Raw genomic sequence first — 217383 nt, 5'->3', positions numbered from 1 at the left:
TTTTACCTTTATTTGCTTTCGGAAACCTCATCCCACCGTAAGGTTAGATGGGCAGCAAAAAAATTAAACTTAATTGATAATTTGATGGCCTTAACAGGCCTTTTAATTGTCGAAGGGCACGCCTGCTGAACAAAATATCGCGTGACTGCGTGTTGACGTCGGGACACTCGCCCAACGTCAACATGCATCATTTTATGTCTGAGCTGGTGGGGCACACGCCCGCCCGCCGAGCTAAAAATTTTACCCTATGTGTCAGTGGAGGCAGTGAATATTTAAGTTGGTAGGTGGTGTGCTGATTAAGCGGACTGCTTTGTCCTGATGTTTCTGAGCTTCTTGAATGTTGTTGGAGCTGCACTCATCCAGCTAAGTGGAGAGTATTCCATTACGTTCCTAACATATGCCTTGTGGATGGTGGACAGGCTTTGGTGAGTCAGGTGGTAAGTTATTCACCACAGAATTTCCAGCCTCTTGTAATCACAGTATTTATGTGGTTGGCCAGTTAAGTTTCTGGTTAATGGTAACTCCCAGGATGCTGATGTTGGGGGATGCAATGATCATAATGCTGTTGAATGTTAAGGTGAGATGGTTAGATTCTGCCTTGCTGGAGATGGTCATTGCCTGGCACTTGTGTGGCACAAATACCACTTGCCACTTATGAGCCCAAGCCTGAATGTCATCCGGCGTTTTGTGTACATTCTGCTTCAGTATCTGAGGAGCTGCAAATGGCACAGAACACCCCACCTCTGACCTTCTTATGAACGGAAATGCTTTTAGTTACAGAGATTATCACACACAACTCATTAGTATAATTCAAATGAAGGCTGCACACCCAAAATATCATAACCTGCCTGTTCTCTTTTTCAAAGTTGTGTGACTTCCTGTGTATTTCCAGTGTTTTCTGGTTCTCTTTTAGATTTCCAGGCTTCCTTTTTGTTTTACCATTACTTCCTGTGAGCTCCCTGTGTATAATGGCCCAGTCACAGGAAATGCACTGTCTGTCCAGGATAATATAAGAAAAGGTGATCAGATATTCACAATTAATCAAAGCTAATGTATGTGAAACACTTTGAATCTGCAATCAAATCAAATTATCCCAAGTAAAAGACAGCATCTTGAGTACCAGACAAGCAACTCAGATGCCCTCAGGGCACAGCAAACAAGTCTTGCTCCTTGAAGCATCCGATGTGACGATTGCAAAGGCCATAGATGGAAGTATAAGTGATTGATAACCTAGTGATTAATATTAATAATTTCTAACACCTGGGTTGACCTTTTGTCTCCAACATTTGTTAAGCAATTTATCTAAACAGAAGTCAGATAATTGCCTTTGAAGTGCCCCATGCCAGACGGATTCATGTAGTTCTCATCTTTCTCTTTACAAAGAAACACAAATAACTATCCCAGAATGTGAAAGAAGATTTTTTAAAAATTGGTATAATACTAACAAATTACAGATTTCAACAATATCGATATAATATATTTGCAAAGACACTGCTATATTTCAAGAATTGCCAGTTTAATTCAAAGGATTTCCCCAAAATCATCATGAAGCCATTGCTGCACATCAAAAGCAATTCCTCATCTTAGTGCTGGAATATGATTTTGAACCTCATAGTTTTTAAAATTGATTTGTTCATGGGATGTGAGCGTCGCTGGCTAGGCCAGCATTTATTGCCCATCCCTAATTGCTCTTGAGAAGGTGTCAGTGCAGACTCGATGGGTCGAAGGGCCTCTTCTGCATCTGTGATTCCGTGAATTCTCAGATTGCTTCCATTTGAGGTCCATTAAAACCAAAATGTAATGCTTTGGATTCCAGAAGTCTAAAATAAAAACAAAAGCACTGGAAACAATTAGCAGGTCAGGCAGCATTGTGGAGAGAGATACACAGTTAGCTTTTACCTCGGCAGCAGAGGACTCCACAGCAGGGCAGAAGTGGGGGGCCAACCTTGCTACAGCCGGCAGCAGGAACCAGAGCCACATTTTGTCCGCAGCTGTTACCAGGGCTGCCATCTCTATTAAGGATGGCAACCCAACCCTAAGAGCTGCCAGATAATCGAAGGGCTGCTAGCTAATCGAAGGGCTGATAGCTGAGCAGCCTCAGCAGTGTCACTGCCTATTATTAAGGTTATTGATTTATGGTGACAAACTGTATGAAATTCTATTATTATTACATGTACTCTGTGACATATAGCAATGTTTTGAGAAATTAATGATGATTTTTCTGTGATAACCAAAATGAAAGAAAGATGGCATTTATATAGCATTTTTCATGACCACTGGACATCTCAAAGCGCTTTACAGTCAATGAAGGACTTTTTAAATGTGGCAGCTAATTGCAATCAGCAAACTCCCACAAATAACAGTGTGATAATGACAATATTGGCTATTTTTTGTGAAGTTGATTGATAAATAAATATTAGTCAGGACACCAGGGATAACTTCTTTGCTCTTCTTTGAAATAGTACCATGGGATCTTTTTCTTCCACCCAAGAAGGCAGATGGTTCAAAGTTTAATTCAATTCAAAGTTGTGGTCTAATGATGGCATTTGTGTCATGATATGTTATTAATGTCCAACCAGGGGAAGTCCTTCATTGTGTGGAACCCTTCAGCTGAACCACTGCAGAAGAAGCTGACTGCACAGAAGAGGCCAAGTAAATAATGATTTTCGTCAGAACTCTTTGTAGGCCAGGAGGAGCCAGAATGCTGCCCCTAGGGCCTGCAAGAAGACCTTGGGCCTCCTCCCTTCCCCCGCCACTGCCCTGTGTACCATTTTTTGGAGAAGAATTCAGTATCAACCCGTCTTGTTTCTGTTTAACCCCACCCCCTTCCCCCTCCCCCTCCCTCTCCCCCCTCTCCCCCCCCTTGTCTGCCAGGAACCTTTCCCATAGGACCTCAGGATGCTCCTACCTGCCTGTCAACTCGAGAGTGATACCTGTTCTAATGAAAGTTCATTGACTGAAATGTTAGGCTGAATTTTACCAGCCCTTTGGCTTCAGGCTGGGAGGTGGGAAGGCAGGCAAAATGGTGGAGGAAGGTGCAGTGCCTTTCTCATTGTCTTTCTGCCACCATACCACCCTGCCAGTGATGGGAAAGGTGCCAGACAGCCCACTCACCCAGGGCCCAATGAAGCTGCTTAGGTAGCCAATTAAAGGCTTCTTCCCACCTCTGTTGGCATTTTATCAGCTGCTGGGGGCTCCTCTGCTGTGTGGGGAGACTGCCAGATAAATCATGACTGCCTCCCAGCAGGCTTGGTTGGGATCCCTCTTTCTCAGGCAGTATTTGGCCCTCGGAGGGGCTCTCCAGGGGCAACAGCAGCAACCCCGCCCCCCCCCCCCCCCCCCCCCCCACCCCAACCCCTCCAACCCCTACCAGAACCTGCCTAACTAAGAACATGAGCGGAAGAAGGCCATTCGGCCCCTCAAGCCTTCTCCTTCATTCAATAAGATTATGGCTGATCTGATTGTGGCCTTTACTCCATTTTCCAGCTTGGCCCCATAACTGACTCCCTTATGGATCAAAAAGCTATCTTGTGCAGCTTTGAATATATTCAATGGCCTAACCTCCACTGCTTTCTGGGGTAATGAATTCTAAAGATTAATAATCTTCTGAGAGAAGAAATTCCTCACCATCCCCATATTAAATGAAAGGCACCCTTGCACCCTTATTTTGAAACTGTACCCCCTAGTTCTAGATTCTGCCCATGAGGGAAAATATTCAGTATCTACCATATCAAAGCCCTTAGAATCTTGTGTATAATAAGATCACCTCTCATTATTCTAAACTTCAATGATAATATGCCAACCTGCTCAATCTTTCCTCATAGGCCAACCCCTTCACCCCAGGAATCAACCTAGTGAACCTTCTCTGAACTGCTGACAACACAAGTATATCACTCCTTAAATAAAGAGGCCAAAACTGTATACAGTACTCCAGGTGTGGTCCCACCAATGCCCTGTACAGTTGTAGCAAGGCTTCCCTACTTTTATACTCCATCCTCCTAGCAACATTCAATTCCTTCTTAACTGTTGTACCTGCATGCTAACTTCTTGAGATTCATGTATGATGACACCCAGTCCCCTCTGTGCTACTGCATTCCTGCATCTCCCTCCATTTAAATAATATTCCCCTTTTCTATTCTTCTCACCAAAGTGGACAACCTTTCATTTTCCCATATTATACTCCATCTGCCACATTTTTGCCCACTCAATTAACCTATCTATATCCCTTTGCAGACTCTTTGTGTTGCCCTCACAAATTACTGTCAAATGATTTAAATTAACTTCTTAGACCATAATTAGCATTTATAGTTTTTTGTGGCATAACTATTACACTTTGGTCACTGAATGACTCTACAATCTGACGATTTTTAAAAATGCACTGTGTTTGCAGTTTTTCTATAAAATGAAAGCTCTGGTGTAGTTGTATATGTTACCTTTGCATCAAGATATGTGAAAATCTGTGGGAGTACCTGTGCGACATTGTAACTTTGACCAGAAATTTGTTTGATGAAGCTTGTAATTTGCTGTTGCAATAGTGGGCGTGGTGAGATAATATTTGTCTTCTGTAGCATTACACACAACATTGGTAATGAGTGCAGTTAAAGGTTGTGATTTGTACATACAAAATACCACATCTATTGTATCTAAAAGCAACTGTTAAGCCACAGTATGTTGGACTTCATCCCATTCTTCGGAAAATACACTCAAGTTAGTACAACTAGCTTTTATTTTACAAGTTTCATTTGTAAATGATTTACCTGACACAATTTACTTGGAAAATGCTTTGTTAAAACAAAACCCCTCCGATTTATATTGGACAGTGTTTAGTAGCTCAGTGAATAATAGTTTCAGTCAAAAACTCAATCCATCTTTGGGCTATCATTAAGACTGCCTATTTCCACCTCTGTAACGTTGCCCGACTTCGCGCCTCCTCAGTTTATCTGCTGCGAAACCCTCGTTTGTGCCTTTGTTACGTCTAGAATTGACTATTACAATGCAGTCTTGGCTGGTCTCCCGCTTTCTACCCTCTCCAAACTTGAAGTCACCACTGCTCACCTTGTCTTAACTCACACCTATTTCTGTTCCCCATCACCCCTGTACTCGCTGACCTACATTGGCTCCTCCTGTTCAAGTGACACCTTGATTTTAAAATCTTCATCCTTGTTTTAAAATCCCTTCATGGCCTCACCCCCTCCCTTATTCTGAGAAATCTGTGTGCCTCTAATTCTAGTCCCTTGGCATTCGATGATTTTAATTGCTCCACCATTGGTGGCCACACCTTCAGATATCTAGGCCCCAAGCTCTGAAGTATCTTCCCTATATCTCTCTGCCTTACTACCTCACTTTCTTCCTTTAAGACACTCCTTAAAACCCATCTCTTTGAGCAAGCTTTTGGTCATCGGATCTAATACCCCCATATGTGGCTCAGTGTCAAATTTTGTTTTATAAAGCTCCTTGGGGCATTTATTACATAAAAGGTGCTATATAAATATAAACTTTTGTTGTTGTTGTTTGTACAGTGAATGTGCCACAACGTGTTGATGGTTCATTTTGAAGTTTCTTTCAAATTTACCCATGGAGTGAATTCTCAACCTCAGGCTATATGTGGAAGGCAATAGCTAATGTGAGATATGGAGCATATTTGAAAGTGGGGCGGGGGGAGGGGGGATGGGTTGGTGGCAGGTGGTGAGGGTGCTTGTAAAGTAAAGTGGGTATCCTTCCCACCCACCCCGATCTCTCTCCCATGTTACAGTATGTGGAAAAGGCATCAGGCAGCCCACCTACCCTTTCAGCCTATTAAGGCTCTTAAGTGGCCAATTAATGGCATGCTAAGCCATTGCAGAGCGCAGTGGAAGAGCCTATCACATTGCTGTGGGTTTGGAGTCACATGTAGGCCAAACCTGGTAATGATGGCAGATTTTCTTCCCTAAAGGGCATTAGTGAGTCGAATGGGTTTTTACAACAATTGTTGGTAGTTGTCATGGTCACCATTACTGAGACTAGCTTTATATTCCAGATGTATTCATTGAATTTAAATTCCACCAGCTGCCGGGGTGCAATTTGAACCCATTTCCTCCAGAGTATCAGGCTGGGCCTCTGCATTACTAGTCCAGTGACATTACCACAATGCCACCGCCTCCCCCTATAGCCTACCAAAACTCATTGTTGAGGTTCAGATGTGAGGGCTAAACTCGGTAACACTTAAAAACTGCACCTTCTGCTGTTGTTTCAGATATACAGGCAGTGACCATTCCCAGAAGCAGTGAGGTGATGGCCTCAGCATCAGGTGATGCCACTGGAGGTTCGGCACCATCTTTAAAGGGCTGCCAGCACTGTCAGAATACAGCTGAAGACAGCCTTGAAGCCACATCTTGCCCTGAATGCGCAGGCTGCCTCAAATCCACACAGCCTACAGCCCAGCTGTGCCAGTTTGCTATTTAAGGGCAGCATCGGATTAATCCAGGCACCTGAATGTCATCCTCAGGAGACCTGTCTGTTCAATTTGCTCAGGTCGCCACTAGGAAGATGTTGTATTTCTCCTCTGCTGTCGTCCTCGGGTTTCTTAGTGGAGTCAGTAGCCGTCTCCTTGTCACCAGGAATCCAACCTTGAAGGCACATAGAGTAAGTGAATATATAGGCATGGCTGCTTCCAGGGTAATGAGCACACACCTGCATAATCCTTTGGTGGTGGTCACAGACTCGTTTGATGTTGATGGAATGAAATCTCTCCCTGTTAATAAAGACACTGGCTGAGCTTTGGGAGCCTTGATGGCCATGTGTGTGTAGTCTATCACACTTTACACCTGGGGATTCCAGCAATGTCCCCTAAACCTTTGGTGTCCTCAGATTGACTGTCCAGCTGAGTGCGATAATGGATGTATAAGCTGGTCATCCTGAAGAGGGCATTGGTCACCACCTTGATGCAATGATGTATTGCTGTTTCGGGGATGCCACACATGTCTCCAATGGGCCACTGAAATTAACTGGAGGCTCGAAGTTAAGGACCTTCACTGTCACTGGAATCAGGTAACAACCAACACCACTGAGGCTCAGCTTGTCCAGCATCATGGCGCAAAAACCTCTGATGGCCTCGCTGGAAAAGCGTAGTCTTTGGCTTCACTGCCACTCAGATGTCTGGAGGTAGCTCATTGTCTGTGTGTAGACCCTCGCTGCAGGGTATCTTCTTATTCACATAGGAGGGTGCACACTGTCCCCCCTGCAGTCTTCTTCTGCTTTCCTAACCCAAGGCTGACTCTGCAGTAGGTCACGAGGCTCTTGCAGTCCAGATGCCTGTCGCTGCAGCTCCTTCCCTCTCAGCTGCTCCACCTCAGTAGAGGACCCGCCTCCTGATCGCACAGTGCCAATGACAGTTGGGCACACCCTGTCTCAAGGGCCTCTCTCCCAGACACTACCTCCATCTCTCCGACCACTCCACCTCAGCCCCCCTCAGCTCCCTTTCAATCTACCGAAGCGCCAGTAGCCAGATGGTACTTTGGTGGCATGTCCCCAAAGCCTTGGCACCAAAACCCCCCACACTGCTCTACCCTTCCTGTCAAGGCACGCTGTATCACCCAACGGCTTACAAAGTCTTGATCTGACCTCCCACCTCTTTGCTGCCTTTATATACTCGTCATGGACCCCATGCTCTTTGCATAAAATTGAGACAGTCACATAAAGCCACAGTCTATTTGCACTTAAGTGCCTTAATTACCTTTTGGTCAGATCTGTACATCCTTTTGACTCGCCATGCTGCCCGCCCCTTGTAAAATTCAAACTGACCCAATGACCTCGGGCCTCTGATCTGACACCACTCCATAGGATATTACGCAGTCCCTGCCCCCTACTTCCAAGACCATCCTCAAAGGGCCTGGAAAATCCAGGTCCATGTCTCCATAGTTGATAGACCAGACCAATGCAGTTCACTTTTGTTAATTAGCATCTTTGTTGTCAATAAGTTGTAGACAGCTGAATGCCTGCATTTAGTCACAGTAAAATTTGCCATACAGAATAGAAAAATCCAGAAGGCCGAACACAATTTGTTCAGTCACTCAATACTGTGATAAATGAATTTTTCATAGTCATTGTGAGAAAGCTGTCAGGCTTATGTGAAAAGCACATTCTGTACTGAAAAACTATTGTGAAGGGATTCAGAAATGCTAGAGGAAGAGACCAGAAGACTAGCATTTCACTGAATGTAAGTTTGAATCAAATTAAAGCAAAATTTCACTTAAGGACGCTAATTATCTTGTTGACTGGATTAATTCCATCAAAATTTTCTTTCACACTTTCTGCCAAGAAACTAAACAGTATTGCCAGGCCACTTTAAAACCATATTATACAGGCCAATGCTGGAATTCACAACAGCAGATCGTGAAGAATCAGATCAAAATTCCATTTCTGTACACACCACGATTTCCTGCCAAGACCCAACACAAAAGCTTCTTTTTAAGCATGTTTCAATTCACACCCAAAAAACCCAGCCTGTCCAGCTGATATGTGTCTCACTGCAAAAACTTAGAATGTAGGAATGCCTCATCAGATGGATTGGAACTCTTCAATATGTCATTAATGTATGCTTCCAAACTAAAGAATATGGGGCTATCAGTAAATGGAATTGAAGACTTAAATAACATGCTGATCAGTATTCGGTTTGATTTCTGTATTATGTGCTATGTTGCTTACTCTTTATGATTCTCTCATTCAATTTGAAATTCATTTGGTAACTGGCATTGTGCCCTACTGCCTCATAAATGAAGCACATTCTTCTAGCATAGAGGTCTTCATTAGGGCCTTCATAGAATCTGTGTAGGGAGATCTTGTGGTGCAATGGGTCGCATTCCTGCCTCTGAGTCAGAAGTTCCAGGCTCAAGTCCCACTCCAAGGCTTGTCGGCCAAGGAACATGTGTTCATAATGTAACCAAACAGGTTGATTATCAACTGCTAATTCCTTCCAACATACAATGATGGCAGGCGGTAAGAGTAGATAAATACCTGGTCAGACACATGATTGAAAGGAAATTGGAGACTCTTCCATCATTTTCCATAGCTCCAGGCTACAATATGCATGTTGCCACAACAACTCAGACTCCTTGGGGGAACTGGTTGGCTTAGTTGGCTGGATGGCTAACATGGATCAGATTGTTGCCAGCAACACAGGACTTGATCTCTGTTCTGCCTAGGGTGGATTTGGCATCTGCCTCCTTGCCCTACCTGTGGCGTAGGAGGTGTAGGTGCTTGTAGGTGTAGGTTAGACTTGCCTTTGAGCAGAGAACTCAAGGGGCAGAAATTTTCACTTAGCGGGCAGACTTGTGCCTGACCCGCTCGAGCGTGAAATGACACGCGTTGAGGTCAGCCAAGCGTGCCGACGTCAACGTGCAGTTGTGCGATAGTTCAGTTGGCGGGCGCACTGCTGGCTCTGGCACGCACCTGCCAACTAAAAGGCTGTTAAGGCCATTAAGTAATCAATTAACATAAATTTTTTGCTGCCCGTCCAGCCTAACAGTTGGCGGGCAGGCGAAAAGGCCAAGTGGCCTTTGTATTTTTTTGGAAACCTCATCTACGGGCAGGATGAGGCTTCCAAAAGCAAATAAAAGTAAAATAAAAACTTTAATTTTTCATTAATACAGTGTCACATGAGGGGACGTTTCTCATTACATTTTTATTTAAAATTTTTTTTTTCAAATCTCATCATCTCCCTGAGGCAACTCCGTGCCTCGAGGAGATGAATCAGCCCTCACTTGCGTGCATGCGCGAAGTTCACGCTCGGCCCGCTCGCACTCCCCCCCCCCACCCCCCGCACAGGCCCGCCAGCGTGAAATCGCAGTATGGTGCCGATTGTGGGTGGCAGTCGGCTTCCCGACTGCACCTACTCGCCCCCTCCAAGGGCAAAATTCTGTCTAAGAGGAAGGATCTGTGTGGCCTGTAAATTCTTTGGGAGAGTGGGTTGGTAGTGAAATTAATATCTTGCAGGCAATGGCTAGCTTCCTGACAGAAAAGGTGAATGAAGATTTCAATTACAAATAATCCAGTTGGCAAGATGATTAGCACCAAATGAGATTCTGACATATTTGATTTGGACTCACACTCAGCTGAATGCTCATCTTTTGAATTTTTATTCCATCTTTTTGGCCTCTTCAAATCTCTCACTCTCCTTTATCCTGCCGTGCTCCTTCTTCACCTCCTCTATTAAAATCACAATCAAGAAATTGCCCATTGGGAATTCCATGCTTGATACTCAGAACCTGTTCCTGTAATGTGGGTGGGGACATAAACTTCCCCGTAGTCTCAGAGGCCCTCAGGCTATCAGTAGCAAGTTCAGTGCTTTAAAAGCGCTATTTCAACTCCAGCAATTGCTCTTGAAAGTTTTTTCAGGCTGCAGACTTCAAAATAATGCACTTCCATCAGTCTCAACTGATTCAGCAATAGGTATTCCTCTATTATTTAATTCTAAACTATCTTTGGTGCAATGGGAATGCAAGCCATGAGATTTGGGAACACTAGCATCATCTATTCTCATATGGCAGTTACCTGATCATCTTACAAACTATACTGCAGCCATTAATGGATGAAAACCCAGTGAAAATAGATCCCACCCCACAAATTTGGCAACATGTGACTTTAAAATCCCAAATATGCCAAAAACAGTGAGGAAATTGAAGGCCATTAATAGCCACACTGAATAGCTCCATGGCCAACATTTTTGCAGTCTTAAAATTAAAATGATTTTTAAAAAAATCACAGGTACATTAATAAAACAACCTGTGTCTCCTCCATTTTGTGGTACACTGCAAAACAGAATTGTACTGACAAACAAGGAGATATCATTTGTCCAATGTTAAAATGAATTTGTACATTTTTTTGTAGAAATGATATTTGTACAAGCATAAATTTCTAAATTTTGAACTTTAATTTTAAATTTTATAATCTTCAATCTCAATCTGTAAGTGCATCATGCAAATACAGGGGTTTAACTATTGGACAGCTCCCAATTTGTTGGATAGACTTGGGTTGTTTTCGTTGGAGCAGAGAAGACTGAGGGGTGACCTGATCGAGGTGTACAGGATTATGAGGGGCATGGACAGGGTGGATAGGGAGCAGCTGTTCCCCTTAGTTAAAGGGTCAGTCACAAGGGGGCATAAGTTCAAGGTGAGGGGCAGGAGGTTTAGAGGGGATGTGAGGAAAAACTTTTTTACCCAGAGGGTGGTGACGGTCTGGAATGCACTGCCTGGGAGGGTGGTGGAGGTGGGTTGCCTCACATCCTTTAAAAAGTACCCGGATGAGCACTTGGCACGTCATAACATTCAAGGCTATGGGCCAAGTGCTGGTAAATGGGATTAGGTAGGTAGGTCAGGTGTTTCTCACATGTCAGTGCAGACTCGATGGGCCGAAGGGCCTCTTCTGCACTGTGATTCTGATTAACATTTATCACAAAATGATTGACAAACTATCTGAAAAGTTAAGCATTTTTTTGTAAGTATTTAATTGGATTCCAAATACATCAGAATAGTGAGAGATATTTTGCAATGAGCATATGGTAATTTATACCATCAGTTATTAACATTAAACAGAATCATTATGTTTCTTAGTAATTGTTAACATTCTAATACATTTGTCATAAACAATCGTAATATACATACTCCACTATGAAAATAAACTGCAAAAATAAATGTTAAACTGCTTAAAATATAATTAGAAAATTATGTTGCTACATATTAAATGTAATATAACGAAAGTATTACAAGAAGTTAAAAGATATACCAAGCACATCAAATATTTTTCTGCATTTGATATCTTTTTAAATTCAGTTCTTCCTTTTCCCATTTTCTTCCCTTAGGCTACCTCCACTGTAGACAGTGGGTTATAGTTTCATAGCTGGCAGCAACCCTTTGGCATCTCATTTAAGTGGCTATTCTTCATGTGCAAGCTTGAATGGTGAGTGTTTTTGAGCTACCAGAGCCAAACTAGACTCTGTCCACGTCGGATATTCATGCACATGCACTTCTAACAAGAGGTTACAAGATTGCTATCACAACTGGGAACCTCCACCAATATTTCCCCCTGCCCCCCCTCACTTGAACACTGAATCCAATTATAACATCCATCGTTACTTCCCTGTCTGAGACTGGCAACTTTAACATAGGCCAAAAATTGAACATTAGGAGTACACTAGTTTGTATGGCTAAGTGTGACACATTTCCATTGAACCATCTTTACAATTGAACCTTTTCTAAAGAGGAGCTCCATTTGTTTTAATAAAACTATCTATTTAGTCTGGAATAATAAATTCCCATGGAGCGTGGATTAATCGCGATACAAAAAATTGATTTGGTTTAGCTGGTGCATTATGGTACTAAACAAGGTTCATGATTTTTTACTTACAAAATTATTTAAATTGGAGAGTATGGGAAATTCTAACTGTTCTTGCAAAGCATCTGTTACAAATTTAAATTTGCAACATTATCCAATACATGAACATTATGGATTTTTTTTGGCACTGGTGGAAACAGAAATTTAATTGGCATCAGCAATAAACGGGTTTTTCACTTACTAGTGATAGTAAAAGAGCACTGCCACCAAGTTTCCACTTTTCCTGCTCTTATAAACAGCATTCACAGACAGATTCCAGCAAAATTCAGAAAGCAGACTGTTCAGTATTCAAAGGGACCTGCCACCCTAATCTCCTTTGTTCAGCAATGCTACTGTCAACTGGGACAAGACCAGTTAATGTATTATGCCAGGCACATTTTGCTGAGAGCCACTAAACATCGAAAGTCCAATTATTGTTCATTAAAAGAGAAGAACTGCCAGATACTTTGTGGCTGTTTTGAAATATGTCCAGTGAATAAATAAAGTAGTTTATGTTTGTCTTTGGAGACTTTGAGAGAAGGAAAATAAAGGGAGGGTGTGGTAGTAGACCTTCCCTCAATTGAGCAAATAAATAGATGATGGAAAAAAGGTGAAATCTTGTTAGGAACTTTTAAGAATATCCTAATTTATCCTGTTGTATTTTTAACTTTAATTATTGTCTTACATAAAGAGTGAATACTGGCCCAATGCTAATCTACATGCTCATGAAATGAAGAAATACCATGATTGAATATACAGCTGAGTTAGTGTTAAAATAGCTTTCCAGCTGTGACTAGATTCTGCTACAGCGTTGTGAATTAAAAATCAGGCCAAGAAAAACACAGATTTATTTTTTATTTTTTAACAATCTTTCCATTATAACTAAAATAACTATAATACATCCACGTTACAGACATCCAGGTTATAACATTATTGCTCACCTTTAACATTTGGTCATGTAACTCTCTGAGCATTTTACTTCAATCAACAAACCACCTCTGGTCAGCCACTGAACAGTGCCATAATGAAAGACAATGTACGTACAGCAATATGATGCTCTGACTGTCCTCTACCTCCCTAAACCTGACTCAAATGAGTTCTAGCATTCCATGGCTAGCTCGCTGTATGTAATTTTCCTAGTGGAGTGGATAGATTCTTCACAAGTCACACATCTTTTGTTCTCTTGAGATCCAGTTCATATTTTGATGAATTTTGGTAATGCTTCTTGTCAGAGCTGTAGGCTTAAAGATACCCTTGTAGTATAGGCAGGAACTGTTTCTGCAGCAAAGTAAAACAAAGATTGTTTTATGTTATCAAAAAATATTGCTGAAGTGGACTGGTTGTGGCTAATTTTTAACTTTTGCAGCAATAAAATGCTGGAATCATGTACCCCCTCCCCTCTCAACCTAGTGGCATGTCGGTAGGAAATTAGACTGATCTGAAACACGTTTGGAAATATGTGGCATGAAGCTGATGGCCCTCACTTTGCTCCTGACTTTGGAGTGAGTGCAGCATTCAAAGCCTACCTGCAAAAGTGCCACTCCAGGTTCTCACCAAAGCCAGTGAGCCGTTACACCGTTGGGGATGTAGGCTTGCTCTCCTCACTGGCTTCCTCCGTTGTCCAGGAGGGTGTTATCTGGATGCTCAGGCAGGGCAGCAAACCAGACAGAGACCAACATTGCAACCAGGGGCGGTGGGGGGAGCGGTGGGAGAGGGCAGGGTGGGAAGAACGGAAGAGACACGGAGGACAATGGGCAAAGATGGGGTTGGAGGGGTGGTGGGGGGGGGGAAACGATGGCAGACAGAGGGGAGACCAACGGTGGGGAAGCTGGAGCCTAACTTTAAAGACTGGAATGCAGACACATAGGGGCTGGAATGGGAACAGAAATACACAAATTGGAGGGGACACATGCAGATTGCGGAATATGAGGGGGGGTGTTGTGAGAGTGTGGCACAAGAGGGTAAGGCTTACATGGGGACTCATGGAGGTGGGGGAGGGTAAAGGCTTGCACACGAGTGACGGGTTACACAGAGACACATGGAAATGGGTGGGGTGGTGGGTAGAGGAACACTGGGCAGAATTTAGCCCTCGATGGGTGGGTGGGCCCCACCGGCTCAGCGGCGGGCAGGCAGCTGAACTCCGCCGCCGAAACAGGCCCCGCCGCCATTTTGAGTGGGCGGGCCAATTAAGGCCAGTGGGCAGCATGTGCACGAAAGAGCACACTGCTCCCTGAGACTAAGTACTGTCTCAGGGAGATTGGTGACAGTTTAAAAAACCTCAAAAATAGAAAAATAAAAAAAAATTATTAACATGTCCCCCTCATGTGACAATGTCACACGAGATGGGACATTTTAATAAATATGACATAAAGTTTATTAAAGATTTTCAAAACGGACATGAAACCACATCCTGCCAGTGGATGAGGTTTCATGTTTTTCTATTGCCCGCCAGGTCTCCTGGCCTACCCGCCAGCCTTAAGGTTGGACGGGCAGGGCCTTTAATTGGGTTAATTATCCTGACAATGGCCTTAATTGAATATTTAAATGGGGCGGGATGACTTCGGGGTTCCTCCCAATGTCATCCCGTGTCATTTTCGCGTCGGCGAGTGAGCCCCGCCCCCAACTCGCTGACGGAAAAATTCTGTGTTGTCAGCAGTAAAGAAGGAATGGGAGAGTTATGAGAAAGGCAGTCACAATCCATCATCTGGGGCCAAGTAGTGTGAGAGTGAAGTCAGTACTGGGGCTTAGTGCACATCATAGTCAGGGTGCAAGAGTGGAGTCAGTCCTGGGGCTTTGCAGGCCATGCTACAGGGCTATGGATGGCATGCACATCATAGTCCCACTCCAGGGAGGGGCAAGGGCTGTGTGCTCAATTGGGATAAGGCACAGCTTGGTGTGCAGGGCGTGGTCATGATCTGACTGTTGCTTACCATGGTCTTGTCTATCTTGGTACTGGGCTGCAGCTGTGATGGCAAGGGTTAGGGGAAGCATCTGCAGCCTGTAAATGGGGAAAATGCAATACAAAATGGGGTATTCAAAATTTTCCTGGGGAGGGGTCTCCTCTGTAAGTGACTGTGCATATAGCCTCGAGGTGGGGAGGGGTGAGGTCCACAGTGGGCACAGGGACATAACTATTATGGGTTAAGGTGGGAGGGCTGGAATATCGCCAACCATAACTCTGGGATCCAGGATTACTGGGAGAGGCTGGAGAATAACAAGCTCCCATTATTTCTTCCTTTATGCCCCCTCCTACCATATGGTTACTGTTAGGGGGTCTGTATACCACTCCAACAAGTCACTTGTCTTTATTGTTTCTCACCTCTACCCAAACCACATCTACATCATGGTTTCCTGAATTTAAGCCATCCCTCTCTACTGTGCTAATACCATCGTTAATTAACAGAGCCACCCCTCCACCTTTCCCTAGCTTCCTGTCCTTCCTAAATATCACATACCCTTCAATATTCAGGTCCCAATCTATGTCACCCTGCAGCCATATTTCTGTAATGGCTATCAGATCATACTTATTTATTTCTATATGTGCAGTCAGTTCATCTGTTTTATTCTGAATGCTACATGCAGATACAGAGCCTTTGGTTTTCGCCTTTTATTACTTTTATAACCTCTAACCTTACCTGATTTACTCTTAGATTTGCACTCTCTGTACTCTCAGTCCCTTCCTGTCATGCTCTGTTTATCATTTCCCACATTATTACCTGTCTCTCTTACCTTGTCTCTACTCTTTGATCTCAGTAGATCCCAGCACTTGGTTCTCCTTTATCTTAACTAAACTATCCAATAATTTCCTTTTATTTATTCTAATATTTCTCATCTTACTTTTAGCCAGTTCTCCCCGATACCTTATTCTCTTATAAACCCTAAAGTAAAACACTTATTAAGTACCTCAGCTAATTTGGGCTTATCCTCTACTAATTCACTACTTTCCCTTCTCAAAGGTTGCACCTCACAGTCAACAAGCATTGCACAGAAACTTTCATCTTCATTGTGCTGAAATTGAGACTCATTGCGCCATCTTCTAATCTAACTCTATTTCCTATGGGACTTAGTTCCTCTCTTAATCTTCCCCTCCTGTAAGTTGAAAACTTTCAAATAAAAGCTTGCTGATGCCTAACTGCTTTTTCTTGTTCTTCCTCATCTTTTTAACTCTGCTGGTTAAAAATCTAAGCTACGACATGAGTCTTCACCTAGTTTTTCAATACAAAAACCTCCATTTGCAAATGAACAGAGCTACTCCAGAAAAACTTTAAGCTGGATTTTTGGCCTCGTGGGCTTAGATCGGAGGCAGACAGGAGCTAAAATTAGCCCCGCTAGTGCCAGTTCTCCGCCTCTGTTCCACATCTGCACCATTACGTGGAACAAGGATTGGGGAGCTGGCAGGGCTACATGCCTGCACATGGTGGGTTGCTATTCAGACTCATTGAGACCAATTAAAGCAGGCTGGCTGAGATTTTTCAGTCAGCCTCCAGCCTCCTGCAGGTGGCGGGGCCTGGAGATGGGTACCTGGTGGCCGGCCAGGGTGCTAGCGCTTCAGACAGGCCTAGAGGGCCTGCCTGCATGCTTGTCTGAGTGCAACAGCAGCCACAGGCTGTACTATAGGGAGCTTCCCCGCACCCTCCCACAGTGATACCTTGGCGTCTGAGTTTTTTAATTAAAGATTTTTAAAAGTTGGAGAGAAGGCACCTCTATTTTGAACTGTTCCCTCCCTTACTTACCTTTAATTGCAGCCTGCAGCTCCTTTCAAGATGGAAGGCCTCGGGTTGGCCCTCCAGCTTCGCGAGCCCACCCACCATCTTTAATTGGACAGTGAATCTGCCCTTTGGCCATTAATTGGCTGCTCCCGAGGAAAATCAAGGTGAGTGACTGTTTTCCCCTGGAGGCAGGTTTGGGACCCAGTCACAGTTACAACCTCTGTTTCTCACCCCAGAGAAAAAATCCAATTCTTCATCTTTACATTATTACATCCCTTTTCTTATAAAGAATAGATTGTAAAGATACTCCAGCAGTTACCTCTCCCTTTCAAATCCTTAAAGTACATTTGCATCAAGTCTTTTTCAAATTCTTCTCGATCTTCATCATCTTCAAAGAGTTCGCTGAGCATCTCATCTTCTTTGCTGTCAAGTGGATTTTCCCGCAGATCAATATACCTGTTAATAGGAAAGGGAAGAGGTTAAATCCATTCATCTTACTGATGTTGGCTTTTTTATATGTTGAAACATATAAGATCCTGAGGGGACTTGACAGGGTGGGTGCTGAAAGGGTGTGGGAGGGACTAGAACCAGGGGACACTGTTTAAAAATAAGGGGTCTCCCATTTAAGATGGACATGGGAGAATTTTTTTCTCTCAGAGGGTCGTGAGTCTGTGGAATTCTCTTCCCCAGAGAGTAGTGGAGGTAGGGTCAATGAATATTTTTAAGGCAGAGGTAGATGGATTCTTGACTAACAAAGGAGTCAAAGGGTACAGGGGGTAGACAGGAAAATAGAGTTGAGGCCACAACCAGATCAGCCACAATCTTATCAAGTGGTGGAGCAGGCTTAAAGGGCTGAGTGCCTACTCCTGCTCCCAATTTATATGTTCATATATTATTCAGGACAATATCAAAACATTTAGCACATCTTTGTATACTGAATTTAGCAAAAAAGACAAGTGACCTCACTGTCTGACTGCCAGCTCTCCCCTGCTCTCCTTTAATTGATATCATGGGATTTTTAAGCACCGCTTTTACCAACACAGCAGATAGATGGGGGCCTCAGTTTAACATTTCAGCTGAATGATGTGACCTTCAATAATACTGCACTCTCTTAACACTAGATTATATACTTTAACTCCTAGAATTGGACTTGAGTCCACAACCAAGTGACCGAGAAGCAGGAGTGCTACCACATGAGCTGACCTGCAAACAATATCAGGGATAAGGACTGAATTAATGATCAGCAAAAGAAACTGACAGCACCCAAATAACCTTCCTAAATCCTCCAGCTGTTCATCTCCACTGGTGCTGTGCCACCTCCTACACAACTCTCCAAATCAGTGGGGGAAATGTATTTAAAAACATAATTAAATGCTGTTGTGGGTAGGATTTGTAGATTACAGAGAAGGAACAATAGCAGTTGATATTTCTGGTAATGTTTTACATAGAATTACATAGATTATACAGTACAAAAACGGGCCATTAGGCCCAACTAGGCCATGCTGCTGTTTATCATCCGCATAAGTCTCCTCTCACCCATCTTCATTTAATTCTATCAATACAACTTTCCATTATTTTCTTCCTCATGTGGTTATCTAGCTTCACTTTAAATGCATCTATATGATTTGCCTCAACAACTGCTGGGTAAATAAATTTCTCCTGAATTCTCTATCCGATTTTCAGTGACTATCTTATACATATGGCACATAGCTTTGGGCTTCCCCATAAGTGGAAACAATTTCTCTGTGTCCACGCTATCAAACCCTTTCATAATTTTAAAGACCTCTATTAAGTCACCTTGCAGCTTCCTCTTTTCTGGAGAAAAAAGTCCCAGCTTGTTCAATCCTTTCTGATAGGTATAGCCTCTTAATTCTGGTATCATTCCTGTGAATCTTTTTTTCACCTGCTTCAGTGTCGCTATATCTTTCTTACAATAAGGAGATACAAACTGTGCACAGTACTCTAAATGTGATGAAACCAAGGTTCTATACAAAGCGAACATAATTTACCTGTTTTTAAATTCTATTCTTCTATAAGTTAATACCAGTTCTTTGTTTGCTTTCTTTATGGCTATGTTAACCTATGTTGCTACTTTAGTGATTTCTGTATCTCTAGCCTCTGTATCCCCATATTTCTATACGCCATTTAGACTCTTACTTTTTGAAGAGTATGTGGCTTCCTTATTTCTCCTGGTAAAATGCACCACCTTATTTATCTGAATTGAAATGATTTTGCCAATTATACATCAATTCTACAAACTTACCACCATGAATATGGCGATCAGCACAATGACATATAGGAGTAATACATTTTTATTCTGCTAATTAAACCAAAACTGTTAAAGCTAGAGCTAAAGTGGAAGATTTAAGAATGTATACTGAGAAAATTCCCACCAGTAATACACCTGATAGGCCCAACAGGACCTAAGCCTCCTGGGAGCAGGCATAGGTCTGTTGCAGACCTAAATTAGGGCCTGAAGTTGCAAAGGCAAAGGGCAATCAATCTTTGAAAGAATGGGTCTCATTGCTACAGTGTCCATATATGCCCCCAATAATATAAAAAAGATCTTGGCCTTTACTTCAGCATGATTCAAACCTTGGGCTACCCCTTTTGGAACAGTGGGATGCTAGTCTGAGTTTCAGCTCTGTCAGCAAGGTGGGCTGCAAGAGGCATTAGTCCCTGTGTAGATTATTTCAACAACCTCATTCCTAGAATTTGGGACGGAACCATTGGCAAGTGAATCACTGTGCTTCTGGTGGAACAATGGTGCTATGAGATTTTTAGGACTAGGAACTGTGTCACCCTAAGGAATCATCAATGTACACCTTACAACACAACGGTTAACTAAACCTAACTGTATTACTCTTAGTTACTCGTGTATTGTTGTAACATGGCACCAACCGGAAATTTGTGCCATGACAGAACAAAGTAATACAGTTTCAAAAATTATAAAAGAAGAACAAACTTAAAAATACTGTTCGTGTTCATTTATAATTGAGACATTTTGAAGGGGGTGCAGGAGCAGAGGGGCCTGAGGGTATGTGTTCACAAATCGTTGAAGGTGGCACAGCAGGCTACGAAAGTGGCTAATATAGTGGGATTCTGAACTTTATTATTAGGGGCATAGAGCAGAATCTTCTGCCTGTCGGGCGGGCCAGTCAGTTGGGAGTGGGCGTGGGCAGGCGCGAAACTGATCGCTGCCTGCGATCAGCTGCGCGCCGCCATAATTGGCCCGCCCAGCATGACATGCGTCCAGCAGCGCTCAGCACTACCTGTGTGGGCGGGGGGGAGGAGGGAGAGTCGGGGCCTGCGCTATTTCGTGCACGCGCAAGAAAGAACGCAGAAATCTCCTTGAGGCAGCTCCATGCCTCAGGGAAATTAAGTTCAATTTGAAACTTTAAAATAAAGAAAGATGGAAATTATTTAGACATGTTCCCTCAGGTGACAGTGTCACATGAGCTGTGGCATGTTTATGAAATGTGTAAAAAATATTTATTAATTTAATAAAACTTTCATGCACGTGGATGAGGTTTCATGTAAAACGCAAAGGCCGCTTGGGTTCTTCGCCTACCCACCAACCTTAAGGTTGGACGGCTAACCCTGTCAATTAGTTCAATTGGTTTATTAATGGTCTTAACAGGCCTTTGACAGTTTGATGGGCACGCAGCCGACTCCGGTACACGTCTGCCGAACGGAAGATTGGAATGATGTGCGCTGACGTTGGGACGCACGCCTAACGTCACCGCGCGTCATTTTATGCGTCAGTGTGTGGGGCCTACCCCCACACGCCGAAGAGAAAACTCTGTCTGTAGAGTATAAAAACAAGGAAGTTATGATAAACTTGTGTAAAACACCGGTTCGGTCTCAACTGGAGTATTCCAGTTCTTGGCACCATGGGCAGAATTTTGCCGTTGGTGTGCGGGGGCGGGCCTGCCACGCCGAAATGTAAAATGATGTGCAATGACGTCGGGCATATGTCCCGATGTCATTGTGCATCATTTCGATATTTCGCTCGGTGGGCATGCGCCAGAGGCGGCTGAGCACCCGCCGAACTGTTAAAGGCCTACTAAGGCCATTAAAAAAGTAATCAAACTTGTTAAGAATGTTGCCTGTCCAGCCTTAAGGTTGGCGGGCAGGCGAAGAGCCCAAATAGCCTTCACGTTTTTTAGGAAACCTCATCCACGGATGGGATGAGGTTTCCTGAAGCTTTTATAAAATAAATAAATAAATTTTCTTAACTGCACAAACATGTTCCAGTTCATGTGACACTGTCACATGAGGGGACATGTTTAAATAAACTTTTACTTTATTTATTAAAAATTTTTCCCTCCCCACCCTGCCCGCACAGGGAGCGCTGAGCGCTACTGGCCGCACGTTACTCTGGGCGGGCCTTAATTGGCCCACCCACGTAAAATGGCGGTGCGCAGCCGATCGCGGGTGGCGATCAGCTCCACGCCTGCTCCCGCCCGCTCACGCCCAGCCCGCCCGCCATAGGAAAAATTCTCCCCCATATTTTAGAAAGAGAGGGTGCAGAAAAGATTCACGAGAATGGTTCCAGAGATGAGGAACTTCAATAAGCTGGATAGGCTGGAGAAGCTGGGACTGCTGTCCTTGGCGAAGGGAAGATTAAAGGGAGATTTGATAGAGGTGGTCAAAATAATGAAGAGTATGGACAGAATAGAAAGAAATAAACTGTTTATATAGGTGCAAAGATCTGGAACTAGAGGACACTTATATAGATGATTGGAAAAGAAGCAACGCCGAAATGAGGAAAATCTTTTTACACAGCAAATGTTTAGGATCTGGAATGCACTGCTTGAGAGTGTGGTGGAGACAGATTCAATCAAGGATTTCAAAAGAGAATTAGATAAGTAGCTGAAAAGAAAGAATTTGCAGGGCTATAGGGAAAAGCCAGGGGAGTGGGGCTAGGTGAGCTGCCCTTGCAGAGAGCCGGCAAAGACACAATGGGCTGCATGGCCTTCTTCTGTGCTGTAACCATTCTATCATTTTATGGTTCTATATATAAAATAAGTTTATGTCAAAGCTGTTTTGAAAACCCAAACATAGGAAGAAAAAAAGTATTGCTGATTGCCTTCTGATCAATGTTTGATCATGTCAGCTGCAATAACCTTACTTAGCTTTTTACTTCCATCAGTATTTTCAGTTCATTTTTGTTGTAGGAATGGGCAGACTTACAGACTCTAAGAATTAATGACTCAAGGACCCTGGAGACAGAGAGAGAGAGGGAGAAAGAGAGACAGACAGACAGTGTCCAGAGAGAGATAGAGAGACAGGAAAACAGCAGATGTTGTGGTCAACATGGGAAAAGGATGGTCTCTGTTACCCACCATGCAAAATGCTAATGAGAGCTTATTTTCTGGTCGAAGAGATGGGCCCAGTAGAGATTTAAGAACACTGGAAGATTGACACTGGCATGTTCTGGGAGAAGGAGTTGCTGGAGTGGGCCTTGGTGCAGGAAGTCAGTTCGGGGGTTCTGGACATTACAACTCAGCAAAACAGGGAGAAGCAAGCCTGCTGGAAGCTGGAAGCAACTATGGACTGGTTCCTATAGAGACCACACATATATGGAGAGTGTGATGTAATGTATAAATGCGGCTTGGGGTTTGCGATCATTTTAAAATGTTAAGGGGAGATACCTTTTCTGTAGTTTAGTGTATTAGTTGCCTACTAAGTAATGTTTGGTTGATGTTCATTTTAGTTTGCTACAGTAAGTCTTAAAATGTTAAATCTTGTCATGTGATCCTTTGAGTCACTCACTGGGAATTCAAATCTCTTTTTAAAAGCCCACTGTCCAAAACAGCACTTCTGACATGCTTTCCTTTTTCCTTAACCCAGGATCCCCCCTACTGTGGTTCACTGGGCCCTCAACCGTGTCCGACCCATTTCCTGCACTTCTGCCCTCACAGCTTCCCCTCCCTCCCAGAACCATGATAGGGTCCCCCTTGTCCTCACTTTTCACTCTGCCATCCTCCGTATTCAAAGGATCATCCTCTGCCATTTCCGACAACTCCAGCATGATGCCACTACCAAACACATCTTCCCCTCAGCCCCTCCTACAACATTCCATAGGGACTGTTCCCTCCATGACACCCTGGTCCACTCCTCGATCCCCTATAACTTCTCATCCTCTTCCCATGGCACCTTCCCATACAATCGCAGAAGATGCAACATCTGCCCCTTTACATCCTCCCTCCTCACCTTCTAAGGCCCCAAACACTCCTTTCAGGTGAAACAACATTTCATTTGCACCTCCTTCAACTATTCATGGCTCCCAATGCGGTCTCCTCTACACTGGGGAGACTAAATGCAAACTGGGTGACTGCTTTGTAGAACACCTTCACTCAGTCTGCAAGCATAACCAGAACTTCCAGTCGCTTGCCATTTCAATACGCCATCTTGCTCTCATGTTTACATGTCCATCCTTGGCCTGCTGCAATGTTCCAGTGAAGCCCAACACAAACTGAAGGAACAGCACCTCATCTTCCGATTAGACTCTTTACAGCCTTCTAGACTTAACATTGAGTTCAAAAACTTCAGACCATAAACTCTATCCTCCATCTTTACCACTTTTTTAATTCAATTTTTTTTGTGTGTTTTAAATTTCAATTATTTATTTTTATTTATTTATTCTTTGTTTTATTCTCTCCCCCCACCCCCAAAGGGCCATCTGTCACTGGTTTCTATTTTGTGCTTTCACAGAGTACCGACCCTTGTTCTGCTATTAACACATTTGGCTCTTTTATGCCACTATTAGCACCTTCTTTAGTCTTTACCACTATCGTTAACACCTCCTTTGCCTTGTGTACATGACACCTTTGTCAATCTCTCCTTAGCTCCCAACTATCTCTGACCTTCTATCTTGCTCCACCCCTTAAACAGTATAAAACCCATCACATTTCTATTTCTATTTAGCTCTGAAGAAGTCATACGGACTCAAGATGTTAACTCTGTTTTTCTCTCCACAGATGTTGCCAGACCTGTTGAGTTTTTCCAGCATTTTTTGTTCTTATTTCAGATTTCCAGCATCCACAGTATTTTGCTTTCCTCTTATTAAAAGTTATCGGTCTCTAAGGGGATCATAACAAATGTATTGTGAAACATTCTTCTCAGTTTAGGAACAAAGGCAACAAGAGTGAAGACAAATAAAAACAAAAAATGCTGGAAAAACTCAGCAGGTCTGGCAACATATGTGGAGAGAGAAACAGAGTTAACATTTTGAGTCCGTATGACACTTCTTCAGAGTTGAAGAGTGAAGACAGTTTGATAAATTATTTTATCAAAGTATAATGCTGTTTTTTATGGAATACACAAAGCCAAACAAAACAAAGTAAACAGAGAGAAAGTGATAAATCTATTTGGCTGACTAGCTAAAAATAAGGTAGCTAAAACATCCAACATAATTATTATAAGAGCAGTTTGTCAACTTATGCTGTGCTAGCATTAACTACTGTACCTTCAGGGTAACATTTTTAGCTTGGCAGGCGGGTGTGTGCCCGACCCGACCCGACCGAGCGCAAAATGACACGTGATAACATCAGGTGTGCGCCCCGATGTCATCATGCACGTGCGCGATATTTCGGTTGGCGGGCACGCGCCAGAGTCGGCAGCGCTCCTGCCGACAATTAAAAGGTCTATTAAGGCCATTAAAAAGTGAATTGAAAGAAATTTTTCGCTGCCCGCCCAACCTTACAGTTAGCGGGCAGGTGAAAAGTCAAGCAGCCGTTGCACTTTTTTGGAAACCTCATCCACGAGTGGGATGAGTTTTCCAAAAGCAAATAAAAATCAAATAAAAACTTTTAATAACATGTCCCTGCTCATGTGACAGAGTCATGTTTCATTATATTTTTATTTTTTAAATTATATTTTTTCATATCCCTTCATCTCCCTGAGGCAGCTCCCTGCCTCAGGGAGATTGGGCAGCGTGCACTCACGCGTATGAGCAAATGTCACACTCGCCCGGCTTGCACTCTGCTCCCCCAGCCCCGCCCGCACAGGCAGTGCTGAGCGCTGCCACTTGCATTTCACACTGGACGGGCCTTAACTGGCCCGCCAGCGTGAAATTGCCTTCCAGGCCTGATCATGGCTGGCGGTCAGGAAGCCGACTGCCCCCACCCGCCCCTGCTGAGCCCACATGCCAAGGGCAAAATTCTGCTCTCAGCCTCAAATCATTGCAGAAACCCATCCAGTAAAACCTTCATAAGTTTTTAATGCCCCAACATCTTCCACTCTATTTTCTTGAGCTTACTGTGTGCACATATTGTTTGCACCCTGGACACGGGGGAACCCAGCAATCACTGCGAAGCCTCTGGCTCGCACTGCCTGGCTGGTCTTGTCCGTATGGTAATGAACGAAAGTCATAATACTCGAGTATTAGAGTCAGAGCCTTTAGCTGTCACCTCTCTGCGTCTCTCCTTCCAAACTCTCTGCCTAGCCACATCTCTCCTTCAATGGCCATGTCAAAATCTACTTGATATTCTTTTGATCACCTTTTTTAACTGTCCTTCCTGGATGGCATTCATCCCTCTGTAAGTCTGAAGTGATGTTGATTCATGGATACTCCTGTTGCTACTTATATTGGACCCATGGCCCCCTGCCCATGTCTGTTCTAGTACCTCACATCTTACCAGGATGCCTGCTGAAAATGCTGTACATTCAGTACATGTTGTTCATTCAGTAAATGTTGTTCATTCATGTGCACCTGTGGACATTCTGTTAATGACTAACTTGTGGGAGTAGCATTAGAGCCAAGAGTGAGCCAAGAATTTAAATCACAGCTTGCACTGACACTAGGTAAGTTTTGTCAGTCAGAATCTTTACACTAAATGGACAATTGCAAAGCAGTGAAATGTTCAAGTTAAGGCAATAGGAGTGTTCTATTGGAACTTGTCCCACCTCCCACCTCTCACATTAGCAGACTTTTGAGTCAGCCATACAGTAGCATTAAGGACATTGTAAAAGCACCAGCTCTTGCAGTTGAAGGATGAGGTGTTGACTGAAGCAAAATCAGGGCTAAAAGGGATGGGGAGAGTGTATTTAAGTATTTATAAAAATGGAAAAAGGAAAAATGATATTACAGCACTTACTTTAGATTGGGGTCGGTCGTCAGAGCAGTTGGTAACTTCTTTATGTCATCACCACTGACAACCAGCATCTTTAGCTTAGTCAATCTGCACAAGACTTTGGACAGATAGGTCAGCTTGTTCTTCTGAAGGAATAGGGACTCTAGCTCACTCAGTCTGTAAATTATAAAAATAGTGCACAAATTTAAAATACTTCTTAAAATATTGAATCCTAAAAAAATGGCTGTTTTTTAAAAGTATTTTTACGCTTAAGGTTTTGAGGCCAATGATGCAGTTCTGTTGCAGTGCAGTATACAGTTGTACTCCAGAGAAAAATGTCAGCAAGAAATGCTTATAACGTATAATTGTTAAATATGTTCTTTGTGCATTCTGACCCAGGGAAGGAGCATAATGGATACATAGGTGGAGTTTCCAATGAAGTATCACCTTCAAAGAGCAGGGTAGATACAGAGAAATGATTTCCTCTCAAGATTTAGGGGACATAATCCTAAAGTTAGAGCTAGGCCGTTCAGGAGCAAAATCAGGAGGCCCTTTTCACATAAAGGCTAATATATATCTGGAAATTTTTCCTGACACTATGGGCAGAATTTTACCCTTGGCATGTGGGTGCGTGCCCGACACGCCCAAATAAAGTGCGTTGATGTCAGCCGAGCGTACTGACGTCAACGCACACTCTCATGATATTTCGCTAGGTGGGCGCGCGATGAAGACAGAGACGCGGCCACCATTAATTAAGTGGCCAGTTAAGGCCCTTGAGGGACCAACTGACTCCGAGTTTACGTAGCCGGTGCGATTTTCATTCCGTCGCATGGGCAAAATGGGCAGGCAGGCCACAATTTGCAAAACCTCATTCACAGGTGGGATAAGAGGGGTCAGTGGGCTTGACAAAGCAAATAGTGAGTAGTTTTGGATATCACTTTCCGCTCGTTGCTTCTGTGAACAGGACAGCTACATTTCGCTTCAGAGCTGCATTCAGAGCATTTAGGGGCTTAAGTTCAGGACTCAGTGTTGTTTTCCAGGCCCCTGGAGGATTCACACCACGTGGGGCCTTCCAGGTATCAGACAGCCTTCCCTTACCCTGGTAATGGGGATTGTGGTCTCCACTGGAGGCACCTCCTCTGAGGAGGAAGAGAGGGGCAGAAGGGGCAAAAGGCCAGGTGTCCCTATTCAGCTTCCAAGGGAGTGACATATGGAGGAGAGGCGCAGGCACAAGGGGCACAAGGCCAACAGGAAGGCCGAGGCGGAAGGGGCCGCAGAAGACGCCAATATCCTGCTGCCAGGATTTACAGGCGGTGTTGCACCACCTCAAAATGTCTGAGGTGCAATGCTGAAGGAGATTCCGTATCTCAAGGGAGACCGTTACCTCCATCTGTCAGAGGATTGGCCCTGAGATCAGTTCTGACTGTGTGGTTGGACACCCCATGCCAGTGGCGCTGAAGGTTACGGTGGCCCTCAACCTCTATACTTCTGACTCTTTTCAGGGCTCAGTGGGGGGTCTATGTGGAGCCTTCCAATCAGTTGTCCATAGTTGCGTCAAGCTGGTGACGGATGCTCTGATCAGGCATGCATTGACTTTCATTCATTACCGTATGGATGAGGCCAGCCAGGGAGAGCGAGCCAGAGGCTTCGCGGCCATTGCTGGCTTCCCCCGCGTCCAGGGTGCTATAGACTGCACACATGTGGCCATCAAGGCGCCAGCAGGTGAGCCCGGTGCACTCGTCAACAGGAAGGGCTTCCACTCCATGAACGTGCAGATAGTCTGTGACCACAGGATGCAGATTCTGCAAGTCTGTGCAAGGTACCCAGGCAGCTCCGATGAAGCTTACGTCCTCAGACACTCCCAGGTGCTGGGGCTCTTCAGTGCTCCAGCCCAACTGGATGGATGGCTGCTAGGTGACAAGGGTTATCCACTCAAAAGGTGGCTCATGACGTCTCTCCGCCATCCAAGAACAGAAGCTGAGCAGTGGTACAATAGGAGCCACACCTCCACAAGGGCTGTAGAAGAGAGAACCATAGGTCTTTTCAAGATGCGCTTCCGATGCCTGGAATGTTCAGGGGGTGCACTGATAGTGGTTGCATGCTGCGCTCTCCACAATCTGGCACTGGAAAGGGGGGATGCAGTGGAGGAAGAAGATCTTGACGCAGCTGCACAGGCTAGTAGTGAGTCAGAGGATGAGCATGTTCAGGAGAACACTGAGGGGATAGATGCTGACCTGGGTAACCTTGAGGGAGGCAGGGACACCTGGGATGCTTTGATCCAATGCTCCTTCAGCTAGCCCACCAAATAACCACCACCACATGCCAGAGCTGCAGGCTCCATACTCGATCCCTGACAGGACCAGTTCCTTGGTCAATAACATAAACTTTATTGCACTGGCGCATAGTGTAAGGAGTCGCACGTCCATCATAACATCATGGCTTATTCCGCACCTATAGAACAAATAAAGCATCCAGAGGCCAGTTGCAAAAGAAAATATCATTTATTGCTGACTGACAAACATTGCAGAAATTAACATTGACTGGTGTTTTACAGCACACCATTAAAAAAAGGAACAGAAAAATGGGGGAAACAAATATCACTCGTGTTTAGGCCGTGTTGTGTTTAAGGTGCTTTAAGTTTACGCTTGTGGGTGCTACATCTAGGTGTTCCTCCCTCGCTGGACCGGCATTGGAGACAGCTTGTTCACTCTGCTGTCTTGTTGGCCTTGATGACCTTGGTGGGTGTCCACTGGCCCGTGGAGCCTGTGCTGGCCCTGCCTGGGAGGGAGCGGCCAGTGCCACGGCTGGCATCTCCCCAGATGCCACAGCCTCATCAGATGCTACGGTCACTAGCAGAAGGGCGGAGGAGCTGCTGCCGTCATCTGGAGTGCCCTGAGAGGAGCCCGCAGAGACAACAGGCACCTCATGCGCTAATGTGAGGTCACGTTGGACCTCCCTGCTCACCTCTGATGGACGGGCACCTAGCTGTGATACTGGGTGCCCAATCCATCTCCCACACAGACACTGACCAGCTGATTGCCGGTGTGAGGGCTTGCAGGTCCGAGCACAACCCCAGGGACCCCTGATTGAGTCCCTGGAGGAGCTTCTCCATGAGAGTCGCCACTCTCTCCATGGAGGAGGCACTGCGCTCAGCCATGAGGGTCAACCTAGTGCTTATGCTCCGCATGAACTCCTCCACACCCTGATGGACTTCCAACATCTGGCGCCTCAGGGACGACTCCAGAGACCCATCATCAGCCACCGATTGAGCATGTTCCTGGTCCCCAGCATTCCTCCGACTGCCGGCACCCTGGGCACTCTCTGCCTCCACCTGCACCTCAAGCGAGTGTGAAGTGGCGTCACCAATGTGCACCGATATACTAGATGCCGATCTTATGCCCACTGAGGTGATGGTATCTGCACTGGTGCCTGCTTGACAGAGAGGGTGTGACACTGGTACGCACTCAGCATGCTGGTCCTCAGGGGTTAGGGGTGGGCCTTCAGGCTCCTCATAATGAACTTCTGGTGAGCCTAAAAGGGAGAAGAAGGACATGTCATTAGCTTAACTCATTACACTGTCACTGTGCATGCCTGGCACCCTGATGAGACAGAGATCTGCATCATTGTGCCCTCGTCTTTCCATTGTCAATAGGCATTCCAGATTTGAGGCTCACACCAATATAGAGACTACACTGGATTGTTGCAAAAAGCCACATTCTCACCTCAGTGCACTGCGCTCTTACCTTCCTCTGGCACCCCAACCTCACCACGGCTGCTTGACCAAGATGCATGGCACCTCTCCAGCTCCAGGGCCTCCTGCTCATGTCGACTGAGGAGTAGGAGGTGTGGGGGTCCCCCGCCAGCCGGCGGCCTCTCAGCATTGTTATGGGATGTTTTCTCCTGAAAGCAGATTAGTCCACTCTTTACTTGCATCGCCATTGCAGCCCGGCCAATCCCACCTGAGGAACATCTCGCAGGGCTCTGCTGATTCATGACCCTGGAGCCGCAAGGCACTCAGTCCAAGCAGTCAGGGCTCACCCCCTTGGCCAGATCCTGACTCACTGACATTTGCCACTCACACTGCAATACTTCTGAGGCCCATGGGGGGATGGGCAGCCCATGGGGGGATGGGCAGCTCTTACCTGTTCTGCAAAGTGACCCATGCCAACACAGTACTCACCCTTCCCGATCACAGCAGATCGCTAAAGCGCTTCCGGCACTGCACCCATGTGCGCCTCATCATGTTGTGGCTGCTGATCCTGGATGCCACCTCCTCCCAGGCCTTTTTGGTGAGGTGGGGGGGCCTCCTCCCTTCCCTGGGGACAAGTGTTTCTCTCCTCACTGCCACCTCCTCCAGGCAGCGAGGCTCTCAACTGAGAAACGCGGGGCCAACTGCCCCACCGGCCAGCCCTAGCCATGCCATGTCCACTGGCTACGGTCTCCATGCAGAGGACTTCCGCATCCTTCTGTGGCAGCCTTCCAGGGGCTGCCAAGGCTGCATTTGAAATTTGAACTGAACGTTGGATCGCCATTGCACCCAGTGGACATTAAGCCCGGCACCCGCCCGCCCCTTTGCACTCATTCATAGGCCACGTCTCACGCTGGACAGGCCTTAATTGGCCTGCCTGCGTAAAATCATGGTGCGCTGCCGACTGCGGGCGGCGGTTGGCTTCCCAGCTGCCCCCTTCCGCCCCTGCCGAGCACCCCTGCCAAGGGTAAAATTCTGCCCTAGGTGTACTTCAAAATGGGAAACTAGCACCCCTGTTGAAACAGGCAGGAACTGTAGTTAAATAGTTAAATCTATTGAGTCACTTTCCATTGAATTTATCAAATGACTGTAGGACCCCAGTGCCATCATTACGTGCTAATATTTGGAGCGTGTGCCATATACACTCCACCCATGGTATCAAGCACTAAGCAGTCTGTCTAGTTTTCCTTAAATGAACCATTGGAGGCTGCTTATTAAATGGTCACAAAAGTTTTTTTACAGTGATTTTTGCGGAGCCAGGAGGAGTATGAAATATGTTGAAGGTGGTAACAACAGGATGGGGTGACAGCGCTGGTGGAGTTTAATTAAAAGCGAGAGGAATGGGGCACATATGGGCCTGGGCAGATACTTTGGTTAGGGGAGCTGAATAATCAGAAGCAACCAGAAATTGATTGGAATTAATTTTCGCAACGAATGGATCAGTAATTAGTTTTTGAAGGGAAGTGAGGTGGTCGCAGCTGGAGTTATTTGGCAAGTTTGGGAGGGATTTTCCTCAAGAATTGCAGGATGTAAGAGATTCAGCAGAGGTGTTCATGCAAAGATCTGTGGAAGAGTTATTTGGAAGAACTAAGTGGAATTCTGGATGCAGGAAGAATGGGAAAGTGGTCCTGGGATGTGGTAACACTAACAGGAAAGTGCTGGGTGCAGTAGGAAGGTGGACTTGGTTGTGGCAGCATGAAGTTTGCCATGATGGAGTGTGGTAGCATGAGGAAAGGAATTCTAAGTATGGATGTGGTGGGAGGGTAGACTTAGGGAATGGCAGCACTGGAAAGGCAATGATGGGGCATTTGAACAGTGAGGAGGAGGTTGATTGATGTGGAAAGCTGTGGAGTATTGCTGATAAATGATCAATGAAAGGGGTTTTCTTGGGGTTAGACTGGCAGTGAGCTTAAAGTAATGTTACTTGGCATCAGGCTGATACTGATTGGCAATCTCATTCAGAGAAGCCAGTATGGGAGCAGGTCAGAGGCCAGGAATTCTGCGGTGAGTAATTCACCTCCTGACTTCCCAAAGCCTGTCCAGCATTTACAAGGCACAAATCAGGAGCGTGATGGAATACTCTCCACTTGCCTGGATGAGTGCAGCTCCAACAATGCTCAAGGTCAACACCATCCAGGACAAAGCAGCCCACTTGATTGGCATCCTATCTATACCACCTTAAACATTCACTTCCTTGATCACTGTCGCAGTGGCAGCAGTGTGTACCATCTACAAGATGCACTGCAGCAACTCACCAAGGCTCCTTTGGCAGCTCCCTCTGAACCCACAAACTCTACCACCTAGAAGTACAAGGGCAGCAGATGCATAGGAACACCACCACTTGCAGGCTCCCCTCCAAGCAAGACATCATTTTGACTTGGAACTATATCACTGTTCCTTCACTGTCACTGGTCAAAATCCTGGAACTTCCTTCCTGACAGCACCCTGGGTGTACTTACACCAAATGGACAGAACACTTCAAGAAGGCGGCTCACCACCACCTTCTCAAGGGCAATTAGGGATTGGTAACAAATGCTGGCCTAGTCAGCCCCACCCACATCCTGTGAAAGAATAAAACAAAAGGAAAAAAATGTCATATGTCTACCGAAAACAGGATGAAACTGTCCAGACTCATTTCATAAAGAACCTTTGGAAGAAGCTGTCAATTTAGCAGTCTGGCTTGGATTTGAATCTAAAGATGAAACACCTAACCAACTGCAGCACCCTATTATCTCCAGTAATGTATGTTTACAGAAAAAAATCCATCTGAAGGGGAAATTCTTGCATTGCAGTTCCTATTGTATATGGGTGTATAGCCATGCAGTTCTGGTCAGGTGCATAAGTCACATTGTTGGGGTTCTCTGCTTTTTTGCAAAAGAATTGATCTCAAATGAACCTAGTGCACACCCAGTACATAAAGTCCAATTGCTGGAGGCACTTTTGGCTCTTTTACATAGAACTGTCCATATGGGACACTGTAGGCTTCAGGACCCCATAATGTATTGAACCAGAGCCATGGGAGAACTGAATTGTGACTCTGAAAACATGTTTCACTTAGAACTCTTGACATCAACTGGCAAAACTTTCATCCCATTAGTTTGTACTGGATTTGAATCTAAGGATCAAAGGTGGAGGCCTAGCTGTGACATACACATCCTCTCATCCACTTTCTGTTATAAAACATGATATATGTCAATTAAAAGAACCCATACCACAGGACTGCAATGGTTCAAGAAGGTCTCTCACCATCACCTTCTCAAGGGCAATTAGGGATGGGCTATAAATGTTGAACTTGCCAGTGATGCCCACATCCTGTGAATGGATAATTTAAAAAACTATACCGTGTGCCAATTTTGGCCATTTCAGGTTTTGCACAACTCTCTTCCATGTTAATCAGGCAGTTACCTGTCTAGATCCTGAGGCAGGTCTTTCAGTTTGTTGTTGCTAATGTCTAGACTCTTGAGGTTTGACATTCGAAGCACACAGATAGGCATGCTCAGAAACTGGTTTGAGGACAGATCTAAGCAGCTGAGTTTTTGCAGATCACGTAGCTGAAACACAAACAAAATTCAAACCATTTTGGTTGCACACTACAAACATGGCTGAGGCCTTCTACCTCCCATGTGTGGTTGAAATTATCCTAACCACTTAATAGATCTTCTTTGGTCTCTTGCTCCTTTTTCTGAACACAACAGGGCAGGTAAATGTTAGACCTATTCCATTACTCTCCACCTACACAAAGCAGCATCAATACAGGAAGTGATCAGAAAAATGTACTAAGTACAGGAAAGGACCACATACCAATCATAGAGACTGTCACATGGTTTAGAAAGTTAGTCTCTAGTAGGACTTGAATATGAAACCTGCTGGTTTTCCTACATTGATCAGGAGTCTAAATTTTGATTTAATCTCTTGTTTATCACTGAATGCAGTGCTATTCACTATATTCAGCCATGACCATTTTCTTTTCTTATTTTATTGACACAATCCCAGAATATTTATTTCATTAATCCCAGCCATTAGTCCTCTGGCTGTGAAGAAACTTCCTATTCAATGGGCGGGCGCACGCCCGACCCAATTGGGTGTAAAATAGCACACGGTCATGTCGGGTGAGCGTCCCGAGGTCGTCAAGCACTGTGTGATATTTTGGTCGGTGAGAGTTGGCAGTGCGCCCGCCAACATTAAGAGGCCTATTAAGGCCATTACTCAAGTAATTAAAAGCTATTTTTCACTGCCCGTCCAACCTTATGTTTGGCAGACAGGCGAATTGGCCAGGCGGCTATTACACTTATGAGGAAACCTCATCCACGGCGGGATGAGGATTCCAACATTAATTTTTTAAAAATGTTTTGACAAAATTTTTACTGTCTTTGTTCATGTGAGTGAGTCCTATATGGGGACATGTTTTTCACATTTTCAAAATCTTTATTCTTGATTTTAAAATCCTTCATCCCCCTGAGGCAGCTCTCTGCCTTCAGGGAGCTTTCAGTGCGCGCTTCCCCGCACATGCACAGACTTTTGCGTTCACACTCTTCCTGCCCTGACCCTGGCAGCGCTGAGCTTCTCAGTGTGCCTTTCACGCTGGCTGGCTGTTAATTGGCCAGCCAGCGTGAAATTGCGGTCGGGGGCCAATCGCGGTTGGTGGACCTTTTCCCGGCCGCACCCGGGCCTGCCTGACGCGCCTGACTGACGACCCGAAAATCCTGCCCAATATTTCAACAAACTGGTGGCAGTGTTGGCTGCAGCTGTAATGCTTTTTGTAATATGACCAGCTGTCACCATTAACAGCAGCTTGGTGGTGTGAGCTAGTGCATTTGAAGGGTTTAAAATTAACAAGGAGGTGGTATGGGATTGGCTATCTGTACTTAAAGTTGATAAGGCACCAGGACTGGATGAAATGTATCTAAGGATACTAAGGGAAGTAAGAGTGGAAATTGCTGAGGCACTGGCCATGATTTTCCAGTCCAGATTCAGGGGTTATGCCAGAGGACTGGAGCATTGCAGATGTTATACCCTCGTTCAAAATAGGGTGTAAAGATAAGCCCAGCAACTACAGGCCTGTTAGTTTAACCTCAGAGGTGGGGAAGCTTCTAAAAACATTAACTCGGGACAAAACTAATAGTCACGTGGACAAATGCAGGTTAATTAAGGAAAGCCAGCATGGATTTGTTAAGGGAAAAATCATGTTTTTTAAAATTTATTCTTGCCCATCCCTAATTGCCCTTGAACCAAATGGTTTGCGAGGCCATTTCAGAGGCAGTTAATAGTCAACCATATTGCTGTGGATCAGGAGTCATATGTAGGCCAGACCTCAGAAGGAGGGCAGATTTCCTTCTCTAAAGGACATTAGTGAACCAGATGGGCTTTTATGACAATCAATGATAGTTTAATGATCACTATTACTGAGCTAACTTGCTGGAGTTTGTTAATGAGGGTAATGCTGTTGATGTGATGCACATGGATTTCCAAAAGACATTTGATAAAGTGCTGCACAACACATTTGTGAGCAATGTTAGAGCTCATGGGCTAAAAGGCACAGTAGCAATATGGATACAAAATTGGCTGAGTGACAGAAAACAGAGAGTAGTGGTTAATATGTTTTTCAGACTGGAGGAAGGTTTGTAGTGGAGTTCCCCAGGGGTCAGTGTTAGGATCCTTGCTCTTCCTGATATATATTAATGACCTACAACATCTCCTGCAATGCCTATCGCTAGAGGAATCCTGCACTGTTGCAGATCTTGCCGAATTCAACAACAAGGCGCAAAAATGTGTCCAGTTCTGGCTCGGCCATTTATAGACTGTCCGTGGACACAATAAGAAGAAGAAGACCTACACCTTAGTGTACAAAGCTCAAAAATTTTCAAAATTTGCAGAAATTACAAAACTTGGAAGCATTGTGAACTGTGAGGAGGATAGTGTAGAACTTCAAAAGGACATAAATGGGTTGGTGGAAAGGGCAGACAAGTGGCAGGTGAAATTTAATGCAGAGAAGTATGAAGTGATTTATTCCGGTAGGAAAAATATAGAGAGACAATATAAAATAAAGGGTACAATTCTAAAGGGGTACAGAAGCAGAGGGACCTAGATATATATGTGCATAAGTCATTGAAGATGGCACAACAGGTTGAGAACATAGTTATTAAAGCATATAACATCCTAAGGCTTTATTAATAGGAGCATACAGTACAAAAGCAAGAAGGTTATGTTAAACTTGTATAGAACATTGATTCGGCATTAACTGGAGTATTGCGTCCAGTTATAGATGCCACATTTTAGGAAAGATGTGAAGGCATCAGAGAGAATGTAGAAAAGATTCACAAAAAGGATGAGGAACTTAGATAGATTGGAGAGGTTGAGACGATCTTCCTTGGAGAAGAGAAGGTTGGGAGGAGATTTGATAGAGGTATTCAAAATCATGAGGGGTATGGACAGAGTAGGTAAGGAGAGATTGTTCCCATTAGTGGAAGGATCGAGAACAAGAGGGCACAGATTTAAGGTGATTGGCAAAAAAAGCAATGGAGACATGAGGAAAATCTTTTTCACGCAGCGAGTGGTTAGGATCTGGAATGCACTCCCAGAAAATGGGTGAAGGCAGGTTGAATCGAGGGAATTGGATTATTCTTTGAAAAGGAAGAATGTGAAGGGCTAAGGGGACAAGGCCAGGGAATGACACTAGGTAAATTTCTCCTTTGGAGAGCCAGCACAGGCATGACCAGCATCACCAGAAGCAGCATCAATAGCAACAGCAGTGCCTTCTCCTCAGCCACATGCAGCTCCACAGGACAGGGTGGATGGACACAGAGCTACAGTTTGAAGGAGGCAATACTCCCAGTCCAGGATATACAGACTAAGGGTGAGGTTCTTCAGTATGACAGAGTGTTGGATCCAGGGCCCTGATTTGTTGGGGCTAAAGGATCTGGGTTGCACACTTGTTTCGGGGTGACTGAGTTGGTCCAAGATAAAGATCTGTAGATCGTTCTTAAAAGAAACACATTCTGTTTATTTACAAAAGGAACTCAGCAGCTACACTTGTGTGCTGACAACTCAAAACTCTGTCTTTACTCTTCAGATTCTAACTCAAGACTACTGGCTACAGAGGTAGCCTGCACTACTCTGCTATTGGGTATCAAGATCATGTGATCTTACATTACAACATTTGTCTTAAAGGTATATTACACATCAGATTACTACATCCCTCCCCCTTTACTCAGAAATATATTTTACAATTTTTTCTAAAATATCAAATTACTCACACAGATCAATAATTTACAAAGTGAGTCTTTCTGGGGGTTTCCTTATGCATGTAGGACATCTCAGCTCTACAGCTTCTGATGTTTGATCCAGAACCTCCCTCACTGCAGTCGTCTGATCATCTGGTTCTTCACTAGGTACCTAAGTGTTTCTCTTTCAGGTACGGTCAGCCCTTCAGACACATCTGTACTCAGTTGAGTTCTTTCAACAGGAGACGTTGATTCAATCACAAAAACTTGTGGAATAATTTCTGGGTATTTTGTTTCTCTTCTTCTTATATGATTCACATGTCTCCGTATGTCTCGATCTTCCACTTTCACGTGTATGAAAAGGCGTAGTTATTGCACTTATTTCACCAAACAACCATGTTGGTCCTTCTCTAAAGTTTTTCACAAATACTTTCTCTCCTAGGTTAAATGCCCTGTCACGACTGTGACAGTCATGTCCAATTTTCTGACTTCCCTAACTCCTTTCCACCATCCCCCCCAAGTTTGACATAATTAGGCTGAATCTTGATCAGAGATGGCACTTCATCAATAATTTTGCAGGTGTGACACCTGTTGTCGTGTGCGAAGGATGGTTCTATAATGGAAAAGAAAACATGCTAATTTGGTCACTGTGGAATCACCAGACAATTTCTTCTTACCAGATTTGAACGTCTGAACTGATCTCTCGGCCAGCCCATTTGAAGAAGAGTGGTATGAAGTTCTCACATGAGTAATACCGTTGAAGCTGATAAATCGGTGAAATTCAGCACTCTTGAATACTGTTCCATTGTCTGATACGACCACTTCAGGTAGTCTGTTGATTGCGAGTCTTTGTCATTGCTTGTCTATTGTAGCAGAAGATGTCGGCGACCTCACTTCATATATACCCATCCATTTTGAATATGCATCAACGATAAGTAGAAACATTGTTCCCATAAAAAGTCACACATAGTTGATGTATACTCGCACCCATGACCTCCCTGGCCACTCCCAGGAGTTGTTGCAGGTAATTTTTGTACTTGCTGACACTGCACACAAATTCTCACTAAGTTTTCTATTTCTCCATCCATCCCAGGACACCATAAATAGCTGTGTGCTATTGCTTTCATTTTGGAAGTTCCAGGATGTGCACTGTGAAGTTCAGATAACAATGGCTTTCGTCCTTTCAGAGGAACAATCACTCGAGCTCCCCACTATAAGATACCTTCCTGGCTGATTATTTTGTATCTTCTCTGGAAATACGGTTTAATTTCATCAGATTCTTTTTGTGACCAACCATGAAGAACTCAATCGAGACTGGGTCTCGATCTGTCCAATCTTTAATCTGTCTAGCACATATCGGTGATGAGCCCAGGAAGTTTAATAATAAAACTAATTCTTGAGGAATTGGAGCATCCTCATCTTTTACTTGCATAGGCAAACGACTGAGCGAATCTGCATTTGCAATTTGACTTCTGGGTCTATGAATGAAAGTATACTCATACGCTGTCAAGACCAGTGCCCATCTTTGTATTCTTGCTGAGGCTATTGGGGATATAGCCTTGTCTTCACTGAATAATCCCAATAATGGCTTGTGGTCTGATATGATAGTAAAATGACAACTGTGTACATATTGGTGAAACCTCTTAACCCCCACAAATTCGAATGCTTCGGTCAGGTTTAAGAACAGGTACAATTGGTGCTGCCCACTCTGAAAATTGTACTGGTTGTATTTCTAGTTTCCAGTTTTTCTAATCTGTCCAGTTCGGTGTCTACCTTTTCCTCCATTGCATAAGGTACTGGTCTCGCCTTAATGAATCTTGGTGTTACCTCTGGATCTACATGAATTTTTGCTTGCATCACCCCAATCTTTCCAACCTCATCCTTGAAAACTGAGGCATATTTTTGTAGTAGCTCTGAAAGCCTATTAGTTCTCAACTGGAAGATTTCAGTCCATTACGGTTTAATTTTTTTTAGCCAGTTTCATCCGAGGAGACTAGGTCCCTTGCCCGCTACCACCATTAAGGGTAATTTCACTGTTTGACCTCCGTAGTGTACTGTGACTTTACATATGCCCTTGACTTGTATGTCTTCTTTAGTGTAAGTTTTCAATTTGTCACCTGTTTCTTCCAAATTTAGTTTATGGTCCCCATGATTCAGGTATTTAAAAGAATGCACACATATCACCGTAGTGGCTGCACCAGTATCCACCTCCATTCCGTTAGGCCTCTCATGGTTACATAGATAGGCTCTGTTCTTCCTACCTTTAAATTATATAACGATTAAATATCTGAATATATTACTTCAGGCATTTCAACGCTGTTAATCTCATTGGGTTTTTGCTTTTGTCTGAAAGTCTGCCTGATTCTATATTTACATTGTCTCATGAAGTGTCCATTGCGATGACAGAAAAAGCATTCAATCTTTTTAAACTGTGATTCATTACAAGGTGTCTGCTTCCACCTCTGTTACCAAGATGCCATGTTTTTGCTGCCAAGCTATCTCTTTTAATTTTTCTGCTAGTGGTGGCTGCTTCCCACTTCTGAGTCAAGCTTAGCACTTCTGTGCTCTTTTTGGCTGAAGCTTCCCACCCAAAGTGGAGGATAGCGCCATTTTGCACTCCCTGTATGGCTTCTGAGTCTCACACTGCACCTTCCATTGCCAGAGTGATTTCCAGTGCCTTCTGAAAATCCAAATTTGTTTCAACGACAGTAATTTCTTCTGAATTGCATCTTCATTTATACCGCACACCAAACGATCTCCAAGCATATCATTAATAGATGTTACAAACTTGCAATATTTAGTTAATTGTTTCAGATTTGCCACATAACAAGCAACTGTCTCCCCCGCGGCTCTATTCTTTGAGTTAAATTTGAACCGTGGCAGCCTCTTTACGAGGTTCACTAAGTTATGAAAACCTTTTGAATCTGGTACACTGGGTGCCAACAAATTTCGAATTAATCCATATGTTTTATTCCCACAAGTGGATAAGAGGATTACGTGCTTCTTCTCCTCCCCCACAATGTTGTTAGTCTGGATGAAGAATGCAAGTGTTCAACATAATGAGACCAGTCGTCTGAGGTTGGATCGAAAGGCTCCACTCTTTCAAATTGCGGCACGCTCTGAGGGGATTGCTTCGACGATCAGGAAGGAAATTTTTCTTCATTTATAACTATCGTGCGAAGTACAGTCCAATTTCAGTTCTTCTGGTTTCCTTCATTCTTTCTTGCTTTTTACCTCGTCCTTTTGTGTCTTTTCTTGTTTTTTACTCTTGTCGCCAGTTTGTTGGATCCAGTGCTCTGGTTTGTTGGGGCTAAAGTATCTGGGTTGCACACTTGTTTCGGGGTGACTGAGTTGGTCCAAGACAGAGAAGATCAGTAGATCATTCTTAGAAGAAACATATTCTGCTTATTTACAGAAGGAACTCAGCAGCTACACTTGTGTGCTTACAACTCAAAATTCTGTCTCTACTCTTCAGACTCTAACTCAAGACTACTGACTACAGAGGTAGCCCGCATTACACTGCTATTGGGTATCAAGATCATATGATCTTACATTACAATATTTGTCTTAAAGGTATATTACACATCAGATTACTACATAAAGCAAAGTGGCTGAGGAGGTTCAGGCATTCATAGCTGGTCATTGCTGGCATCTGAAGCCTCTTGGAAGAAAACCTCCTTCCAAGAGAAAGGATGTTGCCAGTGGCTATCAAGAAGACGACAGCCCTGAATATCTTCATCCCTGGCTCCTTACAGGGATCTGCTGATGGCATCTTGAGGATCACTCAGTCTGCTGCCCATAAGTACATCTCCCAGGTCACTAATATGTTGTTTTACAAGCCCATCAATTATTTGAATTTTGCCACAGATGCGGCTAGTCAAACACAACGAGCTGCCAGCTTTGCTGCAGTGATTGGTTTCAGGGGGTCATTCATTGCACACATGTGGCAGTCAAGGCTCTCTAAGATCAGCCTGGAGTCTTCGTCAAGCACAAGGATTCCACTCCTTTGATGTTCAGTTAGTTTGTGACCACTGGAATGTGATCAAGAATGTTTGCACTAGATATCCAGGGAGCTGTCCTCATGACTTATTCATTCTAAGGCAATCATATCTCCCACCTTTTTGCTGGTCCAAACAACATCAACAGCTGGCTGCTGGGAGACATAGGCTTTGAAGATCTGTCTATTGACACATGTAAGGAGCCTTACCACTGAAAAAGAGCAGAGATACAACAGGAGGCATTTAATCACTGGGGCAATAATAGAACAAGCCATTGGGTTCTGAAGATGCGCTTCAGGTGCCTCATCAGATTTGGTGGTGCCCTTCAATATGCCCCATCAAGGGTCTCCAGGATTGCTGTGGTCTATTGTGCTCTTCAAAACATGGTGCTTCAGGGAGGAGGGGGGCTGTGGGAAGAGGAAGATGCAGAGTGCCCTGCAACATCTGAGGAGGAAGAGGAGGGACAGGAGGTGAAGCCAGATGCAGCGTGGTGTCTGCACTGTACTCCTCGTTGTCAGAGAAACCATGACAGACTCATCCAGGCTCACTTTGCTTAATATGTGTGCATGAGACCACCCTAAAGTGCCAGAAGAAACCTTGTTCACTGCCTCCTCAGACACAATTCATCCCAACAGTCAACCAGCCAACCATCCTCATAAAAGTTGATCATGTGAGTCATCTGAAGTGTGTGGAGAAAGCAGGAGGCCATGAGAATGAGGAGATAATTGAAATAAATATCAGTGTCACTTCATTAACATTAGTTTAAACACACAAGTGAATACCCTTGTGCAACTAAAACGTCTGTCTCATTTCCTTCCTCTTATCCTACCTTTTATAACCCCTGTGGCTTCAGCTGAGCTGGAGGCAGGCAGCTCATCCCCCTGCTCAGACGCGTGAGATGCCCGTAGAGGACATCCTCTGCATTTTGGAGCCTGTGAGGGACCTGTCAAAGACTGTCCCACCTACACCTGTACAGGGGCCAACTCGGTCATCAGGGCAGGAGGCAGCTGATGAGGCTCTGAGAGGAGTGGGTGGTTGGCATGGAATGAGAAGCTGGAGTGCCTTGAGAAGAGTCCCTACGGCTATGCCCTTTCTCCATCTTCCCTTTCATTTCTCGCCTGCACTACCCTGCTAGCCAAGAGCTGGAGAGCACTTGCTGACAGCCTCTGCTGTCTCCAGCCATGCCTGCCTCGTTAAGCTGGTTAAGCCTCACGATCCACAAGGAAGTGTACTACTGTTCTAGCCCTTACTACCTCCAGGGAAGAGCCAGAGAATGCCGGGGTGTGGGGGGGGTTGGGGTGTTGTGGGGGCAGATGAGGTGGGAGCAGCCTTCCATTTGCAATTGTTTAAGCAACAAACTTTCCTGCAGCTATTCTCATCCCTTACCACGGTTCCTTTAAATGTAGAACTTGCATTCAGAGTGCGGCTTATCATCACACCCACACACTGGTCTGCGAAACCTGGAAGCAAGAGGCTAAGGTCGGGGCTGAGTTAAACAGCCATGCCGAAATCCACTTCATAACAACAGGTTTCCTTCCCACTATCCACCTCCCCATTGGATGTGGGTCAGTTTTGTTAAGATTCCACGCATTCATTCAGTTGTTACTATATTTTTTCTCTATAAAGTTGTATGCTATTTAAGCAGGGTATGTTGGTGGCTAGGAGCAAACAAATTTGTTGGCAGAATCAAGCATGCTCAGATAAAACATAGTATTGGTTAAATAATGTTGTAATTTCATTGTTTCTTTGACTTTGTCTTAAATAGATAGGCTGGACACACCAGAGGACAAAGAAGCCATAGATCTGATGGACACTTATTTGGAAGGTGAATCTTGGCATCTTATTTGCACTATATTTAAATAATGGATAGTCCTGTACAGAGACAGAAACTTTTTCATCTCCAGCAAAATCTTGTAAACACTGTACACCCAACACTTATTCATTTCTATCACTTGAATGTTGACTACCCACAAAGTACTTTCTATTTTGTTTTCCAATTGAATCCTTCATAACAAAGATATTGATTTTGTAATAAAATACATTTTTAGGAAGTACACATTCTGAATACAAAATAAACAAATCCAATGTTTTATCAACAGTTGAAGCTTCAGTTGAACCTTGCTTCCTTTTTCAAGCCAGGTGTTTGATTTTTGGGTGTGGTTTTATGATTATTGACTATAATGTGTAATTCCTGTGTTGTATTGAGTATGATTTAAATTAACTATACCAATGTACCTAAAAACAATCAAAATTAAAACTTACATAATGATAATCTTTTATCCAAGCACTCGTTGTGAAGCTGGCCTTTACACCTGGGCTTCCCTGAACTTTTAAACGTAGAATCCCTGATTGCCCTTGATTAAGTTAAAGGCAGAAATCAGGGGCAGTGTTTTACAGCCACCATGGGCAGGTTTTCAGGTGGAGGCATGTAAAATTCTGCAGGTGATTTTTCTGCTGCCTTCCCGCCCTTCCCTGTCCTTGCCACAATTTTACAGGCTGTGGGGGGGCAAGGCCTAGACCCGACCTCCAGCCCTCACCTGAATTGAGCCTCTTAAGTGGCCTATTAATTGCCATAAGAGCCACTTCCTGCCCTGGCTGCAATTTACCTGGCCAGTGGGAGGAGGTCAGGAACGGGGTTGGGGGGGGGGCGGAGTCTGGCAGGGGTAGCGCCCCCTTTTGCGATCGGGTCCCCTCTCGCTACATCCCTCCTGCCCTTCCAGGTGCTCCTCCCCCACCTGGCCTTTGACCAGTGATGCTGCTGGAATCAGAGAGTTACCGGACAACAAGATAAGTGTCAGATCTTGGAGGTGGGACCTCCTCCTCAGATGGGGAAGAAGTCCCACTTCGGGCCAATTAATGCTCCTCAGAGTGTTAAATGGCTACAGGGCTGCTGTACAAAGAGGGAGTGAGTTCCCCACTGACATTTTTGGTGGAGGGGTGGGAAGTCCTGCCACATAGTAAATGCTGCCCCAAGTGAACCTAACCAGAAAATTGGGCGGAGTGAGTGACACTGGATGCTGTGAGGTGCAGGCCAAGTGTGGGTTTCTCAGCCCTGGCACGAATTCCAGTGACACACCTAGAGAATGAGAACAATGCTGTCACCATGACAACCTATAAAGTGAAGCTTAGAGCAGTTTAAATCAGCGTTATTGAAAGCCTGGGAAAAAGGCTTGTGAAGTTGCAGACTTCCATTGCTTTCTGGCTGTGCTGGGCTTATGTCATGTAATAGCTGCAAGTGCCTTTGTAGCAGATAGCAAAATTTTAGCTCCCCAGCAGACCTGGACCCCATGGGTGCCAGGTTGATGTTTCATATCTTGCAAATATAATTGGGATCTGACCAATCAGACTATGCTGCCATCTACTTTCTTATATGCAGCATCAGTTAAAATATCACATGCCAGAGTGGATTTTCATCTTCACCGTAGTAATCTGGTGGAATAGATTGCCTGTTCATTGTAGGACGCTCTTAATTTTCGTTCTTCTGAAATCAATGGGAATGAAAATCATGTGATTTTTATTTTGTCCAGTGATCTGTTCCCTTGATTCACTACCCAGCAGGTAAAGACAAAGGTTACCCCCATTGTTTTTAAGAACATAATTAACACTGAGCATCCTTCATACATCAATGTTAGAAAATTAGTTGCCTGACAACCTCACCCATTATTAATATTTGAATGGAGCTCTCACTTGTTTCAGGTGGGAGCTCCCTGTTCACACCTTGAGATCCATTGGAAATGCGCTTTATTGGCCTTTTCTTGCTCATTAATTGTGTAACAGGTCCGCACAGGACATAACAGTCTCAAAAATTGGCTCCAAATGACTTTAAATGTAACATCTAATTATCAACATTCTCCAAAGTGGTAAACAGTTTTGAAGGATGAAGTCTGCAGTTAGTCCAAAGCTGATGAAACTATTACAGAGCTGCCCTCTGCAGGTAACTTTTGTACCAGTCACCTGCTGGCACATACAGATCTTCAATGAAATGTAGTTATGAATGGACAACAAGAACAACAACTTGCACATACAAAGCACTTTTAGCATTGTAAAACACCCCAAAGCATTTCACAGGAGGTGAATCAATGGGGGTAACCTTAATCTTTATCTGCTGGACAGTGAATCGAGGGAACCGATCACCTGATGTAAGAAATTAAGGTCTTTAATAAACTGGTATTTTCTGCGTTATATAGAACCGTTGTGAGATTAGCTAATAGAACATTGGTTCTCTCTCTCTCTCTCTGGAAAGGAAATTTCTAAACAGGTAACAATTCTAAACAGTCCCTGGAAATGTCAGGGTCAGTTAGTTCAGGCTTCCATGTTGACATTCCTGAGTTGGTGGGATGGCATCTTGTGTACCCCCTTATCTATGCAAGTGTTTAGATATGGCCAGGAAATGACCCTCAGCATGATGCAAATTAAAAAGCTGACCTCTAGCAGAGTGATGAACAGTGGGGGAGGTGACCACCTGATATTTTGGGAACATGTCCTGTATCCTTTGGTCAGAAGGGTTGGAATAGATGATTGACACTGGGTAAGTTACCAGCCCCAGAAAAAGGGTATATTAACAAGTGCTCAGGAATGGGGCAGTCCTTGTGAGGTGACAGTGCTCGTCAGGCAGCTGCCTCCTTCAGATTGAAGATGGACCAGGGGAGGAGGAGGAACACTGAAAGAAGAGTTCCCTAACATTTTGACTAAAGGGCAGAATGCTGCTATCACAAGCTACTGGGAGCAACACACTCTGTGCCAATTCGTCTTCTGGGATCAGTAAACCCCTCTCAACTGTCACAGGTCGTATACTCTTTCTGTCTAATGAATTAATGCATCGTATCTCAACTGTTGCTTCTTAATAAACTTAATACACTATCTTAAAATTATTTGCAATTAGTCAACTGCCTATCTGAGTTATCTGTGGCCCCCAAATCCAAAATCCTACACTGGACAAAAAACACATGATTTTCGTTCCCATTGATTTCAAAAGAATGAAAGTCAAGAGTGTTCTACAATGAACAGGCAATCTGTCCCACCAGATTATCCACTCTGGTATGTCACACTTTGACATCTCACAGGAGCGTTATCAAACACCGGACTGCAGATGGAGATAGAAAGACAGGTGATCAAAAGCTTGGTCAAAGCGATAGGATTTAAGAAGTGTCTTAAACAAGGAGAGAGAAGTAGCGAGATAGAGATGATTAGAGAGGGAGTTTCAGACCTTAAATCCTAGGCAGCTAAAGGCATGGCCACCAATGCTAGACCAGTTAAAATCAGGAATATCCAACAGCGCACAATTGGAGGATTACAGAGACCTCAGAGGATTGCAGGATGGAGAAGGTTAGAGATAGGGAAGGGAGGGGCCAAGGATGGATTTAGAAACAAGCATGATAACTTCAAAATCAACAGGTTGTCAGACCAGGAGCAAAAGCAGTTAAACAAGCACAAGGTGATGGGCGAACAGCACTTTGTGTGAGTTTGGACACAGGGAACAGCATTTTAATAAACTCAGGAGGGTGGAAGATGGGAGGCTGACTGTGAATAGTCAAGTCTAGAGACAACAAAGGCATGGATAAGCTGAGATGGGGTGGAGACAGGCAATATGACAGAAGGATGACGGTTTTAGTGACAGAGCGGATATGTGGTCAGCAACTCATCTCAAGGTCAAATGGGATGCCAAGATTGTGAACTACCTGTTTCAACTTCAGGCAGTGACAAGGGAATGGGATGGAGTTGGTGGCTAAGGAATCGAGTTTATGGCAGGGACCAAAGGCTTGTGTCTTCCCAATATTTAATTGGATGTCCAGGACTGGATGTCAGGAAAGCAACTTGACACATCAGAGTCAGCGAAGGAGTTGAGAGAGATGGTGGTGAGGTGGATCTAGTGTTGTCAGCGTACACACAGAATCTGATGTGTTTTTGGATGATGTCGTCAAGGGGCAGTATGTAGCTGAGAAATAGGAGAGGACCAAGGATAGATTCTTTGGGGACACCAGAAGTAACATTGCAGAAAAGGAATGAGAAGCCATTGCAGATGATTCTCTGGTTATCAGGAGATAGATAGCAATGGAACCAGAAGGCAGTCCCACCCAGCTGGATGCAGACAAGTTGAGAAGGGTGAGGAGGAATAGTTTACCACAGCCCCAATCACATAGGATGCCATTTGTGACTTTGGTAAGAGCCGTTTCAGTTCTGCGGCAGGGATTGGAGGGATTCAAGTATAGAGTTGTGAGGAAAATGGGCACAGATTTAAGAGAGTACAACACGTTCAAGGACCTTGGATAGGAAAGAGAGGTTGGAGATGTGGTGGTAGTTTGCAAGGATAAAGGTTAAACTTGTAACTAAAATTTGTTTGCGGATATTTTAATTTCATTCTTCAAATGTATGTCCTGCTTAGTTAAATAAATGGCCCATCACAGGGCTTCCTCATTCATTTTCAGACAGTTACACGTTGCTTGAAATATCATGTGATGATACAGGATTACTAGATCATCAATCCCTTGTTTTTAAGGATAGTTTGGAAGTCAGAGTTTGATAAATATACAGCAGTAGCACAATGATATATCATGACACAAAGTGCAACCACTTTAAGTAGCTTCAAGTGAACGACAGAATCAGTAAGCACTTCTCCATATACAAACACACCAAATGTGTCTTTGTGGCAGCAGGCTACAACATGTTCAGGTCTTGATTTAAATCATCCACAGCACAGAAACACTTAGTTGTATAATCCAAAGATATTACCTCAAATGGGAGCTCTGTCAGTTCCAGGTTACTTGATAAATCCAGTTTCTCCAGGTTCTCGCAGCAGCCGAGTTCCAGTGGAACGGATGTCAGCTTGTTGAAACTAACATTCAGTTCTTTCAGTTTGGTCATTTTGCCTGTCAAAACATAAGCACCAAACCTTCTATTTATCAGTATCAGTAAGGAAGCATGGCAGGTACAATTTATTCAGTGAGCAATTGGATGATAAGCTTTTCTTTATGATTTGATGCTTGTTTTTCTCTCTGCCAGTTTTGCCCCCTTCTATCCAACATTCCTAAGGGGCACAGTTCCATGGGCATCAGTCACCTTGATGTCAGCTGTGGTTCAGTTGATAGTGCTCTCACCTCACTTAGAAAGTTGTGGTTTCAAGTCCTATTCCAAAGGCTTGAGCTCAAAAATCTAGGCTGACAATTCAGTGCAGTAGTGAGGAGAGAATTGCAATGTCAGGAGTGCCATCTTTCAGGTGAGATGTTAAACCGAGGCCTCATCTGCCCGCTCAGGTGGATGCAATGACACCAAGAAGACCAGAGGAGTTCTCCCAACATCCTGGTCAATATTTATTTCTCAAACATCATCACTTAAAGAAGATTATCTAATCATAATCACTTTCTGTTTGTGGGTACCTGCTGTGTGTTTCCTACAGTACAACAGTGACTACACATCAAAAGTACTACATTGACTGTAAAGCACTTTGGAACCTCCAGAAGTCATGAAGGGCACCGTACAAATCTAAGTCTTTTTTTTTCCATCCAAGTGACCATCATTCATGTATCAGGCTCAAATGTTGGGCAGGCTATGAGAACCCCATGGAACATCATCTCAAATCCTAGTCACATCCTCGTTTGAAACCACAAGACATTCTTCCAAATGGCAATTACCGGCAGAATCCGGGGTCAATTTTTCCCCTCCTTTTCCAAATAAGGGACATTTACACCAACTGGAACATTATTACATCGGAAAATCTGTACTGCATCTGGATGCAATTATGGGTCAGATTTTCACCACGACAGAGAGCCTCTCCGTTGTGGTAAAAATCCGAAGCATATGGGTGGGAGGGGAGTTGGGCTGTGGTTCGCGCATGCGCGGTTCACAGAGGCAGCTGGCTATTTAAATCACCAGCTGCCTCCGCTGAAGTGAGATTTTGACAGGCCAGGAGTGCGAAACCCGAAGTGTGCAGATTAGACCAGGTTGGTCTGAACTTGGTGAATTCATTTGGGTAGCCAGAGTACCCCTTTTGAGAGGCAAGGTCACTCTGTGGATGTGATCATGCAATATCTTCAGGGGAGAGGTAAGGCATCCTTTGGGAAAGATTACACACCCTTTGGGAAGTAAGGTTTCCTTTGGGGGAGGTAAGGCACTGTTTGGGATTGTTAAAAATAAACATGCTTGTTTAAAAAGTGCATAAAGTCATTGGAATTGTCAAACTGTCAAAGAACTATCAAGCTGTTAAGGTACTGTCAAAGGATACTAGGTGAGTTGCCATGGAGGGGTACGGGCAAAGGATCATGGGTAGGGGGCATGGGTTGACATGAGTTGACACTAACTTGCCATAAGGTCCATGGCCAGTGAGTAGATGAGCATGGGTTGGCATAGTGGATATGAGGGTGCCATGGGAGGTGGGTTGAGGGGCGTGAGGTGACATAGGTTGGCATGGATGGGGCATGAGGAATATGTGGGAGGTGAAATGGGTGAGGTCTGGAGGGCTGTTTTTTGTTTTTTTAAAATTTAATTCAACACAAGTGCCAAAGCACTCCGCCCAGCCTATCTCCAAAGCTGGCAGCCTCCAACTTGTTCTGGGGACAGCAGGCCTGAGTTCCAATCCAGTCCGTCCCCCTGGAATGAAAATCTGACCTGCAGGTGACCATTTTTAAAGGTCAGATTTGCACAGTCAGGAATTCTCCCTCTCCGCACACCCAACCCAGCAGCAAAAATCTGGGCCTATATCTTTTTCCAAATAAGGAGACAAAAACTCCGTGGTCTCACTACAGTCCTGTACAGCTGCAGTAAAACGTCTCTACTTTTATATTCCATTCCCCTCGCAATAAACACCAACATTATATTTGCCTTCCTAATCACTCTCTACCTGCATACAAACTTTTTGTGATTCATGTACCAGGACACCCAGATCCCTCTATACCACCGAGTTCTGCAATTTCCCTCTATTTAAATATTATACTGCTTTTCTATTCTTCCTGACAAAGTGGACAAGTTCACATTTTCCTACATAATACTCTATCTGCCAATTTTTTTGCCCATTCAATTAACCTGTCTATATCCCTTTGCAGATTCTCTACTTCTTTTTGACAAATTACTTTCCTCCCTATCTTGGTGTCATTGGCAAATTTAGCTACTATACATTTGGTCCCTTCATCCAAGTCATTGATATAGATTGTAAATCATTGGGAGCCCAGCACTGATCCCTATGGCACTTTACTAGTTACAGCTTGCCAACCTGAAGAAAGACCCGTTTAACCCTATTCTCTGCTTCCTGTTAGATTACCAACCTTTTATCCATGTTAACATGTTACCCCCTACACCATGTTCTTCTATCTTGTGCAGTAACCTTTGATGTGGCACCTTATCAAATGCCTTTTGGAAATCCAAGTATACCATATCTACAGGCTCTCCTTTATCTACCTTGCTTGTTATTTCCCCAAAAACTCTAATAAATAAGTCAAATGCAATTTTCCTTTCACAAATCCTGCCTGATCACATTATGATTTTCTAAGGCCTGAATTTTTCGGTCATTGGGCGCACGCGATTGGTTGGTCCGGGAGCGGCTGGGAAACGGACTGCCGACCGCGATTGGCCCCCAACCGTGATTTCATGCTGGCTGACCAATTAATGTCCAGGCAGAGTGAAATGTGCGCTGAAAAGCTCAGCACTGCCAGAGTGGTGGCAGGAATAGGGCAGGTGACGACATCACCGCAGGTGCGGGTGAGCGCTGCGAGAGAGCTTGCTGAAGGCAGACAGCTGCCTCAGGGAGATGCAGACCCGCAAATAATGAAGTAAAGCTCGAAAAAGCTGCATAAAATGTCCATGCATCACAAGCAAGCACCTGAAAGCATACCTCATAAAAATGCTGTCAACAGATTTCATCCTGCCCTTGGATGAGGTTTCATGAAAAATGCAAAGGCTGCCTGGCTGATTGGCCTGTCCGCCAACTGACAGGTCACGAAAAATCGCAGACAATTGCGCCGTTAATGGGCTTAATTGTTGGTGGGCGCGCTTCTAACTTTTGCGTGTGCCCGCTGAGCGAAATATCATGCAGTGCGCGATGACATCAGGATGCTTGCCCGCGTCATCTCGTACAATTTTATGCCCAATTGGGTTGGGCGTGCGCCCACTCGTGGGATGTAAAATTCTACCCTAAGTATCCTGCTATAACCTCCTCAATAATAGATTCGAGCAATTTCCCTATGACAGATGTTAGGCTAATTGGCCTGTAGTTTCTTGCTTTCTGCCTCCCTCCTTTCTTGAATAAAGGCGTTACATTAACTATTTTGCAATCCACTGGGGCTATTCCAGAATTTAAGGAATTTTGGAAGATTATAATCAAAGCATCTACTATCTCTGCAGCCACTTCTTTTAAGACCTCAGGATGCAGGCTATCTGGTCCTGCTGGGGAATGATCAACTGTTTTCCCAGGACCTTTTCCCTAGTGATGGTGATTGTTTTAACTCTGATTATCTTTATCCAAATTGCTACCCTGCCTTAGTACCATGTTGTTACCTTTTGGTTTACTACATCTCCTCGCACACAATCTCTTACCCCTAGTATTTAGTTTAAAGCCCTCTTTACCACCCTAGAAATATGACTCGCCAGAACACTTGTCTGAGCACCTTTCAGTTGAAGCCTGTCCCAACAGTATAGCTCCCACTTTTCCCAGTACAGGTGCCAGTGCCCCATGAATCGAAACTAATTTCTCCCAGACCAGCAGTCTTTGAGCCAAGCATTCTCTCTCTAACTTTATTTACCCTGCGCCAATTTGCTCCTGGCTCAGGCAATAATTAATAATCCAGAGATTATTACCTTTCAGATGCTGCTCTTTAATTTAGTCCCTAGCTGCTAATAATCCCTAAACCCCTTTCCTAGTCCTGTCTATGTCATTGGTACCAATGTGACCACGACAGCTGGATCCTCCCCCTCCTACTGCAAGTTCCTCTTCAGCCCCAAGCAGATGTCCCGAACCCTGGCACTGGACAGGCAACATAGCCATCTACACTCATGCTTTCGGCTGCAGAGAACTGTATCAATCCCCCTGATTACACTGTCACCTACTACCAGTACATTCCTATTTTCTCCCCCACTTGAATGGCTTCCTGTACCATGGTGCCTTTGTCAGTTCACTCATCCACCCTGCAGCCCCCACTTTCATCCCACAAGCTGCAAGCCACCTCAAACATATTGGACAATTGCAAGGGCAAAGACTCCTCTACTTCTACCTTCTTGCTCCCCTTGCTTCACTTGTAGTCACACCCTCCAGTCCCTGATCAAATCAGTAGACCCTAAGCTAAGGGGCGTGACCGCCTCCTGGAATAAAGTGCCCAGGTAACATTCTGCCTCCCTGATGTATCACAGTATCTGCAGCTCCAGCTCAATGGCTCTGAGCCAAAGCTCCTCAAGATACTGACACTTATTATATGTGTGTGCCCTGGATCACGCTGGTGTCTATGAGCTCCCACGTTCTGTAGTCGCAACACATCACCTGCTCTGCCATCTTTATTATGTGTTAATCAATTTATTATTTTCTTAATTAATTTATCATTAATAAACCATACTACTCCCTAAGAGATTTACTACTGCTAGTAAACCTTACCAGCACTAATGAAACCTTACTAAGATTACTAATAAATTACACAAAAGATAACTGAACAAAATAATCACCAACCAATCACTTCCTGTAAGAACTTATTGAAACGGAATTACTTAGAATCTCCAGGCAGCCAGTGCCATCAAGTACATTAACAGTTAAGGGTTACCAGATGAACCTTGCATACCCTTAGGGCCTGCAATCACCTGAAAGACCTTGGGAGCCAGACTGGAGATGGAGGATGAAAACAAGATAGATTAAGTGTGCTCCTCAACAGATAACGAAAGGACAGATGGTCCCAACATAGATAGGGGGAGAAGGCTCTACCTGAGTGTAGGGCGATGTATGTATCTGGAACCAGAGATATCTGTTTAATGTAAACCTATATGCTGACAAGATTGGAATCTGAACAATGTTCTTGTATGTGATCAGTGATGTATAAATAAACTGTATACTTGTAATTTAGTAGAGTGCTACCTCAAGCTGCTTTGAGGTGGTTCTCTCCTTTCAATTGCTCAAATAAATGATTGTAACCTGTATCTGAGCCTCCTGTGGTTCATTTGTCAAAGATACCACAACAGAGCCCACCTCTCCTGTTGGGCTATTGGTTCTAGAGTTGTCAACCCTGTGATTTAGCTAGCAGCATTGGGAGCCCACCCAAAGTGTGATGGCAGCTAATTAGGAGGCTGCCTCCAGGAACGTAGCTCAGCTGATATGGCTCCTGGCAAAAGCGCGCTTGGGAGTCCCATTTGGTCCAGACGTCAGGGTCCCAAACCCCATGGGAAAATTCTGTCCATAGTTACTGTTGTATTGTAGCAAATGCAACAGCCAATTTGGGCATCACAAGGTTGCACAAATAGCATATAATAATGCCCAGATAATCTGCATTTTTTTTTCGAGATGTTGGTATATATAGATAAATATTGCCCAGATACTGAGGAGAACAACCCTTTAAAATAGTCTTTTACTTTTTGTAAACAATCAAGTCCCTTGTTTATATTATGTATTAAATGATTATATATGTTTATTTGCTTTTTTTAAAAGCTTGAAACAAGTGAAAGATGGTTCTGTTGGAAATCATTAGAATCGAAGACTGCTATGTGATATATGGCTCTGTTCATGTTGCAGTCGTGTAGCAGTTGGTGAATTCAATATTAGAGTAAACTGGCTGGTGTGTGCGTCATGGAGCAATGGAAAATATTACTCTGACTTTGATCATTTGAAAAATTACAACAGATTTCTTCACGAAATGCATGTTGTAGTACAGATTATATTATTGTAACTGATTAGTGTATGGAACAACTGCTTAGATGATTTCAAAATACTTGAATCGTGTGATGCTTTCCAGAATTTCAGGAATTCAGAAGGGCACTTTAAGAAATAATCCACCATGACTAAAGCACTGATATTCATGCCACAGTGTGGCACATTACTATTAATTCCATGCAATTGGAAAGTGTGCTATGTGATTCCTCAAACACAATAAGTATGACTAAATCTTAACAGGAAATGGATATCATAGCAATTCAGTTAGCTTAACTGGATGAGCACAGCATGCTTTGATCACAGGAATAAAAAATGGTGAGAAATTCAATAGTAATTAAATTAAGAGACCAGTGAATAATGCAATGAAAGGATTACTGTTTCTCTGGAGTTTAGATTTTGCTTAAATTATGCATATGATAAATCGTGCAGATGTATGAGAGATTATAAATTAATACTGCTTAGTAATTAACTAATATCCTTTGAGATCAGTAATGCAGTATGAAGGGTAATAATGTGAGATAGGTTAACCTTGTCGTAGTGTCAATGTGACATTTATATGCTGTTGGCAGATTTAGTCGAAGGGAAAGAGGTTTATTGACTCTGTTATTAGCTTATGCTAGAGAAGAAACTCTAAAGCATGAATCAAAAGAGCACAATGATAAAACTGAATCTAATACCATTTGCACAATCTATTCTATTTCTATCAATATTCTGTACCCTTGGACTACAACCAGCAGAAGTGTTCAAATTAATATCTGACAACAGCAAACTTCATTTTAATTTTTGAAAAATCAACTACTGTATATTGAATAATTATCTCAATTGAACAATTTTGGGACAAGAGCTAAAACATTTAGCAGTCTTGTGAGACAAATGCAGAACTGGGTTGTGTGCTCTGGTGTGGTGAAATATGTTGCTGAAGCAATGAACAGCAATATTAGCCCACAAATCACAGCGCATGGCATTAGAATAGAAGCATTTAACACATTTGTATGCCATTCCTGGGCCTTACCACATCTAAAATAAACAGGTTAACAATGCTGCTAATGTAGCAGACAGTTCATGCGCATGGATTAAGTGTTTCTATGCTAATATCACAAACAATAAGTTCCAGGCTATTATTCTTTGAAAATTGAATGTAATTTTAAAAATTCAATTAAAGCAATATGACCTAGGTCCCTTGATTGTTGCTAAATGTACCGTATGAAACTGAGGCAGACGGATCAGATTTGATCCTTGGTCTGTGATAAACTAGCTCAGCCAGAACAACACTGCATTGGCACATCTAGCCTCAGCATTCATGGGGCAGGGGAGGCAAACATCTGCATGAGTTCCTGCTTCTTATTGCTATTCAGCGGTCCCTGATGAAAATATGCACTTTGATGTCTGGCAAAGACAGAATTAGGCTAAATGTCCTCATATGGCATTAACTCAAGATCCAGGTTAACATATGAAAAATGATTTGACTCCAGTAACATGTCTAGGCCTCCACGTCCGATCAATGAGTTAGACTGGCTGCTTAATCAGGAATGTCACCCTAGCGTACTACAAACCTGCCTGACTCAAGGTTCAGCTAACAGAGTTTGCTACAGTAGATTGACTCGACTCCAATTTCCCATCATTCGGTATGCCACCTTGGACTCATTGGAATGCAAAGAGAACCCATTTTTGTTCTTTTGAAGGGTAGTGGTCATTAGACAGCTGACTAGCACAGGTTTGAATCTTCTCTTAGTTTATAGCAAGTAGCAGGAACTCCTCCAAAGTGCATAGTACAATTCAACATAAAATGTGTGAGGTGTTGCTATGCTTTTGACCACTGTAAGGACATTTTATGGACCCCAAAAAGGATGTTCTACCATTCTGACATGTTGGGGGATGATTTTTAACCCCCAAAATCAAGTGGGTTTGGGTTGGGTGGCATTTAAAAATGAAAAACATTGAATTTTGCCTCCTAAGCTGCTCTCTTCTGCTTTTAATGGATGTGGAATGGGGCGACCAACACACTCGCAGGAGGAAAATTAGTCATTTAAATATTATAATGAGGCTGCATGCCTCAGAAATAAACAATCATTCTAGATTTAACTCTGGTCGACCACGTTCCTTGGACTTCTGGGAAACCTATCAGCTAAAGGAAGGAAGAATTGATGGACCTCCCACTTACCTGCTGGATCCATTTCGCCCAACCCCCACCCCATAATTGGACAGTCCCCCAACATGATCCTTCTGATCTCCTCCCCAACTCTTCTGAGCTTCCCTTGAGAACCTGCTGATTTCCCCCAACAACCTCTTTTGATTGCCCTTCACTGAGGCCCCCTATCTCCTCCTGCACTACCCCTTCCGATCCTTCCCATTCTTCTAGGTTTCTCAACCTCAAAATGGTAGCCTTTTCCTCTCCAACACCCCTGCCTCTGAGCTAATATCCAGCACATGGGCTTTCATCAGAAGTGCTTGTATCTCAGCAGCTCTATCAAATTAACTGTTAAGCACTCTAGCGAGCCTATGTTCAGATACCCAACCTCCAGGTAATGACTTCCAGCAAATATTATCAGCTATGTGGCAAACATCTACTTTAACCAAGATGAAAGATGCAGGGCAATGCCCCACCCACTTTAATGTTTGGGATACACAAATTAAAGGCCACATACTCACCACTAGTTTGCTAATGCCAAATGAACCAAAGCAACAACCCCAATATGAGGCTGCCTCTCCCCTCCACCTCAGGGTGCTGATTTACAGGCCAAAGTAGGATGGTGCTCTCCCTCCCAGTAACCATTTTCCTTTAATGTCCATGATCTTGTAAACTGATGTGTGACTGAATAAGTTTCCAGCAGAAATTGCTGAGCAATCAAGAGTTGTTGAGGAGATACAAGAGGACCTACACTTCAATTTAATTTGATCTTAACATGCTTAATTTCTTAAGCAGAAGTACGATTTTCCACACAGTCAGCGGATTCTCTCAGAATACTTAAATAGGCTGGTGATATATCCAAGGGAGGAACTTCTTTACTCCCCAACCAGCTGGACCACAAAACAAGAAGCCTGTCTGCCATTGTTAAATACCGTTTACCCTGGATGTATAACCTGTGGTCATGGATGAATGATGAGATGCCACTTGAAATTATTCTTTTTGAGGTGGCTCGGTGGACCCAGAATGTCTGATTCAAATTGATTGACAATGTGGTGTTGATAGATTTGGAGACACTATTGTTTCTCCATGAGGAAAAAAGATGGAAAAAATTTGACTGTGATCGCGCATTAAAATAGAAAATAAGCCCTGTAATGAAATAGATGATTACTGCAAGATATAAAATTGGCCTAGAATGCTGATACCAATGACAAATAGGTTGATAGTGTAACTGAATAAAGAAATCAACTGTCATTGCCAGCCAAATTTCAGGTAGAAGGAGTTTTACTGTAGTATTAAAAGTAGAAAAGGATTTCAAACCCGCACAAAGTAATTGGTCTCCCTCCCCACACCACTGGTATCCCAGTTCACATGCCTTTGCTTGCAGTACCACTTAGGTTTCTTGCACTTTAAGTTGAATTTAACTGTTGTTTCCACTTTTAGGAGGAGTGGTTGGGGGGATGGGGGGTGCAAAACCAGGGATCATACATCAAAGATAGTCACTAATAAATTGGATAGGCAATTCAGGAGAGATTTCTTTACCCAAAGAGCAATGAGAATGTGGAACTTGCTACCTTATGGAGTGGTTGAAGCAAATAGCATGGATGTGTTTAAGGAGAGCCTCAATTTCACAGAGTCGGGATGACTAAAGGGACATTTAAAATTGACGGACAGGCCTCAATTTCTGGCAGATCACATTTTTGCCAGTGGAGGAAGGGGGCAGGGCATGACTCGTACTAGTGGGAAAGCCGAACTCAGCAGGACCATTTGATTTGACTACTGAGTACAGCCACACACAATTTTCATTGCTCCAATGGCCTTAATCCACGGTGTGGAAAGCACAATTTTATGGAGGAGGTGTAAGCACTTGTGAATGGCGGATTTAAGATCTGTTCAAGTGTCAGAATCTGAAGTGATTTAAATTCTCAACTCTTCAAAATTAAAAAAAAGTCTGCAGCTTTCATTTGGAACAAAGAAACACTGCTGGGATGCATTGGTTGACATGACATCTGGTGTAGTTTAGGAAAAAAACCATTAGCCATCTGTTTAGATTTCCCAGGGTTTGTTTTATAGCTGAGCCCATTATGAATGTTTGGCTGAGTTTCTAGAGGTGCAGAACCACTTATTTCGGCAGGGGCCTGCACAGGCATTTTGATTGACAGCTTTAAGAGGTTATTAAAGGATTATCTGTCTTTGATGTGATTAGTGAAGTAGATATGCTATTTGTTTTTACAACAGATTGACCACTTGAGGATTGACCACATTTTTGAATGGGTTTCATGAATAAGAGTTTTTTACAGTATCCAGCATGTTTGAGTGAGAGCTCTGTTAGGTTGTTATTTTTTCATCTCCACATGGCTCCTGAAGTCTGCCCACAGTAGATACTGGGTGAGTTACTATGGAGGACATGGAGGGGATGTGGGGCATATGAGGGGCTATGGGGGATTTGAAAGGCAAGGAGCTGGCATGGAGGTATGGGGGCATGAAGGTGGCATGAAGAATATGAGGGGGCACGGGGAATATGAGGGGGAATAGAGGGGGCATTGGGGTTATGAGGGACATAGGGCATGAGGGGGAATGGGTAGTGGGATGAGGGGATGTAAGCGTTGAGGGCTAGAAGGACTAACAACCTTTAATACAACTGGGACAAAGTTCCAGAGAACCAAAGTGGGCTTCTAACCAGCCTGCCTTGGTACTCACCCACCTCCATGACCACCTCGGAACTGCGTCCACAGACAGTGGACCAAACTCCATTCTTCCCCGCCTCCCAGGGACAAAAATGTGGTAGATGGTGTCCCTTTTAAAGGAGACATGTCTGCTGAGTTGTGAAGTTTCCTGACTTGATGTTCCCACCTCCACGAAAATCCAGCCCTAGATATGTGCATGAGAGAGAAAGGGGTAGAAGTTTATACTGATAGGGTTAGATGAAGAGGGGTGGGAGGAGGCATGTCTGGAGCATAAACACTGACATGGGCCTGTTGAAATGAATAGTCTAGGCCTCTGTGGTATAAATCTTTTGTAAGATACCAGGTTAAAGTAAGAATATTTATATGTAATCAAGTTAATAAAGTTTGCAAAAGCAATTAGGTCCATTTTTTCGACCTGTTGTAATTATTTCAAGATTACCATGGTTACCATATCTATGTTTTCTTCTTCTAATTGATAACTGAAATAACGATAACTAAAATCCTTTATTTGTAGATAATATAAGTTCCTTCCTGCAACAAGCAGGACTAGTGCTGGACAATCCAACTGCTTCTCCTTTTTTTGATATAACTTTGTCTGCCAAATTCTAGTTAGCTTATTATTCCATTCCAATAGTTTTCCACCTGGCAAAGATGCAAACCTTTCATTAGGAAGTTTGGTGAAATGGTTTGAACTAAAATCTGTAAAAGAGGAAGTAGATTTTGTCCTCAGGTAAATGATATTTGTTATTGGTATTTCAATTATGAATTTAAAAATGAGCAAGTAGATATAGTAACAACAGTAAATTTGAAATGAATGACAACTCGTAAAAGTTTATTCAATTCAAAAGCAGAACTCACCTGTTACCCAATGTCTTTGTAAAGAACACCATTTTAAAATCAAGGCTGGGCTCCCATCATATTGGAGGAGGGGAGTTTTCCATTTCAAAGGCTGACTAATAAACACTAATAATGCACTGAGATTACGGACAGCATTTTCCATATCCCCCTGCAGTGGGTTTAATGGCAGGCAGGGAAGTGGGAAACAATGCTGCGGGTGCTGAAAAATTGGTTTCCCACTGGTGAAAAAGGATGGCAAGAACTTGCATTCCCACCTGCCATGGTGGGTTGCCATTCCTGCCAGAGGCTGGCGTGAAACCGATTTGTATTCCGTTGATGGGATGCAGATGAAATTGCGCCCCCTGCCCGATCGTCCACACTGCCAGTGGGAAATCATGTCAGTCCAGGGCACGTCTGGACCAATGTGGCATGTACATGTCGGCACTTACCTGGAGAAGGCTTGAGGCAGCTCGTGGAGATCCAAAGAGAACATGGAGGCCTCTAGCACCTGCACCCTGGAACACCACGTGCAGCAATGGGTGGGTGGAGCAATAACCATGTGGATCTTTGTGCAGCAGCATCCAGGAAGTGGTTGTTCTCAGCGCAACAACTTCCAGGGTTTGGATCTTCAAGCAGTAGGTGGACAGTTGCAGGAGGTACTGTTGGGCAGCAATGGTCTGTGCCGGTGGGAAGATTAGATGGGAGGGGAGGAGTGAAGAGGTGATGTGGGTGTGTAGGCTAGAGGAGGACGGGGGGAGGTTGGGGGGGTTAGGAGAAAGAGAGAAATTCTGCAGGGGTCATGGAATGGGTGAGCTGGTATGGAGCGGGAGGGTGGGAAGGGCCGTGTTGGAGTGCAGGCGGGGGTTGGGGTTGTGTAGGTGTGAAGGTGTATGGGATAATGTGCAGGTGTGAAGGGGCATGGGGGTGGTGTGTAGCTGTGAAGGAGCATTGGAAGGGGTGTGTAGGTGTGAAGGGGCATGGGGGTGGTGTGCAGGTGTGAAGGGGCATGGGGGTGGTGTGCAGGTGTGAAGGGGCATTGGGAGGGGTGTGCACATGTGAAGGGGCATGGGGGTGTGTAGGTGATAATGGGCATGGGGTGGTTTGAAGTGTGGATGGGCATGGTGGGCGAAGAGGGGAAAGGGGTTCAGAGGCAGGGTCTGTATAGTCAATTGAGAAGCCCAGGGTGGCATATTCAGGGAGATAGGATGAGATGGTGACGGTTAAAGGGGGCAGTAGGAGCCGGTAGGGTGGGAGGGTGATGGCAGTGAAGGGGCGCTGAGGGTTGTTGGAGTTGATGCAGAAAGTGATGCGGATTCTGGGAGTCTGTAGGATGTGGGGGGGCGGGGGAATGTCAATTGTAATGGGGGTGGGTCTTCAGAAAGGTAGGGGACTTCTACATTCACTTGCATAGGATGGAAGGTGATGAGGAAGGTTGAAGGACGACTGTGGGGAGGTTAAATATAACACCTGGGTGGGGGGGGTCAATGGTTATGGGGGGGGAAGGTATGAGTGATGGGGGAGGGGGAAATGTATTAGACTCCGCTTCAAACGTTACTCGCACCGTGGCTGCTCGCAACTATGCAGGGACTTGAGGTGGAGATCGTGAGATGCTGCATAGGAATTGGGTCATGGGGGGTGAGCGGAGATGCAGGTCAGATCATCTGGACAACTGAAGGGGAACCCCAGCACGTAGCGCTTACAATGCCTTGGGACAGATGAGAGTGTGAAGGGTAAGGGCTCAGTGTGCGCGGGAGACTTCTCGTACATGGCTCGCAAGGGTCCTGGCAAAGACCTTTGCCTCCCTGTACATGCCTGATTCCGGGGTACATGGGGGTGTCCCTTGAAAGATGGTGGAGGGGCTTGGGGGTGCTGTGGGGACTTGCACAGGCTTAAGGACTATGGCAAATAAACTATATCAAACATGATTAAAGTGCAAGTGAACTATATTTATAAAAGTGTAACAATCATAGTGCACCCGTGCAACCACTTCTGAAATCAGAACTTCTTAACTTTTCTTTCCCTGCCACTTCTTCTAAGTCCTCCCCCGACATCCGCAGCAGGAGTGGAGGTAGCCTGCTGACCAGTTGGCCCTGTTACCTTGGATGACCTTGGTGGCCATCCTTTGGAGACCCGAGGCCCGGCAGGCCCTGGCATACTGTGGCTGTCCTGAGGCATCTAGTCCCTCTGCGGACACAGAGGATGAGGCTGAATGGCTCACTGTAAGGGGGATTCAGAAGGGCCAGACGCCCTCAGAGAGATGTGAGTGAAGGTCTCAGGGGTGCCAACTGCCACTCCTCCTCCCTTTGGGTGACCGAGGGCCCCTGCCTGACTCCTTGAAGAGAATGGGCACCTGGAGGGAGGTAGATGTGCCCATCCCCTTCTTGCATAGCCACTGGAAAAGCTCCCCCATGGCTACAGTGATGAAGTGCAGGTCTGCGCACATCTCTGGCAGAATCTGCTGGACCAGTTGTCCATGGAGTCCGCCACACTCCTCATGGAGACCTCCATGTGTGCACAGGTCAGCACCACTTCATCAGCCAGCAGGCAGATGGACTCCTTCACCTCGCGTGCCAATCTGTTGAGGGCCACCGACATCTCTGCTTCATGATCCATCGCCTCTTGCTGCCTCACCAGCATCTCTAGAAAGGCCAGTTCCAGAGGCTTATCATCAAAAGTGAACCTCGTAGATGCCTTTTTTCCAAGCACTCCTCCAAGTGCCGACAAGCTTGGCTGACCATCCTCCTTTTGCTGCAGTGACCACCAGAATGTGAGACCCTTCCTAAACTAGATCTAATACCTACCAAGGTATGTGTCTCTGGGCTGGTGGACGGTGCAGGTGACCGCTTTGACGCCTGTACAAGTGCACTTTCTTCCTCTGCAATGTCCTTGGCCCTCTCTGGGCTTGTCTGAGTGCTGGACAGGGATTCCTCATTTTTGGGCCTTACCCACTTTCTGCTGGCACCTGTAATGGAGAGGAGAGAGCTGCCTCCAACATGGAGGAACACTTGACCTTTAGGTTTCTGTGACATGCATGGATTCTTACTAGATGGAGGCTGCAGGCTCTGTCCCACTCTACCCTGTCAGCTGGGCTGCCCACTCCTCGAAGTCGGTCAGGTCTTTGAAGTGTGGCCTCCCCCCTTCACCCTCTCTCTCTCTTATTAATGCTTAACTTTTCCTGTGCAAAGAGAGAAGATGGGGTTGAGAACAATTGGGTTTCATGCATTTTTCTCATACTTCCAGTCTTAAAAATAACCTACTGGATTGTGTGCCATATGATTGATGCACTCCCGGTTGTGCAGAAGGATTCTGGCGCAGCACCGTCCAGAGCAGTGAGCCCATGCTCACTGTGGTCCAGAGGCATGTCATTAGGGGTGCTTGCTGGAGGTCCCCAGCACCTGAGCCCCACCGGAGCTCCCTGTCCTCTTCGGGCCATCTCCTCCCTCAAGGTTGTGTTGCTTGATGTCTGGGCACTTTTTAAAAATGGAACCCATATACAATGTCCGGGTGCGCACCATCCAGCTTGCCCGCTGCGTGATATGTCGGGAAACCCGTGGCTGTATAATTAATGAGGCTGGTATTGCATAACTTCCCAGAAACAATCCCCGTCTCTGCCATGAGACTTAGTCCCAAAATGGAAAATTCCACCCTATAGCTCCAGTTCCTTCTCCCCCATCTTCCCTCCGCCCCCCAGGATCCATTTTATTTCCTGATATCAGTCAGCAAAATGAATGAACACTGGTGCACAGCCACTATGAGAGTACCTTTCAGTATACACCAAATAAATTTTGACAGCTGTCAGGAAGATATAATATTTCTCATAATGTTATCGGAATTTATTGTAAAGTAACATAGTAGTGGGGTCTGTGTCTATGGGTCTATGTCTGTGTGTGGGTGTTTGTGACTTAGGCTGGGGTTTCCTGACCCCGTCACGTGTGGGACCCGCCGCGGGTGAGGCAGCGCCCCAGCCAGCGGTCCATTGACTGAGGCGAGACCGGAAGACCGCGGTGGCGGGTGGGTGCAGAAAATCCTGCCCTTAATTGAATTAAAGGCAGCTGGTCTGAAGGCTTTGATGTATTAGAAGATAAGCTAGGTTTGAAATTTTAAGTGGATAAACATAGGAGTAAAGGAAACATTTGCATTTTTAAATAAACCAGACTAGATTGATTTCAAAGGAGGGGTGAAATGTGTCACCTAGCCAGGAGAAGTAAGAAACAGTGTGTTTATTTTTCCCAAAGATTACTGGTAAAATTGGTACTATGACAGACTTTTATTATCAGAGAGGTAAAGTCCAAAGACATAGTGAAACAATGGGAATTTGCATTCAAAGGGGAAAATATGTATAAAGGAGCGAAGATTGTGTGCAAGGGAAGGCATTCTAACAGGTAGCAGGTATCTAACAGGTACCTAACAGGTATGAAATGCCTTCAGCCTCAAGCTGCTGTCAACAAAAAACTAACATTAAGGAAACTCACTTTGAATTGGATTGTTCAGCATATCACGTTTCTTTGCCTGGGTCTTTTAAAATCTATGGCCAGGATTTTGCCCTCATTTGGGGGGTTCAGTGGGGGTGGGCGGGAGTGGTCAGGAAGCCAACCACCGCCCGCTATCAGGGCCCGACCGCGATTTCATGCTGACAGGCCAGTTAAGGCCCGCCCAGCGTGAAACGTGTGTGGCAGCGCTCAGAGCTGCCTGGGGGGGTGGGGAGGAGGGTGAGCGGGGAACTTAATGCATGCGCGCGAGTGCACGCAGGAAAAGCTCCCTGAGGCACTGAGCTGCCTCAGGGAGATGAAGATATAACAAAAAATAAAGAATTTGAAGGTGTTAAAAAAAAATCCCCTCGTGTGACTCTGTCACATGAGCAGGGACATGTTAGAAATTAGTATGAATTTTTTTTTTAATGACTGATCGAAACCTCATTCCACCCATGGATGAGGTTTCACAAAAAAAGCAAAAGCCACTTGGCCTTTCCACCTGCCCACCAATTGTAAGATTGGACGGCAGTGAAAAATTTAGCTCAATTACATTGTTATGGCCTTAATAGGCCTATTAATTGTCAGCCGGCATGCTGCCAACTCCCGTGCACACCTGCCGACCAAAATATCGCGCGTCATTTTATGCTCATTTGGGTCGGGCGCGCACCCGCCCGATGAGCTAAAAATTCTGGCCAATGTGTCTTACTGTTGCCTTTACGAAAGTGTAACTGGGAGTTAGATTAATTCGGGGATTTAGAAGTTACCATAGTAGTAAGTTGTAGATCTATGTGTTTACTCAAAGTCATTTCTTCCAATACTAAAGGTTTAATTTAGTTTTGTAAGAAACCTATAAGACTCCATGGCCTTATTACTACTGAATTCAAGGCACGCATCTTGAAATATATACAAATTGCAAAACAGTTGTGGCAGTTGTTTCAAGTTTCCCTTTGGGATTTGAGCAGCTCAGCATTTAGCATTGGCTGTGCTATAACACAGCTGAGATACCCCACTCCTTTACCAAGGACAACATCCAATAACCAAAGCAAGCATTTACCTGGGGACCACATGAATACCTTTTCGTGAAAAAAAATAGTATATTGAATAATCTATTGGCACAAGGGACAACACACTAGGTATACATAAATAAACATCAGTAGAATTGTTAATTGTGTAAAGATTACATTTCCCTCAAGATAAGGGCCCCAATTTTAACTGGGGCGGGTTTTACGAGTGAGGGGGGAGATGTACTTTGGTAGGGTTTCCCCACATGTGGCATGTGTTTTTTTCCCCAGCAAGTTCCCTGCCCAGAAGCTAGCCTGATTAACAGCCTGGGCTCCTTGTCGGAATGCAGTAGAGAGGCCACAGCCCAAGAGCCGGTTGGGTGCCTGTTATTGGATTAGTGATAGGCATGGGGCATTGTGGGAGGGGAGTCCAGACCTTGGGGGCGTTGATGATCCTGGAATGAGGGAAGTGGGGTCAGCAATCTAGGAGGGCAGGCAAGTGTGGTTGACAATTTTGGGAGTTGGGTAAGTAATCCTCAGCGGGAGGAAGCAGGTTTGCTTGGGGAGCTGGAGGAAGTACTCCTACTCCTCCTGGCCCACAAGTGATGTTGGAAAAGTATTTGCTTCTTGCATACAGTAGTCCTCATTTCTCTTTAGCTGTTCGGGAAGCATGGCTGGCCACAGTTGAAGCTTGACGAGAGATCAAATCTGAGGCACATGGCCTCAATAAAATAATTAAATGACCAATCCACCTCCTGGGAGTGTGTTGCTTATCCACTTCTATTAAAACTGGAAGTACAAGGATTCAAGGCGGGTTGCAGCCCAGTTTTAATTTCTCAAAATTTTCACACCTCAACCTGTTTTTGAGTTAATATCCCCCACCTCCGAACCCTGCTCCCCCCAAAGCCACTAAAATTCTATCATCTCAAGTCCTTGACTGTAGCGTATTTATGATAGTTTCAATCAGCCCTTCCAAGTGTGGAGAGGTGATTATTCTCAAATTTATATGTTGACGTATTGCCAGGAGACTGGGAAGCTTAGGGCTGGATTTTCGGCCCTGCCAAGGTCAGGAATGGAAATAGACGAGACCGAAAATTATGGGGCCAGCTAATTGTGCCTGCTTCCGAATCCAGTTCTCAAGATTAGCTGCTGTAGCTGATGTGGGTTTGGGGCCCAGTAAGGCCACCTGCCGCACAAGGTGGGCAGACAATTAGGCTTAGTAAAGGGTCTTTTTAACCAGGGATTAAGGAGGCCGTGTGGGATTTTTCAGTCAGCGTCCAGTGTCCCAGTGTGTTGGAGGGTAGGGGGTGGAGGGAGGGTTGGAGGTGGGGGGGCGGTGCGGTGTATGGCTGGTAGACAGTGCAACTGCCCAGAGGCAGGCACCCAGTAGCAGGCTGGGATGCCAGCGCTCCGGGCAGGCCTACAGGCTCTCCCTGCTTGCTGGGTCGGGGTGCACCCCTATAGAGAGGAGCTCCCCACCTCCCAACAGTGGTGACCTGGTTGCCTTCTCTATTTTTTAATTAAATTTTGAAACAAAGTGGGTGAGAGGGCCCTCCAGCTTCGAGAGTCCACCTGCTGCATTGACAGGATCAGAATCTGTCTCAATGCCAATTAAGGGGGTACCCCAGTCAAAATTCCAATGAGTGATTATTTCTCCTGGGGGCAGGTTTGGGACCTAGAAATGGTCCCAGCTTGTTTCCCACCTTGAGGCGAAAATTCAGCACTTAACATTCTGTATAAAGGGAATTTCACTTGAATTTGATTACTTTTTAAAAATGCATCGCCGGAGCTAGTTCTAGCCCAGTGTTGTCCAGTACGTTACATGGGCTAATCGGGAAATCAGAATAGATAATTGCATTTTGCATCAGTATGTAAAATATGAGTAATGGACGCTACCACTGGGCATGCAGTACAGTGTTTACATGTGTACTTGAACATTTTTATGTGTTTGTTTGTAAAATGGTAAGATGAAAAGCAAAGAATGTAAGGCCAGAATTTTTAGCTTGGTGGGTGGCCATGCGCCCGACCTGACCGAGCATGAATTGATGCGCGATGACGTTGGCCGATGTCAACGTGCATTCATGCAATGGTTCGGTTGGCGGGCGCACCCCGACAATTAAGAGACCTATTAAGGTCATTAAGTTGTCAACTAAGTTTAATTTTTCACTGCCTGTTCAACCAAACAGTTGGCGGGCAAACGAAAAGGCCAAGCGTTTGGAAACCTCATCCACAGGTAGAACGAGGTTTCCAAAAGCAAATACAAATAAAATAAAAACTTCATTTTTTAATTAAAAGCACGTGCCAGAGTCACATGAGGGGACATGTTTTATTAAGTTTTTCTGATGTTGATTAATTGTTTAAATATATTCTTCATCTCCCTGAGGCACAGAGAGATTATTCTGTGCTCTGTTGTGCGCATGCGCAAAATTCGCACTAGGCCTGCTGGCCCTCCTCCCCCCTACCCGCACAGGCAGCGCTCTGCCGCTCACGTACCACGCTGGGCGGGCCTTAATTGGCCCGCCCGCGTAAAATCACGGAGCACTGCCAATCGCTGGCAGTGGTCAGCTTCCCGACCGCCCCCGGGCGCCTCCACTGATCCTGCATGCCAAGGGCAAAATTCTGCCCCAAGAGTTTTTTGATTGTTGTATGTGTTTTATTTCCTTGGTTACTGAATGATGGTAGACGTTGGTTATGTAAATATACACAAGAAGTACATTTGCCTGTACCAAAGGAGTGTATGTAAGGCGTTACTACTAAAATTAGTGAATGCAATTAAAATAATTTCACTGTAGCCGCATCTGCAGCTAGTCAATAATTTCTATTGAACAACACTATGCTAGCCCATCTGAACTACAAGTATCACAATATGCCATTGTTGTGGAGGTTTTTTTTATAAGCTCCTATTCCCAAAACAGGGAGAGGACAGGTTGGAAGTTATCAGCTCAAGGAATGTTGAGAAAAAGACAAGATGTTTTGACATAAAAGTGCAATTTTGTGCATCTGTAGCTCTTTGGATGTGGACAGTCTGCAACATTTTATTTTCATTTCCCAATAGAGTGGGGTGTGCACCTCTGGCTGAAAACACACATTAGTTTCCTGGCAGCTATATTGGGTGCTTAGTAGGCCGGTTAACAGTCAAAAATGTGAATTGTGTGACTGAATTTATAGGGCCAAGAATGGCACAGCAAAAATATGGCCTCTGTTTTGTCCCTTGTTGCTCCTAAATGCATTATTCTTTACTACCATTGCAGCCCTGGAACACAGCCTTTATGCTGTGTGGTCAGTGAAATGTGGGTAACTGCACCAGTTCACAATCTTTATCTGCACATCCATTTCTATTGGCCTCCCATGTAGTGCCTTAGCTTATTAACAAACAAAGAAATGGGAATTAGGACAGCTTAGATACCTCTCTGTCGATTTTAGAGAAATGTAAAATCAACAAGCCAGCTATTTACTGCTCATAAAAAAAGGAGTGAAACATCTCTGCTTAACATAGAATCTACAGCACAGAAACAGGTCATTCGGCCAAAGTGGGCTATGTCAATGTTTAAGCTTCACATAAGCCTCCTCCCACTCTAAATACCTCTTCTGCTCTGCTTCAATATCCCTTCTCCCTCATGTATTCATCAAGCCCCCCCAACACTCTCTCCATTAAAAGTGTCAATGTGATATGCTTTAGCCATTCCGGGTTCCAGATTCTCAACAGTGTCTGTGCAAAGAAATTAACTGGACCACAGGTAAATTAATAATTCTGTCAACAAACCTGTACTGCCATGGTGAAAAATCAGCTGGAACCTTAACTGATATTTGGTGGAATTGAGTTTATGGAACTGTTTTGAAAGTTTATTATGTGTTTAGTAAACATATCATAAGAATCAATGTATAAACAGCCTCTGTTCCAGTGCTTTATTGCAGGACTGGCCTCTACAGTAACTAACTGTGGCAAAATTTGACCAATAACACACAGTGTTCAGGCTTAAATGTAAGTCTATCTATCGTTACAATTATCAGGTTAAAAGCTTTGGGACAATGTCTTTAATTTAGGGTAAAAATGAAGGGGGTCATGTGACCTGTTCTGAAGTCTGCCTGACAGCAAGCCTTGGTAGTTTGATTGTCAGAAATTAAAGGGGGCCCAGATCATTTTACTGGGAAGAAGGTGCAAAGTGTTTGCGCTTGGAGACAATAGCAGCAGCCTGTGTGCTAACAGTGAATAGACTTGGAGGCCTAAATTTTCACAGAGTCATGAAGGCTCTGTGCCTTATCCAAAAGGCTCTGGGCTTCCAGATATGGGAGTCTGGCCTTTATTTTCAACGGATCCTATTTTTGCCAGTAGGGAACGGGGATGGGACATGGCTCACACATGGGAAACCTAAACCCAGCAGGGCCACGAGCTCAGTGCTTAGTTCAAAAAGACCCCAACTTGGCTGGAACAAGGGTCTTATATTACAGTGTGTGGCCCACAATATTTTAGAGTAGATGTAAATGCTTATAAAAAGGTCTGTGGAACTGTCAAGTTATCTAAATCCACTGCCCTTTAAATTTTGAAAAAAGCAACAGCCTGCCTGTGTTTCCGAGTTGAAAAAATGGTGCTTGCAGTTTTAATAATTATTTATTGAAATTACCCTAAAGGTTATCATTATAGTATTATTACTGCTTATCAGATTCCACAACCTGTCATTATCAGAGAGAGGAGCTATAAATTCATAATTTGATTGACAGCTCCAAGAAGTTATTAAGGGATTAGCTGTCTTTGATGTGGGGTTATGATCATAGATGTTTGTTTTCATAAGGGATTAAGTACTTGAGGGGATTTAAATGTTTTGAATGGGCTCATATCAATGAGAGGTTTCCTTTTATGTAGTAAAGTTCATAATAGATACTTAGAACTTTATTTTATTTCATCTCAGCAGGCTCCTGCCTTGATGGATACTGGGTGAGTTGGCATGAAGGGTGTAAGGGCAAAGGATGGTGGGTGGGTGGCATGGGGTGGCATGAGTTGGAACTAAGTTGGCATTGGGGCTATAAGGGGCATGGGGATGAGTGGAGGGACATGGGTTGGCACGGAGAGTGTGAGGGGCCATTGGGGGTGGATGAAGCGGCATGGAGGATATGAGGAGTGTAAAGAACCTTATTTTAATTTTTCTTTGACTGTGGCTTTAAAAATGGACTGTGGCTTTAAAAACTACCATGGCTGCAGTTGAAAGACGTGTTTGTTGGAACAGGATGAGGAATATCTACAATGTTGCTATCCTGGAATATAGAGTGTCATTAGAGAACAGGTGGTGCCGGAAAGGAGTTCTGGGATAGGGGAAACTGCCTAACGACAGCATTTTAATTGGCTCCTGACCAGGTGACCAGGGTTTTGTGTGGTAGCAGTGCAGAGAAACCAGCTCCTAGCCTGAAAAGAGGGAAGACCTGAAACCTCTCTCCTGTGTTTGTAAGATTCCAGCAATTCTTCCATAATAGCTAGCTGGCTATCCCTCACATCTCTATAATCTGATCACTCTGAAAACCTCTGTCAAGAGGAAAAGGGGAAAAATCGCCAGTAGAAGTTGAAAAGCAAGTTTTTCAACCAATGAACCACAGACTGAAAGTGCTGGGAGACCACCTCGTGTCATCAACAACAAACTGCAAGGAATTTGGAAGGCATAAATCAAAATCAACACATCTAATCCCGTGCTCCAGATTGGTGCTATTGAACTATTTTATCTCATCCTTAAAATCCATGTTTTGTGTATCGTGTGTGTGTGTGTGTGTGCGTTTAGGGGTTTAAGAAGGGGTAGAGTTTAAGCTATAGAGTTAGAGGTTAGCAGTTCATATTTCTTTCTTTTGCCACTAGTTACAGACAATTTGTTCAATAAACAGTTATTTACTTATTAAGATTACAAACCTGGTGCTCTTATCCTATTAACCTAAATTACACAGTTGGGTAGAATTGGGGAAATCTGGTGGTTTGGTCAAACTTTTCATATTTGTTGCGGCTCGGGGAACAGTGGGGTTTGATATTACAGTGCACGATTCCCAGTGAGTCATGACAGGATCACTTGGAGATGGGTGGAGGGGCATGGGTTGGCATAGAGGTTATGAGGCACCATTGTGGGTGATTGGGAGAATGGGTTAGCTTGAGTTGGCATGGATAGGACATAGGGAGAAGGTTGGGGTGTGAGGGCTGAGGCCAACTACGCAACAAAATCCCAAAGCACCAAGGTGGGCCTTTGAACCAGCCCTCCTCAGCATTCAGCACCCTCTGTGGCTGCCTCCAAACTGTTCCCGGGGGTTCCAGGCCTGACTCTAGCAGGCACGCACCCCCTCCATCCGGAATGAAGATCCTGGTATTTGGGACACTTTTTCCACCAAGGTGAGCCGGGAAATTTCCCAACTCTGCGCACCCACCTTGGGAGCGAAAATCCAGGCCTGAGTATCCCATGTCCCAAAAAAGTGCTGAAAACATCAGATTGTAAACAGTTGTACTTTATACTGTCCTTTTAGTTCCAAGATAAAAGAGAGTTGGGGTCTCAAGGATAGGTAATCAGCACCTCAAATCCCAAATGATTCACATTGCCACTTAATGGACTTTGGGATGGGAAAGATACAGACGAAACCAGTGTGATACCAAGTTCCAGGCTTTCCTAAAATATCAATGAATATCACAGACAGGTTAGTCTGCCAGGTCTGAGAGAGAGAGCAGCTATGGGCCAAAAGTCTCTATGGTTCACCACACAGGAATATGGGTGGGAATTCACACTCAGATTGGAAAGACCAAAATCGTGAAGAGTTAAAACAAGACTGGAAGACTTACCTAGCTTTAGCCAAAGGGAGGGGTCTCAAAGAGAACTCACACCATGAAAGACATGTCTGGAGTCAAGGCTACCAAAAAACCACTTCAGTGGAGGCAGCTGATGATTTAAATGGCCAGCTGCCTCTTTAAACATGCATGCGTTAAACGCATGCCTCTGCGAAAATGGGAAGTGCTGTGTTTGGGAGCGGGTCTTGTGATTTTCAGGCTGTTCCACTATTCTCGCCACGGGTGGAGAGGCTCTCCATCATGGCGAAAATCTGAGCTAATGTGCCTTGGCATAGATCAAACATGAACAAGGAACCCTCCTGCTGATAATCACCTGCCTCAGCTGATGAATTAGTTCCTCCATGTTGAACACTACTTGGAAGCAGCACTGAAAATGGATAGGGCTGTATTTTATCTGTGGCACACTATTCCCAATGCTGGAACTGAAAGTAGTGTCACTTCCATTCTCATAATGAGAGCTGGCTCCTATGCAGTTATAATTAAAATTTAAAGTGCCGGTGGGGGGCACAGGAGACAAGTGACAGGGAGAGCTTTTCAGTGGTGAAACCTGCCACCAACTGACAATGCAGCAGCTACGGGCAGGCTGTAAAGAGCCTCCTGGACATACAGGGAGGCTCTGCATCATGGCCACAACTTTCTTGCCAAATTCCATTGCTTCTGCATTCTCGCTATTTTTTCGGTTCAACACATCGTGACCTTTACCCCCCTCAAACTTCTATCCTATCATTGTCTACCTTGCTATTTACTGTTATTCACAGCCACCCTCCCACCACACCTCGGATACCAGGCCCTTCTCATTTCACTCCTCGATGCCCCTGACCCTATCCTCTGTCCTCCTTTGGATCCCTCTTCCACTCCTCAATGCCCCAACCTCATTCCACACTCCCCCTCACCCCTGATTCGCCCTTGCCAGTCCCGAGCCTCCATGCAAGCTGCCATTCTCCTGCTCCCCTCCCTTGTGCCATAGAGCTCGAGGAAAATTGCTGACCTCAAACACCACTGCACCAAGCCGACAGTTGCATGCCACCTTCAAACAAATGCAAACCAGGTGCCATGAGATTTTCATATGCTGCCAACTTAATCTTGAACGCAGGACGTAATTACAAAATGTTTCAGTATAATCAGCATTTGTGGCATGGAAACTTTACAGGTAGGAACCTGCCATGGAATGGCATGAGGTTTGACTTGCTACAAATGTGCCGCTGACATAATCTCTAAATTTGAACCTGCTGTCCGGAATTTTGGCTCCTGTTAAGTCCCACATTTCCTGATCTTGCAGGCCCCATAAAATACTGTCCATAATGTATTCTCGATGGCGGAACTTCAAAATCCATAACCAAAGATGCCTCCGTAGCACCACTACTGACTGAGCCGTCTGAATCCACAAGGACATAGCTTTCAACTGAGCTTGCAGCAGGTGGCGAGAAAACCAACACAAGGGAAAAACTACTTAACTTCATCATTACCAACCTACATGTTGCAGATGCATCTGGCCATGAAAGCATTGATAGGAGTGACTACCGCACATTCTTTGTGAAGCAAATGCCATCTTCACATTGAGAGCGCCTTCCATTGTGTTGTGTGCCACTACCACCGTGCTAATGAAACAGATTCAGAACAGTTCTAGAAGCTCAAAACAGGGCCTCCATGAGGTGCTGTGGGCCACCTGTAACAACTGAATTCTATTTCACCACTATCTGTAACCTCATGATCCAGCACATCTCTCACTCTATCCTTACCATCAGACCAACCAATCAACATAGGTTCACAATAAGGAAGGTAGAAGGGCATTCCCAAAGCAGCACCAGGCATACCAAAAATGAGGTGACAACTTGTGAAGCTATGACACAGGGCTACATGCACGCTAAACAGCAGAAGCAACAAACTATAGACAGGGCTGAGTAATCGCACAACCCCAATGGATCAGATCAAAGCTCTGCAGTCCTGTCACATCCAGTCATGAATGGTGGAGGACAATTAAACAATTAACGGGAGGAGGAGGCTCCATGAAAAACCCCATCGTCAATGTGACCCCAGCATGTGAATGCAAAAGGCAAGGCTGAAGTGATTACAATGATCTTCAATCAGAAATCCCCTATGATTCTTTTTTTAAATTATTCGTTCATGTGGGCATTGCTGGTCAGGCCAGCATTTATTACCCATCTCTAGTTGCCCTAGTTCAGAGGGTATTTAAGAGTCAACCACATTGCTGTGGGTCTAGAGTCACATGTAGGCCAGACCAGGTAAGGATAGCAGATTTCCTTCCCAGAGGACATTAGTGAACCAAATGGCTTTTAACAAAAATCAACAATGGTTTCATGGTCATCATCAGACTTTTAATTCCAGATTTTTATTGGGTTCAAATTCCACCATCTGCCATGGCAGGATTCGAACCCCAGCCCCCAGAGCATTACCCTGGGTCTCTGGATTACTAGTCCAGCAACAATACCACAATGCCATCGCCTCCCATCTTGGATCCATCTTGGCCTCCTCCTGAGGTCCCCACCATCATGGAAGCAAGTCTTCAGACAATTCCATGTGATATCAAAAATAGTTGAAAGCACTGGATACAGCAAAGGCTATAGGCCTAGGAAATGTCCCAGTTGCAGTGCCAAAATCCTGCACTCCAGAATGAGCCACATCTTTAGCCAAGCTGTTCCAGTGCAGCTGCAATATGGGCACCTACCCAACAATGTGGAAAATTACCCAGGTATGTCCTGTCTGCAGAAAGCAGGACAATTCCAATCTGGCCAATTACCGCCCCATCAGTCTATTCTCAATCATCAGTAAAAGTGATGAAAGATGTCATTGACAGTGCTATCAAGTGGTATTTACTCATCAATAACCTGCACACTGATGCTCAATTTGGGTTCTAGCAGGATCACTTGGCTCCAGACATCATTACAAACATGGACTAAAGAGCTGAATTTCTGAGGTGTGGTGAAAGTGATTGCGTTACATCAAGGCAGCATTTAACTGAGTGTGTCAACAGGGAGTGCTAGTAAAATTGAAGTCAAAAGGAATTGGGAGGAAAATTCTCCACTGGTTGGAGCCATACCTTACATAAAAGAAGATAACTGTGAGCATCAGAGGCCAATCATCTCATTCCCAGGATATCACTGCAGGTGTTCCTCAGGCCCAAACATTTTCCGTTGCTTCATCAATGATCTTCACTCCATCATAAGATCAGAAGTGGCAATATTTGATGATCATTGCAGTGTTCAGTTCTAGTAAAAACGCCTCAGATAATGAAAAAAGTCTGCTCGCATGCAGCAAGACCTGGACAACATTCAGTTTGGGCTGATAAGTGCCAAGTAACATTCACATCATACAAATGCCAGGCAATGACCATTTCCAACTAGAGAAAATCTAACCACCACTCCTTGACAACAGTCAATGGCATTACCATCATCGAATTCCCCACCATGGCTTGGGATGGGTTGTTCCAAGTGGTGGGATGAAATGGCTTCTGCTCTCAAGCCTTTGTATACCAAGGATGACATCAGAGGGCACATGACTATGCCAAACCTATGGCCACATTGCACAAAAGCACTTCTCCAAACATCCCCCTTTTCATGTAAAAAAACCTGCATACACTATCAGTAGCAGTTGCAAGTCAGGCACATACATGGGGGAGAATTTTGCCCTTGGCGGGGGGTGCTCGGTGAGGGCGGGCGGGGGCTGTCAGGAAGCCGGCTGCTGCCTGCGATAGGCACCGCACCGTGATTTTACGCAGGTGGGCCAATTAAAGCCCTTCCAGCGTGGAACGCAAGTGGCAGCGCTCAGCGGTGCCTGTGTGGGCGGGGGGAGGAGGGCGAGTGGGCCTAGAAGAGCGCTTCAATCTCCCTGAGGCACAGAGCCGCCTCAGGGAGATGAAGCACTGTTTAAAAAAACTAATGAACAAAATTAAAATGTTAATTAAAATGCATGCAGCTTGTTATTCATCATTCATCTGGTGTCTGCTCATTCCTGGGGTGATGAGGCCTCTCCCGGGAATTTCACTGCCATGGTGAGTGTTGCTACCTTAGTAATTGTTGCTGCTGGTCCACTGCCTTGTTGGGGAATGGTGACCTCTGGGACCCAGTTCCTCGTGCAGTTGGTGAACTCACATCTTCCTTATCAGTTGTCTGCTGTGAAGGATCAGCTTCTCCAGTTCCATTCACCAATCGTATTCACCACATATGATTGAGATGACAACTCCTCTTCACAGGTCCCAAGCTGTCAAGTAGGCTAACTTTTGCTGACAGCATTGAATCTTTGCACTCTGGCTGGCTCTCCAGTTCTCAGCTCTGGCAATGATGGCAGCTTTATTAAAGTGAAATTTGGCTTCCTGTCATTTCATTTGGATTTTGGCACTCACACCTGTTACCACTTCTGGCCTCAGTAGTGTTTTAGTTATTGGAAGAGTAGTTTAGATGCAGCCTGATATTAGTTGCTGAACTAGACTACTTTCCATGCCCTCAGTAGGTGTGTTTCTCCACTCTAGTATTGCTTTGTACACATCTGTATTGGATCGACTCAATTTTTTGATGATCCCTTTGGCAATTTTCACTGCTGCCTCAGCCTTTCCATTTGACTGGGGATAGTGGGGAGATGATGTATATTGCTGAATTTCCCAATCATTTACGAAGTGCCTGAATTCTTCATTCATGAACTGAGGGCCATTGTCACTCATCACAATGTTAGGGATGCAATAGCAATGAGGTGTGCTTTCAGGCATTCTCCGAGCTCACAGGCGGTCATTGACATCAGCTTGTCTAACTCCCAGTAGTCTGAATAATAGTTAACGGTGACGAGATAGTCAGTTAAAAAGAGAGTGAAGAAATCTACTCCAAGCTTCATTCATGGTCTGTCTGAATCATCATGAGTCTTTAGCTTAGCACTGCACTGAATGATATGGTCCTTGATCTCATTGCTCATGCTTGGCCAGTAGAGCACTTCTCTTGCCTTCCTCAGACTAGACTTGATTCCTTGATGGCTTGCATCGATACACTTCAGCTTCTCTTTCCTCATCTCCTTAGGGATAATGACTCTAGTTCCTTTGTACTAGATGCCATCTTGGGCAATCACTTCATCCCCATAGGAGCAGCTACTGGAATATTCAAAGCTGTACTGACTTAACTAGTGACCAAAGTTGCAGACTGAAGTTTTAATGGTTCTCTGCTGTTTCTTATAGCTGCTGGCTCTCTTACAACAATCAAAATCCATGCAAGTTCAGCTGCACACTCCTGACACCATGTTCCAAGTGGTGGATGAAATGGCTTCTGCTCTCAAGCTGTTATACACCAAGGATGACATCAGAGATCACATGACTATGGCAGCCTATGGCCACTTTGCACAAAGGCACTTCTCCAAACAGGGGTTACTATTGACCAGAAACTTAACTGGACCAGCCACATAAATACTGTAACTACAAGAGCAGGTCGCTTCCTGACTTCCAACTTTTCCACCATAGAGTCATAGAGTTATACAGCACAGAAACAGGCCCTTCAGCCCAGCGTGTCCATGCCAGTCATCAAGCATCTATTCTAATCCCATTTTCCAGCACTTGGCCCATAGCCCTGTGTGCTATGGCATTTCAAGTGCTCATTTAAATAATTCTTAAATGCTGTGAGGGTTCCTGCCTCTACCACCCCCTTTTTATCACCAGTAATTATAGCTGAAGCTAAACTTCAACTCCAATTACGTTTTACTTAAAGGGATCCTTAAAATGCGCACTTATGATCTTGAAACCATCTACAGGGCCAAGTCATGGGTGTGATGGAATACTCTCCACTTGCCTGGATGAGTGCAGCTCCAACAACACTCAAGATGCTCGACACCATCCATGGCAAAGCAGCCCACTTGGCTGACACCCCATCCACCACATTCAACATTCATTCCCTCCACCACCAGCACACTGTAGCTGTAGTGTGTACCATCTAAAAAGATGCACTGCAGCAATTCACCAAGGCTTCTTCAACAGCATCTTCGAAACCAAGACATCTGCCACCTAGAAGGCCAAGACCAGCAGGTGCCTGGGAACACCATCATTTCCAAGTTCCCCTTCAAGTCACACATCATCCTGACTTGGAAATATATCATTGTTCCTTCATCGTTTCTGGGGCAAAATCCTGGAACCTCCTCCCTAACAGCACTGGGTGAGTACCTTTACCACACAGACTCTAGTGAGTCACCTTGCCATCACATGAAGAATAAAACAAATTCCAAAGCAGCAAATGGGAAAGAGGTCACTTAGATTTGTAGCCAGCCCACACTTGACTTCAAATTTATTTACATCACAGAAACAGGCCATTTGGTCGAACTTGTCTATGCCAGTGTTCATGCTCCACAGAACACCCTCCCACCCTACTTCATCTAACCTTATCTGCATACTGTTCTATTCTTTTCTCTCTTAAATGCACCTTTGCTATTCACCTCAACTACTCCTTGTTCCATGTTCTAACCACTCCCTTGTAAAGGAGGTTCTCCAATCGTGCAAGTGTTAATCAGATGTCTTAGTGAAGATAACCCAAGCAGTTGCTTATCTAGCTGACTATCTCTTTTATTTGGAGTCCTTAGACTAGATCTTCCCCTACATTTCTGCCAGAATTGCAACAGGAAATGAGGTACAACTTCTTTCGAGTACAATCACAGTTCTTGGTTTTCTGGGAGTGGGACATGAACCCACAACCCTCTGATTCAAAGGCGAGGGTGCTATGAACTGAGCCACGGGACTTGTCCCTGTTAACGGTTGGTTGGTTGTGTTGTTAAAGATACACAGGTGATGGGCATTGTTTGATTAAAAACTGAGAGCACATAAAAAGAAAGTGGGACTCAGGGTTATTAGTTAGGAGGCAGAGATGTGTAATGCTGCATCCTGTAAATAAACCTTCTATCAAGGAAAAGATCTGTCTCATGTTTCATAATTCATCATCTGGCTTGGATCCATTTAACAGCCCCTACTTTCATTTTCCTTTCTTCCCCTACTCCCCCAATCAATGCAAAGACCGTCAGTGATTACACACTCCCTACCCAATGTATGCAAATGTCAATGGGGTGGTAGGACCTAGGTTTCTGGCAGGTTTTCCTGTAGTCTTCCTTGTTCCCACTACTCTCTGGATTGTTCAGGAGAAGCCTGGTAGCACAAATCCTACTGGGAGTGCCCCGTCCATGCTTAATTAAACCAGCCTAGGAAGAGTTCAGCCTCGCCTCAATGAGGGAACCCTGACTCTTTGTCAAAAAATGCTTGAGAACAGACTTGAGATCATCAAAGCTCAGACAAAAACCCCGAAAGCCTGAAGTCCTAATGCACATTGTCGACAGGGAACTCAGCAGCCACCCCAAAAACCCCAAGAGATTGCCAGGCAGTGCCTGTCTGATTTCCAGCTATGTATGGTCTGTGGGTGTTGCTTTTTCCTGGCAGCATGTGCTCAGAAAACTTGTCCTTTGACCCTGGCGCTAATCCCGATTCAGCCCTCACCTCACCAATTTAACCCCCTTAACCCCTGATACTGTTCTAAGGGGGCTGTTATTTGTTTATTTTTTATTCAACTTCCCCATAAAGTATCCTTATGAAATAATCCTTGGCTGTGGGACAGACCTCAGGGCCTGTTTCCAAAGTTTCCAATAACTTCCTCTGTAACCCACACCAAAATTTGTACAAGAACAGCTCACAGAGACTGGCAATTCCAATTTTCCTAATCACCTTGGAAAATCTCTTGGCTTCTGCTCAACATTATTTTATGGAAGCATGGAATTGTGGTACAGATCATAGAATCATAAACATTTACATGGAAAAACAAAGAAAGATTTATGGCACAGGCTTTTTGGCCTATCGTGTTTGTGTCAGCTGAAAAAGCTATCCAGCCTAATCCCACTTTCCAACTCTTGGTCTATTGCCTTGGAGGTTATGGGACTCCTAGTGCATATCCAAGTGTTTTTTTTAAAGCGATGAAGGTTTCTGCCTCTACCATGCTTTCAGCAATGAGCTCCAGACCCCAACCACACTCGGTGAAAAAAATTCCTCCTCAATTCCTCTCTAATCCTGCTACCAATTACTTTAAATCTATGCCCCCTGATTACTGACAATCTGCTAACAAAAATGGGTTCTTTCTATCCATCCATCCAGGCCTCTCATAATCATATCCACCAATTAAATTTGCCCTCAGCCTCCTCTATTCCAAAAAAAACTCAAACCTCTCCAATCTTAACTCATGGCTAGAATTCTCCATTCCAGTGACATCCTTGGAAATCTCCTCTGTACGCTCTCTCATTTGATCATATCCTCCTGTAATGTGGTGACCAGAATTTTATGCAGTACTCTAGCTGTGGCATATTAGTGTTTTATACAATTCTAGCCCTGCTCTTATTTTCTATGCCTCAGCTAATAAAGGGAAATAACCCATACACCTTCTTAGCCACCTTATATTACCTGTCCTGCCACCTTCAGGAATCTTTGGACATGCATCCTAAGATCCTCCTCTACCACTTCTCAGTAACCTGTTATTTAGTGTGTGTTCCCTTGCCTTGTTTGCACACCCCAAAACCATCTCACAGTCCTCTGGATTGAATTCTATTTGCCACTTTTCTGTCCATCTGGCCAGTCCTTTGATATATTCCTGCAGTCTACAGCTTTCTTCTCACTGTCAACCATATGGCCAATTTTTGTATCATCTGCAAATTTCTTAATCATACCCTTACATTTAAGTCTAAATGATGTACCATGGCCAGAATATAACGCTTGTTGGGCGGGCGTGTGCCCGACCTGACTGAGCGTAAAATGATGCCTGATGATGTTGGGTAAGCATCTCGACGTCATTGCGCACTTGCGTGATGTTTCGGTCGGCTGGCGTGCAGGAGTTGGCAGCGCAACTAAAAGGCCTATTAAGGCCATTAAAAAAATTAAATTCAATTTTTCATTGTCCTTCCAACTTTACGGTTGGCGGGCAGGCGAAAAGGCCAAGCGGCCTTTGGACTTTTTAGCAAACCTCATCCACGGGCAGGATGAGGTTTCCAACAGTTATTAAAAATTAAATAAAAATTAAAACATGTCATTAATAACATGTCCCTGCTCATGTGACAGAGACACATGAGGGACATGTTTTATAACATTTCACAAATCTTTATTTTTAATGTTTTAAACTCTTCAGTTCCTTGAGGCAGCTCTGTGCCTCAGGGAGCTTTTCCGGTGTGCACCCGCACGCATGCGCGAACTTGCGCTCTCACCCTTCTCCCCATCACACAGGCAGCACTGAGCGCTGCCGCGCGTGACTCATGCTGGGCAGGTCTTAATTGAAATCGCGGTCCAGCCCTGATCGCAGGCGGTGGTTGGCTTCCCGACCGCCCCCGCTGAGCCCACCTGATGAGGGAAAAATCCTCCCCCATGAAAAGCAAGGGATCTAATACTGAACCCTGCAGAACCTCACTGGAAATAGCCTTCCAGTCACAAATACATCATGAATCATTTTACCTGTTGCTTCTAGTCACTAAGCCAATTTTGGATCCAACATTCCCAAACGTTCTCTTTGCTTTCCTAATTTCCTTTTTAGTTTCACCCCTGCACTTTCTATACTCCTCTAGGTTTTCTAGGCAGTATTGAATTCTCAGCAATCTAGATCTCCATTGAGAAAGCTGGAGTTGCTCTGTTGTCCTGCTCCTACATTTTTTTGCTATGATGAATAAAATGAACAGAATGTAATATGCTGGGTAATGGAACATGCATATCACTCCATGAATGATTCATACCTACTGTAGTGTTAGTGAATTATGTTGGAGTGCTCCATGCAAAAGGATAGGTTTCATTGCCCACTGTGCAATAGCAAATCATATTTTAAAGGACAGGCACCAAAAATATGAAAACATGGGACTTCAGTAGCAATTTCAAGCCCACAGATTCTCAATTCAATAGAAACCATGAGTACCTATTTCGGCTGGAAGTTCCTTTAAACAATTACGGGATAAATCCATCACAATCAGATCCTGGAAGATGACAACAAAGGATGGGATGATTTCTATACTTGTTTTCTTAATATGCCACTCTTTAAGGTAACTCTTGTCCTTTAAAGTTTCAGGAAGTTCCTGCAGCAAAAACAAGATATAATCACGTCGCAAAGCAAAATTTCCATAGTGTTTGGTTTGGCAATAAAATTGGACATTACAAATCATTTTAAACGTTTAAAATCATTTTGAAGTTTTTGCCATGGTAACCTTTTGGAGCATACCTACCATAGGTGACAAATAAATCGATTTTGTTCATAAATTCCCCAGCCAAACAGTTACATTTTTCAAAGGTTGCCTATTGGGACCTAAAAATAATCTGTGCTCTGTGAATGCAAAGAGCAGCTCTTTCATTATGCGCATATTTCCAAGGCTCATGAGAACTCAAAATAGTGACTCTGAAATTAAATTGGAAAGAAATTTGAGCTTTTTCATTAGTTGGTATTGCACCACTTATTGGTCCTTTATTGGTTATGTTTATTTTCTTTTATGTTTATCAGTTGCTCACTGGTACAGTGTAGTTCTCATAGTACTCATATCAGAGCCATTCAGCATCACCGAGTTAATACTGATTAGTTATAGGTTCTTGTTTTATTTTTGAACCAATATGATTATGTTTTCCTTTAGATACTTTCCATGTGAGACACTTAGGATTGATTTTATCCCAGCAGAGACAGTACAGGCGAAAGATGCCAGGGTGGATGGATGTGGTAGGGTCACACCATGTTCACAAAGTTAACCATATCTACCACCTCCTGCCTATGGGAAATTGAGTTGGAGAGCCCAACAGGACAAACCTTCCTAGCATCCACCACATAGAGCAGCATATCCACTTTTCCAGATGTTAAAAAGACTTGAGAGCTGCTTTGCCTCATCAGTTGCCCACAGACATCATTTTTGTGCCTCAACTAAGGGTTCACCCACACTTACTTTTGGCATTCCACCTTCCCACCCCCAATTCAAATTATACAGTATTTGGAAAGTCAAATTATACAGCATTTGGAAAAGATCAAAAATATTTAAATCATTTTCAATCCTCTATATGTGGGAATGTCCTGCACCCCCTGATGTTGGTACTTACCTTTAAGTGACCATAATCCTTTTAAATTTTCCCACTCGACCTTGTGGATAGATAGCACCTGATATCTCAATTGAATCCTCTCCATCCAGCTCTCCCATTAGTGAGTTCACTGTATTTAGACCAATATATGCAGGGAATGCATTCTAATTATTTAAGAGACCTGACTTTGTGAACTCAGACGAGAGCACTAGTGGGGTTGCCTGTTTTGCTTGCAGTGGTCTTGGGACCATGATTCATTTGTTTCCGGCAAGTATCTACACATCTCAGTTCCCATTTGATTATACTTATTTTTTGAGTGAATGAATTTTGTGCTTAATAAGGTGACGAATGTCATGTCTGAGAAACAAAGCATGTTCCCATGTCAGGCATCAATCGTCATCATCTAGCACAGCATAAGAACATAGCATAAACTATATTCAGATATAAAACTAGCTCTACTCTGAACCAACATGTGTATAAACCCAACTGGTAGATTACAGCCCCTGTGACACTATTTTGATATTGTCTGATTGAGTATAAATTTCACTGCCACGTTATGAGCAGCTTTGTGGTGGCTGGCACAGACTCAACACTGGATTCAGTCTACTCTACTTCAATTAGAGCCAAAGAGACTTTCATTCATTTAGTCCAGCCTAGATTTCAAACTTCTTTTGATTACCGCATTCCAGTTCTAAAAATATAATTAGTGTATTTTCTAACAGGAAGAATTATTTTACACAAACCTTCCACTCCATTCCTTGCAGTTCAAAAATAAATTTTCTCTCCTCAATTATGACATCCTTTCTCCATTCTGGTAAAATTAGGTTTCCGTATTCAATGAGCTGAGTGTCCTTTTCAGCATTAGTTAAATGGTTCATTCGAACATGCACTTTAACATTCAATTGATCTTTTCTCCGCTGAATATAGTTGTTAATAGCTCTTCTTCTACATTCAAGTCTCAGTGTCCACTCCTCATTAATCCTTATATAAGAAATGATAAAATGACATAAGATTTTAAATATTAAGCAACAAACTCGTGTAAATTCAAAACCATGGCCATAAAATTCATATCTGTAGCACCTGCAGTTTGTGTGCTATGGGTGCTGTTTTGATGCCAAAATGGTGCCCCTGCTGCCTGTTCCCTTCTGGTGCAGACAGGATGACCAACTCTTGTGGAGAAAATGAAGGAACAGCCTGCATGGGGGTTTGTGTAGGTGAGGTGATGCTGTTGGAGATGTGAGAGCACTGGAGTGGGGTTGGGGGGGTGGGGGATGGCGGGGGGAGCGGGTGGTGCAGGAGGGTGGTGGAGAGGGGCTGCTGCCAGAGCTTTCAGTGGTCTTAATGCAAATGGGAGGAGAGCAGGTACCGATCATGCTCAAAATTTAAAGGTCCGACTTATAGGACAAATGTGTTCTGGCACCATGCAGCCTGGGACACGGAACAGCGGATTCAGATCCTGTAAAATAGGGGACGGTTGGTCACTCTGGGTGCAGGCTGTGCCAGATGCCACTTTGGTGAGGGCATTGGCGCAGGCATAAGGAATGTGCTTTAGAAGTATGCTGAATTCACAGCAGCGCTGCTGTTTTTGGCCTCACTACTCCAGCTAACACTCTCTTAAACATGCACAGCTGAACATGCGTTCGGCAGCAGTAAGGACCCTTTCACCAGCACTATTTCAAAGGGTCGTCAACCACATTCAGGTTAGTTGCTAATTCATTTCTACTGGTTCGCTCTGAGTTTGTAGAATTGCTGTGCATTTTCTAGTGATGCTTAACATTGGTGAAGTTTATAGTGTGTGGTCTTGCACACGGTGGACCATTCCCTTTGGCCTGCAACAGGGCAGGGAGATTGAGCACAGACAACACAAAGGAGGACAGAGGGAGAAGGAAGAGAGCAGAAGGGCTTTTCGCAGGAGGCCCTATCCACCCAGGGTCTCCAAAGAGCATATCTCTTACCTTGATCTAAGAAAGGTAGTGTGTGCGAAAACTCCATTTTAAGAATGAGGTGCTCACTGAAATCTGCCATCTTTTGCAAATGAACCTGTAGTTTTAGAGTAGGGCATTGCTAGTAGTAGTGAAGGTGACCATGGCCATGAATTACTTCATAATGGGATCCTTCCAGTCTGGAGAAGGCAACATCTCAAAATCTCCCAGATATCTACTGCTGTATAAGGGAGGTGACTGATGCTCCTAATGGTAGGAGAGAGCAATACATAACATTCTCTCTGACCAGAGAGAAACATGTGACTTTGCCAGGATTGTGGGCTTGGTGCAGGGTGCCATCACATGGTTTTTTTGGACACTACATTTAAATGCATAGATGTACTACAACCCAAATTATTCCACTCCCTGTAAGTACAATTGGCAAGAACATGCACAGCACAGTATGTAGGTGAATGCCTGCTATCCTGGCAGCAGTCAGGGTGCAATTATTCTACGACAATCTGTTGACTGTTAGTATTTGAGCCACCGTGTCAAACCAGAGGGTGGCTGCTGGAGAACAAGGATTATCTGCTGACAATGGCTCATAACTCTGATATGCAATCAAAATACACATGGGCAACATGCATATAATGAGCCATAATCTCACATGAAACAGCATAGAGCAGACCATTGGGGTGATCAAGCAGCACTTCTGCTGATTGGTTGCCTCTGGAGAAGCACTGACGTACTTGCCGGATTACACGATGTTGTGCTGGTTCCTGTTCAACATTGCCATCATGAAGGCACAGCCCTTGCCGCCAGGTGTATGGTAAGAAGCTAAGGAGAAGCAGGAGGGGAGGAGGAGGCAGCCAAACAGTCCTTTCTGACTGTGCTGTTTGTGATTGGCTCATTTGATTGTGGTACCAGTAAATGAAACTCCAATTTCCCATTTCAAAACAGTCTGACACCTTAACTTCCCTCTGTCACTGACTATCACAGTGCCCTCTTGGCTACAATGCTGAAGTAAACACCACCACAAAACTACCATTCGAAACCAACTTTATCCAACAAATCATTCAACATTCAGTACAAAAGTCAACAATCAAAATGTGTATTTCTTTAGTGCCCATCTTTTGGGTGTCTTTGCCTGGCCTAATGTTCTTATGCAGAGGCTGCACCCTGGCTGGTGGAAGGCAGCTGACTTTCAGTGGGGGAAAATGCAGATGGTCTTGGAGGATGCTCTTGAGTATGCCTGGCAATAAAGGCCCAACTTTGGACTGCACCACCTTGGCATGGGGGGGGCAGCAGCCTGGGCTGGCTGACAGGCAACAGCAAAGGCAGTGGAGTGGCAGGGGTGGGTGAACAAAACCTATCACCCTTAAGGAGGACGGAAGGTCCAGGTTCCACAGTCCACTGCCACTCTCCCAGGCAGTGTCTCAGTATTCCTAGCAACCCTAGCAAGTTGGAGGACAGATTGTTGGAATGCCGTGAGACTCTATAAGCCCCTTTAAGAACTTGTATCAACATCCGTGATCGCAGCAGTCTGAATCTGCATGGCAGCAAGTTGCACTTACATGGTATCAAACTGAGATTGTATGGCCACAGTCTGAGCTTCCACTGTAGCACTCAGATGTTGCAAGGCATCTGCTTGTGCTGCACTGGAAGTTGAGACATCTGCCATCAAACCTGCATCACGATTGTGTCTGGAAGTGTTCTCAAGGAGTTGGCACCACTTCCAAGCTGCAAAGGTTCCAAGCTCTGCAAGAAACATAGAAACATAGAAAATAGGAGTAGGAGTAGGCCATTCGGCCCTTCGAGCCTGCTCCACCATTCATTATGATCATGGCTGATCATCCAACTCAATAGCCTGCTCCCGCTTTCTCCCCATATCCTTTGATCCCTTTCGCCCCAAGAGCTATATCTAACTCCTTCTTGAAAACATACAATGTTTTGGCCTCAACTACTTTCTGTGGTAGTGAATTCCACAGGCTCACCATTCTCTGGGTGAAGAAATTTCTCCTCACCTCAGTCCTAAATGGTCTACCCCGTATCCTCAGACTGTGACCCCTGGTTCTGGACTCCCCCACCATCGGGAACATCCTTCCTGCATCTACCCTGTCTAGGCCTGTTAGAATTTTATAGGTTTCTCTGAGATCCCCCCTCATTCTTCTGAACTCTAGCGAATATAATCCTAACCGACTCAATCCCTCCTATGGTTCTATGGTTCATCTGTCAGTCCCACCATCCCAGGAATCAGTCTGGTAAACCTTCGCTGCACTCCCTCTATAGCAAGAACATCCTTCCTCAGATAAGGACCTGCACACAATATTCTATGTGTGGTCTCACCAAGGCCCTGTATAATTGCAGCAAGACATCCCTGCTCCTGTACTCGAATCCTCTCGCTATGAAGGCCAACATACCATTTGCCTTCTTTACCGCCTACTGCACCTGCATGCTTACCTTCAGCGACTGGTGTACGAGGACATCCAGGTCTTGTTGCACATTCCCCTCTCTCAATTTATAGCTATTCAGATAATAATCTGCCTTCCTGTTTTTGCTACCAAAGTGGATAACCTCACATTTATCCACATTATACTGCATCTGCCATGCATTTGCCCACTCACTCAGCTTGTCCAAATCACACTGAAGCCCTGTGCCAATTTGAAGTCAGACTCCTCCATGCTCCTTGACAATAACATCAGGGCTTTCTGGCAGGCCAGTCATTGCGCAAAGCATTTTTATGGGTGCAAAGACTCTTGCCCAACATTGCATGGGTCAAACACCATGTTGGCAATGCAGCAATTTAAGGATGGTGAGTGCACAATGGGTGGAATTGAGGGTGCAACCTGCCTTCATTGCAGCACTATAAGGGCATTGAATGTGCCAGCCATAATGTAAAGCTAGCAATGATGGATACAACTCCTTTAAACAAGTACTTTGGATAGTTTACTGCAAGAGGCACTTGGTATCATTCTATTGAAGTCAATTGAGAGATTGGCTGTATTGACTTTAAGGCTGTGTCTTTACATGGGGTCATGTGAGGCCAGGGCTGGCCGGCCTCCTCATGTCATCCTCTGGAAAGAGAATGTGCCTTTATACCCTCACAACTTCCAACATGTCTTTAAGCAAGGAGCTAAAGAGAGGAAAGATCTTGTAACAGTCTCTATCACAAGGGACAAAGTATGTGACAAACTAATGGGACTAAAGACAGACAAGTCACCAGGACCTGATGGCCTGCATCCAAGGTGGTGGCTGCAGAGATAGTGGAGGCATTGGTCAAAATATTCCAGAACTCACTGATTATGGGAGGGTCCCAGCGGATTGGAAAACCGCTAACGTGACACCTCTGTTCAAGAAGGGAGGGAGACAAAAATCAGGAAACTATGGGCCAGGCAGCCTAACATCTATCTTTGGGAAAATGCTAGAGTCCATTATTAAGGAAGAAATAGCAGGATATTTAGAAAACCTTAACGCAATCAAACCGAATCAGCATGGTTTTGTGAAAGGGAAATCATGTTTGACAAATTTGCTAGAGTTCTTTGAGGATATAACAAGCAGAGCTGATAAAGGGGAACTGGTAGATGTAGTGCATTTGGAGTTTCAGAAGGCATTCAATAAGGTGCCACACCAAAGGTTATTGCACAAGGTAGGAGCTCACGGTATTGGGGGTAATGTATCAGCATGGATTGAGGATTGTTAACACACAGAAGACAGAGTGTCAGGATTAATGGATCTTTTTCAGGTTGGAAAGACGTAACTAGGAATGCCACAAGGATCAGTCCTAGGGCCTCAATTATTTACTATCTATATTAATGACTTGGAGGAAGGGGCAGAGGGTAATGTATCCAAATTTGCAGATGATACAAAAATAGGTGGAAGGGAATGTTGTGATGAGGACATAAGGAATCTGCAAGGGGACATAGATAGGTTGAGTGAGTGGGTGAAAACTTGGCAAATGGAGTTTAATGTAGGAAAGTGTGAGGTCATGCACTTTGGTAGGAAGAATCAAAATGCAGACTATTATTTAAATGGAGAGAGACTCCAAAGAAGTGCAGCACAGAGGGATCTGTGTGTTCTTGTGCATGAAACACAAAAAGTTGGCATGCAGGTGCAGCAAGTAATTAAGAAGGCAAATGGAATTTTGGCCTGTATTGCTAGGGGGTTGGAGTTTAAAAATAGGGAAGTCTTGTTACAATTGTACAGGGTGTTGGTGAGGCTGCACCTGGAGTACTGTGTACAGTTTTGGTCCCCGTATTTAAGAAAGGATATACTGGCATTGGAGGCAGTTCAAAAGACATTCACTAGGCTGATTCCTGGGATGAAGGGGTTGACTTATCAAGAACGGCTAAACAGGTTAGGCCTTTATTCATTAGAGTTTAGAAGAATGAGGGGTGATCTTATTGAAATGTACAAGATTCTGAGGGGGCTTGACAAGATAGATGTTGAGAAGATGCTTCCACTAGTGGGGGAATCTCGAACTAGAGGACATAGTTACAGAATAAGGGTACACTCATTTAAAACTGAGATGCGAAGGAATTTCTTTTCTCAGAGGGTAGTGAATGTCTGGAATTCTCTACCCCAGAGAGTTGTGGAGGCTAGATTACTGAAAGTGTTTAACGAGGAGGTAGATAGATTTTTGAAATATCGGGGGAGTTGAGGGTTATGAGGAGCTGGCACAAAAAGAAGGGTTGAGGCCTGGGGCAGATCAGCCATGATCTTATTGAATGGTGGGGCAGGCTTGAGGGGCCGAATGGCCTACTCCTGCTCCTCTTTCTTATGTTCTTATGTTATTAAGTGGCGTGTCCATGAATCATGGGCTACCTTTCCACTTCTGGCATCCATCTCACTCCTCCTTTTGCTTCTGCAAATTTGCTGTTTACGACAAAGTTCTGCCACTGTACCTGCTGCCAGTGTCCCTTTCAACAATCAGCCCTCATCAGGCTTCTGACTGCTCCTCCTGCCCATTGCATCTAATTGGACACCAATCCCAGAGGAGCGCTGTTAATTGGCTGGCTCTTGTAAAATTCAGCTGGAAGGCCCACTACTAGCAGGATTGAACTGCCAACTCGGATATGGTCCTGACATCCCGTCAAAAACTAAGTCAGTAAGATTCTGCATACTATTTTTATATCGATCCTCTATGCTACCTTCTGAAGTATTCACAGTGCAAGTATCTGAGCTGGTGACTGTGAATGTGTGATCTAGGGCCAGCCAGTCTCTTAGTTCTCTTGGATTTTATGTTGATACCACTGCCTGGCTAGGTGGCAGATCTTGGGTATCTGACAGGAGAAAGGCACGAGAGTCAGGATGCAGTGGGGGAAGGAGGGCAAAGCAAGAGGAGCATACTTCGATTATCTGCAGCTAGGGACTCAGAGAGGAGATGGTGGTTTGAGCGGAAAGGGACATGTGAAAAGGTGGATTAGGTAGGAACATACCATCATCTTCAATGTTTTCAGCCCCAAAACTAGCTATGGCCTCTCCAATGATTTCCTAATTTCCAACACCATCTTCCCCATCAAGGTGAGTATGCAACCATCCTGACCCTCATTGGCTAGGTGCTGCTGCCTACAGTTCTGCATTACCTTGCCCTTCAATAGAGAGGGAAGTGTGTCATTGAATGTGGTGCAATGCGTTTGTGTGATGAGCCTGTCATTGTTGAATAACTAGCAGTGTGTGCAAGCTTTGAGATTGCAGATGTGAAATTTGCAGCACTGGTACATGAGTGAGGGTCAAGTGAAGCTATGAATGTCAAGTATGAGCCGTGTTTGATAAAGAATGTTGGGAGGACAGTGAAATCAGGGTGGTGAATGGAAACATGTACGAGGCTAATGCTTCATTTATAAGGATGTGATATTTGAAGATGTATTCACTGACCTACACCAGCCGCATGAGGTCATTGAACTTCTAACAGCATTGCATCCAGGTCCTTGGCATTGATTATGATGGCTATATGTTCCCTCTTTAGAGAGCCCCCTGGTTCCACATGGATAGAGGACAAAACTCCTCCTGTCCACCTCCAGCAACAAGACCTCTACTGCTGTGTCACAACCTTGGGAGAACATTCCCTCCACTGTAGCATCATATTCACTCTTCTTGTAGGTCAGATGTTTTCTCTGAGCCATGTCCATCATCTCCTCCAACCAGAATGCACCCGCGCTTTAAGAGGTGCAGGTTTTCTTTTAAGTTGTGCAGGCCAGCCTTGCACAAACTTGGGATGCTGGCTGAGATGTGAAGGCACTCAGCAGTAAGTTTACCATGCAACTATCTTTTAAATTACCTGGCAGCACAAAGTCTGGCTGCTGCCTGCATTACCATGAATGGGTGAACTTAATTGCATATTGGGATCCCTGTACCCATTTTTGGGTCTTATTCAATTACTCTGATCATATCTTAAAATATTGGTAGACAAAAGTTCTCTGATACCATTATGAACCAATGTTGTCTTTCACAGCTTATGAACACTTTTAAAACTTTAAACATTAAGCTTTTTAAGCCCATTATCAGAAGGAGATTATACAAACGTGTATGTTTTTGTCAGTGATGCAGTTTATGAATAGGTTGCCATTAAATTTACTTTAACAAACAACCTGCACATTGTTTAAGCAGAATGGATCTTAGACTTATGGTTAGTATTTTTGGTCCATGAATTGCTTTGGTACAAACAATGAACACAACTTACTTTGTTAATGCACTTTTTTCCTGTCTTTCTCTATCTCTTCTCTGTCGTTCTTTATGCTTTATTATTCTTCCTTCCCAAATGCTTCTTACAGATGACAAATCAAAAACAATAACAACAGGAGCCATTTTAGCGTCTTCCACTGCTTCTCTTTTTCTGTTGATTAAGCAGTCTACAGTTAGAAAAAGAATAAGCTACAAACAACTTGGTTATGAGTACAGAATTTGAATTCATCTCACAGTTACTTGTTAGCTGAAAGTTATGTTAAATACAGAATTATAAGCTCAGATTTTGTAGTAGTAATGACGGTGAAACTGTCAGCATTCGTCATCACCACTCACCTGAAACTTATAGCAACTTCGGGAGTCCACATATGTGCAGTTAAACATGGGAATTCAGAAGTTGCTGTCAGTGATTCTACGTTCCCCCACAGGGGGCGCTGTTGAAGACTGCGCAGATGGAAAGCAAATAAAAATTACTGAACTGTTGAGAACTTACCCTTTTACACTGTAATATCACTGTTAAAAAACCCATAAAGCTTACACATTGTTAATAAAGTGTAACTAGGTTTTTAACCATGCACTAAGTCACACCTGCTGTTGAAGCTCTTCTCTGGTCCTGGAAAACAATCTTATATTTGTGTAATGTCTATTTTTTCCATTATGTTAAAAAATCCATAGTTTTGTAATAGAATATAAATTATTATTTTTAAAGGTTGTTTATGATATTTCAGCTTCTAATGTGTGTGTCCCAATCTTTACTTCACGCTCTGTAACATTTATATAAAATGAACGATAATCAGTTCATTTTACTTCCTGATTGTTGCCTGTGAGAATTCTTCAATGTGTTTAGCTCTTTACCTTGCTTGATTGCTCTTGCTAAGTGCCCGACGATCCCCTTGACATGGGACCAGATTCAAATTAATGTTAGGAAAGGTGAAATCTATGTCACAGATATTTGTAGATTTTTATAAACAGTGGTCATTTCACCACTGACTGAAAAATCGGAGTCATAGCTTTTTTTCCCTGATTTTTCTACTTGGGAATTTCTTATTTCTGCACAGATCTTGCCAATTTGAACTTACAACAACATTGGATTACTCTCCATGCTGTGTCTAACTGAAATGCTATGACACCACAGCTTGCTACAGTCCCTCCTAGTTTCATTCCAGAACTAGCTCAAGCCCCGATCCTGATTTATACTGCAAGTTTAGATCAGAATGAGACAGAAATCATTGGATTAAAGATAAGCTTGTCATATAACATGTTGTAAGACAATCACCAAGGGCTTTTGTATAAGATGCCCACTCGGAGGTGCTGGATGGGGGCAGCTGACCAGAAGTGAGTTGGGAACTTGTTTGTCAATGAAGCGGGCTTTGCTGTGGCTATTTCAGCCAAGATATTAGTATCCTGGTTTCAGATTTCCCAGCTATTAACAGAGGGCGAGCATGATGATGACTTGCATCTATCAAAGGAGAGATTTCTAGTTAAAGAAACCTCAGGGAGAGTCAGAATGACTGAACTGTACATTGATTCCTGAGCCTTCAACAACCACAAGATTGGAAAAGAGACCAGGGAAGGCCATGCACTCCACTTTCTCCATATAGCCTCCCAACTCTCCCTGCCAGGGCTCTAACACTCCTCTGGTGGTCCTGTTGCAGATTCTGAGGGACTGAAGTGAAGTGATGTTCCCCAAAGATAGGAAGAAGAGGCCAGCATCTCAAACCTAGCGTGTGTGGATGGAAATGGATGAGGAAGTGAGCAGCAGGGATGTGGTTCCTCGAACCTGAATCAAGTACTCCAAGAGAACAGGAAAGGTGAACGGCATCTCACTTTCAGGTGTCAACACCCGCACTCTGAATTCACCACATTATCCAGTACTGCACTTCTCAGACCTTCACACCTTGCAGCTCCATTCATTCCTCTCCCTTCAGGCACCTGCTCGCATCCCCAGCTGAATAGCCACCGCTGACACTCAGACTCATTTTAATGCCATTTCACACCAATGCCTCACGGGCACCCTCCGCAAATAATGTCATTCCTTCCTCTCAACACATTTCCTTTCTCATACTCATAACTCTCTACTACCACTCCTTACAGGAGAAGAGAAGATACAACTCTAGGGAAAGACAGAGAGCCAGGGGTGATCCTCTATTGATGTTAACCTTGACAACCACTGGCAATGCATGCCTACCTGGTCCGCAGTGAAGGAGTGTTTAGAATCATAGAACCATGGAATGTTTGCAGCACAGAAGGAGGCCATTTAGCCTGTCATGTACATGTCGGCCCTCACCTAGACCCACTTCCCCACAGCTCACCTAGACCAACTTACCTGCCTTTTCCCCATTGCTCTGCAATTTTTTACTTTATAGATAATTATCGAATTTTCTTTAGAAAGACTCAATTGAATCTGCCTTCACCACACTATCAGGCAGTGCATTCCACTGTGTGTGTACGGTGTAAAAAGGTTTTACCTCATGTTGACATTTGCTTCTTTTGCCAATCACCTATATCGGTGTCCTCTGGTTCTCAATCATTCTGCCAATGTAAACAGTTTCTCCCAATCTACTCTGTCCAGACTCCTCATGATTTTGAATACATAATTTTCTCCTCTCCAAGCAGGACAGCTCCAGTAATTGAAGTTCTTCATCCCTGGACTCATTCTCGTGAATCTTTTCCACATCCTCTCCAATGCCTTTGCATCCTTCAGAAAGTGTGGTGCCCAGAACTGGACACAATACTCCAGTTGAGGCTGAACCAGTGTTTTATACAGGTTTATCATAACTTCCTTGTTTTTGTACTCTGTGCCCCTATTAATAAAGCCCAGGATCCCACTTGCTTTATTAACCATTTTCTCAACCTGCCCGGCCACTTTCAGTCATTTGTGCACATATACCCAACTGTCCCTTTGCTCCCACACCCCCGTTGGAATTGTACCTTTTATTTTACATTGCTGTCATTCTGCTCATTCTTCCTACCAAAATGATTCATTTCACACTTCTCCAGGTTAAATTTTATCTGCCAATTGTCTTCCCATTTCACCAACCTGTCTATGTCCTTTTCAAAGTTAACACTATTGTCCTCACAGTTCACAATACTTCTAAGTTTTGTGTTACTGCAAATTTTGAAATTGTGCCCTGTACACCCGGGTTTAGGTCATTAATTTATATCAAGAAAAGCAGGTGTCCTACCACCGATCCTTGGAGAACTTCACTATATACCCTCCTCCAGTCTGAAAAACAACCACTACCTACTACTAAAACAACTACTTCCTATTTCCTGTCACTCAGTCAATTTTGTATCCAAATTGCTACTGTCACTTTGGGTGGATTTTACAGGCCACCCAGGGGTGGGAACATAGGTGAGTGGACCCATAAAATAGGCCATCATGCCATCGGCAGCATGCCCACTGCCAGCCCACCCACACCAGTTCCCGCCCCCGCTGTGACTTTACAAGCAGCAGGGGAGGTTTCGGGTGAGCTGCCTGCCTTTGGTCCAATTGAGAACATTAAGTGGGAAATTCTTAAGGGCCTCAATCCACTGCTGCTCAGATTTAACGAGCGGTGGGAGATGCACCCAATTGGCAGTTTTGCCACCCGCCACAGTTTTCCCTCCCTAGTTCCATCCTCACAATCCAGTCCCACACATGGCTCCATACCTCCCTAACTCTCCTCTCTGGAGCTTGCCAGCATTGCCCCGACAAGATTCCAGGCTTAGCTTTAGGCCTGGGTCCATTGCTGAATGCTTCTTCCTTGGCCTAGCCACAGTACCGACAGAGGCCAACACTCCCAGTGGCACTGCCACTACTGCATAGCTGTCAACTTCCGATTGGCCGGCAGCTCTATGAGATGGACTTTGTCCTGAAGAGGGGCAGAAGTCCCTCCTCAAAATAATTAAAGGTCTGTCAGCCAAAAAATTAATGTGAGCAAGGCTCATTCCCAGTATTTACATTGCAGTGTGGGGACCCTACCTTCAGCATATAATCAGCCCATTTATACCAAGAGCACCAACTTTGCTGAAAAGCCTGTTAAGTAGCACTTTATCAAATGCCTTTTGGATGTACTTGTTTCTATCTTTAATAGTCGTTGGGTAGTATAGAACTTGAGTATTGATTAAAAAAGAGACATGTCAAAGCTTTTTGTCCAGCAGTCATCAGGACACTTCAGGTGAATACCAATATAAGGGGAAAACAACAGTTTATACTGTATGTATGTGAAGAGAGTGCTGATTGGTTGGCAAGTGGACTCTAGTTGGTAGAGGCATTGCCATGGAGAATCCACCAGTGATGGTGACTGACAGTTAACTGCCAAGTATTGTTTAAAATTTAAACCAGGCAGCTTGACCCTGATTGGTCAAGGCATTGCCTTGAGTCAGCGAATGGCTGTCACTTATTTTGTTTAGTTGAAACAAATGCAATGTGTGTACGTGTTCTTTCTGTCTGCAAAGAACAGGGCCCTGTGTATTAATATATGTAGTGATATGACCAAGCAGTTGGTAAAGCTGAGTTTTTTTTTTAAATCCCAGAGGAAAACTTTAAACAACTGTCATAACCTATAATTTTAAGTGTTATGTTTAAGATGCAACTCTAAATTCAGGAATCATACCACCAGTTCTCGAGAGGTTTTATATTAAGCTAAATTAAACATTTTATTAATTTACACAAGTTAAATATATACACATAGCTACAAATTACTACGATCATAACTTTTAACAAATTCCCAAACTAATCTCCATTAAGACAACAGCAACCCATAGACTTAACCAAACACCAGGCAAAGCATTTTCACCTTACAATTTCAAAATGAGGTTCTTTTCACTCTAGTTCCTGTGGAGGCACTTGGAGGCTTGCAGCTGCTTTTGATCTCACATTGCCTCTGCTCTACACACACAAAACTGCTGAAGTTATACCTAGCACAGCTCATTGAATTTAAATTCTCATTGTATCACCAGCCACTTCTAACAATAAAACCCCTTTCATAGTACCAACTTTTATTAGCAATATAAACATTGCTTGCTCTCTGCTCGCTAGGTGCCAGAATTCACCCCACTTCTTGAATGCTCTTCAAAAAATGCAAATGCACTCTATCTCTCTTACATATCAAAACTAGTACACATCAAAGCACCCAGACTACCTGGCTTTAATCCAATTAAGACACACCCACAACTAAACCTCTATTTTAAAAGAAAAATATTTTCCAATAATATTATATGCATTAATAGCTTCATGACAGTAGCTTTACCAGTATATCCAAATGCACCACATTGCAAGCCCGACTGACAATCTTGAATTGGTTGTCAGCGTAATTCTTAGCACACAGGATTATTCAGCAAATGTTGTCCAATCATGGAATCACACAGGATTATTCAGCAAATGTTGTCCAATCATGGAATCACATCTAATGTTGGGCACTGTGTTTTGAGTTTTGCAGGCATGGGCTGGTTGGGTACAGTCCATACCCTGCTCGTTGTGAACAACAGTTGGGACATGCTGTTTGATGTGATCTGCCAGTCTGTGGGACGTACGGCCTGCATACCTAGCATCACACTGGCACTGAAATTCATATACCTCATTACCCATTTGTGTGATATGCAGAATGTCTTTTTGGCTTGACTGCAGTATCCTATTAGTGGTGAATACCACTCGTGTTGCTACTGCACAGTAGCAGTGTGAAACAGCTAGCTTCACCTGTTGCTCAAATTTTTGAGATACCTTGCCCTTCCAGGGTAACCTGGGGTAGACCGGGCACTTTTCAGGGCCGAAAGTGACAGGCTTAGGCCTGTCCATGAGTTTTCGTGATGTACAGTGTGAAATGATCTGATCAGGGCAGCCATTATCCTGCAGGATGCCTTTGATGTGCCCTATTTCAGCATCAAGCTTGCATAGTGAGCAAATGGCTCAGGCTCTATTTACAAGGTTGCCATTAAGACCAATCTTATAGCAAATGTAACTGTAAGAATCCCATGCGTATACTGACCAGTGAAGGTAGGCTTGCAGTAGACTATGGTAGAGAATCCCCTGGCAAATTTCTCAACTAGTACATCAAAGAAGGGGAGTTTATTTGACTGCTCCATTTCAAAGGTGAATTTAAGTGCAGGGTGGAGCCCATTAAGACATATAAGGAAATTATTACACGCAGCTGCAGATTTAAATATAGCAAATGTATCATCCACATATTGGAAATATGCGAGGGGTAGGAGGTTGGATGTCATTCCATTGATGACACATTTCTCATGAAGCCCAACAAAGATGTTTGCGAGAGCTTGGCCTAGAGGGGATCCCATGGCAACACCATCTATTTGGGCATACATGGTGTCATTAAAACTGAACTCAACTGCGTGAGTTGTTGAGTTCATAAGTTCAATGAATACCGATACCCGCAATGGTGGCAAATCTAGATTTCCATGATATAGTGCTGCAGATTAAATATCTATGACTTCCTTAAATGGAACATTGGTGAATAGGCTAGCAATGTCAAATGAGTGCAAAAACACAGTATTGCTATCGATACGAAAATCCTGTATGGCCTTCGCAAATGTGAAGGAGTCCTTCACTGTGCATGTGGAAACTTGGTCAAAACTGGTTGTAACAATTCACCCAACCATTTGGCCAATTCATGTTGTGCAGAACTGGTCATAGTTAAGATAGGGCATAAAGGGAAATCACTTTTGTGAGTCTTGGCAGCCCATACAAATGCAGATATAGCGAACTGTGAGGACAAACCCTGCCATGTATATCATGTGGTAGCTCATTGCACTTACACAAGTCCAGTAAATGTTTTTTTAGCTTATTTTCGAGCAAGGCTGTCCAGTCATGTTGAGCAGCAGATCTAATGGATATGAATTTGGACCTACCCATTAAGAATGGTGTGCATTTTGTTGATATAGCCAGGCTGCCAACCAATAAGCAATCCCTTCACAAACAGTATAAATTGTTGTTTTCACCTTATATTGGTATTCTTGCGAAATGTGCTGATAAGTGCAAGACAAAAAGTTTCAACTTTTTCTTTTTTCAGCAATTCTATCTTTAACTGTATTTTTCCCTTTGGGGGATAGTGGAGAAGTGTTGGAGGAATTAGCAGGCTGCTTATTAACCTGTTGAACCACTTTCACAGATGCTCCTTCCATGGTAAGCAAGTCCTGGAGTGCAACTTGAATCCAGAGCTTCTGGCTCAGAGGCAGGGTTGCTACCTATTAAGCCACAAGAACTTCTTTATCCACGTACACCACATCAACAGCATTACCCTCATCCACCCTCTCTATTATCACATCAAAAAGCTTAAGCAAGTTAGTTCAACAAGGTTTGCCCCTAACAAGTCCGTGCTGGCTTTCATTAATTAACCTGCATTTGCCCAAGTGACTGTTAATTTTGTTCCAAATGATCATTTCTAAAAGCCTTCACACCACCGAGGTTAAACTGACTGGCCTGTGGTTGCTGGGCTTATCCTGACACACTTTTTGAACAAGGGTGCAGCATTTGTCCTCAGCGCTCTGGAACCATTCCTGTAGCTAAGGAAGATTGTAAAGTTATGGCCAGTGGCTCCACAATTTCCATTCACTTCCCTGTTTCCTTGGACGCATCTCATCGGTCCTGGTGTCTTATCAACTGTAAGTACAGTCAACCTACCCAATACTTCCGAGTTCCGAAGAAGAGTCAGTTTGGACTCGAAACAGTAACTCTGTTTCTCCCTCTGCAGATGCTGCCAGACTTGCTGAGTTTTTCCAGTACTTGGTTTTTATTTTAGATTTCCAGCATCCACAATATTTTGTTTTGATCTAATAATTTCTCCTTATCAATTTTAAACATATCAAGTATCTCAACTACGTCCTCTTTCACCATGACCCAGGCAATATCTTCTTACTGGTAAAGACAGATGCAAAGTGCTCAGTTTAAGCTCAACCATAACCCTTGGCTCCAAGCATAAATCCCCTTTTAGGTCCATAATCAGCCCCACTCCTTTTACCACTATTTTACTATTCGTATTTCGATAGAATTTGGATTCCCTTTTATGTTTGCTGCCATTCTCTTCTCATCCTCTGTTCTTCTTATTTGTCTCTTCATTTCCCCTCTGAACCTCCTATATTGAGTCTGGTTATAAATTGTGTTATTCACCTGACATCTCTCATGTGCTCTTTTCTGCTTCATATTACTCTCTGGCCAGGAATTACCTGTTGGCGAGCGGGGGACAGGGCCCGCTCGCCGATGCAGAAAATGTTGCGTGGTGACATCAGGCAGAACTCCCGACATCACCGCGCCCCATTTAAATTTTCAGGTAGGCGGGGGCTCAGCAGAATCAGCTGTGTACCCGCCAACCTGTCAATGGCCAATTGAGGCCATTGACAGAGTCATTTAAGTAATTAATGGACCTGCCCATCCAACCTTAAGGTTGGCAGGCAGGCCAGGAGCCCTGGCGGGCTTCAGAAAAAGCATGAAACCTCATCCATGGGTGGGATGAGGTTTCATGTAGGTTTTTAAAAATTTCATTAAAGTGTTTTTAGAAGTTATGGACATGTTCCAACTCATGTGACAGTGTCACATGAGGGGACATGTCAAGGAATTTTATTTTTCCTATTTTTAATATTTTTTACAGTAGAGCTGATCTCCCTGAGGCAGTGCTTTGTGTGGCATAAATATTACTTGCCAGCCCAAGCCTGGACACTGTCCAGGTCTTTCTGCATTTGGATATGGGCTGCTTCAGTGTTTGAGGAGTTGCAAATGGTGCTGAACATTGTGCAATCATCAGCGAGCATCCCCACTTCTGACCTTATGATGGGAGGAAGGTCATTGATGAAGCAGCTGAAGATGATTGGGTCGAGGACATTACCCTGAGGAATTCCTGCAGTGATGTCCTGAAGCTGGGATGATTGACCTCAAACAACCACTCCAATCTTTCTTTGTGCTCGGTATGACACCAACCAGTGGAGAGTTTTCCACCTGATTACCATTGAGTCCAGGTTTGCTAGGGCTTCTTGATGCCACACTCAGTCAAATGCTGCCTTAATGTCAAGGGCAGTCACTCTCACATCACCTCTGGAGTTCAGCTCTTTTGTCCATATTTGAACCAAGGCTTTAATGAGGTCAGGAGCTGAGTGGCTATTGCAGAGCCCAAACTGAGCGTCTGTGAGCAGGTTATTGCTACGCAAGTGCCATTTGATAGCACTCGTGATAACCCCTTCCATCACTTTACTGAGGATCAAGAGTAGACTGATGGGGCAGTAATTGGCTGGGTTGGATTTGTCCTGCTTTTTATGTACAGGACATACCTGGGCAATTTTCCACATTGCCGGGTAGATGCCAGTGTTGTTGCTGTACTGGAACAGCTTGGCTAGGGGCGTGACAAGTTCTGAAACACAAGTCTTCAGTACAATTGCCGGAATATTGTCAGGGCCCATAGCCTTTGCAGCATCCAGTGCCTTCAGCTGTTTCTTGATATCACGTGGAGTGAATCAAATTTGCTGAAGACTGGCATCTGTGATGCTCGGGACCTCCGGAGGAGGCCAAGATGGATCATCCACTTGGCACTTCTGGCTGATGATTGTTGCAAATGCTTTAGCTCTATCTTTTGCACTGATGTTCTGGTCTCCTCCATCATTGAAGATGGGGATATTTGTGGAGCCTCCCCCTCCAGTGGGTTGACTAATTATCCACCACCGTTCACGACTGGATATGGCAGGACTGCAGAGCTTAGATCTGATCCGTTGGTTGTGGGATTGCTTAGCCCTGTCTATCACTAGCTGCTTATACTGTTAGGCACGCAAGTAGCCCTGCGCTGTAGCTTCACCAGGTTGACACCTTATTTTTAGGTATGCCTGGTGCTGCTCCTGCCATGCCCTCCTGCACTCTTCATTGAACCAGGGTTGATCTCCTGTCTTGGTGGTAATGGTAGAGGGGGGGGATATATCAGGCCATGAGGTTACAGATTGTGTTCGAGCACAATTCTGCTGCTGCTAATGGCCCACAGCGCATCATGGATGTCCAGTCTTGAGTTGCTAGATCTGTTCAAAATCTATCCCATTTAGCAAGTGGTAGTACCACACAACACGACGTAGAGTATTCTCAATGTGAAGACGGGACTTCATCTCCACAAGGACTGTGCGGTGGTCATTCCCACCGATACTGTCATGCACAGATGCATCTGCAGCAGGCGAGGTTGAGTTTAAGTATGCTTTTCCCTCTTGTTGGTTCCCTCAACACCTACTGCAGACCCAGTCAAGCAGTTATGTCCTTTAGGACTCAGCCAGCTCGGTCTGTGGTGGTGCTACCGAGCCACTCTTGGTAATGGACGTTGAAGTTCCCCACCCAGAGTACATTCTGCACCCTTACCACTTGCTCCAAGTGGTGTTAAACATGGAGGAGCACTGATTCATCAGCTGAGAAGGGGTGGTGGTAAGTGGTAATCAGCAGGAGGTTTCCTTGCCCATGTCTGACCTGATGCCATGAGACTTCATGAGGTCCGGAGTCGATGGTGAGGACTCTTGGGGCAACTCCTTCCCGACCGTGTACCACTATGCCGCCATCTCTGCTGAGTCTGTCCTGCCGGTGGGACAGGCCATGCCTAGGGATGGTGATGCTGGTGTCTGGGACATTATCTGTAAGGTATGATTCCATGAGGATGACTATGTCAAGCTGTTGCTTGACTAGTCTGTGAGACAGCTCTCCCAATTTTGGCACTAGCCGCCAGATGCTAGCAAGGAGGACTTTGCAGGGTTGACGGTTGTCGTTTCTGGTGCCAAGGTCGATCCGTATGGTTTCATTCCCTTTTATTGGCTTTTTAGCAGTTTGGTATATCTGAGTGTCTTCCTATTTCAGAGGGCATTCAAGAGTCATCTGTAGGCCAAGCCAGGTAAGGACAGCAGATTTCCTTCACAGATGGGTTTTTACGACAATCAACAATGGTTTCATGGTCATCATTAGACTTTCTTTTTGTTGAATTCAAATTCCATCTGCCGTGGTGGGATTCAAAACCAGGCCCCCAGAGCATTACCCCAAATCTCTGGATTACCAGTCCAGTGACAATACCACTGCGCCACCGGCTCTCCGCAATGCATCATTGGACTGAGAACATACCGATGTAGAAAATTCTTCTCAGCACACTGTAGAAATTCTTGCTCCTCTCCTTTCACTATCCCAGTTTATATTAGGATAATTAAAGCCTCCCATTATAAATGCTCTATAATTCTTGGACCTCTCTGTAATTTCCTTGGAAATTTGTTCCCCTATATCTTTTCCACTCGCTGGTCGCCTACAGAATATACCTAAGAATAAAATGGTACCTCTATTGTTTCATAGCTCCAACCAAATAGATTCTGTCCTTGACCCCTCTGGGACTTGCTCTTTCTCCAGAACCGTAATGTGCTTCTTATTCAATTATAGAGTCATAGTCATGGAGCTTTACAGCATGGAAAGAGGCCCTTCGGCCCATTGTGTCCGCTCCAGTCATCAAGCCCCGATCTACTCTAATCCCATTTTCCAGCACTTGGCCCGTAGCCTTGCATGCTATGATGCTTCAAATATTTATTTAAATACTTCTTAAATGTTATGAAGGTTCCTGCCTCTACCACCCTTTCAGGCGGTGAGTTCCAGATAACCCCTAGCCTCTGGGTGAAAAAGTTTTTCCTCAAATCGCCTCTAAACCTCCTGCCCGTTATCTTAAATTTATGCCCCCTGGTTATTGACGCCTCCACTAAGGGGAAAAGTTTCTTCCCATCTACACTATCTATGTCCATCATAATTTTGTACACCTCAATCAGGTCCCCCGTCAACCTTCCCTGCTCTAAGGAAAACAACCCCAGCCTATCTAGTCTCTCTCTTCATAGCTGAAATGCTTCAGCCCAGGAAACATCCCGTTGAATCTCCTCTGCACCCTCTCCAGTGCAATCACATCCTTCCTATCACAACAAAAACAAAAATAAAAATACCTGGAAAAACTCAGCAGGCCTGACAGCATCTGTGGAGAGGAATACAGTTAACGTTTCGAGTCCGTATGACTCTTCAACAGAACCTCACATCCTTCCTATAGTGTGGCGACCAGAACTGCACACTGTACTCCAGATGTGGCCTAACTAATGCTTTATACAGCTCCATCATAACCTCCCTTCTCTTGAATTCAATGGCTCGACTAATAAAGGCAAGTATCCCATATGTCTTCTTACCCACCTTATCTACCTGTCCTGCTACCTTCAAGGATCTATGGACATGCACACCAAGGTCCCTCTGATCCTCTGTACGTCCTAGGTCCTACCATTCATCGTGTACTCCCTTGCCTTGTTAGTCCTCCCAAAATGCATCACCTCATACTTTTCAGGGTTAAATTCCATTCGCCACTGTTCTGCCCATCTGACCAGCCCGTCTATATCGTCCTGTAGTCTAAGGCTTTCCTCCTCGCTATTTACCACACCACCAATTTTCGTGTCATCTGCGAACTTACTCCTACATTCATGCCTAGATCATTAATATACACTACAAACAGCAAGTGACCCAGCACCGAACCCTGTGGTATGCCACTGGTCACAGGCTTCCAGTCACAAAAACAACCTTCGACCATCACCCTCTGCCTCCTCCCACTAAGCCAATTTTGGATCCAATTTGCCAAATTGCTCTGGATCCCATGGGCTCTTACCTTCTGGACCAGTCTCCCATGTGAGGCCTTGTCAAAAGCCTTACTGAAGTCCATGTAGACTACATCAACTACACTACCCTCATCCACACACCTAGTCACTTCCTTGAAAAATTAAATCAAATTTGTTAGACATGATCTCCCCCTGACAAAACAATGCTGACTGTCCTTGATTAATCCCTGCCTCTCTAAGTGGAGATTAATTCTGTCCCTCAGAATTTTTTCCAAAAGTTTCCCTACCACTGATGTTAGACTGACTGGTCTGTAATTACCTGATTTATCACCCTTCTTGAATAATAGTACCACTTTTGCTGTCCTCCAGTCCTCTGGTACCTCTCCTGTGGCCAGAGAGGATTTGAAAATTAACATCAGGGCCTCTGCATTCTCCTCCGTTGCCTCCCACAGCAGCCTGGGATACATCTCATCTGGGCCTGGGGACCTATCCACTTTTAAGCCTGCTAAAACCACTAATACCTCCTCCCTCGCAATACTAATTTGTTCAAGTATATCACAGCCCCCCTCCCTGATTTCTATACCTACATCGCCCTTCTCTATAGTGAATATAAATGCAAAGAGGAAGAGAGGGCCAGAAGGGGGAGGAGGCCAGGAATCCATATTCAGCCTCCAGGGGAGCCACCTGTGGGAGGACAGGCACAGGCACAATGGGTGCAGGGCCAACAGGAAGTCCAAGGCGGAAGGGGCTGCAGATGACACCACTATCCTGCTGCCAGGGTTTACAGGCGGCGATACAGCTACCTCAATATGTCTGAGGTGCAGTGCCGAAGGAGACTATGTCTCTCAAGGGAGACAGTGACCTCCATCTGTCAGATGATTGGCCCTGAGATCAGCCCTAACTGTGTGGGTGGGCACTCCATGCTCGTGGCGCTGATGGTCATGGTTGCCCTCAACTTCTATGCCTCCGGCTCTTTCCAGGGGTCAGTGGGTGATCTTTGTGTAGTCCCCCAGTCAGCTGTCCATAGTTGTGTCAAGCTGGTGACAGACACTCTGTTCAGGCGCGCATTGACTTTCATTCATTACCACTTGGATGAAGCCAGCCAAGCAGAGCGAGCCAGAGGCTTTGCAGCGATTGCTGGGTTCCCCCGCATCCAGGGTGCATTCAATTGCACACACGTGGCCATCAAGGTGAGCCGGGTGCCTTCGTCAACAGGAAGGGATTCCACTCCATGAACGTGCAGATAGTGTGTGACCACAGGATGCTGATTCTACAAGTCTGTGCAAGGCACCCAGGCAGCTCCCACGACACCTACATCCTCAGACACTCCCAGGTGCCGAGCCTCTTCAGTGCTCCAGCCCAGCTGGATGGATGGTTGCTGGGTGACAAGGGCTATCCCCTCATAAGGTGGCTCATGATGTCTCTCTGCCATCCAAGAACAGAGGCTGAGCAGCGGTACAAAAGGAGCCACGCCTCCGAAAAGGCCATGGTAGAGAGAACCATTGGTCTTGTCAAGATGTACGTCTGATGCCTGGACCGTTAGGAGGCGCACTCCATTACCCCCCAGATCGTGTGTCGCTGATAGTGGTTGCATGCTGCCCTTTCCACAATCTAGCGCTGGAAAGGGGGGCGTAGTGGAGGAAGAAGATGTAGACGCAGATGCTCTGGCTGCAGGCGATGAGTCCAGTAGTGAGTCTGAAGATGAGCACGCTCAGGAGAACGCTGAGGAGGTAGATGCTGACTTGGGAAACCTTCAGGGAGGTTTTGATCCAACGCTCCTTCAGCTAGCCTACCAAAGATGAAGCACCAACACATACCAAGGCTGCAGGCTCCATACTCGATACCTGAGAGCAACATTTTGCCTGGTCAGCAACATTAACTATGTGATTTTCAATCAAGCACCTATGACAAACAAGTCACGCATAACATCATGGATTCCCGTCCACCTGCAGAACTAATGAAGCACCCAAAGGCTTGTTGAGAGCCAAAACATTTAATGATTGGTAACTTGCATACAGAAATCAAAGTACATTAAAAGGTGTTGAACAGCACACCTACTTAAAAATGACTTAACCGTGGGGCAAAAGAAAACCACTCAAGATAAGCCCATGTTGTGCCTAAGGTGATTAACACTTACGCTTGTGGATGTTACGTCTAGGTGCTCCCCCCTCGCTGGCACCGGCATTGGAGACAGCCTGCTCACTCTGCTGTTCTGTTGGTCTTGATTACCTCGACGGGCATCCTCTGGCCCGTGGAGCCTGTGCTGACCCCAACTAGGAGGAAGTGGCCGGTGCCACGGCTGGCATCTCCCTAGTTGCGGCAGCCTCATCGGATGCCATGGTCGCTGGCAGAGGGGCGGAGGAGCTGCGGCCGTCATCCGGAGTGCCCTGAGATTAGCCTGCAGAGACGACAGGCAGCTCATGCGTCAACGTGAGGTCTCATCGGACCTCCCTGCTCACCATTGATGGACGGGCACCTGGCTGGGATACTGGGTGCCCAATCCATCTCCCACACTGACCATCTCAGGTCAATGCTGCTGTGAGGGTTTGCAGGTCCGAGCGCATCCCCAGGAAGCCCTGATTGTTCTCCTGGAGGAGCCTCTCCATGAGAGTCGCCATTCTCTCCATGGAGGAGGCATTGCGCTTGGCCATGAGGGTCATTGCATTGCTGATGCTCCGCATGGACTCCTCCATCACAGAGACCATGGCTCGCATTCCCTCATGTATCTCCGCCAGATCCTCCCGCACACCCCGCAGGACTTCCAGCATCTACTGCCTCAGGGACGACTCCAGAGGCTCATCATCAGCCACCGACTGAGCATGTTCCTCGTCCCCAACATTCCTCTGACTGCTGGCGCCCTGGGCAATCTCTGTCTCAGCCTGCACCTCAAGCGAGTGTGAAATGTCCTCACCGCTGTGCACCGAGATACTAGCTGATGTACTTATCCCCATTGAGGTGCTGGTATCTGCGTTGGTGCCTGCCTGGCTGAGAGGGTGTGACGCTGGTGCATTTATATTTTCTGTGCCCTCAGAGGTCAGCGGCGGTCCCTCAGCCTCCTTAGTCCGTGTTCTGGTGAGGCTGAAAGGAAGAACGAGGACATTTGATTAGGTGAAGCCGTTACACTGTTAATGTGCATGCCTGGCACCCGGATCAGGATGCGCTCCTCCTTCCATTATCAATGGGCAGTCCATGTTTGATGCTGAAATCAATATACAGTCAACAGTGGAATGTTTGCACTGACAGACATTGTGACCTCAGTGCACGCCCCTCTTACCTCCCAGTGACAACCCAACCTCACCGCGGTCACTTGACCTGGGCACATGGCGCTTCTCCAGCTCCAGTGCCTCCTGCTTGTATCTGGTGATGATGAGAAGGTGAGGCTGCCCTCCTCCAGTCCGCATTATTATGTGTTGTCTTCTCCTGAAAGGAGAGAGGAGCATTGAGTAGTCCACCCTGTACCTGCATTGCCATTGCAGCCTGGCCAACCCCACCTGAGGAAAACACTGCAGGGCTCATCCGATTCGTGACCCTGGAGCCACCGTACACTCACTCCAAGCAGCCAGGGCTGACCCCCTTGCCCAGATGTTGCCTCCATCACATTTGCCACTCACAAGCTAAGAACTTCCAAACCCACGACCACTACCACCTAGAAGGACAAGGGCAGCAGATAGATGGGAACACCACCACCTGGAAGTTCCTTCCAAGTCACTCAGCATCCTGTCTTGGAAATGTTCTGCCGCTCCACCACTGTCGCTAGATCAAAATCCTGGAACTCGCCCCCAAACAGCACCGTGGGTGTTCCTGCAACACATGCAGCAGATACAGGAGGCAGCTCAGCACCACCTTCACAGGGGCAACTAGGGATGAGCAATAAATGCTGGCCCACCCAGTGAAGACCACATGCCATGAATGAATGAATACAAAAACAAAATTCTGAGTTGGGGGGATGCCGGGTCGGGGGCAACCTAACTGCTGTGCTAAGTGACCCATGCCAACACGGTGCTCACCCTTCCCGATCGCAAGAGGTCATTAAACCGCTTGCGGCACTGCACCCAGGTGCCTCTCACCACATCGTGGGAGCTGACCTATACTGCGACCTCCTCCCAGGCAGGTTTTGTTTGGGGGGGGAGGGGGGGGGCCTCCTCCTCCTGTCCTTTGGCACCAGGATCTCACTGTGTGCTGCCACCTCCTCGAGGAGGGCAGTGAGGTACTCATCTGAGAACCTCGGGGCCGACTGCCCCGCCAACCTGCCCTCCTGCCTGGCCTGCTCTACGAGGATGTTATCCATCATGCTCCAGACTGACATCAGTGGCAGCCTTAGGACGGCTGCCTGCGCCGACTTTGAATAGGCCGCCAGGTTGTCATCGGGCCCGGCGGTCATTGGCCTCCCGCCGCAACCCGCCCCTTCCCGCTGGTCTCTGGAGCCGCGATTTATGCTGAGCGGGCCTTAATTGGCTCGCCTGTGTAAATTGGCCGCACAGAACCAATTGCGGGTGGCGATCGGCTCCGCACCCACCCGTGCCCGCTCCCACCCAGCCCGCTCACCATAGGAAAAGTCCTGGCCCTGGAACTGGACAGGATCATGTTGGATTTCCAACCTGATGCCACTTTTTGGGGCTTTAACTTCCCGCTCTCAGCTGAACCCAGACTACCCTACCCCCTCAACAGTAAAATTTCTGCCTCCAATTTCTGGACCCTTCAAGTTGGAGTATCATAAGGCTTGCTCCGGAGCCAAATTGGCATTTTTCCAATGATGTAACAGCTTCTAATTCACTATAGGTTGTATGATTTTTCAGTCAGTTATTTACTATTGGGTAGAATTTTAGCTTTGGCCATGACCGAGGAATTGTACTCAAAATGATGAATAAGTTGCAGTTCAAGGGCAGAATTGTCCCAGATTTGCACTTAGTCCAGTAGTGGGCGAGAAAAACGACATTTTATCTGCTGGACGCCAAGGTGGCTTCTTACGCCATATCACCCCAATCCTGCACTCCCAGGAAACACGCTGTCTCGATGGCGGGTGGGCTCTCATTAGCTTGACACACCATCACCTCGCTGCTTCATCATGCCAGGCACCATATTTAAAGTGCAGCCACAGGCATACCTCAGTGCTTCCAGCCCAGGACTGTTGCACAGAAGACATGGCCCAGAAAGGCAATAAGACTGCAGCCCCCAGGTTCAATGACGCAACCCTCGAGTGCCTTTTGGATGCAGTGGAGGCTCGCCATGATGTCCGCTACCCCTGCTCTGGCTGCAGGATGGGCAGCAACATCACCAATCCGGCTTGGGAGGCGGTGGTCAGCGCCAATGCCCTTTAAAAGAGGACAGCCACCCAGTGCCACAAGAGGATGAATGATTTTCTTTGTTCCATTAGGGTAACTCACTCTTCTCATCACCCTCAACTCATACACTCACAAGCCCATCACACATCCACAGGACCCTCACTTCCAGTTCAAGGGACATCACCACTCACTCTCTGATACACACCTTCATTGTCCTCACTCATTCATGGGACCACTCACCATCCACAATGCCAGGCATACTTAACATCTGGAAAAACTCACCAGGTCTGACAGCATCTGCGGAGCTGAAGACAGTTAACGTTTCAAGTCCTGAAGAGTCATATGGACTCAAAACGTTAACTGTCTTCCTCTCCGCAGATGCTGTCAGATGCTGCTGAGTTTTTCCAGCTATTTTTGTTTTTGTTTCAGGTTTCCAGCATCCGCAGTATTTTGCTTTTATAATTATCATTTGGCCTGCCGGGCACCCTGCTTACACTTTCTCTATCACTAATCATACAGGACAAGCTGGCACACAACAGGGAGAGGTTGCAGACTGGTGGAGGAATGCCTGAAATCAAGCTCCTCACGGGCTTTGAACATAGAGTCATCCAGCTGGCCGGTGAGGATCTGGACTGCTCCTGTGCTGACAGTGAGGTCAGCGGTCCTCTACCAAGTGAGGATCCAGCAGTGCAACATCCATCAGACAACCATACTGTGACTAATGTGTCCTGTTTCACAGGCCACTGCCATGCACAAATTATCTCCCCTTGCTTTTGCAGGCATATCTGCCAAACAGCCGACAGAGTCCACGACCCAGGGCCTCCAATCAAGCCCCAAAGAAACCTCTGAAGAGGAATATGAAGGCACCCTTCCTGAAGTCCTGGTTTTCCTGGTCCTGGGTGAAATGCACAAAGTTGTATGCCCTCGGAAAGATGGCATCCGTGACCTCATGGGTGCATTTGTGGGTGGAGTCTTGTGATATCCCACAGAGGTCACTTTCACTGCCACTGGCAGTGGATGCCCTCCATGTCCCTGTGGCGCCAAATCTCACAGTAGCTGGCGGATGTGACTGGCCAGTTCTCTACACAGGCGCAGACTTCGGCGACACTGGTTATTGGTCATCTGCAGGAATGAAAGGCGTCATCTATAGACCCTGAGTCTAGCTAGGCACCGATCAACAACGGCTCACTGTGGCTCTTCAGTGGCATATGCGGAGCCCCAGCCACCCCTTCTTCCTGAGGGTGCTGCTCCTCCCTCTGCACAGCCAGACGCCTCCATCACTCCCTTTCTCTGTCATTTCCACTCTCTGTACCCCACGAGGCATACAGTTAGGTCACCAGACTCCATGCTCCCAATGTACTCCTCCTGCAGGATGAAAGAGAGAGATGCATGGGTTAGCTTGTGTATACTAAAAACCTCTCTTGGTTATGTCTGAAGACCTCTTAATGCATCGCGCAGAGTGCTGGCCACAACTTGGGTGGCCAGAGTTTAGTGCGCTGCATGGTTGCCGGAAACCTCAACCACCTCCACTCCACTCCACTAGACTGATTGGCGGCAGTTTTTCCCATTGGGTTGCATGCTGTGCTATGAGCTCAGGCGCAGGCATTCTCCTAACCCACACTGCAAGGCTGCACTGTTAGCTTGAACCATGGGGGAGACTGGTTCAAACTGGGATAATGACATTGCAAGGGGCTGTGAGCACCTCCACCAGTGATTGCTCCATGGCCAGCTTTAGCAAGGAGATTGTACAATATGCCCAGTCATCCAATTTTTCTGCAGTCCTCTAAAATGCTCATTAGTTTGAAGTCGTGTGCCCAAGGGGTGAAAAGCTCTGGAGCACTTGGTGGCAATTTCATGTCACTACGTTGCTTGAGTGGGCAGATAAACTAGAGACCCAACTCCATGCATGTCAATGTGGCTGCACCTGAACTGCCTCAGCTGCAGAGCAATGGTCACTTTATATAAGGTTTCCCTAATGCGTCGCCATTTTCCTCCCCCCAACCCCGCACATGCTTGTGCTCTCCCTTCAACCGCATGGCAGCCCTTGCCCTCACGCCTCCAATGCACCTCAACCTTGAAGTCCAACAGGTGACCCGGGCAAGTGCTGCGCAACATTACTGTGCACTCACCTCTGAGTTCCCCTCCAAGTGCAAGCCTTATATATGCTCTTGTGAAACACGTTGCTGTGCAATAACACCGACGTGGGCGGATGATCCAGCAGGGGAGGGAATGGCCTTATAATGAGATGCAGATGTATTTCAGTGAGGTTCCCGACATCCGATGGTGGGAAACGCGGCCCGCCATCGACAGACCGAGTGGACAATTGCAAACTGTTTCACGATGTCATGAAACCGATTTTTGGCCTTCTTGCCATATTGTCCGCTCACTCCACCGAACACGCCCGACGCCAGCAGGCACAGAAAATTCCGTTCCAAGTTTCTACTAAAACGTATCTGTGTACTCACAGCCATAAAATCTTCCATGAACCACTAAAACATTATTCATTGATGTATTTGTGAGTTAACTTGCTGCACTTTTATTAATCCAGTTGAAAATGGCTTTTTCACAGAAAATGAACATTTTTAATAAAAGCATCCAGTTCTCCACAGAAAGCTGGACTGAACCATTTAAAAGTTTCACTGGTGTTTACCTGTCCGTTTCTTCGTAAATTCATATTTTTTGCTCAAAATCTTTCAAAAGGTGCCTTGGGGTCTAAGTAAATTAGTACAATTTGAACAGCCTTCTCTAACCAGCGTAATCACGGAATTTCTCAATGTTGACCTGAGGCTATGGCCAGAGTTTTTGGCCTGATCCAGGCAAATTATATCTTGCACCAATATAAAAGATTGTGAAAACACCTAAAATCCTGATGAGTCAAATCTCAGGGGGTCTGCCCACAAATTTGTGTTAAGAGGAGCTTGGTGATAGCTGAGGAGGTCCCATTCCCACATGAATGCACCTCTATGTAACCCAATATGCCTACAAACATGGTCTATGTAAAAAACACCAGATTCAAATGCCAAATGAAAATAGAGTAAAGCACTAAATGCGAGAAAAAGTCTTTATTCAATTTGTTCACATTTTACAATGGCCTGACCTTGTAAAAGGCCGGAGCTTTGCATTGAAAAATGTTTGGAGTTAGCTCTGGAAAAACTCTATAATCTTTTTCTGCTTAGCGTGCTATCTTTGGACGTGCATGATTTATCCACCAGGCTGTCAATGCAATCAAACATGATTTTGGTGTTTTTGTACTTCAGTGCGAAATCTTGGACCATCTCTATGGCCTTTTTGGTATTAACTAGGGAAACAGGCGAGTGGTGGGTGAGCATTCATCAAACTCTTCAGGGTCATCTATCTCCTCAGGCTCCTCGACTGAAGAATGTACTGCATCAAGGGTGATATCATCTGCCAGTTCTGTCATGCAGCGTACGGCATTGTCCACCTCCGTGTAAGTTTCCATGGTTGCCTCCGCTGGAATTTCCATGCCAATCAAAGGTGAATGAAAAGTGCCTCGTCATTGGGTTGGTTAGCCTCACCTTGCTCCTTCTTGTTCTCAACGTCTTGTGCAGTCATTACCTGTTTGAACACAGCGTAGTGGAAGCAGTTGGCAATTGTGGCTTCTATCACCATTTTCCACGCCTTCTTCATCATGAACTTGGTCTCTAGAGCAGTTGGATTGTACTCCTACTTCTTATCAATGGCCCTGAAAACCTCAGATATCAGCTGCTGTTGGTAATGGGTTTTCAGGTTCTTAGTTAGCTTGGTCATGGTGTTAGGTGGCAAGAACATCAAGTGGATGCTCTTGAGGCCAAGGATGTCAGGGTGTGAAGGGCAGTTGTATGTAATGATGACAATCATCCTTTTCATTCACTGATACATTTTGTTCACATTCCTGATTGTTGTGCCAATATGACATGAAAAGAAATACAAAACATCAAAACCTTTTTTTCTCTATTTTTAAAATGGACTTTCTGTTGAACCAAAAACTATGGCTGTTACAAGTCACATGACCATAGGATTGGCCCTTTCTTCTATAAGCTACCAATAGGAGTTACAACAATAAAAGGATCCTCCTCTCATCATTGTGGAATCACACACCCAATTGTAAGGACATTACAATCACAAAACCAGGGGACTCGCAGCTTGAAACTCATTATGCCAGCAGAGCTGTTAACAGACCCATCTCACACCTGGGACTGTCCAGGTCCATTTCAAAAGGGAACCATTGAGGGAACAATGGATGTAATTTGCATCTTGATAAGCTTTCCCCTCTAGAGGAGTCAGAGGGTCTGCCTAGACAATGGCTATCTAACACAAGAACCACAATATGGATGGTAACTCTTCAAAAGCTAATGACTGGGGCATTATCAGTCTTGAAATCAAAGCCACTTCCAGACACTGGATAAACATCCCTTTTGAAATCATTGTGGAGAAAGGAGGTCGCATGACTCAAGTGACCATTTTAAAATCTCTATATTCCTTTGAGAATTGAGAAATCCTCAGCCTGCTGGTTAACATCCAACCAGTGAACACCGAGAAGCAGGATCCCCGGCTGTATAACAGCTGGCTTCTCAAAGCCTGTCTCCACTGGAAGATTTACTACCATTGCCTGCAGAACTGACCCAGTCCCTGTGTGCCAACTGCATCTTGTATCAGCACCAGCTGTGATGAGAACTCTACAACTCTAGCCTTCTGCCAGTTGAACTTGAGCTCCTACATAACAGAACCCCTCACTGGACTCTGACTCTGATAATCACATGCACTAATATTCATTTCTGTGGTTCTTTTACTGTTACTATCCAAATTTGTAAAACTTTCCTTTTTACTATTCCCCCTTATTGTGTTTGTGTGTAGTGGAGTGGGACATTTTGAACACTAACTCCACCCCCCCACACCCCCCACCCCCCCCCCCTGTGTTTGATGTGAATAAACTAACCTTATGAGTTAATCTTAATGCGAGTTTGCTGTGAGTTATTAATAAATTGGATCACACAAATTAAAAGTTGGGAAAACAAACCACAGACAACTTTAAAAGTAATTCAAAACACCTTCCGTTTACAGACAGTTGGTGAGAGGAAAGAAGTTCAGTTTGTCTTTCCCTCCTGTCTGTAACACTGATCCACACCTTGGAGGTTATCCGGATGGTCTTGTTAGCCTTGTACTGCGTGGGTAGTGTCTTGACATTCATGAAACAATGCGGCTTCTTGGACTTTCCTATCAAAAGGAGTGACAGCTTTTCGGTGCCATCTATGTTGGCACAGGCCATAACAGTGACATGTTCCTTGCTCCGCTTTTCATCATTACATGCTTCACCTTTAAACATCAAAGAGTGGTCTAGTGAAATACAGTAAAACAGTCTGGTTTCATCCACGATAAAAATGTCTCATGTTGCATACTCATTCAAGATTTGGGAGTGACTATTTTAGAGCCAGTCATCGTTGCCATAGCCTCCAGGGCTATAGGCCAAGTGCTGGAAAATGGAATTAGTGTAGTCAGATCTTTGTTGACCGGCACAGACACAATGAGCCAAATGGCCTCCTTCTGTGCTGTAAATATCTATGAGTCTATCTGTCATTGCTGCCTTAACTGCTGTACCCTCATCACTTACCACATGGAAGACTATGTCATGCCTTGTCTTGAATCAGTCCAGCTATCCATCACTCCAGGTGAACTCCATGTGGCCCACCTTCTTTGCCAGGGCGACTCCCCTTTCCCGTAGGATTGGACTGGAGATGGAAACGTTTTCTGCCCTGGCTGCCTTGAACCATGTTAGCAGAGCTTCTTCAATATCAGGCTATGCAGCCGTTCTCATCCTCGTCCTTTCTGGAGAGAATGCCTGCTTGTTGAATTGTTCTAAGATGCTCACCTTGTGTTTCATAATGGTGGACAAACTCGATGGTGGAATCTCCCAATCCTTCACAATGTCAGCTTTCCACTTTGCAACACGGTTTTCCAATTGCGGTATCAACCTCACCTTCCCTCTGATCGACAACCCTTTTAATTTTCTCACAGGTTTAGCCATACTTGCAGGCTTTATATGTCCTTTTGCAGGGAGATCTTGATGTCAAATGATGACTTGCCTAGCGCTCCATGATTTTGTGCTCTTGTGCAGTCTAACTCCGCTCTGATTGGTCGGCATGGTCATATGACAAGCTTAGACAAGTGTGGTTAATCCAGAATTACCAGTCTGGAATTTCAATTTATCATGGGTATTATTTTATGGGATTTGCTATTCTGCCAATGGGATTGGTTGATGATTTTGATATAACCAGAATTCTGCGTCATCCGAGTTTGACTCATCACAATTTCACTAAGTTGTTTTGGGAATACTCACTCATGTTTGAACTTTGTTGATCTTTTGTGCTAGTTTGGCCAATTGTGCTGGAATATGGGTCTCCAAATCTATCTCTTATTCAGTGTCATATCCTTCTGCGGTTGCAGAGACTCCACAATGAACTTGTCATGCTGTCTACGGCCACATGAGATTTCTATGTCTCCTAATACCTGCACTTACCTGCTTGCCTGCCACTTGAATGGCAATTCTACCCCTATATCTGTATCATTTGCCTCCAATAATGCTCTTGTACCATTTCCAAGATTCCAGACTATATGTGATCACTCATCTCAGCAAGAGTCTCAATTTTACTCTCTGAGTCAAAAGATTCCAGGTTCAAGCCCCCATTCCAATATATAGGAATGTAGAAAGATAGGGACAAGAATTCAACTTTTCAAGCCTGTTTCACCATTCTATTAGATCATGGCTAATCCGTACCTCAGCTGCATTATCCATCTTTGCTCCATACCTCTACCCAATAAGTTCTATCGATCTCAGGCTTGAAAATTTCAATTGACTCATCCACAGCCTTTTGAGGGAAAGAATTCCAGATTTCCCCTACTCTTTGTAACATTAATTGCCTCCTTATTTAACTCTGAAACGGTCTGCAACTAATTATACCCCTTGTTCTGGATTCCCTCGCAAAGGGATATTGTTCCTCTGTATCTACCCTATCAAATTCCTATATGATTTTGAAAACCTTGGTTAGATCACTCCTCAACCTTCTAAACTCAAGGAAATACAAATAAGCAAGTTTATTCAACCTTTTCTCATAATTTAACTCTTGAGCAACTGATATCACTCTGATGAATCTGCACTATGCCTGCTCCAAGGCCAATAGACATTTCCTGAGATGAAATTCCTAAAATTAAAAGCAGTTGATCTCACTGTCCAGGCAGCTACTTCAGTACAGTTTTGAGCAAGTCTCAGACGAGTTCTTCAAACAGGTTGTTAAAATGAAGCCCTTTTTACTTGTTCTAGTACAGATACTTGTTAAATAGTTTTTAACACAATTTCAACAAAGAAAGGAATTCTTTCAATAACTAACATTCCTCCATCAAGCCATACCATTAATAAACAAATAAATAATTATAGCTTTGAAGGTAGCTCTGAAGAAGGGTCACACGGACTTGAAATGTCAACTCTGTTTCTCTCTCCACAGATGCTGTCAGACTTGCTGAGGTTTTCCAGCATTTTCTGTTTTTGTTTCAGATTTCCAGCATCTGCAGTATTTTGCTTTTATCTTAATAATTAAGGTCTTCTGTGCGCATAATTGCTGTTCCCTTTGCCTATGTAACAACAATCATTTCATTTCAGAATAATTTATTTCATATGAAGACTTTTGGGTTGTGAGAAGGTACTATATAAATGTAAATCTCTTTTTTCTTTTCAACAAAATACAGTTTACACTGGTCACAGAAATTTTCTACAGTTAATTTTCCTTCAGTAATTGTATCCCAAGGTTAACAACCTTCTGTGAATGTCACACTGTACTACTTCAGCTGTCATTTCAACTGACAGCTTACCTCATAAACCTGGAATGGAGAAAAACAGTAGTGCCTCAGCCAAATAATTCTGCTCAGAATTTCAGCGTTCGACGCCTCAGTGCTCAGCAGACTTAATGCAGTAAATAGCTGAGTTCCGTGTATGATCCGATATCTGTCCTGAATTAGGTGATCTCAGTTGGGGTTGGCAGTAGGTGCATTCCAATCGAATTTGAGGACTTTGGGTTAAGGAAGGGAAAAATTGGCCAGATTTCCCATTCTTCATTGCTAACCAGTGACCATGCTGGAAATATGCATGGATGGACAGGGCTTAGGACGGGATCAGCTTGATTGTGATGTCGCCTCCCAGTTGAATAAGCTACTGATACTCACTATCAGGGTTTGGACGAAAGAACAATAATGACTTGAGCCAAATATGTGGATGGAGCTAACAACGAGTTGATGTTTTCAAGAGAAGAGATAAAATTGTCTGGGAAAAGTATACAACTTTTTGAGAGAACATTTGGTAATTTTTTCTTTAATTACACACACTGTGGATTTATTCCAAGGTGCTAATCTATTCTTGGGGTTCAGAAGACTCAAGTTTCAAAATGGATAAACATAAGTGTTCTTCTCACATTTACAGTACATGTTGAGGTCACTCTTTAATTATATAACTTTGTCTCCTAAGGTTCCAGAATAATCCTTCATCTTTATTGGGACAGTGATTGGGCTGTTACAATTATATCATTTTTGCAAAGGAAAGAAATTAGACAGGGTTCCTAATCCTGATCTAGTGAAGGATCTTTACCCTCAAATTAAACCTATCTTTTCTTTTCAGATACTAATGGACATTCTATGTATTGCCAGCATTTTGTATCTATATTATTGTCCCTGATTGCTATCTAGTGACCCCAAGATGAAATTTTGCCTTTACTACCAGATGAAAAACAGGCTGTAGCAGATCACCCAATTTTCATTTCCAATGGAAGCTAAAACAGATGGATTCCCCACCATTTTCCAATTGGTGATATTTGGAAAATCTGAAAAAGCTGAGAAGGCTCCCATGGCCCAGCAATGTGGTGGAAGAAAGGCAAGTAGACCCCAGGAGTACAGACCATTTTATCAGCTATGAACCAATAGAAGTTGTCTAAGCACCATCCTATATCACCCCCATTCCGAGTAGCCCTTGTGAACCCATTCTTCATTACCAGAACTTTCTGTGCAGGAGAAAATGGGAGCAATGTTTCAGGTCTGAAGTTGTTAAAATTATTGGTAAGGCTGTAAGGCTGTAAAGTGCCTGGTGGAAAGTTCAGCTTCAGCATCATTGGAACAATGTAGGTGGCCAAGTGGGAGTGGGACAAAGAATTAAAATTGCAAGTGACCAGAAGATCAGTCACACCTGTGGACAGAATGGAGGTGATCATCAAAGGAATCAAATGTGTAGAGGAGACTGTTTCATGAGCCAATATACTGTATATGTTGGAAGAACTACAAGTAAATCACTGTCTCATTCAGAAGGAAGTGTTTGAGACTTAGATGATGTGAAGGGATATGCTGAAAGGACAGGTATTGCATCTGCTACCCTTGAATGACAAAGTGCTGCGGAAGAAGAGCAGGTGTTGAGGGTGATGGAGGGGTGTTCCAGGATATCATGGAGTGTATGGCCCCTTTGGAATGCTGGAAGGGGGAAATGTGATGGGAGTACTTAGGAGATGGTGGTATTGGCAAGGGAAGGTCCATTGAATGCAGAGGCTAATAGGCTGGAAGGTGAGGACAAAGGGAACCCTATCATCATTCCAGGAGGGAAGAGAATGGTGAGGTCACAACTGTGGGAAATGCAACAGACAGAGGTGAGGGCCCTGTCTACCAGGGTGGAGAGGGGAACTCGATTGAGGGAAAAGGAAGACACTTCTGAAGCTCTGGGGATATTTTTTTAAATTCATTCACGGGGTGTGGGCTTCACTGGCTGGACCAGCATTTATTGCCCATCCCTAGTTGCCTTTGAGAATTTAAATAATCGTACTGATCCAGGGATTCTCAAATAGAATTTTGTCAATCCTTAATACAATTTGTTAAGGTCCATGATATACTCTTCTATGAAATGACCATCTGTTTTCTGAAGTTTATAAAGTTCTGACTGTGTCTCATAGGCAATTAACAGTTCATTTTTCTTGTAAATTTCATCTAAGAATGTTCAAAGAAGGTCCAAACCTTCATTACCATCTAACTGACAGGCATTCATCTCACAAAATAGTTTACATCTGATTTGACTTCTTGTAGGACAATGCCAAGACCAAAACTTGTTCTCTCTTTGGTAGTGACATATCCCGTTTCCACATATCCACTTCATTTTTCCACTGACCATATAGCTCATACTCTGAGAATATTGCAGGGTAATCATACCCCAACAGTTTACACTTACTTTCTGCCATTTTCTACTGTGGCCACTAGGATTTTAGATTTTCTGTCTGAATTTTTTTTCTTAGTTTCCAACCTTTACCTTTACGTAGCTATCCTCTGCTATATGTTACAGTCCAGAAAGCCAGTTTGTGAAGGATAGAACTGGAGCCAACTTTACACACTTTTATAAGTATTTATTTACAGAGATACATAATAAAAGCAAGCATCTCCACAACGACAACCATAATTTCAGTATATTCCTTTATTATAGGGGCACAAGTGAATCCCAGTTAATTTCTACCACTTGCATACAATTAATATACAATTAAAACATGGCAGATCATAAATTCTTCACCTCTGGGCACGAAAAATAAGTAGCTCTGACACAGCCCCAAGCTATCATTGCAGGAGATCCTCAGGGTAGTGTCCTAAGCCAACCATCTTTAACTGATTTATCAATGACCTTCCCTCCAACATAATGTCAGAAGTGGATATATTGGCTGACGATTGTTCAATACCATTTGCAACTACTCAGATACTGAAGAAGTCTGTGGCCACATGCAACAAGACCTTGGCAAAATTCAGGCTGGTAAGTGGCAAATGACATTTGCCCCAGGCAATTACCATCTCCAACAAGGGAGAATCTAACCACTCGCCTTGACGTTCAACGGTATTACCATCACAGAATCCCTCACTACCAACAGCCGGGAGGTTACCATTGACCAGAAACGTAACTGGACCAGACGTATAAACACTGTGGCAACAAGAGCAGGTCAGAAGTTGGGAATTCTGCATTGAATAACTCAACTCCTGAATCCCCAAAGCCTATCCACCATCTACAAGGAAAATGTCAGAGTATAAGAGCAAGGAGGTTACGTTGAACTTGTATAAGACACTAGTTTGGTCTCCGCTGGAGTGCTGCATCCAGTCCTGGGCACTATACTTTTAGGAAGGATGTGAAGACATTGGAGAGAGTGCAGGTTTGCTAGAGATATTCAAAATTATGAGGGATCTGGACAGAGTAGAAAGGGAGAAACTGTTCCTACTCATGGAAGAATCGAGAACAAAAGGGAAAAGATTTAAAGTAATTGCCTAAAGAAGCAAAAGTGATATGAAAAAAAAACCCTTTTCACGCAGCAAGTAGTTAAGGTCTGGAATGCACTGCCTGAGAGTGTGGTGGAGGCAGGTTCAATAGTAGCATTCTAAATGGAAATAGATTGTTATCTGAATAGGAAGAACATGCAAAGCTACAGGGAGAAGGCGGGAGAGTGGCGCTAAGTGAACTGCTCATTTGGAGAGCTGGTGCAGAGACAATGGGCTGAATGGTTTCCTTCTGCACTGTAACAACTCTGTGATTCTGAGTGTGATGGAATACTCTCCACTTTCTTGGATGAGTGAAACTCCAACAACACTCCATAGGCTCGACGCAATCCAAGACAAAGCAGCTCACTCGATTTGGCACCCCATCCACCACCTTAAACTTTCATTACCTTCACAGCTGGTGCACAGTGGCAACAGAGTATACCATTTACAAGATATACTGCAGCAACTCAGCAAGGCTTCTTTGACAGCACTTTCCAAATCTGCAACCTCTACCAAATTGAAGATTTAGGGCAGCAGAAGCATGGAAATGCCACACCTGCAAGTTCTCCTTTAAGTGTCACACCATCCTGACTTGGAACTATATTGCCATTTCTTCACTGTCACTGGGTCACAATCCTGAATCATCCTCCCTAACAGCACTGTGGTGTACCCACATCATATGGACCGTAGCAGTTCAAGGCAGCGGCTCACCATCACCTGCTCAAGGGCAATTAGGGATGGAAAATAAACTTTGGCCCAGCAATGCTCACATCCCAAGAACAAATAAAAAAAAGCACATCAGCCTGGCACTGGAAGAGACTGGAGTAGGACTTGAAGTTCAACACATCCCACAAAATGATAGGAATAGCCAGGGCCCATGTGGTTTCACATAGCGACACCTCTTATTTGGTGGAAGTGTACGGAGTTAAAGGAAAAGTTGCCCAATGTGAGAACAATTTTGGCCAACTGGAGCAGAATGATGTTGCTGGGTGGAGACTGGTTGAATTGTTGTTCAAGGAGGAAGCAGAGACAGGCCATCTTGAAATAGAGATGAAGAGGGGCTGTTCCCTCCATAATGAAGATGGTTAAAGAAAGGAAACTTGAAATATGGTGGAGGGTGTCAGAACAGTCCTGGGTGTACATGGGACTGGACAAGGGGAAAAAATGATTTGACAATAAAAGGAAATAAGGACCAGCTGAAACAGACTTGTTTGTCTGTAACTGTTAGAATGTAACTGGCAGGATGTGACAGACTGATCCAACAAGGCATGTACTTGGATTGCAATTACTTAAATGACTCACTTTTCTAATGTATTAGTAATTTTTCTTGTGAAAAGGTGAGAATCATAAAAGGTACAAATTTCACCCAATTACTCTGTGATTTTGTGAACTGTACCTTGGACTCTATTAAAGCTTGGTTGGAATAAAAGGTCAACTTCACCACCTGGACTAGAGAACTGTGGCGGAACTGAATGGACATCTAAACGCAGGAGCCTATATTTACCTATATTTAGATAAAAATATAGTTTTATATATGTATATATAATATATATATAAATGTACACAAACACATATGCAGTATACTGCATGTCAAGAAGAACATTCAGATGAATTTATCCTTAGACTTAAGACTCTGAGCCTCCATAGATCATCAGGGAACAAGAACATTACACAAATGGTATCTCTTGTGTATCAGGAAAAAATTGATTATTAGATCTTTTTCATATCTAGATTGGCATAAAAAATAAATAGCTTGGAGAAATGTCCAATATGCAACCACAGAAATAAACAGCGGGTGAAACCCTGTGACTGTTCCAGACAATTCCTGCCATTACTTTAATGGGTGCCCATCAAGCAGATGGAAAATTGAAGAGGCTGACTGGATCCAAAGTTAGCCCAAAGTCTTCCTCAATGTTCCCCTTTAAGCGTCACACCATCCTGATTTGGAACTACATTGCCATTCCTTCACTGTCACTGGGTAAAAATCCTGAATCATCCTTCCTTCACTGTGGTGTACCCACATCACATGGACCGTAGCAGTTCAAGGCAGCGGCTCACCATCACCTGCTCAAGGGACGGAAAATAAACTCCTCAATGAATATTTTGCGTCGGTCTTCACAATGGATAAGGACGTTGCAGGTAAAGGCATCAGGGTGGAGGATGGTGAAATATTAGAGGAAATTAACATAGAGAGAGAGGAAGTACTAGCAGTCTTAAAAGTGGATAAATCCACAGGCCCGGATGAAGTGCATCCCAGGCTGTTGAGGGAGGCAAGGGAAGAGATATCAGGGGCCCTGGCATTAATTTTCAAATCCTCTCTGGCCATAGGTGTGGTGCCAGAGGACTGGAGAACTGCTAACATTGTCCTATTATTAAAGAAGGGAGGAAGGGATAGACCAGGAAATTACAGGCCGGTCAGTCTAACCTCGGTGGTGGGGAAATTACTAGAAAGAATTCTGAGGGACAGAATATATCTGCACTTGTAGAGACACAGATTAATCAGGGATAATCGGCATGGATTTGTTAAGGGAAGGTCGTGTTTGACAAATTTGATTGAATTTTTTGAGGAGATAATCGGGAATGTTGATGAGGGTAATGCATTTGATGTGGTCTACATGGACTTTAGCAAGGCTTTTGACAAGGTCCCTCATGGCAGACTGGTCAAGAAAGTAAGAGCCCATGGGATCCAAGGCAAAATGGCACATTGGATCCAAAACTGGCTGAGAAGCAGGAAGCAGAGAATGATGGTAGAGGGATGTTTTTGTGACTGGAAGCCTATTTCCAGTGGGGTTCCGCAGGGCTCGATACTGGGGCCCTTGCTGTTTGTGGTATACATAAATGATTTGGACTTAAATGTAGGGGGTTTGATCAAGAAGTTCATGGATGACACGAAAATTGGTAGGATGGTAAATAGTGAAGAGGATAGCCATAAACTGCAGGAGGATATCAATAGACTGGTCAGGTGGGCAGAGCAGTGGAAAATGCAATTCAACGTGGAAAGGTGTGAGGTAATGCACTTGGGAAGGGTTTACAAGGCAAGGGAGTAGATTATGAATGGTAGGACCCTGGAAAGTACTGAAGATCAGAGGGACCTTGGTGTGCATATCCATAGATCCCTGAAGGTAGCAGGGCAGGTAGATAAGGTGGTTAAGAAGGCATATGGGATACTTGCCTTTATTAGCTGAGGTGTAGAATACAAGAGCAGGGAGGTTATGCTGGAACTGTATAAAACGCTGGTTAGGCCACAACTGGAGTACCGCGTGCTGTTCTGGTCACCACATTATTGGAAAGATGTGATTGCACTGGAGAGGGTGCAGAGGAGATTTACCAGGATGCTGCTTGGGCTGGAGAGTCTGAGCTATGAGGAAAGATTGCATAGGCTGGGGTTATTTTCCCTGGAGCAACGAAGGTTGAGAGGGGACCTGATAGAGATGTATACAATTATGTGGGGCATAGATAGGGTGGATAGGAAAGCATTTTTTCCATTAGTAGAGAGGTCAATAACCAGGGGGCATAGATTTAAGGTAAGAGGTAGAAGGCTAAGAGGGGAGTTGAGGAGAAATTCTTTTACCCAGAGGGTGGTGGGAGTCTGGAACCCAATGCCTGAAAGGGTGGTTGACTCAGAAACTCTCGTAACATTTAAGAAGTATTTAGATATTCACTTGCATTGCCATAGCCTCCAGGGTTGAGTCCAGCCCTGGAAAATGGGATTAGTGTAGTCAGATCTTTGTTGGCCGGTGCAGAAACAATGGGCCAAATGGTCTCCTTCTGTGCTGTAGATGTCTATGAGTCTATGAGACTTTTTAGGAGGGCCTGGTGTGGTAGAGTTCCTATCCACCACTATAAGTCTGTCCAGACAGGAAGGGCTAAGGTCAGGGGCTGCTAAATTTGGAGCTCCTGCACCTCAGGATTTAGCATATGGCTGGTACGGTTACACCAACTGGAACCATCCAACCTGAAGTTGTGGAGCATATCTTACAGTCCAGGGCAGGGTTATGGCCTGGACACCCCCCAAATTTTTAAAAATAATTTGTATGATGCCTTTCAAGTTGCTAAAAGTTTCTACCAGCAGATGAAGGGCCTGATAACCCCACAGCATCGAGTGTGTGTGTGTGTGTGTGTGTGAGAGAGAGCATGCGCACATGTGTGTGGGGGAGGGGACTGGTTTACCAGATGCATTCCCAGCCTGCCAAAACTAGATAAATTGCAAGACCTCCCAGACCCAAGAACTTTGGCAGGATCGATGATGGAGGTCAGGAACGTTTATCCCAAAATGTGTTGCCCCTCAGGTTTTCAGCCCCACCGCATCCAATTCAGACTTTGCACTGGGAAAGTTCGACCACAGGGGGTGATTTTATGGAGCCTGCAAAAGCAGGACTTTACTGACAGCAGGTTCAAACTTCGGGATTAACTCAGCGATGTGTTTATTGGGGGTCAGGCCTCAGACTGTCCTGTGGTGGGTTCCTACTTGTAATACATTTGCATGCCATAAATGCTCATTATATTAAAACGTTTTGTAATAATGTCCTACCTCCATGATAAAGTCAGTGGCATATGAGAATCTCATGGCACCCACTTCACATTCGTTTAAAAGTGGCATGCAACAATTGGCTTTATGCCATTGTGTCTGAGGTCAGCAGTTTTCCTTGTTGTATTCGACAGCACAGGGGAGGGGAGCAGGAGAATGACGGTTTGCATGGAGGCTCGAGATTGGCAAGGGCGAGTCAGTGGTGAGGGGTGTGGGTGTTGAGTGGGGTCGCAAGCATGGAGGAATGGAAGAGGGATCCGAGGGAGGACGGAGGGTGGTGTCAGGGGCATGGAAGAGTGCAGTGGGAAGGACCTAGTGTCCTGGGTGTGGTGGGAACAGCCAGTCAATGTAAGAAAATTAGGGGCCTAATGGGCAGTGTCAGTATTGTCCAAATGGGTGTCCAGGTCAGGGTGTTGGCTAGAAGAGTCCATACAGGGCTTCAAATTCACCTACAGCATTTAAATTACTCCCGCAGAGAGTGACCTTCGACAATGTCCTTTACAATGTATAGAAGGGAGGGCCAGCTGAGCCTGCAAGATAAGCCTTGTCCCACAGAGTTGCATGTATTACGCTGGGCACCAATATTAGGGTTGCCAACCCTACAGGATTGGCCTGGAGACTCAAGGAATTGAGGATCAATCTCCAGGACACTCCTGTGTGAAATCCTGGAAAAAAATTATAGGGTCATCAAAAAAGTTTTTTTTTTCTTCATTTTCTTTGAACTTTTCTCTGGAGCAGATATAAAAATATTGAAAATGGGAAAAAAAGGGCTGTTTGGCTGACAGTCAAACATCATCAAATTGGGTAATGTGTCTTTCTGTGTTCTAATTGGCATAGGAAGGCAGTACATCACAAGGTTGGATGGGTTGGCCGACTAATGGCTGGAGCGTGGGGGCAAGTCATGTGATGAAATGTCCAGGAATACATTTAATTGCAGTTGGCAACCCTAACTAACATGAGCATTCAATCAAGAGTAAACACAAAAACACCACCTTGTTTTTCCCACAAGAAATGTCCCATTATCTCTGTAACCATCAATGTGTTGTACCTGTACATTTATTTCTCTGACTAAACTATGGTAATGATGCACACATGAAAAAAGTGAAATATTTACAAGTGAAATTTAAATTTGAAAAACACCTGTTGCACCCTGTTGCTCTCAAAGAGTCTTATGTTAATTGCAATGGAGTTGGGCAGGAAAGTTGTGGCTGTGCTACAGAGCCTCCGTTTGTCTGGGAGGCTCTTTTATAGCCCCGCCCCACCGATGGCAGGTTTCACCACTGAAAAGCTTCCCCCACTGTGAGATCACAAATGTCTCACATGCACACTGCCAGCACTTTAAATTTTATTTGTAATCTCATAGGAACCATCAAAAAGCAAGAGAGCGGAGGTGGCAGCCACTCCACTTCCAGTTCCAACGTCGGGAACGTTGTTCCACGGTTAAAATTCTGCCCTCAGTCTGCAAGATGTAATGGTGTACACTCCCAAAGCTACTGAAAGTGAAATTGCTTTATTGGCTATAGATTAGATTGGCCTATTCTTGATGGCGACATTTACTTGAAAATTATTTGGCAGCCCACTTATGTGTGAGGAAGAAGGATAGGCAAATGTTCAAGCATGATGATTCCACAAGCAAATTACCCAAGCCCCACATCTCAACATGATTTATATCATCGTAACATGTGTTTGCAATTAAAACAGAAAAAGCCAAAATGTGAAATATTTAATTAATGCAACGCTCATTGGCTCCTCTGCCATCTCAGCATGTTAGGGTAATAAGTGGCAGAGCCAACCAAATCTGGAACATCCGAAGTTGATTGTAATCGGTGCTGAGTTAACTGTTTTCTTCAACTGAACTTTTAGTGGTGCTTCAGTTGACATCAGTGCCCTGGGGAGGGAGAACAAAACCCGCCAAGGTTTATGCTCCTGACTGGTATCCAGCAGCCTCTGCTTGAACTATGCTTGTACGGGTGTCAGGCTGGACAATCGAACACAACTGGACTGACATGTTGATCCTTGATTTACAGCGACTGAGACCAAGTAATCAGTATTCCTGAACTTTGGGAAACTCTCCACACAGTTGTGACAGTGGGACATGTACAGCCAGAGTTAATGGCCACAGCGGCTGGCTCGCTCATCACATGGAGAGCTGATGGCAATCCTGCGCAGCCATTCCCAGGAGATCCAATGTGAGTTAAAGCCAATCAGGTGCCTACCTAGCTGCCATTGATATTCACTGGGCCTACATGATGAATGTCCAGTCAATCAGAGGCCAGCAGCTCTTCAGTACCAGCAGCGCTAACGGAAGCAGTGGCCACTGCTGGTACTGCAGGAGGCCGGGAGAAGGAATATCGCTGGAGCTCCAAAATGCTGGTGGAGGGCTTCACCAGCGCCAATCAAGCAGGCCCCAGTGAGGGTGGGAAGGGAGGTCAGTTTTAAGGGCGGGAGGCACGGGGGGGTTTTCCACAGGAGTGGCCCTTGCCACCGGCTGGTCCTTCCATTGGACACAAGGTGCCTGCGTAGGAGGGACCTCCCTCTGGGCCACAGGCAAATCTGCCTGGGTATACCTAGCCCACATGGTGTGGACCCCCTTAATTGGCCACTTAAAAGCATCAGTTGGCCTAGGGTGGAATTTTGCCCCACCTTGGACATAATTGGGAGGAGTAGAGAAGGCGATGGCCTCTCCACCCTTGCATCTTCCTACACCAATGAACAGACCATCCACCCCCCTGCCTCCCAGTCTACTCTCGGGGGGAGGGAACATTAAATTCCACCCGTAATTACTTTTGGTGCATCAAAAGTGGGTGTCCTGGATGATGTCTGTCTCTGGCTGAATGGTCTGCTAACACACAATATCGGGTATCAAATAGGTGTCATACATGGCTCATTGATAGCACTCTTGCCTTTGAATCAGTAAGTTGTTAGCTGAAGCTTGACTACAGTTAATTAAGTACAAAACCTAGGCTGATACTTCAGTGGAGTACTGAGGGAATGCTGCCTTGTTGCAGGTACCGGTATTCAGATGAGACATTAAAACAAGGCTGAGTCCACCCAGAAAAGGTCTCACAGCACTTTTCGAAGAAGAGCACAGGATTTCTTCCAAATGCCCTGGCCAGCATTTATCACTCAACCAACAACATCAAAAGTAGATCTCATTGTTGTTCATGGAATAATGCTGTACCCAAATTGGCTGCAACATTCCTTACTAGATTAACATCAATTGGAAAGACAGATCTTGATTACTGGACTACATATTTCTTCCCTCTAGGCAATTAGAGGGACACATCCCACAATAATGCTATGAACTCTTAGCCCACTAGTCTAATAGGGATTAACACATTAAAAAGTTAAACAAAAAGGAACTGGATACATATTCCAGTGTTGCTGCCAGAATTGAATTCCTTCCCCTCCAAGCTTTTCAGCCAACACAGGCAAATCTAAATCAACCAAATTAACACAAGTTTTAGATTTTCCCAAATAATTCTCAGTCACAGTCCAGGTTAATTCCAATCCAGATTCATTCCAGTTCCTCAGAGATTAGAGGTTATTTTAAACACAATTTAAAAATAAGATTAAAACTGGGAATTGATAATCCCATTGAAAGTAACATCATAGTGTTTTCTTGCTGTCAAACTCTTGAATTAAGCATAGTCCATTATGTTGAATCCCAGTGAAGTATATGCAGTTGAATTCTGGTTTAAAGCACAATATAGCATGATTTTTGTCATCATCAGGAAATTCGAACATAATATCAATTGGCTGTTTTAACCCTTTTACTTACCAAATTGAAAACAATGTTTTGCTTGCTGAAAGCTCCAGATTTATCGGTTTCAGTTTAGATTTGATAGATACCTCGATGTTTATAGTTTCTCTGACAAGCAACCCCTGCATGATGGGTCAGAGTTGCCAAACCTCCAGTGTGACTCTACTCTTGGTTGCTGTAATATACTATTTTTGTATTCTGTTGATATGATCTGTAAGCTGTACACCAGATACACGTGTTCTACAAAACATTCAAAACATGTGAATCAACACAGAGAGACTGAAAGGTCAAACAGTTAACTCAACTTGTAGTTATTGAAGTGTGGAACAATCGTATCAAACTATGTTTTATCTTCCATCTAGGTTTAGGCTAATTGAAAATAAATTTTTATCTAAGTCCATTTCAGTTCTTGCAAGGCTGCACAGTGCTTTGACAATGTCTCTTATACAGAATATATTATTCTTGAGTACTGTGCCACCATTTAGTGTTTCTTTTTATTAATTCATGGAATATGGGTGTCACTGGCTAGGCCAGCATTTATTGCCCATCCCTAATTGCTTTTGAGAAGGTGGTGGTGAGCTGCCTTCTTGAACTGCTGCAGTCCATGTGGTGTAGGTACACCCATAGTGCTGTTAGGAAGGGAGTTTCAGGATTTTGACCCAGCGACAGTGAAGGAACGGTGATAATATTACCAAGTCAGGATGGTGAGTGGCTTGGAGGGGAACTCCGAGCTGGTGGTGTTCCCATGTGTCGGCTACCCTTGTCCTTCTAGATGGTAGTAGTCGTGGGTTTAGAAGGTGATGTCTAAGGAGCCTTGGTGGGTTCCTGCAGCGCACCTTGTAAATGGTGCACACTGCTGCCACTGAGTGTTGGTGGTGGAGAGAGTGAATGATTGTGGGTGGGGTGCCAATAAAGGGGGCTGCTTTAAAGTGCACAAAGTGACAGTGATTTTTATTATGGGGCCTTCCATTTATTTAAAATGGATCAGTGATTTCTGTGGGGTTGAACTTCATGGTTAGTAAACTGTTGTGCATGGGGAGGAATGTTCTGTGGCAAGTTATTCTATCAGCTTCGTTCTATTGCAATGGCAGTTCTTGGATTTTCCACCAGAAATGATGCCAGGTGTTTTGTATTTAGAACAATCAATTGCCTTGGTCAAAGAGAGCATTTTTTTAAAATTAGGATTTTTAAAAACAATGCCTTCAGTTGTCCGTTATCCTAAACTGCAGTTCCTCCTCCTGCTAGCTGAGGAAGGTGCCATACAAGGTCCCAGTGACTGTCCTACACATGTAAAATTACCCTGACCACAGGAATGAGCTAGGGCCAGGGGTCCAAGCAGAGGATAGGCAGAAGTTCCATCTCCCAAAGCACTGCTTGCATTATAATTGACAAGGAAATCAGTCCTGTGTTTTTTTTAGTGATTTCTTTATGATTTTATGAAAACGAAACGTGTACTTTAAATGAACACTCCAGAAAAGTCACTAACATCAAGTGGAGCAAAACTCATATTCTTCAACTGGATAAAGAAGCTCCAAAGGGTAATGGAGGACTCGAGGCTCAGGTAAGTCCTAAGGCCCTTTGGATCTTTTGCTCACATTGACGCCAATACTACTGTGGCTCTTCCATTATGTATTAGAGGCATGTGGATAAAAGCTCTGATAGTGACATTAATGGCTATAAATAGTATGTGGCAGGCTTCTTCGGGAAGATTTCACATCCTTGAAGTGTGACAGCAAGTTCTGGAACAAGGAAGGGACAACCTTCACCTCAACCAAAATGTCACTAATATCCTCATTAAGAGGGTGAAAGAGTGCAGCAATGGCGGTGGTGGGGGATGTGGGGTGGGGGGGATGTGGGGTGGGGGGGGAAGGGTTTAAATTTTAAACTAATATGCAAGGAGGTAAGTAAAGAGTAGAGAGTGAGAGCAGAAAACTTAGCTGCGAAGAATATAAAAATATTACCAGAGGAGAAAGAAGCTTTGCAACAATGAAAGATAACAAAAAGCCCTGTTGTAGAAGGGGCAAGGGATATCAAAAAGTTATATAATTTGGAAAACTTGGAAAAAGAATAATGGTTAATGCTCCAAGAAAAAATTGAAGTCATGATTTAGTAGCATATATGTGAATGCACAAAGTAATCAAAGTCCAACAGGAAAGTTCTAAGAACTAGTTGCAATGGAAAGGTCTGATATAATAACTATATACTATGTACAAATACTATAACTATATAACTGTATATACCATAGGGACATTTGGACTGGACCAGAAACTTAATGAAGAAAGAAAGAAAGAATGAACCTACATTTATACATTGACTTTCATAGACTCATAGATGTCTACAGCACGAAAGGAGGTCATTCGGCCCATCATGTCTGCACCAGTCAACAAAGATCTGACTACTCTAAGCCCATTTTCCAGCACTTGGCCCATAGCCCTGGAGGCTATGACAACACAAGTGAATATCTAAATACTTCCTAAATGTTACGAGAGTTTCTGACTCAACCAACCTTTCAGGCAGTGAGTTCCAGACTCCCACCACCCTCTGGGTGAAAAAATTTCTCCTCAACTCCCCTCTTAGCCTTCTACTTCTTACCTTAAATTTATGCCTCCTGGTTATTGACCCCTCTACTAATGGAAAAAATGCCTTCCTATCAACCCTATCTATGTCCCTTATAATCGTATACACCTCTATCAGGTCCCCTCTCAACCTTCGCTGCTCCAAGGAGAACAACCCCAGCCTATGCAATCTTTCCTCATAGCTCAGACCCTCCAGCCTAGGCAGCATCCTGGTAAATCCACTCTGCACCCTCTCCAGTGCATGACCACAAGACATGACCTCAAGACATCTGAAAGTACTTCACAACCAATGAAAGGTAGCCATTGTTGTAAGATAAGGAAATGCAGCAGCCAATTTTTACACAGCAAGACCCCACAAACAGCAATGAGGGGGGGAGGGGGGGGGAACTGTCCCAGACTGTAAGAGGTGGGTTTGAAGGTGAAGCTGCCAGGAAAATTGGGAAAAATGTCACCAGGCCGGTATCCTGACACCTTCCCACCTTCTTTGGTCTTTCCAAGGATGGATGGGAGTCTTGTTGGCAGTGGCAGGAAGTGCAATTAGAATATTTAAGGAAGCAATTTAGAAAAAAATTGCAATTTGCCAACAGTAGATGGGTCACATATGGCGTCTGGAATATGGCAGATGCACAGCAGAATATCACTAAGGCCTACAGATGACATGCACTCAGTACTATGAAGGAGTAAAGCAGCAATCATGAGGTCAGCCAAAGGCAGAGGCTTGCGATGACAGAAGCAGGTCACTGAGGTTGTTATTAATGATAGTGGTCTTGGTAGGGTATTGCTGGCAGTTCCTGCAAGAATTTTCACAACTCATGAAGGCTACAGACCTTCCCCGTCTCCTTTCCATTTTCTCCTCAAAGTCACCGCAATACAAATCTCTGTGCAGCCATTGTGTAGGCTGCCAGTGGCCCTTTAAATCCTGCATGCTCAATCACGATCCTGACTCATCATCCCGCCCACCATCCCTAATTGTATGACAATCCTGGAGGTGGATTCCTAATTGGACAACTTTTGGAAAGTTCAACCGGATGGCCTGCTATTCATGCCTCCAGTATCCTGAGCGGAAATCATCTGCCATTCAAGCAAAAATTAAGGTGGCAAGATTCCGCCCAAGAGAAATGGCCAGATGTGGTGGTGTTGCTGACAGAACAAGGTTAGTCAGGACATTAGGAATGTTAACTGCCCTAGAATATCTTACATTCGCTGCAGAGATCAGACTCAACCTTGGTTTAACACCTCAACAAAAAGATGGCGGCCACGAATTTGGCTCCGCATTGACTGGCTTCTCTGCATTGCAGGTGATACTTTGCCTCCAAAATGGCACCTGTGGCATGCTCACACTCTTCAGGTGTTAACGATAATGTACGCTATATTGGGGAACACCTTAGTGCATGAGCTGCAAGCGTCTGCCAGAAGTTTGCAGAGTGGGCAGATTGTGACCATTTGTACCTCTGAAAGGATATACTTTTCTTAGGTGTGGCACACAAAGGTTCACTAGCTTGCTTCCTTGCAGAGAGGGTTGTGCTATGAGGAGAGATTGAGTAGAATGGGCCTATACTCTTCAGAGTTTAGAAGAATGAGAGCTCATTGAAACATATAACATTCTGACAGTGTTGACAGGGTAGATAAAGTTGATCAGTGTGTAATACTGATTTGACACCAGCATTGCCATTTTGGAGCTCATTGCTCCTGTTAACACAGTCTTAACTTTGAACAGCTGAACAAGGATTCAGCAGCAAGAAGGATTGTCCACCAGTTGTATTTAAAGGGATTCTTCAACTACTTTCACATTAATCGCTGATTAACTTCTACTCATTTTTTCCTGTGATTGGTGATTTCCAGAGTTGTTTAAAGTTAATAAAGTCTACAGGGAGTGATGTGGCACGTGTTGAAGAACTTTGTCCTGACCTCAAGGATTCTGCACAAACCAATTCCTCCCAGATATGGGAGCAATACAGGATGACAGGGAGAATGAGCAGAGGACATGTACAGCAGGTCAAGTTTCTGGAAGAGGGAGGAGAAGGAGGATGAGAAGTTATCTCAGCAGGAGGCAATATATGCCCAGGGTGTTCATGGAGCAATTTATTTTACCTGATCCTCAGTGAAGAATGTAACATAAGTCATCTTCACTTCACTAATGACGTCTTCAGTGAAACTGACCATCTGCTACAACCACACTGATTGTGGCCAGAAATATTTATGCATCAGGCTGCTTACAGGCAAAAGCTGGAGATAATTGCAAAATCTAGAAGTTTGACATCCACTGTTGTCAACAACAAGGAAGCCACCGACACTCTATTCAAAGGGAACTGACTATATCTCATTCTCTCTTGGCAGAAGACAATAGGCAGAGTATGCATGGATTGCAGACTTCCCCATGGTGCAGTGCCAGTGAGTGGAAGGCATGCCATTTTCAGAAACCACATGTCAATTCTGAAATGCTTCACAAATGAAAGGGATTTCAATCCCTCAATGTCTAACTGGTGTTCGATCATATGCAGTGAGTCATGTAAAATCAATGCCTGATATCCTGGCAGCAGTCATTCTGTGGCAGTCCACTACACCATCTGCATTTGAGCTACCATCACAAAACGAAGGGAGGCTACAGAGAGTGGTGTGGCACATGATGAAGAAATTTGTCCTGACTTCAAGGATTCTGCACAAACCAGTTCCTCCCAGACACGGGAGAATAAGCAGGGGGCATGTAGAGCGGGTCAAGCTGCCGGAAGAGGGAGGAGAAAGAGGGCGAGAAGTTATCTCAGCAGGGTGCCCAGGGTGTTCACTGAACAATTCTTCAACCTGAATCTCAGCAAAGAACATAGTATTTTAGGACTATCAGCTGACCATATTATTGATTACTCCATAAGAACACAAGAATTAGGAGCAAGAGTAGGCCATTCAGCCCCTCGAGCCTGCTCCACCATTCAATGAGATCATGGCTGATCTGATTGTGCCCTCAATTCCACATTCCTGTGTACCCTCAAGAACCCTTGACTCACTTGCTGATCAAAAATCTATCTAACTCAGCTTTGAATATACTCAATGGCCCAACATCCACTGATATCTGGGGAAGAGAATTCCACAGATTAATGACCTTCCGAGAGAAAAACATTTTTAAACTGCGCCCCCGGTTCTAGATTCCCCCAAAAGGGGACAGATCCCTTGAGCATCAACCCTGTCAAGTTCCCTCGGGATCTTATATGTTTTAATCAGATCACCTCTCCTTCTAAACTCCAAAGTGTATAGGTCCAACCTGCTCAACCTTTCCTCTAAAGATAACCCCTTCATCCCAGGAATCAGTCAAGTGAACCTTCTCTGAACTGCTTCTACTGCAATTATAGCCTTCCTTAAGTAAGGAGACCAAAACTGTACATAGTACTCCAGATGCAGTCTAAGGCCCTGTACAGCTACAGCAACACTCCCCTTCCTTTATTCTTGATTTATCTTGTAACGAACACCAACATTCCATCTGCCTTCTTAGTCACTTGCTGCACCTGCTTCCAACACTTTTTGTCATTCGTGTACCAGGACACCATCTGTACCATAGGCCTGAATCTTACTTTCGTCGGGTGTGCACAATCGGTGGGCCCGAAAATCTGCGGATGCGAAATGTACTTCAGCCTGCGATCGGCCCCCAAACCCCCAAATGCAATTTCACACTGGATAGCCAATTAAAGACTAGCCAGCGTGAAACACATGCTAAGAAATCCTCAGTGCTGCCGGGAGGTTGGGGGGTGGGGGGGTGGGGGGGAGGGGGTGGGTGGGTGGTGCTGGTTGGGGGGTGGAAGGGGATGGGAATAGGCAGGCGCTGACAAAAGTGAGGGTGTGGGTAGGTACTTCTAGCGAGCTCCCTGAAGGCAGACAGCTGCTGCAGAGCTGCCTCAGGGAGCTGCAGACATGGACAGATTAAATGAGAAGAATAAAATGCACCAAACTGTGTCTATGTGGCACATTCAAGCACCTGTCAGCAGAACTCAAAAAACATCATTCCCCAGATATCCTTTATTCATTACATTTCACCCCAGACATTTCATCCCACCCTGGATCGAGTTTCAGTGAAAATGTAAAGGCCGCCTGGCTGATTGGCCCATCCACCAACCGTAAAAGTGGGCGGGCCACATAAAAACGATTTCAATTGCTTCCTCAATAGGCTTAATTGCCCGCTTAATTGTCGGCGGGCACATTTCCGACTGCTGCATATGCCCATCAAGCGAAATATCGCGCGAGTGCGCGATAACATCGGATGCACACCCAACGTCTTCCCACGCGATTTGATGTGTTGTCAGGTCGGGTCAGATGTGCATCCGCACAAGCAGCGTAAAATTCTGGCCATAGAGCTCTGCAGTCTCTCTCCATTCAAACAATATATTGCTTTACTATTCTTCCTGCCAAAGTGCACAAATTGACATTTACCCACATTATACTCCATCTGCTAATTTTTTGCCCAGTCACAACATATCTAAATCCCCCTGTAGACTCTTTATGTCCTCAGGGCAACTTACAGTCCTACCTATATTTGTGTCACCAGCAAATGTAGCTACTATACTTTTGGTCCCTTCATCCAAGTCATTGCTATAGATTGTAAATAGTTGAGGTCCCAGCACTGATCCCTGTGGCATTCCACTCATAACAGCTTGTCAACCTGTAAATTATCAGTTTAAGCCTACTCTCTGTTTACTGTTAGCTAACCAACCCTCTGGCTATGCTGATGTTACCCCTTACACCATGAGCTCTTATTTTTTATAGTAACCTTTGATGTGGCACCTTATCAAATGCCTTTTGGAAATCCAAGCACACCACATCTACAGGTCCCGCTTTATCCACCTTGCTTGTTACTTCCTCAAAGAACTCTAATAAATTAGTTCAACACATTTTCCCTTTCAAAAAACCATGTTGACTCTGCTTGATTGTATTATGATTTTCTAAATATCCTGTTATTACTTCTATTCTAGCATTTTACCTACAACAGACATTAGGCAAACTGGCTGATAGTTTCCTGCTTTCTGTTTCCCTCCTTTCTAGAATAGAGGTGTTGCATTAGCAATTTTCCAACCTGCTGAGACCTTCCCAGAATTTAGAGAATTTTGGAAGATTACAACCAATGCATCTACTATCTATGCAGCCACTTAATTTAAGACCCTAGGAAGAAAGCCATCAGGCCCAGGGGATTTGTCAATCTTTAGTTCTAATAGTTTTCCCAGCACCTTTTCCCTCGTCATTGTGATTCCCCCTTTTCCTCCCCCTTTTTCCTCTTGACTTTCAAGTATTCTTGGGGTGTTTTTTCTACAGTGAAGACAGACGCTAAATACCTGAATACCAGACCTAAATACACTTCCACCATTTTCTTGTTTCCCATTATTAATCCTCCAGTCCCGCCCTCTAACTCCAACACTCACTTTAGTTACCCTTCTTTTTAAATACTTGTAGAAATTCTTACTATTTTAAAAAATATTTCTAGCTAGCTTTCTCTCATACTATAACTTCTCCCTCCTTATTTTATTTTGTTATTCTTTGCTGATTTCTAAAATCCGTCCAATCTTATGACCTACCACTAATCTCCACAGTATTGCGCACTTTTTATTTCAACTTGATACTATCTTTAACTTCCTTAATTAACCACAGATGTTGCATCCTTCTCATAGACTCTTTCTTTCTCAATAGAATATATCTTTGCTGAGAGTTATGGAATATCTCCTTAAATGTGTGGCGTTGTTTCTCTACTGCCCTACCATTTTTCCCAGCTCACTTTAGCCACTGTCCCCTTACCTTTGTAGTTGCCTTTTTGTAAGTTTAAGACACTAGTCTTAGACCCACACTTCTAACCTTCAAGCTGAATATGAAATTCTATTACGTTATGATCACTGTTGCCTAGAGGCTCCTTTACTATGAGGTCATTAATTAATCATGTCTCATTGCACATTGCCAGGTCTAAAATAGTCTGCTCCCTGGTTGGCACTTGAATGTACTGATCTAAGAAATTGTCCCAAATACATGCTGCGAACTAATCTTCCAGACTACCTTTGCCAATCTGATTCATCCAATCTTTATGAAGATTAAAAGCATCCATGATTATTGCAATAATACCCTTCTTACAAGCCCACATTATTTCTTCTGTAGACTCTGTCCTACAGTTTAGCTACGGTTAGGAGGCCTACAAATTACTCACACAAGTGACTTCTTACCTTTGCTTTCTCTTATCTCTACCCAAACTGAGTCTACATCTTGATCTTTTGAACTAAAGTCACCTCTCAGTTCTGTACTGATGTGCTAATGTCATCCTTAATTAACAGAGTTACCCCACCACACTTTCCTTGCTTTCTGTCCTTCCAAAATGTCAAATACTCTTAAATATTTAGGTCCCAGCCTTGGTCACCTTGCAACCATGTCCCTGCACTACCTATTAAGTGGTACATATTGATTTCTAATTGTGATAATAATTAATCTGTTTTGTTAAGTATGCTGCATGCATTCAGATACAGAGCCTTTAATTCTGACCTTTTACCATCCTTGCAAACTCTGGCCTTATCTGCTGGTGCACTCCTAAATTTATACATTCTGCCCCTTCCTGCCACACTCTCGTTATCATTGCTTATGTCACTACTCTGCTCTATTGACTTGCCCTTTGGATAATTTTACCTCATCTCCCCTCAGGTGATCTCTCACTCCAATTATTTATTTTAAAGAATTCTCTACCACCCTAGTTATGCGATTCACCAGAACACTGGTCCCAGCACCTTTCAGGTGAAGACCACCCCAACAGTACAGCTCCTACTTTCCCCGACGCTAGTGCTAGTGCTCCATGAATTGAAGCTCATTTCTCCCACACCAATCTTTGAGCCATGCATTCAAATCTCTAACTTTATTAACCTTACGCCAATTCACTTGTGGCACAGTAGTAATTCCGAGATTATTACCTTAGTGGTTCTGCTTTTTAAGTTAGCTGCTCATAATCTCTAAAAAGAACCTCTTTCCTAGTCCCAGGTATGTTGTTGATACTCACGTTGACCAAGGCTACTGAATCCTCCCCATCCCACTGTAAGTTCCTTTATAGCAGGTGCCCTGACCCCTGGCATTGGGCAATCAGCACAGCCTTCTGGACTCACATTTTCAGTTGCAGAGAATTGTGTCTATCCCCTTGACTATACTGTCTCCTACTACTCTCCCGACTGAAATGGCTCCCTGCACCACGATGCCATGGTCAGTTCATTCATCCATCTTGCAGCCCCCACTCTTGTCCATACAAGCTGCAAGAACCTCAAACGTGTTGGACAATTGCAAGGCCTGAGGTTCCTCCACTTGTACCTTCTTGATCCCATACCTGCCTCACTCGCTGTCACATCCTGACCATGGACCAAATCAGAAGACCCAAGCCAAAGGGTTGCGACTACCTTCTGGACAAAGTACCCAGATAACTTCCACCCTCCCTGATCCACCACAGTGTCTGAAGCTCGGCCTCCAACTCATGAACTCTGAGCCGGAGTTCCTCAAGCCGCATACACCTACCTGGTTGCTATGGATTACACTGGTGTCCACGAGTTCCCACATATTATAGCTGCAACACATGACCTGCCCTGCCATCCTTATTCTGTTTTAATTTAAAAAATAATCATTTTCTTAATTAAATTTTAATCAATGCCTCTAGTCCTAATTATGCTTATTTTTGTATTATTTCAATTAATGTTATACTTACCTCAATTAAAATTCCCTAGTTTAGACAAGAGAAAAAGAAAAAACCTTATCAATGACTTATCTTTCTGCTGTTATGTCACACTTCAATTTTCTTTGGAATGCAATGAACTCACAGACTCACCCTCCCAGCTCTTCAAACTCTCATTCTTGTCTCTAGGTTACCCTCCATTTCTGTGAAGTAACTTGTGTCTTCTACAGCTACTGGAGGCTGAAAAAAGGTAGAAAAAGGAGCACCTCTTTCCCCCTATGCATCAAATTCCCAAGTGAACCAAATTCCCAACTACACACTCAGTATACATTTCACTCAGGTGTAGTCTCCTCTATGTGCATCCCCTTAATCCAGTTCACAACCCACGTACGCATGGGCAGCATGCATATAATAAAAACTATGCTACCATACAATATGATACAACAGAACGTTGGTGTGCTGAAACAATGTTTCCTCTGCCTGGACCATACTCTCTGGTTCAAGGCTCTCCAGCCAGTGGATACAGCCTCTCAGCACTTACTATGTCAACTCTGTCATAAGGTTCTTCTAAATTAGAGGATAGGCCCATTCTACTCAATATCTCCTCACAAGAGAACCCTCTCATCACAGGAATCAATCTAGTGAACCTTTGTTGCACCGTCTCTAAGGTGAGTATATCCTTCCATAGGTACAGAATGTACAAAACTGTACACAGTATTCCAGGTGTGGTCTTACCAAAAGCCTGCACAACTGCAGCAATATTTCCTTACTCCTGTACTCCGACCCCCAATAAAAGCCAAGATACTGTTTCACTTCCTGGAAAATCATGGGCATCTGAAAACAGAACTCCAGAAGGTGAGGGTTGGGGTGAGAGAAGTGGTGGGGTGGAGAGAAAGAGGTCCATGGTCACACCATCTGTAGCTTACACTTCATGCCAGAAAGCAGGGTGAGGGTGAAGTGGGATTTGAGAAGAGGCATAAGGCAGGAACATACCATCATCCTGAGTGTTCTCACCGACATCAGATGCAACAGCTTCAGTCACTCCCGGCCCCATGATGGGGAGCACCATTTCTTCCAAAGGGATCAGGAAATGCAGGCATGCCTGTACCCCACCAGTTCTCTGCTGTCCCCTGTGGTTATGTACGACCTTACTCTGCAAGAGAGTGGGAAGTTGCGAGATGTGGCTGTGAGGCTGGCAACATTGGCATATGTTTGAGCGTGAGGTGGAGTTTCTGAATGTTAGATATGTACCTTAATTGTTGATGGGTGAGTGAGTTTGATGATGCAGTGCACAGGAAATGCCATTTAAGGATGTATTCACTGACCTTGGCCGTTCGTGTGAGGTAATTGAACGTTTTCTGGCACTGCAGCCAGGTCCTCGGGGCCAGACTCTGGTAATTCATCCCCTTCTCAGGATGTGCCTGAAGGCCTTCTGATCCCCTATGGAAACATGGCCTCTCTTTTCCTTTTGACCTCCGGGGCTAAGGCCTCCAGCGTTGCATCCGAGAACATGGGAGACCTCTCTTTGGCCTGTTGCTGCATTACCAGACTTCTTCCTTCCATCAAAGTCTTCCCTCAGACTGTTCCAGCAGCTGCTGTAGCTTATGTGCACCTCCCCTTTAAGTGGGGCAGGTTGCTTTTGAGAAGTGCAGGTGTTTTGTGTAGAAATTAAGATACCAAAATAAAAAGAGTTGCGCATGGCAAAACTAAAACTGACAATACTAAAGAAAATAATACATATATAAAGTGCAGTGAGAGCTGTAAAGGGCAAGTAGATGGGATAAAGGGGAATATGGAAAAGGCTAACAATATTTATCCAGGGAGATAATGCTGCTCTTTGAAATAATGCCATGGGGTTTTTTACGTTTATTAAATTTGGCAGACAGGGCTTCAGTTTAATCTCTCATCCAAAGATCAGCACCTCAAGCAGTGCAGCATTCCCACTTTATTGTCAGTCTAGAGTATGTGCTGAAGTCTGCAGTGAGACTTGACAAACTTCTGACAAGAGGCAAGAGTAATCCCATCTGAGCCACAGCTAACACCTGCCTTTAGTAGCTTTTGATGAGGTTTTACATATAAACATAGAAATGTTGGGCAGTATATTGCCCTCGTCGGGTGGGCGCAGCAGGCAGTGCGAAGCCGATTGCCACCTGCGATCAGGCCCCGACCGCGATTTCACATGACTGCGATTTCACACAGTCTGGCCAATTAACAGGCAGCCAGTGTGAAACAAGTGCTGCAGCGCTCAGCGCTGCCGGGGTGGGGGCGGGAGGAGCGCGAGCACTGAAGTTTGCGCATGCACACGAGTGCACTCAGTAAAAGCTGTGCTTCAGGGAGCTGAAGATTTTTAACCATAAAAATAAAGATATTTAAAATCATGGAAACATGTCCCCTCATGTGACTCTGTTACATGAGCAGGGACATGTTAAATAGGAGTGTAAAAAATTATTATTTTTTAAATCACTGGTTGAAACCTCATTCCGCCCGTGGATTAGGTTTCGCCAAAAATGCAAAGGTCACTTGGCCTTTTCACCCGCCTGCCAACCGAACGATTGGACAGGCAGCGAAAAATTCTACTCAATTAATTGATTAAGGGCCTTAATAGGCCACTTAATTGTCAGCGGGCATGCTGCCAACTCCTGCGCATGCCCACTGACTGAAATATCACGCGAGTGTGTGATGACTTCGGGATGCTCGCCTGATGTCATCGCTCGTCATTTTACGCTTGTTTGGGTTGGGTGCGCGCCCGTCCAACGAGAGAAAAATTCTGGCCATTGGTTTATTTTGGTGGAATATGGGTGCAGCACCAGCTTGGAAACTCACCTTAATTCACAGGATTAACTTTGTGAACACCATTCTATAAAAAAATTAGGCATCTACAAGGTTACAGAGAACCAGAGCATTCTGTGTTGGGACTAGATGTTCCTCAGGGTATAATGCTCATTTGTGATGAGGCTCTCCATCTAGTGGTTCCAGTAAGTGCTGACATAACTCATCCACTACAGCAGGTACACTTGAGAAGAGGCTGGGACTTGTAGCCTTGTCCATGGCCATCTGACTGGGAATTAAGCCAGTTTTGAAATTTAACCTGCTGAGCTGAACTTTTAACTCTTTGGTACCCAAAGGAATAAAAGTTTGAAAAAAAATGCTTAAAAACTTTCAAAACCACTTGTCAAATTTCTCAGACATGCAACGTGAGTAATTTTAACCTAATGTGCCCAGTGGGAAACAGACAGGATCACCTTGGCCATCTGTTTTACACCTCACCCAATTTTACTTTTCACTGAAGTCAAAATGAAAAAAAAGAAACAGAACTCATCAAATCACTCCAAAAATAAAAGTCAAAATCCATCTGGCTAAAGCAAAGTTCTGTGATTACAAGAAGTGATTTAAGTCTATTAATTACAAAAATCAGAAACAGTATTCACGAAGATCTCTCTGCCACTTTTTCTCACAAAATTGAGTTGCTTAGTGCCGCTAAGGCCTATCACAAATTTTTGTGTGTGAAATGCGCAACTGGCTGCTTCCTGTATGGTCTGTGTCACTTTGCTGCATTAGAATGGCACACGTAGGTGCCCTTCTGAGCACCGAGATCCGCACCCTAGATTACAACAGTCTGAAACTCTTTCGAGTTATCAACAGTCACAGATTGCAACTCTTTCGAGTACAATCACAGTTCTTGGTTTCCGGGAGTGGGACATGAACCCACAACCCTCTGATTCAAAGGCGAGGGTGCTATGAACTGAGCCACAGGTCTGCATGACAGAAACCAGAGATCTCATGGCCTCTGTCTGAGCTTCCACTGCTGCAGTGAGACATTAAGAGGCCTCTGCCTGTGTTGCAGTGGAAGCTGAGACTGTGGCCAGCAGACACTCCATCATGGATCAGTCCAGCAGTGCTGCCATGGAGATGCCCACCACTTCCACTGTGGAAAAGATGGCTCTAAACTCTGTGCAATGCTCACTGCCATGTTGCAGCTTGACTCCTCCATGCTTCTTCCCAGTGAGTGGAGGCTACCTGCCAGCCTGCCAATGCACCAAGCATCTCAATGGGCATCATCATCATCATCAGTGCTTTCCTTTAGTCCACCCTAAAGAGGCCCTCATCTGAATACCTGCAGGAAAACTAATCTGTGACCTCACCTTCTGGAGAGTATGCATACAAGCTGTGCTATCCACCTGGCCTGGCTGCAGGTGACTCACCACATGCTGATCCTGACTCTATACTAGCTTCTAATGTTTGCGCATGCCAGTATCTGAGCGATGGCTGCCAGGGTAGGGGCAAGTTCTGGTGCCAACCCTTGACTCTCATGGGGTTGCTCTTCCACTTCCTCGTACCTCTTTGGGGGCTGAACAGACAGCTGTTCTTGACTATCTAAAAGCACAAAAGCATAATGGGAGGGTAGGGGTGAAGGAAAGTGGGGGTGGGAAGGAGAACAGCAGTTCCACCATCAGTCCATCTGCAAGTTCCACTTCGTGGCACTTTTCAGGGTGAGGAGTGAGTGGAGAAGGTGCATGAGGCAGCAATTTACCATCACCCTCAATGGTCTTAGCAGCACCATCTGCCACTGACGCTGTGGCATTGATGCTGATTATTCTGTGCACCAACTCCCCCTGGATATTAAGGGGATGCAGGCATGCTAATCTTCCAACAATCTTGTGGGTCTCCCTCATATTGTGGGCCACCTTCTCCTGCAAGAGAGAGGGCAGAGTGTCAGGGGTTGTGTGTCGATGTGCTTGGGCAATGTGCCTGCCATAGCCAAATAGCTGTAGGTTTCCAGAGATATGTGTGTGCGTGCATGGCTGGCATGATTGAAAGGTGTGTGTGAGTGAGGTGTAGTATAAGGATGTTAGAGGTGAATGCAGAGTGTCAGGGTGTGCTGCTGAGTGAGTGATGGTGGTGAGGTGCATTGAGCGATGTTAGAATTGGGTGGAATGGTGTGCAGATGGATTCACCCACCTTGTCCGAGTGTGGCCATGAAACGTTTTTCAGTGCTGTTGGCATGTTTTTGGGCACAACACTCTGGGCATTAATGGTGCTTTCCACCTGCTCCCATTCCCTGCTGAGGCTGTATCTTGAATGTTTCCTGCCCTGACAGAAACATAGCCTCCACTTGTGTCACGAGTGGCCCCAGGTCAGTGTCACTGATGCAGACAGCCCTTTCTCTGGTGGGCTGTGACATCTCCCGACAGCTTGAATCTTAAACAGTGATTATACAGCAGACTTCACTCCATTAATACAGCTTCCCTTTTATAGGGACCCTTTAAAAAGGGGGAGGCTGCCTAGAAAATGTGGCTTGCTTGCAAGAGTAGTCAGCTCCTGATGGCGCAGTGAGCTACTGGCAGTGTTACAGAGATGTAGGATCCACTTGGGACTAAACTACAATCATGGAAATGGGGTTGGAGCACCAAAACTGTATGCTCCCAACCTCCATCAAGATCAGCGCAGGCATGGCATGAATTGTGGCCTCCACGTTTGAGAACTGAGGTAACTGAATTTAATCCCCTGGAATTTAAAATATGGGGCAGAATTTTACATCCCGCGGGCGGGCACGGGCCTGATCTGATCGGGTGTAAAATAGCGCCCGATGACGTCGGGTGAGCACTCACGCGATATTTTGGTCGACGGGCGCGAGCGGGTACCGGAGCCGCGCCCGCCATTAATTAAGAGGCCACTTAAGGCCATTATCAATCCAATTGACGGCAATTTTTTGTTGCCTGTGCGATTTTGTGCTCATCGCACAGGCAAAACAGGCAGGCAGCCAGCCGACATTTTCAAAAACCTCATCCACAGATGGGATAAAAGGGGTGAGCAGCATTGCCAGTGTCAGTAATGAGGAGTTTGGTTTATAGTTTGCTGCTGGTGACTTATTGGTACTAGGCAGCTTCATTTCTGCCCAGGACTTCATTCTTAGCATTTCCAGACTTCATTTCAAGTCTCCTTGGTGTCTCCAAGGCCCTCGGAGGATTTTGACCGTGTGGACCCTTCCAGGTATCAGACAGCCTTCTGTAACCCTGGTAATGGGGATTGTGGTCTCCACTGGAGGCACCTCCTCTGAGGAGAAAGAGAGGGGCAGAAGGGAGAGGAGGCAGGTGTCCCAATGCAGCTTCCAGGGGAGGGACCTGTGGGAGGAGAGGCGCAGGCACAAGGGGCACAGGGCAGCAGGAAGTCTAAGGCGAAGGGGCCGCAGAAGTCGCCACTATCCTGCTGCCAGGGTTTACAGGCAGCGATGCGGCTACCTCAATATGTCCAAGAAGTGCAATGCCGAAGGAGGCTCCACCTCTCAAGGGAGATCATGAGCTCCATTTGTCAGATGATCGGCCCTGGGATCAGCTCCGACTGTGTGGGTGGACACCCTATGCCAGTGGCTCTGAAGGTCACTGTAGCCCTCAACTTCTATGCCACCGGCTCTTTCCAGGGGTCAGTGGGGGATCTGTGTGGAGTCTCCCAATCAGCTGTCCACAGTTGCATCAAACTGGTGACAGAAGCTCTGTTCAGACGGGTATTGACTTTCATTCATTACCGTATGGATGAGACCAGCCAGGCTGAGTGAGCCAGAGGCTTTGCAGTGATTGCTGGGTTCCCCCGCGTCCAGGGTGCAATCGACTGCACACATGTGGCCATCAAGGCGCCAGGGGGTTAGTGGGAGCCTTCGTCAACAGGAAGGGCTTCCACTCCATGAACGTGCAGATAGTGTGTGACCACAGGACGCAGATTCTGCAAGTCTGTGCAAGGTACCCAGGCAGCTCCCATGACGCTTACATCCTCAGACACTCCAAGGTGCCAAGGCTCTTCAATGCTCCAGCCCGACTGGATGGATGGCTGCTGGATGACAAGGGCTATCCATTGAAGAAGTGGCTCATGACACCTCTCCGCCACCCAAGAACAGAGGAGATAAGCGTCACAATGCGAGTCATGCCTCCACAAGGGCGGTGGTAGAGAGGACCATAGGTCTTCTCAAGATGTGCTTCTAATGCTGGACCATTCAGGGGGTGCACTACAATACCCCCCAGAGTGGGTGTCACTCTGTCACGCTGCATTCTCCACAATCTGGCACTGGTAAGAGGGGGACCCATTGGCGGAAGAGGATCTTGACGCAACTGCACAGGCCACAGAGAATGAGTCCAGTAGTGAGTCAGAAGAGGAGCATGGTGAGGAGAACGCTGAGGGCATGGAGCCAGACCTCAGTAACCTCCAGGGAGGCAGGACAGCAGGGGTGCCTTGATCCAACGCTCCTTCAGCTAGGCTACCAAAGATCAACTTCAACCTCATGCCAGGGCTGCCGCCTCCATCCCGGATGTCTGAAAGGACCCTTTCCTTTGTACACAAAGAACACTTAGTGCCTGTGCAATAAAGTTCAGAGCCCCTTACATCCAGCATTACATACTGGCGTACCCTGCACCAATAAAATAAAAAGGTAAAGCATACTCAGGCCACGACGACACAAACAAAATTTATCTCATTTTGACAATTCCAAACTATTTACATAAACTTCTCTGGTCTTCATTCCCAGACCAGTTTGGATAAAGCAAACATAAATGAACATAAAATCACCCGTGACCTGTCCCTCTTGTGCTCACAGTGCCTTTAACTTACACTTGCGAGTGCTATGTCTTGGTGTCCCCCCCACCAGCCTCCCCCCCATCCCCTCTCGCTGGCACTGGCATTGGAGACAGCTGCTGACCCCGCTGTATTGTTGGCCTTAATGACCTTGCGGTCATCCTCTGGAGTGGAGCCTGTGCTGGCCCCGCCTGGGAGGGAGCAGCCAGTGCCACACCTGGCATCACGGTCACTGCAGAGGGGCGGAGGAGCTGCTGGCATCATCCGGAGCACCCTGAGAGGAGCCCACAGAGATAACAGGCAGCTCGTGCACCAACGTGATGCCACTCTGGACCTCCCTGCTCACCATTGATGGACGGGCACCTAGCTGGGATACTGGGTGCCTCATCTAACTCCTATACTGACACTGACCATCTGAGGTCATTGCTTATGTGAGGGCTTGTAGGTCTGAGCGCAACTTAAGGAACCCTTCATTCTGTCCCTGGATCTGTCTCTCCATGAGAGTCGCCACTCTCTCAATGGAGGAGGCTGTGTGCTCGGCCATGACGGTGAACGCAGTGCTTATGCTCCGCATGGACTCCTCCATAATGGAGACCATGGCATTCAGACCCTCATGGATCTCCGCCAGATCCCCCCGCACATCTCGCTGGACATCCAGGATCTACCACCTAATGGATGACTCCAGAGGCTCATTATCTGCCTTGGACTGAGCATCGTCCTGGTCTCTAGCAGTCCTCCGACTGCCGGCGCCCTGGCCACTCTCTGCCTCTGCCTGCACCTCAAGCGAGTGTGAAGTACCCTCACCAATATGCACCAAGATACTAGCCACCAATCTAATGCCCATCAAGGTGCTGGTATCTGAGCTCGTGCCTGCTTCACAGAGCGGGTGTCAAGTAGGTGACAGTGACACCTGGTGGTCCTCTGGCCTCGGGCCTTGCCCTTCGGGGCCCACTGAGTAAATGCCTGCTGGCAAATCTACGGGAGAAGAAGGACATGTCATTAGTTTAAGTCAGCACACTGTCACTGTGCATGCCAGGCACCCTGGTGAGACAATGGAGATCTGCATCATGATGCCATCGTCTTTCAATGATCAATGGGGTCTCCAGGCTCGAGGCTCACATCAATAAAGAGACTACACTAGAATGGTTGCATAATCCAAAAGTTTCAACTCTGTGCACTGCACTCTTACCTTCACCTGGCACCCCCGCTTCTCCACACATGGTTGCACGGGAGAGTGTGCTGGCTCTCGAGCACGAGGGCATTTTGCTTGAACCTGCTGAGCAGCGGGAGTTTGGGTGGGCCTCCGCCTGTATGTGCCCTTGGTTATGGCTCGTCTTCTCCTGAAAGAACAGAAGAGCATTGATTAGCCCACTCTCTACCTGCAGCGCCATTGCAGCCTGGCCAACCCCACCTGAGGAACAACTTGCAGGGCACATCCGAGTCGTGGCCCTCGAGCCACAAGGCACTCAGTCCAAGCAGCCAGGGCTCACCCCCTTGGCCAGCTCCAGCATCTTTGACAGTTGACACTCAGACTCTAACACCCCAGAGATCCACAGGGGAATGGCCACACCTTAATACTTCTGCACACTGACCCATGCCAGTATGGTACTCACCCTTCCTAAGCGCAGAAGGTCATTGAAGCGCTTCCGGCGCTGCACCCATGTGCGCTGCATCACGTCACGGCTGCTCACCTGGGCTGCCACCTCCTCCCGTGCTCTTTTGGTGAGGTGTGGTGGCCTCCTCCTCCCATCCCTGGGGACAAGGGTGTCCCTCCTGGCAGCTACCTCCTCCAGGAGGACAGCGAGGCACTCATCTGAAAAGCCGGGGGTTCCGTGTACCTGCCTGACCTGCCCTCCCACCTGGCGTGTCCAGCCACACTTGACTCCATAACTTCGGTTTGAGAATGCAGAGGAGATGGCCTTCTGTGGCAGCCTGCCAGGGGCTGCCTGGGCCATTTTTAAACTGGCTGCCGGGTCACCATTGGACCCGGCGACCAACAGGCCCCCACCCCCGGCCCTACCCGGCCCTTCCCGACCAACGGGGAGCCGGGTTTCACGCTGGGCGGACCTTAATTGGCCCGCCAGTGTGAAATTGCGGTCGGGGGCTGATCGCAGGCGGCAGCCAGTTTCGCGGCTGCTCCCAGGCCCACGCCCGCCCGACAACCTCAAAGTCCTGCCCATGGTTTCTTATATAGTAAGCATTTAGAAATTTACATATCTCATAATATAATCAATCGTACAGATGACTGATCTTTTCTTTTAATTACCTTCATTAAAATATTTGCACAAAAGCCTCGGACTCTCAAAAGTAAGGCCTGGAATAAACACTGGAGGTTTTCCTCTTTATTGAATCTGGGAAACATACAATTCAAAGATGCAAAGAAGAGAAAATGGCACCACAGATCTATCATTACATCTAGTTTCTGCTCCCACATCACTGCCCAGGTGTTTCAGAACTGGATGTTAGAGTTTTGACTCTGAGGAAGTACAGTGAGGTTGGAGGGGATGTTTATTAGGCTCTCCGGCCCCCATTTAAGTTTCCTTTGCATCCAACCTTTGAATAGTCAAGCAGAAGACTGCCAAAGGAACCGAACATAGGAATTTGCACTGAGCTCCTGCTGCCAAAGGGTCTACAGTGGACTCGGGGAAGTCTGAAGATAAACGTTTTGTTTTGCAGGTTTCCCCACCACTTCTACAGCAGAAGCCGGAAGGCCCCAAAGCCTATTAAGCCTCTGATAATGCTCCTGTTTCCATCCAAGTGAACCCAGTGAAAGGGCCTGCTGGATTTGGGTCTGGGCTAGGCATGCAAATCAAATATCCTGAGTGTGGAAAGCTAAGTGTTGCCCTTCCCATTGAAGGCTTAGAAGCCCAAAGAGAAAAACTGGCTTGAATATTCTTCTCGTGATTATCTCTGTCTGCTAGAATTATTGCCTACATCTAAACCTATGCTTGCACAGCATCAATCTGAGCATGTGCAATGTGAAGAATCTTAACCCAGCATGCATCAGTGGGATTCTACCTGTGCAACTGGGAGCATGTTTACCCGCAGGCCATAACATGGGTTCATGGGTTTGTTCTTTTGTTCCCCCAAATAATTTGAAAAAAGAGACTTGAGGATAAATGCTAAAAAGTTTTCTTCAGGTTTCTCATGAAAACTATTGATAAGTTTATTTTTACTTTAGAGAGGCTGCTGTGAGAGATAGATGGTAATGATTAAAGCAACTTTCAATTGGGATTGACATTACAGTAGGAGGTGAAGTAATTGCTGTGATTGGAGGGGAGTGCTAGAAACTGAGCGTGGTTTGGATTTTTGAAATTCCAATGTTTTGGGGAGGCCTATATCAGCCCAAGTTCCAGCAAAATTAACTCTCCTTCATATCTTTGCATTTGCTACAGCCACTGTCATAAAATTATCCTCTATTCACCCTTAAACCTGTTTAAGCTGTTAAGGTAAAAGCCTATTAGCTACTATCAGAACAGGGCAGGAGGTGGAGGCGGTTGAGAGGGATGAAAAATACAGAAGGGACATGCCCGCATGGAAGTCTGACATTGTAAAGTTGCTTCTGAATTTTACAGTCAAGATGAGGGCGAACTTCTTGCTGCGACATGGCAGGACATCATTTGAGCTCATTTAGAAGATCAATAGCCTGAATTTAAATGCAATTGATTGGAATTCCATGATGCGGTTTGTATTTTGTGAGTGGCACAGGGATTCATGGACCTTCAGAACCCTGGCCGGTTAAGGGTGGCAGCAACAAGACGAGGCTTAAGTGCTGCCGTACTGAAAGGCAAGGTGTGCTCAAAGGGGAAGAGTAGGGTGCACAGGCCATTGCCAGGCACCAAAGGAGGGCTTCAAAGAGTGCCATCACCAGCAGGTGGGTGTCATGCAAAGGCTGCTGAAGATGGGATGCAGGTGCCTATGCGGTCGAGCTCTTCAGTACTCCCCAGCGAAGGTTTTGCATATCAAGGTGATCTGTTGTTCTCTGCACAACCTGACAATGCAGAGGGAGGTAGCCTTGAATAATGATGACATCATTGATCGCCACTCTTTATCCGTGGGAAGGATGTGGAGGAGGCTGCTGAGCAGGTGGCAAAGGATGAGAAACCGCTTTGCATCCGAGACAAGGGACATTGAGACACGCAATGGAGGCTTGGGACAATCTCACCCATACCAATTTCTTGTGACCCTGATGCTCTTTTCATTATCAGTGCAATAAAGACTTAACTTAATGTGGACCTGCTATCACCTCAGTAATTTCACACTTCATCAACCACAATCCAGATTCACCATGCGCATTAACAAAGCTGAGGAGCTGACCAAATGTGGCATGCCCAATACTAGCACCCTATTGAGGACATATGGGTGTAGATTACATCTGACAAGGATGACTAACAACAGGAAGTATGACATTGATTTATTGGCTCTATTGTATAAAGGCTTAACATGTACAAAGTCTAAAACACCCAGCTGCTCTTCTTAACTCTTGTATACATGCTCTTATGAGGTGCAACCCCTATGCTTGCAATGGAGTGGAGGCAAGCTGCTGGTCGTGTTGCCTTGTGATATGGAATGACCTTGGAAACCGTCCTCTGGTTGCCTGAGGCCTAGAGGGCCCCAGCATGCTGAGGGTCTCCTGCACAGGTGCAGGGACCTCCTCTGTCACCTGTGACTACTGGAGCTGGTGCCACTGGCAGAGGGTCTAAGGGACCATTGTCTAAACTCGAAGCCCCCCGAGAAGAGCCTCCAGATGTGGAAGGCAGTGTTCCTCCTCCCATGCAAGGCACACTTATACCTCCCTATGAATCTGAGAAGGACAAGGACCTGGTGAAGACTCCAAGCGCTTCGCCCTGCCCCACCCCCCAACACCCCCTCGCCTTGCCACTGCCACATAGAGATCATAGACCAGGCAATGGTATGCAGGTCTGCAGGTATCTCCAGCATCCACTGTCTGGTCTGCTGGATCTGGCTCCCTATGCAGATCACCAACCTCTCAATGGAAGAAGCCACACATGCATCCATCAGAGACACAACAGCACTCATGGCCTGGATGGACTCCTCCATCATCTGCATGTGGCTGTGCATAGCCTTTGGCAGCTCCAGTAGATGTTCCCTCACCTCTCACTGCAGCTTCAGCAGGTTCCGTGTTGCCAACTCCTGAGACCCATCATCAGCCTGGGGCTCAGCATGGGCCTGACCTCCCACAGTCCTCCAACTGTCAGTAGCTTTGGCTTCCATAGTCTCTGTCAGCTGTTTGAATGTGTCTGTGATGTGGTCACCAGCTTGTGAGCCTGAATCTAATCGTGAGCACATCCAGTGATATGAGCTTATCTGCACTGGTGCAGGGTGCGGGGGAATGATGTGACACTGCACCCTCTGAGGATCCCTCTGCCTCCTCATCAGAGGTGGATGGATGGCCTCTGTTCTATGTAGCTGAGTGTCCTTTGGGAGTGTCGAGACCTGCATGAAAGAATATAAACATGTAGGTTAAGGGCTCCACATCTCTTCACCTTCATGAATGATGTAGATCTCCATAGGTCCAGTGGTAGGCACGTAAGCACTATGCCACCTTATTATCTTGGGGTGATGCTCCTGTCTCACCATCAACAATTACATGGCCACCTTGTGAGCCAGCCAGTTCCAGGCCGTCCTCCCCTGTCAGTGTCAGAGCACAAATATTTGAGATGCCTCCACCAGTCTAGGCCCGTTCTTTATTATTGTGCGCCCATCCTTCACGCAAACAGAAGGAGGAATGCTGTTAGATTTCCCACGTTGACCAGCACAACATTCATGCAAGTGCCAAGACTTTGGTCGATGATGCCAGCTGCCGAGTGCCCTCTCTATACACCTGCTCTCAGGGGACGTGGTGTGGATCAGCAAAGACAAATGGCTGCTGTCGCCAAGATGTCATCATGCAAGTGAAATGATTTACTGCTGCCATACCCCCTTGCCACGGCCTGGGTATTTAGACCCTTTCCATCCTGTGTTGCCACTTACAATCGCCAAAGAGGAGAGCTGTATGGAGAACTGGCAGATTGGTCAGGAAAGTAAAAGCCCATGGGATTCAGGGTAATGTGGCAAACTGGATGAAAGGTTGGCTTTGTAACAGGAAACAAAGGGTAATGGTCGATGGATGTCCTTGCGAATGGAAAGTTGTCTCAAGTGGTGTTCCACAGGACTCGGTGTTGGGACCCTTGCTGTTTGTGATATATATTAATGATTTGGATGTGAACGTGGGGGACACGATTGGGAAATTTACAGATGACACAAAGATTGGCCGAGTAGTGGATAGTGTAGAGGATAGCCATAATCTCCAAAACGATATAGATGGGTTGGTGGAGTGGGTGGTAAAGTGGCAGATGGATTTTAACATAGAGAAGTGTGAGGACATACATTTGGGAGCTCAAACAGTTACAGGGATTACACAATAAATGGGAATATACTAAGAGGGGTGGATGAAGTGAGAGATCTTGGCGTACAAGTACACAGGTCCCTGAAGGCAGCAGTTCAAGTAGACAAGGTTGTAAAGAAGGCATATGGAATGCTCTCCTTCATTGGCAGAGGTATAGAATATAAAAGTAAGGATATAATGTTGGAATTGTATAAAACACTGGTGAGGCCACAACTGGAGTATTGTGTGCAGTTGTGGTCACCACATTACAGGAAGGACGTAATAGCTCTGGAGAGAGTGCAGAGGAGGTTTACAAGAATGTTGCCAGGGTTAGAAAAGTGTAGCTACGAGGAGAGATTGGATAGGTTGGGGTTATTTTCCTTAGAACAAAGAAGGCTGAGAGGTGACTTGATTGAGGTGTACAAAATTATGAGAGGAATACATAGAGTGGACAGGATAAAATTGTTTCCCTTGGTGGAGAATTCTAGAAGCAGGGGACATAGATTCAAGATAAGTGGCAGAAGGTGTAGGGGGTACATGAGGAAGAACTTTTTTACGCAGAGGGTAGTGGGTGTCTGGAATTCGCTTCCCAAGTTGGTGGTAGAGGCAGAAACTAAACTCTTTTAAAAAGTACCTGGATCTACATGTTAAGTGCTGTAAGCTGCAGGGCTATGAACCGGGTGCAGGAAGGTGGGATTAGAAAGGGCACCTGGGTGTCCTCAGGCTGGCAAGGACAAGATGGGCCGAATGGCCTCCTTCTATCCTGCAACTTTTCTATGGTTCTAAGGTTCTAACTCACTGTGGTGGAAGGAAGGAGGTCATTGACCCATTTGTGGTGCTGTGTCCAGGCTCATGGGGTGATCCCACAGCGGCTGACCTTCTCTGCAATCTCTGTCTAGGCTTGCTTGGTCAGGCAGGTTGCTCTCTTCCTGACATCCCTGGGATAGAGGACTTCCCATTTGTCATTGCAGCCTGGAGGAAAACCTTCAGGGAGACTTCGCTAAACCATGGGGCCATCAGGTGTCTTCCATCTGCCACAGTGGCAGCAGCCTCCCAGTCAGCTCCTTGGATCTTCATTGAGCCACGGAGTGGAGGTGTCCACAGTTGAACTACAGGGGTCTTCAGCACTATTCGTGAAACAATTCTTAACAACAGTTAGGTAGCACTGCATGAAAGGCTGGCAGCCCTTTAAAGATGGTGGCAGTACAGGCCTTTCAGTCATCAGCACCTTATTATCCTCCCCTGCTCACCAATTAGAAGGGCCTCATGCCTCCAGGAAGTTAGTTTGCCACTTACCGTGTGATCATGGCCAGCTGGCCGCATGTCAGTCATGCAGAACTGACACCCACTTCAGGTGCCGCCACTGTGACCTATGCAATCTGAATAAAAATAGGGCCTTCTCTCAATGTCTACCCTGTAAAGCTCCTCATCTCTCATTCTTCTAAACTCCAATGAGTATAGGCCCAACCTGCTCAACCTTCCCTCATAAGATAACAACTATATCCCAGGAATCAACCTAGTGATTTTTTCTGAACTGCCTCCAATGCAAGTATATCCCTCCTTAAGTAAGGAGACCAAAACTCCACACAATTCCCCAGGTGCAGTCTCACCTTTTCCCTGTACAGTTGCAGCAAGACTTTCTTACCTTTATACTCCATCCCCCTCGCAATAAAAGCCAATATTCTATTTGCCTTCCTAATTACTTGCTGTAGCTGCATGGTTCCTTTTTGTGTTTCATGTGCCAGGACACCCAGATCCCTCTTTATCACATTCTGCAGACTCTCCCTATTTAAATAATTTTCTGCTTTTCTAATCTTCCTACCAATTGTTTTGCCCAATCATGGAATGTATCTATTTCCTTTGGCAGGCTCTTTGTGTTCTACTCACAACTTGCTTTCCCACTGATTTTTGTTTTGTCAGCAAGTCTGGCTACAATACAGTCTGTCCCCTCAGCCAAGACTTAGATTGTAAACAGTTGAGGCCCCAGCACTCAGCCATGTGGCACCCAACTAGTTACAGTTTGCTCACCTGAAAATTACCATTTATCCAGGCTCTCTGTTTCCTGTCAGTTAGCCAATCCTCCATCCATGCTAATATATTACCCCCAACACCATGGGCTCTTATCTTGTGCAGTAACCTTTTATGTGGCACCTCATCAAAAACTTTTTGGAATTCCAAATACACTGCATATACTGGTTCCCCTTTATCCATCCTTTACATTCTCAAAGAACTCTAATAGATTTGTCAAACACAATTTCTCTTTCATAAAAGCATGTTGACTTGGCTTGATCGTATTAGGAGTCCGGCACCAAAATAGCATAGGGCTTTGTGCAGACTTGGAGCCCATCTTTTCCAGTGTGGAAGAGGTGGCCTATTCCAATAGCACACTTGAGGCAGCCGATGAACAACATTTCATCATCCATTGTAGCACAATGAGGTGCTAATGAAGCTAATGAACATCTGTGTGCTGCAGTAGACATTAAGGCTTACTGTCGTGCAAGTTCAGACAGCAAACTGCTATGCAAGGTAAGATTGTTGTCATCGTGGCTGCCAGTGAATACTAGTGCTCAAAGTGGTTTGCAGGCCTCACAACAGTTCAACAATCTCTCCCTCAACAGATTACTAGTATTTCTGAGACACCAGCCCAGCCCAGGGAAGTGGCAGCAACTCTATGGAGCAGGAACCTGCTGTCCCCTCTCACTGTAGTGACACCATGCCAGTGCCAGCCACTCCAGTCTGCTGCCACCTATGCCAAGATTATGCACGTTATAGTCGAGGCTTCTAGGGTCAGAACTGCATGATGTTGTCCTGCAAGTCCAGTCTTCCCCCACTGAAAGTCAGCAGCCTTCCATCAGTAATGCTGCAGCCACTGGGGTAACACTGTGTAGGAGTACTAGGACAAGCAGAGGCACCCGCAAGACAGGCAAAAAGGGAATGCAGAAGGGTGATTAATTGATGTTTGTATGCAATTTGGCATGCTTTGATTTATAACTTTGGTTTGGAACATTCATTTTGTGGTGGCCTTTTTAGCATTGCACTCAAGCGAGCGCTGTGAAGGTCAGTGATAGCACAGACAGCCCGCCCAGGAAGAGACTGTACTGATTGCCTCCTCCTCCTTTTCAACTAAGCTGCCATATAGCCAGAGCCAAGGGTTATGCTCTTATGATAACAATGATATGCAGCATGGAGTAGACCACCACAAATTTTGACACAGGCTCTGTTGAATACTGCAGAGGTACTGTCTGAAGAGATACTTCCAAAGCTGCCTAGGTAGAAGTGTTGTTTCAACCCCAATGGCCTGTGTGGTGGCATGGCTTTCATTGCATGCATGCTACACACCTGTGCATGGGTTGCATACTGGAGTCATGAGGCATGTCATCAAAGAATATCCCTTGTCACCCAATAGCTACCCTTTGAATGGCCATTGTGGTTCAAATACACATGGCACCGAGGCCTAGCTGCCACAGAATGAACACATCATGACTGCTGCTAGGATACCGAGCATTGGCCTGCATGATTCACTGTGGATGGACGCAGAACAGCTGGATGTTAAAAGTGTGGAATCTCTTTCAGTTGCAGTACATTCCTCAGAGTTTACACGTAGCACCTGCAAAGACGTATGTGCAGTTGATAGACCCTGCACCACAGGGAAGCCTGTAAATCCTTACAAATCCATGTGCTCACTCTGCCTGCTTCTCTCTGGCAAGACAGAATTAAATATATTCAGCTTCTAACCTCAGTGACTCCATACCCCATCCTACGCAACCCTGAATAGCAAACTGGGAGATGTTGCAAATATCGCTTCTCGGCCTTTTGGCTAAGATCAAGTGTTGCAGGGGCAACACCATGATCCTGCCAAGGCAAGGTCGGGATGGAAAGGCTATAACCAATCGAAATCCATACCATGGGTTACCTATCACCGTCCGAGTCACGGTGAACGACAGCGAAGGAGGATCACCTATGGATCGGGTCTTCTTTGCCAGGAGGATCCTGTTGAAGGCGTGTGGCTTCGAAGCTCCGGAGATCGTATCCCTGCAGGACTTCCCCAAAGCTGGTTTTTTCAACGTGACGTTCAAGCGGGTGACAGACTGCATCCAGCTCCTGAGGGTGTTCGAGGAAAAGAGAGACCTGCCGGAGATGAAGATCCTGACGGCGGAGCCGCTCTTTTCTCTGCCGTTGCAACGGGAACGTGTGGTGATGGTGCATCTGTACAACCCCTTCGTCCCTGTCGCCGACGTGGTCACCTTCCTCACCAGGTACTTCGATAAGGTGGGGAGCGGCACCGAGATTCGAGACGAGTTGGGGATCTGGACAGGCAAACGCCTGTTTAAGGTCACGCTAAAGACCGATGGTAAGGGAGCCATTTTCCACCCTCCTTCCAGTTTCGCTATCGGGGGAAACCGTGGCTACCTGGTCTACGCTGGGCAACCCAAGCATTGTCGCTCATGCGGCAAGGCTGGTCATGTGGCGGCTAACTGCAGCGCCTCCCTCTGCAAGATCTGCAAACAGGAAGGGCACCAGACAAAAGACTGCAAACAGGCCAAGTGCTGCAACCTGTGTGGCGAGGCAGGTCACCTCTACAGGACCTGCCCCAAACGCTGCCGTACTTACGCACAGGCAGCCAAAGCCAACGAGGGGGAAGCAGAAGAAATGTTTCGTGTCACTCCAACCACCAAGGCCCCCAGGGAGCTCAACGGGACAAAGGAGGACACAGAGAGAGACAAGGTGGAGAAAGAGATTGAGGCAACAGAGAGCCAATCAACAGCACTACCCCCTGAACCACCCAGTCCTCAGGACAGCGAATCAATGGAGGAGGAGGCAGCAGTGGAAAAGCAGCAGGGGGAGTGGCGGACGGTGAAGAACACCAAAAGGAAGAAGGAGCGAAGAAGAAGCAAAGCCATTTCCCAGAAAAGCGGCAAGAGGCGTCTCCCATCCGATATGGATGACAAGGGCAGCAGCTCTTCGGATGAAGAAGTGGCAGGGCGGCACCGACAGAAGAGGCGGCAAAGCTCCAGGGCGTTGGAGGACGAGACACCCGAGCTCCAGAACATTGGAGACAACAAGGAGACCAGCGCACCCCAACTTTGCCTGCAACCTGAGGAGGCCAGTGCACCACAGCCCCTGGAATCTGGGAGCAGTGAGGTAATCATCGCACCCCAGCTCCAGGAAGCCGGGAACAGCAACACCCCAGAGGGGGTGAGTTTTGGAGAAGCTTCTCCAGCAAAGGTCATCTCAAAACCCGCTCTCTACGTGAACCTCCAGATGCCACCTGAGCAGAACACTGCCAAGGAGATCTACCTCAGCCCATCCAAAGTGAAGGAATTTGAGCTCACTACGGGTATGAAGGAGCAGACTAAAGGTGTGGGACTCTCAGAGACAGTGGGTTTGGTAGGAGAATAAATGCTTTAAAATGGATTTAAAGATTGTATCCATAAATGTGCGTAGCATTAAATCTACTACGCGATGTGTTGCGACCTTGGACTACCTAGCCAAGGTCAAAGCTGACCTGTTGTTTCTGCAGGAGTGTGCGATACCGCACCTCAGCTCCTACAGGCAATGGTCACGATGGTGGTCCCATGGGCCATCGATCTGGTCGGGCGGAAATGACTCTCGTTCCTCCGGCCTGGGTATTCTGCTGCGGGGAGGCAACTTCACCGTCTCCGAGGTTAAGGAGGTGGTGGGCGGGCGACTCCTCGTAGCAGACGTAATGTACAAGAACGCTCCACTCCGGTTAATTAACGTGTATGGCCCGGCACAAGGGGCTGAGCGGCTGGAGGTTTTTCAGCAGCTCCCACTGCTGCTGGCGACCTCCAGGCCGGTCATTCTGGGCGGTGACTTCAACTGCATCATCGATGCGGCTGGACGATCCAGCAGGGCCGACAGCAGATTGGACGCTACGTCCAGATCCCTGATGGAAACAGTTAAGGATGCCAAGCTGCACGACGTCTTCAGCAACCCTGCAGACGGAGCGCAGCGTAGATACACCTGGTCGCGGCCAGACGGGTCCATTCGTTCCAGGATAGACTTCCTGTTTGTGTCCCATGCATTCACAGTCAGATCCACCGATGTCAAGCCGGTGTTCTTCTCTGACCACTGCCTCCTACTGGCGGACTGCCACTTGGAGAAGGACCTGAGGGTGGGCAGGGGGGCATGGAAGCTAAATGTGCAACTGCTGACCCCAGAGAACATTGAGGAGCTCAAGAGGGATTACAAAGGTTGGAGAACCGTGAAACCCCTCTTTGAGTCCCTGACACACTGGTGGGAAGCAATCAAGGGAAACATCAAAAGGTTTTTCATCCTCAAAGGCACCCAGAAAGCTAGAAAGGAACAGAGGGAAATGTCCCGACTCCAGAAAAACATGCAGAATCTGCTCCGGCTGCAGTCGATGGGGGTCGATGTCAAGGAGGAGCTCCAAGAGGTGAAGAGCCAGCAAGCCTCGCACTTTGCCTCGGAGGCCTCCAAGATCATCTTCCGTTCCAGAGTCCGCTCCGTGGAGCAGGATGAGACGTGCTCATGTTTCTTCTTCCAAAAGGTACACAGAGAGAGCTCTGTGATCAGCAGCCTGAAGGAAGAAGACGGCTCAGTAAAGTCATCACGGTCCGACATTTTGAGGATCAGCAAATCCTTTTATGCCGGATTGTATGACGTGAAGCCCACGGACAGCACGGCCTCCCAGTCCTTCCTGTCCTCTATCACGGAGGTCTTAGACGACAGTACGTGGGAGAGCCTGGACAAACCGCTAACTCCTGATGAACTGACTAAGGCCCTTGAGTCCTTCGAGAAGAGTAAAACTCCCGGAAGCGACGGCTTGCCGGTGGAGTTGTATTCGGCTCTGTGGGACTTGATCGGCCCAGACCTGCTAGGAGTGTACGAGAGTATGCTCCTGGCCGGTAGTATGTCAGAATCCATGAGGAAAGGCATCATCACCCTCATCTACAAGCACAAGGGGGAAAGGGAGGAAATTAGAAATTGGCGACCCATTTCACTGTTGAATGTGGACTATAAGGTTCTGTCCAAGGTCATCGCCAATCGGGTCAAATCCGCTCTGGAATTGGTGATTCACCCTGACCAGACCTGCACTGTGCCAGGCAGGAAGATCTCTGACAGCCTCGCGCTGCTCAGGGATACGATTGCCTATGTACAGGACAGGGGTGTGGATACCTGCCTCATCAGCCTGGATCAGGAGAAGGCCTTTGACAGAATATCGCACACCTACATGGTGGATGTGCTCTCCAAAATGGGGTTTGGGGAGGGAATTCGAAATTGGATCCAACTGCTCTACACTAACATCAGTAGCGCAGTCTCAATCAATGGGTGGGAAACAGATAGCTTTCCGATTAAATCTGGAGTCAGGCAGGGCTGTCCTCTCTCGCCTGTTCTTTTCGTGTGTTGCATAGAACCCTTTGCCGAGTCCATCAGGAAGGATCCGGGCATAAGAGGAGTGACGATCCCAGGCAGTGGAGGCACTCAGGTAAAAGCCTCCCTGTACATGGATGACGTCGCCGTCTTCTGCTCGGATCCGCTGTCGGTGCGCAGACTGATCCACATCTGCGACCAGTTCGAACTGGCCTCGGGAGCCAAGGTAAATCGTGGGAAGAGCGAGGCCATGTTCTTTGGGAACTGGGCTGACCGATCCTTTGTCCCCTTCACTGTCAGGGCTGACGGCCTGAAGGTGCTGGGGATATGGTTCGGAGGGACCAGGCCATGCGTTAGAAACTGGAAGGAGCGAGTGGCTATGGTGAAAAGGAAACTGGGCATGTGGGAGCGACGCTCCCTCTCCATTGCGGGTAAGAACCTGGTCATCAGGTGTGAGGCACTCTCGCTGTTGCTGTACGTGGCGCAGGTCTGGCCCATTCCAGACTCCTGCGCGATGGCGATCACTCGAGCCATCTTCCGCTTTATCTGGAGGTCGAAAATGGATCGTGTCCGCAGGGACGCGATGTACAAGCCTCTAGATAAAGGGGGAAAAAACGTGCCCAACATCGCCCTCATACTGATGGCCACCTTTGTGTGTGGCTGCATCAAGCGGTGCGTAGACCCTCAGTACGCAAACACGAAGTGTCACTACGTGCTGAGGTTCTACCTGTCCCCGGTGTTGTGAAGGATGGGTCTGGCCACGCTGCCGCGGAACGCTCCAAGTAGTTGGATCGTGCCGTACCACCTGTCCCTCGTGGAAAAATTTATGCAGAAAAACACCTTTGACCACAAGTCCATCAGGCAGTGGTCAGCACGTAACGTCCTAGAGGCCCTGAGGGAAAAGGAGAGGGTGGACCCTGTGGGATGGTTCCCCGAGCAGACTGTCAAAGTCATTTGGCAGAATGCCTCATCGCCAGAACTTTCCAACAAGCACCAAGACGTAGCTTGGCTGGTGGTGAGAAAGGCCCTCCCCGTCAGATCCTTCCTACACGCCAGGAGTCTCACCCCCTCTGCACGTTGCCCTCGAGGTGGCTGTGGTGGGGAAGAGACCGTTGTTCACCTCCTTGTGGATTGTGCCTTTGCAAAGAAAGTCTGGAGAGAGATGCAGTGGTTGCTGTCGAGGTTCATCCCGAGCAGTTCTGTGACACAGGACTCTGTGCTCTACGGGCTGTTCCCAGGGACACACACCGAGACAAACATCAACTGCAGCTGGAGGATCATCAACTTGGTGAAAGACGCGCTTTGGTCTGCCCGAAACTTGTTGGTCTTCCAGCACAAAGAGTTGTCCCCGACCGATTGTTGTGGACTGGCACAATCCAAAGTCCAGGACTACGTGCTGAGGGACGCACTAAAGCTTGGGGCAGCTGCCGCAAAGGCGCAATGGGGAAGGGACACTGTCTAAGACCTTCTGCCACAGCGCACCAAGAGACTGGGAACTGTTTAGAGCCCCTCGGGCTGTACAGCTCAAAATGAAAGGCTGTAAATGATTGTAATATTGTTTGTACTGATGCACCTGGTGATACATTTTGTAAAAGTTTAACCTGGATTGTACCCTTGTAATGGTGTTTTTGAAATGGTTTGGAATGTGATTGAAGATATTTTATGAATAAAGTATATTTTTGCAAAAAAAAATGTTGCAAATATCTGCCTAGAAGGTGCATGACATATGAAAGTTCATTACCACAGTTACCTTCACATCCAGTGGCTGGTCATTGCCCTGTTTTAAGGTTGCTGTTGTGTCTGCAGCAGATGGCAGATTTCAGTAAGGACATCCTTACTGAAGCAAAGACATTTGAAGTACTGTTCCTCACACCTTGTCACATGCTTGTACTGTTTCAACATGGATTACATTTGAAGTTCAGTCACGCTGTGTGTAGTCAGCAGCCACAGGTCCCACAACAAATACTTGAATAAATGACTAAATCATCTTTTTTTCCCCCAAGAAACGCTGGTGAAAATATCAGAAGAACTCCCTGCCTTTCTTCAAATAATCAAAACATTAAAATAAATATAATTGGTTGGAAGATGTGGGATTTCTTTTTACACCCATATAGTTTATCTGCTGAAAGTAAGCAATAGGAATGGGCCAATTCAACTCAGATTAAATCAGCACCCTAAATGAAGTATGAAAACCTTTCTTGGTATTCACGCATTTGTGTCTGTGTGGTATTTATGCAACTCCCATGGTCAGTTCCAAGGTCTCTTTATTCAGTAGTTTACAAGCACTGTGCATTGTTCTGATGAATGTGTGGAGATTGTAAGTAAATAGTTGCCGCTCCAGTTCTACCAGACAGAAGAATTCTTTCATCTGGAGTTCAAGGTTTTTTGAATCCACATGATGGTATCTCTCTCTCTCTCTCTAATGGCATGCTTCATTTTGTTTCTTACAAGAATCCAGCTCAACACTGGATTTTACATATCCCACTGGGCGTGTTTTCAGCAGAGGAAGGCACATAAAATATGACGGGCGGCAAGCCCACCACCTTCCTGCCCACCCCTGAGCTGTTCCCCTTAATACAGGGGGTGGATGCTGAAATCAGCAGCCCATTAAGGGTTAATTGAGGTAGTTAACAAGCCAATTAACCTGGATAATACACGTGCCCACACCATAGTACAGTTGGCATAGGTAGGCGGGTAAAAATGGGCTGGAACGAAGCCGGGTATGACCTTTGGGGGTGGGGGTGTTCTAAACACATTGGAGGCACCCCCCCCAAACTTTTACCCCTGCCTATGTTCCCTCTCACCTGGCCCCTAAAACAAGCCCCCCCACCCCCATCACTAGGCTGCCTGAGCCCTCCTCACCCAAAAAGGCCTGATTTACCTGTCCCCTGGCACCCACCTTCTCTTCTTCCTGGGCCTGCTGCAGACATGGCAGCGCCCACTACTGAGCTCTGGCGCTGCTAGGACTACTGGAGCTGCCAGCCAATCTGATTGGCTTCCTCCCACTGAGGGACAGAAGTCCCCCGAGCACCTTGGTTAGCCCACCTGCCGCATGTTATGGCTGCAGGCAGACTTCTTTCAGTGCATTAGTTCCCGGCCGACTTTCCTTCTGAGAAGTGGGTGGCGGGTGGGCGGCAGAAGAGCAGTCCACCACCCTCACCCCTGCCCCCCCAGTGAAATCTAGCCCTTGGAAAATGGCAACAGATAATGTTAATTTTTTTTTCACAAAAGCACAGTAATTATGTTTTTATTACTGTTCAATATTTCCAAGTCCATATGGCCTCTTGAAAGTCCATTTATTTACTTGCTTCCCCAAATTTTCCACCCTTCCCTTTCTCTTGAAAGCAGTCATTTATGATTGGACACTATCCACCATTCAGTGGCTTGTCCAAGTTGCTATTCATCATGATTCAAGCAAAAGAGTGAATCATGGCAAGTTGTTCAATCATGGAGAACTCTGTCTCCACAAAAAGCAGTGGTTTATAGCACAGGCGAGCCTTTGACCCATTCTGTCTCTGCTGCCTCTTTACTAGAGGAATCCAAAACCAGGTCCACAGCTGAAATCTCTCCCATATTCATGAACCTTCTGCTTCTTCAAACTCTTAACTTTTCCCTTAAAAAATTGTGATCTTTGCCAAGACCTATCCATGTCATGCCCAGCAACCCTCTGAGCAATTATATTCCTTTTCATCTCTCTTTTCACTCTCTTACTGATAATTTTTAAAACTTCCATTAGATTGCCTCTACCTATCGCTGGCCTTCTATCCAGCTTCACCTGTTCCACTCCCCCTTAAACAGTATATACTTCACCATATTTTTACTTCTCTTTAGTTCTGAAGAAGAGTCATACGGACTTGAAACGTTAACTCTGTCTTTCTCTCCACAGATGCTGTCAGACCTGCTGAGTTTTTCCAGCATTTTTTGTTTTTGTTTCAGATTTCCAGCATCTGCAGTATTTTGCCTTTATGCTATTTAATTTATTGAGCTTCTTTCCTTTTGCATGATTTGGGTTTTATTAGTTGCATCCCTCTCAGAAGGGTACACTTTGAAGGAATTATTTTCGTTAATTTGATAAGACCGAGAAAACCCAGAGTCTGCTTATGACTAGATCAATGAAGGAAACCCACCACCACTTTCACAGCAATAAATGTATCCTCCTAGGCGTTGACCACATGCTGAAAACAAGTCATTTATTTTTATCTACAGTGATTTATTTCCGCTATTTCAGGTTAATTTTGAACAGAATGTCCAAAAGCGCTGAATCGTGACAATTGTAAAAGACAATTGTTTTGCATAACAAGACAACAGCAGCATTGAACTAAATCGGAGATTTGCAAAGAACTTAAATTATCCCCGGAGAAAAGGATTAAGGACATTAAAGACAATGACGTAACAAATAAGAGTCAGTGGATAACATCTCCCGATGTTACAGTACGTGATTAAATTGACAGAGGAAAGTGACAATTCTGGAACTGGAAGTTAAAATGTGTATGGCGTAAATGGAATTAAACTGTCAATACTTATTGTTTGCAACACTTGATAGCAGTACAATTGTACACGCTGATATCTTCTTTTTGTGTGAACAAATATTTGCATATTTATTTAAATGCTATGTCAAATATCGTTCTCTGTTCAGAAAACGCTATGAAACCCTGGCTCTTATAAATAAATAAAAATATATCATCATCATAAAATACCAACTTTCGGTTTCAATTTAAAATTGGAGTTTGTGTGGACCTTTGGTAAGAAAATGGAAACCATTTAAGCCAGAATTACATTTGCAACTAGAAAGGAAGGAATGTCATGCTGGGAGTACACGTAATTATCAGTGAATTGGTTCTTATCTTTTGTCCTTAAAGCGGTTTGTCGAATATGAATTGTGCCCTAATTTAATGCAAAGGTTGGTATTCAAAATGCGCTGCCGGGAAGGTGGAGGTGAGAATTACCTGATAATTGTTAATGGGTTTGTGTTAGTGAATGTCTGGAGTTCAGATCAAACATAGAATTAATTTAACGCTACCATTAGAATGCATTGTCCTCCAGCCAGATTTCACATTTAGAACCAGAAACAGTGCTGTTACTGTATGCTGTTATTTAATGGGAATAATGGAATTTTCAGCAGTTACTAGGTAAGTTTGTGTCTTTTTAAGACGGCAATAAAACATTAACCATTGTTGAGTTTGAATTGGTAATCTTGCCCCTGCTTTTCCAGGTTTCTCCTAGTGTTCTTCCCCTTCCAGGCTGTCGGGTTTGGGAACGGTAAGTGACCATTCGCCTACTGATCAATTTACTATAACGACTTTAAATTTCAGTCGACCATCTTCTGTATTGTCTGTCTGTTTCAGACTGTGGAGGTGATTGGAATTGTGATCGACAGATTGCAAAGTCCACTCTTCAGAAACCAGTCGGGAAAAGCCCCAAATCTCTCACTGAATTTAACCGGCTGAACGGCAAACGCCAAGAACCAAATTCTTCCCAGACGGTTAACATCATTCGTTTCGGTGGGCTGACGGACAGTAAGTTACTTGCCAGTTATAGAATTGAGTTTGAGCCTCCTTTTCTTTATTCTTCTAAAGCGGCAATATTGTCAACACTTAAGGTCTGAATATAGTCCTATCGTGTATTTAATGCGTATATAATGTCCCAGTTAGGTTCCTCTAAAGAATCCTATGGTCTTTCGAAATCAAATAGAAAACGGGCTTCTCACAAAAATTGTTTTCAGTTGTTAACTCTCCAAATGTTTATTTTAACTTTTTTGTATTAGTTATTGCAAAACACTTATGCAGGAAATAAGCTTAGTTTCTTGTATCTAGATTTTGAATTCTTGCATACTGACTCAACAGAATGTCTATGGGATAGCCGCCTGTGTGTTACAGAGCAATGGACTTACCCAACTTCCTGACTGCCCAGCCAAAGTGGCATTCTGCTCATTAGTGCATGAATGCAATGTAAATTTTTGATGGTTGTGAAGAGCCATGGTCTAATTCCTAATAAATAAAAAATAAAACTGTACAGGACGGACTGAGGAGCTTTTAAAAGTCCTTTTGCTCTTTTATTACAGTTTAAATGTATCTTCCTCAGGATTTATTCTCCAAGATGTGTCTCTGCTTGATCCCAACCGTAAGATATAGTACACATAAGTGGTTTTAGCTTTACAGCATAGTCTATGTATTATATAACATATATATTTTAACTCTTGCTGCTTCCATTTTGAGATTTTTGAATTAATTGGTGTTCTTGGCCTCCAGGCAAGACCCTGGACAGGAGTTGCTGCAGGAACGGTGGAACATGCATTCTGGGCAGTTTCTGCGCTTGTCCAATTCACTTTATTGGCAGATACTGTGAGCTGGATGAGCGCCTTAAGTAAGAAATTTTTCCTAATGTCGTCTTTCAAATTTACATTGCATTCTGCTAACTGGACTAATTGTTGTCATATTTCTGTTCTTTGGCAGGAGATGTGGCAAATTTAAAGATGGCCAGTGGGTTTTAAAGCATTGTACCTGGTGTAAATGTAGCTATGGGAGTCTACACTGCATTGAAGCATTTGGGAAGGTTGAGAACTGTGGTAAGTGTTAAGATGAACCTGTGGAGGGAGGCGGTGGGTAGAACTGGGTGTGGCCACTGCAAGTAGTACCTGTGCTGAAACAGAATACAAAGTGCATCCAGTACTTTGCCCGACTGTCTATATGCACATGTCTAAACTCCAGGCAATAAGTTCTATTTTCACTTTCTACCAATATTCTCTCCTTTTCATTCTGAAGGTTTTTTTTCTACTGGATATAATTCTATAAGCATTAGCTGCCCTTCAGTTCTTCCTTCAAATGGTAATTGTTCTGTGTGAGCCTGTACAGTAAGTACCTTAGAATCGTCAGCAAAAGGACACTAGTGATAAGTATGTAAGTCATTTCCCACATTTGTGCACTTTCAGCAAGGAGCATTGAATAACAGTGAGGAATGGAACCATGGCCAAATTTCCCCCTCTAATCCATGCTCCTGAGGCCGGTTATTCTAACTTTTGCCACTCCCAGTTGAGATCAGCTGAGTCCCTACTGAGGGAGATCAAAGCAAGGAACCTTTTGGCCTTTATGACTTGATGTTATGTCACTTGGTTCCTTCACAGGCTAGGGTTACTAGGTGTGAAGTTTCTGAAGTATTGCACAGCTTCACAAAGGATTATTGAAGTGTTCTAAAAGTATCTTTATAATCTTGGCCTGTGCAGTGCAACTACTTATCCCTGGAAACTTCATCTTAAAACTGTTCATAAATATGTTAGTGTCAGACTGTACATTGCGAATAATCAGATAAACCCTTTGTCCATGCCAGGCTGTCAACATTGGAGAAATGTTCATGAGGTTTATATTCTGTAAACCTGTATAAACTATGCACATAGTTAAAAGATCAAATTAGTCACATTTTGAATTCTGAATGAACAAATGATTATTACTCCTAAAATGAGGTGTGGGAAGCCACGTGCTAATTTTAACCAGAGTAACGGTGGGCCATTGCAATTGGGTTCTTTAGGCATTCCTGCTTTTAATAACACTTTTTTTGTGATGCCTGCTGGGGTTGTTTATGCATGAATGTTGGGCCTTAGCATTATTGGCCTCATAGCTGAAAAGCCCACTGAAACATGTATGAAGAAAGTACTGGTATGAGATACTGGAGGGACTGCCAAGACATATGGAACTATTAATCTGCATGGCTTTCAAAAATTTGCATTGGATATTTTACCACATTAAACAGTGCTGAGGTGTAGGGAGCTAGTGAAAAACAGTAAACGTCTGCATTAACAAAGACAATTGCACTGCCTCTAGTAATCCAATTTAGTGCTTTTTTTTAATATAGCATTCACTTTTTTTATAGCATTAATGCCAGTGGCATCCTTCCTTCCTCATCAGCAGTACTATAGGAGAGGTACAAAGGCCCCATGAACGGGACACAGCTGAACTAGAATTTTTTTGGGCTGGCAGCCAGCAATGTGAAGAAATGTGTAGTGATTCATTTTGTTAGGAAAAACATGGAGAAACCATATGAAATAAAGGCTGCAACTCTAAGTGGGTGCAGGAGCAGAGGGACTTGGGTGTACATGTTCATAATTCATTAAAGGTGGTGGGCCAGGTTGAGAGAGCAGTTAATAAAGCATACAGTATCCTTGGCTTTCTTAAGGACATAAGTGTACAAGAGCAAGGAAGCTCTGTTGAATTTGTATAAGATACTAGTATTGCATCCAGTTCTGGGTGCCACACTTTAGGAAGGATGTGATGGCATTGGAGAGAGTGGCAAGTAACATTTGTGCTATAAGTGGTAGGCAATGACCATCTCCAACAAAAGAGAATCTAGCCATTGCCACTTAATATTCAATGGCATTACCATTGCTGTACCCCCCACTATCAACATCCTGGGGGGGTTACCATTGACCAGAAACTGAACTAGACCAGCCATATAAATACTGTGGCTACAAGGGCAGGTCAGAGGCTAGGAATCTTGCAGCAAGCAACTCACCTCCTGACTCCAAAGCCTGTCCACCATCTACAAGGCACAAGTCAGGAGTGTGATGGAATACTCCCCACTTGCCTGGATGAGTACAGCTCCAACAACACAAGCTTGACTCCATCCACAAATATTCACTCCCTCCACTGACGCGCAGTGGCAGCAATGTGTACCATCTACAAGATGCGCTGCAGGAACTCACCAAGGCTCCTTAGCACCTTCCAAACCTGACAGCTATCATCTAGAAGGACAAGGGCAGCAGATGCATGGGAAAACCATCACCTGGAAGTTCTACTCCAAGCCCTCTGCCATCCTGAGTTGGAAATATATTGCCGTTCCTTCACTGTCACTGGGTCAAGATCCTTGAACTCCCTCCCTAACCACACTGTGGGTGTACCTGCACCACAGGGACTGCAGCGGTTAGAGAAGGTGGCTCACCACCACCTACTGATGGGCAATAAATGCTGACCCAGCCAGCAGCACCCACATCCCATGAATGAAATAAAGATTCACGAGAATGGCTCCAGGGCTGAGGAACTTCAGTTACAAAGATAGATTGGAGAAAAGAAGGCTGAGAGGAGATTTTGATAGAGGTATTCAAAATCAGGAGGGGCCTGGACAGAGAAGATGGGGAGAAACCGTACCCACTTGTGAGAGGATCATGAATGAGTGGGTTTGGGTATATATGTATAGATTTTAAGTAATTAGTAAAAGAAGCAAAAGTGAAATAAGGAAAAAGTTTCATACAGCAGATGGTTAGGGTCTGGAATGCACTGCCTGAGTAAAGTGAAGGTGGCAGCTTCAATTGATGCATTCAAAAAGGAATTAGACTGTCAATGTGCAGAGTTATGGGGAGAAGGTAGGGGGTTGGCACAAGGTGAGTTGCTCATTTGGAGAGCTGGTGCAGATCGGATTGGCCAAAGGGCGGCCTCTGCTGCAATGATTGTGCATTAAAGACAATTATTTCCTGATTTGTTTGATAACACAACACTACTGTCATGATGCCATGGGACATTTTAGAATGTTAAAGGTACAATATAAATGCAAGTTGTTTGGCCATGTCAATTTGGAACAGTCTAGAGATCAAAATTAAAGAAGCAGATTTATGATGGCCAAATTCGCCAGTGCTCTGAAATCTACCCTACGTTACAAATTGGGTGATTTCACTTCTTATGAGCAGAAAAGTAATGGTGATTTATATAAGAACAGGAGTAGGCCATTCAGCCCACATGCCTGTTCCAACATTCAATGCGATCATGGTTAATCTGTGACCTAACTCTATATACCTCCTTCGCCCCATATACCTTATTACCTTTGGCTAACAAAATTTAAAACAGATTGATAAGTTCTTTAACTGATCTAGTTCTATCATTTACAAAAAAGTTCCAGCTCCTACACTGGATTCAAGTTTTACTTCTACTTTTTAGACTGTCTTAGTCCTAGATACTCCAACCAGCAGAAATAATCAGTGTCCCATGTGTGTGCACACCATTATTTAAGGGGCCTGCATTACTCCTGACGTCCCTCTTTTTCCTAACACTTTTTTTAAAAAAAAAAAAATGATTTTGATATGTCTTGCAAGTTTATCCTCTTAATTCCTTTATGTAGCTCTTACTATTTTGCCACCCATCCTCTGCTGTTCGTTGCATCTTTCCCATTTCAGGATCTGTGCTTTATTTGCATGCTTTTTCTTTTTAGTTTCATGTCTCTTGCCCCTTAATTTGTCCTTGGCTCTTTTTGGCAAGTAAAGCTCTCTTCTTTCCCCCTTAGGGGTACAACTGATACTGTATCACCATTAAATCTTTGTTTGAACACCTCCCACTGATTCATTATTTTGCCTATTAACAGACTTGCCCAGTTGACTATGGATAGACTCATCACACCTAAATCAGCTAAATCTAGAATCCGTTTTGCATTTCAAACATTGTTAAACTCCTTCATATGATCACCACTATTAGATAAATTTTCATGGACAGTTAGGCTGTCGACTAAATCTGGCTCATTACTCATTACTAAATTTAATATAGCATGGCACCTTGTTGACAAGACATACTGCTGCAGGAGACTAGTCTGCTTATTAGAAAGTTAAAACCACCCCGCTTTTGCTACATGCTTGTCCAACCTCTGCATTTATGCAATCAACCATTTCATAGTTGCTACCAGGAGGCCTTTACAGGATAAAATATTTACACAACTCCATTACAGTTTTAAATTCTTTACTATTTCTTCTACCCAGGAGGTCTCCATTGACTGCTTACCCCTCATTATATCCTCATCATTGAAACAATGATGCTGCTCGCTCGCTCTCTCTCTCTCTCTCTCTCTCTCTCCTCATATTTAGTTCTCAATACCGAGAAGCCATGCCCCAGTAAGTTGTACTTGCGCCTGCAATTCATGCAAATTGTTCCTTATACTCCATGTGCTTGTATAAAGAATATTTAGGCCACAACCTTAACCTGTCTTTTCTGCTTTAATGTTTTGTTCTCCTGTTTCTTATTTCTTGTTACTTTGCAGCTTTTAGTTTTTCCCTTGTAGCTGACTGTTACTCAATTGTCTTCCTCTTTGTTTTCACACTTATTTGTAACACACTTTTTCTACTTGAGTCCTCGCTCCATTTACTTGATGTGAACTCCCTATTTATCCAGTGCTGGATGTTGCAAGTAGTATGACAAATCCAAAGCAGAGGTGTTGCGAAAGGTCGTGGGTGAGGTAAAGCTGCAGTTTACATGTGGAACCTGACAGTGTGTTTGAAAAATGCTGTTGAGGGGGGGGCAAGGATCTATCCTTGGAGGAACTTGGTAATAATGTGTAAGTGGGAAGAGAAACCATTGGAGGTGATTCCCTGGCTACAACTGATTCCATTTTTCACCATCCAGGTGAGTGCAGTCCCACCCAGCTGGATGATGGAGGAAGGTAGTGTGGCTTATGCTAAAGGCTGGAGACTGTTTATTTGAGAAGGGATGGTTTATAACTGTCATTTGTGGCTTTTAAGGGCTGTTTTACTACCGTGATATGACAGATATCTGATTAGAAGGATTCAAATGCGATTTAAGAAAGCTGGGAATAGACTTGGGAGGCAACATCCTCAAGAACTTGAGGAAGGGGATGATGGAGATGCAACAATACTAGCAAGAACCAGGGCAGGGGGGCCAATCTGAAATGGGTGATGACTTGAAGAGAAGACAGTACCTGAAGAATGAATCACTAACAATATCAGCTAACTGGGGGACAGAAAGGAGAAACAAATATAGAAAATTGTTGAAATAGTGGGTCACACAGCATCTGCAGAGAGGAAGTTGACATTTCATTGAAATGGTGGATGCTGCCAGACCTGCATATTCCCAACATTTTCAGTTGTCTTTCAGATTTCTAGCATCTGCAATATTTTGCTTTTGTATTGGGAGAAGATTTATGTGCAGTGATGTTCTTTTGTTCTGATGTAAAGAAAACCCTGACATTAACTTTCAATTTGCAAATAAACCAGATTAATAAATGGATCTAAACTTTCAACCCCTCCACTCACCCCGCCCTCCACCTCCCCCCAAAAAAACTGAAATGTTCAATATGCATAGTTTCAGAAGCACTTCCCACTGTTTTAGGAAATGGTCCCTTCTCAGTCTCCTATTGGGACTTGCTTGCTGGCTGCTATTTTCTATTGTGTCAGATGACTTGACTGTTGCAAACCTCATTAGCCTGACATTTACATGAAAATGCAACACTGGGAAAGATTGTTTAGCACACAGGCATAGTAGAATTACAATCATTAACCGATTCCTTAAGTGTTTACAATTGACCCCTAACCTGTGCAGAAATTTTCCCCCTTTTATTTTTTTCTCGGAAATCCTTGCATGTTAAACAAGTGACATCTAATTTTTGTTTTTTTTCATTCTAGATCCAGACCAGGATGATTACTATGATTATGATACGTTGACTGCTGATGCCTTCGGCCTGATACTAACAAGATCCCTGCTGCTGTCTGTGATGTGTCTTGCCATAGCATTTGCACTATGAATTTCATAGAATTTTATACAGGATAAAATATTTAATAGATATATTGGAAGGCCCTTGGGTATGAGGTTGCTTCATTCAGTGGAATTTTCTCCCTCTCCATGGACGCCAACCATCTCTAGTACCTAATGCAAGTGACTTCATTGGAAAGGCTAGATGGTGATTTTTTTTTTGACAGGTTGTTTAAATACAACACAGCCAAGTCTTATACTATACTCCCCTGTGTCCATATAGGTATTTCCAGTGTGTAGGGCTGGATAAGAACAGCATGGGGGATCCTGACTTTCCCACCACTTATCTCCACAACCCCTGCAGGCTCCCCCCACCCGCCACCCTGCCAAATATAAGCACTGATTGCTGGTCTGATTGAGATTAGTTAATGTTGCAAAGACCAGAGAACTATCCTGCAGTCTTGATGGACTGTTTAAAGGTCTCTGAATAAGTGCCAATATGAATTCATTTCTTCCTTCCTACCCAACTCGCTGCATGTTGTGCAATGGTCATGTAAGTTCTCTGTAAAATGTTATGCTACAGCACAGATTCCTACTCTGTGATGGGAAACTGATCAGGTACAGACAATGCCTGACTTCTGGACGTAAATCTGTTTTCATGTGTTTGTGACAGCCTTATTGAATCCTGTACAAAAACAGAATTACCTGGAAAAACTCAGCAGGTCTGGCAGCATCGGCGGAGAAGAAAAGAGTTGACGTTTTGAGTCCTCATGACCCTTCAGCAGACTTGAAACATCAACTCTTTTCTTCTCCGCCGATGGTGCCAGACCTGAGTTTTTCCAGGTAATTCTGTTTTTGTTTTGGATTTCCAGCATCTGCAGTAGTTTTTTGTTTTTATTGAATCCTGTACTACTTTGGGAAAAAAAACAGTATTGGGTTGCAATCGGCAAGGATCCTACATCAGGAGCCAAGGCAATAGTACGTAAAGCTGTGCAGTATAAAAGCCGTTTCCATGATAAATGTTTTTGTACATTGATGTTGGAAAATTACATTTTTTACCAGAGCATTGAGTACAAATTAGATATAAATGTTTCCAATGCTGTAAATGCTAGTTTTAATTTGTGTCTTTTACCTGTTTTAATTAGTACCTTGCTAAATTTTGCTGTAATTTGTTTTAATATCTAATGATGCAATAAAGCCAGGAAAAAGGTGCAATTAAATGGTCACTCCTATCTGCACTTGGAATCCAAAGTTTTCTGGGGATGTTGATGTCCAGTTGTGCCTGAAGATGGAGCAGTATTTCAGTCTTGACTGAGTGTAAAGACTAATAGTCAAAGCACCAGTGCCATCTTGTGGATGATTTAATCTTATTAGCCCAGCCAAATGATCCCATTTTCTAGTATTTGAAAAAATAGAAAATACTGGAAATACTTGGTGGGTCTGGCAGCGTCTGTGGGGAGAAACATTTCTGGTTGAGACCTTTAATCAGAACTCTGCTTTCTAGTACTTTTGTATTTCAAATAAAGGCATGTTATTTGGCTTGTGTGCTGTGCTGGACATGAGTCTGGGTCACAGAAGTACAATATTGTAGTGTTGATTCAACAGACCTGTGCTTGTAATTTGTGTCCTATGGTGCTAACTTATTGGGAAACATCTTCCAGGTATTCAATTTCACATTGATTTATTTTTAAAAATTTTTGCAGTAAGATGATAGTAAATGAAACTTCTCTATTTCAGAAATTTCAGGTGTCCATGCCAACTATGACATGGCTAATGCAAGTTGAAGATCCTTTTGCACCCAATGGTGACTATATGACGAACTTCCAGCTGAGTAAAATTGTCCACTTCACTATCAACGACATCAGGTGTAGTCTGGAGTTACTGTCCAAAGAGCAAACAAAAGGAGCCTTTCATCTGTTTGTGTGTGGGCAGAATTAAAACCTGGATACAGAGAGCATAAGTGTGGAGGAGGGAATACAGCCTGGAAAATTAACTTGAGGCTGCTTTCTGCTGCAAAATCTGCCAACAAATATATTTTGATGGCTCAACACCAACATTTCTTGCAACCCTTTGAATTTTAGATTGGAGAATTATCTGTGGAGGGGTCCAAAACCCACATCTGTTGTATAACCACACCTCATTGTTAGAGGCTGCACCAGCAGCCTTGCACTACAGGGGTTCGGGAAGAAGGCCTACTACCATCTTTATCAGGGTAACTTATCACATCCTTTAGGGAAAATGTTAGCATCTATTATACTGATGCCAGGCTAACAGGTCTGTAGTTCCCCCATTTTCTCTCCCCTTTTTAGTGGGGTTACATTTGTTACCTTACCATCTGCAGGAACCGTTGCAGAATCCATAGAATTTTGAAAGATGACCATCAACGCATCCATTATCTCTGCAGCCATCTCTTTCAACACTCTGGGATGCAGATCATCGGGTCCAGGGGATTTATCAACTTTCAGTCTCATTAATTTCTCCAGTACTTTTAAACTAATACTAATTTCTTTCAGTTCCTCGTTCTTGCTAATCCCTTGGTTCTCTAGTATTCCTCAGAGGATTTTTGTATCTTTCTCATGAAAACAGATACTGTATTTGTTTAGTTTCTCTGCCATTTCTTTCTTCATTATAAACTCCCCTGACTCTGCTTGTAGTGAGCCCATGTTTGTCTTTGCTAATCTTTTCCTTTTTTTACATACCTATGGAAACATCTTTACAGTCTGTTTCTCACTAGTTTACTTTCTCATTCTATTTTCTTCATTTTAGTTTCTTGGTCCTTCTTTGCTCAATTCTAAAATGCCCATAATCCTGGGACTTGCTACTTTGACTTTAACTTCTCTGCTTAGCCATGTTTGGATCACCTTTCCTGCTGGGCTTTTATGCTTCAAAAAAATGTAAATTTGTTGTAAACCATATTAGTTCTTTAAACACTAGACATTGCCTGTCTACTGTCATAGCTATTAATGTACTTAGTCTACCACAACCAATTTGCTCCTCATACCTTTGTAGTTTCCTTTGTTTAGATTTAAGATCTTAGCTTTGAATTGAGAATTGCATCACTTACAAGCTTAATGTAAAATTCTATCATTATGGTCACTCTTCCATAGATGCTCCTTCACAATGAGATTAATAAACCCTTTCTTATTGCACAGTACTAGATCTAAAATAGCCTATTCGTTCCTCAACATACTGCTCTAACATGTATACGAGAGTTTTCTAGGAGTTCATCCTCCATAGCATTAGACTGGGTAAACCTAATTAGCACTATGTAGATTGAAGTCCCCCATGATTACTGTATTACCCTTGTTACATGTACCTCTAATTTCATGATTTCTATCATGCCCTATATTACCACTACTGTTTAGCCTAGAAACAACTCCTACCAATGTTTGCTGCCCCTTGCTGTTTCTTAGCTCCACCCAAGCTGATTCTACATCTTGACCTTCTGATCTAAGATCCCCTCACTAATGTTCTGATTTCATCCTTTAACAGCGCAACCCTGTTGTCTTTTCATTTTTGCCTGTCCTTCCTATGAACGTCGAATACCCTTGAACATTCAGTTCCCAGCCTTGGTCACCCTGTAGCCACATCTCTAGCAATTAGATCATACCTGTTTACTTTCATTTGTGCCCTCAATTCATCTACCATGCTGTGTGCAGGTTATCATTGGCTCTGTCCATCTGGCTCTGTCCCCTCTCTACCACCCTAGTTGTACAACTCACCAAAACACTGGTCCCAGCATAATTTGTGTGAAGAATGTCCCAAAGGTACAGCTCCCACTAAGCTACACCACTGGGGCACTGGTGCCAGTGCCCCATGAATCAAAACCAACTTTTGAACCCCACATTTAACTCTAATCTTATTTACTCTACTCCAATTTGCTCATGGTTCAGGTAATAATCCAAACTTTTGAGTTTGTTTTTTAAATTTAGCTTTGAGCTGCTCATACTGTCCTCAGCAGAACCTCTTTCCTGGTCTTATCAGTCATTGGCACCTAGGTGGACCATGACAACTGGATCCTGACCCTCCCACTGCAGGTTTTTCTTTAGCCCAGAGCAGATGTCCCAAACCCTGGTGCCAGTAGGCAACACAACCTTCTGAGCTCCTGCTGTTGGCTGCAGAGAACTGTCAACCCCCCGATTATACTGTCCCCTACTACCACTACATTCCTATGGATTCCTGTGCCATGGTCAGTTCCCTCATTTCACCCTGCAGCCCCTGCTTTAGCCCATACAGGCTGCAAGAACCTTGAACCCATTGGAAAATTGCAAAGGTTGTGACTCCTCCACTTCTACCTTCTCGATCCCCATACCTGCTTCACACTCAATCCCTCCTGTCCCTGACTATGGACCAAATCAGATGACTCTATACTAAGGGGTGTAACTACCTCCTGGAGCCAAGTATCCAGGTAACTTTCTCCCTCCCGGATGTGTTGTAGTGTCTGCAGGTTGGCCTCCAGGTCAATGGCTCAGCTGAAGTGCCTCCAGCCTTAAACACTTATTGCAGATATGTTTGCCTTGGATCTCACAGGTGTCCACTAGCTTCCACCATCAGCAGCCACCACACATTACCTGTCCTGCCATCTTCATTGTGTTTAATTTTAATGTCTCTAGTTCTGCCTTTTGCTTATATTCTTATTTCAATAAATTTTTTATTTACCCTGATTGAAATTCCCTAGTTAAGATTAATAGGAAATACTCGGCCAATCTAAAGCTTACCACTATTAATAAAACCCGACAATTACTAAAATTACCTGCATTTGAAAAGATAAAGAAAAATGCTCATCAAGTGATTAACTACCTGTTTTCCTGTGATGTTACACTTTGATTTTTCTCAAGAGTGCGGTAGGTCTGCCCTGGAGCCATGGATTGAATTGCTTTTATAGATGTTGCTGCCTGTCTCTGAGTCCTTCTCTCTTGCTCTCATAGGTGCTGCTGTCTGCCCCTGGGTGGTGGTCCTCCTGTTCTTTTCCATATTAATGATTTTCAATATTCCTGCTCTTTTATAATGTTTAAATGACCGACCTGGCTCTCAAAAAACAGGCTGGTTGCCTGCTTCTTGGCCTACCTCTGGTTAAACCAGAATTGGGTGGGTTCGAGCTGGACTAATTTCCTTTTTCAGATTTTTTGAATTCTAATTTCTGATTTAACCCCCACCTACTTACATAATTGTAAAATTATGCTGTTGAAAACCTTCCACTAGAATTCATCTATAATCATTTGGTGCAATGTGGCAGCAATGTGTACCATCAACAAGATGCACTGTAGTAACTTGCCTGCTTCAATAGCAGCTCCCAAACCAGTGATCTCTATCGCTTAGAAAGATAATGGAGCAGGTGCATGGCCTCTACTACCATCTCGAGGGCAATTAGGGATGGTTCACACCCTGTAAATGAATAAATAAATAAAAATTCTAGGTGTCCATTATTCTGTCATGACTCTTCAATATTTAATCTTGATATCAACACTTTTGATTATTTATTGTTCTTTGTGTAGTCATTCTTAGATACTCAGCCTCTGTAAAATCACTTTTGGAAACTAATAGGCAGGTAATCACTCCGAGACTATTCCTTTCCATTCAATCACACCAAGCTTGCCACATTTAGGTCATTAGCTTAATCTGTAACCATGCTGAGCTATAACTGTTCCCCAATTCTTTTAAGAATTAAAAATTTTTGTTACAAAATACATAAATAGAAGTTGAAAGTTAATTATCTGCACACGAGTCCAGACAACAGTGAATCATTAAAAATACCTGGAAAAACTCAGCAGGTCTGGCAGCATCTGTGGAGGGGAGCACAGTTAATGTTTCAAGTCCGTATGACTCAGCAGAAGGGTCATACGGAATCGAAGCGTTAACTGTGTTCCTCTCCGCAGATGCTGCCAGACCTGCTGAGTTTTTCCAGGTATTATTTTTTGTTTTGGATTTCCAGCATCTGCAGTTTTTTGCTTTTATCTTAGTGAATCATCAAAGTTAAGCTGAAGAGGTTTGATATATTCCGTGCTATCGGATACTGGACTGGAGATTTAACCCATGCATTGGGACTTTATTTAATATGCATTTTCTTTCAACATTCACATAGCTACATATTACTTGGACTGCAGCAATGAAGCAACAAATTATCCTAAAGCACTGAAAATCGCAATGCTTAGTTTTGCAAAGAAGATACTCCATATCCTGTATTTACAGGGATGAGTAGTATCAAGTACAGATTAGCACAGTCCCCATGGGATAGATGTTAGCCTTGGATCAGTGGTAGTATTGTTGTCTCAGAGTCTGATGACTATGGGTTCAAGCCCCATTTGAGACTTTAGGACATAAGCTAGGCTGACTGAGGGAATACTGAAATGCTGGTAGTTGCTGTCTTTCGTATGATACATTAAACCAGATGCATCTGCCACCTGGGTGCAAGAATGAAATTCCATGGAATCCAGGGCATAAAAGTTTTCCTGGTGTCCTGGCCAACATTTATCCCTCAACCAACAGGTTATCTGGCCATTATCTCATTGGTTATGGTATCTTGCTGCGTCTGAACTATTTGCTGCATTTCCCTACCTCGCAACAGTAACTACTCTTTAAGAGTATGTCATTGCCTGTGAAGTACAACAGGAAATTGAGGTTCTATGGATATTATATAACACTTTACACAGCAAAATTCCATGTACAGCTTAGTGACTGTGTCACTTTAACTCTGCATATCTATGGATGGGTGTATATATGTGATACCCTCCATAGCCCAGGAACTATCACTGACAAGCTTACACAAAAATGTCAAAATGTTAACATTTGCAGATGAAACAAAACTTAGAAGTATTGTGAACTGTGAGGAGGATAGTGATAGACTTCAAGAAAACATAGGCTGGTGGAATGGGTGGACATGTGGCAAATGAGATTTAATGCAGTGAAGTGTAAAGTGATACATTTTGGTAACAAGGATGAAGAGAGGCAATATAAGCTAAAAGGGTGCAGGAATGGAGAGCCCTAGGAGTATATGTGCACAACTCATTGAAGGTGGTAGGGCAGTTTGAGAAAGTGGTTAAAAAGCTATACAGCATCCTGGACTTTATAAATAGCATAATAGGGCTGGATTTTTCCAGAGTAGGGCTGACTCCAGAGGCCTTTAAAAATGGTGGGTGGGAGCCGGATGCAGAAGTCCTGCCCCATTTCCAGCAGAAACCCATTTTTCCTGAGGAAGCAAAGGCAATGGGGTGTGAATCATACAGGTGGGAAACCCAAACTCAGCAGAACCATTTGAAATTAGTGATGAATTCAAACAGACCCATTTTCACTTTTCCAAAGGCCTTAACCCAAAGTGCAGGAGTCACAAATTGATGGAGGAGACATAAAACCTCTTGAAGGACGGATAAGGTCTGTTAAATGCCATGTCTGTAGTTATTTAAATCCCCAGCCCTTTAAACATGAAAAACCCAAGCTTCGGCAGTCAGAAAAAAACACACACTGCTGGAATGTATTGATTGACATGCCATCTGGGCTAGTTTAGAAAAATCTGAATCACCCTTTCCTGCAGTTTCAATAGAGTTTATTGTTGATATTTCCCAAGGGCTGTTATTACTGATGAGCCTATTATGAATGTTTGGCTGGGTTTCAAAAGATCCAAAATCACTTATTTCAGCAGGGAGCCTGAGTTAACATTTTGATAGTTTTAAGAGGCTATTAAAGCATTGGACGTCTTTGATGTTGTTACTGAATAGATTGATTTTTATAACAGATTGACCACTTGAGGTTATTTAAAATCTTTGAATTGGTTTCATGAATGAGTTTTTTTTGTATCGTGTACGTATAAGTGAGAGCTCTTCAATTTTTACAAATTCAATTTTTTCATCGTCACATGGCTCCTGAGGTCTACCCCTAGTGGATACTGGGGAGTGGCTATGGAGGTGGGATAGTCGTATGAGGGGGCAAAGGAGTGACATGGGAGTATGAGATGGTGTAGAGGTGGCATGTGGATATGAGGTGACATGGAGGTATGAGATGGCATGGAGGAGGAATGAGGGTGAGTGTGGGGGGTGAGGGGAGGGCCAAATAAACTTTCATAAAATTGGGACTCAGAGAGCTGAGGCAGGCCACCTTGGCACTCATCTGCCTCCGTGGTCATGTTCAAGTTGCCTTTGGAGGCAGCAGGCCCAACTCGATCACACCCCTGCTGACCCCTCCCCGTGGTGAAAACCATGCTTTTGGGGGTGTTTTCCATGGAGACAGGTCTGTGAGTAGCAAGATTTCCTGACTTGAGCTTCCCACCTCCATGACGAAAATCTGGCCTATAGATTACAAAAGCATGGAAGTTATGATGAACATTTATAAAAACACTTATTTGGCATCAACTGGAGTATTGTGTGCAATTCTAGGCGCTGCATTTTAATAAGGATGTGAAGGATTTAAAGAGAGTGCAGAAAAGATTTACAAGAATGCTTCCGAGCATGAGGAACTTCAGTTACCTGGAATGATTGGAGAGGCTGGGGCTGTTCTCCTCAGAGAAGGAAAGATTGAAAGTGGATTTGATAGAAATGTTCAAAATCATGAGGGGTCTGGACAGATTAGATAAAGAGGAATTGTTCCCATTGGTGAAACGGTTAAGAAACAGAGGACACCGATTTAAGGTGATTGGCAAAAGAACCAAAGGCAACATGAGATAAATCTTTTTTAACACAGTGAGTGGTTAGGGCGTTAGGCTCTGGAATGCACTGCGAAGGTGGTGGAGACAGAACAACCATGGCTTCCAAAAGGGAATTGGATAAGCTGGTGAAAAGAAAAAAAAATACAGAGAAACGGGGAAAGAGTAGAGGAGTAGAACTAGCTAAATTGTTCTTACAGAGAACTAGGAGAGATTCAATGGACCAAATGGCCTCCATTGGTGCCGTAACCTTTCTATGATCTTACGTTCACTTGGATAAAGCACTAGAGTGTAGCAGCTGGTGCATGAAGCCATAATCCAGTGAACTAATGCCTTCAAGTCAGAAGAGAGAAAACTGGAAGGAAAGGTGAAAGAAAAATTTATTTGGTGAATCAGTGGAGAGTTAATTTAGGGTTGAATTTTCATCATGGAGGTGGGAATCTTGAGTCTGGATACCTCCTGACTTGGCAAACTTGTCTCCTTGGAAACGGCCCCCCCACTCTCAATTTTCATTCCAGGGGGCGGGGGATTGAGTCAGCCTGCCCTTCCCCCACTGGCAAAAAATGGGATCTGCCGGAAATGAGGGTCAGACATCTGCATTCAGGTCCCACCTGTTCAGTCCTCAAAAATCTGGCCCTTAGACTTTGTGTATCCAATGGGAGCCATTGTGTTCGGAAGAGGAGAAAACTGTATAACAAAAGCAAATTATGCCTGAATATTAGCATTTTACACAAAATAATTTTAAATGTGGTCTCAGTGCTTCTTATAAGACCGTAAAACTGAAAGCTGGTTGGAAACCAAATTTCCTTGCTGTGTTTCATTTCACTTAAGTGATGGTGACAGAAACATAAGATCTAGAATGATAGCTACAAATCAACCGGAGCATTTGAATCAACAACATAATTTGACACATGGAGGGATGCTGTTGCAGTACTTTAATGAGTGACCCTGTGACATTTAACAGTTAAGTTCTGAAGTCTTACTTGAATATATCACAAGTCAAGAATCAAATTTATTTTCTCTGCCAGTTTCCAGGTAATGTGATACTACATCATGAATTGTTACATCAGTTATTTCACACTTACGGTTCCTGTTAGGCCAATTGCAAATTGAGCAAGTCTCATGAAAGCTGCACTGATGTGCTTTTCAAAGAAATATCCATTTCATCCTCGCCAAGTTATGATTGGCTTTCAAGTGTCTAATGACACCTGCCAGCAATATCCCACTCCATGGGCGATGCTTCTGGAGCTCACAGCCTATAACGTCATCATGCATACTATGCTACAAAATGCATGGAATGAAAAAGCCCTCTGATCCAAGATCTGTATTCAAAATAGACTTGTCACCAGCCCTCATATAAACAAGGCGGAGACCCAACAAAAAGAGATGTTGCTTGTATAGGTTCACCACTATTCACTCTGGTTACGTCTCTAAACAGATAGGCATCACCACAGTTCAAGCAACAACCATTTTGCTAGAGGAAAGAAAATCTACTTCTGGTAAGTGAATTGTGTTTTAAAATGTTATTGCAATTTCTGGTTTTAAATTAACTCCCTTAATGCTGAGTTCCTTCATGAGATTACTGTGCTTCAACGAATTGTCTGTGTCTTTAAATGTTTAGCGGTATTCATAGTGAATTACAATTGTTTCCAACAATATACACTGACTGAGTTTGAATGATGTAAGGAGATCTTTGAATAAATGTGCTGTCGTTAAGTGCGAGTGTCAAATATGACTGCCAAAGAGTCTCAGCTGGAAACCTATCCTGATTTAAACCAATCTTTCATCATATTAGATCCAACAAAGTTCAAGGAACTACATACAATAAATCATGTATTGAGACTGAGCTGTAGCTACATGAAATAATTCAAAGTATGTCCCAAAATTTTATAGTTGTCTAATCGATCTTATAAAATATAGAAAGGTTTACCACATCATAATTTTTTAAAGTGCAAGTTTACTGTCAAATTAAGCATGGTATAAATTCAAAGTAAATAAAAAGGCTGACTGAAATATACCATCCTTCTGATGTTTTAACCGAATTTAGGTATAAAATTGATTATTTTAATTTATACTGACAATGAGTGACAGTACTTGTAAATATAATTATGATGGATCTGTGAATGAACATATGGTGTTTCAAATACAGAATTAAAATGGTGTTCAACTTATGCAGTGTATGGTTGTAGGATACTCAGGGAGCCACTGTAAATTTTAAAAATGAACATGCATCCATTTAACAAATAAAATCACCTTACACTGACACCGTGCATGCAAAGGATGGTATTAATTAAAACTCATAACCCTAAATTGCAATTGGCTTGCTCCCCTAATGGTTCAGCTGGTTAAGGCAGTGAGCCACACGGACCAATAAGGACCCAGGTCTAGTCCCTGACCTGTGTTGCTTTAGCTGATCTTAGCAGCTGGTATGCTGGAGTTGTCCTCATTGCCTGTTGATTAGTGAAGAAACAAAGTGATCAATGTTCCTATTCCTGATTGATATCCAGTTGCTAGGGATGTGCATGTGAACATCAAGTGAAGACAGGATTGGGGTTGGCTATGATGTACCTTCTGCTATTTGTGCTGCACTTAAGGAATGGCTATTTAGGTGAGGTATTGGTGCTTTAGAATGACTGTGGAACGTACCCCATAAGGGAATCAACACCTTCAGGAAATGGACATCAGGGTATGGAGGAGGGGAGCAAAGTCGAGAGAAAGAGGAGGAGAGTGGAATTTGCAAGTGAATCTTTCATAACTGGGGTATTTTTATTAATTTTTGAGAAAACCATATTTTCTGTTTCATCTTCATTTTCTAAAGTTACTCTTCTGAATGGTTCATGCAGGAACTCAAATAGAAAAAAATCAAAGGGTTAAGAATGAAGTTGGAAAAAAACACTACTCAAGAATTTAAGTAATAGGAGCACAGGAATCTAAAAGCAACAAGGAAATGTTCTACTCAGACACTAGCAGAACAACGGGAGGTTGGAGGGAAGAGGAAGTTGACAAGTGGGGGTAGTTTGCAGGGGAAGTGAATTAGACGGTGAGTCTGTAAATGGAAAATGGGAAATCAGGAGGTTTATTCTGCAAACCTCATTGAAGCTTCAAAAATATGGACATTTTCTGCCATTTTATGTCATTATGGCTGTGTACCTTAAATGGTGATAAAGGGGAAAAAAAGGAAATAATGAACACGTGCAAAAGGACAAGAAACGTGTAAAAGTAAACCAAAATGGCAAAAAAAAATCCAAGTTCACATTTGCAGAACCAGGGATCATACACCCTCAAGAAGACTAAGAAATTACTTAATGTTTTACATCTGCCTGGAAAAGAAGTAATTACCATCTTGTATTACAGTCAAGGATACTGTTCCAAAGTTGGAATTTAATGGAACTTTAAGGGAGTTTCTAATTTCACAGGGGGTAATGTTCAGTCACTTGTTGCAAAAAACGCACCAATTCCAAAACATCATTCCTTAAACTGATAAATGTGGGCATCAAAAAGGTATAAAAGACACTATAATTGTGTCAGCCAAACACTGAGGAAACCGGTACCTATTGCTGTCAAAATTGTCATAATACACAGCATCATGAGCTCCAGTCACAGTGTACTTATTTCTTCTAGGAAATGGAAAGGTTATCTTATTTGTCCAATCGGGAGAGAGCAGCTGGCCCCAAATATGATCTGAAAGCTATCTGGGAGAAGAGAATTGAAAAGCAGACGGAGTGGCTGGAGCAGGAGAGGATGAGGTTGAATAAGAGCGCCCTTAATAGGTGCGTTATTTGATTACTTTGCAAATAAGTTGTAATTCAAGAGAGCATAAGGTTAATGTGTAGAGGATGTGTTTTATCACTTCATTGAAAACATTGCATTTCTGGCTGAGACTTAATGATTTAGAATTACTTACATATTGCAATAACTTAATGAAAATAATCAAGGAAACACAGTGAATGGAATAAATTACAATGGATTGAAGTTTAATGAGTTCATATCCATAAGGAAGAATTTCTGTAGTGGTTCTTGCATTTATCTGCCTGTAACTTTGCCAGAAGAGCTGCAGTAATCCTGAAAAATGGCAAAAGCAGCATTCTGCTGAAGTTATGGTGGACAAGTGGGAGAAATTCATCCCCAAGATGTTTCATACTGCTCATGTCACTGCAGAAGTACTGATAGTATAATGGGAGCAGGGAATCTGATTTATCCCTGGGCCACTTACTCATTATATATTTTTTTCAAATAACTTTATGTTGTTGTTACTGAGTTGTATGATTATTTATTGAACCAATTCTTTCGACTATGAACATAGCTGTAGGCACAGACAGTGCAGGGGAGGGAAGGGAAACCATTATTAGAGATGCAATGACTGCTATGGGATAGGTAGGAAGGACAATGTATTAAGTAGGATCACATGCTTGTAAGCAAGCTTGCCTGATATTTGGTCCATCAACAAAAAAAATCAGATGGGTTTCCTTCCAGGCATTTGCACCAGCCCTCTACTCAATACATACTCACACATATTCATTCAAATGGGCCTGAATTTTTCTGTCGGCGTGCGGGGAAGGGCCAGAGCATAAAATGACACATGATGATGTCAGGCGTGCGTCCCGACGTCATCACGTTGTCTTGCAATGTTTCGTTCGGCGGGTGCGCGCCAGAGTCGGCTGCATGCCCGCTGATATTTAAACGGCCTATTAAGGCCATTAAGGAAGTAATTAAGGTCAATTTTACGCTGCCCATCCAACCTTACGGTTGGCTGGCAGGTGAAAAGGCCAAGCGGCCTTTACGTTTTTTAGGAAACCTCATCCACAAGTAGGATGAGGTTTTCTAAAGCTTTTATTAATTGAATTTTAAAAATTTCTGAGATATTAAAACATGCCCCATCTCATGTGACACAGTCACATGAGGGGACATGTTTAATTAAATTTTAAATCCATTTATTTATTTATTTCAAAAGCTCTTCAATCTCCCTGAGGCAGCTCCGTGCCTCGGGGAGATTGAAGCGCTCTTTCGCACGCATGTGCAAAAGAACACTGGCCCCAACTCTCCCTCCTCCCCCCGCCTGCACAGGTAGTGCTGAGCATTACCACTTGCAATTTACACTGGGCGGGTCTTAACTGGCCCGCCCACGTAAAATGGCGGCGCGGAGCCCAGCGTGGGCGACAGACGGCTCTGCGACCGCCCCCACCGAGCCCACCCGCCGACTGAAAAATCCAGGCCATGGTTTTCTTCCATGGGCTACATCCAAATCATTGAAACAAAAACTGAAAATGCTGGAAAAGCTCAGCAAGTCTGACAGCATCTGTGGAGAGAGAAAAACAAAGTTAAATTTTCGAGTCCGTATGACTCTTCTTCAGAGCTGAAGAGAAGTGGAAATGTGATGTTTAAGCAGGTTGGGGCAGGTAGAGCTGGATAGAATGCCAGTGATAGGTGGGGACAAAGGAGGGATTGACAAAGATGTCATGAACTAAAGGACAAAGTGATTGTTAATGGTAGTGATTAGTGCTAAAAAAGGGTGCTAATAGTGGAATAAAAGTAAGAAAGCAGAATGTGGTTATAGCGGAACAAGGGTAGCAATGTGTGAAAAAACAACATGGAACAGTGACAGATGGCCCTGTAGGGGATGGGGTGGGGGGAGGGAGCAGTGATGGGAGAAAAAAAAGGATTGGAAATGGGATAAAAAAGGAGATAAAACTATGGATAAATAAGTAAAAATAAAAAATAAGTTTAAGTGGATAAAAAATAAAAATGAATGTAGAAGAAAGGCGATTAAAAAAAGGATGTGAGGATGGAAGAGAGAGTTCACGGTCTGAAGTTATTGAACTCAGTGTTAAGTCGAGAAGGGTGTAAGGTTCCTAAACGGAAGATGACGTGCTGTTCCTCCATTTATCATTAAGGCTTCACTGGAACATTGCAGCAGGCCAAGGATGGGACATGTGGACATGAGAGCAGGGTGGTATGGTGAAATGGCAAGCGACAGGAAGGTCTGGGTCATGCTTGCAGACTGAGCGAAGGTGTTCCACAAACCGGTCACCCAGTCTGCGTTTGGCCTCCCCGATGTAGAGGAGACCACATTGGCAGCAGCGGATGCAGTTGTCTGGCGTACTGACCTCTATCTCGCAGAGGCTGAGCACCAACTCTCAGACACTCCTTCCTACCTGCCGCTGGACCATGACCCCACCACTGAACATCAAGCCATTGTTTTCAGGACTGTCATTGACTTCATATTCTCTGGAGATCTTCCCTCCACAGCTTCCAACCTCATGGTATCCCAACCCCAAACAGCCCGCATCTACCTCCTTCCCAAAATCCACAAACAGGACTGTCCCAGTAGACCGAACGTGTCAGCCTGTTCCTGCCCCATGGAACTCATTTCTTCTTAACTTGACTCCGTTCTCTCTCCCCTTGTCCAGTCTCTTCCTGCCTACATCCACAATTCCTCTGATGTTCCACGTCCCTGGCCCTAACCGCCTCCTCTTCACCATGGACGTTCAACCCCTCTACACCTCCATCCCCCACCAGGATGGTCTGAGGGTTCTCTGCTTCTTCCATGAACAGAGGCCCATACAAGCCCCATCCACCACCACTCTCCTCCGTCTGGCTGAACTTGTTCTCTCACTGAACAATTTCTCCCTAAACTTGTCTCACTTCCTCCAAATGAAAGGTGTGGCTATGGGTATCCGCATGGGTCCCAGTTATGCTTGTCTCTTTATGGGGTATGTGGAACATCCCTGGTTCCAGTCCTACTCAGGCCCCCTCCCACAACTCTTTTTTTGGTATGTCGTTGACTGCTTCAGTGCTGCTTCATGCTCTCGTCTGGACCTGGAAAAATTTATCAATTTTGCTTCCAATTTCCACCCCTCCATCACCTCCACATGGTCCATCTCCAACACTTCCCTTCCATTCCTTGACCTCTCTGTCTCCATTTCTGGTGATAGACTGTCCACCAATATTCATTACAAGCCCACCGACTCCCACAGCTACCTCGACTACAACTCCTCACACCCCGCTTCCTGTAAGGACTCCATCCCATTCTCTCAGTTCCTTCTTCTCTGTTGCATCTGTTCCGATGATGCCACATTCCAAAACGGCACTTGTGGCATGTCTTCCTTCTTCCTTAATCGAGGTTTCCCCCCCACTGTGGTTGACAGGACCCTCAGCTGGGTCTGACCCATCTCCCACGCCTCCGCCCTTGCACCTTTGCCCCCCTCCCAGAACCATGATAGCGTTCCCCTTGTCCTCGCTTTTCACCCCACCAGCCTCCGCATTCAAAGGATCATCCTCTGCCATTTCCGCCAACCCCAGCATGATGCCACTGCCAAACATATCTTCCCCTCACCTCTCCTGTCAGCATTCCGTTGGGACCGTTCCCTCTAGGACACCCTGGTCCACTCCTCCATCACCCCCAACACATCATCCCCTTCCCACGGCACCTTCCTATGCAATCGCAAAAGGTGCAACACCTGCCCCTTCACCTCCTCCCTCCTCACAGTCCAAGGGCCCAAACACTCCTTTCAGGTGAAGCAGCGCTTCACTTGCACCTCCTTAAATTTGGTCTACTGTATTCGCTGCTCCCAATGTGGGCTCCCCTACATTGGGGAGACCAAACACAGACTTGAGAACACCTTCGGTCTGTCCGCAAGCATGGCCCAGACCTTCCGGTCACTTGCCATTTCAACACTCCACCCTGCTCTCATGCCCACATGTCTGTCCTTGGCTTGCTGCATTGTTCCAGTGAAGCCCAATGCAAACTGGAGGAACAGCGCATCATTTTCCGACTAGGCACTTTACAGCCTTCTCGATTTAACATTGAGTTCAACAACTTCAGACCATGAACTCTCTCCTCCATCCTCACCCCCTTTTTAAATCCCCTTTCTTCTACATTCAGTTTTGTTTTTTATCCACTTAATTTTATTTTTATTTATTTATCTGTAGTTCTATCCCCCAACCCCAGCCCCTACAGGGCCATCTTTCACTGTTCCATGTTGTTCTTTCACACAATGCTATCCTTGCTCTGCTATAATCACATTTTGCTTTCTTACCTTTACGCCACTATCAGCACCTTTTCTAGCACTAATCACTACCATTAACAATCCCTTTGTCCTTTAGTTCATGACATCGTTGTCAATCCCTCCTTTGTCCCCACCTATTGCTGGCCTTTTATCCAGCTCCACCTGCCCCACCCCTCTTAAACAGTATAAATTTCATCACATTTCCACTTCTCTTCAGCTCTGAAGAAGTCATACGGACTCGAAATGTTAACTTTGTTTTTCTCTCTCCACAGATGCTGTCAGACATGCTGAGTTTTTCCATCATTTTCTGCTTTTGTTTCAGATTTCCAATATCTGCAGTATTTTGCTTTCATCTAAATCATTGAATATGCTTAGGTACAGGAAAGGGGAAATCTGCCCCATGGTCTAAACTCACACATGATCACTGCGTGTTAATGGCTGTCATTACATGTGGGCACACAATCCAGTTTAAGCCAATACTGTGAGGAGAGGAGTAGGGAATAAAATTGAGGAGCAGGTGCTGGAAAAATGCAATGTGGCATTTTTCCACAGTATGTTGCATAAATAAAATTGAAAATAGACAGCATTGTGACAAAACCTGGCTTACAGCGATATTTGCCAGGGATAGTTCCATATGCCAATAAAGGTTTTACAAAGCCCTCACTGACCAGAACTGGAGCATTGCAAAATTTTCAATACGGTTTTTAATTATCAATTTTCCCCCTAAAATGTTAGGTCTTGCTGGGTAGAAATGGACACTGATTGTCTTCTCGTACTGCTCACAAAAAATGTAACTCTTAGTGTGGGAGTTTGCAGGCTGTTTGACCATAGAGCGCATAACTACTGAGCCCAATTTTGTCTTTACTTAATGTCTAATGTATATGTTTTTTACCATTTACAGTGAGGAATGCCAAACAGACTTCAAACGTGAAGTGCTCCAAATGGTGGCCAAATGTCTCCATGTGCATGGGCATGTTTTTATATTCAGTTATCAAAAAATCACAAAAAAAGGTGTTTAAGAAGTATTCTTTTATCCCCATTTCACTCTCCTGCACTCATGAACTTGGTGATTCTGGAGGTACAGTACAAGTGGTCTTTGGATACCTTTCCAATTTGGCCAATCTTCATGTGTAAACCCAGAGAGCCATTTTTACTGGGTTAATTATGGACAGAATCACAGCAAGTGTGGTCCTGTTTCACCCATGGCACACATTTTGTAGCACAAGTTACCAAATAACAATCAGGAACCCTTGTTCCTTTTTCTTCTCCAGAATCCAGGGTACTCATGTCAGGTGTGGCACCTAAAATGCGGCCTAAGCTGAGGCCGGAATCATGCCTGAGACTTTTTGATTTATATGCTTTAATGTCACATTGCACATTACTTAGAGTTACTTGTGGGTGAGGAGTGGGGCCTGGGGGGTGGCGGGGGGTGGGGGGGTGGGGGGGGGTGACCCAAAAATATTGCGTATTTTAGTTTTGAACCTCATATTCTGCGTAAAAGAATGGAACCAATATTTTGACTTTGAGCTTTTTCTGGTTACCTAGGGTAGAATCTTGCGTTCTGGAGTCCGGTGGCAGGCGGGAAAGTTGGCATGATTCCCAATGGGCAGCTGTAGGGCTGAACACGTGTAATCTTCTGCTCTTCAGCATATTAATTATGCATCCACGAGGAGCTCAGTGAATCTCGTGGTGAGGTGGGCAGGAGCTTGCCCACCCCGCAGTTACCTCATGGGGTCCAAGGCCATGTTTAAAGAGCACCAGAACAGCCATTCACTCACTTCAAGCCAGGAGCTCCACATTACTCCTCCAGAGTCCTTGCACCCGCAACTCATACTGGAGAAGCTGAGTGATGTGAGAAACCACATCCCGGGTCATGCAAGATTGCCTCCGGCATTGCCTTTCCTGCATCTCTAGATAAGAGCAGCACTGGTGATACACCCATGGTCGGACCAATGGTCGCCATTGCAGTGGGCTATGTCCACCAGTATCATGACCTTCTAGAGGCCCTGCTGCTGTTCAGGCCTTTGCTCCTCCTCCTCCTGACCCTGTGCCAACCGGTGAAGGGCCCTCCGTCTCCTCATCTGGACAAGCACCATTAAGGGCGGGGTTGCCTGCAACCCGCATCATCAATGCCTCAGTGGATGTGTGAATGAATTGAAGTGATATATTTAGTGAGTATATCCTTTACAAGCTTCCCTCAATCTCAAAGCCAGCAGGCCAGTGCTCAGCCCTTCGCCTGGCTTCCATCTAGAAATGGCATCCCCACCCCACCCCTTCCATGTGAAGGACATCTTGGAAGACCAGAGATGGGTGTTCCTCCTGTTCATACATGAATGTGTATGGCGACATTCCTCTATGACCAGGATGATGAGAACCATGTGCGAGAAGCCTCCCTCTGGCACTATCCCGCTTGCCTCCACTACCCATGAGACTCTATAGAGAGACCATTGCTTTGGCAGCATAGAAAGCGTAACCACATGAGCCCTTGTCAGCCATGACCATTCACCTGGGAGGATGAATGTTTGGAGTTGTGAGTTGGCTGTCCTCCAGTTGTTCCCCTTGGAGGCATCCACCTCCTTCCCTTCATCCCTGCCTCTGACTGCCGCCAATGGCAAATGGCACAGAATAAACAGCAGCTCCACACATTGCTGGGATCTCGATGTCATGAGACTCGTGAGTTGGGAACAAAGCTGCTGCTGAATCGGCTTCACCACAGACAGGAGATCACAACCGAGCATGGTTGACATCCAGTTGCCTTGTAATTATCAGGGTGTCCCTTTAGTTGGCCACTTGCGCTGACCTTGAACTCCACCCACCCGAAAAGATCCTCCTCCCACTTTGAGTGATCTCACTGACTGACTAACTGAATGGTCAAGGTCAGATTTGAAAAATGGTGCATGTCACCTTCCAAACTTGGTCTACCACCTTCTACCTTCCCCCGTCACCCACCAACTGCCCTCTATTACCCTTGACCCATCCAATATCACCATTACTCTCCCCTTAGTGACCCTTTAACCTCCCCCCACTACCCTGGATCCTATTACAATCTACCTCCACGTGCCTTCCCTTCTCTTGGACCTGACACCTGCTACCATCCCCAAACCCACCCTGACACTGCCTCTCCCATTATCCGGGCCACCTGTCTAGTCTGCCCCCACCATGAGACAGTCAACTATCAGACTCTCATCTTGGATTTGCTCCCCTATCGCATTCCCCCCGACCCCGCTCCCCCGCCTCACTATAACTATTCCCTCCTACCACCAGTACCCGGAGTTCAACCTCCAGGACCCCATATTTGACACCGACAACCCCAGCCTCTAAGACACTCCTCCTCCCCCTCCCCCACTCTTCCACCTACTTATGCTGACACTCTTCCACCTCCTTCCCTGGACACACTCCCTCCCCCTTCCCCAGACACACTCCCTCTGCCTTCCCCAGACACATTCCCTTCCTCTTCCCTGGACACTCTCCCTCCCTCTTCCCTGGACACACTCCCTCCCCCTTCCCTGGACACACTCCCTTCCCCGGACACTCTCCCTCCCTCTTCCCTGGACACTCTTCTCTCCCACTTCCCCAGGCACACTCCCTTCCCCTTCCCTGGACACTCTCCCTCCCTCTTCCTCGGACACTCTGCCTCCCTCTTCCCCGGACACTCTTCTCCCCCACTTCCCCAGACACACTCCCTCCTCCTTCCCCAGACACATTCCCTCCACCTTCCCCGGGCACACTCCCTCACCTGCCCGATTCCCGCTGCTGGTGGGACCAGAAGATTCCATCCCTCGTGATAATGGTATAACCAATGCAACGTAGTTCATTGATAATGATGTAACTGATTTTGAATAGTCCTTTGGAGGAATGCATCCATATTTTCTGATGGTCCTGAAAAGTTTTGTAGTTGCCCTGGATTTGACTCTGAATTTGAGATTTACAGTCTCTAGTGTAAAACCTAAGCCAAGATTAAGCAGTTATTCGGCCAGTTGTGGTTAGATTTGTCCCATACTTTGCTAGAAAGGATAAATGAGAAGCGACTGGATACGTTCAGCGAACAGCAATGATATTTTTCATCTGAAGCTGATGGTCTGTTTTGTGGAGCCAAGACCACAGGTTGGGGGTTCACACCAGCATTTCTTCAAACTGCATATTTTTAGTTTTGGTTAATCCATCAACAAAGTTGAGGAAAATCACTCTGGATTGCTTGCTCACTTTCTAATTGTTGGCTACAGAATGGCATTTGTAGAATGGTATGAAAAAAATGAGATGCTCACCGTCTTATACAACAACAACACGTGATGTAGAAGGGTGGAAATAAATTTAATCCTTGGTGTGCCACTCAGGAATTATTTCATCGGAGGCAATTGGCCTGTGGGTATATCTATGACATATTAATGTCACTCATCAAACTCTAATTGGTATTGCAATTGACCTTAAAAAATGGCCTTTGAAACCGACTCAACTAATTAAAGGCTAATTCCAAAACATACAATGGGAAACATGGGGGATAAGGCCAACAAATTCTATAGCAGCTGCTCAGAGTGTTGGAGCAGGGTCTTTATTGAATCCTGTCCTGAATTTTGAGGTTGGTGAGCCTTGACGCTGTTCTTTAAGGTTACTGTCATTTCCCTCATTCCTTGCAAAGGGTAAATTTAAGGAATTAAATCTGAATCCTGTTCATACTCACTATCCTGCCATCAGCTCGGCAGCGCTGTGTAGAATACACTTCCTCTGAATTAATTGAAGCCTTCATATCTGTGCAGTACATTCCACTGGTTTTTTTTCCACTTTCCTTACAGCTGGGTCTTTATTGTGGCCTGTTGGCTCAGACACCGTCAGTATAATCGTCAACTAAGACCCTGAGGATAACCTGAGAAATTCATTCAACAGTATTAGACTTGTCATGCTCAATTTCTAGTCTGTGTACAACTGAGGAGCTACAGTGAGTTGGTTTCGATGCCCTCAGGCTAAAGAGAAGAGAACTGATCCAATGACCTCTGAAGGAGGATTACGCACTGACACTTGGCTTGATTTTGAGCCCCCGCCGGAGTCAGGTTCGGAGACAGGGGGCCAGTAAAAATAGCCCCCCGGGCCGGCTTGCTAGTTCCTTGGCTCCATCCTGCCCCATCCATTTTTGCAGGAAAGGGTTCGGGGTGGGGGTTTACTTGTCTGCATGTGGTGGATACTCATTAAGAGCCCATTGACGCCAATTAAGGGCCTATTGAGATCAACCAACTGGGATTTCCCAGGAAGCCTCCATGTTTCCAAAGGTGGCAGAGGACAGTTTAACTGCCAAGGTTTCGATTCATGGGGCACTGGCACCAGTACTGGGGAAAAGGAAGCTGTGTCATTGAGATGGACTTCACCTGAACTGTGCTGGAACTAGTGTCCTGGTGAATTGTATCACTAGGGCTGTAGAGAGGGCTTTAAAGTGAATAGAGGAAGTGGGGGGTAGCGGGGTTCACGTGAAGGAAGATTTGGAAATTTAAAGAGAAAGGACAAGGTAATAGCCCAGGGTAGTGATATGGGTAATGGTAACTAGACTGTGACAGGGAGGGACAGAGTGTATATAAACAGAAGAGTGAACCAGCAAATATGGTCAGGGTAGGGAAAAATGGCTTCAAACTCACAGAAGGGGAGGAAGGTTTGGGTGAAGGGTGATTTAGAAATCCAAAGTGTGGAATTTTCCCTGAAATCTACAAAATCCGATGTCGGGCAGGGAAATCAGCATTTGACCTGCCGGCGGCAATGGCGGAACTTCACCCTGTAACGAGTGGAACATTGTTAAAAGAAAAATCAGGCATGGATTTTACGTTGGATTACTGGCAGGCGGCCTCGGATTCGCCCGCCTCACCATGACCCCAGAGTTTCAGTAATCCGGGCAACATATTTAAAGGCTGCCCCTGCACAGAGCTAGCACTCTGCAAGGGATAGGAAGCTGCTGGGAAGTGATGGCTGCCAAAGCTAGGAAACACGCTGCCAAGCGCCTACTAAATGCAGTAGAGGGCTGCAGTGATGCCCTCTACCCCAGCTCTGGGCAAAAACCAGCAAGCAAGGTCACCAATCCAGCATGGGAGGCGGTGGCAGTGGTGCTCAGCGCCAATATCCTGCAAAAGAGCACAGCCACCCAATGCCGCAAGAGGATGAATGATCTCCTCCATTACGCCAGGGTAAGTCACTCTTCTCACACTCTCAACTCACACACTCAGAAACCCATCACATCCACAGGGCCCCCATTCACTGCCAGTTCAAGGGACATCACATCTCACACCTTCATCTGCCCTGTGGATCGTGTCCTCATCCCATCCAAGGGACCATTCACCACTTGCACATGCCTGGCATCCTTATCATCTGGCCTGGCAGGCATCCTGCTTACACTCTCTCCATCTCTATTCATGCAGGACAAGCTGGCACACAACAAGAGGGAGAGGTCCCAGACTGGTGGAGGAATGCCCGGCATCAAAGTCCTGACAGACTTTGAAAACAGAGCCATCCAGCTGGCCAGCGAGGATCTGAACCGTTCCTGTGCTGACGGTGAGGTTGGCGCTGCTCTACCAAGTGAGGATCCAGCAGTGCAACATTCATCAGACAGCCATGCTGTGAGTGATGTGTCCTGTTTCACAGGCCTCTGCCATGCACTAATTATCTCTCCTTTCTTTTGCAGGCACATCTGGGAAACAGCCGACGGAGTCCACGACCCAGGTACTCGACTCCTGCCCTGATGACACCAAGGAAGAGGAATCTGCAGACACTGACATTGAAGACCCATCACAGTGCTCACCTACACCCTCCACCAATGCAGAGACACACACCTCAGTGGGACATAGCTCTAGAGTAGCCTCGGGGTCACAATTTTGTGAGCACATTGCACTGTTTGATCCACAGCAGACGGAGGCAGGGACATCCCTTGGTGCCCGCACTCGGAAGACTGCTGGAGGCCTGAAGCTGTTGAGTCCGAGTCAGATGAGGAGCCTCTGGACTCGGTCATACCTCAGTTGCTGGAGCTACAAAGGCAAGCTCGGGAACGTCAGGAAGGGATGTCTGCTGCACTCCTCAGATTGCAAGGTACGATGGAGGATTCCATCCGGCTTCAGGCTGAGGTAATAGCGCCGGCATGCCAATGCACCGAGGTCAACACTGGTAGGGTGGCGGCCATATGGAGACCTTGGTCCAGGACATCGGTCCTGCACTGCTGCAGGAACTGCCCTCCATCGCTGAGGCATTTGCTGGCCTCCATCAGTGTCAACACGAGATGGGGGCAGGGAATCTCAAGCTCACTTCAGCTGCCCCTTCCTCTCAAGGAGTCAGCCAGGGACTCTCAGGCACACATATGGAGGAGGATCAGCAGGTGCACACGCTGGGCCCATCCACCCAGATGACTCCTGGAATCCTGTGACCCCAGCAGCTCCAGCCCCACAGACCGAGGGGGTGCCACTGCCACACAGAAGGACCCTGAAAGCAGGCCGGGTACTCCAGATCTCAGTCCTCACAAAGGTCCTCACAGACAACAGGGTATAGCAGTCAGCAGGCCATCTCCACCTCCTCTGTGGATGACGAGGATGCGTCAAGACGTAGCTGCAGGGTTAGAATGGTCAAGAAGGTATAGTTGCACAATGTGGTCACAGGTGTCAATCACTTGTATGTAATGTTGACCATTGTAAATACACTCCCAATAACATCTCCTTGTCTATGGCTCCTTGTTATGTTGAGCAGTGTTTGTATCAATCAGATGTGAAACCTTGCTTCCTGCACTAAGTGAAGGTTACTGTCGCTGACATGGCCTTTCCCCTGTGCAGTGTGTAACCTTCTTAGCACAGTGATTGTCCGGCTTCAAAGTCACTGTCCAAGTTAATGTTGCGTGCACCTCCATATCTCATACCCAAGTGTCACTGGGTTCCGTGATGTTCTCTGTGTTCTCTCAGCATCTTAGAAGTGAGGCTGCCCCACCACCTCGACACCATTCCTGACAGGTGAAGGTGTGGTGCTGAAGGGAACAGGTGATGTAGCTGCCAAAGAACCAAGTTGTCTTAAAGTCCTTGTGGCCACTGTATCTCAGCAGTGTCTCCATGATATGAGCCTCTTCACAGAGTGTATGTGCACTGCCCTCAACCAGACAGGCATCAGACATTCCCAGATGCAATATGGAGATCTCAGGAATGTCCTCACTGCATCTCATCATCCTCCTGGAATCTTGTGGCAATGAAGACCTCATGACAATGCCTGCCTTGTCTGGCCAGTGCAATGGCCTCATCGTCTGCACCCTCGCCTTCCAGGAGCTCATCACCCTCATCCCCTTCGACTTCCTCTCATCAGAGGAGATGTGCAGCTCTTCCAACCCCTCCTCATCTATATCCTTCCCCCTTTGCATCACCAGGTTGTGTCACATGCAGCAAGTCACTATGCTTATGACATGCTCTGGGGAGTGTACTGTAGAGCTCCACCAGATCTGTTGAGGCACTGGAATCTCATTTTCAAGATCCCTTATGCTGTGCTCCACCAAACTCCAGGCTGCAGAATGAGCCTCCTTGTACCTTCTCTCTGCTGCTGTCTGAGGCCGCTGCACGGGTGTCATCAGCCATGTCTTTTGTGGGTAGCCCTTGTCCCCGAGGAGCCAACCCAGCGGCTTGTGTTTTCCCTGGAAGATGTCAGGAATCTGAGACCTACTGAGGATTATGAGTCATGGACACTTCTGGGGTATCTTGCACACATCAGCATGATCCATTTGTTATGGTCACAGATCAGCTGAACATTGAGAGAGTGGAAGCCTTTGTGGTTCACATGCTGGACTGCTTGTTGCCACGGAGATTTAAGAGCCACGTGGGTGTAATCGATGGAATCCTGAACCTGAGGGAATCCAGAAAACTGAGCAAATCCCAGTGCTTTTGCTTCCTGGCTTGCCTGATCCCTGTTGAAGTTGACAAGGGTCAATTGACCCTTGGCAAAAAGGGTGCCTGTGACCTCCTGGATACATTTGTGGGTGGAGGCTTGCGAGATCCTGCAAAGATCCTCAGTGGAGCCCTGGAAGGAGCCACTGCGGCAGAAATTGAGCACAGCGGCAACTTTAACTGCCATGGTGCCAAATCCCTCAGAAGGTGGCAAATGTGTGTGACCAATTCCCTTGACATGCGCAGGCGTCGGCGGCATTGGTTCTCGCGCATCTGCAGGTAGCACATCCACCATCTATAGACCCTGGGTCTAGCGATGTGTTTATGAACAACGACCCTGTGGGGTTCATCCTCTGCGTGCGGAGGAGGCCATGCCGCCCCTTGGTCTTCAGTGTTCTGAACACTGCTCCTCCCTTTGACGAGCCAGGCATCTCCATCACATTCTTCTCCTCCTTCTCTCCTGTCTATATGCAATCAGGCAAACAGCGAGATCACCCGACTCCATGCTCCTGATGGTCTCCTCACCGCAAAGAGAGAGAGACGCAAGGATCAGCAATTGTCTTCTAAGGACCACTGTTGGTGAAGTCATCGCCTGTGACTGCCTCTCAAGGTCCCTTCATGCATGCTGGAGAGTCCAGGCCACCACATGGATGCCCAGTGTTTAATATGCCTTATGGTTCACCAAAACCTCACCCACGATCCCCCACATCACATGACCGAGTGGCGACAGCTTCTGCTACTCGACTGCACCCGGAACTCTCATCTCAGGTGCAGGCATTTTCCTGCACTCCAAGACTTTGCATTTTGCTTGGACAATGAAGGTGACTTTTCAATGTCAACTGAAATATAATGTAAGGAGTTAGGAGCGCACCCCATTATCAGTGTTCTATGGCCACCTTTCCCATAGAGATTACCTCTCCAGCCCAGGCCCCGGCGTTCCCCTCTCTCCTGCACTCTTGCCCTTGGCCCAAGATTCCATTCTCTCCAGCACTGTTGCCCTTGCGCCAAGGTTCCCTTCTGTCCGGCACTGTTGCTCTATCCCTGAGGTTCCCTTCTCTCCGGCACTGTTGCTCTATCCCTGAGGTTCCCTTCTCTCCGGCACTGTTGCTCTATCCCTGAGGTTCCCTTCTCTCCGGCACTGTTGCTCTATCCCTGAGGTTCCCTTCTCTCCGGCACTGTTGCTCTATCCCTGAGGTTCCCTTCTCTCCAGCACTGTTTCCCTGTTAGAGAGGCTTCCCCTTCCAACCTACAGTGGTGGTCTGGCAGCATGATGCTTTTTTAAATTTAAGTTATAAAAAGTTGCAGTGAGAGCAAATCTATTACAGTCTGCTGCTCCTTTCAATCTGGAAGGCCTCTGATTGGTCCTCCAGCTTCGAGAACCCTTCAGTCGCTCTTAATTGGATGGTGAGAAGCATTCTGATCATTAATTGGCCACCACCCAATAATGGTGGCCTGTGACTGTACGCCCCCGGGGGCAGGCTCAGAACGTGGAGACTGTCCTGACTTCAGTTTCCCATACCCAAAGAGAGGTGGGGGGAAAGGTGTGGTTTTACTGTGGGTGTGGAAGGGGAGCCCCAAATAATCTTGGTGCCCAAGACCCTGAGAATTCTTCTGATTCTCCGTAATTAAGAGGTGCCATGTTTGATCGTGTCTCAGTTCGAAGACAGCCCAGTCAAAACCATAAAGTGTAGTCCATATTGTATGTGACATTTTCTAAATACTCAGATTAAAAGCGCTATCTACGACTGTTGATTATTAGATTTGCCAAACAGGCGTGAGGCTCACAGAGAAACAAAGTATTAATTGCTTTCAGTTGTGGAATCCAACAGCAAACCAAGAGTAGCAGTAAATCAAAACCTGATAACAGCATTGTTGTGAGTTGTGCAATCTCCTCAGGTATTTCCTTCTGCATTAGCCTGGACACCTTACAGAATGCGTATCTGAACCATATGAATCAGAAAGATTCCAGGTTCAACTGATGCTGAGTTAGGTGATCCCAGTCCTAGTGGTGATAAAAGTAATATGGTTAATTTTGGCAGCCTAGGCTCAGGAGCAGACAATTGCCCAGCGGGTGGTCAGCTTAAAGTGAGGAAGAAAAAGAAGCAAAATAATTGAGGTAAAAAAAAATCTAAAGTGAATCTAACGCCACTGGCTCACAACATGTATGGCAATTTGTTTTAACCCATGATAAATATAAATGCAGGAAAAGTAAGTGCAGAAGGAATAATTTTAACTTTAGCTGATATTGTACAACGGACGATGTCAGTTTTTTAAGTTCTTTCACGGGATGTGAGCATCGCTGGCTAGACCAGCATTTATTCCCCATCCCTAAATGCCCAATTGAGAAGGTGGTGGTGAGCTGCCTTCTTGAGCCGCTGCAGTCCATGTAGTGTAGGTACACCCACAGTGCTGTTAGGGAGGGTGTTCCAGGAATTTGACCCAGCGACGGTGGAGGAACGGCGATATATTTCCAACTCAGGACGGCGACTGGCTTAGAGGGGAACTTCCAGGTGGTGGTGTTCCCATGTGTCTGCTGCCCTTGTCCTTCTAGATGGTAGTGGTCAAAGGTTTGGAAGGTGCTGTCTAAGGAGCCTTGGTGAGTTCCTGCAGAGCATCTTGTAGATGGTACACACTGCTGCTACTGTATGTCGGTGGTGGAAGGAGTGAATATTTGTGGATGGGGTGCCAATCAAGTGGGCTGCTTTGTCCTGGATGGTGTCAAGATTCTTGAGTGTTGTTGGAACTACACTCATCCAGGCAAATGGAGAATAATCCATTGCACTCCTGACTTGTGTAGATGGTGGACAGGCTTTAGGGAGTCAGGTTGTGAGTTACTCGCTGCAGGATTCCTAGCCTCTGATCTGCTCTTGTAGCCACAGTATGTATATGGTTGGTCCAGTTCAATTTCTGGTCAATGGTAACCCCCAGGATGGTGATAGTGGGAGATTCAGTGATGGTAATGCCATTGAATGTCAAGGGGCGATGGTTAAATTCTCACTTGTTGGAGATTGTCATTGCCTGGCACTTGTGTAGCGCAAATATTACTTGTCACTTGTCAGCTGAAGCCTGGATATTGTCCAGCTCTTGCTGCATTTGGCCATGGACTGCTTCAGTATCTGAGGAGTCATGAATGGTGCTGAACATTGTGCAATCATCAGCGAACATCTCCACTTCTGACCTTATGATGGAAGGATTAGCCACCTGTTATATGGCTCTCCTGATTTTTCTTTCTACTGAGCGTAAATTAAAATCAAGAGAGGCATGTAATGGATGGCCAATCCAACACCATCTGCTTCACAGTATTGACAAAAGCTAAAATTACCCCATAATGCTACTCTTACATTTAATACCGCCCAAGGTAATTAATATGTTTTCTCAAATAATCAGAAAACAATCAAGAATATTAGACATATCACACACTGAACAAAGCATAATGTGTTCTACCTGCAGACTCATCACAGAATGGAACCAAAGACTCGAAAGCAAAAAAAAGCTGATGCAAACCCTTCATGAAGATGATGTGAAGAAATCTGTGGTACCAATTGAAAGTCCTATTCAGCAAATACCGTCCAGTGGTTAATTATTGAACGTGAAATTAGGCCAGTTGAGGACAGTTAGATGCTGATGTTATTTGAAGAACGCAGACTATAAAACCAGTCAGATATGACTACTCACTGTCTACATGTATAGATTTAGGACATCATGGCACCCTGAGTTCAATATAATGCATGGTCTTACTAATTGTGAAAAATAACTTTATCAAACCTGTTTGTTCTAATCATTTGTTGAATTCGCAATGAAATATTAATAAGTATTCTTTGTTGTTTGATTTATTGCACCTTTATCAATATAACAAATTTACTTTACTTTTGTAAATCTTAATGACAGAACTCCTGAAACATGCAAACAGTTTGGGCTGCAAATTTGACAAAACATTTACTGGGGCAAAAAGTGCTCCTTAACAAGATAATGGCCAAAATAATGCAGTTAAAAACATAGAGCACAACGATTTCTTATTTATTATAAATTTCAATTTGTTTAATGGACTTATTTACTGGAGTGACATTCAGTATAACTAGAAAGTAGTAGGAGAGCTTCTAAATGGTCATCTGACTAGGGAGAAATGGCTGGGACGTCAATGTATCACAGACAGAGAATGTGGATGCAAGGTAGAGGTGTAAGCAGTGGGGTAGTGGAGAAGGGATTTTTGTGATGTGGTAAATGAAGTAAGTGAAAGGTGTCCTGTATATTATTAAATATGCTGATTCACATGTAGATAACTTGGGAATCAAAGCAGGACAAGGAAAAGATTGGAAATCTAGAGTTTTAAAAAAAAATATGCTGCACCTGTTTGAACTAAAATTTCCAGAATTATTCAAACAATACACGGCAGGAAACACAAAGGTCAGCAGACTAACCCTTCATGAATAATCATGCATTGCAATTCCATTTCCATTTGTATTTGGGTTGGCTGAGCTCACCTGAGGAACACTGAATGAGTTAAATGTAAGTGAGCCATCCAAACAGTAGCTTCAAGCATAACTGCTCATTGATTCCACATTCAATATCAAGACTGAAAGGACATTAATAAGACAATAGCAAGTCTGAGAAATACTTTATTCCAGGTAACCACAATGCTATGTGAGGTAGGAGTGCCAGAGTATATGGTGTGATAGTGATGGTTACACTCACAGTGATCACCCTGAACATTTTACAGGTCAGGAATGACGCAGTGCCAAATTTGGCACTGACCTGAATCAAACTCATTATAAACAGTGCAGTAACTTTTTCATTTCCCAACCTAATAGGCAACTGTGATTGTAGAATTTTTGTTTCTTTTTCTTCCCCTCCTCTCCTAAAGTCCGTGCCACAGTTTGGTTCCTTGAGTGCTGACAGCCATTCGGCAAGTGTAAGCCTAGTTATTGAGTATTGCCAAGTAATTTGACCCTGGAGCGCAGCCAGCCTCAAACATGTACTCGTCCAACATCCCATCGTGCACACTTTCCAACAGAGGTCACTGAAAAGTGATAAGGAAAGGGAATCCTGGCAGAGTTTTCGCCTCCCTAGCCCAAGGATACTGAAGGCAGTTGTAGAATTTCACAGAAGGAATTGGGATATATTTCATTTTGTAGGAGGATTGATGAACAATTTTATTTTGTCCCTAATAAGGACAGCAGGCGCAATGTAAACCTGATTGGAAGCAAAGATTTCTTTCACTATTTTCAGCCCATACTGACACATTGAATCGTCTATGGCAAACCAAAACACTTCAGTAGGTTATGGGTGTTATATATCAGAATAACAGAAAGAGTGGTAGATTATGGTATTTGAAACCGTCTCTGAGCCATTGCCAGTTAGCTTTCCCGAATATTCCTCAGCTGAACTAAATTCTTTCCTTATGTTCTCATTGCTAATCCTACTTTGTTATTCTTCCCTCCTGCTATTACTAAAAAAAAAAATCCCTGACAAAGCTGCTTATAACAAAGCAGCTGACTTTTTGAATTAACCTTTCAGGAGCCAAATAAAATATCAGATAGTAAGTACTTAGACTGAAAAACAGTATGACCAAGATTAGGATTTTGTTGGAAATTTGTGTTTCAGATAAACCGAGTTAATATACCTGCAGCTATTTTATCTCAACCTCGCAAATGCCCAGATGTTACAATGGGTTTGATACCAAAATATCCCAAATTCAATCCCTGATTGCCAGTGGCGTGGGCACCGCAATTTGCATCAACATTCTTGAATTAAATAGAAAAAAAATTGTATAAGGTTCAAGAGCATGGACATTACTTGACAACACCATTGGGCTTGACCATACTGCTCCCTATAGTCCAACAACCACTTAAAACTCATTGTTTAAGTTCACACATGAAGGATGATCATTTGGACAAGGTACTGGAGGGCTGGCAATAGCACTGGAACTATATGTCTGCATTTAATGAGATGAAGGTTAAAAGAGAGTTCAGAAAAATGAAAGAAACTCAAAATTTGGGAATCATGATGTAGAAACAGAGTTCTGCCAACTTGTGGGACTGCATATCAGTGTAATAACACAGTCTATGGCAGGGCTGATGCCTGTTAACTCTCCAAATCTAAAATTGCAAAAGGTTCAATTAGAAACAATAGTCTCAGACATATGTGCTGACTTTTTATCTGGCAAAACAAAAATAACTTGTATTACATTTCAACAATGTATATTAATATACATAATTAAATTATTATGTGTGTTAATTAAAAAACTCCTTTTTAAATGTCTTGGAGTAAAATAAAAATGGATCAGTCAAGTGAAATTTGTTCTGTGATTGCTGTATTGGTACACAGTGATTACTATGATGTATAAGTAGAATAAGCAACCAGTGAAGGTGTATTATTAATATATTAAAATACAGGACAAGGTTATTAGAAGAATTATTACTTCTAATAATAGAATTATTATTATTCGACCTATACCAGAAGGTGCTGCTTTATCCATGTCCAATTTTGCTGCAATGATCCATATTTTAGTCTAGCTTGTTAACACTTGTATTCATATATGTATGTATATAAAAAACATTATTGACAACTCAAATAAAAATGATTACTTAAGCTCTGGGTTGTTGCCTCTTTTGAAGATTCTGAACCATGTCACAGTACTGTTTTTCTATTGTGCTATTTTCATAGTTAAACTTAGGCCATAATTTTACATTTCACTGGGTTCCTCCCCCACACCAGCACAACCCCCCCCCCAACCCCCCCACCCCCCCCACCCCACTCCCTCCCTCCACTTCAGTTAACACTTGCTAAAGTGTTAATTGTTTCAGAGTGAGATTTGTGCCCCAATCTGAAGAGGAAGTCCTGCTTCTGAGCTGCAGGTGAATCACCACTGGTCATGGTGGCCGCTGCTGGGATTGCAGCAGGACCCCAACTGAGATTAAACTGCGTGCTGAATGGAGAGGTAAGTTGGGAGCATTCTCAGCGGGACCATGGTGGGAGGCTCCAGCAAGGGGGCGAGTGGGTGGTAGGGGCTGAGGTGCATAGGCCAGGGAGGAGGAGAAACTTGGGAGGGGGCCGACCTGGGAGGTTGGCCTCCAGTGGAGCTGGAGGCCCATAAATGAGCGTACTCCCTCTTTCCTGCCAATAGCATGAGAAGTGGCACCTGGTGGGCTTCAAACACCACAGCTGGCCTGCATGAGGATAGACCATCCTATGACTACCCCATTATGCATAAAATTGTAGTGGGGTCAGGGATGGGTGGGTGGACGCCGGGAAAGGTGTCCATGGCATTATGCTCAATTTTACAGCCCCTGCCCCCCTGCCAACTCATTCCCTGAGAAGTGTAACATTCTGCCCTTAGACATAATTAAGATAGAACAAAAAAACAAAATGTTGCAGATGTTGGAAATCTAAACATAGGGCAGAATTTTGCCCTCATCGGGCGGGCACGGCGGACTGGCCCGGGAGTGGTCGCAAAGCCGATCGCCACCCGCGATCAGGCCCCGACCGCGATTTCACACAGTCTGGCCAATTAACAGGCAGCCAGTGTGAAACACGTGCTGCAGCGCTCAGCGCTGCCGGGGTGGGGGCGGGAGGAGCGCAAGCACTGAAGTTTGCGCATGCACACGAGTGCACTGAGTAACAGCTGTGCTTCAGGGAGCTGAAGATTTTTAACCATAAAAATGAATATATTTAAAATCATGGAAACATGTCCCCTCATGAGCAGTGACATATTAAATAGGAGTGTAAAAAGTTATTTTTTTAAATCACTGGTCGAAACCTTATCCCGCCCATGAGGTTTCGCCAAAATTGAAAAGGCTGCTTGGCCTTTTCCCCCGCCCGCCAACCAAAGGGTTGGATGGGCAGAGAAAAATTCTACTCAATTGATTGATTTAGGGCCTTAATAGGCCATTTAATTGTCGGCGGGCACGCTGCCGACTCCGTGCACCCACCAACCCAAATATTAGGCAAGTGCGCGGTGACGTCGGGACGCTCACCTGACGCCATCACGTGCCATTTTACACTTGTGCAGATTGGGGCGTGCGCCCGCCCGATGAGAGAAAAATTCTGCCCATAAAATCTGAAAAAAAAACTGGAAATACTCAAAACTGATCAGGCAGCATCAATTAAAAAATACTGATTGATGAAAAGATATAATTCCCAAAGGAACTTGAAAATTCAACATTATGTAACAATGTCACAAATAAACAGCTTCTGTTAATAAAGCTACTGGAAATGTGAGATTCCCTTCACCCACTCATTTTATATTCAAACAAAAATATATTCAGGCTTTGGTACTTAATGAATTTGTTTCTATATTTTTTAAAGCAGGTTAACAATTTTATTTTATTCTTTGATGGGATCTAAAATCACCAGCACCAACTAGTCCAGAGGCCTATCCACATGCTTAGTAGCACATACTTATCCTTAGTGAAGAAACAGTAGATGGAAAGATTAAGGATGTTCAAGGAGTTGGGATGAAACTGTGCTCACTCTTGAACAAATAACTGGAGGAGAGACTTCAGTAAGCATTGTCCTTCCATTGGTGGTCAAGGTAAAAACATCTTTCATTTTCTCTGGAACAGGTTGATGCTAGATCCCAATGGGGGAAAGTACAGAAATGAGTCAGTATTCAATCCAGAGAAGCCATTAAACATTTTGACTGATGCACTATTTGCCATGTGCTGCGGTACATCAACTTTGGTTCAGAGCGGTCTCAGCAGTTGGAAAGGTAGCTAGGCTCTTACCAACTTGTCTGGATTCCTAGCTATACTAATAGCTAGCACTGTCTAACAACACCACATTGTATACTAAATCAAAAGAGCTTCCACTCTTTTAATGTGTAGATGGTGTACAACTCCTGACTTACCATGTTACACACACCCTGAACCAATCAAACAGTTTCAAGCTATCTGCTCAAGCTATTTTTCATTCTGGGTCAGGGCCCTAGCACCATAGTCAAATGGAGGTCACAATCCTGCACCATGGAGGAAACTCTTTTGAGTTACCAACAGTCACAGATTGCAACTCTTTCAAGTACAATCACAGTTCTTGGTTTCCGGTAGTGGGACATGAACTCACAACCCTCTGATTCAAAGGCGAGGGTGCTATGAACTGAGCCACAGCTGACACCTCACCATGGAGGAAACAGTCACTCATTGTGATTTTCTCTGAATTGGCCAATTAGTGGCCAGGGGATGGGCTCAACATCCAATTAAGGACAGAAGTTGGGCTCTCAAAGCTGGAGGGCCAACTGGAGGCCCTCAGTTCAGAAGATGATGAAGCCTGCAGTTTAGGTAAGAGAGAAAGAGAGAGAGAGAGAGAGTGAGTGCCTCCGTTTTAAGGCAACCTCCCTGCACATTTTAAAACTTTTAAATTAAAATATGGTCTCAGCAGTCAGGCCACTGCTGGAGAGGGGAAGTCCCTGCTGTGGCCTCAGCTCAGACCAGAGAGGCGGGGAGGGCTTCAAAGACTGTGTGGAGTGCTGCTCCCTGGTCTGCTGCCAGGAGGTTAGCTCCAGGCAGATGGCTTAGTCCCTGACGCTCCAGTTGGCCCCTGTAAATGGCCAATTAAGGCTAATTAACTTATCTCAATAGGTTGTCCACCACTAGTGAGCAGGTAGCCCTTCCAAACCCCATGCTTCCACCAGAAAAATGACCCAGCGGCAGGATGATGTCAGCAAACTGGCATGCTGGCTGGCGGCATTAATTTTCGTGCCTGCCTGCCTCCGAACTCACTTCCATAACGAGGCGAAAACTCAGCCTGTGATCTTTGCATTACAGTTCTAACCTTTGACATTTCCATGTAACCCGCTTACTTGAGCACAATAAAATCCATATCTAGATTAAGGTGCTGATGAGTGAAATGTATTTACATAGCGCCTTTCACAAACTCAGGATCGTACATACAACCATCAATGAACGATCAGTTTTTGCTGACTGCAGGTTCAAGATGACCGGTCAAATCATCTCCTTCTGACTGCAGTCTCACAAAGTGTTACATATAAAGAGTTATACATACAATCCAACAATTGTATGTATAACTCTTAATCAAACAACTTGGTAGCTGAAATGTCAGTTCTAAGTGTTTGGCTAAATCATTCTATTCCAACTGCAGTGCCAAAGCTTTACAGTTACTATCTTTTAAACAGTTAATTTTCCAACAGCTTGGCTGCTTGAGTACGGTTTCTTTCTTTCTTTTCCTGGTACATTGATGAAAATGCTGTATTGGTGCTGTTTCCTGCTCTCATCCGGAATTCGAAAACTGTGATCAACTTTGCTTTCAATTTCCACCCTTCTCTTGTAATATGCCTTTGAGTGATAGCAGCATGACATCACTAGAAGGGAAATGCATCATGTAATCCACTCTTAGTTTCACTTCTGCTTTGAACAGAGCACAACAAACTGCCCTAATGTCTTAAAGTTTTATACGTATGTATAACTGTTCTCATGTGCCTAATTTTAATAAATGATCCCACAACATGTTTATCCAGTCCCTTATGAGCGGTTGGTGCCTTGTGTCTTGTGCAGTTAATTAGCCCAAGGTATTATATAATTATAGTAATATGACATCTCTCACCTTCACATGGTCTACCTCCAACTCTTTCTCAACTTCTCTGCCTCCATTGCTGTGGACAGGCTATCAACTAATATTCATTATAAGCCCACTGAACTCTGTGGCACAGGGGAAGGGAGCAGGAGATTGGTAGCTTGGGTGGAGGAACAGGAGGACCAAGGGTAATTTGTGAGTAGGGTGTTTGGGTCAGGGTATCAATGAGAGCAGAGGGCTTCAAGGAACGGGAGCGGGTGGGTTTGGGGCATGGAGGTGCGCAACAACAAGACCCTGCAATAATCGGTGTGGTTGGCAGGGGGGATCAGTTAGGAATCGCAAAATGAGTGGCCTAAAGGGCAGGTTCAGGACTGCCCACTGTAAGGTTCTGGCTGTCTAATTGAGGAAGCTGTCTGACATGGAAAAGGTCCACAGCTGCAGGAGGGTGTTTGGTGCGGTGGGAGGGTAGGTCCAATCTGAGGTAGGAATAATCAAAGGACTCAAGAGGGCGAGTCAAGAGATTCTAAGGACATATAAAGGATGACAGGGGGAGGTCCAGGATCAGAGGATTGTTGACAGTGAGGCAGATTTGGTCAAGAGAGGGAGATGGCATGTCAATTGTCACTGTCACAGGGTCAAGGGTGAAGGTTGGCTTGAGGGTGACAGGATGAAGGCACACAGTAATGGTTAGAGGGTCAAGGGTGAAGGGCACAAGCTTAAAGGTGACAGAGAGAAGATGGAGGGTTGCGGGTTCCAGGTGGAGTCTGATTGGGTTGTTGGCCATTTCTGCTAACTTCCTTCCCACTGGCAGGAGTCCAGGTCCAAGTAGGAGAAGGCCATTTTGTGGAGTGGGAAAAGTTTTGGGTGTGGCCCATGGGGGGATTAGAAAATCTCATTGTTGAGCAGCATAGGAATGAAAGCCATGTAAACAGAAGTGCTCTTATCATCGCCTGCCTTCTTCACACAGTTAACTTGGTGGATTCGCTATGGGTCTGCTACATCCAACATTCTTGCAACCTCAAAAGCAGCAGGAGAGGATGTGACAAAGGAGGGCTGTCACCGGCTAAAAAGAGATGCCAAAAGGCCAGCAGCAGGAGGGGGAGGGTGGTCAGGAGGATGGCACCTGGGACAGGCATCATAGAAGATGGGCACTGGTGTGTCACCACTTCTTCAGGACAAGAACTAACTACCTGCAAATGTTGGAGAGGCAATGCCACAGACAAATGAGGCTGTCCTGGGAAGTAGTCACAGAGATTTGTGGGATCCTGCAGCAAAACCTGCAGTTACGTGGATTTGAAAGGAACCCTTGCCAGTGGCCCTCAAGGTGGCTGCAGCACTCCATTTTCTCACCAATCGTTTTCAGGGGTCCACGGGCGGCATGGATGGCATTTCTCAGGTTGCCACACACAGATGGATGTAGGAGGTGACCAATGCCCTCTTCCATCAAGCAAATGAATTCATCAAATTCTCCATAAATTAGGACAGCCAGGTGGCAAGGGCAATGGGTTTCTGGGCTGTTGCGCGTTTCCCTAGAGTGCAAGGCGTCATCAGTTCCACTCTTGTGGCCAATAGAGCTCCTTGGGACAGGCCAGTGGCATATGTGAATCACAAGGGCTTTCACTTTTTGAATGTGCAACTGGTCTGCGACCAGTTAAAGAATCATGCATGTCTATGCTTGTTTCACAACCAGCTTTTATGACTCCATTTTGCACAATTCACAGGTCCCAAAGCTTTTTAAGGTCCCAGCCCAGGGTAACAGCTGAACCTTGGGTGACAAGGGCCATCTTCTCCGTCCTGATCGATGACACGAGTGAGGCACCCCACAGAGCGACAGAAGACTGGTACAATGTTTCCTCCACAATAATGGAAATGACCCTAACACCCCTGTGGCCATCAGTGTGTGCCAACCATGAGTTGTGCCAGCACGGTTAATTCTCTGACTAAGCTGGTGCCAACAAATAATGATGATGTACACGTGAATAAAGTAAAACCAGTATACTGTGCAATATTTACATGTGACAAAATGAAGGCTTTTACAACACCCGTGCCACCTTTGTTTTCTCATCCCTTCCTAAGTGTTTTTGCTTATGGCCACAAGTCTTGGTGCAATCCCTTCATCAGCAGCTGAGGTGGAGGCAGTTTGCTCAGATTGTTGCCCCGTTGCTTTTGATCACCATGGCGAGCCCACTGGATGTCAAGACTTCAAGAGCCCCAGCCTACTGGAGGTCTCCTGCATGGGTGCAGGGACATCCTCCTTGGCCTTTCCTACTGGAGGCTCTGGGTGACTGGCAGAGGGGATGAGGAGAGGTTGCTCACCCTTGGGTGGCTGGCATGCACTCCTTCATCTCTGTACCTATGGAATCTCCCTGTAACCCTGAGGAGAAGGGGCATCTGGAGGGAGATTCAGGTGCCTCGTCCTCCTCTCACCTAGTCACTGTTGTATGAACAAAATGGCTAGAGTGACAGAGTGCAGGTCAGAGCACATATAGGTCATATGTTGGACCTGGCTTTCCTTGGTGGTTGCCATTCTTTCCATGGATGAAGCAATGCACTCATGTTACTGAGACATGGCAGAATTCATGGGCTGCATGGACTCCTCCATCATCCACACAAAGCTGTGCAGAACTTCTGGCATCCCTGCCATATGTTCCCTTTCCTTCTGCTGCATTCCCAGCAGGCTTTTTGTGGCCACAACCCAAGTCCCATCGTCAGCTTGGAGCTCAGCAGGGACCTGGTCGCCAGCAGTCCTCTGAGTGTCAGAAGCCTTGGTTTTCACAGTCTCCTCAGCCACTGGGACATGTGTGCAATGTGCTCAGCCAGATGTGCTCCTAACTCTAAATGCAAACACTTCGTGACCCATGTGAACATCATTGCGCTGGTGGAGACTGTGAAAGAGTTAGGTGATAGGGCGTCCTCTGGGTCAAGAGCGTCATCGTTCCCAGAGGTGAAGTCCTCAGTCTCCTGCTGTGCCTGTGACCTGGGCTCAGGATTGCGAAGACCTGCAATGGAAAGCAAGAAGAACCACATTAAGGTTCTGCACAGTCTCTGAGTGAATTACATTTCCTTGCAACATGTGTGCCCACATACCAGCACCAGGTTGGATGCATTCTCATTCTGATGCCTGGCCACTTTAGCCTTGCCATCAGTGATGGCTTGGCCAACCTGCTCTCCTGCAATCTGAAGTGCCTCTTCCTTGGCATGGGGTCAGAACCTTCAGATTGGGGACTCCTTCTCTGGCCTTTGCCCTCTCCTTTGAGTTGTGTGTCTGCTTCTCCTGTGTGATAACGTGCAGATTAATTGACACATCAAGTGGCAACTTATCCCCTTGTCTGCACATATCCCCATCCCACATCCAAGTTGTCAGTGGTATGTTGTATCCAAACCCTCACTCAAACCAACTTGTCACACTCTTTGGCCTCAGTTGCCATGTGGTACTGAGGCTGATCATGCATTCATCTGCCTGGTCTAGCTGCCCACTCACACAGCTACATTGCTTGATGACCCCATGAGAGGTCTATTGGTAACATGTGACTATGCCACTTACCCTGATGGATCGGAGGAGGTCATTGACCCTCTTTCTGCACTGGACCCAGGATCTTTAACGGACCCCATGGTGGCTCACATCCTTAGCTCACAATTGCTCACATCCAGGCTGCCTTTGTTAGGCAGAGACTCTTCTGTTGCCATCTATGGGAAAAAGCACCTTGCGCCATTCCTTGATGGGGCCAGTCACTGTCTAGGCTCAGACATCTTGAAGGTGGAGTTGAAAGGGCTTGGACATGATTGGGAGCGGGGTGGTCCCAGGACAAGAAATAATATTAAGGGTGGGTGGGGGTGTGATGGGGGAAGAAGTTTGAAGCGGGCTGAAGGTGTTGAAGGGTTGTAACAACAACTGGATAAAAGTCCTGAATGAAAGGAGGTGGACATGAACCCTGTGGCCTTTATGCAGAGACTCCCTTCTTGTCCAGGAGGTTCTTTTATAGCCCACCAGTACCTGCTGGGTTGTCAACTGACATCGGGATCCAGCAATGATAACCCGTTCCCACTGTATAATTGCACATGCCCTTTAAATTTTAATTGTAATTGCATGTGCGCAGGCTCCCGATGTGCACAATGCCTAGTTATAGTCATAGAAACATAAGATAATCATTCAAGTACCAGAGGAACTTCAGGGAAGCTGCCTGCCAGTTTCAAAAGTTTGAGCTATAAAGCAACATGGACTTATGAACCTTGAAAGAATGGCCCAGAATTTGTGGTTGTAATAATGACAAAACTGTAGTGTTCACCATCATTAATGTGTAAAACTAAGAGCAACATCTGGCATCTGTTCCTCCACCTGGTTTAAAAATGCAAACTGCATAGAATCACTGATCTGACCTGAACTTCAACTTTTTACACAACACTCCCATTGTAAAATCTATTGAAAAAGTTAAGTCTTATTGAATGAATTGTAACAGTGTATTAAGTTATAATTATAGCTGAACAACCTCTCTGGCCCAGAAAAAAATCATTTTAGAAGCCTGAAGTATCATTTTATCCATTTCATGATTAAAATTCCAAAAATGTTTAAAAATAACAAACATCAATTTGTATGTATTTTTAATGTTTATAATGTTTCAGCTTCTACTTTAATCCCATGTAAAATGATTAAAAAGGATTACATCCCGGTTTGCTGGCTATAAGAATTCTTAAATCTGATTGACTGTTCAGTTTGTTTTTTGACTTCATTGTTCCTGGATGTCACAGATTCCTAATGGATGGCGTCAAAATAATATTGACATCATCATAGAGGAAATCAATGCCGCAAAGCCTGCTGACTCCTGACAGCTCTCTTCAAGGCCAGTGGTGAGCACAATCTCTTCCTCACTGGCTGCAAAGCCTGGACTGATGTGTCTGAGAGATTATCTTATAGAAGTTTAAAAGACAATTAATGGTATGGAAAAGATAATTAATGGTATGGAAAAGATAAATCTGGAAAATTATTTCAAGTTAAATTGCAAGAGCAGGACATGGGTACATAGGTTCAAAGTCGTAAAAGTTAAACTTGGGACTGATATCCAGATGATATATGGGATGGATTTCTGGATAGAGTGGTGAAGGGAAACATCTTAGGGCAAAACTTTGAGCTCAGTAGGTGGGCTCAATTGGCAGGCCTGGAAGCGGCCGGGAAAAGTGCCACTGCCTGCGATTGGCCCCCGACCGCGATTTCACGCTGGCGAGCCAACTAAAGCCTGCCCAGCGTGAACAGCGGCTCCTCAATGGCTGGGAAGGGATGGGCAGGGACGGGGGCTTGTTGATAGCTGGGTCCAATGGCAACCTGGTGGCTGGTTTAAAACCAGTACAGCCGGCCCCTGGAAGACTGCCAGCGACGAAGACATTATTGGCGTTGTCAACAGGGAATTATGGCTTCAAGTGCAGCTGCAGATGCCAGGTGGGAGGGCAGGTCGGGCAGCAGTGGCCCCCAGGCTTTCTGATGTGCCTCACGGTCCTCCTAAAGGAGGTGACTGACAGGAGGGACACCTTTGTCTCCAGTGATGGAAGGAGGAGGCCACCACACCTTAGAAAAAGAGCTTGGGAGGAGGTGGCAGCACTGGTCAGCAGCCACCTGGGCCCATTGCCACAAGAAGTTTAACAACCTGCTGCACTCAGGAAGGGTGAGTACCGTGTTGGCATGGAACAGTGTGTTGAAGTGTTAAGGGTTGGCCGTCCCGAGCTCAGGGGTGTTAGAGTCTGTGCCAATTGTCAATGACACCGGAGCTGGCCAAGGGGGTGAGGCCTGGCTCCTTGGACTGAGTGCCTTGCGGCTCGAGGGCCATGACTCGGTTGTGCCCTTCCAGGTTTTCCTCAGGTAGGGTTGGCCAGGCTGCAATGGTACTGCAGGTAGAGAGTGGACTAATCAATGCTCCTCTGTCCTTTCAGGAGAAGATGGCCCATAACAGCATTGAAACGCCACGGACCAGTCGAGGCCCCAAAACCTCCTAATCCTTACGAGGTACGAGCAGGGTGCCTTGGAAATACAGAGCACCATGGTCAACTGGCTGTGCAGAGGCTGGGGTGTCAGATGAAGGTAAGAGTGCAGAGCACAGAGGTGAGAGTTTTGGATTGTGCAAACATTCTTGACTCATCATTGATGGGAGCCTCAAACCCGGAGTCCCCATTGATCATTGAAAGATGATGGCACCATGATGCAGATCTCCATTGTCTCACCAGGGTGCCTGGCATGCACAGTGACAGTGTGATGACTTAAATAAATGACATTTCCTTGTTCTCCCTTAGATTTGCCAGCATGAACCCAATTGCAGGACCCCAAAGAGCCACCCGTGATGCCAGAGGGCCGCCAGGATCAAGATGCACCCGCGTCACACCTACTCTCTGAACCAGGTACCAGCACAGATACCAGCACCTTGGTGGGCATTAGATCGCTGGCTAGAATGTCGGTACACAGTGGTGAGGGCACTTCACACTCGCTTAAGGTGCATGCGGAGGCAGAGAGTGCCCAGGGCGCCGGCAGTCGGAGGGCTGCTGGAGACCAGGGCATTGCTCAGTCAAAGGCAGATGATGAGCCTCTGGAGTCGTCCATTAGACGGCAGATGCTGGATGTCCAGCGAGATGCGCGGAAGGATCTGTTGGAGATCTATAAGGGTATGCATACCATGGTCTCCTTTGTGGAGGAGTCCATGCGGAGCGTCAGCACTGCATTGACCCTCATGGCCGAGCGCACTGCCTCCTCCATTGAAAGAGTGGTGGCTCTCATGGAGAGACAGCTCGAGGAACAGAACCAGGTGTTCCTGGGGTTGCACTTGGACCTGCAAGCCCTCACACAGGCATTGACCTGAGGTGGTTAGTGCCAATGTGGGAGATGGATGAGGCACCCAGTATCCCAGCTAGCTGCCCGTTCATCAATGGTGAGCAAGGAGGTCCAGAGCAACCTCACGTTGGCGCATGAGCTGCTTGCCATCACTGTGGGCTCCTCTTAGGATGCTCTGGATAACGGCAGCAGCTCCTCCACCTCTCTGCCAGTGACTGTGGCATCTGATGAGGCTGCAGCGACTGGGGAGATACCACTCGTGGCCCCAGGTGGGACTGACACAGGCTCCACTGGCCAGAGGACGACCACCAAGGTCATCAAGGCCAACAGGTCAGCAGAATCAGCAGGCTGCCTTCAATGCCACTCCCAGTGAGGGAGGTGCACCAAGACGTAGCAATCACAACTGTAAGTTTATGGCACCATGAGCACAACAGGGACTGGTCATGGGTGATCTTCTGTTGTGCAATGTTTTGTTTATGTTTACTGGTCTGGGGTTGAAGACCAGAGAAGGTTCTGTTAATTTCTTTTGACCGTCAAAATGAGATAAATTTTCTTTTGTCGTAATGGCCTGAGTATGCTTCACCTTTTTTATTTAAGGTAGTGCAGGGTACGCCAGTATGTAATGCTGGACTTGGATGGCTCGAAACTTTATTGCACAGACACTGATTGGACTTTGGGGTCAAAGGAAAGGGTCATTTCAGACATCCGGGATGGAGGTGGCAGCTCTGGCGTGAGGCAGTAGCACTTATTTGGCAGCCTAGCTGAAGGAGCATTGGATCAAGGCCTCCCTGGTGTCCCTGCCTCCCTGGAGGTTACAGAGGTCTGCCTCCACACCCTCAGTGTTCTCCTCACCATGCTCGTCTTCTGACTCACTACTGGATTCATTATCTGTGGCGTATGCAGCTGCATCAACATCCTCTTCTTCCAGTGGATCCCCCCTTGCCAGTGCCAGATTGTGGAGACAGCAGCATGCAACCACTATCAGTGACACCCACTCTGGGGGGTATTGTAGTGTTCCCCATGAACGGTCCAGGCATTGGAAGTGGATCATCAGAAGACCTATGGTTCTCTCTATCACTTTCTTTCTATAGGCATGTCTCCTGTTGTACCGCTGCTCTGCCTCTGTTCTTGGGTGGCGGAGAAGCATCATAAGCCACCTTTTCAAAGGATAGCCCGTGTCGCCCAGCAGCCATCCATCCAGTCGGGCTGGAGCACTGAAGAGCCTCGGCACCTGGGAGTGTCTGAGGATGTAAGCGTCATAGGAGCTGCCTGGGTACCTTGCAAAGACTTGCAGAATCTGCATCTTGTGATCACACACTATCTGCACGTTCAAGGAATGGAAACCCTTCCTGTTGACAAAGGCACTGGGCTCACCTGCTGGCGCCTTGATGGCCACACGTGTGCAGTCTATTGCACCCTGGACGCGGGGAATCCAGCAGTTGCTGCAAAGCCTCTGGCTCACTCCACCTGGCTGGTCTCATCCATACTGAAATGAATGAAAGTCAATACCCGCCTGAACAGAGCTTCAGTCACCAGCTTGACACAAATGTTGACAGCTGATTGGGAGACTCCAAACAGATCCCGCACTAAACCCTGGAAGGAGCTGGATGCATAGA

General features: G+C 45.0%; 2 protein-coding genes and 1 long non-coding RNA gene across 3 annotated transcripts; 2 read left to right on the top strand and 1 right to left on the bottom strand.

Annotated features, from left to right (window-relative positions):
• Positions 1-13184: 13184 nt before the first annotated feature.
• On the bottom strand, positions 13185-129109 carry LOC144696815 (small integral membrane protein 22). Its single transcript, XM_078568565.1, has 9 exons — positions 128954-129109; positions 91496-91648; positions 83638-83875; positions 81759-81915; positions 47830-47966; positions 33288-33433; positions 26159-26311; positions 17374-17510; positions 13185-13623 (listed from the first exon to the last, which is right to left on the bottom strand). The coding sequence occupies exons 2-9, from the start codon at positions 91618-91620 to the stop codon at positions 13574-13576; spliced, it is 1143 nt and encodes a 380-aa protein (XP_078424691.1). The 5' UTR covers positions 91621-91648; positions 128954-129109; the 3' UTR covers positions 13185-13573.
• A 35978-nt stretch (positions 129110-165087) lies between these two features.
• Positions 165088-174141, top strand: LOC144690495 (cryptic protein-like). Its single transcript, XM_078558038.1, has 6 exons — positions 165088-165372; positions 165685-165731; positions 165818-165988; positions 166721-166835; positions 166925-167037; positions 172855-174141. The coding sequence occupies exons 1-6, from the start codon at positions 165365-165367 to the stop codon at positions 172971-172973; spliced, it is 573 nt and encodes a 190-aa protein (XP_078414164.1). The 5' UTR covers positions 165088-165364; the 3' UTR covers positions 172974-174141.
• Positions 174142-182976: 8835 nt separating this feature from the next.
• LOC144690489 (uncharacterized) lies at positions 182977-205023 on the top strand. The gene is made up of 3 exons (XR_013578899.1): positions 182977-183052; positions 185175-185323; positions 201886-205023. It is a non-coding gene; the product is annotated as an uncharacterized LOC144690489 (long non-coding RNA).
• Positions 205024-217383: the final 12360 nt, after the last annotated feature.

The sequence above is a fragment of the Cetorhinus maximus genome, chromosome 2 (genome assembly GCF_964194155.1).
Source record: "Cetorhinus maximus chromosome 2, sCetMax3.hap1.1, whole genome shotgun sequence".
NCBI lineage: Eukaryota > Metazoa > Chordata > Chondrichthyes > Lamniformes > Cetorhinidae > Cetorhinus > Cetorhinus maximus.
Note: the sequence above shows the minus strand (reverse complement) of the source record. Positions and strands in the feature narration are given on the sequence as shown.

Excerpts from the sequence above, each read along its gene's own strand:
- LOC144696815 (XM_078568565.1), bottom strand. The coding sequence starts at position 91,620 with ATGGCTCCTGTTGTTATTGTTTTTGATTTGTCATCTGTAAGAAGCATT. Across the intron at positions 26,312-33,287 it reads CTGCCTCAGGATCTAGACAG|ACTGAGTGAGCTAGAGTCCC; the intron begins GTAACTGCCTGA and ends TATAATTTACAG. Across the intron at positions 17,511-26,158 it reads ACGACCGACCCCAATCTAAA|GTATATTGATCTGCGGGAAA; the intron begins GTAAGTGCTGTA and ends TCCTATTAACAG.
- LOC144690495 (XM_078558038.1), top strand. Across the intron at positions 165,732-165,817 it reads GGCTGTCGGGTTTGGGAACG|ACTGTGGAGGTGATTGGAAT; the intron begins GTAAGTGACCAT and ends TGTCTGTTTCAG. Across the intron at positions 167,038-172,854 it reads TGGGAAGGTTGAGAACTGTG|ATCCAGACCAGGATGATTAC; the intron begins GTAAGTGTTAAG and ends TTTTCATTCTAG.